The sequence below is a fragment of the Rhinatrema bivittatum genome, chromosome 15 (genome assembly GCF_901001135.1).
Source record: "Rhinatrema bivittatum chromosome 15, aRhiBiv1.1, whole genome shotgun sequence".
Lineage (NCBI taxonomy): Eukaryota > Metazoa > Chordata > Amphibia > Gymnophiona > Rhinatrematidae > Rhinatrema > Rhinatrema bivittatum.
In genome coordinates, this window is record NC_042629.1 from 49,159,456 (window position 1) to 49,447,813 (window position 288,358).

General features: G+C 46.2%; 4 protein-coding genes and 1 long non-coding RNA gene across 11 annotated transcripts; 2 read left to right on the plus strand and 3 right to left on the minus strand.

The window, feature by feature from the left end:
- Window positions 1-10,724: 10,724 nt before the first annotated feature.
- Window positions 10,725-22,287, minus strand: LOC115076554 (butyrophilin-like protein 1). The gene is made up of 6 exons (XM_029578123.1): window positions 22,268-22,287; window positions 18,456-18,517; window positions 17,660-17,703; window positions 16,396-16,728; window positions 14,460-14,741; window positions 10,725-11,430 (listed from the first exon to the last, which is right to left on the minus strand). The coding sequence occupies exons 3-6, from the start codon at window positions 17,700-17,702 to the stop codon at window positions 11,396-11,398; spliced, it is 693 nt and encodes a 230-aa protein (XP_029433983.1). The 5' UTR covers window position 17,703; window positions 18,456-18,517; window positions 22,268-22,287; the 3' UTR covers window positions 10,725-11,395.
- Window positions 22,288-22,715: 428 nt separating this feature from the next.
- On the plus strand, window positions 22,716-41,980 carry TRIM45 (tripartite motif containing 45). Its single transcript, XM_029578122.1, has 6 exons — window positions 22,716-23,788; window positions 25,408-26,141; window positions 27,280-27,409; window positions 28,519-28,633; window positions 40,388-40,514; window positions 41,432-41,980. The coding sequence occupies exons 1-6, from the start codon at window positions 23,343-23,345 to the stop codon at window positions 41,578-41,580; spliced, it is 1,701 nt and encodes a 566-aa protein (XP_029433982.1). The 5' UTR covers window positions 22,716-23,342; the 3' UTR covers window positions 41,581-41,980.
- Window positions 41,981-45,268: 3,288 nt separating this feature from the next.
- Window positions 45,269-77,528, minus strand: TTF2 (transcription termination factor 2). Of its 2 annotated transcripts, XM_029578742.1 has the most exons (23): window positions 77,142-77,528; window positions 76,624-76,735; window positions 75,262-75,348; window positions 73,655-73,721; window positions 64,722-65,660; window positions 63,744-63,855; window positions 62,272-62,460; window positions 58,046-58,203; window positions 57,785-57,866; window positions 56,147-56,263; window positions 55,486-55,636; window positions 54,935-55,040; window positions 54,189-54,385; window positions 53,184-53,337; window positions 52,684-52,775; window positions 51,560-51,642; window positions 50,841-50,980; window positions 49,774-49,944; window positions 49,209-49,267; window positions 48,009-48,162; window positions 47,141-47,223; window positions 46,658-46,732; window positions 45,269-45,625 (listed from the first exon to the last, which is right to left on the minus strand). In XM_029578742.1, exons 1-23 carry the CDS (start codon window positions 77,167-77,169, stop codon window positions 45,481-45,483), a joined length of 3,501 nt encoding a protein of 1,166 aa, XP_029434602.1. In that variant the 5' UTR covers window positions 77,170-77,528; the 3' UTR covers window positions 45,269-45,480. The 2 variants fall into 2 exon arrangements, with proteins under 2 accessions (XP_029434602.1, XP_029434603.1); XM_029578743.1 differs by lacking the exon at window positions 62,272-62,460.
- Window positions 77,529-77,737: 209 nt separating this feature from the next.
- On the plus strand, window positions 77,738-89,078 carry LOC115076970. Of its 2 annotated transcripts, XR_003852920.1 has the most exons (3): window positions 77,738-77,906; window positions 86,303-86,385; window positions 86,498-89,078. It is a non-coding gene; the product is annotated as an uncharacterized LOC115076970 (long non-coding RNA). The 2 variants fall into 2 exon arrangements; XR_003852921.1 differs by lacking the exon at window positions 86,303-86,385.
- An 8,478-nt stretch (window positions 89,079-97,556) lies between these two features.
- On the minus strand, window positions 97,557-240,784 carry IGSF3 (immunoglobulin superfamily member 3). 5 transcript variants are annotated; one of them, XM_029578565.1, is made up of 12 exons: window positions 240,711-240,784; window positions 229,982-230,079; window positions 229,206-229,883; window positions 175,604-175,981; window positions 138,392-138,799; window positions 136,148-136,537; window positions 132,927-133,328; window positions 129,561-129,965; window positions 104,767-105,174; window positions 101,986-102,399; window positions 100,780-101,202; window positions 97,557-99,923 (listed from the first exon to the last, which is right to left on the minus strand). In XM_029578565.1, exons 3-12 carry the CDS (start codon window positions 229,246-229,248, stop codon window positions 99,673-99,675), a joined length of 3,522 nt encoding a protein of 1,173 aa, XP_029434425.1. In that variant the 5' UTR covers window positions 229,249-229,883; window positions 229,982-230,079; window positions 240,711-240,784; the 3' UTR covers window positions 97,557-99,672. The 5 variants fall into 5 exon arrangements, with proteins under 5 accessions (XP_029434425.1, XP_029434424.1, XP_029434422.1 ...); XM_029578564.1 differs by lacking the exon at window positions 240,711-240,784 and adding an exon at window positions 231,095-231,118; XM_029578562.1 differs by lacking the exon at window positions 240,711-240,784 and adding an exon at window positions 231,020-231,091.
- Window positions 240,785-288,358: the final 47,574 nt, after the last annotated feature.

Sequence of the window (288,358 nt, forward strand, 5' to 3'; positions counted from 1 at the left end):
AAGTGAACCCAGGTCCCTCTGGATGGCAGTACACAACATCACCTCTGAGCCACTTGGCTGGCTCCAGCTGACACAATAAGCATCCCAAGCTGAAGAAGTTACTATAAAGCAAGAACTGTGTCTTAGATGAGATGGTCTGGAGTATAGCAGGAAATGTCTTCTTTATGTAAGTTGGTAACTTAAGATCATTTATTACATTTAAATTATTTCTTCCCCTAACTAGCTAAGGCTTAATTCCAGGAACAGATGGTGACATGAGAAAGCTCCTAGCCATTTCATTTGAAGTCAGGAAATACAGATCAACTGGGGATAAACAATGTCCTTTTGAAAGACAAAGAAAAGTCTATCAACTCTAGTTTATGATGGGCAATTGATGGCTATTTCCCTTTGAAAAGTTAATAAGTGGGGGAAAACAGTGCCTTACAAATACAAATAAAAGCATGTATGTGATTTTATTTTGGAACGATGGTATATAAAATACCTACATAAATAAATAAAATATAGACTGGAAGCCAATCACTGGTCAACAGTGACATCCTGTGGACACTACTGGAAGAGGGGATATTATAATTAACTCTCTGCTGGAATAGCAAACATTTGCCTCAAAGCTTAGTTAAGTAATACAGTACATTACATATTCATATTCTTGTAACCAGTAATAGACAGGGGACAGAGTGCTTATGAGACTTCTTAACTAATTACAGCTTTCTCTTTGAAATCTAGGAGATCTTTTATTTGAACAGATAGCCATGTGGTGAGACATTTATCTGCAGCTTGGCTATCAAGGACAAAAAAGAAAAAAGGAAAGAACTTTCTTATAGCTGAAAGTTTTTTTGGTTTTACCCTGGCAAGAAATTACTTATCAAGAAGACTGAAACTGTAGTCTTCTGTTATTTTGTAGATAAAGCAAGTAAAGTGATTTTAAATAATTCTGATTTATCATTATCAAGCTAGATGAACAGTATTAAGATGGTGCCTACATTTTATGAGTCCTAGTTTTAGGGAATATTCAGAAGATTTGATGTGATTTTATTCAGAATAAACTGAGAATTTTTATTTTATTTTGGTGAGGATCACCTGGTCCATATAGAGCACTGGAAGTCATCGCAAATTCCCCAAGTATCTTGCAACTGCAATCATTATCCTACTGGAGCACCTGGACTGCAGAGAAATTTATCTAAAGTATTCGGTAATTACGTGAGGTCAAACTAAGAAATATTTTAATATTCTGGGCAGAATTCAGATGGGGATATTGGGAACTCATTTTAATTTCCCTAAACTGAGAACTGAGAGAAAAGGGTAGGGTTTGGGATTTCTGATTATGTTACAAAAAGCTATTTTGTTTACCTTTTTCTATGCTAATACATTCTTTTATTATTAGTATTGTTTTACTATAATGCCATGTGTTTCTGTCTCTATAGAGTGCTTATAGTAGTAATACTTTGGTTCATTTTATTTTTTTCTGCTCCAACTTCTACTCCTCATCCCTGGGAGAACTTTTGGTTGTGTGGGTGTTACACATGCCCCCCTCTAAAGCACACAGTTGAGAGATGGAGTTATTTATGTGGCTCTTCCCATAAGTGGGGGCAGGCCGAGAACCCTGGGGGCACCTGGCTCAGTTGTCTTGTCTGGCCCCTGCTATGTGTTTCTTCTACAATGTCCTGAGACCAGTTGGCATTGTGCCATACAGATTAGCAAGCTACGCAAATACGAGAGAAAGTGCAAGGACACTCACCTGCCAGTGCCACATGGAGCAGCGTTGTGACACCGAGACAGATCACAAGGTACTTCATCCTAGGGAATAAAACTGAATTGCTATTAAAGCTGTTGCACAATGACGAGAAAATACTGTGGGTCCTATTTGCCAAGGTTTACAAAGTGTAGCGTACAATATCCTGTGCTATAATGTGAAATAATGTTTAACAGTGAGCTTTCCCTTCTCACTGATGAGCTGTTTATTTGGGGCTTTGTGTAAAAATGTTAACCTTTTTTTACTGGGTAGATATCGTTCATATGCAGTTCTCTCCTTTTGCCACCAGAGGGTGCTGCTTGCACAGTCACAGTCCATCTGACTAATAGTAAATAGAATAATTTATAATATAAAATGAAAATTAAAGTCACTGGCTTAGGACAGCAGCTTTCACTGTGACATTTTCTGATAGTGACAGTCAATAACAGCCTGAAACAGCAACAACAGAATTACTTTAATAGTAAAAAGAAAAATAATAATTGTGTATGTCATAAGCAAATGACAGTACTACAAAAAAACACCCAAAAACAAAACAAAACAGGGATTACTCAAAACCACAGTTTAAACCTTGAATGTAGGGTTATAAAAGCCCAAAGAGATTGGAGAAAATGATGCTGAGTGTAAAATAAAGCAGAGCAGCAGCAGAAGCAACACTGGCAGTCCAGGATAAAAGCACTTACTGCCAAAATTTCAGTCTCTGCAAGAGTTTCATCAAGATAAAAAGAAAATACCCACACAATCAGCAAGCTGTGAGTACCTTTGGAGAAGCAAACTTCACCTGTACAGGCAGTCGATGGGTCATGCGTAGCCCAAAACTCCATAAAACTCAATACCAGATTCAAAGCAAAAAAACAAGCAAACAGCATAGACTTCAAATAGCATCCTGAGGATTCCCCCATTATAACCCCGAACTGCTCAGGTCCTCAGGTGGCTCCAGAGTAACTACATACACAAGCACAGAACAAAACGGAGACATGATAAACTGGTGCCGGACTAGTGAGACTGCACCCCCAGGTCGGGCATCACATGCACCCTCTTAGAAAGAGCTGATCCTCCCCTAGTCAATGGGTTGTGGAAAGAACCACACCTGCCTATCCATTCAGTGCCGCTGTGCGTGAGCACCAGGGCTAGACTAGTCCCATGGCTTACGCCCTGGGAGAAATGTCCAGGTTAATCTTAAAAAAAAAAAAAAAGACCGTGACCGCCTGAACTCTACGGGGCCAGAATGCTATGAGGTGGTCTTTTGTGGCAGCCCAACAATGAGACCCCAAGGTAGCACGTCAGCAGTTATTGAACAAGGAGATTTCATGAACTTGGGAGAAGAGGAATGGATATGTATAATCTCTATCTAAGTCCGTCTGCTGCTGAGTACAAGCGCATTGACTTACCTGACTGAGCTCCTTACTTGTGTTGCTTCTTTGGTCCTGGCCTTGCAGCAGAGTGAGATGGAGCTAGGTAAGAGGATGCTTCAGCAGCCAGGCAGAGAGAGAGAGCACAGGTGGTGTGAAAGCAATTGCACCTGGCTTGCGTGTAGAAAAATAACACTGCACACAAGGGAGCACCGGTTTGCTCAGAAAAATAAAATGACAGCTGAGAATGACAAAGGGAGGGAGAGGATCCCACCATCCCTGGCCGAGTTGTTTTATGAACTATGCTCTTGGACCTGTAGCATTCACAGGGCAGCTGAAAGACCCATGTCCATGTTTCCTTTTGACCTTTCTATGTCCTCTCTCACCTACATTGGTACCAGAGCACTCTGTCAGAAGACCTCGTGTGTGCATGCTCAGGCCAAACACAATTTTAGAAATATTACAATTACAAACTTACCGATGTTCCAGCGTGACTTGGCCTCTTGCTAGTAGGGGCATGTGTTCTATCTTGCTTTAATCTTAACATCTGATATGGCTCATTTTATTCCATGGTGATATAAATTCCTCTGATTACGTACAGCTGCTTTTCCCAAGCGTTATAACGCTCCTGACTCACACAGAAATCCTCTTTCAGCGTGACCCTCATGGATCCCTCCGTAGCAGGGCACATTCGATGAGTTCTGTGTTCTTGGCATCGTTAGCTCTGATATTTTGACCGAGAAAGCAGGTTTCGCAGTCCCAGAATATTTTGGCATGGTTGCCCGTCAGATGAAGAGAGATGGGAGATGAGATTCCCTGGGGCTTGACGTCCGGGCTTCAGCGAAGAGCAGAAGAGGCTCCCACAGAAAAAGATCTGAGCCAGGGCTTCTCCCACATGCCCTGCAGATCCCACAGCCCGTTGATTTCTCAGGATATCCACAGGGAAGAGGGCCAGATTATGGGCAACTGGCACCCTGGGCAAAAAAGCCCCACCTGATGGCACCGACCCTCCCGGGCCTCTCTTTAGCCACAGCGGGATGGAAGCTGCCGTGGCCATGCTCCTGCGAGATGGGCAACTACCCAGCTCACCCTCCCCAAAATCTGGCCTTGACAATGATTATGCATGAGATATGTTTGCACAGAGTCGGTCTCCAAATGATGCAAATTTATCTCATAGATCTTCACTGGATATCCTGAAAACCCAACTGACAGCGAGGTCACCACAGTCCTGAAGCTTTCCAGAAAAAAAGGTTTGCTGTGTGCCTGGTTTGGATGAGCTAAGTGTAAATATTTCAAAATATTCTTTGGAAAGAAAGGCTTTCTAATATTTAAATGATTATTTCATTTGTACAGTGATTTCACCCACACCTTGAATCAACAGGGGAGAAGGACAATAAAACAGAGCAGAGAATTTGTTTTGTCTTTTTAAAATCAATCCTAGTTTGATTCATTCAGCAAGACAGGATGCACACCCTGTGCTGGAGCTTCACCCGGACACTGAGCTTCTTATCACTTAACTCACAAAACCTTCATTGTCAGCAGAGAAAAGGTGGGATAGGGAAGCAAGCATAATATATAAATAGAAATATTGGGATTATTACGCCTCTTGTGAACCATAACGATTCTGAAATCACGCGTTAGGGCACACCCAGCCGTGTGATAACTGCAGAAAGGCAGTGTAGCTGAGCTCTGGGCAGAAGGTGACTCAGTGTCACCTCTGAGAGCTGAAACTATCACAACCTGTCTCTAGGGGTCAGGAACTGCGCTAATTAATAAAGCACAAGAATTCAATCAGATTCAGCAAGTTAACTTTACTGATCTACAAAGACATCGGCAGCCATGTTCCAAAATAAAATAATTGAAAGATACAAACTGAAAATACAAACACAGTAAGAAAGGGAAAAAAGTTTAGGGCTGGTCATGGGTCGGTGTTATTTTCTCATGAACGGTTCACCTGAGGCATCTGGAGCTGCCAGGCAGAAGGAAGATACCAGGGCATGGCTCCTTTTCTCAGGACCCAGCACAGTACTCACCCCCCCAGTCACCTTGGTTTGGACACGACGGTACGTGTCACTTGCTAATGCCCATGAGTTGGTGAGCAGCTCAGCTTCATTCTCAGGTCTGCACCAGGTTATACTCCAAAAACTCAAGTGTTAGCCACAGATCATATCAAAGATTTGCTGACACTTACAGAGCTTGGGGTATAGAGAAAAAGCAATAACACGCTTGAGAATGGATGGGCCTAGTGTGCCCAGATCCACCTTAGAATATTTGGGCAGGCAATACCAGAAAGCGCAATTCTTCAGCAAAGTCGACTCCTTGAGGAGGTTTGGCCCTGCAATCCTTAGGTAACATTCATTTTACAGGAGCAAAGGGGAACTGTGTCCCTGTCCCATTTAAGACTAATTGCATCTCAATTATCATATTTACTTTTTTTTTTTTTTAATTTTTTTTTTTATCTAAAATAAAATATGGACTAGGGCATTTGATTCTAAGGTGTTCATCCACTGCACTTTTCATAGTGCTTGGGATAGTGACCCCATGACCCTCCATCATAGGTTTTTGACAGCTCCTACTGCTGTCCATTGGATCAATTACTTGGTCTGACCATGGCCCGGTCACTAAGCAATTAAATATTTCCTCATATGATAGAGGACAACAATTCTGGAAGCTTAATGACAGCCTCCTTGAGGTGATGCCTTTTGTACACAATTACAAATCGGACATTCAAGAATACTTACAGCTTAATGGTGCCGATGAAATCTCTCCCATGATATTATGGGACTGCCTTAAAGCAGTTATCAGGGGAAAATTAATTGCTAAAGGGGCACACGTCAAAAAGTAAAAACAGCAGGATAAAATGAACACAATCCTGCAATTACAACGATTAGGGCACATCCATTCCACTAAAAGGGGTAACAACATTCTGGCGCAAATGGACCAACTGAGACTTCACTTAGCAGAGATAGAAGCAGCTCAGATAGCCCATAAACTGGAACATAATAAACAGCTATATTATGAAGGGGGGGGGGGGGGGAGGGGAACAAGGCAGGCAAACAATTAGCACGCAAACTGAAGACAAAGCAAACCCAAAATAATATAGTAAAGTTGAAAGATGAATCTGGGCGGATGCTAACCTCCAATGCAGAAATCTGACAAAGTTTTCTATGCTTCTACTCCGATCTCTATGCATCATCCCCCAACATTAGTCAGACTGGGATAGATGATTATTTACAAAATACATCACTACCACTGGTACCACCTGAATCACAAAAACTCTTAGATAGGGATATCACAGCTGCAGAGGTCACTTGGGCAATAAAGTCTTTGAAATCAGGTAAATCACCAGGCCTTGACGGCTATACAGCCTCATTTTATAAAAAATTTGCTAACTTGATTACTCCTCCATTGGTTTCTTTATTTAACTCATTACAAGGCCCGCATTCACTTTCTCAGGTTGCCAACTTAGCTGGGGTGACTCTTATAGCCAAGCCCGGCCGTGACCCAATGGTATGTGGCTCCTATCGGCCTATCTTGCTAAATAAACCTAGACATGAAAATCTTAGCTAAAATATTGGCCAATAGGCTTAATGCCTTTCTTCCAGAGTTGATACACTCTGACCAATCAGGTTTTATTCCTGGAGGGATGGCATCTGACAATGTTCGCAAAACTGCCGATGCTATGTGGTGGGCACAATCTCAGAATATCCCTCTAGTGCTGCTAGCAATAGACGCTGAAAAGGCTTTTGACTATGTACATTGGCCTTTCCTTTTCCAGACCATGTGGGAATTTAAATTTGGGGACAAATTCATAAAGTGGATTCAAAAACTATATGAGGCGCCTTCTGCTTGTTTAAAAATAAATGGGGAGGGGGTGGTGGGTATTCCCAATCGTTTTTGGTTGGACGAGGAACCAGACAGGGCTGTCCCTTATCTCCATTATTGTTTGCTCTTTTTTTTTTAGAACCATTCACACACCGGATTCGGAAAAATAATTCAATCAAAGGGATACAGGCTGGCGACTTTTCATCCAAATTAGCCCTCTTTGCAGATGATATCCTATTCACCATTACAGATCCATCCCAATCCTTAAAGGCAGTCACAGAAGAGATTACAGCCTTTAGCCTCATCTCCGGTTTTACAATAACCTGGGGAAAAAGTCTGAATTGCTAAATGTCTTACTTCCTTTGGATTCTATAGCTCTGCTCAAAAAAGAACATCCTTTCAAATGGGTTAAAAATAAAATAAAATATTTGGGGGGGGGTCTATCTGGGTAATTTGGACAACCTATTCCAACTAAACTACCCTCCATTATTGGCTAAAATATACAAGGATCTAGAGGAGTGGGATCGCTACCACATCTCTTGGCTAGGGTGATTGGCAGTTATAAAGATGAATATCATGTCACGGATCCTTTATCTATTACAAACCCTGCCAATTGTGCTCCCCGCGACAACTTTGGAGAAATGGCAAAAGCGATTAAATAAATATCTTTGGAAGGGTAAAAGACCTAGAATTGCAAAGCAGACACTATATTTGCCTAAGACCCACCAGGGAGGCATGGGGATGCCCAATCTTATACGCTACCCAGGAGCTGCTCAACTTAAAGCAGCAGTAGAATGGCACAACCTCAAACATCGCAAACCTTGGGTACTGCTGGAGCAGGCGATACTAGGAAACTTTCCTATAACTGCCTTGCTGTGGCAAAAACGGGCCACTTGTAAGTCTGCCTGAGTCAGTGAAGTCCACCTTGCTGATTTGGGAACACTGGAAGAAAGCATTAGTGGGTCAAAAAAAAACAACTTTCTTTCACAGCACTCACTTATTTCATAATAAGTCCTTCAGACCAGCAGTGCATCCACAAGCATTTAAAAGCTGGTCCACTAAAGGCATAACCCAACTTGCACACATATGGGCCCCGGGAAGATTGATTCCATTCCCAACCCTTTGTGACAGATACCAGTTAGATCCCGCGGACATTTTTAAATACCTGCAGGTTCGACATTTCTTTATCCATAACCAGATAGAAACCGATCTCACAAAGGGCATATCTTCTTTTGAACTCATGTGTAGACACCCAGATAAAATTGGTAAACATATTTCTAGGATATATGGATTACTTTGTGGTGGTTTTACTATGTCAGAGACTCATATTAAAGCTTGGTGGAGAGACTTACAATGCGATTGGTCACCTGATGATTGGAAACGAACTTTTCAACACATGAGAAAAGGATTAATCTCAGCGCTTCACATTGAAAATGGATACAAAATGTTTTCTTAGATGGTACGTTACCCCCCCATCCACCTACAGCATATCTCATCGGGATCCACGGATTTATGCTGGAAACTGTGTCAAGAACGGGGTACTTTCTTCCATCTGTGGTGGTCCTGCCCCAAACTACAGCAACTTTGGAGTGAAGTATCATCTTGGATATCCACAATCTTGGGCGTCAATATATTACTTACTCCTTCGCAAGCACTACTGAATGATGAACTCACAGACAGATCCAAATTTCATAATTATTTAAGAATGTGGTAACAGCGACGAGATGCGCCATAGCACAAAGATGGAAAGATACACAAGTAGCCACACTACAAACAGTACAAAAATCAGTAATGAATATGCATACACTTGCTCGAATCACTGCTCACAAGAATAGGTCTCTACATAACTTTGAAAAAATTTGGGGGTATTATGATCTATGGTTATTGAGCATCACAGAATTCGACCTGTGACTTGGGAGTATTCCCCACAACCTCAGAATTGTATTCCCTTTCAATCTTGATGTACCTATATCATGAAGAAGAACTACTTTCATTATAATGTTGACCTCTAAGGGGGGAGGTGGGTTGGGATACAGGGGAGTTTATACACATAATGGCGTTTATTCTTGATGTAAAGAATCCACTATACCAAAGATTGTTACCAATTGGTTTAATATTGTCTGACGTGGATGATCAATATGTTGTCAAAGTTTTATGCCAATAAAAATTTATAAATGAAAAAAATAAAAAAAAAAAAGACTGAGTTCCACTGAAAGTCATTCAGCTCTGTCGTTTGAGCTGCAGGTGCGGCTACATTATCATAACCTTAGTCTTAAGTTATAGCTTACAGTACTTCTTTTCTCCTGCAATGTAGGAAAATCTAACAGCAATCTGCAAGAGAAATAAATCAGGAGACGCCAGGAACCTAAGGAGGTAAGCTGCCTTGTCCATTTGCTCTGCATATAATGTATGTTTTGGTCCTGAATCAGACTGGAATACCTGTTACACGTCTGTGTTCATAACTTTTTATATTTTATCCCTATTATATGTAATGAAATACGATAGATACTGTTTATTTAGGGAAAGAACCTGTAAGGCAGAAAGAGTTGAAACATGCAGTTAGTTTCTGAGTGCCTTGCTCTTTGAACAAAGCAGATGTTTGCATGGAGATCTGATAGAGATGAGATAAGCTTCCTTTTTACTTTTCTGCCTTTTGTGTTCTTTGCTTAATAAATAAAAAAAATCATATATAGTTAGGACAGAATAGGATTTCTTTCTTTGTAAGTTAGGTAAAATATTCACAGTAGTTTCCTACTTTAGTTAGAAATTAAAATAGTCTTCCCATGTGATTAGATTTAAAAGATGAATCAAATTTCTCTTTGTATGTGAGATTTTATTTCTACAGTTTAACAAGGTTTATAATCAGGCCAGCCTGCTGAGGCATATACGTGACTGGATTTTTGACACGGAGTTCAGTTCGCCTTTAGAATATTATAAACGTTGGCTGTCACCTTATGCTCCCAGTGCTGTGTTACACGTTAAGGCAGCATTACTCTCAAAGAACATCATTAATAGTGTGAGCATTCGTCCCTTTCGGAGGGTGTGGAAAATTATTTGTCAGTCCCTCAAAGTCACCCCCAGACTCCACACTATCTGCCTTTTCGGGAGTGCCCCTTATCTACGCCGGGTATGGACCAAGTTCTCTTTCACAACTGGACCGCTTTGGGACTCAAGCGTATCTCCCAGTGCCTTAGTGTGGAAGAGACACCGATCTATATCTTTACTTTTCAGGAACTTCAAGAACAATATTCACTCCCCACCAGAGACTTTTTATGGATATCCAGAACTGCAGCATTTTAGACTTGAAGCAGTGAAATCACATCCCACCTTTTTTCAATCATTCCATCTCAAAACCTTACTGCTAGGACCGGATGGGAAGCAGCTCTCGTGCTCACAATACTACAAAGCACTCGTGGACTTATGCCCACCGCAAGCATTTTTCCCCATTGCTAACTAACTGGGATAAATACTTCCCCAGTCTAGTGTCACCGGCTGATCTGACATATTGCTACAGTAACGGGCAGAGACTGAAAAAAAAAATCAATGAAACCCTATATTTTTATTTATTTATTTATTTAGAAGAGTTTATATACTGAGGTATAGCAAGCTGCCTTCACTGTGGTCTACATTTTAAACAACTTATTACAGGAGAAAAATATAATTGAGAACATTAATATACAACATTTTTCTATGTACAGTCAACGTGAAAAAGGGAATATGTAATATAATGTAAAATAATAATAATAGTACATAAATGTTCGGTATAACTAAACAGGTTATACCTTATGTTTATTGATACCATTTTTAATTTTCTCAGTTTTTCAATTTTTTGAATTTTTCATTGCATTTTAATTCATTTCCATTTGAATGCAGTATACTCTTTTTAACTCATTAATAATGCTTGTCCAAAGCATTATAAAAAGCTCTCTCTTACACAGTCTCCATCTCTAAGGTTAAGCGAGAGCTTAAGACTTGGTTTTTTAGCAATGTTTACTCGAGCCAAACCTAAATGTGTTTTATGTTGTTGTACCTGATATTTTTTAAAAAGACTTTTATACCAAATATTAGTCGAAACATCATAATCGGTTTACATCAGAACTAAAAGGAATAAAATTGCAATAAACAGGGGAGGGGGAAGGGGTACAACGAACCGAGTAATAGCAAGGAAAGGGCAAAAGCAAAATCAAGAGGTGAACTTGAGAGCCTGAATGACACCGGAGAGTTGTTAGAATTATTATATGGAAGGACAACTACTGACTGTATTAATATTTGTTTTCATTAATGAATAAAATAAGTATAATTTTAAGTGTGTTAGGGTAAGAGTTGAGTTATTTTTTGATGTTTCTTATGTATTATACCACCTAAAACTATTTTGGACCCTCTGCGTTATGCAAACATTGATGGAATTACAATTCCACCACTAGCTTAAAAACATGTGGTGCGCAGTCTTGCATGGTGCTGCTCCGTACTCTTACAGTTCATCATTCAGCATAACAGGTTTCCCATCTGCAGGTCAGAAAAGATTACAAAAATAAAAATCACACCTTTGGCTACAATCATTCGTTGCAGTCTATAGCTATGAAAAGGTCTCATCCACATGGGTCTTACTTTCACCCTCCACTTAGTTTTGTTTGGGTTCTTTCATACTGCAGCTGTGTCGCGGTCCCGTCTTCTTTCACGGAGTGGGTTTGGGTTCTACAATTGTTTCACTCTGTTTTAACAAGGTTGGGCCATGCTAATATCCTAGTTGGTTTCAAACAGTACCACATCTGGGTTTGGGTCCATGTAAGGTTAATCATGGGTGGGCTTAATTAAGCTAGGGTTCTATCATGGCTGAATCCAGCTAGGTGGTATTCTATCATGCTAGGGCAGGGGTCGGGAACCTATGGCTCACGAGCCAGATGTGGCTCTTTTGATGGCTGCATCTGGCTCGCAGACAAATCTTTAATAAAAAAGTAAAAATCTAACAAAACCCCCCACCCTCCTGACGCCCCCCAAGACCTCCAAAATTGATTTACTACAACCCCCACCCTCCTGACCCCCCCCCCCCAAGACCTGCCAAAAGTCCCTGGTGGTCCAACGGGGATCCAGGAGCGATCTCCTGGACTTGGACTGTCGGTTGCCAGTAGTCAAAATGGCATCGACGGCCCTTTGCCCTCACTATGTCACTGGGGTCGACCAATGGCGGCGGTAGCCCCTGTGACATAGTAAGGGCAAAGGGCCGTCGACGCCATTTTGATTACTGGCAGCCGACGGCCCTTTGCCCTTACTATGTCATAGGGGCTACTGCCGCCATTGGTCGACCCCAGTGACATAGTGAGGGCAAAGGGCCGTCGGCACCATTTTGACTACTGGCAGTCGACAGCCCAAGTCCATGAGATCGCTCCCGGACCGCTCCTGGACCACCGCTGGACCTCCAGGGACTTTTGGCAGGTCTTTGGGGGGGGGGGTGTCAGGAGGGTGGGGGGGTTGTAGTTAGTATGGCTCTTACGGAATTACATTTTAAAATATGCGGCGTTCATGGCTCTCTCAGCCAAAAAGGTTCCCAACCCCTGTGCTAGGGTCTGGGTAGGATTCTATCATGGCTGAATCCAGCTAGGTGGTATTCTATCATGCATGCCTAGGTTTGGGTAGGATTCTATCGTGGCTGAATCCAGCTAGGTGGTATTCTATCATGCATGCCTAGGTCTGGGTAGGATTCTATCGTGGTTGAATCCAGCTAGGTGGTATTCTATCATGCATGCCTAGCTTTGGGTAGGATTCTATCGTGGCTGAATCCAGCTAGGTGGTATTCTATCATGCATGCCTAGGTCTGGGTAGGATTCTATCGTGGCTGAATCCAGCTAGGTGGTATTCTATCATGCATGCCTAGGTTTGGGTAGGATTCTATCGTGGCTGAATCCAGCTAGGTGGTATTCTATCATGCATGCCTAGGTTTGGGTAGGATTCTATCGTGGCTGAATCCAGATAGGTGGTATTCTATCATGCCTAGGTTTGGTTAGGGAGTGGCTGAACCACGGCTGGCTTAGACTAAGGTAGGTTTCTATCATGGCTGAGCTGATTAGGGTAGGGTTCTTTTAGGGCTGGGTTTAGTTAGGTAGAATTATAGCATAGTTAGGTTTGGTAATGGTTCAATCATGATTGGGCTTGAGTTACAATATAATTAGCATAGGGTTCTACCATAATTGAACTTATGGTAGGCGACTCCCATTACAGTGTTTTTGAACCCATTATGATGATTTGCGCTTCTATTATATTTGGATTTTTTTTACATTTGGATCCAGATTATATCATGGTCGAGTAAAATTTCTATTAGAGTACATTCTAGTTCTGTACTAGATAATACTTTCTCATTGTTTAGGAAGTGGCTAACAGTTTGCTCGAAATAATATGAACTCACTCAATCCATAATGACATTTGCCTTTAGTATGATAACGTACACCACTGAATGCATATTCAATAAACACTACTTTATGGGTTTCATCTTGCTTGATTTTTGCCTTCTGCCAGCTAAAATGTACAATTTTATTGTATAGTTTAACGATAAAACAGCTAACCTAACAGAATGACTCTTTAGTTCTAGGATCCACTTCATAACAATAACTTATTTCTACTCCCATAGTCCACTGCCTGCATGCAAGGCTCGCTCCTATCCATTCTGGCTGAAAATAGAACACATGCATGCACCCAAAGGAGACTCTGAGCACGTCCACGCCAAACATCATGGGAAAACAAGAGAAACATCTCGTAACCTCCCACGGACCACAGGGAGCTCACTGTCACTAATAAATCTTCCACTGAGGTTTAGTAAGAGCTAGCCCACTGATGTGTGGGGATGGTAGTGAAATGTGATCACACTGGGGGGGGCTGAGATATCCACATAATTCAGGGGCTTTTGCATTACTGTCATAATATTGCAACAATAGAGCGGGCTCAGATTTTCCTGAACCGTTTTCCAGAGCTTATTCTTCAGCTTGAACTGCGAAGAACAGAACATGAAAGCATTTTAAAAGCAGCCAAGAAACACTGAAGACTGAAACAAGCCACAGAGACTTAATAAATGACATGGACAGGTTAAAAGTTTTACAAGGCCAGCTCAAAAGAATGAGAGGCGGTGTTCACAGCCTCTGGAAGGGAGGGAGACTGAGGCCTTGTTGAATGGTGACATCTACTGGTCAGACTTCGGGTGAGAGGGATTCCTGCTGCCGCTATACTAGCAGTTATTTGAGGGAGCCCTTCCCGGCAGACAGGGAGGTTTGTAGTATCACTGACTCCTCCGCAGTTGATGACACAAAATGGACATTTAGAATAATGACAAGAATCCAACCCGGGTCTTAAATTTATTTTTCAGTCAGAGGGCTGTATTTTGGAACTCAGAGCATGGGCGTTCCACTTTAACTTCCCAGCAAAGCTGCTGGAAATATAATATCTTACAAACGGTTTTTCCTCTGAATTTCTTTTTTTTTTTTTCTCAACTCTGGATAGCCGCCTGAAAGCTCCTAGACTTTGTCACCTCCGTGAACCCTAAGACATACCTGAGGGCACTGCTCGGACTGATCTCTTCAGCTTTTCCTCTTGGATGTGGCAAAAGTAGTGCTCATTTATCGTGAAGGGAAAGTTTAGAACAGACTCCACTGTTCTAGTGCCATCGCTCTGCTTCTCGCTTACATTCGTTTCCGCATAGCTGGTCAAATTAGTCGGCATTCTGTCATGCCAGTGAACTGAAGGGTTCTTATACAGCCCAGAGGAGGTGCATTTCAGAACCCTTTTTCCATTTCTCTCTTCCACACTTACGGTTGGTTCAGTGGCCTCCAGATCTAAAAGGAAAACATTAATGAACCACTAAGAACAGATGAAGCACCAAGTCATTTTGACAAACTCAGGGAGGATCTGGGGCCATGATTCATTGCTGCTGCGAGTCAGGGGCAGTGGTTTCTTTTAATCAGAAATTTAGTCTCTTACCTATATGAATTTTATTACATTTACAGCCAAATTTTAACCCCCCCCCCCCCCGGTGCGTAAAGTCCAGGGGTTACGTGTGTGGTTGGGCCTTGCGCGCGCTGTGCGCATTTTAGAAGGGGCCCAGCAGCGCGCGTAACCCCCGTTACACGCACAAGAGCCAGGCCTCTTCCAAGGGGGTGGGCCAGCGGCATTGATCGCTCTGCCGGCACGCGCAACTCACTTCAGGTTGGGCCCTGAAGTGAGTTTGAGGGGAAAAAAAAAAAAGACAAAAAAGGTAGGAATTAGGGGCTGGAGAGGAGAGGGGAAGGGAAGGGAGGTTAGAGTAGAGGGTGTAGGGAAGTTCCCTCCCAGTCCACTCCAATTAAGGAAGCCTCTGATGCGTCGCTGCACAAATTTTGCTAAACTGTCTCCCCCCCTCCCCTTGTGCGCACATGGATTACAAAATCCGAAGCGCATGCGTGCGCGCGGCCTGCCGATTTTATAACATGTGCGCCGCCGGCACACGCATGTTATAAAATGGGCATGTTCACGTGTGCACGCAGGATAGCGCGCGCACCTATTAAAATCTGCCCCATATTTTCATCCAGAAAAGCACTGACATCAGACAAGTTATGCATTCATAGGATCAGCCATGCACGACCTTCATCCTGAGCTCCCCTCCCCTCCCTAAGGGAATCTGCTTACTCTACAGGAGTGCATGTGCTGGTAACGTGTCTCGCCCCCCACCCCCACCCCCCTCATACAGCATCTCCCAAGGAAGACCTGAGATTCCTGAACTGTGGAAATCCTCTGATTCTAACACAGGCTGGAATATTCATCAGCCAATCAAGTTACGCCATTTGAGTCACCCTAAAATATACTTTTAACTTTGATGTGCTTCACTTTTATTGCTTGAGAGCACGGGGCCAATTTTCAAGGCGTTTTACCTACATAAGTCAACCATCCGAAATATCGCTAGAAGTCTGAATGTACTTGCAGCTGCATTGAGAGGGGGCCTATCCTGGGATCGTGTTCAAATCTTTGCCTTTTACTTTTCCAGCAAAATTCTGTCCACAGAAAGAAGCAGGCTGCAAGTGACCGTGTATTCTCTGTACTCATGGCAAATGCATGCATGCACTGTCACTTTAAGATTTGGTGCCGAGCCTGCAGATATAAAGTAAGTACAATGTCCCAATGCAGAGTGTGAGAAAATTGTTCCCTATATAAATCAAGAATTGCATTGTACTTTGTGTGTGTATGTGTGTGGCCAGATTAATGTCTACAACGGCACTGGGAATGTGTGTTTGTTTCATGCACATAAAATGGTTTTTACGCGCATAAAATCTGTGTTATGTGCGTAGGCACGTAAAAACACATTTCACACACGAAATAAAGCAAAAGGAAACTACATTAAAAACAGCAACGAGAAAAACCCCGTGAAAAATGAAACAGGCGTTCTTTACCCCTAAACAGAGTTGCAACAAGTCATTTAAGAAAGGCCCACTGAAGGGTGATTAATGGAAAACCCACCCTCTACAGTCAGTCGAATCACTTTGTCGCCTCTGTTTTTTGAATCTGCTGCTCTGCAGAGGTAGGTCCCCGCATCTGAAGACGTCACCTCTTTCAGCTCCAGAGAGAGGCTTCCTCTGGCAAGCTCCTTGCTCAGGCTTGTCCTCTCCCTGAACTGGGCAGCCTGCTCTTCAGGGTGATCCGCGTTGTGGTGGAAGCTGTGCACCACGACGTGGTCTTCTCTGCCTTCCTTCTCCCAGGAGACGTACAATCCTTCCGGCCCCTTCACAAACTGGACCTCGCAGGGCAAGATAACGTTGGTATAGAGACGGGCTTTTATTTCCGGGGTGCCAGCTGCAAAACAAACGTGGTGACTGCATTGAACGATGGAGGGAGGGGGGTGCAAACGTAGCCAACGCACAAGTTATTGTGTTATTGGGCTAACGAAATATGTCGAGGGGGTACTGGGAAGCGAGCCATCTCTCATCTGCTCAAGGGCAGTCTGTTTGCCTGTTGCCGTTAACTCAAAAGGGATTCTACTGTTCCAAAGCTCTTCTAAAAATAATTTTGAGCTATTTCAATGAAAAAAGAAATCCTAGGCTATTCGTCTGTCATGTCTTCATTTTGCTCTGCAATGGAAAATGGCAAACTTCACAGTTAATACATTCATTAAAAAAAAAAAAATTCAGAGACACCCCCTCGAAACCCTGCTCCCCGAATCTGTATGGAGGGGAGAGGAGACTGGCTTTGAGGGAGATTTTGGTCTGCCCCCATGGGGGTCCTCAATGAATCTTAGGGTCGGCAATGGACAGATGAAGTCTCCCCAGAAGACAGCTCATGGAACTCAGACTAAGTTTTAAATCTTTCTGGCCCTTTTAAAATGAAAGACTCATTACACTAGTTTTAATATTTAAGGTCACTCGCCACTTTAACCTTGTCAATGCCATAGGTCAATACAGTAATCAGTCCTGGAACCAGTCTAAAAGCAATCACTGGGCCGTAAATGGATTACATGATAAATCGTGCAGACCAGTGCAAAGTTAACACGTTTAACAAGGGCTCCGGTCTGGGGACTGCTCCCTATCGATGCTTCGGTCCGATGCATTCAGACAAGCTACAGCTAAAGACCTGGGCATGAGATACAGTCCAGCAGAGCCGCCTCCATGGCTCTCTGTGCTTCTCTAACCCATCGCTCCGCTGCCTTCCAAGTGACAAAAGGTAACTAACAGTTTCCAGTTCCCACATCACAGTTCTCTGCCGTTCAAATTCAAGTCCATCAGCTTACCGACTCCGCGAAGGAGGAGGATGAGCAGCAAGGAAGTCACCATCCTGAGGAGAAAATAAAAAAAATAAATACATCTATCAGCCACAGTACAATATTTATACCATGCGGACCCTGCAAAACATAAGTGGTGGCGCATTACTGGCCAAATGATTTCAAGATTACTGTAACAGTTATAGATAAGTAATATTTATAACTCATATGGCACAGAGGCGGGGAGCCGGGGGCGGGAAAGTATTGGGTAGGAAGGGGCGACTCGCCTACATTAAGGGGGTGATTTTACTAAATTGTGCCGGCAGGTGCAAGGTCTGCTGGTGCTTTGAAACTTTGCCCATGGAAAATGTACCCAGAGGGATCTGCCCCTGCTCCCTTCCAGCCCAAGCGACAACCACAGGGTTTGCAAAAATATTAAACTACTTGCGTTGCTGACTCCCTTGGCCTAACTCCTCCTCTGGGAACGCCGCAGGAGTGCTGGGGATCAAGGCGTGCACTGTCTCCCACTCACAGGGCGGCCTCCCGTCACCCCTCGCTCTCAGCCCTGCTCTCTGGCTCTATGCCCTAAATATTTAAAAATTCTCTCCCGGCTCGGCTTCTCTCTCCGGCATCAACCTCGCTTTCCCCACAGCCGAAGGTTCTCTCTGCCTCCTCTCGGGTTCACTTTCTTTTAGATCTCTCCCCGTGCCTGCACGCACACAAGACCGTAAGACGACCCTGCAGGCAGGACCCAGCGCTCCCCGCTATCCGAGGCTCTGTCCGGTCTTCCAGAAGTCCCCTCCCCCCACCTCCCAGAGAGACTCACCTGAATGACAGGTCTCCTCCGTTCAGAGAAGGAAGGCTTTCACCTGGATGGTCTGCCAAGCACTAAAGCAAAAGAGAAACACCAGCTGCAGAAGAGTTTCTGTTTCATTCTGACCACAAACACATTTTCACAAGGTCGGGGCATCAAACACCTCCCCCTCACTTACTGCACAAGTTATTAGCCAAAATGGCCAAGAAGACCCTGTGCTTGGATCTATTTTTTTTTTTTTTTTTAGTAAGGATGTTCATTGTTATGGACGTAACAGGGTTTTCCCAATTTCAGTAAAGTTGCTCAGATTAAAGGGAGATCCCTCCCCATGCATGCAAATTTATCTCATGAGTATTTGTTCTGGATATCCTGCCGGGTCAATAGGGCAGCTCTGGGAAGCCCTGTGGGGCCACCAGGGCAGGTTTGGGAAGCCCACAGCACAAGGTATCTTTGACCCAAATCAACTGGAGAGTCCTAAGAGCAGGACATAGGCTTTGCTGTGCTATCAGCTGCTTTCTGTTCTTTTGAACAGTGGGGTGAAGACAGATCCTATAGGGATACTGCATTATGTTTCTGTCCCACGCCCGGTACTGGACTGTATTTACCAAACTCTTGATTTTCCTAGTATTTATCTTTCCTTACGTCCATCTTGTCCTTTCACTGTGGACTTAAGATTAAGGGAGCAGCAGTTCTCTGTTGTTTGTAAAGTTTATAAGAAGATTTGGGTTTATTAACAAAGAGGTTCAGCCTTCACACGTTGGCCACAGAGAGAACATTTGAGTTTCCCCACTGGGGTCACGTGGCAAGCAGTTCATCCCCTTGTCTCCTACACTGTACAAGTTCCCGTCCTCAGACCGTACGCCTGGGTCGTAGCCAAAGGGCAGCAGAGCCAGGAACACAAAGAAGCTGTATTATAATCGCTCAGCGCTTGCAGACAGGCCGATGCAATCAGGTGCACCCAGCCTAGCGCAGGGGTTTACGTGCCCTTAGGCGCGCGTTGTGGGCATGCAACAGCAACAATGCAGTAAGGAGAGTAGCACGTCCATAATGCACGTGCAACCAAAACGTACCCGACAGCGCCCAAGGCGTGTACATGCCATGTAGATGAAGACATTAATTATTACCCTCCAATGCAGGAAAGCGAGCCCAAGGGCTGGGCGTCTGACGCACATTTTCTCACGCTGGAAAAATAACTCCAGTTAGGGAGATTGAGTAAAGTTTCTGTGCAGTAAGGGCACATGAGAAACAGAGAAAAAAAATTGTTCCTCTGTGTTGTGAAAAATGTGACCTCCTCCATAGTAACATATTTGCCGCTTCTCCGGTTTCCCTGGTCAAGTCGCACTACATATTTTACAGCATAGACATATTATTTTTTTCCCACCTGGTTTCCTTGTAACCAATTTAAATAAGTGAAGGGACTGCACAGCCTGAGGAAAAGGTCAGGATTTTAATTGGTATCTTCAAAAATTAACCTGACATTGTAACGAACGCGCAATTTTGACGTCCATGAGCCCGATGTAATCATCATTTGAACGCTTTAACCGCACATTTCTCCCTAGCACGCCCTTTTCGTACGCTGCTCGGATTTCGCTCTCATTTCAATACTGCGTCGGGCACGCAGGGGACGCGGTGGTGTGCGCGTTAGGGAAATTGAGCGCCCGTTAGGGTTGCCAACTTTTCCATAGACCAGGACTGGACACTTGAGGAGCGGAAGGCGGGGGAATGGTAGCCCCTCATTTGCATAAATTTAAGATCCTGCCCGTGAACTGCCTAAACAGTGTATCTATGTATCTGCAGAACCACGGGGAGCTGAGGGCTGTGCTGTCCAATCACAGCATGGGAAAGGAGGCAGGGATTCAGCACAGCTCTCCTCCCACAGGCTCCGACCTGCCTTTCTCTTCCTCTAACTAAAAAGGCTGTGGGAGAAAGGAGGAGCCACCTGCAAAACTGGACTTCTAGTGTCCTGTCGCTACTTCTAACTGGACACTGCACAGAAGGCCTGAATATCTGGCTGTCCGGGCCAAAACTGGACAGCTGGCAATCCTAGCGCCCGTTTTTGCCATGCGTTTTATTCCATCGGCCCCAGAAATTGCAAAGGCAGGAGCAGGAGATAATTGGTGTAGGGCTGGGAGTTGTAGCGCAGCTCAGCTTTTGGAGCAAGTCAACCTGCATCGCCTCCATCTGCCTAGCAACTGCTGATGATCACAGCTTCCAATTTTTTTTACTGGACAAAACATTTGAAATGAGGACTTCCTAGCTGACACTTCTCTTTGTCGTCCTTAGCCTGAAAGGTGAACAAAAGAGCTGTAAACGAGATCTTTTCACTGGCCCCTATGTCATATCTTTGTGACCAGCTTTCAAGAGCTCAGTCCACAGCTGTTTCTTTATAAAGCAAACCTTGCCTACAGCACTTTGGGTCCCGATACAAAAAAAAAAAAAAAGAACACTGAACACTTTCCTAGCGCGCCCCCGGGCACCTCTCCCGTTGATACGAAGAGGAGGAATCACAGAAAGCAGGATTTTTTTTTTTGTTTTGTCCAATGAGCCCTTAAGCATGGCAGACCTTTACGCCGTCCTCGTTGTGATAGGCGCACTGGCTGTGTGGGAAATTTTTTGAATTGCGGGAATTAGCTAATAGCCTCATCTACATGTAGTTTGTATGCGATAAGCGCTATTGGCGTCGCGGTGGTTCGGACGCGCTAATCCCCGAATTGCATCGCGTGTAAAGCCGTGCGTTCGGCTGAGCACACTATGAGACCGATGCAATATTGGGCGCTGAGCTCGATGCGTTGCTAAACGTGTGCTTGGATGCACGTTTTGGATACGCTAGACATACGTCCAATGCAATATGGGGGATTAGCATGTCCAAAACGCTCGGTCCATACCAGCGCGTCGCTGACAGCGCTCATCACATGCAAATGCCAATGAGGATATTAGCTAGTACCCCCGATGTAAAAAAATAAGTGCACCTGACGGGCACATTTTAACCCTCAAAAATTAACGCCAGCCCAGAGCTGGTGGTAAGTTTTGTGGCACCCCAAGACATGCTCGTAAAAACAAAAAATGCAGCTTTTCTGTGGTTCCTCCTGCTTAGTATGGTAAAGATACTGAGCTGCAACATGAAAAAAAAAAATCTTGACAGTAGTCGGGTTAGGAAAAGGAAAGCTCAGTTTACCAGCATCCATTTTCCTACCCCATGGTTGTGCCCGTCCCTTTTTAGCAGGCCAGCTCATTTGAGTGTTACATCGAGCGCCCAAGAGAAGGGATGTGCATCCAGGCTGGACGGGCGTTTTTTGCGTGCTTAAGAACATCGGCCTCAAACTTGCATCGGCCTCAAACTTGCATCGGCCTGATTGTAACTCCCGATACTTAGCAGCGCATTAGCTTGCTGCATTGGGAGTTTAAAAAAAACCCACAGGTTCTTAACGTACTGGTTATTGCATCGGCCTGTGGGTTATCATAAAGGTGAAGCGTAGCAATAATAAAAAAAAAAAAAAGCCGCATATGCCTAAACCCCATCAGAATCAATATTTAATAGCATCCGCAAGTATTCGGACATTTGACGCGCAAAAGTTGGCAACGGCGATCGCCTATTTTATGCGACTAAGCCGAAAAGCTTGGCTCGCTTTCACATAAAAGAAAACCTTGAAAGGAGCCCGGTCCAGTTAGAACAGTGGCTCTGATTTTTAAGAGTGAAGACAATAAAAAAAAAAGAATTCAGCCAAGTCAATGTAGTTCAAACGTAAGCATCGTTTCCTGTAAATGGTCTCTGTTCCTGTAAAGCACCTGAAGCAGTGAAGGAAACCTAAAACGAGGTGGCATACCGATGCCGCTGTCTGTCCGTCCGTCCCATTTTATAATCGCATAACATTCCTCCAAATTTCAGGATCAACGTTTTCGATAAAGCCGTTTGCTTCATGCAATATTTACTTTCACGCGGGGGTCCAAGATCTACTTACATTTATCCGACCTCAGAGCTTTCCGAGAAATGGAAACTGAAAGTATAACATGTTGTTTACAGGAAGAGCACATGCCCACGTCAGATGCACACTCATCAAACGCCATGCCTTCCTTTATAGCGGGTGGTTTTTGAGACATGTATTTTCGTGTAAGAACGTTTCATTTTCTCCTAGTTTTGAGCGGACGAGCACACGCACTTGACCCTCCTAAAATATAGAGTGCGCTCGACCTTGCACTCCCTTCCCGGTCCAGTCCCAAGCCACAGGCGGCCTCGATCCCTCTTTCTCGGAGGGTCCCACCTCTTCCGCTTCGCCATTGGTGGAAAATCAGCAGGGCAGCTCTGGGATTGGTCGGCGACCCCGCTCCTCCAGCGGAAGCCCGTTCTATCCCAAAGTAGCCTCGGGGGCTGAAAGTTGGGCAAAGTTGCGCTTTTAGGCTGGGCTCCCGTCGGGGCATTATTGCGTCACAATGGGGGTCCCGGGGCAGTGTCCGACGCTGCTCGCCCGCGGGGCTCTAGGGTTCCAATCTCGCTGACAGTGCGCAGGCTGCGGAAGGGAGGTCCGCACAAACTGATTTTTAAACTCCAGGGCTTTAAAGCAACAAAATTGACTTTTGCTTTTCAGCAAACTATTTTTCTTTTGAGTGCAGGATGACCTCGCATGCCAAAAATGTTTCTCGGAATTACTTAAGGAAGTCCAGGGAGGGAAGGCTTCAAGACTTTCCCCCCCCCCCCCCCCCGACCCTTAAAATCTGAATTTAAGGCAAGATCTATCTCAAGAGAAGCCGAAGTAAGGAACCTTTCAAGGGAATGGGGGTCGCAATACTAATTCTCTATATTTTATGTGTGTGTGTGTAGCTTAAATAAAGAATAGCTTTATCATGCTGAAAGAGTAGAGGGAGGGGCTGAAAGGGAAGATCTGGAGAGCCTGATTTTGGAAGATGTCAGAGCATCTGAAATGGCTGCAGGACTGTTCAGGGGCTGAGCCTCTGCCCAGCAGGACCAGGTGCCCCCTCTGTAAAGAGCTGTTCACGGAGCCCAGGATCCTGCCCTGCCTGCACACCTTCTGTGCCGCCTGCCTCCGGCAGCTGGAACCCTTTTCGGTGCTGGGTTTCCGGGGAGGGGGGCCAGCAGACTCCAGCTCCTGGTTGCCGGATCAGCCCCCGCTGAGCCTCCTGTGCCCCGTCTGTGATTCGGAGGTCCATCTGCCCCCAGGGGGCGTTGAAACCTTGACCACAGACCACCTGGCAGCGAACGAGGTGCTGCTGGAGAGGCTGAAGAAAGAAGGCCTGGGTCTGCTGTGCGACCTGTGCAACGAGGGCAAAGCCGAGAGGAGGTGTAACACCTGCCGAGCCAACCTCTGTGAATTCTGCTGCCAGGCGCACAGGTAAGGGTGCCCCCCCCCCCCCCCCCCGCGAAGCGAGAGCCCTGCTAACCTCGAAGAGTAGACTCAGTTCAAGAAGGGATGTGAATCGTGTCCTCGATCGTCTTAACGATCGATTTCGGCTGGGAGGGGGAGGGAATCGTATTGTTGCCGTTTGGGGGGGTAAAATATCGTGAAAAATCGTGAAAATCGTTAAAAAAGCGAAAAATCAAAAAATCGAAAAACCGGCACATTAAAACCCCCTAAAACCCACCCCCGACCCTTTAAATTAAATCCCCCACCCCCAAATAACTTAAATAACCTGCGGGTCCAGCGGCGGTCCGGAACGGCAGCGGTCCGGAACGGGCTCCTGCTCCTGCATCTTGTCGTCTTCGGCCGGCGCCATTTTCCAAAATGGCGCCGAAAAATGGCGGCGCCCATAGACGAAAAAGATTGGACGGCAGGAGGTCCTTCCGGACCCCCGCTGGACTTTTGGCAAGTCTCGTGGGGGTCAGGAGGCCCCCCACAAGCTGGCCAAAAGTTCCTGGAGGTCCAGCGGGGGTCAGGGAGCGATTTCCCGCCGCGAATCGTTTTCGTACGGAAAATGGCGCCGGCAGGAGATCGACTGCAGGAGGTCGTTCAGCGAGGGTTCCGGCGCCTCGCTGAACGACCTCCTGCAGTCGATCTCCTGCCGGCGCCATTTTCCGTACGAAAACGATTCACGGCGGGAAATCGCTCCCTGACCCCCGCTGGACCTCCAGGAACTTTTGGCCAGCTTGTGGGGGGCCTCCTGACCCCCACGAGACTTGCCAAAAGTCCAGCGGGGGTCCGGAAGGACCTCCTGCCGTCCAATCTTTTTCGTCTATGGCCGCCGCCATTTTTCGGCGCCATTTTGGAAAATGGCGCCGGCCGAAGACGACAAGATGCAGGAGCAGGAGCCCGTTCCGGACCGCTGCCGTTCCGGACCGCCGCTGGACCCGCAGGTTATTTAAGTTATTTGGGGGGGGGTTCGGGAGGGTGGGGGATTTAATTTAAAGGGTCGGGGGTGGGTTTTAGGGGGTTTTAGTGTGCCGGCTCACGATTCTAACGATTTATAACGATAAATCGTTAGAATCTGTATTGTATTGTGTTCCATAACGGTTTAAGACGATATTAAAATTATCGGACGATAATTTTAATCGTCCTAAAACGATTCACATCCCTAGAAACTAGCCCCTTGAGATTGTGCTGTTTGGGGGGGGGGGGGGGGGGCATATAAATTCCCATATGCAATCCGGCACCAGCTCCCTACTTCCCCCACCACCTCTTGCCCCTTTCCCCACCCGCCCTCCATGAGTCCCAAATGTGTACCTGAAAGCCAGACCTCGTGAGGCTCTAGTATCGAAACCACCTAAGATTTTTTGTGACTTGGGATTGTGCCCCACCCTGATCTAGCCATGGGCGCTATACTAACCAGAAGAGCCAGTCAAAGCTTTGCAGAAGGAATCAGCAGGGGTGGAAACAAAGGGACTGGCCTGAGGATAGCACAGATGCATTGTCTTCCTGAAAGGGAAGGGCAGTTTCTATTGATTGGGGGGGGGGGGTAGGAATGACTTCATCAACATGGTTTTTGTGTTTTCTTAAACACGCATGCTTCGTTTTAGGAGGCAGAAGAAAACCGCTAGCCATGCAGTGCTAGCGCTGAAGGACCTGAAAGGATGCAGCAGGATAGCCAAGCCCATCCAGTGCTCCACGCACCCCTCGGAGGAACTTCGGCTGTTCTGTGAGGTGTGCGACCGCCCCGTGTGCCGCGACTGTGTGGTGGGTGAGCACCGCGAGCACGCCTACGACTTCACCAGCAACGTCGTCCACCAACACGGGGACTACGTGAGAGAGCTCCTCAAATGCACGCAGCCCCACCTGGGGGCGCTGGAGGGGGCCCTGCGGGACATCGAAGGGGTGGGCCGCGCGGTCGGGGAGCGCGTGAAGAGCGTGGGGGCAGAGATCGAAAGATTTGCAGCCGGCTACGTCAGGGCGGTGGAGGAGCACCGCGACCGGCTCCTGCAGCGCTTGGAGGAGCTGAAGCGGCAGAAGGAGAGCGCCCTGCACCTGCAGAAGGTGCAGCTGCAGCAGCTGCTGGCGGACATGCGGACAGGGGTGGAGTTCACAGAGCACCTGCTGACCAGCGGCTCCGATCTGGAGATCCTCATCACCAAAGGGGTGGTGGTCAGGCAGCTGAGGAGACTGAATGAGGTGGACTACAGCGTTCACGCGGCCACCGATGATGGGATCAGCTTTTGGCCCCAGGAGAAGGCTGGCCAGTGCCATGGCTACGAGATGTTTGGGACGATAGTCACCAAAACTGTGGATCCCACCAAGTGTGTCATACAGGGAGAAGGTATGGAGAAGATCCTGATGTAATAACCATACCGAAAGGGTTAGATGCAGAGAGCCAGTGGCTAACACTCTATAGGCCCCATCTGGATAAATCCAGACCCCAGCGCTGGGAATATTTTGAGAAGTTAGGAACCAATCTCATTCTTTTCTCAGTGCTATTTTCTTTCTGTACTTTTTTAAAGTATTTTTTGCCTGCATTTTACTGATGGCAGGGCTGGTTGTACTGCACAAGTAATTCCAATCACACTCCTATCTCCCCCTCCCAGCCCCTGCTCTGCACCCGGATTCAGCAGTGCGTGTTGGCGGTCCGGCTGCCTTCCCCACACCCAGCTCCGGCCGTCGGTTTGTGCTGTCCTCTGCTGGCTTGTTCCAGCTGTGGGTTCCAAACAGCTCCCCCCCCCCCCCCCCCTGCTTTCATTCCATGTCAGCAGTAAGCATGTGGGGACTGATGCAATTATTTTTATAATGAACAAATGTCTTGCTTTTCTGAATCTCAGGCATCTGGTGTTAAGGTTTAGGGATCCATGACTTCCCTGTCAAACCCTCTACCTAAAGTTTCTCTGATAGCTGCCATTGCGCTGCAGGCAGCTGCTCATAGTCTAGTCATTACAACAAGCAGACAAATAGTCTCTTACCATTTTGAAAGCGCTGGTAACCATACACAGCACTGTACAGATACACATAAAAGGGGGGTGGGGGCAGCAATCTATTTTCCCTCATCAGTAGCCAGACAGCTGTAAAATAAATTTTATATGGAACAGAGCAGATGTGACCAGGAAGGGCTTGTAGCTGTGCACATATACCATGCATTCACTTTCACCTAAACAGGACAGCAGTAGGTACTCTTAGCTTAGAGTTCCCAAGAGGAGGTCTCCTCTGGCATCAGAAGATGAAGACCCAGACAAAAAGCATGGCTTTTTTTCTTGCAGGTCGAATTATGTAAATCTTTCCACACCGTTACACCACTGTGCCAATCACAACAGGTTTCTGCAAACTGTGCCATGGCTTGCCCTCCTGCTATCAATGCTTGTTCCAGAAATCTCTGGCGCTCCTGCTGTCACCCTTTTGTTCTCATCTTTCTCTGAAACACTCGATTCAAGCTAAGCCACATGTTCTCTCCGCTCTTGCCTCCTTTTAAGGTTTCCACACGCTGCGAGCGGGGAGAGCGGCCGCTTTCATCTTGCTGTGTAAGAACAGCATGGGAGAGCAGGTGGGACGGGGTGGCGAGCAACTCTGGATCAGGATTGCCCACAAGGACAAGAAGGGCTGGTAGGTCATTTCTTCTGACTACATGAATTAACCCTTCAGACGCTGCACTTGTATTGGCCATAAGGGGTAGGGATGAAATCTACCCCTGCCTATTGCCAGTGTGCATAGAGCAGCTCATGGAAGAACACAGGAGCCTTGTGCAAAAGTACAACTGTAGGAAAGTAATTCTTTCTTTTAATCTTCCCATTTAAACAGGCCGATACAGTACAGTGCACTCCGACGGAGCACACCGTTAGCCTGCTCTTGGACGCGCGTTTTCCCTTACCCCTTATTTAGTAAGAGGAGGAAAACGTGCATCCAATCTGCGGCATCTAATAGCACCCTCAACATGCAAATGCATGTTGATGGCCCTATTAGGTATGCACGCGGGATACAGTAAGTAAAATGTGCAGCCAAGCTGCACATTTTACTCTAAGAAATTAGTGCCTACCCAAAGGTTGGCGCTAGTTTCTGCCGGCACCGGGAAAGTGCACAGAAAAGCAGTAAAAACTGCTTTTCTGTGCACCCTCCGACTTAATATCATGGCGATATTAAGTTGGAGGTCCCGAAGGGTAAAAAAAAGAAAAAAAAAATTTAAAATGGGCCTGTGGCTGTTGGGCCGAAAACCGGATGCTCAATTTTGCCGGCGTCCGGTTTCCGAGCCCATGGCTGTCAGCGGGCTTGAGAACCGACACCAGCAAAGTTGAGCGTCGGCTGTCAAACCCGCTGACAGCCGCCGCTCCGGGCTAAAAGGAGGCGCTATGGCTGCGCTAGTGTCCCTAGCGCCTCCTTTTCCCTGTTTCTACCGCACCACCTAATTTGAATACTGAATCGCGCGCACTGGCAAGTGGCCGGTGCGCGCCGGGAGAGCGGGCGTTCGTCCGCTCTCCCGCGGACTTTACTGAATCGGCCTGAAAGTAAAACAGGAAATCTTTGGAGGTGGATAACCACTGTGACAGCAGCCTCTGCTCATTCTGGTTGAGAGATATATATATATAATTTTTTTTTTTTTTGTTAAGACAAATAGCTTAAAATTACTTATTGGTAGCCTCTTTTTATTTCACTTTGCAGGGATAGGGTTAACTTTTTTTTTTTTTTTTTAATTAAGTTTTACTTTTATTTTTCTGTAGTGGAATTGAGCCAAGAGTTTGGGACAGATCTGATGGAAGTTATCACGTTTCCTTCACCCCGCTGGAGCCTGGCCCCTATAGCGTGTGGGTGTGCATTAAAGGGCAGCACGTGCAGGTGAGGCAGAGCTTTACTGGCACTGTACCTCTTTCCAAAGCTTACCACTGTCACCCTCCCATTCTTTCTGTGGGATTTATCCTGCTGAGGCCCAGTCACCTGTAAACAGAGAGCAGCGACAGCAGTCCTACATTGCCATTAAGTTTAGAGATAAAGCAGTGGAAAGCACCCAGGAACAAGCTAAAAACCAGTGGAAGCCTCGTTAAAATGCAGTAGGGTACCAAGCATCACCAGTCAAAAATCTCTCTCCCTTTACCAATCTCAAGCACAGGTTTGAAACCCTCGGTGTTGGAGGAGTAACAGAGTGGTTAGCGCAGTTAAACCAAGGCTCAAAGCCCACTGCCGCTCCTTGGGTAAGTTATTTACCCTCCTGTGCCGGAGGTACACTTAGACTGTGAGCCCCCTGCCGACAGGGAAATACCTGCAGTACCAGAATACAATCCATGGTGAAGTGGGGGGGGAGGGAGGGCAGAATATAAAATAATAAAATTGGTAGGGGTTTGAAGAACCAGCAGGAGCAGAAATGCTTAAGGCCTGGCAGTGTTGCAGCTGCTCCGCGTTGCCCTCGCGCTAGGGAAGCTGAGGATGGGTGGAATTAGGGGGTAGTATATATACACACACCTTCTTCCAGACAGTTTGCTGTCTCCATCCAAATTCTTTCAAAGCTGGAAGTAGCCTCCCTGCTTTCTCATTCAAGCTCACAAAAGCTCAAGCCTTTTCATCACAGTCTCTGTTTTTGAAAACAGGTTTAATTCTCAGGGTAGCATTGGGGACCCAACGATGTTGGCTCCCTGCTGGGCTCACACCACACTGTTTCCAGATGGACAGAAGCTCCTTGCCTCTCCCTTCATGGAGGATGGAGAACGGAGTAATAGTTCAGGAAGGTATTCCCCACTAGTGCCAGAAAGGGGAATGAGAAGCAAAGTATGGAAAGGAAACACAACATTGATTGGCCCATGCTTTAAAAAAAAATAAATTCAACATTTATTTACATTTTCCCTTACAGCACAAGAACATATAGGAAAATTGGTTCTTACCTGCTAATTTTCATTCCTGGAATACCACAGATCAGTCCAGACTCCTGGTATTAGGCCTCCCTTCCAACAGATGGAGACAGAGAATGTTGCACTGGCAAATAACCCATAGTACCCCCTGCAGTCCCTCAGGAGTGACTTGAATCCCAGCCAAGATGTGTCTCATACCGATCCTTATGAAAATACCACCGATGCCCACAAACGAGCAAGGGGAACAAAAAAAAAAAAGGTGTAGGAGTAATGAAGAGCTTTCATCGCAGGCAGGAGGAGGGAAGGCAAAGAGGGCAAAGAGGGTTTGACCTCCCGAGCCTCTTCCTTTTATTGTACATTCATACAAAGGCAGATGATGTGTCATTACATGATTGGCTACTTTCCCATAGCAACAGAAGAGTCATTACACCATTGGCTTTGGCTCAGGGGGTGTGCACGGATCATATCATTGGCTGCTGAAATCTATACCTCCTGACTTTGTCCTGCCTCTGACTAGGGAACACCCAGCCCTTCTTTCAGGCTAACAGGATTAATTATAAGCCAGAGAAATACATGAAGTCAGGTATCCTCTCCTAGGCAGAGACTTAAGCACAAGTGATGCTTTTATTCAGGCAAATGTCAGGGAGAAGGGAAGTTAGTGTTTAACCCTGATGAAATGGCTTGCTGGCAAGCGCATATTTCCCACATCTCACCCTTTTTGTTTTTGTTTAGGGCAGCTCAGTAAAGCTTTAGACCCTTACTGAAATCTGTTATGTCTTGGTATGGGCTGGAAATAGGGGAAGAGGGATTATGGAGAGAAGAAAGCTGATTCGGCGTGGTGTGCCAGCTGCCGATGAGCTTCTGAATCTCCATATCACCCAGAGCAGGTGCAGGTGGTGTGCCAACTCTGCAGGGCTCCGGATTCCCTATTAGGCATCTTACAAGACATCTTTGTATTCGGGCTGAGAGCAAGGTTTCAGTATGGATATGAGGTTGGGTATGCACTGAATACAGCATCACAGGCAAATAATTAAGATAATTACAGTAATTATAATAAGAAATCACCCCTTTTGAGACCAGAAATATCAGGGAGTCAGGACCATAGCCAGTCCCATGGAGAAGTTGGTATTCTGTCTGAAAGTGGTGCATCAGCAACCATGGTTTCTATCTGCTCTGTGGTATGTGTGAGGTTTGCTTTATAGTCTGATATGTACACACAGCAATGAGATCCAATTAATGCACAAACACCATCCTTTAAGGCTAAAATAGCTTCTAAGGTATAGCTGTTCTGTAATGCTACTTCTCTAATCTGAGAGACTTCTGTTGTGAGTAGTTTTAATGCATGGACTGTCTGATTAAATATGGCAGTCGTCCAGTTAGCTAGGATGTGTAAGTCTCTGTAATTCATAGCTGTTCCCATTGGAGGAAACAGGCTTCTAGCTATCTGAGTTTCTGTATACTTTTCTATGGGATTATTTATCGCCTCCCTTTTGTTACGGAGCCTTGCTTTGGGTAAATTTTTATGACTGCATAGTATGAGGGAAGGATGTAGCCTAAAGTGCATCTGTCTCTCCATCTTGGGGAAATGTACATATATGCTCTACGCCCACATAACATCCATATGTTTCCTAACAGATTAGTGGACATGTCATTGGTTATCATTTGGGCTATATAACTACAAAAGGTAAATCTTTCATCCCCTCTATACTTTCTGTACCTGCTTGGGTCTCCCACTGCACATCCTGAAATCTGCCAATTGCATACATATATGGTATAACTATGCAAGTGTTCAGTGATTAATACAAATGTTCGGTTACAATATGGATATTTCCCACCTGAATCCCTTTCCCATCCCCTGTATCATAGTCCCAACAAAGAGCGGCAGTCTCTTGAATACAGCTACCAATGTGTAGTATGGTATTACCACTGGAGAAGTAATGAAAACCTCTCTGTAAAGGATAATTAGTCCATACTGTAAGGTTAAATGGTACAGCATGTATCAGTAGTTCTCCGCAGGCTTGGGTTGGCATATGTGTGCAGATCCAACAGTCTGTTCGATTCAACAGGTGTGAAAAGTTCTGTGCAGAGGATGTACATGTTGTTCTGTCAGAGTCCTTGTTCTGAAATCGCCATAGCTGGAGAAATAAGGCAAAGGAGGAGGATGCAGAACACAATTGTTAATGAGTTGGCATTCAGGCAAGAAAAAGCGGCTAATAAGTTCTCTGGAGTTTTCTCAAGGCCTTGCTGTTCTAAGAGTTGTGCAGATTGGTTGGATAGGGCCTTGATCTGTCCCCAGGTCATGTGGTGCTGCTTTTTGCAAGGAGTCCGATCTCCGTCCTTCTGAGGGCTGTGGAGGCTCAGGGAGAAGTTGGGGATCGGGTCCTGTAGATCTGGACACCTTTCCATCTTTCCACGGCTTGATACCTGTGGAAGCAAGCAGAGAAACATATCCTCGTTCCCCATTTTAAGGGAACGGGACCATACCAGACATTAAATATTCTATACAAAACTGATGGCTGTGGGTGACTAACCCTAGTCCCATAATGATTACTCATGGCTGTGGTCTTAAATTTATTTTAAGTGATTTAAAACAATACTTTGTTCAGCCAATCCTGTTTAGGGGAAAATCCAGGGGCAATCCCCCTTTTTTCTTTTTGTTTGGTCCAGAGCTCTTAAGGGTATGATTTGCTCTCTCCACAATGGCTTGCCCTGTGGTGTTGTAGGGGATGCCAAATAAGTATTTAATATTCAATTAACAAAATTCATGCAAAGGAATGGCTGCAGTAAGCAGAGCCATTTTTAGTTTTCAGAACATAGGGTAGGCCCATTATCAAGAATTTTTTATGCAGTGATCAATTTTCATTCAGTAAAATAGCAATAAATGTAAATTAATCATTTAAAGGAAAAGTCATTTGCAGTAAGCAGAATCAAATGACAAGTATATTAGACATTACATTAAACATATGTTACACAAGACTGACATATATTCATTCATCTTGCAAATATTAATTTACACAAAACTGACACATTCATCCATATTCATTCATAGTCTTCTTGGCATCAAGACAGACTACAGATAACACATAATATGAGCTAAAAATCTTATCAAAAAGTTATCAAAAACAAAATTAGATCAAGGATCAAAAATCAAAAGTCAAAAGGTGTTAGAAAAATGTTTGAAAATGTTAAAATAAACTGCAAAGTGTCCATCTTCACATCTCTTCATGGCAGGAAGGCTGTAAATCTGGAAAATATTAAAAACTGGCATACAGCAAAAAATTACTAAGGTAAGGATAAAAGTGAAATTCTTACTTTTTTAACCTTGAAGAAATCAATTCTATGATTCAATTTAATAAAATCAATTTGGATTTGCAAGAAAAGGCTTGTGAGGGATTGCTTTAGATGTAGCAACCTCTGTCAGTAAAAATTTTAAGGTTCAGAATTCTGTAAAAGTTTTGTGAAAAAGAAAATAAAACTGAAGTGTCCTTAATACAGAAGGTCTGTAGGCCTGAAAAATAAAAACTATTATACAACAGAATTATTAAAACAATAATATAATATACTTGTAGAATAACATAGCGCCTCCTAGTGGAGACCCCATCATTACTTTATAGATTGCAACTATTGTTCCAGGTTGCAATCAATAATACTCTGAGCTTAAATTCAATGTGGAGTATCAGAATAGAATTTCTTCTTATAATTATTAGAATAGGAAATTAAACACGCTGTTTGCTCAGCTCTGTCTGCTGCATGCTAAAGTTTGAAAGTATTAAAAGGATTAATAACAGATGAAGGGCTAGTGTAGTAATGCATTGAAGGTTGAGGGAAAAGATTTGGATCAGCAGGATATCTGAACTGTCTCGTGCCCCCCTTTGAAAGCTGCAAGCACAGTTAAAGAAAAGTATTAGTTATAACAAATATAGAAACTAGAGAGAGAAACTGCAGTACTAAGTCCAGGTTTTTTTCTTTCTTTTCAAAAGTTCTCCCTCCCTCCCCCATGAGTGGCTAGCAAGAGTTACAGAAAAAGGGGGGGAGGAGCAGTGTTTCTCAAAAGAAAAGAACTACACCCAAGGAGTTAATCCTTCAGTCAATAGAAACTTAAAGATAGCTTTGTTTAACAAATGACCACAGACAATGGCTGGCCCAGGATTTGCTGATTCTTTGCAGACAGATACTATTTTTCTCCTGTAGAGAAAATTGCAATAAGAATCTGAGCGCTGGCAATTCAAGCAATTGCTTATAAACTAAAATCTCAGAGAAATGGAGTCATTTTTAAATGTGAGCCAAATAAACTTTGCAAAAGGGAAACTTTCACATGTAATTTACACAGAATATTATTCAAATCTCAGTACAGTTTTTAACATAAGCTCTGCATACACTTTGTGTGGGGGAAATACTCTCAGAGTATGCAGATTTTTTGTAACTGAATTAAAATACTAATAGAAACCATTTTTTCCAATTTTGTACTGTCTGCACAGTTACTTTGCCTAATCTGGTCTGCAAGAGGTCATTGAAGTGTATAATTAAATCAATTTTTTCATAGTGATATTTTCTTTGCTTGTAACGCAGGAGTCTAATTAAATCCTTTTTTTCATAATGATATTTTCTTTGCTTGTAAAACAGGCCCAAGGTCTTCTTTGAAGACCTGGGGGCATAGTCACTGCACATGGCACTCAACTCTATTGCTGCCACACCTAGTTCTTTGTTTCTTTCTGTAATGGGAAGGACTTGAATCCCTTTCAATAATTCCTCTCTTGTGAGATTTCCATGTTCTAGGTGAAATCCCATGGTGGTTGGTGGGGGAAGGGCTTGCAGGCAAGATGGAGGAAAGCTAGTTTTTCTGACCTCAGTGTTTTCTATTTCCTGGGGTCTTTTCTCTGAGGTGGATGCAGAGGAAGCCACAGGAGCCATGTGAGTGTGTGTCCCCAGATGTTCTATTTCATTTTCTGTCCCCCTTTGTTCATGGTTCTTTTCTGAGATGGGGAAGGCTTGAAGTCCTTCTAATAATTCTGTTTCTGTAAGGTTTTCTTTCTGCAGTTTCTGCTGAAATTCAATGCTAATCACCCCACCCAGGCCAGGTGGTGGCTCTATTGTTCTCAAGGGTTGCTTTTCTGAAGAAATGGGGAAGGTGTGAATTGGTTTGGGTGTGGGTAGTTGAGGATACAAAGAATTTGCTGTCTCTGAGGAAGACTGAGAAGATGGGGGAAGGGTATGTCTGCCTGCTTCTAAAAGCACATGGTTTGAAACTGCTGTTTTTAAACCTTTTTTTTCTTTGCATTCGATGGCTTCTGTACATTTTTGCCAAATTAATAATTGCTTGATGGGAGCTCTTGGAGCTGTATGAAGACTATTGCCTATTAAAATCCAGTCCTGGATATTCAGAGTTCCAGCCTCTATTGAATACCATGGGCAGCGGCAAGCTATTTCACTTATCAATTCTTCTAAATCCCCTATTCTGACTTGCGCTATTTCCCCCCTGGTGACAAAATAATGATTCTTGATTATTTTCTGCAGCTTTCTTGCATGACACGTCTGCTTAGCTGACAGATTTCCCCCCATACTCACGATTGTTGGGAGCAGATTTGCTGAAAAATTACTTACGATTAGGGAGCAAAATTCTGCTGCTATGGTAGCTACCTAGGCTGTTCCAGCCGAGTGAGCAGGGAGCATCACGGCGCGGGTCACCACATGTAGGAGTAATGAAGAGCTTTCATCGCAGGCAGGAGGAGGGAAGGCAAAGAGGGCAAAGAGGGTTTGACCTCCCGAGCCTCTTCCTTTTATTGTACATTCATACAAAGGCAGATGATGTGTCATTACATGATTGGCTACTTTCCCATAGCAACAGAAGAGTCATTACACCATTGGCTTTGGCTCAGGGGGTGTGCACGGATCATATCATTGGCTGCTGAAATCTATACCTCCTGACTTTGTCCTGCCTCTGACTAGGGAACACCCAGCCCTTCTTTCAGGCTAACAGGATTAATTATAAGCCAGAGAAATACATGAAGTCAGGTATCCTCTCCTAGGCAGAGACTTAAGCACAAGTGATGCTTTTATTCAGGCAAATGTCAGGGAGAAGGGAAGTTAGTGTTTAACCCTGATGAAATGGCTTGCTGGCAAGCGCATATTTCCCACATCGAAAATACCACCGATGCCCACAAACGAGCAAGGGGAACAAAAAAAAAAAAGGCTAAAAACCCCAACTTGAAAAACTCTTTGTAAATAATTCTCTTCTCTTTATAACTTCAAACTAGGAGTACACACTTGAAATCCTAAGCAGCTCTGCAGCCTCTATACAATAGAACCATGACAGAAATACGAGCGGACTCTCCCCCCGCAACCAGGGTGGGACTCGGGACGGATCAGTGGTATTCCAGGAATGAAAATTAGCAGGAAAGTACCAATTTTCCTTTCCTATTCATACCCAGATCAGTCCAGACTCCTGGGATATACCTAAGCTTTCCTAATTAAGGTGGGACTGCGAGAGTCCCACTCAGTACTCTCAAAGCCCATGGTCTCTGCGGCTTGGACAGCCAAACTATAATGTCCGGCAAAAGCGTGCAATGACTTCCAGGTAGCTGCCTGACAAATTTCTCGTGGCGACACCAGCTGACTCTCAGCCCAAGAAGTTGCCCGAGACTAATTGAGAGGGCCCTCAATCCCTCTGGGACCGGATGCCCCTTACAGATAGATGCAGAGCTCATTGCCTCTTTCAGCCAGCTTGCTATCGGTCCTAGGAAAAGGCCTTCTGCCCTTTCCTAGGACCGCTCAATAGCACAAAGAGATAGTCACCAATAACTTCAGGGTGTCTGACTGAGGTAAAGGAACAAAGCCCGCTTCATATCCAAACAACGTAAGTCTCTAGCATACGGAGTAGACGCATCCAAATCTGGAAAGGCTGGAAGTTCCACGGTCTGCTGACATAACCTTCAGGAGAAAAGAGGGCACAGTCTCAAAGCGATCCCAGAATCCAAGATCTTCAGCAAGGATTCTCTGCACGACAATGCTTGCAGTTCTGAAATCCTTCAGAAACATCATCTTCAAAGTGAGATCCTTTGCCGTTTGCTCTTTTGAAAGGTTCAGAGCTACACACAACCCTCTAAGGACTAGACTGACGCTCCATGAGGAACATATTTTCCACACAGGATGCCACCGATGTTTTGCCCCTCAAAGGAAGTGAACAACATCGGGGTGAGCGGCCAACGACACTCCATACACCTTGCCTCAGACAGCCCAACACCACAACCTGAACCTTAAGAGAGTTAAAAGCCAAGACTTTCACCAAACTTTTCTGCAAAAAGCCAAGATGTGAGTTAAGAGGTCTGCGTTGCGATTATTCCTTGACCCATGCCCCAGGACTCAAAGACCTTCCAGCCCCTTACATATGACAAGGAAGTGGAAGTCTTTCTAGCCTGCAACATTTTCTGTCAAACGTCTCCTCAAAAGCCAAGCCGCGAGGCAGAAGCAATCTGCCCGCTCTGAAAACGTTGGACCCCGCTGAAGCAGCTACGGCAACGTGCGAGTCGCAGTGGACCACCCACCACCAAGTTGTCCAGGTCCCTCGACCCATGAGCGCCTTAGCCACTCTGGCACCACGCTTCTCCGGCATGATGTTCTCTGTTTTATCAGCTTTCCCAGAGGCCAAGCAGGGAACATGTAAAAGTAGAATCTCTCAGGGCCAAGGTAGAACTAGAGCATCTCTGCCCCGCGCCTGAAGAACCGGGGTGTCTTGGCGTTCTTCCGTGATGCCATCAAACGCAGGCGGGGGAGTACCCCACCGGTGACATATCAGAGCCATTGCCTCCTCTGACAGCTCCCATTGCCCGGGATCCAGCTTCTGGCGAATGAGAAAATCCGCTTGCACGCTGTCCACCCTGGCAATGTAAGATGCCGCTAGCATAGCTAGAAGCTGCTCCGCCCAAAGAAACAACATCTGAGCCTCCTGGGCCACTGCTAGACTCCTGGTTTTCCCTTGTTGATTGATTATAAGCCACCAGACAACATGGCTGCCTTTCCCCGCACTCGGCGGGGGAGGGGTGTACGACTTCAACGGTGCTTCCACTCCGGCACGGCCTCTGCCAGCCCCAACCCACTCTTTCCACCTAAGAGGCAGTGGAAGCACAGTCCAGCGCAGGACAAATCGCACGCATGCATTGCCACAGGAGCAGCACGCACTGCTGCGCGCCATCCAAAGCACTCACATGCTGCGCCAACAGCCACGAGACGCGCCAACTACAACAAGGCCCGACCACATGGCAAAACCAGCTCCACTGTGCCGTGGCACCGCCGCACCAGAACTCACCTCGTAGCAGCTCTGCCAAGATCCAATGCAGCCTTCCCGGTTGCTGAAACCTTGGCGCTCTTCTGTTGTGTCTTAGTAAAGTTAAAAAAAAAAAAAAAAAAAAAAAAAAAAAGGTAGAAGCCAACAACAAGGATACTTCCCTGACAGAAAAGCTGCCGGACTCCAATTGTTCACCTGGTGGGGGAGGGAATTGGCCCCACCAGCTATACCCCCCCCCCTCCCGGGTGACAAAAGACCAAGTCAGACCAGGGTCCCAAACCCTTTGCTCGTTCTCCTCAACCCCAGGAGGGATAGCTCCATCAGGGCCTAGCAAACTCCTGGGAGGGTAAATCAAAGAATCTTTCATTTTATTTTCCCTTTTTTTCCTCTAGACTGCAGGGATTGCACCTGTACCATCTGCTGGAGACAGAGAAATACTGCGGGACTGCAGGTGGCACTTCGGGTTATAAATACACAGAGTAGGAAAAAATGGATTCCAAAATCACGGAATATACATCACAAATAAAGGAATCTCATATTACATTAAAACATTCTTTAATTGTCTCAAACATTAAAATATAAATTAAACATCTGTATTTATACTATTATATCACATAAAGGATACAGTAAAGTGCATAATCACATATACCAAAATAAATACTAATCTAATGTCATGCATAAGATAACAATATACATAACAGTACATATAAACAAAAAAAATACACAGGACTTACTGACATTCATCAAAACGATACATACAGAAGTAACATAAGAACATGCCATACTGGGTCAGACCAAGGGTCCATCAAGCCCAGCATCCTGGTTCCAACAGTGGCCAATCCAGGCCACAAGAACCTGGCAAGTACCCAAAAACTAAGTCTATCCCATGATAAACCTAATATACATTGAAGCTAATATAGATAGAGAATGACTTCATGTTGGTTACAAAGTTTGAATAAGACACTTGTTATGTAACAAAGTACAGTATCAAATAGATATAGCTGGGATAGAATCTGTTCAAACAGATATGCTGTTGAAAAAGGTTTAATAAATGAAATTATGAACTAATCATATGAGATATTTACTCTGACAAAGAAGTGTCTTCTCTGTTTCACCTATGAGAGGCTTCTTCAGGGGATATTATAACCAATGTATCAATTACACAGCAAATCCAAAAGATGTAGTAATACGCGATCTAAATGGGAACACTCCCCTCTTAGATCAACAAAATGAAGTCTCTAAAATAGTTGACAAACCAGTTCTTGAGAGATACTCGATACCTGAAATGCAACTTATGACGTTTTCGTTTTAATTGAAATTTTTTCAGCATTGAATTAACTGAATGAAGATCCAAAGTGAGTGTAGTGTTCGTACTTTCGTCTCGAACACGAAAACACCTCTGCTGAGTATCCTCCAGAAATGGAGCAAAACATGCCTTTACAATGTTTCAATACCCCAGCTAGTACCTTCTGCCCACCCTTTCTCCCTCCTTCCTACCTCAGCTTAAGTTGCACAAAACTATCGAACTCCCTTCTCAATCACGCAAGTGCCGCAGATATTCGTTTGTAAGACAATGTCTCATTATTTGTAAATAGTTCCCTCATATTACTTCATGTTATATTCTCTTTTTTAATTTAACTCCTTATTTATGCCTATTTGCATTGCTTTTACATATATTACTTCCTCAACTCCCAGTTTCTCTGCTCCTTGTTTATTGTAACTGCTTTCACCTCTTAGCCTCTCCCTTGTTTGATGTAAACTAGCATGATGTCCCTGACGAATGTCAGTAAAGAAAAGCCTTAAATAAATAAATATCCAACTCTAATAGGCTGTCCTGATCCTGCTGCCACTTCTGTATGTATAGTTTTGATGAATGTCTAAGTCCTGTGGATTATTTTGTTTATATGTACTGATATGTGTATTGTTATCTTATGCATGACAATAGATAGATTAGTATTTATTTTGGTATATGTGATTATGCACTTTATCCTTTATGTGATAATATAAATTTATATTTTAAATGTTTGATGAGACAAATAATGATGTTTTAATGTAATATGAGATTCCTTTATTTGTGATGTATATTTCAGGTTATAAGCCAGTGCAAATTTGTCGCCATCTGCTGGAAGGGAGGCATAATGCCAGGAGTCTGGACTGATCCGGGTATGAACCCTTACAGAATAAGAACATATTGGGTCCGACTGAGGGTCCATCAAGCCCAGTATCTTGTTTCCAACAGTGGCCAAGCCAGGTCACATCTGAAAAGGTCAATAGCTTCCATGCCGCTTAGCCCGGGGGAAAAGCAGCACTTGCCGCCCGCGCCAGGAAGCTATCACCATTTACTTTTGCGCCAGCTTCTTTTCCAGAACGTAACGGTGCTCGCTGGGTAAAAAGTTAAACGGCCGAATTTAACCGATAGATTGTTTCAGTGAATTGAATGTGTTTTTTTTTTTCTTTCTCCTCCCGGAGGGTTCCCCGTTCACCTTGACCGTGAAGAGTAAATTGCGCAAGCATCAGGGTGTGTTTCACTGCTGCACCTTCTGTTCCAGCGGCGGGCAGAAAGATGTCCGCTGCGGCTGCGGGGGGACTATGCCAGGTACGTGCTCGCCTCCCTCCCTCAGCCAGAAGGCTCACCAGCACTTCAGGCACTCCCATTTATTACAGAGCGAGTAAAGAAATCAAGCTCGGCACCTGCGGCGCTTTTCTCCTCGTCCCGACTGACCCGACGCCCGGGTGCGCCGTTCAAGACCGGGCAGATGAAGTGGTGCACGGGCCCAGCACAGCACGGAGATCAGTGTAAAGCAGGTGGTCTCTGCCTCCTCCTTGGTTAAACTGCTGCCAAGCCTTCACGCCGGGCTTCGCTGGTGTCCTAGGCAGAAGGTACACGCAGTTTCCCAAAAAGGCAAAGCCGCAGAGGGGTTATACGAGAAAACGTCAGCTCTTAACCAGTTCTGCAAAACTTTCTGCCTGCTTCCGATGTACATGATTTGTCTTCCCAGGGGTAGAGGATAGTGCATGCCCGGCTTCAGCAGTCGCCACTAGAGTCAGGTCTACAAAAATGGGAGAACAACTTATTCATACAAAAGAGCTTCTCTCTGTCCACTTTCTAGAAAAGAAGCTTTTTTTTTCCTCCCTTCTGGCAGGGCTCCGGTTTCACCCACGCGCTCCACTCAAACTCCTGTTATTTACAGTTTGAAATGGTAGGAGGGACCCCCCCCCCCCTTCCCTTCCTGAAGCTGCAACCGCATAGGGTCTAACTTTTCTGTACCCTCACCGCACAGCCAAAAAAATCCAAAGCAGATCGTCCTGTACGGCACCAGTGCAGACAGAGTTGCACTTATTAAACTCAGGAGCAAGGGGAAACGAAAATAAACTAACATGGACCGCTTTCATGCTCTTCCCGAGATACAGTTACTGAAAAGTTACTCTTTAAGGGCTGGGAGTCGAGCCACTGCTTTGTGACCGCTGCTGAGGTTTGCCTTGTGATTAATATTTTCTTTTTTTGTTTTTTAGGTGGGTTCCAAGGTTGTGGTCACGGGCACAAGGGTCACCCAGGACATCCCCACTGGTCCTGCTGCGGCCGGGCTTCCGAAAACTCGGAGTGCTCTGGCCCTCTCGAACTTAGCGCGCCCCACAGTCTGCTGAGGACGGTGGCCCTCTGAGGCCTCTGCGAGAGAAGAGATGCAAGACTGCGCACGCCCTCAGGGCTCCCCCTCCCCATCGTGGCAACACCAGATGGGTATGAATACGAGACACACACTGCAAGAGCTTTACCACCTCCGAATCTGTGATTCTGCTACAACTTGGGACTCCAGTTTCCATACAAAGACGACCTGGATCAATGTGTCTTGTGTGTGTTAAAAAAAAGAAATGCAATTATTGACATTTACTGTGCATGGAACTGTTGCAGCTTCTCTGCATCGCAGCTGTGTAAGGTTAAACACGGGCAGCGCAGTTTTGGAGCAAGCTCTGTGCACATGCCACTCCTGTAACACACAATTCCCAGCACCTGTAAACCTGTTGATTTTACCAAGCTTGATTTAAATGTTATTTAGCCTGAGGCTTTTACGGCTCTGTAATGAGTTTTTCAATATGTATTGTAGAGGAGAGGCAGCTGCGCTGTATTTTTTCCTTTGCAATGTAGTATACGATACTGGATTGGGGGGGGCGGCCAGGCAGTTTTCCAGATTGTCCTATGTCACTTTAATCCCAAACTCCTCCCTCTAACTTTAGATTCCTTTTAGATGCAAACCCTGGGGCCTCTGGAATCGCCCACACCACTATCGGTTCTAACGTGTTCAGAACGAAATCCCACCGTGCGCTTCACCGCGCCCGCAAACATCCTTTTCCTGCAGGGGGAGAGCTGGAGGAAAAGCAGTCAGTTGTAATCTCAAAGGGCTTAAATCCCTGCGAAAACTCGCCTCAAAGTTAACCGTATGACTCCTTTCTGACGTCTTAACTTTTAACGGGCGTTAGGCTCGCATTCAGCTGGAATGCATTCTGCGTTATTACAGAGCTAGCAAGTCACTGGCTTGCTGTGCTGCGCAAGTCACCATCTTCCATGAAATCCTATAAATGTCACTCAGCAGGAGGTCATCGACCAGTTGTGCTATTCAGGGGAGAGTAAAACAGGTGCTGATAGCAGGGGCACTTATGTCAGACAACAGCTGCCCAGAGAGAAATGTCAGAAGAAAAAAAGTGTAATGTACAGAAGTTCAAATATCAGACAGGACCGTCCTTTCCATGCTGTGTCCTGGGAACGGCAGTGACAGCAGCTTAAGCTGGAGCAATTTAGCAGTGAATAATTCTGCCCCAGCTGACGGCAGTCAAACACCTGGTACCTCCCCAGGGAAAGGATCAGATTCCCAGAGATCAGGATGTACGGGAGAAATGGAAGCTGAAATAGGGCCTTCTAGTGCTAGGCAGTTTAAAGATTATAAGGATGGTACGGAAGAAAGGCCGAGCGAAAAAAACCCAAACCAAACCAAAAAACAACAGTTCCTTACCTGTAACAGGCGTTCTCCTATAGGACAAGCAGGATGTTAGTCCTCACATGGGTGAATACCAAGCTACAGGCTGCTCCTGGCAACAATGACCAGACACCTAACTGGGTGCCAATGGGCATAAAAAAACCCCCAAAAAGACCCACGGTGCTGTTGGCAGGGGGAGAGACAGCTTGAACCCAAACAAAGGGCCCTAAGCCAAGGAGAGTTGGGTTTACATCTGAAAGAGATTTTGAAGGACAGATTGGCCGAAGTCACTGTCAGGTCAGCCATCCTTGTCCAAACAGTTAGTGAGCAACGAGCGTGTGGTGAGAACTTCAAGTCGCAGCCCTGCAGATTTTCGGCCGTCAATGGTTGGATCCTTCGATAGGCCCTGAGCCACCAAATCCAGATGCAATCCTGGAGGGTCCTGGAACTTGTCGATCATCTGCTCCTGAAACTTCAGAGGAGCTGTCTGCAGCACCGCCGGGGACCTCCGCAGTCACGTGGCCCCCCCCCCACACACATCCCCAGAGGGTCTGGATCTCTTTGCTGGCCTTACAGAAACCAGATTTGTGCCACGCGGTCCTCCTGGCCTTATAGGCTTTGTGCAACAAAAGAACAAAATCTGAGGAAAAGGTAGAAAGGCATCAGAGCCCGCCTCACTTCCTAAAGGGCCCCCCCCCCGGTGCCTGGACCTTCCCCAGGGGTCGCAACCAGCAATAAAGGAGGGGGGAAATTCCCACCCCCTTCTGTGGCCCGTGCGGCATCCTTGAACTTGGTTAAAATGGCCATTGCTCCCAGGCTTAGTGGGAAGGGATCGTCCGCGGGCTGCCACACTGGCGAGAGCCTCCCTGGCTCATGGCGCCTAGCCAACTTCACTGCTGCCGTGCACCCCGAAGTGCCCTCCCCTCCAGAGAGGCACCGGACGCATCCCCGCAACCCGCACCACATGGGCATGAAAAATGGCGCTGGACAGCAAGCTTAAAAGCTGCCAGAGAAACGGGAACAAATGACTGACCGCTCGATCGAGAAAGGAGCAGAGCCGGGCTAAAACGAGCCATCCCACAGCAGCCTCGGTCTGCTCTCCTGATTTTTTCTTAAATTCCTTTTTTTTTTGCTTTTGTACAACAAAAACTTTAATAAGAAATAAACAGGTAATGAATAAGCACATCTCTCAGAGAATGGCTGCAGCAGGCTCTGTCCGTCCCCCAGTGTGAGTGAACTGGGACCCCCGCTTTTCAGCCCTGTCCGGCAATCAAGGAGCGAGCTACAAAAGTGTCTCAGACCCCCTGCTCATCCGCCTCATAAACCAGGGGGAATGGTCCCACCAGGACCTAACAACCCCCTGGGAGGCAAGCACCGCTGAAATCTGTAGTCCAAACTCTTTTTTTGAAAAACAGACTGCAGGCTTTACACCTCCACCATCTGCTGGAGACCAAGAAATACTGAAGGGACTGCAGGTGGCACCTCGTGTTAAGTGACAGTGTTAGTAAAACTTTCTCTGTCTCCATCTGCTGGAGGGGAGGCAAAACCCAGGAGTCTGGACTGATCTGGGTACATTCAGGGAACAATCTTATTTGTTGTATTTTCTCAATATTATATTGCACTGGTGGTGAACTGCTGCCTTTTCATGGGTAGGGCTATTGCTCTTTCATTTCTTGGAGTTAGTGCTGCTGAGGGTAAGGCAGGTTTGATAGACATGTACAGAGTGGGGCTTGTTTGTATTATTTTACAGTGCACCTGGTAGTAGAAGGAGTTTATGACACCAGAATCAGAATATCTTTTTTGTAGGGTGAATTGTACAGGGAATTATCTTAGTTCTGCTCTGCACCCATTGTTAGGCAGCGGGGGTCTCCTGTGGATGCAGAGCACATGCTTACATTTAATTCCATGATGGTCATGTGCTCAGTTTGTCACGCCTGTGAGCATCCTCTCTCAGCTGTGTCCTGATAGAAAAAAGGTTGAGAACCATTGCTTTACACCTCTATCAAGTCCTGCTGAATAGTTGCCTTTTTAAGGCCCTTTGGTGCAGAGCTGAATGCACCATGAAAAGTGTGGAGATTGTTCTTGCAGTATTCTCCAAAATATCTCCATGAGCCTCTTCTTGCAATGTAAATTATAATGGACAAGGCCTGGAGATGATCTTTTGCCATATTATTTATAGATCACTGCTTAAAACAGCTGAGATGCTGCAGCTTACCAATGTGTGCAAACCAAAAAAAAAAAAAGGGGGAGTAAACATTCAGATCCCCTGTTCTCAGAGCACATGGGTCAAGCTGGGAGAGCTGACGAGCATCAACACTGGCTGACAGGCTCATGTCCACAAATTCTTAAATCTGTCAGTATAGCAAACTCAAAACTCAACTTCTTATGCAACTCCTCAAGAACTTTAATTCTTTGGCTGTACGAACAGGTCACGTGATGAGTACAAAAAAACTCCCTCTCCCCCTCAAAAAATAAATTATAAAACTAGATCAGGTCAGGACTACAGTTCAGTCTTTGTATGTACATACGAATCTACTGTTTTACAGACCCAGGTGGGTGCTTTCTTGCAAGCAAAAGCAGGCGACGTTTTTGTTAAACCCCAAAGAGGACTTTCAGGTCAGCCAGGGTGAGTTTGGTGATGGCGTTCCCTTTGCCAGACAGCACTTGGGTGGCCAGTTCTCTCTTCTTATCCTGCAGGGCCGAGATCTTTTCTTCAACTGTCCCTTCGCACACAAACCTGGAACAGTCCCAAAACATCCGTCACCACACAAAACTGTGCAATGTCCCCCACCGCTCCCTTTCTCAGGGAATCTCTGCCGGCAGCCTTCACGGCCCTGCACCCATGCAAGGAGGTCACAGAACGCAAACACAGCATGCAGAAGGCTTCATATGAAATGCGCTGCCTCTCGGTGCTTCCTCCTAAGGACAGCGGGCCTAGTCCTTCACAAAAAGGAAGCAGGAAAGAGACCGAGCCCCGTTTGTGCCACAATCACATAAAAATGTCACACAGGACTCAAGAGGAAGAGATTAATAAGAATCCTGCGGTTGTTTCCCTTAATTGCAGGGCACTTTGTGAGCTGTTAAACTACACCAAGGGCTGAGGAGCCAATCAGTAGCTCAAGGTCAAATCATGTTAAAAAAAAAAACCCCTCTGAATTACTTAGATTGAGGCTGATGTTTTTATTGGAGAATCAACTCCCTCATCGCCATTTGCCAAACACTGCCATGCCAGAGATGCACCAGCTAAACTGTGGTTTTGTGGGGCGAATCAACAAACTAAGCACCCCAAAATGTTAGGCAGCAGGCAAACTGCATGATTTTGCCAGAGCTGGTATTTGACTCACTGAATCTCCAGCATCGGCAGGCCCAAACGATGGAAGAGGGCCTTGCCTGCAACGTCTGCATAACCCTGCGAGTCACAGGCTCCTAAAAAACTTAAGACCCCCTACTCACTTAACATCTGCCTTGAAAGAGTCGAATGCCTAATCCCAGCTGGGCAGCAAGTGTGTTCTAGGTAAAGTGCTTTTGAGATTAAAACCTCATCATTGACCCCCCTTTCCTGATAATTGTGGCCTCTTGCCCTGCCTCCTCCTGTCAATGCAGTTGTCTAATCCGGGTCAGCTAACCTGGGCTCCGTCTCAACCCATCGGCCATTAGGAACTCGGGGACTTGGTCCTAGAACCAGTAATCCTCAGGCCCCCACTACGGAATCCTGAACTGTGCCAATGGACAGAATGAAACCCCCATCCCCCCAGGCACCAGCGCTGACCTGTGAATGACAACATCCTTGAGCTGTCCTACTCGATAGATGCGATCGCAGGCCTGGTCCTCCAATGCAGGATTCCTGGCAGGAGGAAAAAGGCTGGCATGTAAAGGTTTCTCTGATCTGTCTGCAACAAGGGCTTAGCTAATGAACTTTAATCTTCACGATAGGTTCCCTGCTTCTGCAACACAGCTGCAATGTGACACGTCGGCTCCTTGTGGAGGAAGGAGCAATCTCATATTAAACATAAAAAACTTAGGCCGAACCAAATGTAGTAAAGTTGTACAGTAAAAAAGCGTGTTTTAAACACAAAAAGGGCTTTGAAAACATAGACATCCCCTTTTACAGAGCACACGTGGATGGCTTTCAGATCTGGGAGGGCCAGGGTCACTGCTGACACACACTGGATGAGCCAGCTCGTATCCGGGGGGGTGGGGGGTGTTCAGAAGGAGCGAAGCACGAGGAATTGGAGAGCGTTTGCGTCTTTACCAGTGCATGTCCAATAGAAACAGATGGTTTCCTCCGATCAAGTTTAAGCCCACACCGCCTGCACAGAGAGACACCAACATCACCTGGAACCAAGCAGAGAGAGAAATGGAAATCCATACCGCTGAAATTAAAAATAAAAGCACAGGCAGTCAAAATGAACTGGAGGTGAAAAAATGTCACAGCAAAGCCGTAAGCCATTCCCAGTGAAGACAGGAACTGGCCTCTGTCCCAGGGAAAGCTGACACTCCTAACTGAGAGCCGGATTTACTAAAACTTGTTAAAAGTTAAAAAAAAAAAAAAAGTAACAAAGAGAAAAATGTAGAGGAGACGTTCACAAAAGGCTGAGTTCCCTAAATTTAGACATCTACATTCAGGCAAAAAAAATAGTCCTAAGCTTTCAGCTGATAATTCACAAACATTTAGGCCCCTTAAAAACACCCCTCAGCTACTGTCCTATGCTGGTGCTTATTGCTGAAAAATCACCTTTTCCTGCTCTAACTCCCGCCTCTCTGTTGCCACTCACTTCTTAAGGGGCCTAAATTTAAGCATTCAGCCCTAGTAAATTTTCGAAAGAGCCAATTTAGGGGCATAACTCCTAAAGCTAGGCACCTAAACCCTTGGAAGATTGACCTCTTAGTAAATTAGGCCCTTAATAAGCTGCTAACAGTGCAAGTCTAGGACCAATCTGTGCCGATTACTGTAGATACTTCTTTGATCGCTCAGTTACAGAAGTTTGAAGATTATCCACCTTAATGACCTAAACTCGTAGCCAACAAATTGAAAAGGATAACAATTAAAAAGCACTTTTTTTAATGTACAACATAAGAAAACCTTCCCACATAAGGCTATAAAGGGTCCAATATCCTACCTGAGGGTCCTTGGGGTTGTTGTTAAACGCATCAACCAAGTCCATTCTTTGCTTGGGATTGACGGAGCCATCCACCGTACCGTAACGCAGGCCAATGCGCTTTAGATGCACCGCCACGACCTTCAGCATGCTCGTCCACTGGGACACTATCACGCTGGGAGACGGCAGAGATAAGAGGCATCTGATGAGAACCAGGCTCATCCCTAGCGTTTCCGAGACCGCTATCAGCCTTTACGTGCAAGCCCACTGGCAAGAGCCTCGAAATATCAGCGGTTAGAGGAAGGCCACACCCCACACAGCATACCACACAGATACAGCAGCTGAAAGAGAACGTGGGCAGCCACGCACATTAACAGAGGTGTCCACTGGATCCACCCTCCCCTGTTTCTCCCTCTTTCTGCTGTAGAAAGCATAGACACACAAACCTCTGCTGGCTTTTCCACTGCTCCTGCATAGCACTGCCGAAGGAACAAATGAACCGTTTTGTCATTTTTTTCTACTGCACTGGTTTATCTTCACTTGCTCTACCATTGGGCTCCTCCAGGAGAAAGCATAAACCCCGCCCCCCATCCCAAATTCCAGCAGGATCCAAGACCAGCTTGCTGGACAGAAGCAGGTCCACGTTCACAGTATGTCACAAACTTCCAGAAGGCGGCGACAGGGCGCCATTCATAAACACGGGAGGCAGCGGGATCCTGCAGGCCCTTTCCGACACGAATATCACACTCCCTACCTAAAAGCTGTCAGTGGGCGCACAGCAAAAAAAAAAACAAAAAACACCACATTTCAAATGTCTGCCAGAGGACTTTTCCTGAGCCTCCGCAGGTATGCAGACAAACTACACCTACAAGGGGTCAGTCTCGGACATCTGCAGGTGCACGTCTCCAGGCAGGAAAATCAGACACATTCATTGGTCTATATAGGGGATGAGAACGTGCCCACAACACCAGTTTCACCTGGGACTTAACGTGTGCCTGATTTAACACACGCTGGCTAGATTCTTACATGATTTTCCCTCTCATCGGCCTTCCCCCTGGTCCATAATGGTTGGGAAGATAAGGATATTTCAGAAAACCGCTTCCAGCATTCCTGTACACGTTGCCGACACGCAACCATTTAACGCATCCGCCGGCGCATTACACGAGTACCAGAGAACTGCAAACCTTGACAAATCCAAAAAAAAAAAAATGGAAGAGTTACCTTTTCTGGGCTTCAGGACCACTTTGGATAGTTTTTAATTCAGTCATGAGAGCAGAGACCTAAAAGAAAAATCCATTTTATCTAAGGGGAACACTTATTTATTTAAAGATATTCACAACCCCCAGGTCTGAAATCCTTGCTTCCTGCAGGGTATAACAGAAGACAACATCAAGCCTAATAAGACTAAAAATATAAAATAATTTTACAGATATAAACACACACAAGGCAACACTCTTCCTGTTCCAAGGTCCCAAAAGCATAAAAACGAGCTTTCAATTTTCTCCTAAACAGAAGATAACCATTTCTTTTTATTTTTTTTTTTATATAAGAAGATAACCATTTCTAATCTCCGATCTCCCGGGAGTACATCTAATAGAGCAAAGTTTGTGCCCTACGAATAGACTTTGCTTAAGGATTAAGGTAGAACAGCACCAATACCACAGCAGGCAAGGGCATGCCAGAAATATTATGTAGTGACTGACGGTCCATACACATTTGAGCTGTCAGAGTTTCTAGAGGAGGGAGGAAAAGGAAGAGACACGCACCAATTATTGGGAAGCAGTACCTTGGTGCTCTGTCTGGAGTTTTCAAATAAGTCAGCTGGGAAGCTGGTGCCATTCAGACAGACCGTGGAGTTGGGATCAGGGGCGTGGAGTTCAGACAAGGTCAGCGCACTGAGCTGCTCTTCCAGCGAGAGCACAATGCCTTCTCTCTTCAGTTCCACTTGGTCCAGGCTCTGGGAAGCGTTAAAGCCAAAAAAACAAAACAAACCACACATCTCCAGCAATTGACAGGACAAGCTACTGTGTTCTGCACTTCATTCCCTCTCTCACGTCCTACTTCCATCTCCGAACACTCGCTCAACGTATTTCTAAGGACCTCAAACAGAAGCCTCTCCCATCTGCATCACGTGACCCTCGGCGGCACCCCCCCCCCCCCCTCCCATCTGGGTCCTGATCACGCAGATCCAGTCCAATCATACAAGTCTGCTGGGTTTATGCTTGGATGAAGCCTATTCATTAAAACGTATCCGAGGAGCTAAAACGGTCGGGTTCCTTGTATCACTCTGCTCTACGATTCTTAGGGTAGAGAGGGTTTCTAATTAGAGAATGGAGCAGGCATGACTTGGGAGGATCATTAATATGCAAAGGCCTGCTTTGTACCGGAAGGCAATGCACCGATTTATTGTGAAGAGGACCTGCAGTGGCAGAAGACGACTTAAAGATATAATGCACAAGGGGGGGGACACCATCATAAGCAGAGGAGGGAAATCACTTCTACCATTCAGAAGAAAAAAAAGTTACATCTTTTAAAAAGTATTAAAAAAAACCACATTATAATACCTGAGCTTCTGAGGCCGGACAGGTCCCAATGTGTGAAGAACAGGCCTGCAGGGCCTCGAAAGCAGAGATACTACAAATGTCTTTTTTTCTTGGTCCAAAGAAAGCTCTCACAATTCACTAAGACTCCAGGACTAATAACGCTAATTAGATAATGCAAAATGTATTCTGTTGTGCACTAACTAGTTGAGCGTACAGTCAGTAGGTTAACTAGGTCACCATTTGGTCAGTGAGTGAGAGACTGCACATTTTACATTTATTCTCGACATAAAGCCCTGGGCTTTCGTTTTACCGTTTTCAGAAGAGAGAGGTGGCAGCAGCACTGGCGCAGCCTCAGCAGGGAGGTCAGAATGTGCATCGTGCTGGAGGCCTGGGACTGGGACTCGGCGCTCTGAGGATGATCTGCCCAACCTGCACCAAATTCCTGGGCCACTGCAGGGAAAGGAAGGGGGGTAAAGATGGCAGGTTAACTGGGCAGCGGCACGGCAGTCTCCTTCAATTACAGCAACCTAGCAAACGGGAAGGGAAAGCAGCGGAAAAACAGCAGCAGAAGATTAAAAATCGCAAAACCTGCGGGCGGGAACGAGTTTGGCATTGGCGTGGGGATGCCGGCAGCGCCCCACTCTGGCTTTCAGCTTCAATGCCCGTGCTGTCCACCCAAAGCCTGCACGGCTGCTCTGATTAACGGCCCTTCCCCCTCGTGGTTCAGTTCAAGCTCCTTTTAGCTTAATGCACTGAAAGCGCCTCCCGTGCTGACCCGGGGCTCGGCCCAGGCACTCGCCATGCTTGCGTTCGGCAGGACAGATGGAGCCTCGGCAGGCAAGCTCTGGGTTCGCTGCTTTCAAAAACAGTAAGGGGGGGGGGAAGGACAGTGTACATCGCTGTACCAAGGAGAACTTTAGGACTACATACGACAGAGGTTCAGAGTTAACCTCTCGATACATTTTTTTTTGCAGATTGTCATCCTTCATTTGTCCCCAGCATCTTCCCTATCTATGTGTAAAATTTAACCTCTGTCAAACGGGTTATCAGATCGGCTTCCTGGTTCGAGGTCCCCTCCTTCGTGCCTTTTTAAATACGACTGTAGCGTTGACCTGGGGTAAAGAAAAGGTAAAGCCATCACAGAACTGATGTGGCTCCTCGTGTTCTGCTCCGTTTTCAATATAGACTTTTCCCCGACCGAACTACAAGATAAAATAATTCCTGCCCTCCTCATCCTGGCGATCTCAATTTTACAACAGCTGAAAGTGGAGCAGGGGGGCTCACAGGACATTCACATTCCTACATCCCCATGTCGTATCCCCCGAGGCACCTGTTTGGATTCCAATATGGAGGGCTGTGCCCAATTTTTCTGCCTGCTCCCCTCTTACTGAACTCTAAAGTCCATCCAGAAGGGACGGGATTAGAAGCTGGCTGGACTGCTGCCACCTGCAATGACCCTGCTCTGTCTTATCACCCCAGTACTTCAGTCACTACACTGGTTACCAATTAAACATAGAATACAATTCAAAATCCTAATCATTGTACATTCTCTTATCCATACTACTAGTTCTACCACCTTACGTTCTCTCCTTCGTATATGTAAAGCTTCCAGACACTTGAGATCAATGAACAAACATTTACTAGATGTACCATCCCCCCCCCCCGACAGGCTCGTCTAGAAATTACCAGGAATGAGCGTTTTCGGTTGCTGACCCGATCCTTTGAAACACTTTACCAGACTAAGAAGCACATCCAATCTGAATCACTTCAAAAAATCATTAAAAATACATCTCTTTCAACTTGCATTTAAAATGACATCCACTAAATAATGTAATTTTCAGAAAAAAAAAATCTTAATCATCATTTTTGGCTCAATTGCAATTACTATTTTTTAGTATTATGCTAAGTTGTCTTTTTTAATAGTTCCATGTTTTTATTTATATAATTACATTTTTGTAATATTATGACATTTATCTTATTTTTCTTTCTCAGAATGATATTTTCTGTACACCATTTTGATTAAACACAGTTTGTAAAAGCATTTTAAAATAAATAAATACACATGGGGTGTGGTCAGTCTGAGAATTTACATAGGCACTCAAGTGTTTTTAGCACCCAAATCCTAACCACAAATCAGGAGGACCAGTCCTTACCTGGATCTTGCAAACAGGACATTGTATACAGACTGCTCATCCTCCGAAAGCTTTAACTGGTGCAACTGACAGCTGCGCTGGGGCAAGGGCACCTTCCGGAGAGGAAACAAGGTTATCAGCCCTCAGCAAGAGCTCAGCACCTCTAGGGACTCCCCAGCTAAGAATCAGAAACTGGCAGAGCGTGAGAGGACTTGCATGTAAAATACAAATAGTGTTGTGACAAGGCAATCTACAACACCTCAGGGGTGCTGGCTGATATAACCTGAGTTACCATTTTGCATTTAAAGTAACAGGCACGTGACGCACTATTCCAGATGCCGGTCTGGAGTTTTTCTATCCTACCACTGGTCGTGGGGTCTGGTGGTACAACGCTGCTGAACCCTGGGGGCAGGAGGAGATGTTCCCTCTCTCATATGGGGTCTGGAGGCCAAGTCTGTCCTCGCTCTCCCTATTCCCATCTTTAGCAGGGAGGGGGGGGAAGAGACAGTACAAGCTCTTACCAGTGGTTTCCCAGCTGCATCCACCTGGTCCTTGGTGCGCCTCAGTAAAAGGCTCCTTGTCAGGATTATCAGCTTCTCTCCGCCTTTTTGGGTACCGTTATCAACTTGGCTCTTCCACACCTTGAATTCATCGAAGGGAGCGCAGCGCAGAAATCTGAAGTGAGAGAGTCAGTCAGGTTCGGCAAAGACGACAAAAAAACCCCCAAAAAACAAAACACTACCTACCGCAAAAAGCTACTACATAAAAAAGCTACTCTGATTCCCCTCGACATGAAGTAAAGCCTCCGATGCCGAAGACCATGCATTGGCTCCGCCCCAGGAACTTACCCCGGTGTTAACAGGCAGTGGACTCCTGTCCCTTCTGACTATGGTACATTGAGCAAAGCGCGTACCCAACCTGCGGTCAGAAGCCACTCACCTGGGTAAACGGGCTCATCCGACTTTTACCCGCATACAGGGTGGGAAATTTTACGCACAGTGATCATTGTCCTACCTACTATTACTCCAGGTGGGGGGAAGAGGGATCAACAGCAGCACCTCACTTTTACAACTTCCCAAAAACAAGGCTTTCCTCTCTTTGTTTTGCTAACTTGTGGCTATATCTGTGCCCCTCAGATACACTCATCAGGTGCATCCATGTTTTCCCTGTATAAAAGGAAGTTCAGATGACTACTTCAAGTCCATTGTTTGCATTTTTGACTCTGCAGTTCCCTCCGGCTCCTTTGCATTGTAGCAAAGATAGAACCAGGGCTGGGATCTGGCATCACAACTAGCCAGAGTCATCCCCCCCCCTGTGCCCTCCATTTTATCCTCCTCGCTCAGGTCACTGGTGCTCAATCAGGGCCACGCACCAGTGACCCTTTCTGGAGCCCTAAGTCCGGCCACTAGGCATCACCATTGCGCCAGGACCGTCTCCCAGCTCATCCCGGGAGCGGAAAATCTGACCCAGGAACAGACCCCGGTCCTCCCAGGAGCCCGGCCCCCCCCCCTGCCTGCTCTGCTTACTTCAGCAGCGAATACATGTCCAGCAGGTTGTTCTGAATGGGGGTCCCAGTCACAGCCCAGCGGGCGCCGGCTCGCAGCTTGCACACCGCCAGCGAGGTCTGCGATTTCGGGTTCTTAACCGTGTGAGCTTCGTCCAGGATAACTCGGCTCCAGGCCACGCGGAGCAGAGGAGGGGAGCCGGGCGAGCACGAGCCATCCTGCAGAGAGCACAGGGACAGGACTAGACTCTCTGTACACGTAACAGTGGGCCGTGGGCCGTGGACCCCCCCCCCCCCCAGCTCTCGCGCATCGTGGGGGGAGGGGACAAAATTCAAATTATTAGCATTGGTGCAAAGCCCAGGAGCACTTTCTACCCACGCGCACTCTCCTTTTGAAAACTGCCTCAAGGACAAAAATACCCATCAACCTTCACACCTGCTTTGTCTGCAGATGATATCCACTAAAATAAATAAATGAATACATACCACACACAGATTTGAAAATGCCCTCCATGTGCATTACTTCCTCTCCTGAACTTAATATGCTCCCCAAAACATCTGCTCCTAAGGAAGCTCCCTGCTTATTACTTATTACTTTGACCTGGGTAGAGAGTCCTGAATCATTCCTACTTCGCCTCTACTCCAGGGGCTTTGTTTGCTGGCTGGGAGTCTTTTGCAGTGGGCGCGGAGTCCGCTGCCCGTTGTGCAGGTTGCATTTTTTTTTTTTTTTAATTCTGTATGGGCCGGTATCCAGAAACCGGGACTGACCTCTCCTTCATGATCTGTAGTGGGGCTCTCATCCTCTCCTTTCCACACGGGAATCTCCTTGGCAGCCAGGCTGTAGGTGGTCACCACCATGTCGTATCTCGAAAGACTACAAAATCCAAAACAGCCTCAGTCAGAGTCTGTCTGTCCTGCTATAGTGCAGATCAGGCTGGGGTCACTCACTCATTAACCCTCTCCTTTATCCCTTAAAAAAAAAAAAAAAAAAATCTCAGCGAGTCCTGGGCATGTCCGGAAATCCACAGAAACCCTCAAATAGCCGAGGATAGAGAAACCGGCTGGCGATCGGCGCCCGAGCGCGAAGTAAGCAGTTTTATGGCAGGGTGGGGCTAACGTGCCACAGGAAAAGGCTGCAACCCACTCCTGCCACATACAAAAGATACTGACGTGCTGTTTACCGCCTTCGATGGCAAAAGCTTTGACCATGCGCGTTGGGTCTGTGCTGCTTTCCTCTGCCTGCCTTGGAAACGCTAGGACAAGGTCCTGTTTCTGGCCCCTCGGCACAGAGCACGCGAGTCTCCACGAGGCGCGCTTACCGCTGGGAATCCTTCTCTCTGCTGGGCCCGTGGTAGAGGTAAACGCGCAGCTTGCCATACTCCACCCGTCTTTCAACCTCCTGCTTCCAGTGGTGGATCAGGGAAGCCGGGCAGATGACCAACGTAGCATGAGAGGCAATGAGAGAAGAGTCTGTAACAAGGAAGGTTTAGCACAGATCACTACTCAGTTCCCCGAGCCGAGAACTGGGTTTTCTTCCTGCAGCCTGTGTGTGTGACTCGTGCTCCCACTAGCTCTGATCAATAGCTGCGCGGGTGCAATATTTGCTCCACAACTTTAGCTTGTGTGTCAGTATCTGAGCCTCACGATCCCTCCTCCCCCACCCCAAGGGGGAAAAAAAAAACAACCCACACCGCCAAGAAACAAAGAAACCCTATTTCAGCGGTGACACGCTCTTCTTCTAGGGATATTTTTAATGTGCTAGATTCATTTACAAACTATTTTATTAAGAGGTTTGTAATTAAAGGTGGCAGCTCCCATCGGCGCATGCTCTACTCGTGTGTATCCAAAAGGCACAGTTTCTGCTCTGAAGGCCTAAAATATCAGGGGGAAAGAGGGTAGCAGGAGGTCAGACTGAAAGCGTACACCGCGTTTCCCTACATTTAAGATGCACAAATGCGGGCTTCTCTCTGCAGCCTGTACCCTGTTTGGAGATCCAGGTTTCCACTTTCCCGCCATCTTTTTGCCTCTTCTCTCTGGACTTGTGGGCCAGGATAAGTGCAATCATCGTCAGAGTCTTCCCCAGTCCCATGTCATCCGCTGAGGAAGCAAAAAAAGGAACAGAAAAAAAGAATTCAGATCACCAGGAGGGGGGCAAAAAGAACTCAGCAAGACGCCCAGGGGAGCAAATCTGCGCCAGAGCCTACCGCATCGGGATGGAGTGAGTCTGGGCAGAAATGCAGGGCATAAACCTGCTGTAACACACCCTGACAGCACTGGTAACGGCTACTAATTCCCAAAGAGGCCGATGCAATAAAGAGCGCGCAGCCTAGCACACAAGACAACCTGCGGCCGGACGCGCTAGACTAACATCTGACGCAAAAGGGGATTAGCGTGTTCCAAACGCGCAGCCAAACAAAATGCGTAACTAATAGCGCTCATCACGTGTAAATGCCATGTAGAAGAGGCTATTAGCTATTTCCCCTTTTAACACAACAAATGTAACACCAGCCCCGGAGCTGGCATAAAAACAAAAAATACTGCTTTTCTGTGGTTCCTCCTACTCAGAATAGTCACGATACTAAGATCTAATTCTTGAGATAACATTCCTTTAAATTTGAGTTAAGGCTTGATGAAAAAAAAAAAAATTGTGTGCGGGAGGAGGAGCCTAATATACCTGCTCCAGGCTGTGCATATTGTGCCGGTGTAAGAGAGATGCTCGAACCGAGTGTCCATTTTCCTAACCCGGGCACAGTCACGTCTCCTGGGTGCCTGATGCTTTTGAGCGCTAGAGACACAATTTCTCCCTAGCGCGTCCTTTTTGGCGTGGCAGCTCATTAGAATATTTGCATCGCACGCCCAGGAGAGGTGGATGCGCGGGCGTTGAAAAAGCAGGCGCACGTTTTCATGTGCGTGATATTGCATCGGCCCCCAAAGGAGGCGGCCATGGGACTCTTATTTCTAAGCTCTACATAGATGTTTAATCACCTGCTCTACAGGAAATAGATCAGACTGACCCTTCAGTAATATATCTTGTTCAATGTCCCCGGCATGCTGGTGTGGATCAGGAGATTTCGCATTACATAAGAACATGCCATACTGGGTCAGACCAAGAGTCCATCAAGCCCAGCATCATGTTTCCAACAGTGGCCAATCCAGGCCATAAGAACCTGGCAAGTACCCAAAAACTATGAAGCTGGGGCCCTCGTTAGCACCGGTGCGAGGTAAACGCGGGTATGGGAGTCACAAATAACTGCATAACAGAGAAGGGGTCCGCACAGGAGATCCCATGTTGACGTTTGTTGGGAGCAGTGGAAATGAAGAGGTGTCCTGAAGTTCATTGTCCTTCCCATTCTGCTCGGGTTCTCTTCCCCAATAAATGCTGGCGGACTGGGATCCAGGGAAACTAACACATGCGAATGAATCTGAGATTCTTAGACCTTATGTATTCAGATGCATCTCGTGCGTATTCATTACGGACAGCCCCGAAAGCCAGGTCTGCTAGGAAGCCACAAGGATAGATGCAGAGAGCCACACTAATTGCTTCTACATCCCAAGGCTGCTCTGTCCTCCAGATGTCACGCAAGCGAGATAAGATGAGCGCCCTTCACAGCTTCTTACCTAGAATTCCTCCTTGTGGTTTCTGCGTCTCTCTCCACAGGAGCCACGCCAAGGCCTGCTTCTGGTGCAGCAGCAGAGGCACCTGAGAGCAGAGCGTTAATCAGTCTTTCCACATCTTCATCTAGATGCTCACATAATGCAGCGCAATCCCAACCACAAACCACCGCCCTGCCAATAAGTTTATCCATCAAGCTCGTGTGAATCCCTCAGGGGGTTGGGGGGCACTGCTCTCCCACACGACACATTCTTCTAGGACTCTACCTTCAGACCTGCGGGATCCTCCTCGGTGCTCTCTGCAGAGGGGCACGACTCCAGGGATTTGTGCAGGTGGTCTATGGCTTCGCTGGTGGCATTTCGCACTGCGAACAGACTGCCCTCCGTCATTCTGTCCCCGTACAGACTTTGCTGCGGTGGCTTCCCTGGAAGGAAAAGCGAAAACCTTACAGGTCCCAAGCGCATAGTTCTATAATACTGTTACCCCTCGGGCTTCAGGATGATATGGAAGGCGTGCTGTCTCGCAACAGGCGTCTACAGCATGCTCCTAACCATTGTTACAGGATATATCTGCAAAATATGCAATTCTGCTCATCATACTTTTAATCTACAGTCTCTACAAAAGGCAGTTCAAGTCATGTACAAGTCTGCAAACTTACCAACACATAGTCTGGTGTTGAGCACTTAAAAAATCACATCTACAAAATCAATGGTCTCAGGCTGTATTTTTTTTTTAGCTTTATTTCATAACCAGGCACATACATCAAATAAAATATTGAACAGATGTCACAATCATAAAATAGATTGGATAGCATTATTAAAAAAGTGCCCAATATATCACTGTATACAGCCAACCCCCACGGCAGACTCATCAACCCTACCCAGTCAAACCCAATATATATTTCCCAGGTTGCATCTGTTTCCATTATGAATGTGTCAACTGTTCCATGACTGCTAAACTCAGCTACTTTGCCTTCCCAACATGATATACTCTGGATTTGTTTCCATATTTGTGCTATTGTGAGGCGGGCTGCACGCAATAATTGACGTGAAACGGGCAGTGAGAAATAAGGTAAACGTGAAGGCGGCTAATAATCAAACAGGGATTCCTCAGTGTAATTACATCGGGAGTATTGGTCCATCCTGGACGCAAACGTAGACTGAAGGGTGTACACAAACTTTAACAGTGCAGCCTCGCTCTGAACGAGACTATGGTGATTGGTCCAGGGTAGTTTAAAAATCGTGAGGTCAGACAGAGACGCCCTTCGACATTAGCAAAGGCGTCACGCGCAATAATTTTTTCCAAAACGCGAGTATGTAAGTAAAAAGAATTATTGATGTGGTGACAATTAGATTTTATAGGAGTAATATGTGGGGTGGAAATGGCAATAGTAAATTAAGTAGCGAATGTTTTATGACGTGCTTTTCAGAATCCCTGAAGTAACGGATGGTTTGTGTTGAGCTCTCCAAGGTCCCTGAAGCAGACAATCGATGTCGAAACACGGCCAATGTCGGGCAGGCGGCTTCGACTCATGTGAAATTTAACAGCAAGTGGGTGGGCTTTGGCCCACATTACAGAAGCAGAGAAGTACTGAATTTGAGAAGCACGTTCGTCATATGGGAGTCGGGTTGACGACCAGGGAGAGTGAAAAATCAAGAATTAAAAACTAAAATAAATAAGAATAAAGGTCTGGAGAAAAATATAAAAAAAAAATATAGAAAAAGTTGGTTTGAGAATAAAGACAGCAGAAAAGTATAATCACATGGTGGTTAATACACATATATGGCTACCGCACATTACCACACAAAGGAGTTCCCTAGAAGTGGCGAGTGGCTGTTAATATTACAAAAATAAAAGGGACAGCCAAAACCAGCTATCCTGAGCCTGCAGCTGCCTCAGCAGCCTTGTGAAGGGGAGGGATCTGGACCACCAGATTTACACCCCACGGACCCAAGGATCGGGCATACACAACGGTCACCAACCCCCCGCTCGTCCACCTCAACCAACAGGGATGGTCCTTCCAGGACCCTCAAACCCTGTGGGAGGAAGGCTCCTAACTTTTTTTTTTTTTTTTTAAAGAGAGTTGGTCTTCTGATTGCAGAACTGCAGGTTTTGCACCATCTGCCATCTGCTGGAGACAGAGAAATACTGAGGAACTGCAGGTGGCACGCTGGGTTATGCAGCAGTATCAGTTTAACCTGTCTCCATCTGCTGGCAGGGATGCAAAACCCAGGAGTCTGGGCTGATGGTAACTAAATGACCTTCTTGGAAGGAGACCAAGGTGTCCAGGAAAGGCATACAATGGCGTGATACAGGATGGGCGGAAGCGTAAGTTGGAATCACACTTGTTAAGCCAATGAAAAAATGTGTAAAATTGGATAAATAGAACCAGTCCATATGAGAAATATATCATTGATGAATCGTAGCCAAATTGGAATAAGAAGCTGAAAAAAAAAAAAAAAAAAAATGAGGAAGGGACTGAAACTGAGATACAAATAAGCAAGCTATGTCTGGGGCCATAGCAGCACCCGTGGCATTTCCTTTAATTTGTTGCTAGAAGGTATTTTAAAAAATAAAATGTTCTGTTAAGTGCGATTGTGGCTAGACGGAGTATGAAATTAGTAGGCACACGAGTAGGGCGAGGACGTAAATGAAGATGGGATTCAATGATGAAGAGAGCTGGTTCCTGAGGAACATTAAGGTACACTGGGCCTCAATATCAAGGGCAGGCAGGCAGAAAGAAAGACTGAGCCGTAAGCGTGATCTGTGGTAAACGCATAATAAAGTGTGCAGAATCCCTCATGTATGAGGTACAGGTCACAAATAGAGAAATTACAAAGGTTCTAGGATGGAGCCAATGCCAGAGACAATCGGGCATCCGAGCGGGTCGGTCAAACTTTTATGAATTTTAGGGAAGCTGTAGAAAGTAAGAGAGGATGGATGATACTCCACAAGGCATCAGGAATGGACCATCAATACCCTCTTGTACGCATGATGAGATGAGAGCTCTTAATTCCTCACTGGGATCCCGAGGTAGGGCTTTGTAAAACTGTGTGTCAGCTAATTACACTGCAGAAGTCCACTGCCAATCTGTTCTATCGAGAATAAAAGCGCTGCCCCCTTTATCAACCAAGGGGTCATCAAAGATTTTAAAGCTCGCCATTCAGAAGCAGATTGTTTACCCTCTCCCTTTCTCAAAATCAGAAATAAGAGGGGGGGGGGGGAAATCAGGATTGATTTTATTTCCAGATATTTGTTTAACTGTTCTTGGTTTAAGCCGTCTCTCCCGCTGCAGCCCTGGCGGAACACAGTCCCGTGTAGGACAGAGTTGCACTTTAAAATCTGTTTTCACTTGGACCGAATTCATTTTCGTGCATTCCACCTCACTTGGATTACATTTACTTTGTTTATACAAGAATAGCTGTTCTCCGTTAACTTATCAGACTGCAAGACTATTTCCCGCAGCACATATTTGTTTGCTTACTGAAATGGTAGAAGACAAGTTATCGCAATTGGAAGTCGGTGGCACCACATTAGGAATGCATAAAAAATAATCTATTTGGCTGTACGAGTCGCGCCTGGGATATGGAGTCCTCACCCTGGCTAGACTTCTCCAGCGAGATAACCTTGCTGGTTTAGGAGTCCTGTCTGCCCAGTTCGATGGCAGGGAAAAAACAGTAAATTACAGGATACAGACAAGCAGCCAGGGGAGCTTCACACACGCCAGCAGCCACTTGCTAGCCTTACATATCATCATTTATTCTTTTTTTTTTTTTTGAGCACCTCCTTCACAATACCTACCACAGCTTGTGGAACGGTTGTGCATCTCTCACTGGAGAAATCTATTTTTAATAGGCTCTTACACCCTGCAGTCACCACTCAGCTCTGAACAAGAACAGGTTAAACCAAAAGGTTCAAACGTGCTGACTCCCGTTATCCGCATCACACTGTCCTTTTGTCAGCTGAAATCAAGGATTTCTGGACTGATCCTGGTATGTACAGGGAATACACTAGTTACCTAGGATTGTGGAGAAATGCATGCCCTTGGGACTGCCAGGAATTACTGATGGGCCCCTGCTGCTGAGTCCAAACGGATGGTATATAAAAGATTGAACTGAAGTTAACAGTGCTGGTTGCTAAGATTACGCAAGCAGAAATTTACTGCAGCTAGAACGCCTGCTTCCGTGCAAACCACGATGTCCCGAATAAAAGAAACCAGCTTGGCAGAGATTCGTCTGCAGACATGAATTCTGAGCGCGGGTAACCAGACTCGATGGAGTAAAATTCTCTTTGGAAGCTACTGGGGCATGAGGATGGTAGTAAGCAGTGTGTTTTGGACTATCTAAATGGGCGACTTCTTTTTGTTTTTACTGGTTTATATAAAAGGTGGCCAGGTTTGACTTGTTCAGCGAGGCCACTCTGAAAGGGAACCCTGTACCTACTGCTGCGATTATACGACCACGCAGGGCAGTGCGGCGGCTTCACATCTTACCTCCGCGGACCTGGGGGGCATGCTGAGTGGATCCCAGAGAGGAAGCAGAGCCCAGGGAGCGGGACTGGAGGGCCAGCGCGTTAATCTGGGGCCCGCTGCTCTGCAAGGAGGGTGCAGTTCTGCTGAACGGGTTCCCGTCATTAGCTGGCTTCTTCTCCTGCACCTCTGCCTCCTCCTGAGGGTTTTCATCTGTAAAGGGCGGGAAAATTAAAAAAAAAAAAAAAAAAAAAAAAAAAAAGGTCCTTTAGAAGAAGCCCTCAGCATCTCTGGTGCCGGCCACCACCGCACAAGCTGTAAGAATCAGACAGAATACTGTCCTCAGTACACAAGCTGCACTTTTCTATGCAAATACTGTATATTTGAGATCTAGAGTGATTATTGGAAGGTGGGAAGAAGTGTTTTTGTTATTAGTGAATTTACTGCCTGGCAGAAGACATTTCTCAATACTGAAACCCTGAAGCTCTCGGTAACGCGCAGAAACTGTGCAAGAAAGGCAACAGATGTGTTGGCTTATTTAAAAATTCTTCGGTTCTGTTCTGCTTAATTCAAAACAAGTTGCTCTACGCAGATTACAAAAGAAAAATACTTTTATGCTAAGCATTTTTCGGTCCTCTCTCACTACCAAAGGAAGCCAGTGCCGTGGCAGGGGAGAATACCCGCCTGGGTATTTCTGGCACCTGAACGTTTCTAAAAATAGGAAGCACCAACAGAAACTGCTTGTGGAGTACAGTGATCGGGAGGGGGTGTAGCTCTTCATGGCGTCGGCCTTATACACCAACGTAACCAGTTTAAAACGTGCCCGCTGCGTGCCAGGGAGCAACACGATCTCTGGCGGAGCAGGCAGTGGAGACCGGCACCAGCTGGAAAACCCCAAGAAGGTATCTGGGCAGGTCCCAAACGTAGGGGGAGCTGCAATAATCAACTGCACTCCACCACCGGCGACTGAACCACTGTGCGAGGGTTGTCTGTTCAATGCACACCAACCAATGACTAAAAAGCAGATCTCAATACTGGTTCCTGGGTGGCCAAGAATCCAGCGTGGCCTCTGAATCTTCAAACTCAGATGAAAAAGGCATGTGCAATGCCCACTGATCTCCCACTGACGTGCTGCTGCAGGGGATGGAGGGGTGGCAGCGGCTCGCCCAGAACACCTCGGGCTACCAACCGCTGCCCTAAACCACGCGCCGAAGGAAAGCGCTGCATGACTTCAGGGAATGGAGGCGCACAGAACCTTGAACGAGGCTGCAGGACCAGAAGGCACCAGCAGAAGGCGGGCCGCACACAATAAAAGGAAACTCACCGTTAACGTTTAGTTCGTTTTCATAGTACCCTGCTGAAAGAGAGACAGCCACTTAAAAAAAAAAAAAAAAAAACACCACACATTTCCGTCACCGTGGCGCAGAGCAAGCTCCTGCCTGGACGCGAAGACCAACGCAATTCAAACCCTCCCGGTTAAAAAACGGACTGCATACCTGGTGTGGCGAGGCTGAGAGAGCTCAGCGCGTCCTCTAATTCCTGCACTTGTTTCAGTAACCTTTGCCCTTTATCGGGCAGTGCCTGCACGTTCACAGTCGCCAACGTGGCCTGGAAAAACAATAGGTCACGTCACATGATTTCCTACAAATAATTACTTGGTGCTGAGTATTATTTCCATATTACAGCCATATTAAAAGTAAGCAGGTACCAGGCTTGCTTGAAATCCACCCCCTTGGAGTGCTATCTGATGCTCTCCTCCCTTTCTATCTAGTGGCAGAGGCCGGCAGAGCTAAGTCTTTAGGAAGAACCTCAGCCGAGAAGATCCCCACTATCACCAAAGAGCAGAACTTGCCCTCCTGGCTGCATCTGCTCCTCCAGAAGGGATAGGGTCCAAGCGAGGGTAACCCTGCTGGGGTGGCCTCTCTCTTCCTGACCTGCACCGCGGGGCACAGGCTACAGGACTGCAGGCTGGTGTCAAAAAATAAAAAACCCTCAGAATTTAAAAGCCTTGCACAGAAACTTAGGGACTCATGAAACCCGTGTATGCAAATTCTGTTTTCCCAGTGACCAGTACAGAATCAATCGCTGTACAGAGGATCTGAGGGAGAAGTAGGGATCACAAAAAGCTGAGTAGTTGGGCAGACTGGAGAGGTCGTATGGTCTTTATCTTTCCATCTTCCTGGGGAGGGGCTTCTGAATCTCCTTTAGGCAGCTATACATACATTTCTGCAGTACTACAAATAACGTACAGTGTGGTTTGCACTAAAGGACCATAAAAGCACTTTTTTTTTTTTTTTTTTTTTTTTTTAAATACGAGGGAAAAACAATAAAAAAATAAAATAAAAGGATTTCTGACCATGCTAGAAGACAAAAGTAAAGCTGGGGCGACCGTCGATCTCAGAGACTGCATGAGGTGGGAAATACAAGGCTCCGAGAGAGTGGTGGTGGTTTCGGAGTTAGAAACGAATGCTGACCTTCTTTTGTTTCAGCTGGGCTGTGAGCTGGTTGTGCAGGGCTGCAGCATCCCCGGGTCCAATCACTTGCGATGCAGGTACAAATTCCGGCAGTGGGGCACCAGCCTTCTGGCTGAGACCCCCGGACATTTTTTCTGGGCCCGCTGCCTCCTGCGGCGCCTTCTGATGGAAGGGCTTCTCTTTTTTCCACGTGCCCTGGCCTCTGGCACCCTCGCGCTCATCTGCTCTCTTGCCCTCCTTCCTTGGGGCTGTCCCAGAGGTCGCTGCTTTGCACGTCTCCAGCCAGATGAGCGGAGGCGCTGTCTCACCTTCGGACTCCTGTTTAGCAGCTAGCCTGGAAGAGTCAGTCTGCTCATGGCCAGCTCTGCCCCTGTTCAGCTTCGGGATCTCCTCTCCATTCTTGGAAGCATGGGCCCCTTTCACTTCAGTCCCCTGGGCTGTGTGGCTTTTGTCCTGCCCATCACCGAGCATTCCCTCTTTCACCGAGGGCCTCTCTCGCGCCTCTAACTTTTGCAACACGTGCTTTGATTTTGCTTTGCTTCTCGAAGCCTCCTCCGTTGGCATCCCATACTTCCTGTGCTGGGCACTCAAAACCTTTCCAGAGTCTCTCTCCTCCCTGGCAATCTCTGCTGGCTTCCCAGCCTCTTTTTCTGGTTTATCTTGGCGAAGGTTTCTCTCTGCTCCAGAAGCCTCTCTCTCCAGCCCCACTGGAAGCCCCTTCTCCCTCCACAGTTCACATGGCGACGTCTCCTCCACCCCCACGTCTGGAGCCTCATCTCTCTCCTTCTCTATGTCCGTCTTTTTCTTTTCGTTATCCAACTTCCAGAGGGAGGGTTTCTGGTCCCCGTTTTCTATTTTAAAGGGATTCCGCTCTGCTTTGGGATACAGTTTTCCCAGGTGATGGCGGGACGGCCCGTTTGCAGGCAGCTCTGTGGCATCCTGCAACATACAAAGAATCAAAGTGGGTGGTTTGGCCTTTGAATTGAGGTGGGGGGGGGGGGATTTACCTAGTTCTTGGCTACCTGATGCTTAGTATTAGGCTTTCAGAATTAACTGGTACCTGCATTCTGTAAAAACTCAAAATCATTGGGAGGTAAAAGATACAGGCAGCGGTGTAGTCCACGGAGTCTCAGAACACAAGATGGCGACAATTCTCTTTGACAAGTTAGGGATATGCAGATTTATTTCCACAGCTCCACCGGAGTACATAGAGAACCCAATATTAACTAAATTCACCTGACTGTTGTAATGTCCCTGCTCTACCAAGCTTCCAATCTACATTGGTTTGCTGGAAATTGTAAGGGGGGGGGGGGTAAAACGTTTTTCAGAAAATCTTATTTTTAATGTTATTGTTTCCACTCTAGTTTTTAGAGAATCTCCAGTTTAAAAAAAACCAAAACAAACAAAAAAAACCAAGACCTTTGGACCAACTGTACTAAGCTTCCCCCACCATTGCTGACACAAAAACGATTAAAAGGAAAATGAGTTCTTACCTGATAATTTTCGTTCCTGTAGTACCACGGATCAGTCCAGACACCTGAGTTTTGCCTCCCCTCCAGCAGATGGAGACAGAGAAGTTTTTCAAACAACCCTGCCCTATATACCAAGGTGCCACCCACAGTCCCTCAGTCTTACATAATGTCAAAGCAGAATGGAACAAAACCAAGCTAAACAACTAACTATTCTCCCATCTATCATAAGGCTCAGTCAAACCCCCAACTGGGAACAGAACCCGCTGAACCAACAAAACAAGCAATAATGTAGTACAAATATCCAGAAAACGATACACGAGCAGACTCTCCGTTACTTTAGTGTACACAGCAGCGGGCGGGGCTCTGGACTGATCCGTGGTACTACAGGAACGAAAATTATCAGGTAAGAACCTAATTTTCCTTTCCCTGTACGTACCCGGATCAGTCCAGACACCGGGGATGTACCAGAGCTGACTTACAGAGGGTGGGAGCCAGAGAGGCCCGCTCGGAGCACTCCTTCTCCAAATACCCCGGAATCCGAAGCTTGAACATCCAATCTGTAATGTCTTGCAAAAGTGTGCAAAGATTTCCAAGTAGCCACCCTGCAAATTTATTTATTTATTTATTTAACAGTTTTATATACCGAATTTCTTGTAACAAGATTACAAATCGAGACTTGGTGACATTCTGCCCAAGAAGCGACCTGCGACCGCATATAACGAGCGTGAAGCCCCACTGGTACCACCTTACCTCGCAGTAAGTTTGCGGCACCGATAGCTTCCTTCAGCCAATGAGCGATCGTAGTTTTTGAGGCCATACTACCTCTTTTCGGACCACTCCACAACACAAAGAAATGGTCTGACACCCGGAAAAGATTCGTAACCTCTAGATATCGTAGCAGGGCCCTGCGCACATCCAGTTTCCTCAAGTGCTTTGCAACAGGATCTGCTCAGGCTACCTCTGAGAATGATGGAAGCTCGATTGACTGATTCAAGTGAAACAACGATACCACCTTCGGGAGAAAGGAGGGAACCATCTGCAAGGACACACCTGAATCAGAAATGCGCAAGAAAGATTCCCTGCACGACAACGCCTGCAATTCAGACGCCTGACGGGCTGAAGAAATAGCTACCAAGAACACCACTTTCAGCATTAGATCCTTCAGCATAGTCCGCTTTATAGGCTCAAAAGGCGGCGCTCACAAAGACGAAAGGATCAAATTGAGGTTCCAGGAAGGACACTTGCGGCGAAGCGGAGGAAGTAAGTGCTTTGCCCCTCGAAGAAAACGAGACACATCTGGATGCAATGTCAACGCTACTCCCTGGATCTTACTTCTAAGACAAACGAGCACCGCAACCTGTACCCGGAGGGAACTACAGGAGAGACCCTTAGAAAGTCCAGCTTGAAGGAAAACTAAAATGTCCGATACTGACGCTCGCATAGGATCCACCACGCGATCCCTACACCAGGTCTCAAAAACTTTCCAGACTCTGACATAAGCTAGGGAAGTAGATGGTTTGCGCGTCTGCAACAACGTGGTCACCACGTTGTTGCAGACGTGAACCTTTATTCTTTAACGGCTGCCTCTCAAAAGCCATGCCGCTAGACAGAAGTGATCCACCTCTTCCAAACAGACGGGGCCTTGATGGAGAAGAACTGCAGACTCCCGAAACCGTAAAGGCTCCGCAGCGATGAGACTGATCAGATCTGCAAACCACAAGCGTCTCGGCCACTCCAGAGCCTCTAGGACTACCTCCGCCGGATGGCGCTCTATACGCTGGATCACTTTGCCTATCAGAGGCCAGGGAGGAAACACGTACAGCAAAATGTACACTGGCCAGGGAAGGACCAGGGCATCGACGCCCACGGCGCCTGTCTCTCTGCGATGACTGTAGAAGTGCGGGACTTGGCATTCTTGAATGTGGCCATCAGATCCATACAAGGCATGCCCCACCTGTCGCAGATGAACTGAAACGCCTCCTCGGACAACTCCCATTCCCCTGGATCGAGATGGTGACGACTGAAGAAGTCTGCCTGCACATTGTCCACGCCGGCAATGTGAGATGCCGCGATGCTTACGAGGTGCTGTTCTGCCCAGTTCATCAACTGCTGCGACTCCAGTGCCACTGGTCGACTCTTGGTTCCCCCCTTGGCGATTGATATAGGCTACCGTGGTCACATTGTCTGACAAGACTCTGACCGACTTCCCCCGAAGGAATGGGAGGAAGGCTTGCAAGGCTAGGGCCACTGCTCTGGTCTAATCAGTTGATCGACCACTGGGCTTCCTTCCTGGACCACTGCTCCTGCACTGACTTCTCCAGACAAACCGCTCCCCAGCCGCAGGGACTAGCATCCGTGGTGACGATTGTCCATTCGGGTATTACCAGGGGAACTCCGCTCTCCAGATGTGCAGAGACGAGCCACTAGTTGAGATGGACTCTCGCGGAGTCCATAAGTGGGAGCGGTAAGTGAAACTGTTCCGAAACAGGATTCCAGCGGGACAGCAATGCTGATTGTAAGGGACACACATGGGCAAAGGCCCAGGGTACCAACTCCAGAGTGGACGTCATGGATCCTAATACCTTCAAGTAATCTGTCATCCTGGGCATCCGCATGGGCAATAAGTCCCTCTCCTGTCCCTGCAGCTTGACTACGTATTCTGAAGTGAGGAACACTCACCCCTGCTCCATGTCGAACAAGGCTCCCAGGAACTCCAAAGATTACGAAGGGGTCAGACGACTCTTAGCAAGGTTGACCACCCAGCCAAGCAACCGCAAGAGCTGTAGCACCCTGTGGACAGCAGTCTGACACAAAGCCTCGGACTTCGCCCGAATCAGCCAATCATCCAAGTAGGGATGCACTAACAAGTCTTCCCTCCAGAGTTGCGCTGCAACCACCACCACTACCTTGGTGAACATTCGGGGAGCGATGGCGAGCCCGGAACCGATAGTGATTTCCCAGAATGCAGAACCCGAGGAACTTCTGGTGTGATGATCGGATGCCAATATGGAGATAGGCTTCCATGAGATCCAGAGAAGCCAGAAACTCTCCTTGTCGTACCGAGGCGATAACTGACCGAAGCATTTCCATTCGGAACTGCAGTACCCGAAGGCATCTGTTGACTCTTTTGAGATCTAAGATTGGTCGGAAAGTGCCTTCTTTCTTTGGGACCACGAAGTAAATGGAATAGCGGCCCTTCCGCAGTCAGCACCGGCCTTATGGCTCCCAAATCCAGGAGGCGCTGCAGTGTGCCTTGCACAGCCTCTCGCTTTTCTCAGTATGCACATAGAGAGATCAGGAACGTGTCGCGAGGACGCCGTACAAAATCTAAAGCGTAACCTTGACTTATCACGGTAAGGACCCACTGGTCCAACGTCAGCTTGGCCCATTCCTCAAAGAAGATTGATAGTCTGGCCCCCACGACTGTCACCGAGGAATGGACCGGCAGTATCTCATTGCAAGGATTTAGTCCCTGCAGCTGCCTGGGGGTTACCAGGCCTGCCGAACCTTCTGCCTCGAAAGGACTGAGACCACAACTGTTGTCTGCCTGCCCCTGGGCGAAAGGGTGACCCAGATGACCGCGCCGGCCGAGGCCTCCTACTACCCCCTAAACAGAGATCGAGCCATAAAAGATCCTCTTGATCTGGGTCTGTCCTCTGGCAGCTTATGAACCTTGTTCTCCCCCAGAGATTGTATCATGTCCTCCAACTTCTTACCAAACAACAATTTGCCTTTAAAAGGAAGCGAGCCGAGATGGGCCTTGGATGAGACATCTGCAGCCCAATTTTGCAGCTGCGAGAGACCATGGATCGAGCCGATGTGCACAGCAGATTGTAGATAGCATCGGCGCTGTATGTGATGACCGCTTCTAGTCTGTTCGCCTGGAGAGCCTCCCCTTTCGACAAGCCGGCATTGGCCTGGAGCTGCTGGACCCAGTGAAGACCTACACGCAGTGCAAAATTACTGCACATCACCGTAAGGACTCTTCAAACGGTTTCTTGAGCTGTAGCTCCAACTTTCTGTACTGTAAGTCCTTGAGGGCCGTCGTCCCCGTGACTGGGATAGTGGACTTCTTTGTAATGGCCGACACCGCCGCAGCCACCTTAAGGACCCCTAGCAGATACAGGGGGTCCTCCAGGAGAGGATATAGCTTGTCCATAGCTTTACTTACCTTCAGTCCCAAATCCGGGGTGTCCCATTCTCTGAACAGGAGATCCGTCGCCGAGAAATGGAAAGGGAAGGAAACCGTAGGACCCCTAAGGCCCAGCAAGACCGGATTCACAGCTCCCAGCCGGGACTGCACCGGTAGAGTTGCCAAGCCCAGCTCCTCAAGGATGGCCGGACTAAGCGGAGTCAACTCCTCCTTCTTAAAGAGACACACCACCTTCGGATCGTCACCTTCCATCACTTGAGATCCTCTGCTTGAGTCTTGCTGTGGATCTGCGTTACCCTAGGACCCTCCCCCCCCGGGGGCTTGGACTGCAGATCCGGATCGTCTTGAGATGTGCAGTCTTTGTCCGTCCCTGCTGGCATGGACAGTAAAAGGTCTCTTACCCTTAAAGGGGTCGGATCCCCCCAGGGACATATCATGCTTCCGTGCCCTCCGGGCCTGCGGCTGTAACAAAAGTTTCTCAGCTGCCTGCTTTCTCCCTGTCTTTTTTGCTTTAAAGGCCTTGTGCATGAGCAATACAAATTCTGAGGAGAAAGAGGAGTCCAAAGAGGAATCAGCAGCCCGCTCAGGGCTATCCTCATGTACAGGAGAGGCTGCACCTGCGGGGGGGCGCGCGCCCCCCCCCGGCCGGAATTTGCTGCGAGGAGAGCGAGGGGGTTAAAATCCCCTCTCCCATCGCTGCCCACGTGGCTGCCTGAAATGAGCCCAAAATGGCCTCCGTTCCCGCACTCGGCAGGATCGGGTTCGCCGACATCGTGCAACTTGTCACCACTTGCGCAGTCGACTCCGACCTTCCCGATGCAAAATGGAGGGTCCCTCGCCGCCCTGCAAGCAATCGGAGCAGAGGCCTACGCGCGGGCATGAGGAGCTCCGAGGCATCCTAAGAACTGACCACAATCTAAACAACCAAAACAGTGAAAGCCCGCAAAAAACGGCAGCGCAACCCAGCGGGAAACCCAGGAAAAGTATCGGAGAGTCGGCGCGCTCAAAATCAAACCTTTTTTTTTTTTTTTTTTTTTTTTTTTTAAATACAAGTAAAAACCAGACACTTGCCCAATCGCTGTCCCTGGTTCTGGAACAGGTCCTGCTCCTGTGGGGGTGAGTGAGCTGGGCTCCCCGGTATCACCCTGACGCTGCTGACAATCAAGTGCAGGGTCCTCGACCCTTAGTAGCAGCAGTCTCAACTAGGAGGGATGGTCCCCTCAGGACCTAGCAACCCTCTGGGAGACAGACAGAACCACCGACGGTGAGGGACTAGCTTTGTCTTTTTTTTTTTTTAAACCAATTAAAAAATTAAAGGAACAGAATCCCCCTAATTGTCAACTTAAACCCTGACTACAATCCTGACTCTACAACTGTTTGTAATCAGAAGAAACTGTGGGTTTTGCACCTCCGCAATCTGCTGGAGACAGAGAAAGACTGAGGGACTGTGGGTGGCACCTTGGTATATATGGCAGGGTTGTTTTGAAAAAAAAAATTCTCTGTCTCCATCTGCTGGAGGGGAGGCAAATCCCAGGTGTCCGGACTGATCCAGGTACGTACAGGGAAACCCTTTTAATACATCATATCCACAGCTAGCCGTATCCAGGGAGGATGGTGCAGAAGCCACCCTGTGTATATCTATATCTCTATTTTAAGTTGGCCAGAGGAGTTTGTGATTTGGGGGGGGGGGGGAAAGAGGGGGATGGGACACACATTCAGATACTGGATTCTTAATGAAGGATCATTTCGGAATTTGGGAAGAACGGGTTATTTTAAATTGCAGATGTTGAACAGTCTTAAACCATATCTTGAGTGGGGATTTTAGATTAGTCCTACAAATGTTTATTTTAAATAGTATTGATCATTCATTATTCGTGGGCCTTCTCTGTACCTCCTCTATCGCAATTATATCTTTTTTGAGATGCCGCGACCAGAATTGTACACAGTATTCAAGGTGCGGTCTCACCATGGAGCGATACAGAGGCATTATGACATTTTCCGTTTTATTCACCATTCCCTTTCTAATAATTCCCAACATTCTGTTTGCTTTTTTGACTGCCGCAGCACACTGCACCGACGATTTCAATGTGTTATCCACTATGACACCTAGATCTCTTTCTTGGGTTGTAGCACCTAATGTGGAACCCAATATTGTGTAATTATAGCATAGGTTATTTTTCCCTATATGCATCACTTTGCACTTATCCACATTAAATTTCATCTGCCATTTGGATGCCCAATTTTCCAGTCTCACAAGGTCCTCCTGCAATCACAATCTGCTTGTGACTTAACTACTCTGAACAATTTTGTGTCATCTGCAAATTTGATTATCTCACTCGTCGTATTTCTTTCCAGATCATTTATAAATATTGAAAAGTAAGGGTCCCAATACAGATCCCTGAGGCACTCCACTGTCCACTCCCTTCCACTGAGAAAATTGCCCATTTAATCCTACTCTGTGTTTCCTGTCTTTTAGCCAGTTTGCAATCCACGAAAGGACATCGCCACTTATCTCATGACTTTTTACTTTTCCTAGAAGCCTCTCATGAGGAACTTTGTCAAACGCCTTCTGAAAATCCAAGTATACTACATCTACAGGTTCACCTTTATCCACGTGTTTATTAACTCCTTCAAAAAAGTGAAGCAGATTTGTGAGGCAAGACTTGCCCTAGGTAAAGCCATGCTGACTTTGTTCCATTAAACCACGTCTTTCTATATGTTATGTATGTAATATGTACAAACAAAGAATGGAGATCAAGTTCTGCACTTTTGGAACCAACAATATATAGAAACAGTGCAGAATAAAGTAAGAGTCCGCACAATAGTTTTGATATTCTCTTATAAAAGAGTTACTTAGTACGGCAACTCCGCTATTTCTGAAATACACATCATAGTGTTACAGCAGGTCCCCCCGACACGGATCCCGTGTTTCGCCGCAAGGCTGTGTCGGGAGGGACAGAAAAGATTATCAAATCTGTGTCAATTTCAACTCTGCACTCCCCGATCATCTCGAGTTGAAATTGACACAGATTTGATAATCTTTTCTGTCCCTCCCGACACAGCCTTGCGGCGAAACACGGGATCCGTGTCGGGGGGACCTGCTGTAACACTATGACGTGTATTTCAGAAATAGCGGAGTTGCCGTACTAAGTAACTCTTTTATAAGAGAATATCAAAACTATTGTGCGGACTCTTACTTTATTCTGCACTGTTTCTAAATATTGCTGTAATAATATGCACACCATTTAAATTTTTTGATAAATGGAAAATATAATAAATAAATATATATCATGGGACCCAAACCCTACCTGCCAAGGAATGTTTCCACACCACTTCTTCCCATCAGCCTTACACTTAACACATCTGTAAAAGAGCCTGCCAGAGGGAAAAGGAAAAAAAGACTGGGAATTGCAAAACAAATCTATGCCATGTTATGCTCTTATGTTATGAGCTATGCATTGAGAAAAACACTGGAGGCAATTTTCAAAACAATATATCCAGGTTAAAAAAAAAAAAGTTTTAACCATATAAATTATCTGAAAAGGCACCCCCCTCCCTCAATAAAAGCCTGACCATTCCTCCTCAACACATGGAGCCTTTTAATTGCTTTGACAGTTGATGTTCTCCAAGGCACGTCTAGGTTGGGTAAGTGGAATAACTATCAGGCCGATACAGTAAAGCGCGGCCGCAGTTACCCCGTTTCTAACCCGCTGTGTACTCACAATTTCGCCTCGTAAGTCTAACCCGCGATTCACTATCTGTTTTTACCAATCCTTACCGCTTCTTTAACCCGACGCGTATCCCTTTCCGCCCGCGGCATGTATATGTATGTAAACGATCCGATTAGCTATTCCCTCCCATACAGTAAAGTGCAACCCGACTATCGCCTTTTTAGCCTATCTTGCCGCGTCTTTAACCTACTAACTTACCGCCTACCCTGACCCTTGCATTAGTGTGGTTCACTGGTTGCTCAGCATATTCAATTTAAAGCTTTAACCTTGGTATTTAAGGCTCAGCATGATCCCATACATTCCATTGCACTGTCTGTATTCACAAGAATGTAATTATCTGATTCTACCACCAAAAGCCGCCCAGTCCCAAACCAATCCAGTCCATAGAAAAAAAATGCTTCTCACACTTAGCCACCCAGTCCCAAACCAAACCAACCCAAGCAGAGAGAGAGAGACGAAATTTCACAGTCCCAAACTTTCTCCCAGCCCCCACTCACCTGCCCTGGCCGCGGCCACGCAAGCCCCCAGCAGCAGCAGTAGAAGGGCAGCGAGAGAGAGCGGCTTCAGCAGCCCCGCCGGCGAAGATGAATACGTGCACCCCTGTAGGTCCAATGTGGGTGCTCAAGGCAGCGAAGGCACATGCGCATACGCCGTGACCTCCGACGTCCAGCCAGTCATGGCGTGCGCCCCTTACTGTATTTTACCGTTCCCACAAAGCAAGCTTTTTATATGGTACATGAAAAGAGCATTAACTCGATTACACCTGTGGAGTAGTCCTGGGTCACGAAACTACCATTTATCACTCTTGTTCTCTCTGGACCCAGGCAAGCAATCCAATTCCCAGTCAGTTACAAAGAGGTCCATACTCAAAAGCCAGTTAGATGGATAAGGTAATAGTTATCCATCTAAATGGCTTACCCGGATAGAATGGAGCCGAATAAGACAGGTTTATTCTGGAGAGGAGTGGAGTTAGCCGCATAAATTAGCCAGTTACCTTCTGCGGCTAATCCTACTCGGGCTGTAGGGCTGTCCTAAAGTTAGCCAATTATACATAACCGGCTAACTTTAAGATAGCTGGGTATGTGTAAATGATTAACTAGCACAGCGGCTGAATATAACCCTCAAAGTGTTTTGAACTAGACAGAAAAGCCAACTTTCTTTTTCCCCTGTTTTGATAAATCTACCTGTATTTTTCTCCATCTTCTTGCTTGACCAAGGCCTGTAGCTCCACCAGAAATTCTTCATGTAGCAAGCAATGGGAAGCAGGAATACTAAACAATAAAATATATAATACAGATGTAGTGGAAATATTTGCGACTTCTACCAACTGTACAACCAAAAGCAGGATCAAAAAGAAGTCAAATCTCAAATTCAAATTCTGAAACAATTTTTAAATCAAAAGTGCTTGCAAAGTTAAAACCAATACAAAGAATGAAAAAACTCTGCATACAGTTCATAACACTCAAGGTACTACGGAAGGCACCATGGAACTAAAAAACTTCCCCACTCCAGTGACTGCCTCGGGTCTAACACTACCAGCCCCAAAACTAGTTGGGGGGGCTGACAGTGACTTTGTTATGGCCTAACCTGGGTCCTCCAGGTGGGAGAAGCAGGTAGTGTAAACAAGGTTAATACTCTAATTCCAGGCATTAAGGTTATTTTTATAAACAATACCCCTTTGCTGAGGTGTTATTCGGCATTTTCATGTTGTGTTCATGGATTTGTTGCATCAAAAACTGGGCAGCCAGCAACAGATTCTAATAGCAAACAATACAGTAGCCCTAAGACTTACATAAAAAAACAAAAGTAGGGATTGACAAACCAGGATACATTTTTAAAAATGTATCCAGTCCCAGGAACTAAAAGCTCATTAGTTTTCCTTGTTTGAGTTGTTTACAGCATATTTAGTTACCTTAAAAAGAAAAGGAGTTTTCAGAGAGACAATTTCAAAACACAGAACATTACATACCAAGTAACCAAACTGGCTTCATGCACATAAAACCCAGATAACAGGAAAAGTTTGTTATAGGGCAAGTCACTGAGTATCTTGAACAGGAGTGTGGAGTGGTAAGTAACACTGGGGCCCTATGGTAGACTGCATGAAGAGCAACTATCTATGTTACATAAAAGTTACCTATTTAGTTACTTCTGTTTTATGAGGAACCCCCCAAGCTGCAGTACAAAAAAAAACCACAAAAACAAAAAGGGCAGACTGGCTGATGTAGCACTTTCCTCCCTAACAAGAAATGGCCACTGCCTTTATGCAGAGTGAATGGGTGAAGAGAGAGCATGGCATCTGATACACAGCTGATAAGAATCCTTCCCATAGACAGCCAATGTAAGGAGCTGGTGCCATCAGGGAACAAAAGAACAAATCTGCAGCATGATGAGCACAGCAGCTACATGACATTTCAAGAGCTTAAATTTTGAAGCAACGAGTCTGGAGAACCATGAAATAAAATGCATACAACTTTAGCAAAGGCTTAACTATTAGAAGCAAAACTATCTGCATTATCCTTTCGTTTGTAGCAACAGTCTTGACATACTCAGCAGTCTGTAGATAGCCACAAGGTGTTTTATGGCGGGTTCCGCAGATGTAGAAACTCTTCCCTTTATTTGGTCCATCTCGCGTCCCAGTTTTTAGAAAGCAAGGAGTCTCTAGAAAGGAACATAAGAACATAAGTTGCCTTACTGGGTCTGATCGAGAATCCATCAAGCCCAGCATCCAGTTTCCAACAGTGGCCAATCCAGGTTATAAATACCTGGAGTGGAGACAGACGGGCATTAGGAACAGCAACGTTCATAAAGGCGGCCTTTATGATTATGCTCATGATTATTTTGTCCAGGTTCAATGTTTACAAATACCTTCGATTCCTGAATGTAATCCGCTTTGAAGTGCCTGAAAAGGTGGAATATAAATCAAACAACTATCCGCCGCCAGGTGGCAGCAGGCTCTCCTCATACACAGCAGAAACGACTTATTCCGCTCTAACGCCAGAACTGCGATCTAGAAAGCAGCGCTGCCATCCGTGCGTGGGGAAAGGGGGCAAGGATTGCCACTCACCGTGCTCCCGACAGAGAACCACTTGCATGACCGGAAGAAGCGAGGTTGGCTGTCCAAGATAGAGTTGGGGGGGGGAGCAAAAAGCCTTCCTCGTTGTCTCTCCCGGGAGAATCCCTGCCCCCGCAAAACCCTGACAGGCGCTCGCTTCCGGAATCCCGGAGGGAGCTCACCAGCAAACCCCCGGCAGAGAGTCAAGCGCACGCTCCACCCACTCCGCTGGAACTTCGGCACTGCCACCAGCGCGTTCCTAGCAGCGGCCAATCAGAAGAAAGGAAGGCGCACCCGCTCAAACTTTCCGTATTGGATAGAATGAACGGAGCCGTGTACGAACTGAGTGGTCGCCGGTGACCAATCGCTGTTGGGTGCCGGGTGTGACGCAATGACGGCCGGAGGCGAGTGATGGTCACGAGATTGGGCTTCTTTTCCTAGTCATTCGCGGTTTTTTTTTCGATTCGCTGGTTGCTTTTAATTGGGCTATTTTTTCTGCCAGTCGCGTTTTTTTGGGCTTGTTGGGCGGGACTTGTGCTCTGATGTTACAGTGATTGGCTGCAGCTGCTGCTATGAAGCCTGTCCATAGCAGGCACACCCTATCCCTATATTGCAGCAGTAAGCCAATCAGAGCAGGATTCAAATAGTGCGCTGCAAGCCTTGTTGATGGATACCTCACGAGCACATTTTTGTTGGCAGACCTGGAACGGGAAGGCCAGCAGCAGGGCATTGGAGAGCAACAGCAAAGGAATCTTCAGACTGTGCAGCTACAGCCAGGTATCAGGAGGGGAGGAATTAGTATGTTGGGAGGGGGGAATGAGAGTGTGGGGGGCCAGAGATGTGCTTGGAGGGGGGGTGGGGAATGAGTGAGAGTGTGGGGGCCAGGCCAGGGATGTGCTCGGAGAGGGGAATGAGTGAGTGTGTGTGTGTGGGCCAGGGATGTGCTCGGAGAGGGGAATGAGTGAGTGTGTGTGTGTGTGTGTGGGCCAGAGATGTGCTCGGAGAGGGGAATGAGTGAGTGTGTGTGTGTGGGCCAGGGATGTGCTCGGAGAGGGGAATGAGTGTGAGGGGCTGGTATCTTTTATTTCCTAGCATGTAGCAGATGGACTCAGGACCAATGGGTATAGTGTACTCCTGTTAGTAGTTGGAGACGGATCAGATTTCAATCTGACGTCAGCCCCTAGTACATATACCCCTGCAGGAAGTGCAGCTCCTCAGTATTTTCCGTCTCCAAAGCAGTTAGGGACTATCTGCACGCTCTCTGAGCTTTAGAACCAAAATTCAAGGAAAAACCCAAATTTAAGAAGAAAAGTTTACCCGAAGACTAGCCCCGCTCTCCTGCGGTGATACCCTCTGGTCCCTCCCCCAGTTGAGATTCCTGAGGTGATTTCCGTGGTCCCTCAGAGGTGAGCCTCGGTCCGGTGGCCAAATCTCAGCAGGGACTTAGCCCCTGATTTCGGGCACGGTTGAGAGGCAGCGGGTGCATTCCTCGAGCGCGGCAATGAAGGTATTTGCCCTCTCCCCCCGCAGCCGGAGACCGCCCGGGACGAAACCGGGAAGCGCCGAAGACAAGGTAAGGTAGAAATCTTCTATGTAAACAGTCTCCGAGGATCGAAGAGGAGCACAGGCCGCCGATCGGAGGCAGTGCCACTGGGTTGATCCGCCCTAGCAGGGCTAGGCCCCGGCTGTTCCCGAGGGTCTACCCACGTGGAGACCCTCCGAGGAGGTCGCCATCTTGACCCGACTCGCCTCGCCGTTCAACTTGAGCGCACAAGTCCCTTGTGCGCATAAACTTAGGCGCACATAATACCTCACGAGCATAAGTTGCGCGCACGGAACAAGGCGCATAACACGGCTAGGCACACATTTCAGCGCACATCTCCGCGCATATCTGAGGCGCACTGGAGTGCACAAGAGCTCACGCGGCCACAGTCATGGCACCTCCAGAGTCGGGCATAAAAGCGCAAGGCCTCTGCCAAGCATGCCACGTCAGAGCCGCACAGAGCGAGGAGGCCGACGCCCTGTCCGCACAGTTGGAGGAGGCCCCGGGAGATCCAGGCCAGGGCCGTTCCAGCCAGGGCCCAATGCTAGCTCTTCAGGGGGCACCCCGGACCTAGAAGGCCCCAGGGAGTCCACCCCGCACTCGACTCCCAGAGAACCGGTGCCCCTCAACTTAGACCCAGCTTCGATATCCTGGGTGGAGCTGTTCAAGGGGATTCACGCCTTTGTCAGGATGCAAACTGAACCCCGGGAGGTCCAGCCACAGGTGTCTCCAGAGGACCCTCATGCCCCAGGACCCTCTAGGCCTAGGCACAGGTCCAGAAGTTCCGCCTACGAGGACACAGACCACTCTGAAGAGGAAATTGAGCCCCTGGAAGAAGGGGAACTCCCCCCGGGGACAGAGCCACACCGAACCATGAGACGCTTCCTCACAAAGGATGAGCTCATGGACCTAGTATCCCAATGTCTAACGGAACTCGCTATTCCGGGCCAAGGGCCCTCAGGGGAACCTAGAATGAATCCCCTGCTGGAGGGCCTTCGTCAGACGTCTCGCCATTTTCCTCTCTTACAGGCGGCACAACAGCTAATTGACCTAGAATGGAATGCTCCAGAGTCCTCATTCAAAGGGGGTCCAGCATTGTCGGACATGTATCCCCTGGACCCAGCGACCAAAGAACTCTTGGCGTGCCCTAGGGTGGATGCCATGGTCTGCGCAGTCGCTAAGCGCACTACCATCCCAGTGGAGGGAGGAGCGGCGCTCAAGGACGCTCATGACCGGCGCCTAGAAGCCTTGCTAAAGCAGTCATTCGAGGTTGCAGCTCTGTCCCTTCAGATTGCGGCCTGCTGCACCGTGGTGACGCGTGCCTGCCTATCTCAAGCCAGGAACAGCACCCCGGGAGAGGACATGGAATCAACTTTGTCATTTCTCACCGACGCGGCTTCCGATCTAGTGCGTACAACAGCCAGAGGAGTCTCGTCCACTGTGGCAGCCAGAAGATAGCTCTGGCTCCGAAATTGGTCGGCAGACGCCTCTTCCAAGACGAGTCTATCAAAGATGCCCTTCAAAGGATCCCTCCTCTTCGGCAGCGAACTAGAGAAACTGGCCAACAAATGGGGTGACTCCCCATTACCGCGCCTGCCGGAAGACAAGACGAAGAGAAACCAGCGTCCCTTCCACAGATCCGCCAGAGGCAGAAGCTCACAGCGCTTCAACCCTTTCAAAAGCAACTATCGAGCACCCCGCCCTACGAGCAGGAGCCAGTCCTTTCGGAACAAGCACACCAAGAGAGGAACCAGTGCGGGTGCAGGCTCCGGCCGCACCCCACAATGAGAATCAGCCGACCCATCCAAGGGAAGATGCTATAGGGGCAGACTAGCCTTATTCTACCGCATATGGGTCGAGATAACTACGGACAAATGGGTCCTGGCCATCATCCGGGAGGGGTACTACCTGGACTTCATTCGAACTCCCCCCGACAAATTCATGGAATCTCCCTGCCACGACCCCCTCAAGAGGGCGGCAGTGGAAGCTACACTGAACAGGCTTCTGACCCTCGAGGCCATAACCCCAGTGCCTATACAGGAAATGAATACTGGACATTACTCCATTTACTTCATCGTACCCAAGAAAGAGGGCATATTGAGGCCCATCCTGGACCTCAAGTCGGTCAACCGCCACCTAAGGGTTCCCCGCTTCCGCATGGAAACCTTACGATCCATCATACGGGCAATACAACCAGGAGAGTTCCTCACATCCCTGGATCTGTCAGAGGCCTACTTACACATCCCAATGCATCAGGAACCCCAGCGCTTCCTACACTTCAAGGTCCTGAATCGTCACTATCAGTTCCGGGCACTACCCTTCGGGTTAGCCACAGCACCCCGGACGTTCACCAAGGTAATAGTAATAATGGCGGCAACACTCAGGAAGGAGGGAATCCTCGTTCATCCCTACCTGGACGATTGGTTGATCAGGGCGAAGTCACCGGAGGAAAGCCACCAAGCAACCAGCAGAGTCATAGCACTACTGGAAAGCCTAGGATGGGTAGTCAACATAAACAAAAGCTCCCTACAGCCCGCACAGTCGCTGGAATACCTAGGTGTCCAATTCGACACCAAGGAAGACAAGGTCAGCCTGACCCCCCCGCGAGGAGGTCAAAGCTGCGGGGCCGGCTTCAGACCTTGCTGAGCATTCCTCATCCCACAGCATGGGATTACCTGCAAGTCCTCGGACTGATGGCGTCCACCCTGGAAGTAGTGCCATGGGCGCGAGCACACATGAGACCTCTACAGCGCTCACTTCTAACGCGGTGGAGTCCACGGTCCAAGAACTACACCGTATGCCTTCCACTCCCGGGCAGTGTCCGGACCCAGCTACGGTGGTGGCTGCAGAACAGCCACCTGAGCCGGGGATCAAGCCTATCCTCCCCAACCTGGACCCTGCTCACCACAGATGCCAGCCTACACGGATGGGGAGCACACTGCGAAGAGCTGACCACCCAAGGGCAGTGGAACGCAGAAGAGGCGGGATGGAACATCAACCACCTAGAAGCGCGGGCAGCCAGATTAGCCTGCCTGCAGTTTGCCCACAGACTTCGAGGCAAAGCGGTCTGAGTGATGTCGGACAATGCCACGACTGTGGCCTACATCAACCGACAGGGCGGAACCAGAAGCCAACAGGTGTCCCTAGAAAAAGACCTCCTGATGGCGTGGGTGGAAGCAAATCTCCAGGAGATCTCGGCCGTCCACATTGCCGGGAAAGACAACATCGCGGCAGACTTCCTCAGCAGAGAAAGTCTAAACCCAGGAGAATGGAAACTGTCATCCACAGCCTTCCAAATGATAGTGAATCTGTGGGGGATCCCAAACATGGACCTTCTGGCAAGCAGATCCAACGCTCAAGTACACAGATACTTAAGCTGCAGACGGGACCCGCAGTCCCAGGGGATCGATGCCCTGGTACAGCCCTGGCCTCCGGGGACCCTTCTATACACCTTCCCGCCGTGGCCCTTGCTGGGCGCAATCATTCACAAGATACAGCGACACAGGGGACTAGTTCTCCTGGTGGCCCCGGATTGGCCAAGAAGACCCTGGTATGCAGACATGAGAAGACTGCTGGCAGGGAACCCACTACCCCTGCCGCCGCACAGAGACCTGCTCCATCAAGGCCCGATCCTTCACGAGGACCCAACTCAATTCTCGCTTACGGTCTGGCCATTGAGAGGGCTCGACTGAGGAAGAGCGGATACTCGGGGGCAGTAATAGATACTCTCCTCCGAGCACACAAGTTCTCCACATCTCTAACGTACATAAGGATTTGGAGAGTCTTCAAGGCCTGGTGCGAAGACCACAACGTCAAGCCACGCCCCTCCAGAGTTCCCGTGATCCTGGAATTCTTACAGAATGGGCTACAGCAGTGTCTGTCCCTCAATTCCATCAAGGTACAGATAGCAGCATTGTCATGCTATGGCTCCAGGAGCGAGGGCATCAGCATAGCCTCGTACCCGGATGTATCACACTTCCTGAAGAGTCAAACACATTCGCCCACCTCTAAGATGGACGGTACCTCTGTGGAACCTCAACCTCGTCTTGGAGTTCCTAGCGGGATCCGCCTTCAGACCCCTCCGAGGCCTATTTCTCCGTCTGTTAACCTTAAAGACAGTGTTCTTGCTGGCCGTGTGTTCGGCCCGCCGCATCTCGGAGCTACAAGCACTGTCCTGCTGTGAACCATTCTTCAGATTCACCCCGGGGTCCATCCAACTACGCACAGTTCCCTCCTTCCTCCCCAAAGTGGTCTCACACTTCCACCTCAATCAAACCATCGCACTACCAACGATGGACGGCGTGAAGAACTCGGGAAAAGACCGTAGCCTACGTCACCTCGACATCGGCAGACTCCTAGCCAGATATTTGGAAAGGTCGGAACCGGTACAAAACAGACCACCTTTCGTCCTTCACAGCGGAAAGAGGCAAGGGGAAGCGGCCTCGCGGACAACCATTGCCCGCTGGATCAAAGAAGTCATTAAGGCGGCCTATGTAGAAGCAGGAAAACCACCACCTCTACAAGTCAAGGCCCATTCAACCAGAGCCCAGGCGGTGTCCTGGGCAGAGACTAGAATGCTGTCACCTGCGGACATCTGCAGAGCGGCAACGTGGTCCTCTATCCACACTTTCTCCAGATTCTACCGTCTGGACGTACAGGCTCAGGAGGACACGGCATTTGCAAGGACAATTCTAAGTGGACCCCGGGCAGCCTCCCACCCGATTCGGGAGTAGCTTTTATACATCCCTGAGTCCATCTGCTACACGCTAGGAAATGGAGAAATTACTTACCTGATAATTTCGTTTTCCTTACTGTAGACAGATGGACTCAGCATCCCACCCTAGGCTGCCCTGAGGCATTGTGCCAATGAGTTACAGGTAAGCCATGTCTTTATTTACCTAAGACGTCCACCCTGCCCGGTGTCGACGCTTTCCGGTTGAGTACACTGGCAGGCTCCAGCTATAGTCAACCAATCAGTTCAAGTTAATCAAGTTTAATCGAGTTTAAACATTCTAACAAGTTAGTTAAGTTTAACCATAATATGAAGTTAATCAATCAGTCAGTCACATATATATCCACAACGCTTTTCAAGGAAGAATACTGAGGAGCTGCACTTCCTGCAGGGGTATGTGTACTAGGGCAGTGATGGCTAACCTATGACATGCGTGTCAGAGGTGACACACCGAGACTTTTTGCTGACACACGCAGCCTTTCGTGGACTATCGGGAATTTTTTTTTTTTAATCGGCTGCGCCGAGCCTTTAAAACTAGTTTTTTAGTATCTCCCCCCCCAACCTCCAGACCCCTCCACCTCCCCAATGCCCCCGGGCGCAGCGACAGGCAGATAAGCAGGGCCATGGCCCGAAGAAAAAGATCACGTTTAAACGCGCTGATGCTCCTCCTCCTTCCTGCCTGTGCGGCCCCGGAAGTAAACGTTGCCGGAGCCACATGGGCTGGAAGGAGGTGAAGCATCGGCGCGTGCAGAAGAGGAGCAGCGCTTGTGTTTACGGGCAGCCGCGAATCCCAAGTCGCAGTGGCCCAAGAAGAGGAAGAGGCCTGGTAGCAGGGCTGCCGCAGAGCCCATCCTGTGACGACCCGCGAAGAGGAGTCCCAGAGGTGAGAGAGAGGCTGAGGGTCTGTAGAGGGGGGGTGTGTGTGTGTGCGTGTATGAGATGAGTTGAGAGATTGTGTGTGAGAGTGAGGACTTGAATGTTTGCAGAGACAGCATGTGAGAGCCTCTGTGTGTGTGAGAGTCAGACAGCATGTGCCAGTGAGAGCCTGTGTGTATGAATGATTATACGAGAGAGAGCATGTGAGAGTGAGAGCCTGTGTGTATATGAGAGAGAGAAATGCATGTGAGAATGAGAACCTGACTGTGTGTTTGAGGGAAGAAGATGGAGAGAAAAGAAACAGAAAAAAGACAATATAAAAGGAATTTGGCAAAAAAAATAAAGGAAAGGTGGGAAAAAAAAGCCTGTGACCAACCAATTAGAAAATGAAGATCAGACAGCAAAGGTAAAAAAACAAAATAAATTACTTTTTAGTGACTGGCACATGTAATCTTTGGGAATGTGCAAGAATAGCACTTTCTCTATGCGGATCTCACAATGTACGAGATCAGCATGGAGAAAGTGGAAGCCCACGGGGCCTGCACAGAGGAGGCAGCAGAATGGGCTTCAGTGTCAGTAGCAGCAATCGGCACCTCCCCAATAGCCATGCGGCAGCAGAGGAATGAGAGAGGTTCTGAGGTTGCTGGCAAAAGAGAGGGGGGTCTGCATTTAGTGTGTGCATGTGAATGAATGGGACTCTGCCTGGGGGTGTATGTGTGTGAATGCATGGGTGCCTGCATGAGAATGAATTGGTGCCTGCCTGGAGGATGGAGCGGGAGTGGTGTGAGTGACTGGGAGCCTGCCTGGGGTTCAGTGTGTGTGTGTGTGTGTGTCTGTCTGTATGTGAGGGAGCTAGTGAGTGTGAGAGCATGAGTGTGTATGAGAAAATCCAGGGGAGTGAGAGTTTGGTGGAGGGGGAGAGAGTGTTTTAATTGAAGATTTAGCCAATGAAATTCAGCAGAAAAAAGTCACTAAGCAGGTAAGGTAAATAATTATTTGTTTTTGCTTTATTAATAAATACAGAACATATATTAAAATTATAATTTTGTTATTAATATTAGAACATAAGAAAATGCCATACTGGGTCAGACCAAGGGTCCATCAAGCCCAGCATCCTGTTTCCAACAGTGGCCAATCCAGGCCATAAGAACCTGGCAAGTACCCAAAAACTAAGTCTATTCCATGTAACCATTGCTAATGGCAGTGGCTATTCTCTAAGTGAACTTAATAGCAGGTAATGGACTTCTCCTCCAAGAACTTATCCAATCCTTTTTTAAACACAGCTATACTAACTGCACTAACCACATTCTCTGGCAACAAATTCCAGAGTTTAATTGTGCGTTGAGTAAAAAAGAACTTTCTCCGATTAGTTTTAAATGTGCCCCATGCTAACTTCATGGAGTGCCCCCTAGTCTTTCTACTGTCCGAAAGAGTAAATAACAGATTCATATCTACCCGTAGACCTCTCATGATTTTAAACACCTCTATCATATCCCCCCTCAGTCGTCTCTTCTCCAAGCTGAAAAGTCCTAACCTCTTTAGTCTTTCCGCATAGGGGAGTTGTTCCATTCCCCTTATCATTTTGGTAGCCCTTCTCTGTACCTTCTCCATCGCAATTATATCTTTTTTGAGATGCGGCGACCAGAATTGTACACAGTATTCAAGGTGCGGTCTCACCATGGAGCGATACAGAGGCATTATGACATTTTCCGTTTTATTAGAGCTACAAATATCACAAAATTATGGATTTTTCTAGAAGTGACACACCACCCGAGTTATGCTCTGTCTTTTTATGAATTTTGACACACTGAGCGCAAAAGGTTGGCCATCACTGAACTAGGGGCTGACGTCAGATTGAAATCTGATCCGTCTCCAGCTGCTATCAGGAGTACACTATACCCATTGGTCCTGAGTCCATCTGTCTCCTCTAAGGAAAACGAAATTATCAGGTAAGTAATTTCTCCAATTTGTTCTACTCCACTTGATTTCATCTATTTTTTTTTTCTCATTTCTTCCCTGTAGCTGATCACCTTTTATAAAAAAAAAAAAACAAACAAACCCTTATTTTGACAAAAAGAAAGCTTGTCCATACCTGCTGACTACAGGTAAAAAAATGTGACATGGAAACTTGTAATGCTATTTTTCTTATTTTTCTACACTACTTTTGCTTTCCTCTAATTTTGCCTTTTTTTTCTCTTTCGTTTCTTCTCCCTGCAGAAGATCACCGCTGTAAGAAAGCCAGTCTATACCTACTGTTTCCGTCCTTGGCTGCTACACTACTAAATGGTTTTGATCTACTATGGCTACAGTAAAGAACTGGGCTAAATACAGTAAAAAGTACTGCAAAGCATGGGAAGAGGAACGTGAACTAAAAGCATGGATTCAGCCTGTTTTCAGCAATGAGAATAAGGCTACGTGCAAATTTTGCAAGTGTGACATTCGTGCACATCATGCAGACCTTCTGCAACATGCTAAAACAGAGAAACATGCAAAAAGCTAAGCTCCTTTGTCATCTATGTGACTCACAGACATTGGTGTTTCAATTTCACGTGTTTTGGGCTTTTTTTGGGCTTGTTTTTTTGGAAAAAAGTGCTTGTTCTTTCATGAAAACCTGGCAACCCTGGTCACGTGGCAGTCTAACTTTTTTAACTCTCTGCTGGAAAGTTGCGCGCGCTTTTTGTCGAGGCGAGCAAAGTGGTAATAGGGAAGTAGACTTTTTGGATGGGCATAGAAAGGGTTAGGGTTACCACCTTTCAACCATAAAATTTCCAATATCATCGGTACTGATATGGATTTCGCACATCCAACGTTTATTGATACTTTTTTTTTTTCATGAGAAAAACAGGCGCGGGCACTAGGGATCCTTAATAAGGAATGTGGCCTAGTTAGGTAAGGCAGCGTAAAGGGATGTACCATTTCAGCTAAAGAACCCTACACGAGATTGCTGCAATGATTTATTCCAGCTTGTATATAAACAAGTAACCCCCTACTGTCTATGAAGTTGGGAGTTGGCCAATGACAGTATAAAGGATGTTTTTGTCTCAGTTTGGATTGTACAGGCCCAAACTTTTGGCAGGGGAGATTAAGATAGAGATAATATACGAAACAACTCGTCATTTATGCAGTGTATGCTTTTTGGGGGGAGAAAGTTTTCATCTCCCCTTCTCATCCTACGAAGAAAGAGGTATGAAGATTCGCTTTTTCCAAAGTGCCTCTCGCAATGAGATAAATACTGTAGATCCCTAAAAGGCATGTGGATGGTAAAGAAGAAAAGGGGACAGGGGTGTAACTGGCTGGTGTGGCAGTTACTACCTTTAACCACTAAGCCTTGATGCCTTTGATGCACCTGTCACATTACTCCCCACTTCAATGGCAGGGGAAAAAGGGGAATTGAATTCAGACAACAATCAGTAAGGGCCCCCACTTTTAGAGGATAGGGAACTGATAAGCTTGGGCGTAACCTGCATGGAGCAGCAATGGAGGCAAGGAAGTGGAATTGGATTTGATCGACCACCAACATGGGCCTGGACGTTTACAGTCTAGGGTGCCGACATGAAGACACAAGGGAAAAAGCACAGGACTGCTTCGCCGGTCAAGTCCATAAGCAAAGCATGTCAAGCAGCATTGTCTGAAGTTTCAAAGAGACTCATCTCCCAGTAAAAATGTTGCTAGCAATACCTTTTTTTTGTATAGGTTATCATAAGGCTTGGGGATAACTTCACAGAGTGGTACTTACTACTCTTAAGAGAAAGATGGAGGTAATTTGCATGACCAGTATACCATAAACAACTTGCTGGGCAGACCGGATGAACTATTTGGTCCTTTTCTGCCGTCATAACTATGTTACTATGATATGACTTATCAGTTATTCCTTTAACCAGGATGAGAGAGAAGGAACTGAACTGCCTCACTAGTGCTCACAGACTACAACAGAGAGGAGATATTTGCAGATTTTAAGATAATATTTATTTCTTACATGACTTAGTGCCAGAGGTATCCAAAACAAAGTACAAAAGACCCATCCTCAGCCTTCCCAACAGACCCCTCTCCAAAAATAAAATTGCCATTGAATCCTCATCCATTTTTATCCTACCATAAGATGCAACCACCTGTTTTCCAAGATCAAATACAGCCTCACAACTATCCCAAATAGGTATCAGATGTAGCATTACAACGAAGAGCTCATTACTAACTTGAAAATGCCTGGACAAAACCATGCCTTAAGGCTCAATCAGCAAGACTAAGCACTGGATGCTAGGTATTGTGGAGAGGAACCCAAACTATAATAGAAAGACTATTGTAACTCTGCATTTAGTCTACCAACCTGTGCAATCCATTCCCTGCAGCTCCCATCTTAACTGATGCCCAAGAGACCACATTACACCTGTTTTGTGCTCCTTACTTTGTCTTCCAATTGCTTTACGAATTCAGTACAAAATACTTAACATTGATTTTTACTCTGGGGCACATTGAGTCTTCCATCTGGTTAAATACAACTCTCCGAATCTACAAACCTACCAGGCATCTGCGTTTGACTAATACAAACTTGTTGGAAATCCCAACATTAAAATTGGCCAGATTAGACATTACCAGAAACAGTGCATTCTCCTTTGCTAGTCCCAGAATCTTGAAATGCGATACCAGAGACTTTAAGAAATTACTTATTAAAGGACTTCAAAAGAAAATGAAAGATCTACTTATTCAAACAGGATTTTAATATTTGAACCTTTCTGTATTTTCAGAGTGCCATCTCTTTGAAATTGTCAAAACATTAACAATAAACTTTTGACATCTAAGACTTAGCAGCTGCAGTGTATATTTGTTTTACTATATTTTTCTGTTCTCGAGTTTGTTTTATTAACTGTATATTTTTTTAATTTTGTAAAGCACATTGATCAATGTAAATTGCAGTGTATACATTTTATAAATAAATAAACTCCATTACTACAGTTTTACTTGAGGCAGCTTCAAAATCAATATCAAGAGAAAGAAGGGACCCTGAGAGAGAAATTAAGGGACAGATTTATTATTTGAAATTCTTTTATGCATATTATCTGAAAGATGTATCAAGTGCCATACTTTTAATGTTTGAACTAATTCTTCAGAAAAATTTCTGTTGGAATTGTAAGGTAAAAGCTAGTGTCCCTAAACAAGGATGAGCATAATTGAACCTGAGCCTGCTGTCATGCACACAGACTGAAGCAAAGTGCACGCCAAAGCAACAACAAACATAGAGTCTTCAGCCACATGATGACTATGGCAACTTCATACGAGACTGAATCACAAAGAAGAGAAGAAACTGCAATTGTTCTTCCGTATCAGACATCTGTCTACACTTCACAATGTGCTAGTACACCTTGGACACATGAACTGTATGTCCTTGGTGAAAATTTGCATCTACCCATGAAATCAGCTATGAAGCGGGTATTGTTCAGCAAATGTCTGCTGATGAGCCTCATTACCAGGCATGAGAATAGTCACGTGTGTGGACAAACAAGATGTCAGCATCCCAATTCTCTGTCTATAGATGGTGGTGACATACAATCAAGACTGACTGTGCCTCCTGTGGAATTGAATATGTAATGACGTTCCAAATAGAGAAAAAAACTCAACTATAAAGGCTGAAGACCTTTTCCTAAGGGATTTTTCCCAAGGAAATTTTCTTCCCCGGAACTTTAGCGTTATAGTTCACTGTAGCTGTGAACTAAGCAAAACTAAGCCTGAGTTCTGTGCTCAGAACAGCCTGCTCCCTTAACTTTGGAGTAGTTGCCTTGTCATAATTGCCAACTTTATTCCCTGAAAGAATTTGGCAAGCCAGGTCATTTACCCTGTTCCTGCTGGCATACCTCGTGGAAGAGATGTCCTTGAGGCCTCTGGGTCCTATATTCCTGTAATTTGTCTGCAGGGGGTTGCTGGATTCCCCACAGCACTTCTCTGCAGGAGTGTGACTTATCAACTGCTAAGGGTAAGACAAACTGGCTTAATTAATCTTTCAGCTGGGTTAGTTAGTTTGGCATTGCATATTTGTCAAGTGCAAGCTGACTTGGAGATAATGCATGAGTTTATGCTCATTTTTCATAAGTGTTTTGTTCTGTAAAATTTAGAAACTTAAACAAAATTGCATTTACCATATTAAATCTTGTAAACTTATACTGACACAATAAAACTGATTACCTCACAAAAGTAAAAGCAACTGCACCCTTAAAACTATTGCATTTGTAGCGTAAGGTTATCAGTTAAATCTACTAATAACCTGTAAAGCCACAATCTAACCTCCAGAACACCATTAATGTTAAGTTTCTTTATTATACCCATAAGAAGAGAATAAACTTAATGGACAGGGCCTTGGAGGTTTATCCTCTCTCTTTATAGAGAATTCACTGCCTGGGGGGCAAAAAAGAGGTTGAATAGTATTTATAGAGACTTGGCTACAGTATTGAGTATGAGCCCTAGACTCCTTGAAGTTCACTTGAGACAGGGTTACACACAAATTCCTGCTACAGCGCCATAGACCCCATTTGATCTCTGGCTTTACCTTTACTTCTGTACAATTAATGATCCTCTATACTTGTCCCAGGCCTTCTTGGACTATTCTCATTTTTGCCTCTTCTGCCTCCACTGGGAGATTGTTCCATGCATCTTTCTGCAAATAAATATTTTTTGATGTTACTCCCTTTGGAGCCTCATATCATGACCACTTGTTCTAGAACTTTTTTTTATGCCAAAAAAGATTTGCTTTTTCCAGCCCATGAGTTAAACTACTGCTCTTTTGTAAAATTTTGTTTAGGCCTCTGATTAAAACATGGACTGAATCTAGATGAGTGATTATAAAATAAATACATCTGGCATACACTGAATATAAAGTAGTTGCAAAAGCAAGGGAGGATTGAATGCTAAGCTGCAGTTGGAGAGCTAAAAACAGGATGTTTCCAAAGATTTTAACCCTTTTTCCCATACAGTACCCTTCTAATTTGTACAGTACAGAAAATCAGGACAATTGGTAACCCGTGGGACCACGGGCTCACTCAGACCCCGTGAATGCTGCATTGTGAGAACACGGCCAGCATCAGCTTTATTTATTTATTTATTTATATTCCACTCTGGAGCTCTGCGACCAGGTGGTGGGAGGTAAGGAGCATTGCAGGTTGGCAAGGTACAGAGGCTTGTTGTAGGGCTGCACAGATCCTGCACAGATAATGCCTGGGCTTGTTTCTCTAATATAGCATTCCTCTTCACATTTTTCTGCATTGAACATTATATATTGTTTTAGAAGAGGAGCAAGTATTGGATTTAACATTTGGCATCCATAGATACTAATGGGAGGATGGAGACCCCCCCTTCTCCCTCCCAGCAATCATCAGGAGGTGTGGGGTCATTCTCCCCGCATCATACACATCCTCACCTTTGATCCAGCAGTGCAGAGCCTGTTAGCCAGGGTTTACTGCCATGTTCACAGGTCCTGTGTCTCCTCCTCCTGCACAAGTTTCCCGTAAACCACAGAAATGCATAAATGGGTGGGGGCCCCTGCAGGGCTTGTGAACATAGAGCCGCATGCTGACTCACAGGCCCTGCCCTGACTTTTCTTTGCGGCTTTGCTTTTGCTGCAGGCCCTGGCTGAAGAGGACAGCTGGCAAAAGGCCCAGATGGCAGTGGCACCTATAAGAAATTTAGCACAGGAGTTAGCTGCCAACATTGCCCAGGTCTCAGTCTGGGCCGGGGAGAAGCACTGATAGGCCTCCTTACGCTGAATGCATTTTCCATGTTGGTAACTCTGGGGTCTGCGATACAGTGGCATAATTTGCGGCATGGTATACTGCAGAGATTTATTTATTTATTTAGCACTTTTATATACCGATCACTTCGGTTTACATTCCAACAATAACCATGACATGAGAATGCCTTACATTGAACCAGGATGATCAAACTTGGATACAAAGAACTGGGTTTAACATAGTGTATAAGAGGAAGAGACTTGACCAGCAAGCCTAATGCTAGCTAGGTGTAATGCCCGGTGTCTAAGAAGAAGGCACAGGGATTAGGTGCTACGACGGCGGGTTTGTTAGAACCTATGTACAAATAGCGACTTGCCAAGGACAAGGTCTACTAGTGGGAGATTTGATGAGATAGCTGAGTTAAGAGAAGGCTTGGTTGAACAACCAGGTCTTGAGTCTTTTTTTAAAGGTGCTCGGACTTTGTTCGAGCCGGAGGTCTGGAGGGAGCGAGTTCCATTGTGTTGGGCCAGCGGTGGAGAGAGCTCTCTTCCTTAATGACGTTTTGATAGGGGGGGCCTGTAGGGTGTCTCTATATGCTATTCTCACCGGTCTGGAGGTTGTGCGAGGCTGAAGTGGGATCATGAGATCCAGTGGGGTGATGTTGTGAATGGCTTTGTGGATGATCGATAAGACTTTGTACAAAAGAAGAAACTGAGAAGGGAAGAAAACATCGCGAGATGAGATGAAGCTGCGAGAGAGAGACCACGCCCCCTCCCACGACGTCACTGAGAGCTTCCTTGGCGGTTGAGGGATGCCTTGCCGCCGGGCGCGCGGGGAGGCCCATTGCCATCTTGGGCCCCCGCAGTAACCTAAATTCCATCGTTAAAAAAAAGGAAAAAAAAAGAAGAAACTGAGAAGGGAAGAAAACATCGCGAGATGAGATGAAGCGGCGAGAGAGAGACCACGCCCCCTCCCACGACGTCACTGAGAGCTTCCTCGGCAGTTGAAAAGCGCCTCAGCACTAGGCGCTGCGCGACGAAGGGGAGCGACAAAGGGGTTTCTCCCCTTTGTGCACCCCTTGGTGCCTCATGTAATATTCTTTTGTTGGTACATTCTCTGTTATCTAACCCTTTTTCCAAGTTATTTACCCTTTTTGGTTTTTAATAAGTTTAATGTTAATTGTTCATTGTATCAGACCATGGAATTATTTTCCTGCTGTTTTTGTTTTATGTAAACCGGTATGATTTACATCTAATGTAAGAATGTCGGTATATAAAAATTAAATAAATAAGATTCTGAATTTGATTGGGAGCCAGTGCAGGTTCTGTAGGATAAGTGTGATATGGTCTCTTTTGTTGGTCTTGGTTAGAATCCTTGCTGCTGCGTTTTGTAACATCTGTAAAGGTTTGATGGTATTAGATTTGTACCATTGCTCCTGCTTTTAATTTTGCTTCCTACTAGTTTTTGTTTCAGGTTCAGTGATTATGGAAAGGCTTGTACTGAAGGAGCAGGGAATATTTCTTTCAGTGATTCTTCCTCCAGGAGCAGTGACTGTAAGCCTTTTACGATTTCCCCCAGTTTTTGAGTGCTGGGCTGCATGTTAGCTCCAGGGATACTTGGTTCTATGGTTTTCCTTGGTTGGTATTGCAGTAGGGTTTGCCCTGGGCATTTGAAGTGAAGATGCAGTCTTCTTGGGAGATGATTTTAGTGTTGTAGCCTTTTTTCTCTGAAGGATTCGGTTAGGATTTTGAGGTTTTTGTTCCCGTCTTCCAGGTCAGAGCATATGCAATGATAGCATACGTAATTAAAAAAAAAATAAATCTTTGTCTAGCTGCCATTCTTTCATTTTACCACAAGAGGGCTCCATACACCGTATCAACCTTCTTGAAATGCTCCCCCCCCCCCCTCAGCCCATAAATCTCAGGCTGAGCTTTTAACGGCTTATTTACCACATATTTACACAGAATGAGCTGGCAGACCACCACATTAGAGCTGAAAGAACATTATACAGCACAGAGTGGCTAACTAACAAGGCTTGCCGCTGTATCGCTGTTTAATAATGGGATACACCTGCAGGTACCCAATTCCAGTAAAGCGCGGTTTTCAATCAGATGAAAATGTGTAGCAGGGCTTATCACTGCTGGGCAGGACCAGTTCTGGGGGGCAAGCAGAGCAGTTTCCCAGGGCTGCAGTGTCGCAAAGGGCGCCCCCTGGCGAGGCCGAGTGATGGCACCGAGGCAGCGCGATAGGGCACCTGGTACGGACCGGGCCCCAGCATGTCAAATGCTTTCCCTGCCCTTGAGTTCATGACTTCTTGCGGGTCTCTGGCCGCGTTAAAAGCGTCACTAGCCCTCCGCGCTCCCCCCAACCTTTGCCTCCGGGATGTGGGGCTGAGGCAATGTAACCAACGGAGCAGTAACCCCCCCAAAGAATAATGGGGGGAGTCATCGAAGCCTATGGCAAAACTCCGCCCATAACGCCTCAGGGCAGACCGTGCCACGTGGCGCTCACCTCTTTTCTGACGCTACATAAGCCAACCACAAAAGATGACCTTTTAAAAAGCCACCCAAATAAGATGCAGGATGGGAGCTTTCCAAGCCCTGTAAGCTCCCTTCTTCAGATGACTTTTTGTGGTCTGGAAAGCTCACCTCTCATTTCATCTTTTCGGCTGCTTTAATAAAAGATATCACAAGTCCATGGAGATTCCCTTTTGATTCAGGACCAAAAAGTCTAGGAGAACTCTGCAAGACATTGCAAAATATTAAAAAAAAAACCAAAAAAAAAAACCAACGGAAAAACTGATTTCATGCTCTGTCTGCCTCTTCTTTCCAAGCCAGCGAGACCAGTGATGAGCATAGTGACGCCTTATTTGGCGGTCACAATTAGATATTATCTCTTAGGTATATTTATATGCAGGCAGTCCATCGAACCAGGAAATTATTTAATTTTTCAGCAGCGCTTTTGCAATTGATGGCTGCGCATTTGTCTTTGGAAGGTGCACCACAGGAAGCCTGCAAAACCGTTCTCTCGGTACCATGTCCCCAGTCGTAATGGGCTCCCATAATTGGAATGCATTCCCTCTCTCATTTGCTGGCGGCTTCCTGTCGGCTTCCATTAAGGAAGGCGATTAATCCTCATGTAATAACGTCGGTGGGGGGACTCTTTATAAATTTCAGATTTTGATAACTATTGTGGTTTATAATTTATTTTTTTTTGCATGGCGTCTGGACGTTTCCAGATGGTTTTGTAAAACACACACAAGGAATAAGCGTAGCTCGTATTAGTATCAGAGTAAGCGGCAGTGTCATTAGCCACAGGCCTGTAATCCATCCCAGAGTTTCCCCATGTGCCATCTTAAGTAACCAATGCCAAGGTCACCTCAACCAGCTTTAGAAGATAATAAAATGCCTTCTCATCTGGCTAAGACTGGTTTTCGTTTATCTCACCGTCTGCCTCCAAAGTTTACTTTTATCTGGTGAGAGGGGAAGAGCTCTCTGTACTGGTCTTTGTGGGCATGTCCATTTTTGTTTGGAAATGGAACAATTCTACAAGATTGGCTACTGGGATATTGACCAGTGCTGCTCTGTGTGCCCAGGGTGAAATCATGGACATCACAGTTTCTAATATTATTCTCCTTCCATTTTTATGCAGTAAATATGGTAAAACCTATAAATCTTCAGGATTTTCAGATGACAGGGCAATATGAAGCTGCAGGTGGTTAGATTTAGCAGTAATTTAAGGATTTTTTTTCAGCCTTAGGGTGATGGATGAGTGAGTCTCAATAGAGGTGGCTGGGAGGGGGAAAAAACTGGAAAAGAAAAATCTGGGAATTTTGCAGGGCGGTTGCTGCAGTGACCGTACCCTGGCACAGTCATGACATGGAATTCGATCACAGGCGAGGACTGTATGAAAAGGATCACTGGTAGAAAGAACCTGCAAGACCAAGAGAAGAGGCACAAGGAAATCAGAGCAAAGGGCAGATACAAGGTATGGCTGAAAGGTGGGAAAGCAGTGGAGGAAATGGTCCAGATTTTTCTGCTCTGCACATTTCTCATGTGGTCATCATTTGCGATGCCTTGACAGTTCACAACAACAACGCTAACTGCCAGCTTTTGTGATGGGTCAACAAAGGGTTTATGAATGGATTAATGCTCACAGTGATACGTTTTGCACAGAGCCAAGCCAGACTGCCTTAAGCAAAAATATTCTGGTAACACTTTCCTATTCAGGCTGCAACCTACATAATCACATTAGAAGGAGGACGCTTCCAGGTGGCTCAGTGGCCAGTGCTGTGTATTACTGGTTCGATGCCCGACTCAGGTTAACTGGGGCTGTGGATGCCGCAAAGGCTGCATTCACAGCCCTGGAGGGAGTCATGATCATCACATCATCATGGTCATCAAGGGCGGACGTCTGAAGGCTGGATTTAGAGCTCATGCTGGATGTTGACTGGTACATCCCCGGCTGTAGTGTCTGGATAATATTGGACCTGGCACCTGCCAACAGGGATAGTATCTTCGATGTTGTAGTGAACAGTCACCCGGCATCCAGTGACCACTGGAGGGTATGGCTCAGTATTAGAGCGCAGGAGATGAAAGTTCATTCAAAGGCGAGGAAGGACCTCAAGGAATCGTTAGCTGGATGGGAAAATGTAGGGGCAGCAGAAGAGCAGTGGGCAAAATTAAAAGGAGATTTTGTAAGGGCAACCAACCTTTTTGTTTGGTTTTCTAAAGCAGCAGCGGCAAAGGGGAGAACAGGTTAGTGCTCAAACTACAAGAGATTGCAGAAAGAAGACGACAGCTAAGAGAAGCTGAGAAAGTAGTCAGGAATGCAAACATTCAAATGGAAGAAAAAAAACAGCAAATACTGTTAAACGGGGGGAATCAAGACCTTTTTTTTTTTTTAGATGTGTGATAGATGGGGCACGCAGCCTTTTGCTGCTGTCACGTTTCTATGTTTAGTCCCACACTAGGTTTATTGAATCACAAGAACCTTGGAAATTGGAAACTGGGTTATTGGGCCGCTCTGGTGGACTGGAAGCGAATAATGGCCAGAGCACTGCACTGGGAATCATGAGAAATCCTCAAGACACAAGTTCCAGACTCATTTCAGTTACAGGTTGCATGATCCTATAGCAACTCATTCCATTGCCCTAGGTTGTAATTTATCCAACCAATACTGGGTGCTATAAACCTTGTTCCTCCTCCCATTTCACCCCTTACAGGCAGTCTTATGCTGCCAATCCATACGTCCTGGAGGTGGCTGTGTGCAGATTTCTAAAGAATTAAATCGTAAAGTATGTTGGCGTCCTACAAAAATGACATGCGTGCTCAAATTGTTATTAAAGGTGCCGAGGCCAGGTGAAATGAAGCCTTCTAGCCAGTAGGTGGCAGCCTTTGACCATCTTTATGTACCTCAGTCACTGTTACCTTGACTAAGTGACCTTAAAAATATTGCATTTGACATCAAGTCAAACTTTCACCTTGGGTTGTTTTTTTTTTTTATATCAGGATATTAAATACAATCCCTCACGTAAGAACAACAAAGTCATTTTAGAAACCAAATACTTTCTTCTCTTTATTAATTTTTTTATACACATTTCAAATGTAACAAAAAACTCCAAAAATGGTTTAATTAAAATCCTGTCGGCAGCAGCATTACAGATTCTAAAGCTGTGTTTACAGACGAATATGCTCTGTGGCTCAACACATCGTACTATACAAGTCACAGGAGACCGAGGCAGCCAATGCCACACGGGTTTGTCACTTTTTTTAAGAAGATAAATGTGTGCAGTTTTGCTATTCAAAGCCACCTGCCCGAGTCTGGCTTTTGCGCACTCCTTCACAGCCTGTGTTAATGTTTAGCATCTCACTGTCCCGCAGCCAGGAACGGAAGCATTTTATTTATTTTACATATCTCATGTAATCAGCCCCAGTGGCAACACTGAAATCTGCATGGTCAGGCTTTGCAGATCATGTCAACAGGGCAACAATTAGCTATTTCTAGCTCAGTAACATCTTGAGATGCTAAACACTAAGGAATAGGGAAGTAAAAAGAGAGGAAGAGGTGGGGGAAGCAACCCACCCCCCTCAGACTCACCCAGTCTAGACATGAGGCTTGGCCTGCAAGGAAGACATTAAAATCCTCATCCTCTCCCAGGAAAGGTTATTACAAGATCAGAAACACCAGTCCTTTGGTGGCGGTGGGAGGATGGAGCTTAAATACGGCAGGAAAGACCCATACTCAAGACATATCCAGACTTGGCTTTTAGAAAAGTTCGGTATATTGTATTGTACAAAACGTTCTCTCTGTAACGACAAACCCCTGTTTTTCAAGGGACAGTGGTACCAGCGTTAAAGCACCTTAGGCCAAGTGCACCAGGGAATCGTATGCCAGTGCCCCGGTGCACCGCCTCCATAGACCACAGCAGGAAGCATGTGTATGACAATGGCACATGGACACAATTTAATGTTTGGACCAACACAGAACAGAGAGCTAGCGTGCAGCCACGGCCTTGAACTGAAACCCAGTCTCATCCCTTCGCAATCCCGGTGGTCCCTGCAGCACTGGCAGCTCAGATGTCGTTGCTTATCTCACCAGCTGGGGGAGCTTTGGTCGCGTGGGATGTTTTTCCCCATTTCTCACATGGCCAGTGGGAAAAAAAAAGAAAAAAAAAGATAGTCTTCTGTCTGATAAAAGCAACAGAGCACCCCGTTTCAGTTCTCGGAGGGCACAGAGGTTTCTTCTGGCAAACTGGGCCCACTATTGTCTTCACGAGAATAATTAAAAGATGATTTAAAAAAAAAAAAAAAAAGAAGGATGCATCATCCACTCCTGGCCAGTCAATGAGACCAGAGACACATTGCAGACGGGAACAAGCTCTGAAACAGCAGCTTTGGAGCAGTCCCAACAGCTGCAGAACCAAACTCGGACAAAGGAAGACAAGCAAGTTGTTGTTTGTTTTTTTTTTACACCTTAAAGTCTTCATTCAAGAAAGGTTAAACAGAGCAAATTTAAAAAAATTTCCATTATATTGGGGGGGGGGGAACAGAGGAACCACCATCCATGCAAAGTTTGGTTCCTACCCTGGGATATCATTTTGCTTCTTCATCTAACCATCCACATTCATAGCCAGGGTTCCCCCCCAGGGCTTCAGAGTTGGATGGTGGGCAGTTCTTAACCGGGAAAAAACAAGGATGGTTAAAAAAACAAGACAAAAAACCATCATCAACTCCACGATAAAACAAAAACCATCCTCAACTCCACGATAAAACAGAAAAGTTAACGTAATGGATCCTGCCATGTCCATTATTTAATGCAAGGGTAAAATCAAGGATGGGGGGGAAAAAGGAGCAAATAAACCACAGCCCAGAGGAGACAACAAAAATCAAGACCCCATCGGTCAGAAAATAAAAATGGATGGTAACGTGGCTATGTACAATCTCCTATCCCCACCTCCTCTAGGGCGACCACTTCTGGCAATTCTGTTCCATCACAGAACAAAAGGAGGCATCAAGAGATACCAGGGGTCCAAAGGCAGCCGCTCTCCTGCTGACGTTCTGGGTCTCTGCCAGGTACAGCACCAACACTCAGGTGGGGGGGGTTGGGAGGGAGGGCAATAAAATGAAAGAAAAAAAATTCACTTCTCCTGTTTGGGGGAGAGCAGAGCCGTGCCTGGGATTAGTCTATGGTGCCCGGGTGGATGCTGAGCACGGGGGGCTCCAGGCAGGTGGGCGAGTAGTTGAGGTGGGGCTCCTTGATCCACAGTAAGGGCACGCCGTTCTTCCCCTCCGAGCTCTTGCTGGACTGGCGGGTCCTGAAGCGCACCAGCAGGATGCCGATGACGAGGATGCCGAAGATGGGGAAGGGGTAGAAGAAGATGAAGTAGAACAGGGCGTCGTTGGAGCAGATGACGGACTGCAGGGTGGAACCTGCCAGAGAAGAGGGCGGGAGCGAAACACAAGACATGTGAGCACGAGCCTTCTTCGCTCCGAGTTACAAACGGATAAAACTGAGCAAGGGGGAGGGAGCGTACAGGAAGGAGGACTATGGGGGGTGCTCTCGGCAAGCTCTCAAGCTCGGGCCCTGCCTCCTTACAATTCTGCCTTGTAGAGTGTGCAGTTTACTGAAGGTGCTCAGCAAATAATTACTTTCATATTTAGTACAAGCAGAAGGCAAGGACCGTTTGTGCCTTTTGAAAGGTGAGGGCCTTCCTTAATTTGGCTTTGTCCCTGTCCTGTTCAGACAAGTTACTACTCCTATGACACAGGCCTAGCGCCTCCTTTTTGGACAGGAGCGGCGGCTGTCAGCGGGTTTGACAGTCGATGCTCAGTTTTGCCGGCGTCGGTTCTCAAACCCGCTGACAGCCACGGGCTCGGAAACCGGACGCAGGCAAAATTAAGCGTCCGGTTTTCAAGCCGCGGGCTGATTTTACATTTTTTTTAAATTTTTGATTATTTTTAACCTTTGGGACCTCCGACTTAGTATCGCCATGATATTAAGTCGGAGGGTGCACAGAAAAGCAGTTTTTACTGCTTTTCTGTGCACTTTCTTGGTGCCGAGAGAAATTAATGCCTACCTTTGGGTAGGCATTAATTTCTTAAAGTAAAATGTGCGGCTTGGCTGCACATTATACTTACTGAATCGCATGGGAATAAATAATAGCGCCCGCAACATGCATTTGCATGTTGCGGGCGCTATTAGTTTCGGGGGGTTGGACGCGCGTTTTCGACGTGCTATTACCCCTTACTGAATAAGGGGTAAAGCTAGCCTTGCACTGGCCCTCACCTGCGTGCAGCACGTTGACCACGGTGATCCCCGAGTCCTCCTCTGTCAGCTTGTACCAGACACCCCTGGGGCTGGGCAGCCATTCCTCCACGCGGCAGGAGTAGCTGCCGGCATCAGCCGGGCTGGCTTCCTGCACGCTCAGCCTGAAGAGCACGGCGGACACCCTCCTGAAGCGTAGCCTGCCATCCCACCTCACCGGCTCCGGCTCGAACACAGAGTCCTGGCCAATGCTGAACACGGGCTCCTTCTCCACCTCGCTGCTGCCATCCCCAGCTCCGCTGGCTTTAGTCCTTAGCATCAACCAGGTGAGGGAGAACCGTGACAAGGGGCTGGAGCGCGAGAGCACGCTGCAGTCCAGCTGGAAGTGACCCTTTTCTGCAACGGTGACGTTCAACGCTGTGAGGTCCAGCCGCAATGCTGCTTCTACAGGTTTCATTTCAGGGAAAGTTAACAAAATAATTATTTAGGAAAAACAGAGTAAGTATACCTTATAACATATCATGGCTTTTGGAGGTAATGTCTGCCTTATCATAGTGCACTCATCTTCCATCCTGACAACACTAGCAAAGTTTTGCTAAAGAACCTTAATCCTGCCCTGCAGCACCCTTTGCTGTTCCTGTACTGAGACCCACACAAACGCGGCTCTGCCAGTGAACCTCAATACTGCTCTGCAACAACCTTGCTTTCTTGTTCTGAGACCTCCAAACATATACAGTTCTTCCAATGCCCTTTGATCCTGTCCTGCCGTATGCCCTGCTATTCCTGTACTAAGAAACTGGCACACAGTTCTGCCAACGTACCTTATTCCTGTCCTGCAGCATCCCCTTCTATTCCACCACCGAGATCCCAGACACAGCTCTGCCAGTGCACCTCACTCCTGCTCTTCCATCGTACGCACAGCTCTGCTAATGCATCTTCCATCCTGTCCTGCAGCACCCCTTGATATTCCAGTACTGTCGTGCACCTCACTCCTGCTCTTCCATCGTACGCACAGCTCTGCTAATGCATCTTCCATCCTGTCCTGCAGCACCCCTTGATATTCCAGTACTGTCGTGCACCTCACTCCTGCCCTGAAGCACCCCCTGCGAGTTCCTACCAAGCTTCCTATTTTTTTGCTGTACCGTCATTTCATCATGCTCTGAATAAATCTATAGCAAGTTTGGATTTGGCAAATAAACTAGACCAGAAAGCCCAGTCTCTCTTTACCTGTTGGCTGGACTGTGACCATGGTCAGGCTGGAGACGTCTTCGGTCCGTTTATACCACTTGCTGTTGGGATTCTGCAGCCATTCCTGCACCCTACAATCATAGGCACCGCTGTCTAGCACCTCCGCTCGCTGGATGAGGAGTCTGTATAGCCCGAGAGACGGTGTATCCAGCTGCAGCCTGCGGGGGAGCTCCTCTTCCTCCCCCTCCTCTTCCTCCCCGTACCTCAGGGTGCCCTCCCGAGTGAGAAGCAAGACGCGCCGTTTCTCCGGGTGACCCGCTTTCCACACGTACCACGCGACGGAGACTTGGGAGTCGGCGCCAGTCCGGTTGGTGATGCTGCAGTCTATCGCGACCCATTCGTTCTCCCGGACGGTGAGGTTCTTGGGCAGCTGGCTGACCTGCAAGTTGGCATCTAGGGAAGCAGAACGGAAAAACAGAGCCTGGCGTGAGCTGCACTGCAGAGTAAACCTGTCTGCAACCTGGGCAACGGCTATCGGCCTAGAGGCTCAGGTACAGATCCTGGACTAGGGAGGGGGTGGCTGCAGCAGGTTTGGGGGCACAGCTGAAACTGGGATGGGGACTTCAAATGACTAAGGCAAGTCCCTGTCCCTGCTGAAGGAACCAGCTTTACCAAATGGCAATACTTCACACCTAGGAAGGCAAGCCCCCAACACTCCCCCGGTCTTGCCTTTCTCCTAATCTTCTGCTCTGCTTTGGAGATGGCTCTGCTGTCCTCTCAGGCCGCTCTCCTGGACTAGTTGAAAAGGAAAATTGTTTACCACAGGCATTAAAGTATGCAGAAGATGCAAACGAACGCAGGGGAAAAAATACGGAGGGAGGTAAAGGAAGATGAAAAACACAAGGCCCCGGGACCTCGGAGGAAGACACAAGAAGAAGGAGGGTGGCAGAACCATCTGATTCCCCCGTGCAGGCAAAACCATCCAAACCCGATACACGGAAGAGGCAAAAGCCTTGTGCAAGACGGGGAGAAACCATTAACGCGCTGGGCTCCGATTAATCTCTCTGGCAGCGGCAGCTCCGGTCGCCTCTGCTCTCTTCCTAGTCGGGCGTTGACTACTTTCAGAAAAGGTGGCAGGGTCACTGTCCGAGGCTGCGTCCTGCAGCCAGGCCAAAAGAGGAGCGCGCTGCCTTGCCGTTTAAAACCCAGTTTCCAGTGCACCAGGTGAAGAATAATAAATGTGGCCTCTACTCGGTAGGGGGGGGGGGGGGGACGACAACATGGAGGATGCCTTTTCCCGGGCAGTAACCCTGGGCCATGGCCTCCCTTCTTCCACCCCCCTCCCCCCCCAAGATTTGGGTTCTGCCCCATTCTCCCACTCCCCTCCCCCCCCCCCAAGTTCCACTTTAATTTGTCAGTGCCCAAAAGGCACAGGGGCTGAAACAGGAGGCACTGCCTATTCCTAGCACAAGATCCGTAAACACAGGTGAGAGCTCCTGTCGCACGTCCATCGTGAAAAAAGCAGAGATTACTTACAGGAGCGGAGCCACGCTCCAAAACATCCTACGTGGGGCAGGGCCGCTGGCTCAGGAGCAGTGCGCCACGCCCCACCAGTCGAGGGCTTGACTCCCGCGCTGGGTTTTCTGCCCCTTAGACCAGCTAGGGCTGGGAACACAGAACGGGAGGGGAAGAACAGGAAATCTCCACCGTTGCGCGACAACGCCACCTGGTGGCCGGACTCGGGCGTGCCCACGCATCGGGTTTCAGAAGAAGCTGCGGCCTGTGGCACTGGCCAAGGAGTACGGCTGGATAGGGAGGATAAAAAAATAATGGGGATAAAACGGAAGCCCAAAAAGAAGGAGGAGGAAACTGCCAAGCCAAAAAATAGATCAATACTAAGCAGTGGCTCTGTAGTAAGTACGACGCGTTGGCATTTGGAAGAACCTCAATCCGATTTCCAGCTCAGCAGTTCCGTACCCCAGGCCGGCTGGAGCTGGGAGCCCCACGGAGTCAAATTTCGGTCACTGCATAGTAGCAAAACCCAACAGCCATGGGATCCATGACTGGAAGGAGCCCAGAGGCAAAACCCCGACCCAGGACTGTGGCTGCAGTGACTGAACTATAGTAAGTTGGGAGGAGAATATAAACCAGGGGGAGGGGGAAATCTTTGGGTAGGTGTGAATGGAGGGTCAGGGCACCAGATGCCCCCCCCCCCCCCCCGGTCCCAACTGAGCTGAAAGTCCAAAAAAGCAAGAGGAATGTGTCAGGACATCAGATGTGCAGTGGCAGAGAAGGATCAAGGTTTTGGTGAAGTGTCTCCTCAGCTCAAGACCAGACAAAATGAGGCCACGCAGCGTCGTTTCAACGGTGTTTGGAAAAACGGCGGGTGCGGAACTCTTTCAGCGTTGGCACCGGATTATACCAGAGGGGAGACTTGAGAATCTGTTTATTTTACAGGAGGCAGCGACTGAAAATTCTCGGGCTGGTTTCAAGTAACATTTACTGTGAGGCAAGGTGTAAGGCTGGTAGAACGGACTTCCCCGGGGCAGGAGACATTTAGCTTTGTTGTGGACATCAGAGCACAGATCGGTGGTGGGGGGGGGGGGGAAGGAGGGAGAGACCAGGGATGGCAAGCAGGCTCGATGAAAGGGCCCCATGGGCTCTAAAATGGCTGGTGGACTGTGGTTTGCCTACATCTGGCAGCCTAGGGTTACCAGATGGCCCTGTTCCCCCCCCCTAGGGGAAGCTGAGACAGTCCTGGTTTTATCCTCCCCCCCCCCCCCCCCCCCGTCAGCTATTTTCCCTATGCCTTCTCCTCACCTGGCTCTTTGACTGTGACCTCGGTCAGCCCGGACACCTCCTCTGCCAGCTTGTACCAGGCATTACTGGGGTTCAGCAGCCACTCTTCCACGTGGCAGTAGTAGCTCCCGCTGTCGCTGACCCCAGCCTTCTGCACGGTCAGATTGAAGAGCCCCGCCGGCGACCTCTCGAACTGTAGCCGGCCCCTCAGGCCCTCCTCCTCGGCGTAGGTGCCAAACTCGAAGGCCGCGTTGGGGGCGGTTTTCAGGATCAGCTTTCCGTCGGCATCCGAGGACCTGTGCACGTACCAGAGCACCGCGAAGTGAGAGTCGGGACTGGTCTGAGCCTTCACCTGGCAGCTCAGGGGGATCGCCCCGTTCTCCACCACTGTCACGCTCCTCTTGGACTTACTGACCTGCAGCTTGGTCACTGGGAGGGTAAAAAAAAAACCAAAAACAAGCCAACCATTATTAGAAAGATAAAGAGGACTATATCACAGATTGAGCCTGCAAGAGTTAGGTTTGAAATGGGCCATCTTTTACCCCGGGATTTAAATTTCATACATGTGGTAAAGATTTCACAAGCTAAAGCTTATGGAAAAAAACCACTCTCGGACATTTGCCTCTAAAAGGACTGAATTAAAAGGATCTAAAAGAAGCACCACCATGTTTGGCTTATAGGGGTCTCGGCTAACACTCAAGGCCTTGGAAAGAGGGCCGGGCATGTGGAGGAAGTGTTTAAAGTGTCTGCAGACTTACTGATCCGGTGGAGCCCCTTTACACAGGGATGGGGGGATGACCAAAACTGGATTACATTAGATCCCGCGCCCACCTTGTGCACAGAAGGAACCAAAATGGCCTGCACCTGTGATCTGGATCACCACCACCTTCCCCCCCCTTTCACCTGCTTGACCTGTACTGGGGCTGAAAAGGGGATTTTCAAGCTTCTTACAGAGGTTTTCTTTCCAGACGGAAGGTCAAAAATTTGACAAACACCCCTCTTCCCCCTCAGCAAACACCAAAACCGGCCGCAGTGGAGGGGTCAGTGACAGGGACTGGCGGAGGGGGGGGGGGTGCGTGCACGAGCGCGTCAGTTGAGCGGGAGGCGGTGTGGGATTTCAGCAAGGCCGCAACTCACTCCGATACCCGCCAGCACCTCGGTACCACAGCTCCTCGGTGACAGGGAGGGGGGGGGGGGGCTGACTGGAGACTGGACTGGAAGAGGGTCCCACTGGCAGAATGAACAAACATTTTCTCATTACAGAGTCAAAAAACGCTTAATGGGTCCTTAGAGTCCTTAAAAAAAACAAAAAAAAACAAAAAACGACTGGAGGAATTTGATCGGTTGTATCTACCATCCACCCTCTCTTAGGATTTTTGGTTTTGTTTTGTTTTTTTTATTATTACCACCAGCAACTTTCCCCCTCCATCTGTTGCTACGGAAACACCCAGTCGCTAGGCAACCGTACATGTTAAGCCCTTGAAGGAGCTTCCCACCAAGATGTGAGCGAGGAGGCGGGGGGGGGGGGGAGGAAGGGATGCCTGAAAACCTCAGGCGGAGAGAATCACACCCACCCTCTCCCCTCCCTACCCCTCCACCAGCAGCAAAACTCTAGGGGGCTGGCTGGAGGGTCTTTCCAGGAAGGTGAAGGGGGCTGCGGTGCCGCTGGGGGGGGGGGGGGGGGGAACGGGCAGCCCCGGCTTCGCAGAGGGCGGAACGGCGGCGCCCGACTCCTTGTCGTCTCCAGGGAAGATACCCTCATTAGAGACGGGAGCCGTCCTCTCCCCCCCCCTCCATGGATGCGCCTCCAGCAGACTTCAGTGGCATCACCCCTCATTAATACCAGATTTAGCGCCTGCCTTAACTGTGAAAATTTAATCTTTCCGTCTGGGGGAGGGAGAAGAATTCGACAGACCCTCGGTCCCAAAGGGTGGGAGAGAAGACTGGGAAAGCCGGAGGGAACGGTGATCCGATTCTGTGCATCATTACCGTTTGTGCGATACTGCTCCTAGGTGTTCGCAGCGCTGGGTGCACGACGCTCCATGGCGCCCACCATCTAATGCGGGACCACCAAGGGGGCTAACGAAACTGCATTTATTATAGAAAAGTGGTTAAAGTCTACATGACCGGCATTAGGGAGTTTTATAAAGGCAGCCTCAAAAAAAAAAAAAAAAAAGCTGGGGCTTTTAGGCTGGATTGGAATAGGGCTAGAGGAAGCCTATTCCAGGCATACGGCGCAGCGAGGCGGCAAGCGCAGATTCGGGAGATGGCGGAGGAGGAGGAGAAGGGCACGGATAAGGGCAGTTTGACCGATGAACGGAGTTCACGAGGAAGGGGGGGGGGGGGGTATTCACGAGTAACTTTACTGTCCAGACAGTGCAACAGCTAACGGTTAGCCGACCGTCCACATGAGAGAGATCTTCTTTCTGATGTAATAAATGAGCAGCGGGATGGCAGCCTGACGAGTCCAGGCAGGCCTCAGTATCCTCTTCCCTCTACCCCCCCCCCCCCCCCCCAAAAGATGGAAAATACCGGTCAACCAACAAACTGTTAGACAATACATTTTCACCGGACTAGCTTAATAGGCTTGTGACCAGCTTTTGAGGGATATTCGGTCAATGCAGAATTTGGCTACTGTTAAATTTAAGGATTGGGTTAAAATCCCACTGCACTTTTTTGCGTGAAGGGTGGTTTGCATGATTTGTTTCCGGTGTAGATTTTTTTTTCTCTTCCTGAAGTTGCAGGAATCTAAAAGCTTGGGTCAGAGATGCAATACTTCACAGCAGCACAGGCAAGTTAAGTTGTGGACTTCCACTTCCAGTGCCCTACGTTTTGTCCAAAACTTAAAAAAGTCTCCCTCCATTCCTGGTAGCCAGGAGGACCCGATAAAAACCCATTGCCCAATCCTTGTAAAAGCACATAGCGTGACCCTCTCTGAAGAAAACTCCCCATGGCTGTGTAAGACGACCAGCCTCGCACTCCTGTCATTTCTAGAGCCTACAAGCCAGATTGTCCTCCTCTCACCTTCTGCATCACCACCCAGGGCACCTGGAGAGATTAGTGCTGCCCAGGCAGGGTGACTTCCGGGTATCCAATGACAGGACATCGCCAAGATTTTACTGCACTTTGGGGCACTAATGGAACCCAAAGTGTAATTAGGCCCAGTGGAGTTCACACATCGGTGTTCTCATTAGCATTTTGTTCTAAACACTTACCCTACAAAAGTCTGTTTAAAGGAAAGGGCTGCAAGGCTATTATGAAGTGCTCTCTCCAGACCTGACACCAGCATCTTCACGGCAGGGGCTGGAATTTTAGCTGCAGCCTGCCGAAAACAGACCCGTGCAGGACGCAAGGTCTGAAAGCCCTTAAAGCTTTTATTTTCTCTCCCATACTCCGGTTGACTGTTAGTGCAAAACTAAAACCAATTATTCCCCCCTTTCTGTCCTCCTTTGATTCCATTCCTGCGGACGTATTTGTGTTCAGGTTTGAGGATGTCAGACCTCTTCCGCAACTCAGCCACTCGCAGCGTCATTATATTTAACAAACCTGGCATCAGACTGGTACATGGGGGGAGGGGAGCAAGAATCTAAGAATATAGCAGAAGACTCATGGAAAGGGGGAGGTATTTAAATTCAGAGCTTGTGGGCATAATAAAAAGGCACACAACTTTAATTCAAAAAAAAAAAAAAAAAAAGCAAAGCATGACTATGTGATGAGATAATACATTAGGTCTGAAAAGAAAGGAGACTTAAGAAAGAGGCCAGAAGAGGAAGCAACACAGCCATAATACAGCCACACTAATAATTCTGCTCTGAGAGATTTCAAGAGGACACGGTTTTAATTTCTAAACTACTCATTCAGGGCTTTATAGTTATTTTATCGAAATTCTGTACTGCGTTCTTTAAGTTGCATGTAGTAAGACCTTTACGAGAATTTACTTCCTGTGCATGAATTTTGTTTAGTGCTACAGGCACTAGTTTATTGCCAGCTGCACTATTGCAATTCCTTGTATATAGAGGGTTGCCTAAGTATTTGTTACAGGTATGGCACTGGTGCAAAATGCCTCTCTAAGACTGATCTTTAAACTGCCCCGAGGTGTTAGTTTAACGTCTTATCTGAAGCAACTGCATTGGCTGTCAGGGCAAAAAAAAGGTTAGAATTTAAGTTGTTAGCGTTCATTTTTAAAACATTACGTGTTTTATCTACAAAACTGACATGGTATCAGCCATCACATCCTTTATGCTCTTCTTCACTGTTATTGGACATTCTGACGGTTTTGGAAGTCGATTACAAAGATTTAGAAACAGCATTTTCTGTGAAAGTCCCTCAGCTGTGGAATAGTAGTCCATTAGAAGTAAGAGGTGAATTTGATTTTTTAAGCGCAGGAAGAAACCTTTTAATCAAGTTTACATTGATTGATCTGTATGTATCTAATGATATAAAATGTCTTATACAGCAGCATGGTTTTCACGTTTTATAATTGGTGTACATTGTTATATTGTCTATGCATAATTATGTATGTCAGTTGAAATCTGCATACGTTGTCAGAGGTTTGTGGAATACAAATCTGTTTGTATTTTATTTAAGGTTGGTATTCCATGCTTTGAACCTTTGTTATTACATGATGGCATGCCAGAACTAAAGTGGATTTGGAATTAGGGCTGGTTTTCCGGCTATCCACAATGAATATCTGTGAGCTGGAACTGAATGCATTTGCATAATTAGGCTTATGCATAAAAAAAAAAACCCACCAGGAACTGGTCAAGGGCTCGGGAACCAACTCCTCCCCCCAATCTGCTGCACATAACTTCGGTTGAGCATGATTTTATCCTGCTAACAAATTTGTGCCTGGTCCTCCACATCTCCACACTCCACTACTCTGGTCCTCCAGGGCCTCCAAGCTAGCCTGATTTCCAGGACATCTGCAAGATGCATATCGGCATATATTTTGGTCCAAAAACCAGATTAATTTTCACAACTTGGTTAGTTAGAAAGCTGCTGGCAGCCTTTGAGGATCAAGGGTTGTGCACCTCATTGGCTGATACGCCAGTCTCAGCACCACCTGCTCAGAAATATAGCACCATGGTTTATGTGATAGCTTTTATTGAACCAAGAAAAAAATTACTGAACATGAGCCTTCAGGGTTCCACAGATCCCCCTTCCCCACAAAATAAGGGTTAGCAGCTGGCTCTGTTTAGGTCAATCCAGTCCTGGTTTTACTCCACTGTATAATGGGATTTGTAGTTTTACCTTTTCTTTGACATATCAGAACTACAAATCCCATAGCTGCAATGGAAAGGAAAAACCAGAACTGAATCAGCTTTCCAGAAAACACAGTCTTATACCTCAAAACCTCAACTTGTCTACCACATAATGTATATAAGGTTTTGGGGGAGGGGGAGGGAGGTGGCAGGGTTTTTCTCAGGAAGATAGGACAATGTAAGCGGTTTCCTAAATGGTGGTATATTACGCCATAGAACACACAACACAGATTTGTAAAAGCAAAAACTCAGGGTGTTACAGTATTTAGTAAACTATTTGCTGCTTGCTACAGACAAGCTCCATAGTATCCTATCCTTTCTGGGATGGAGGTAGTCATAGCATGTTCTAACCCCCTCTTCCACAGAAAGGGAGGCCAAGGGCCTGCCCAGATTATCCCCAGTTTCTGCATCGGCAGGACCAAGTCTTCAGTCATAACTGCAAAACCTTACAAAAAGCCAAAGACTGCACACCAATGACTGCTTTGGTGATGCTGGTGTGGGAAAGCAGGGCAGGAATGAAAATCAAACCTCTTTAATAGTAAAAACAAGTTATGAAGGGGGTGGGAGGTGGAGGAGGAGGGTGGTGGCTGAAAACACTTTATGGTATTTGCTGGGACACTTGAATTCTTTGCATGAAAAAAATAAAACAAACAAACAAAAAAAACAGAATCTGACAGCAGATGAGGCCCATGCCTGGTACAGTGGCACAGAGCCCTGTTCACCACTGGCTAGGGACATGCCCCAGCTCCTCCCAGGCTTTCTTGAATTCCATCACTGCCCTTGCCTCCACTTTCTTCCTCCTGAGAGGCCATTCCTTGCATCCAACATCCTTTTCCTGAAGAAATACTTTTGGATGTCATTCCCGAGTCTACCCCTGCCTCTCCCCCAGATTCTCATATCATGACCTCTTAGTCTACAACTTCCTTTCCACTGAAAAAGGTTTGCTTTCTATGCCTGTTTTATACCTTTGAGATATCAGAGCGTCTGTCACATTCCTCTGATCTCTCCTCTCCTCTAGGACAGGGGCTTTCAACACAGTCCACAGGACATACCCTGCCTGTCGGGTTTTCCAGATATCCCTAATGAATATTCATGAGAGAGATTTGCATGCAAGAGAGGCAAGTGCATGCAAATCTCTCTCACGTATATAAATTGCAGCTATTCTGTAAACTCGACTGGCTGGGTGCATCCCAAAGGACTGACTTGAGAGCCATCACTGTCGATCATCCATATTTAGGTCCTTGAGTCTAATGTCATAGAGCTTTTGGTGCATACCCTGCACCATTCTGGTAGCACTTTTCTGGGAAGCCTTCAGAGATAATGGCCTCCAGTCCTGAAGAAACACACCACATGATGTCCGAGTAAAGACCTGCAGAGGCATCATCACCTCCCTTACTTTGCTCACTATGCTCCTTCCCACACCACCTTGTGGCACTGTTTTACTACCTTGAGATCCTTAGATATGACCGAGTTCTCTGTCCCTCATGGTGCACCTCAGTATGTCACATTTCATCCCGCACTGCTCCTTTGGATTTCAGCATCCTGATACACGACTCTGCACTTTTAGCTGCCAACCCCTCAATTGCTCCCCATCCTCTCTCAGATCACGTCTCATTCTGCCTGCTTCCTCAGGGGGCAACCATTCTGCTGCGGATCTTACAGTCATCCACAAAAAAAAATACTTCTAACCCCTCTGCAATAATTGCTCAGAAAGATATCGAACAGAACCGGTCCCAGGCCAGACCTCCGAGATACCACCCTCCCCTTTCCTCACAGTGAATTCCATTTACCACCATCCTCCATTGTCGGTCACACGAACAGTTCCTATTGCAACTCACCACCTTGGGGCCCATCCCCGAGCTGCATTTCTGGAGGTTTTACTGGACCCTGCAGTCTCTTCCTGCCCCTATGGGCTTCCAGTTCATATCGGAACCAGAAATGGGATCTGGTGCCTTGAGCCTTCATTCACAACCACCTGTGTTAACTCCCCCCCCCCCACACTTTTATATCCTCTCCCAATTTCCTTGAATCCAGTCATTGTGGTGAGGCTACGCAGCAGTATCCCCTCCTTCCAAAACCCTGCAATCATGGCCATGGGGTTTCACCAGCACCTGACAGGTCTTCCTGTCCCTCCCTGGCCTCATTTTCGCAGCAGCCCGACACCGGCCTACCCGGGGCGCCAGTAACCAAATCAGAGATTCCTCTGCATGGCAGTGCACAGCAATACCACTGAGCCGTCAGGCAGGCCCTGCATGCCTCTCTCTCTTACCACAAACAGGACTGAGGAGAGGGAGCAAGGGTAATAGGGCAAAAGGCCGCTGTGTGTCAGTAGCCAGTAACTTGCAAGGGGAGCAGAAAAGACAGGGGTGCTGGACACCATCGATCCTCCCTTCTGCTATGTCCCAGCCAGGCTAACGCCACACTCCAGGACAACCCTAAATAAGGAAATCAAAAACAGCAGGTGTCCCCCTCAAAGCTAAAAGTAAGAAAAACCTCTCTTTCAAGGCACCAGCTTCAAACAGAATGATTTACATTAACGAGTATAAAGTCCACCGCAACTGTGTAATTAACATAACTTAAGTAGCTCATTGCTTTTCCAACTGGTGCGCGATTGGGCATTTAAAACATTCTGAATGATTTCTGGATACAGAGTTTGTTCCCCCACCCCGTCCCTTGCTTTATTCAGAAGCAATGACTGGAGACCGTGTCCTGGGTGAATGCCCAGGCTCTCCCTGTAACCTGTCTAGGATCTGGTGCGGGGTGGCTGGAGGAGGGCAGGAATGCATTCGTGGCTGGGATGTAAGGGGGCTGTCCCTGGAAGAGGCAGGTGGTACAAAACGAGAGAGAGAGAGAGAGAGATTGGCAGGGGTCTTGAAACCCCTTTCAATGTGGACCTCTGAGGCTTCCCACAGGACACCTCTCCCTTGGGAAATTCATTCTTGGAGCAGCAAAAATCAAGCGCAGTATTCCCACTGTATCCTGTAAAGTGTGGCAGGGTCTGGCATGCTCAGAGGTGGACAGGGGAATGGAGGAGGGCGGCAGTGCTATCTATTACCCCTCATCACAGCCATTAAACTTGTCATGATGCAGCGGTGCTCCCTCTAGCAATGAGTTATTGGCAGAAAACCCGCTGCCGCCAGCCACCACCGAGTGACTAGGAATGGGAAGGAAGGGACGCTTTCACGAGCAGGTGCCCCATTCTTCTTCCAGGCAGGAGAGAGCGAGATGGGAAACGCGCTGCCAGCAGCAAGAATTACAAACGCACTGCCAAACCTCCCCCTTCTGTTTCTGCTTCATTCGAGGCAAAAAAAAAAAAAAAAAAATAATAATAATAATAGGCATTTGAAGTGCCACAGCCAACAGTAAAAAAAGAAAATACCCCTCATCCGCAGAAAACTGCAGCATGTGGCAGTGGCAGCAGTACAAGCTCACCGCTACTGCCAACCTGCAAGACCCCCTTCTTCCCCTCAAGCCTCATCTCCCACTGACAAGAGACCCGATAAGACCCCCCAGGCACAACTGCATGGGGGAAATGGGATACTAGGACCCTGTGCCCAATCTCCTGCCAGGGGGAGGTGCATGGGCGGCAGGCCGGATGCTGGAACCCTACGCCCCCGTCTCCTGGGGAGAAGAACCACTGGCGTCATGTGCCAGTCGTCTAGGGTGGGATAAGGTGCCTATGTCTGGTCTTCTTCAGGAGCCACCAGGGCCTATATTTGATTTCCCCCATAATCCAGTAACAACCGCCTTTCATTGCATTAAGATGACGGGATGCTGGAATGAGGACATTCATATCTGAGAAAGAACAGATGCTGCCGGAGAGCTACAAGCTGCCCTCCTGACCCAATTAGTGTAAGAACACGGTCTCTGAGAGAGACACAGAGGGGACGAGTGCATTTACATCAACCCCAGCCAACAGGAGCTGCTGGTAAGGCATGGAAAAGATAAGGGGGGGGGGGGGGGGGGGGGGCCGGGAGCCAAGACTAGGGAGGTGCAAAGAAGCAGCAGAGAGAGGGGGAGAAGCAAACGAGTGTCCAGACGGGTCAGACATTTCCATCTGGCCTTGCCCAAGCCAGACCTCCAATAATGCAAACGGCTCTTAATAAATCTGCGGGCCCCTTGTGGCAGGACTTCAGTATTACTCTGAAATGAGGTTTGGGGTTTACTTGCTCCCTTCTTGCCTTCGGTGGTCCTCGTTACCGCAGCACAATTTATCCGGGTAGACGGATACCAATGGGAGAAAAGATTTTTTTCTTTCTTTCTATTTTCTTTACAATGATTCAGATGCAGTAAACTTGTTGGGCTGAGCCTCAGGCACACAGGGAACATGGGCTCTGGCAGCACCTTCCCCCCCCCCCCCCACGTCACCCAACCCAGGGAGGGGTTACCGTGCCTCCGAAGCAAGGAGACCTCCCCTCCATTTCCCCTGTTCCTCACCGCACCTCCCCCCTTCAGGACCAGGGTGCCTCTCCCCCTCCCCCTCTCCTCTCCTATTTCATTGCCACACACCACCCCTTCCTTTCCTCCACGCCTCACTCGCTTCCCTAGATGTCAATGGGGGTGGGGGGGATATCCCTCGCTGTGGTCAGTGTTCGTCCCTGACCAGACAATGCATGGGGGTCGGGCAACAGTGGGCTGGGAGGTCCAATGTCAGTACCCAGCACTGCACTGGGGGTGGGGACAAGACACGCAAAGACTCGCCCATGCTCAGAGCCGGCCCGGGGTAAGGCACACCGGTATTTTTACTGAGGGCTGCCATGAGCGTCCATGCAAAGGCATTTAATCAAATCCACGCAAACACACACACGCTCCAAATATTCTGCAGTGCAAACATCCCCCCCTTCAGCAGGCCACTAGTTTGCCCTGACAAGCTGTAATTAATGAACCTGGGAGCCCTGGTGTTAATCAGCCGTCTAATGAAGAGCCTGGCTGATTGTTTGATGGCGCTCTGGCCACTCAATTGCCTGACCCGGGATCAATCGGAAAGCAAAATTAGCTGGGGCTGGAGGAGGAGGAAGGCTGGGGCGCTTCTCCCCATCCCCTTCCCAATTCCGCTCCTTCATCGTCGTCAGAACTTGGACAGAGGAGAAAGGCACAGAGGCGATTCAGGCCTTCCCTGCCCATTTATCAGGATTAGTTATAAAAAGAACACAGATGCGAGGGTAGGAAGGGGAAAAAAATATATATATATCCATCGAAGCAGACCAACACTGCCCGCGTAGCCGAGCATGGAGGGCCTTTCATCTCTGCTCCTTTCAGTTACTGGAGCGCGCCATTCGGCGGGGCTCATCTGCGAAGGAGCGCGTGGCGGCGACCAGAGGGCGCGAGAAAGAGGCATTATCCTGGGAGGTGGCAGAGGGCTAAACCTGCATCTTTTCAGTGCTGGCGGCTCTCTCTCTCTCTCTGCACCCCTCTCGCACGCCACATCCGGTGCAGCGTTAACTGCCCTCCGTGCCACTGGACCAACGCAGCGCGAGCTGGAACTGGAGGACGCCCCCTCATCGCGGGGCGTGCGCCCTTGCCTGATCTGTCAAACGCCTCGCTACCTGGCATTTCTACTGGGCTGCGGATTACGCACCGGAAGCCCTTCCTCGGCTGGAGGCAGATTTGCTGCCGCCGACACCTGCGCTTCGGGTGCGCCAGCACAAGCAAGAGTTCCCGTATCCAACCTCACTCGACCTCCCTTCCCCGATGGAAGAGGGCAGAGTTCTGGAAATGTATGAGGCGAGTCCAGTAAAAAAAAAAAAAGGTCTCACAGCTTCACCTGCATTGCTACCTATCCACATGGACTAGTGCAGGAATCACGCTCCTTTGCCAAATGAGATTAGGGGAACCAGTTTTTAAGAACTGCAATATGAACGGTCTTCAAATGAGCCACAGGCTGCCTATAAAACTGGTATGAAAGATTTCAAAAGCCCTCCCCCCAGGTAAGTAAGTAGAGACTGCACATGGGGAATGTTGTGTTGAATACTGTTTTGTTTTTTTTTAAATTGCACGCCAGTGGCTGTGAGGGAGAGGGCCGGTCTGAACGACTCTGCTGTCTGCTGTGCTTGCCCTTCTCGCCCCCGTGTGACAGTGTCCTCCACTCAAATTTATGTCAATATCTCCTCTCTTTGTTTTGGGAGGGAGCAGGGTTGGGGGGCTCCTGGCCCAACCTGATTTAAAAGTCTAGTCGTGACAGCGACAGTCCTCAGCCGCGGGACGAGGGACCAAGTTTCCCTCCGGAACCCTGCAATCACGGAACCTAAATCCGGCCACTGGGTGTCACTGTTGCCCGAGGGCTGTGGTGCTTTCCTCCACCAGCGTCCACGAGCACTGCCTTCGCATCCTACCAACCCAGGGAAAAGAAAACCTGATCCAGGAATCTAATCCAGGTACCTCCTCACTGCAGTGCACACCTATTATAGCCTCCCCCTCAGCTGTCTCCTCTCCAAGTTGAGGAGCCTTAACCTCTTAACTTTCCTAGCCTTCTCCCTTTATCTGCTCAATCTGCTGATGCTTAGCGAGCGAGGGGGGGGGGGGTTGCGTCTCTGAAGTTGGGGAGAGGGGAGGATTTCACAACTGCAGGCATTTAAACCCGCAATGTCTCCCCGGTGCGTGTCTCCTCCTCTCAGTTACCCCCCCTCCCCCCACCTTCGGAATAAGGTAACAGCTTCCCATGGGGAGGTTGCACAGCAGCCCCTCCCCACTGCCCTCGGCTAAATGCGCGGCCGGATGTCCCACTGGCGGGCACGAAGATATTCATATTCCAGCAGTAAGGCATTCACATGCGTGACTCTTCGAAGAGAGAGAGAGAGAGAGTGTGCAAGTATTCAACGAAATACACTGCCCTCCCTCCCCCCCCTCCAACTACCCACGCCGTACTGCCACAGCCTGGAGGAGGCAGCAGGATTTCCATCCTCTCCCCCCCCCACATGGCACAAAGAGAGCCAACCACCCGCTTCCCAGCACATAAGGCGTGCAGAGACAACAGCTCCGCTCCCGCCATCGGCAGGGGAAAAGCCAATTCCCATTTTAAAATATTTAATCCTTTTCAATACCGGAAAATTCCTTCTGTGCAACACAGCGACGCTGGTTCCAGAAATCCAGTGGCTTAGCCAGCTGTACCTAGGTTTGCGTCTGGTCGGGAAGGGGCAGAGTTTCTACGCTGCGTTACCATCATCCATACCAAGCTGTAGGGGAGGCCTTGGCTCTTGCCATGTAAAAGCCTTACCGAAACCTGCCTCTCTTTCAATCGTTGCTTTTCTGTTCCAAGAACAAAGAATTTTCACCAGCTGTCAGTGGCGGGGGCAACAACGCTGCCAGGTTATCCTAGGCGTCTGGCGACTGTAGGAGTTTCGTTACATGTGAACACCCTACTGCACACCTCCTCCTCCATGGAGCCCTTCACCACTGCTCCAATGCACAGTTTCCAGGGATTTAGGGCCACCAGCGTAAGAAATCCTGTCTCTGCCCATCTGAAGGAGTATCCCCATTCCAGCTCAGCTGTACTAAAATTCATCGTCTCTTCTAGGCCTTCAGTCCCTGAAAAGGACCTGGAGTGGCAGGAGAGAACATGTGCCTCCACCTCCTTCCACAAGTTTGGCTGACCCAGAAGTTTCAACCTCGCTGCCCTTCTCCAACATGTTCAATTTTATTTTTATATAAAGATCTTAGCAACTGCTTATTATTATCATTAAAATCCTAGTTGGGTAAAGGACATGAAAGCAAATTTGTAGCAGAATGCTGCCACCCCACATGTCAGAGCTTGCTTCAGAGCTTCCTTTCAAGTCTATGCGCTATCTTACACCAGGAGTCAGAGACATGTGCCGGCAACAGTGCGCCTGCAGGAAAGAAGGCAGCGGCCTGCTATGGACATGCAATGCTCCGAGACCCCCACAAGCCACTCTTCCTTCAGTCACCTACCAGCCCTAGCCCAGATGTAGTGCCATCACGGGTCACGTGCCCATGATGCTGGCACCACACACACACACATCAGCACAACCGGTGAGAAGCTGGAATACGTTTCCCAGGCATTATCAGGACCCCACATATTCAATAATTTAATGTAAAAATTATTTTTGTTTTATTGTATTGTTTTGTCAACACATAGATTTTATGTTTGTACATATTGTACCCTGCCCTGAACTATGGAAGGATGGGTAACAAATCTTTTAAACAAACAAACAAACACTGGAAGACGCTAGCGACTCAGCATGACTGCTAACGTGGGTCTCCATCTGGTCCTCCTCAAGGACCACCCAGTCTGTCTGGTTTACAGGCTGTCCACCATGAATATGCACGAGATCCACTGGCAGGCAATGGAAGCGGCCTACGCATACTCACTGCAGACAGCCCGAGAACCAGACTGGCCAGGTAGGTTCCCGAGGAAGGAGTTTATGGGACCGTGCTCTGCCAGCAACAGGGGAAACTCAAACCCTTCCACAGAGGACAATCAGGCCTCTAGCTAGCCCACAGCGATGCCTTCGTACAACTCCAATAAAAGAAAGGCACTCTGCTCTGCAGCAGCTCCATGGAGCAGTTGGCTAGGTTGAAAGGATTTTAGAGGTCCCAAGTTCAACCCAATTACCCAGAAGCTCCCTCCATGCCAGTTCTCTCTCTCTCTTTTTTTTTTTTTTTTAAATATTCTTGCTATTCATGCAGAGAATATCCAGGTGCAGCAGATTCCTCATCACAAAAAACAGTCTTCGGAAAAATGGCATCTTTTCATTCCTTTGTTATTTTGGCATTACATTTTCTGGACTTTCAGAATGCGTCAGAGCTTCTGGCATTTGCATTACAAGGCTTAGGTCAAGAGAATATGTAAAGATTTTGGAAATATGTCAAATAGGTACAGGGCTCTTGCAACAAGAATTCTCCAGTGGAATCAACTCATTTGTTTAATCATCAAAAGAAAACCTCAGCACACAAGAAATCCACTATGCGATTACAAAGAGTGACAACAAGTTCATGCCCCAATACTTTACTGCTCCTTCTACTCTTGGGTTTTACTTCTTACGTATTCTATTCCTTTTTCCTACACGTTTACTCTTCACCCTAAATCTGTCAATGCTCTCACTGGTGCACAAGTCCTTTCCTTTCACCACTGACATTCTGCTGTAACATGGCACACTGCAGAAAATGCACCGGGTCACAAATTAAACCAAACCATCGCGAGAAACAAGAGGAGCCACGTCGTCTGCTGTAATCGGACGTTTTGACCTCGTGCAGGAGGTTGTACATAATGGCACAATCGCAAGGGAAAAAAAAGGGTTAAAAATATCTTCACCCAAAGCTTTTCTCCCTCTTGTGCCATCTCAATGCCATCCTAAAAGTGGGCATGGGCTTCATCATCATGTGACCCCCCTCCCCCATCCCCAAGATCAGCATCACTACGATGACCCCCCCAAGTAACACAGCCAAATGTCGCAGTGCATAGGATAAGACCGAATGCTGGTGACCAAGTGAAGATGCCATTCGGCGACTCTTTGCAGGAATGTGTGGCATCAACTCATCTGCAATAGCTGTCATCTCAGGGGAGAGGAAGCGCCACGGCGATACTCTGCCTGGTAGCAAAGGGGGGACCCCCAGGATCACGTGTCAGAGGACAGGATAAATATTGGTCCCTTTTTTTTTTTTTTTTTTTTACCTCGGTGTGCTGGCTCGATTGGGGTCTATTTTCTATCTGTACACCACTGTGTTTGGATTTTCTGCAGCTGGCTGTGAGGGCCGGTTTTTCTTTTCTTTTTTGAGAGCAGGGTGTCACACGCTACCCAGACTGTACGGCTTTCCTGAACCAACAAACCCTATGGTTTATGGCATTATTAATTCCAAATGCCTTTCCCACTCTCTCTTCATAAACGCGGCTCCCTGCATAAAAATCTGCTTTTCTGTTCTTTCAGCATTCCCCTTTTTCCCTTTCGACAGGTCAAGGAGTCGCCGCATCCAGCCACAGATCGTCTTTACTTAGGAGCGCAACATCACCAATTATTTCTTCACAGAAAGGGTGGTGGATGCATGCAACAGCTTCCCGGTGGAATTGATGCGGCACAAACAGAGTTTAAGAAAGACGGGGAGAAGCCCGGAGGATCCCCAGCTGCACCGTAACAAGAACTAAATTGAGCAGATTAGATGGGCCCCAAAGTCGGTATTTGCCATCACAGTCTATGTTTCTATGCATGTTTCTTTTGGGGGCAGTGACTCCAAATGGGTCAGTTTTGCACATACCATGACAGGAGCGAGCCTCGCGGGTAACGCCAGGTCCTGCTGAATATGATCTCAGTCTTTGAAAGGTACTGCAGTAGGTACAGGAAACATAGTAAGGTGGGCTTGAAAGCTCTTTTTAATCAGCTCAGTGATGCCACAAAACAATTGGTGTTATTTCTGTACCTTTCTGCCACGTTTTCTTGGTCTCTGATTGCACCCTTAAGTATTTGAGGGTCTTCTCTTTCTCCATACGTTCCACAGAATAGTTGCTTGGTACTCATACATCTATCAGCAATGCCATTCCTGTGTTTTTTTCTCCTTTACCACAATGTCCAGTTTCTCCTATGTACAGAAAGCACATTCACCAGGAGAATTAAATGCTTGAGGCAGACCATGCTTCAGTAGGAGCGCCAAAATGTTCTCTCCCTCTCTCATGGTTTCCTCTATGGACTATAAAATGTAAATATTTTCAATTATTAACTAATTGATTTGTAAATGAATGTCAGGCTGTGCCACTTGAGCTGACCCACTAGTTGCTAAGATCAGCAGAGCTTCAAGACATCAGGGCCCACTGCCTGCACCTTGGTCTATGGACAAGACTGTACTTCCGCAGGGATGTTTCTCTACTGGCCTCAGGCACAGAAGCTGAAGCTTTTGACATCCAGACCACCAACCACCCAAGTCCTTAATCAAAACCCTCTTTCAAATCGGTGCTTGATCCTGACGATCCCTCTGTCCAGACGCCTGCGCCTTCATTTATCTCGGTCGCCTCTTTCCTTGGGAAATGATCCATCACCTTGGCCGACAGCCTGTGACCTATATCCGAGACAGGCCATTAGCACCTGCTCTGATCTGGGACCTCCACTGGTGGGAAGAGCGGCTTCGGGCAGAACTAGGCCGATGCAGCTGTGGGGCCCTTCCCTGCTCTGTTTATGCTGTAAGGAAAGAGTCCCCTTCACGGATGATTTGCTTCCCTTAGGTGCATGTTTCTGTCCAGCTGTCTCTGTGTCTTTTTCATGTTCAAAAACAGCAAAAACACTGAAAAACAATTGCTAGTCATACTGTGAATCTTTTTTTTGGAAAAGATTATGGGCATTTACTTTTTAATGCAGACATTAATAGGAGTATGTATGCGAGAAAGGCAGTCTAAGTTCTTACAAAACCAACCTAAAATAGTAAACCTTCAATAAATGACTACCATATTCAAAATCCTCTCAGACTGGAGAAAGAACCGGTTATAGTATGACTCTTACAAAAGATGAGTTTCTGGTTAAGTGAGAGCTTTTGTCGGGTCATTTTTCCTTCACATGGGGCATTAAAATGACTGGAGGAAAACATTAACTTGAGCAGCGGACAAATCAAGCAATGGGTATGCTCATCTTCTACACGGAAAGATGATGTGAAGCAGGGTTCTCAGAAGGGACCCTGTCTGGCACAGTCATGCTCTTTAGATGGTTATTTTAATCATCCCTCCAGAGAAACATTTCAAGTGGCAAAAGGTATAAATCTGCAACAGGCAGGGTTTCAGGATTTGAAAAAAAAAATTTCCACTACTCAATTCATGTGCATGCAGCACCCACAAAATACAAAGCAGCCCCAATTTACCTGAATGTTCACAGTGATCCGACCCAAACCTGACTCGTATGAGTTTCGACATCTGCAGGTCTGTATCAAGGCCAAAGTGATGCAGAAAGGGGGAAAAAACCCTCAAAAAATGAACGTGCGTTTCTGCGCGGGATGCCACCATTCCAGTCAGGGAACAACGGACCTACGTGAGAGGCATCCTCCATCTTTGATCCCCCAACAGTAACTAACTGGATCAACGGGAGCATTATTTAAATCCATGTATGCCGTTTAAACTTCCAGATTTATAGCTTTCGCTGCCTGAAGTGTTTTTCCAGGGTGATGATTAAAAAGTGATCACTGTCTAATTAGTACGACTGCACCAGTCAGGGTCTCTTCTGCGTACCCTCTTCACGTCATCTTTCCATGTAGAAGACAGGCATCCTCGTTGCTTGATTTGTTCACTACTCGATTTAAATATTGCCCCAGTTATTTTAAAACGCCCTCAGACAGGCTCATTTCTTGTTCAATTAATTTTTTTTTTCACGACATTTAGCCCTTCCCCTATCCAAATATCACGTGTGCCATGTGACCCTTTTAAAAAATTTCTCCTCCTCAAACCTCGACACTTGCAGGCGCCGACAGTACCAGGGTCTCCGGGGATACGGAGACTAAGAAGAGCCTGAGAAAACGGATAATTCAAATGCCCTGTTCCAGATTGCTTTTCTGAGGTTTCGTCAGGGCTGCCTGCAGCGTGTGTCCTGGAGACCTAAACTTCCAGCCTCTGGAGACTCCGGAAATATCTCAGGGGCGGCTGGAAACCCCATCCACAAACAGCGGCAACCAACCCGTGCAGCTCAGCCCGTGGCAGCTTCTGTTCACCAAGTTAACTGGAAGCAGGAGGCAACGTGGGCTCCTCAGCAGTGTTTAACAGACAGCCTAAGCTACTTTTTTTTTTTTTTTTTAAATGAAGTGTACGAAACAGCTCAGCAGCTCTCTACGTACCCACTTGCAGAATCTGTGTGTTGGATGAAAACATTTGCAGCTAATATGATGACAACTTCCAACTGAAAAAAAACAAAATACACAGGCAATCCATCCACCACGCTTCACTAACTTCTGTTGATGTTCGCAGGCTTCCTATGGTTTGTTTCAGAGGCAGGAGGTCCTCTCCCACCAGTAGCCAAGGAGCAAACTTTTAAAATAATCTTTCAACCCCCATTATTGTAGTAAAGAGGGCATGTTTGATGCTTTTTGACAAGAAGGTTATGTAGCTGAAATAGATACAGTACAGTTCTCATCTTGATCCCCAGACCATCTCCATATTTCACATCGCCTTGCAAACTTGCAGTAATGTTCGAAAGGTGGAAATGCACACAAAAGCAGAAAGATTAGCAAATCAATAGTGTGCAGACAGGGTTGTATTATGTATATATATATATATATGTGTTCTGCTTTGTGTATATCTAGATGTATATATGTCTATATATGTGTGTGTGTGTGTGTACACACACACACACACACACACAAATAAAGCAGAACAACTTTTTTTTTTCCAACTGTAATTACAGGCAAAGCATTGCCCCTGACGCAGAAACAAGGAGCTGCGAGTACAGGCCATGATGCCTCATTTCCTTTTTCGGTACAGAAATTTGCCTATGGCTGTGACTAACAACCAACAGCGGGGTGGTTTTCAAATTGCTTGAAATCACAAATCAGGCCAATGCAGTACTAGCGTGCGTTAAAATGGGTGCTCATGAATGAGCGTCCGCTCCCTTAATGCACGCTGATCCACCTCTCCCAGGCGCCCGATTTAATGTTTAAATCGGGCGCTGCGGTAAAAACGAGGCGCTAGGGGAAACTGTGCGCCCCTAGCGCCTCCTCGGCAGCGGGCGCCCGGGAGAGGTGGCTGTCAGCCGGTTAGGAAAATGGACGCTCAATTTTAGTGTCCCTTTTCCTAATCTGACCACCAGCACTTTTATTTATTTATTTTTCCCCTTCGGACATTCTAATTTTTTTTTTTTTTAGCTCCTCCGACTTTATAATCGCCACGAAATTAAGTTAGAGGAAGTACAGAAAAGCAGTATTTTCTGCTTTTCTGTACACTCTTTTGGCTCCTCCAAAATTAACGCCTGCTCAGGGCAGGTGTTAATTTTGGCGAGTAAAAATGTGCGCATCGGGCACACTTCTTTTTTTTTTTTGGCACCGGGGGGGGGGGGGGGGAACAGACAATAGCCTCATCAATATGCATGTGCATGTGATGAGCGCTATTACCTCGCTCGCGATTGGAAGCGCATTTTGGGCGCGTTAACCCCCATTTTGCATGGGGGGGGGGGGTGTTACGGACATGCGTCCAAATCGCGGGTTGAGCTGCGCGCTGCGGCCAGCGCAGGGTACTGCAGCGGCCTGAATGCGCTCTGACTCCCCCCGAGATTTCAAATGAACCGGGCTGAACGAGCTTGTTTCCCTACTGGGAGTAAAAGGAAGGGATTCCGAGTGTCAGGGAGCGAGGGTCAGGTTGCGGCAGAGCAGGCTGGGGGAGGGGGGGTGTCAACAAGCCAAGAAGTACTCCGTCTGTGGCGCAAACTTGAATGAAGCTGAATGAACCGGTCGAAGGTTATTAGGGGGCACAGACAGACAGGAGGATTTCCCTGCAGGAAATTGGGATTAAATCTCTCTTCCTCCCCCACCCAATCGCACACTCTAATGTTTCTCCTGTCTGACTCCTTCCAGGGCAATCGAGGTAACTGGATTTTAGAAGCTAGATTCAGATGAGTCTCCCCCACCCCCCCTTAAACAAAACAATGGAGCAAACAGTCATTCTGCAAAGCAATAAAACGGCAGAACCATTTAATTTCCCCTGAAGCAATATTTGCTTCCATGTAAATAAATCTTTGTGGGAAAAAAAAAAAAAAGTTTCAAACATGGCTGCTGAAATCCTGCAGCAGCCCACCCCCCACTCTCAGCAAAGTTCAGCACAGCTCACCAAAATGTTTTAGCATAAATTGTGGCTGACCGGAGCCGTAGGTGCCTCTCGCGCCCTCCTATACCTACAGGAAACCTCTATGGGATTTACCACCCCCTGGCAAATGGCAAACATCCCAACATTAGGATCCCTACTGGCGGGGCTCAGATTGGACCGAACAGTGTTCGGGTAAAATAGGCAAAGCAAGTTCCGAAGAGCTCAGCCCATTCCAGGCGCAGCGAGGAGCCCGAGCCCGCAGACTATTTCGGTGGGGCAGGGGTGGTGGCGGCGGTCCACAGAGGGATGGCAGCATGCTTCCCCCCCCCCCATGTGGAAGCAGGCGGCAGCGGCCCCCCCCCTGCATGGCCAGAGAGACCACGGCTGCTTCAGAAGGCTGCCCAGCGCAGGGGAAGCAGTCAGAAGGGGGGAGGGAAGACGATGTAGGGAAAAGAGAGAGAGAGAGAGATGCAAGGGGGAAATGCAGATAACTTCCGTTTCAAGCACTTCTTGACATCCAGCCCGTTTAGGGGACAGCTGCAAGTGTGCCTAGGGGGTTATGAACAAAAAGGGAAAAGACCACCACACACCTGGCTGAGAGAGAGGCGGTGTGGACAGCACTGGACCAGAACCTCGTTAACACCTTCATGCACGCTTCTCTGCTGGTGTCAGTTTTTGGTCCGCAACCTTTCACTTTCCAAGACCACGCATCTGAATCGTGGCACCTCGTAAAGCCACGTGCACGGCCGTGTGGCTGTCTGTGGGCTGACCAGCAAGCGCTACCTGCGATACCAGTTCCCTTCCATTCCAGTACATGAAACTTTGCCCCTGTGGAAGTCCAGTCCCCTCCCCCCCCAATCCATCAAGCCACCATGGCAAACTGAGTGTTAACTGGCTGGGATGGCAGCATGCTCTGAATCTCTCACCAGAACCCTAGGAAAAAAAAAATGGGAAATTCTCCCTGTACAGGAAACAGAGCCAAGGGCTCAGCTGTCAGCAACGCTGGAGTCAGAAATCTGATCCACTGCTTCTGCCAGACAGGTCCGTAGAGGGACAGCCTGGGAACCGAGCGTTTTCTCATGCCTGTTTCTTGGTAAAAACATTGCCAGGCCCCAAAACGGATCCTCGTCTTCTGACCCTGTCAGAGTTCATGTAAAGTAAAAAAAAAAAAAAGAGCGAGACTACAGTGCATGCTTTAGTAAAGCTCCTGCTTAAATTGCTCATTATCCTCATAGCTCAATTTCCCATACTGTCAAATTACCAAGCATTTAAACTGCACACATTTTTCTCATGCCGCTGATAGTGTGAAACCAGCATCCGTGATCGGCGTCTGACTGTGCAGACCTCCTTTACTCTATAATCCCGCTACTCCTCTCCCACCCTGAGCACCTCCTGCTGGTGCGGTATTGATACACAACACCCACCCACACACAATGCCAATACACATCGCAGTTCCTGACCCATGTAGCTTCTGCTCCTTCAGCCCCTGAGCTTCTCTAGAGAAAGGGGCTACCAACCTTTTGGGTGGGATTATATAATGAGAACAATGTTCACAGTTTAAAAAAAAAAAAAAAAAAGGACTGCCTTCCTGTCCAACTCCCTCCTTGACAAAACCAAGATCTGTTAAACAAGCGAGACGGGTAACAACGGTCCGTGAATTTCTATGGAAAAAAAAAAAAAAAAGATGCATCACCCAGACCCCGGGAACCTGTGCAAGTAACTCGGAGCCAATTCCACATCCTTCTTTCCAAGAAAAGGCTGCACTTCTACCAAAATTACTACTACCCATATCTAGAGCGTCTTCGGAAGTGTGCGCACATTATTAGAGATGGAAAGGGAGGGTGCCGAGCGGTGAACTAAGTGGGCTGTCTTGTATGTTCATCCTCCCAAGAGGGGAGAGTGCAAACGTGAGATGACAAAATCTGTCCCGGATTAGGAGGGGAGAGCCTCTATGTAGACTGACCATCATCTACTTATCTTGTGGGCAGAGAGAAGAAGCCCGTTCTACGCACAAGTTTCAGGCCGGGGTGGAGGGGAGAAGGGGGCTGGAGGGCCAGACAGAACACGACGCAATGAGGCAAGAAGGTTCCGGAAAGGAGACATGAGCAAGAATCTGCTCATGAAAACGCTGCCAAAAGATGATGAAAAAAAAAAAAAAAAAATTTCCACTGGGAACAAAATAATAAAAATTAAATAAAAAGCTCCCCCCCTCCCTGAGGACTGTAAGCCCTGGAAGGTCAGACGGCGTTCATTAGATTACAGATAAAGTGACCCGCTATTCGGGAAGGTTGCCAGCACAGGCTCCGGATTATGTGAACGAATGCCTGCAGGGACTGGAGGAGGAGCTTGGGGTGGTTTTTTCTGCTGGGTTTTTTTTTTTTCCCTTTTTTAATAAAGAGGCAATGGACGGGCCCATTTTTCACTCGTGCGCCATAAAGATGCTTAGAACAGTGGCCTGTGCTACGATTGCAAGACAGCGACTTCAGCATTTTATACTTGTGGCTTCCTATTAAGTCAGTCCCTTGGTCCCAAGAAAGAGGGCTGCCATTTTATTATCAGGCGCTTCTCCACCCCCACCCCCTCCTCCCTAATTACAGACAAAAGGCAGGAAGAGAGCCGGCAAGACAAAAAGGTTCATACATGCATAAGAGAAAGTGGGGGTGGGAGGGGGGGTGCCAAGGGTGGGTGTGTGAGTGTGGGGGTCGAGTGCTTCAGAGGATTACTTCTGGGACTGTCCCCCCAGCGCCCGGGTTGTCAGGCTAACCTGGGGTGGTGGTGGTGGTGGGAGCAGGTAAGCCCGGATCCTTCAGCAGAGAGGGATTTGCCAGGCTAGGGGCAGGGCAGGGGCAGGAAACATTCCGGACTGCTCCGTGCGCGCACCGGGCAGCGCAGCCGAAGCACATTTTCGGCTGCCAATGAAGTGCCAGAAGGGGCGGGGGGTGAAGAGAAATACGGGAAAGGGGGACTGGAAATGGAGCGTCCCCGGCAATGATCCTGTAAAAGGGACGGCAAACCAGAGGGCACTAGGGAGATGGCAAGCAGGAGGTCCGGGAGCCGTGGGGACAGAACCGCTCTGCATTAAGAGGGACGGTGGAGAGTGCTTGCCAGTACAGAGCTCCTGCAAACTTCAGGGCAGCATCCATCACCCACGCACGCTCAGCAAGTGTCTGCGTGTGGTGGTAATTGAGTGGTGGGGAGTAAACACTCTCTAATCACGAGCAGGCATCATGTCATTAATCCTTAGGCCACATTAGTAATGACAGGAGAGAAAGACCAAATGGTCCATCCAGTCTGCCCAGCAAGTTTCTTATGCTAGTAACTGCCGCCCCGTGAAGGTTACCCCCATGTTTCTGTTAAGGGCAATAACTGCCGCTCCTTGAATGTTACCCCCATGTTTCTGTTAAGGGCAATAACTGCCGCTCCTTGAATGTTACCCCCATGTTTCTGTTAAGGGCAGTAACTGCCGCTCCGTGCAGGTTACCCCCATGTTTCTGTTAAGGGCAGTAACTGCCGCTCCGTGCAGGTTACCCCCATGTTTCTGTTAAGGGTAGTAACTGCCGCTCCATACAATTATTCCCAAGTCTTATGTTAAGGGTGGTAATATTTACAATCAAAACTAAGCAACTGTCAAACCCATAACAAAGTTACTGCTAGCAAAATTTTCAGTGTGATGAGCCTTCTTGATAATTCAGACGATGCTGCTTCAAACGTGCTTTGCTTTTGGACTTGATCGTAGAAGCAGTCCTGTGCTTTTTCCCCCCCGATGTCTGCATATCAGTACCCCAGATTATAAAAGTTGGGACCCAGCGTTGGCTGTCGTCTGAATCCTATTCCTCTTTTTGCCTTTTGTCCCCGCCATTGAAGCGGAGAACACCGTTGCAGTTGCATCAAAAGCATCAAGGCTTATTGATTAAGGGTAGTAATCCCCATGCCTTCTGTTAAAGGTGATATCTGCCTCTCCGTGCAGGTTACCCCCATGCACCCTTTTCTTCATTTCTAACCTCTAGCCTTTAGGGATGGCTTTGGTTAGCCTCATGTGGAAGGTTGGGGATGTACAGTTTCCAGAGGGTGGGGGTATTCTTGGTCAGCAGTCAAAATTGCTTCAATTCACCAAATGCTTTGTGCTCACACACCTCGCCAGTTAGTTTTGTCCGAGACAGTTACATAGAGCCAGCATGATAAATGCACACTCATGAGCACTTGTCCCCACCACCCTCCCAGCATTTCATCTCCAAATAATCACCAATAGTAGCGCAGTGTAGCCACTAGGATTTCATGTCACCCAGGTTCAAGAGATTTGCTGGCCGTCCTGTCAGAGGGCAGTTATGCCAGCCCAGGAAATCTGGGTTTGAGTCTTGGGCCTGGCTTCTGCTGTCCAGACCAGGACGGGGCCCTGCTGCGGAGGCAGCACTCAGTCCCTATGCACGCCTCAGCCATTATGCAACAGTGACACCCAGTGACCAGAATCAAGGATGCCCAGGCACCAGATTCCAGAGGGAGCGGTGGGTCTACGGGCCAAGGTCTGTAGCTGTTAGGGCTGGGTAAGAAATGGGGTTCGAGAATTAAAATTAGAGGGAGACATCAGTAGGCTTGTCAATCACTTACGTCACCATAGCCCAAGCAGCAGCTGCCAAATCGGAGCAGGAGGAACCTGCTAGGCTAAAAACAGGATACAGGCAAATACTCCCCCTCCCCTGCACCCCTACAAAGTGACCACGGCTTTTACAATAATGTGCGTAAAATAGATTATTTACCTTCAACTACATTCTTAACTAAAGCCCACAGAGGGAGGATTCAGCTCTCTCTCTCTCTCTCCCGAGAATGGAAGAGAGTAGATCCCTTACCTGGCCGCTGGACTCTGATTTCCAGTAAGTTCGACGTTCGCTCTGCCAGTCTGGTCCAGCTGCTGTTAAAGTTTTTCCTCCACAGCTCGGCCACGCACTGGTACTTGCCCGCCTCCGAGTCGCTGGCTCTGCTGATGCTCAGTCGGACGTTATTGCTGGACTCAGCCTTCTCCACAGCGGTCCTGCTGCGGAAGCTGGCGTGGCGGTCCCCCCACTGGATGCCGCCGTCTCGGGTGAAGGCGACTAGGTCATGGAAGTCGGCAGCGCCCGCTGGCTGGAAGCGCCACGTCACGGACACCGGGACCCAGGAGGGATAGTGAGGCTTGAGGATGCACTGCAGGTCAAAGGAGTCATTGTAGATTACGCCGGGGGTACGAGAGATAGCGGTGACAGCGAAACCAGTGTCTGAAGAGAAAAAGGAAAAAAATAAAAAAAAGGGAGAGACTGACTGAACACATCTGCATGGCTCAATGTTATGCTCAGGAGAATGTTACAGGGGAAAAGCCATTACTTCTGGTCATAAGCAGCAGGAGGTTTAAGATATTGATTATTATTGATAAGGTTCTGCCAGGGTACATTTGCAAGATGGTTGCAAATTCCCTGCCATGAAGCAAAAAATACAGGATGATGGCAGATTAAGATCACAGGGGCCTATCTTGCCTGCCCACTCAACCCCTCCTAGTGTCACACCACAGACCCTGCTTGACTGCAAACTCAATTGTTTTCTTTAGTTGAGTCCACATCTTCTTTGCTCTGGTTAAGTATTTGCCTTAGGAGCACCACGCTTCACTTCCATTTGCAGACATCACTGATATGTTTTCGATTATGGAAATAAACTTTTCCCAAATACCAGTGGTGGGGGTTTTTTTTGGGGGGTTTTTTAAATTTTTAAACGCTCACAGGCCCACCACTAAGAATCCTGTCTGCTCGGCCAATGCTTTTTCAAATCTGTTTCCATTTTTCCTGCTGCGCCTCCGCTGAGCGGCTGTTCCACGCATCCACCCCTCTCAATACTGGATGAGAGCAGGAGGCTTTAAGCATTTAAATTCTGAAAATAGCACGGTGGGGGGGAGGGGGGGTGGAAGAGTCCCGGAACATCAATCTCCACGTTTCACAATTCTATACTCTAAACCCGGACCAGATCAGAAATTCAATTGCCACTGAAAAAAAAAAGAGGCCAACTTCATGGGCTAAGTTCTTATCTTAAGCAAAGGATAATTGTAAGAACTTTCTGAAAGCAAATATTTTGGGAACAAAATTATCATAATTGTCACTAAGACAGATCGGCAAATTAACACTGAATTTATGGTCCCACTTTGTTACAGAAAGTGAAGGAAACCCAGGGGGGTATGAGGGCAGATGAATGAGGAAATACTGGTGCTAATTGATCCTGGGGGTATTGGGTTAGCGCCATGCAAGAGGACGGTAAAATGATTATCAGATGCAGGCTCCTTTCTCATCTTATGGTGCCGGGCCCCTCCCGGTCTCTCTGCTCTCGCCTGCCAGAGACATGAGGCGGGGGGGGGGGGGGGGCGCCACGGGGTGCAAGGAGCTGAGTGGAGGCCGAAAGAACTTCTCGCCCCGACCCCCTCCCCGAAATCTTAATCTCAGCCCGAAGCACCCGCTCCTTCTGAAACTGCGCAGCCCTGGAACGAAATGAGCACAGGCAGAACCCACCCCGTACAGGCTACAGAGTAACACAATAGCCTCCTTTCAAATAAATTGTTTACACACAGACATATATATACATACACATACAGTGCTGTACATGCTCTCCTCATCTCCTCTCCTCCCCCAGCAGCAGAGCTTCCCGAAAAATTGGTCAGGACTAGGGTCTCTAAAAGTCAAAATCCATCCTCCTGCCTGCTACCTAAAGTATCCCAGACAGATGTCTGTCTAACCTGCAGTGATGCAGACTCCACTGCTTCCCCAGGTAACAGGTAGTTATCCACACCCCCCCCCCCACCCCGAGGACCTCCACCCCGACCTATTACTCCTTCCACTTGCAAGCTAAGGCGAGTTGGAAATAAGATTGTATCCCTCCCCCCCCCCCACCTCTAGAGGCAAAAAAGGCTACCTTGTTAACCTACAGAGCCATCAAGCTTGCCTCATATCCATTCCTTTTTATTCCACAGCCTATGAAATGATTGCAAGGGGGGGAGAGGGAGGACCACAAAGGAATTCCCGTGCCTCTCTCTGCCTGCTGGGTCGCTCCATGTACAACACACAAAACTGAGTTATGACCCTGCAAGGTGGAAAAATAGCCTCGCTGGAAACAAAAATCAATAGAACAGGAGCTACAAATGGATAGAGTGTAAAAATAGCAGGCAAGGGGCACAGTGCGACAGAAGAGAAGCAAACGTGCACGAGAGGGAGTGGGGGCGTGGAGGACGGCGAGAAGGGGACAGGACAATAAGGAAAAGGGCGAGTAGAAGAGCTGGGCAGGGCTAAAGAAAGCTCATAAAACGGAACTAGCAATTCCATCACAGCCCAATCAGGGCCAGATGTAGAGATGGGCAATTACCCTAGAGCAAGTCCACCCCCCATCATATTTCTTTCACTAGCTGGAAATTTGGAAGGGTGGAAATTTTTGTGCATACCCTGTGTACCAAGGACAGGAGCAGCTCACCAACCCTGAGCCCCCACAGAACTGGGAACCCCAGTTAACAGGAAGAATTTAAATTGCAAAAGGGGGGCCTAGAGCATGGATGGCAATCCAGGACCCTGACATTCAGTCACATCTGGGGTGGAGAGCCGTGAACAGCGAAGATTCCTCTTCTCATTGCTATAAAAACATATATTTGCACTGACCTTATTGCCTCAGGGGCCAATCAATACAGTCTGGTGGTCTCAGCACCCAGATCTGAATGCCATTTTAACCTGCGACAGTGGCTCTCACATCAATCCGTGGGAATCCCCAGCCAGTGTGGTTCTCAGGATAAATTTAAGGAATTATGTATGAGTCATATTTGCATACACCGAGTCTAAGAACCATACTGAAGCATTCAAATGTGTCTCATGTATATTCATTAGGGATATTCTGAAAGCTGCACTGAGAAGCACTGACTTAGGACATCCGCACTCATACATAGGATTATAAACTCGTGGAAGGAAGAGCTATGTAGCTGCAGAATTACAATTATACAGCGCTGTGCACAAGGACATGCTTTCAACAAAGCAACAGGCAAGCAGAGGAAAACTGTAGGCAAAGTGAAAGTTTGCATATAACATGCGATGCTGCAGCAGGTGGGGGAAAGGGAGTCCCATTGGTCATTTCTGCGGTCACAGTCTCTACTCCTACGTTACATAAATAAATACGGACTACTAAGGCTGGCACCTTTCAAGGCACATTAGTCGGACACTCACCCAAGGCAGTCACAAACATGGCTGCACTAGCCGACCGTTCCCCTATCATCTGCCATTCTCCATCCAGGGCGTGAGCCCACTCAACCACTCGGCACTCGTACTGGCCCTCGTCCGATTTCTGACTGCTGAATATCTGCAGGGCGAACGAGTCGGGCCGCGCCTGCTCCATCTGGATGCCGCCGAAGCTGCTGCGCTCCCGGTAGGAAGGGCCCGGCTGCAGGGTGCCGTCCCGGTCCAGCCAGACCACGTCGCTGCGCCGGTTCTGCCGGTCCAGGAGCTGCCAGGTGACGGAGAGCCGGCTCTGAGGTCCGGCGAGAGAGCGGACGTTGCAGGAGAAGCGCAGACTCTCCCCTTCCAGGACGGTGCTGGTGTTGCTGGTCACCTCCACGCCGATGCTGCTCTCTGCAGAGAGGGAGGAGACAAGGAATCAGACCCTCAGTGCTCCGCTGACAGAAGCACTAATCAGAAGTGCCAGGAAAAGCAGCCACCTCATCCCACACAATAAGCTCCGTGCTGGAGAAAGCCCACAGACTGTACCCACTGCTCTACAGCAGGAGAAGAGCTGGATATCAGCTCAAACACTTCCAACTCCAGCGAGAAGCAGGGATTTGGCACTTGCTCCTGTGTAACTAGGGCAGAGGTGGCGGGTCACCTAGCCTGGCTACTTTCTCCAGCTAACAGCAAAAAGGCATTACTTCCTACAGCTGGGAGATCTTCCTTAGGCCAAGTAACGTCGACTGCCAGCACTAGAGGAGCGCAGGCATGGGCAGACTGGGTGGGCCAAATGATCCTTATTTGCCATCTTCTGCTATGTCACTGAAAACTAATCACCAGCACTTACCAATGTAAAATGTGCATGTGCTTTAAAATAGCTTACAAGGTGCCACTGCTGAAGTTTGTGCCTACTGATGTCCGTTAATACTGCCTCGTTTGAGTTAAAATGAGCGCCTGCCCGTGCATCTCTGCTCTGTGGCTTCTCAGTGCCACTGTGAAAACCCCCTAAGCCTTCGTCCACCCATCTTACCAGTTTAAAAAAAAAAAAAAACCAAAAAAAAAAACCTCATCATACTGGAAAACAAATAAAGGGGCAAAAAAAAAAAAACCCCACAAACCCTCCACGTTCTTCCTGCTCATGACATCGACAGCACTGTCCGGTGACATCACCGTGAGAAAGGAGATCACAGCAGGGACAGAGGGAAAGCTATGCGCTAGCTAGACCATGGCAAGAGCAGCGATGTCCCTTCCCCTGTTTCAGATCTCCTAAACAGGAGGTTCCCCTTCTCACTCCCCCATCTCACGCATATAAAAAATGACAGAGCACCACAGGCACCACTCCCCCCCTTATTAGCAAAAACTTCCAGAGGAACCAGCTGGAATTAGTCTCACCAATGCTTTTCATCTCACTTTGCTGCCAGAAAAATCCCTGAAGGCCCAAACTACATAACTCATTCTGTATAACTACAAAGATTTTTATAACAGCACAACGAAGAGGGGCACCCAGAGTCTATGCATGACTATTTAAAAGGCCAGCATATTACAAACTCAGTCACAGTACAGCATTTCTAATTTTGCTTCGTTAAAAAGGAAGCATGTCTGCATCTCAACGATGTGCTCAGCAACTTTTGGATACCCATAGAAGCAGTTTTTGAATAAATTACATTTGTTTAAACATTTAACCCCTCTCTCGTTCAATAATTTTTGCTTTATGGCCTGTGGTGATCTCGTCAGCCGCTACAACGGTTCCTGCCAAACTGAAACCAGTATCCCACGGGTCTGTCCTTCGCTGTCCTGGGTGGAGAAGCGCGCTGCGAGACAGGACATGTTTCTGCAGGACAGATCTATTCTTAGTCCAGCAGACTTGGGAATCGCCACCTCTGACCGCTATCAGGAGACAGGATGGTGGGCTGGATGGCTCATTGATCTGACCTTACTGTCTTCAGTTCAGAAAGGAATTGTCTGGCTTTTCTACAGCCTGGGAGGGGCTTGGGCAGGACAGAAGCACGTTCCCTCTACTGCTTTTCAGAGATGCTTCAGGAATAGGTGAATAGATGCCTCTACACCAATTTGTATCATAACCAGGCCAGCCATGGGGTCACTGGCCTTTCTCCTAGTTATTTCCAATCTCACGAATGCTGCATATTAAAGCATTTTTGCTGTTGGGCCCCGGTAATAAGGCCTGGAAATCGAGTCTGTGCAGACCACGGCATCCTGCTCCTAGAATGACGACATTTGTGACATTTTCTTTAAAAAAAAACTGTTGAGGCACTGATCTCCATCTAAGCAGTTCAGATAATGTCCTGTTCTGCGCACATCTATTCAGAAGTGTTTCCGAGAGGGTGTGGGTGTGCAGGAGGCGGCAGCGGCGGCATGATTTTCATTAAACCAGGATTAGGATTACTGTTTTCCCGTTTCTACTGATGCTCCTGACCACAGAGGCTGGACTCAAGCCAAGAAGATCAGCGTTGCCAAAAAAATTAAAAAAGGGGTTTGAAGCCTAAAGTAAAACAAACTGCAGCCTAAAAATAGCACAATGCAGGGGGGGGGCGGGGAATAAGACAATGGGTCCTTCTCCGAAATTCTTAAGGAATAGGGTTCCCCACCTCCCACCGGAAAAATGAAGGGTCTCCTGCCTCTTTCTGTCCAGGTGAGTAGCCTAAAATTAGCACAACAACCCTCCCACTCCCCTCACACCCAATTTTCCTGCACAACAGAGAAAAATATTGAGCCTAAGGGGTATAAAATAGCGGGACTCTGTCCGGGTTCCAAACAGAAGCCTCCAGTACAGACCAGGGTAACAGCAATAGTAATTCACTGGATGCAGGAAGGCGCATGCACGCTCAATAAACCACACCTCTAGCCCATCCACTCCCCGAGGGGCAGCACACTAGGGGTGTGTGCAAAAACCGCATTTCATCTCTCTTCTGTCTTCCCAAAACCCAGCTGGTGACACATGATGGGGAGGGGCACCGAGCACACTCAGACCCCAGGGATCTTGGACTTCAAAATGAAACGTAAGACACAACACTCAGTCCCTGAGTCCTAGAATATTGGGGACAGCACAGGGCACACTCTCATTCCAGTGACCCCCACCCCCGGACGTTCATAGGCAGGATCCATTCATTTCAACTAAGAGCTCGTAACTAACTTAATGCTTACTGCTAAATTTCATGGTTACCACAACCCCCACCCCTCATGAACCCCTGAGCAAATACTGCACTTACTTAAGGGGACAACTGTGATGGGGATGTTTTTGGGCCTTTTGCTCTCTTTGTCAATGAACTCCCCCGTCACGGACTTCTCCCGCTCTGTGACCCGGCAGTTGTATTTGCCGCTGTCCTCCAAGCGAAGCCGGTAGATCTTCAGCACAAAGACGTTGTCACTTTCTTTGGCTACCTTTAGCTGCCCTTTGGCTTCCCGCTGAGCAAACTCGCTGTTGAGGGCAGGGACAACGTTTGGGCCCAGGCTAGCAATCAGGGAGCTGTTAAAAGCCCAGGAGATGGAAAAATAACGCTCCGGAACATTCTGAGCATCAATGATGCACTTCAGCTCCATTGGGTCCCCTACTGCGTAGGTCCTCTTCTCAGTCTCCAAGCGAACATTAAAGTCCTTATCTGCAGGAAGAAACATGGAAGACAGGAATGGAATTAACCACATTTGGTTAGGACCCAAATGAAAGCATTTATTATAAGCCTTTTATTCACCACCTCACGGTTTAGGTGAGTGAGCCCATAAACATGCAAGTCCCTTCGCATTTCCATATGCCCTCGGTCTACTCAAAGATCCATATTATACAGCTGTGCTGCTCTAGCACTCAAAGGAAAGCACCATTACCATCTGATCCAATGTGCACATGGCAGGGATGATAAACATTTCCCAAAGATATTCTCCTGGTCAAAATCCAAGTCGTTTCCCTCCTGCACTCTTTGCTCTTCGAAAAGGCACCCATTACGGTCCCCAAATATCAAAAACATGAGGGATCAAATGTGAATTCCTAACTGTAAGCTTGCACGTAATTTGTTTTCCCTACCATTGGGTAACAAACTCTTCTTTGTGAGTGAACTACCTTCTCTCGCCCAGTTCCTCTGGCGACGTTGCACAGTGTTGCCTGCAATGTCCCAAGGAATTATGACCCACAGGCAATGAACTGTGGCATCGCTAAAGGAACAGGACACAGACAAGGCAAAATTAGAAGTCCTGCCACAGCCCGCGTACGTCATCAAGGACTGGCTACAGTGCAAAGGGACATCAGGTAACAGCATAAGGCTACTTCATAACAACAAGTACAACCTGCAAGCTCTGGGCCTGTTTTTTTTCCGCAGGTGAGATTTCAAAGAAAAATTATGCACACAGACTTAAAAAAAAAATACAGCTTATGTGCATTATTCTCCCCACCCCACCCTAACCACATCCATGCTCTCAGACTACATAAAGAACAGAACATAAATCCATCTGAGGGCTCCCAGCTGGGGTGCACAACGCGTCCACCCCTTCTCCAATATGCCAGGCTCTGCAAGTTCTGGCTTGGGGCTGGATCTCTGTTCCTAGGTCATGTAGTGCGGGCTTCACAGCCTACAGAGCACTCAGATGCTCCTGTTTTATCATCACTATCAAACACCCTTCACCAGTGCTATGGGTTTCCCTCTGAATGTAAAAAAAAAAAAAAAGAGAATATGGGTCACAGGTCATCAAACATGAGCGATTACAGGAAATGGGTTTCTTGCACAGTAATTTCTGCCCATGCGTCTTAAAAGGTGACAACTGCATCCATCATTGGGCTTTCGGTGAAAATTTAGGCACGCGAGCCCTTGAATCTAGAAAAAATTATCAGTAATTGAATTTTTATTTTTATTTTTAAAACATGTAAAGTGGACATCATCATCCAGCTCGTAAGATGTTCTTACTCATCCCATTCCAAACTGATTCATGTAATTATGGAATAAAAGCCCACCTCATGTCGTTCTCCCCCCCCCCCCGCAAAACAGACTACAGGAGAAAAAACCCTTTTTATGGATTCAGTGTGTTGAAGTTCAGAAACCAGAACATTAAGCAGATTAATAAACTGTAGAATTCAACATGAACACATTTTTAAAATGCTGTGAATTGCCCTGTGGATGGGACACGGTCTGCGTTTACTTTCTCTGCTTATTCTATCATCCTACCAGGGCATGTTTGCAAAACAAACATTTCATAAAGGTTTAAATAATCCCAGGAGATAACATTTAAAAAACTAAAAAAAAAAAAAAAAAAAAATAAAAATCAATACGAAATACATTGGACCTGGTCCACAAAAATAGTTTTAAGCAGTAAAAGCAGAAAGGTTCCTTGTCATCATAAAGTAAGAACTGAATCAGGAAGTGTGTCCTCTCAAGCACCAGAGGAGTTAAATCCAGACCCTCTCGTTAAAGGATACGCTACAAATCAAATCTCATGACGCTCCAAGCGTCCAAGCTCCAGCAAAGCCCCACCTGCAGCCTGCACGTTGACTATCGTGCCATCCGATCTCTTCTTGGTCATGGCGTACCAGGTCTCGTCCGGGTCCTGGATCCACTCCATCGCCTCGCAGTAGAACTCCCCCTGGTCGGACGCCTGCAGGTTGTAAACGGTCAGCCTGAAGGACGCCTCCCCGATCTTGTCCAGCCGGACGTCCCCGGAGCCCTGCCGCTGCGCGTACGTGCTCCCAGAGTGCAGCACGAAGTCGCGGGTCAGGGAGATGACCTCCGTAAGCTGGTCTCCCTTCTGCCGGTACCAGGAGACGGACAGGTGCGTGTGCTGGGCGGTGTTCTTCGTCACCTCACACTTCAGCTCCAGCGCGTCTCCTTCTACTTTGTTGAGCGTCTGGGGTAAAGATGTCACTCTGAGGGAGTCGGGTATGACTGACAAAAGAAATGGGAAAAAAAAAAGAAAACCAGACGACAAGACAGTTAATTATCCATCTAAATACTTTGACATAAAATAATTCTTTTAGTTGCTTTTAGTTCATTTCTCTTTAAGGAAATGGTTCATCTTGATCTGCATTTTTTGTAAAATTGGCAGCTCAATGAAGGAGATTAACAGTGCTAAAGGGCCATTTAAAAATCCAAACAAATTATGCTAGCAGACAAACTTCATTACCCACTATTTATTCCTCACAAGGCAATGAATTAGGACAGCCTAAGACTTCCAGAAAGATGCTCGCTGGCACAAAACAAATATTAAGAAAATCACTAGCAGTAAGTCTCAGAGATGAATACAATAGCTAATTCTTTGGTGCGATACACACACACCCCCATTTGGTGACCCCCAATAAGGACACTGTATTATACTGTTCAAGCTTGTATTGGTGATAAAACTACATTGGGGACACTGAACCTCACCTTTTAAGTGCATTCCGAGCATCTAAAAAAGGCAAATGCAAGCACAAGTTGTTAACAACTTATTTCTGTACGTCAGAAACTAGGAGTTGGATTTAATTACTCGACTTTTCAAAAACATTCTCAAGGCAAGTCACTGCCCCAAAGAGGACTTACAATCTAAGGTTGTACCTGAGGCAATGGAGGCACCCAAGGTCACAAGGAGTGTCAGCAGGAGAAGCAGGATGTGAACCTCTGGCTCTCAGGCCTCTGCTGTAACCACTAGGCCTCACCGCCATTCCTGGAACTAATTGATTGCTTTTATATAGTCAGTTTTCCATCACTAGGAGACATCAGTTGTTTCCTGCTGTAATTTTACCAGGCCCTGGAAGGTTAAACTCAAATATCCTAAGTTCTGGATTTTATTACTGTACAATCCTCGGGTTCAATAGCTGGGAAGAAGCATAATGCATAAAGGAAACAGTGACAGTAACCAATCAGTTCCCCTTCGCCCTGGATAGAAGGACAGCGCGGGGAAGAGACCGGGCCATCGCAAATCAGTGACACTTAGTGGCCAGATGCACGTGTTCTGGATTCCAGAGAGCACCTCAGTCTGAGGTTCCTCCCCGATGATATCTGGCTTAGATGGAAGAAGAGGCAACACAACTGAGGGGAAAACACCCCCTTACCCCAGGGTCGTTGTGAATAAAGTCTAAAAGCTTTCTGCCGGATAGAGGCCAAAAATTGGAACAATGGAGATACAAGTCTAGAATAAGGTGCAGATGTAGGAGAGATGTACGGGAACCATGGATGTGAACAGGAGGGGGTGGCAGCGGTCAGGATTAAGCTGTGTAAAATGCCGGTTTCTCCGAAGCGCCAAACTCCCCGTTTTCATGGAGTGCTATCCAATTCTCTAGACACAGAAAAAGCAAGAAGGTTTTGCGTGTTTGTCTGCTCAAAAGGTAGACTGGATTTTGAAACAAACTCTCCATGGGATTATCATCAACAACCACCAGTGGTGGCTAATAGAGGCTCTCCTGGAAGTGCTGCTTTTTGGAGCTGGAAGCTGCCAGTCCAGGTCCTAGCAGTGACACCACTGAACAGTGAAAGGATTAAAAAAAACATTTTACAAACCGAACACACGAGCATCATTCTGACCACTACAATACAAGAGGGTAATTTTCTGAGTGTACATGGCATTACTGGATATGGTGATTCAACAGATCGCTGACTAGGACCCTTTACAGTCAACAAGCATGAGGGTGACCCTGACGCACTGTGGTCAAAAAACCATGCAACCCCTGACCTTTGTGCGGTCTGCGACTGCAAGAAAATGAATGTGAATTCAAGAGACCCTTTTCACAATGCTGAAGGATTACTGCTTCCCTCCTTCAAATAAATCAAGGCGGCTACAAACATCCCTGATCACCAGTGACTCAGCAACCTTTAAGGCTATAGACTGGCTGGACTAGAGAGGGAGAAAACTAGAGGGGCTGGCAGGCCCCCCTGCCTGCCAGCCCCTCTAGACGCTCTGTATGTCTTGGCCCCCCCTGGCCAAGACATACAGAAAGTCGGAAGAAAGATAACAGGGACAAAAAGAGGGCCGAAGAAACAAGGATAGGCAAATGAAAATATCTGGAAAAGAAGGAACAAAAACGGACAGAACAGAGATGAGAAAGGCTACAAAAAGAAACAGACAGGATAAACTAAATCAGAAATATTAAAAAGCTTGGAAAAGGTGTTCTGTTTCATTTTCAGTTCTAGACAGTATGTATTAATTATTTTTTTTTAGTGTCAATTAAACTGGCATGGTATGAGTCCAAGCCAGACACCTTGGCTTGGCTATCAAAACCTTGGCTTCCCACCACCTCTAAAGATAGATTCCTTCAGATTCTCGGGCACCATTATAAAAAGATTTTCTCCCATGTTGTGCCAAAACATTTTATTAAAGGAATCATAAGAGAGTTAGTGCGAATAAGAAGAGATTTAGCATCCATATGTAAAGCTAGCGAGGCTTTCCTAGAGAAGAGCAAGGCTTATTTTAGAGATCGGATTTTCAGGAGACAATAGTGTGTGAAATGAGTGATAGGAGGGTCCATCCCAAGTGGGTGTGTAAGTCATAGAGAGATAAAAGGTGACTCCATAAGTCAAAGGACTTGAAGTAGAGCTGTCTCACAGGGAGCTTGGGGAGGCATCCAAGGGGCTGTGCTTTGCCTAGGGCTCTTAAGGCTCTGCAGGAGAGGGGGATGTTTCTCTCTGGCTTGTAAAAGAACAAAATGGCATCCAGGAAGATTCAAACCTCTCGTCTACTGGGAGGTTTGGTCAGGAACAGCCTGTAGTCAGTAAGTGACCTAGATACAGGAGGAGGAATTTCATCTGGGCCTCGAGGAAGAAAAGGCCTACGTGGGAGTTTGAGGGGGAAGATCCTTCCATCTGTCATTACTCAAGCACAAGAAATGGATTTTTTTGTGTTTTGTGATCCTCTGCTCCCCAGAGCACGAATCCATGCTTGTCCCGGATGCTGGAGTGATCAATCAGTGATCGGCAGTCTCTGCAGGTGATCCCTTTGACAAAGGGGGCGGAGGTTACTGATAAAGAACGGGGTGAAGTACGCAAGATTTACTTTATTACAGGTAAAGGGAAGCACCCGAAGGATGCAGATTCCGAGCAGAGCTGGACTTAGAAACATGGGAGTTCCTCACCCCGACCTGTATTTCAAAAGCACAGTTACCACTTCAACTAGACCGAACAAATGGGTCAATGGGAATCCATTTCCAGGTCACAGGATGCGGACTCAGACAAATGCTTTCTTCACACAGCCAGAACCCTTGGAAATCCCGTTTTTCAATCAAACCCCTGGAGCTGGTGATTAGCTTCCTGCTGCAATCCGTACGCCCGAGCCCAACAGACAAAACAGCTTCCTAATCAATCGGCGGCAACGGGCGCTTGCCTGGAGCAACTCAGGAAAACATCAAAACTCCTTCAAATAACTGTTCAGTCCCTGAAGGGAGAGACTGCCAGCTCATTACGTGATCATAATATTTTTCATCCGATGATATTCATTTTCTCTTTTGTCTTAATTCAATTACTCTCCAATTTGATGAAAAAGGAGAGGCTGGGGGGGGGGGGGGGAGAAAGAGAGAGGAGCAAAAGCCAAGATTAAAGCAGAAAGAAAAAGGGTTTGGCTTTCATCAGTCGCTCTGAATGATCACACAAGTATCAGAAACTGAAAGAGGCTTTTCTTTCCACCACATCAGCAGTTCGCAGAGAAGAAAAAGTAAAGAAAAGCTGTCGTCATGTAGCTGCTCTTGAAACGAGTGTTTATTAAAGGAACTCTATCCCCCGAGGGAACAACAGAAAAATGAGTTGCGAGCCCTCCAATTTGTTTTACATTTCACGAAGAAGAGTTGTGCCTGGCTTTGCAGTTGGTAGAGCGGCAAGCTAGAGCACAGGACACTTGGGTTTTGGGTCGCTTGCCAGCATCATCTCCAAACGGGTTGCTTTTGTGCATTATGCAAACATGCAAGGGCAAAACGACTCCACCCAAAACTAGATTATCTGTAACTATTAACTCATAAATCAGGGCATGATGGATATGATCTCATTCTCTCAAAATGTGCTGCTAATGCCCTTCTTAGTATTTGCATCTTGCCTGTGCTGAATGGCCAATGTCTGAGCAAGCTAGGAAATCAGATGCGCCAAGGTAGGTCTGTCTATGCAGGTAGCACGGACTCCCCAAGATGGCTGAAAAAAGGCCCTGGCAGACTAGTCTTAGAGAAGGCTTCTTATCTCAGCAGTGGGTAGCCAAAGAGGGGCATTAGTAGTAGAAGATGACAACGGTTAACCTTAAAAATCAACAGTGTTTTAGCAGCTACTCAGTACTGGGTTTCTCAAGCCCTCCCCAACAGTGCAAACACTTCAACTGCTTTGAAATTAAAAAAAAAAAAAAATACATTTCAACCAAGCAGTAGTAAATAGCTATGTAAAATCATCATTCTGCTTGAGTACTCGTGAAAGGAGGTTTTATAAAATGGATTTATCACCAGTTAAGTACGTGGACATTGTTAGGTGCCCTGAACGCTGGTGGCTACTGGGACTTTGGACACTCCCGTCACATCAAGCCCCTATGACGCCTTGCTAACTTACTTTCAGAAAAAAAAAGCAAAAGCTTGGCTTTTCAACCAGGTCTTCCCTGGAGAGATCATGCTCCCACTTGTCCAACTCCCTGCATGTCCGTCTAAGGACATGAAGCTCTATGTCCAATGCTATTCCACTGTTAATTTTGAACACCACTGTAAATTATCTCAATTGCAATTTATCTATTTTTAAAGTGATCGTAATCCGCCTTGAGGCCATTCTTGGTAAAAAGGTAGCATATCAAATGTCTATAAATAAATAATTGAACATCCTTCATATAACCCCTTCAGCCCTCAAGTCCTCATCATCACAGATTATAGAAATATTGACATCACTAACGTGCAATACCAAGGCTTTTAATTGCCAATGGGTTTGTTTCATGCACTGTACATATAGAAGGATAATTTTCAAAACCATTTCCAGGAGTAATATAGTATTTAACCCACGGAAATGTCCTTTTATAAAATTGACTGCCTGCCCAATATGCAGGTAAAATTGAGCATCATTTTTCCTGAAAAAAAAAAAGCTATGCGCCCATATTACCAGATGGGAAGGGAATGTGTGCGGGTAGATTGGGTGGGATAATTTTCAAAGGGAAAGTACTTCTGCGGGTAAAATGCAGGATTTACACCAATGCGAGCAGTTACAAAATTATCCCCACTATTCAGGATTTTTTAATCTAATTCACTGACAAAAAGACTTCTAATTTCCTCAGTCTGAAAAATTTAATTTGAAAAGTATGTATTGTGGTTGCCACAGGCCCGGCTTTAGGCTTCAGCAACAGAGGCATTTGTCTAGGGCACCAGATTTTGAAGGCGCCAAATGCCTAGGCCAAAAAGGATTGCAACTGTGCCAAGGAGCAGCCTGCTTCAGCAATCCACTTCATTGGGTTACTGCTTAGGCACGCTGGGATTTTTCAGGTCTGTGGAGAGAAAGGGACTCCCCCGTTTTCCAGTCTCCAAGGTCTCCCAACCCCCACTACTCTCCAACCCTGCCTTTGGGCTCAAAACTCTTAAATCAGGCCCTGGGGTGCCATGCTAGTACACTTGAATATTTTGAAATAAGGATCAAACAAGTTGAAGATGAGACCTTTTTATTGGATTATCTCAATGCATCTGTGATCATCATCAGAGCAGTGACAGTAGAAGTCTGATGGAGAAAATCTGACACTTGATAACTATGTAGACAGCAATGTAGGAGAGAGCGTAATATGCTTTAAAATAAGAGAAGTCCCTTCATGATTGCTGCAGCTGGGGTGGTCTGCCCCAAGATAGCCCTTTATATGGGACGTCATGCATTACAATTTTATTTCTTCACACCACTTGAACTGGTGATACAAGAATTCTACTCTTGCAGACCTACTGTTGCGGCTCCTGGTAGTGGAAGGCCTCGGCTGGTCCCCCCCTACCTCTTTTGCTGCCCGTTACCGCTGCAGTCCCGCGCCACAGCAGGCTAACCGCAACACTCCACACGGCCGCCAACGCAGTCTTCCTCTGGCAAGCAGGGCTCCTCCTAGGCGAGCGAGCACGGGAGGCTCCGCCCTTTAAAGGGGCCGTGGCAGGAAACCTCAGCCCGGCCCCGGAAGATGACGTCACGCTACCAGGGTATTTAAACCCCACAGCAGCCTCCAGCTCCTTGCTTTTGCAACAGGTCATCTCCTCGGAGTGCTAGTTGCTGTTCCAGACGTCTCTTCTTCCTGCTCCTGCATTGATCCTGTTCCTGGTTTCGTTCCTGCTCCTGTTCCAGTCCTCTTGATCCTGTATCCAATCCTGCGTTCCAGTTCTTGCCTTCCTGACCGTGCCTTCGTCCCTGCCTCCGGCCTCTTCCTTGATCCTCAGTTCCTGTGACCCAGTCTTCTGCTTGATCTCCTGGTTTGACCTCGGCTTGTCTTCTCGTCTTTGCCTGTCTGCTGCCCTTCTCGACCCTTGGCCTGGTACTCCATTCTTGCTTTTCTACTGCCTGCCCCAGACCTTCGAATAGGACTCCCTTCCGCACCTTCGCTGCCAGCCCTGACCCTGACCTCTGATCCTGTATTCATCTTCAGCTTCGTCTTCATCGAGGCACCCGCACCCAAGGGCTTAACCTGCGGGGAACGAGGACTAGTATAGGTGAAGGTCCTGCCGGGTTGTCCTCGCCAGCTCCTCCTACCGGAGACGAGAACTATTGGGGGCAATCCCTCAGTGGTCACACCATCTCTCATCCTGGCCCAAGGGTCCACAACCATAACACCTACTGAACTTGAAGGAATAACCTCAACACCAGAGATGGTCAACTCCAAAGCGACCTAGATCTTGGGCTAAGGATCTAAAGGATCTATCAAGGCCATGCCATAACGATGGAGGCAGGAAGACTGGATGTACCATCATTCACTCACCCTCAAATACACTGGAGTGAATGAGTTCGTTGTTTGTAAAGATACTAACAATGTTTCCGTTTCCTTGTTCTTTTTATCTAAAAATAAAGTCGTGTCCCACTTGAGATGACCACATTGGCAGCCTTGTTATCCAGAATTACCGTCTTTTAAGAAAATGTTCATGAAATTCGTTTTTTTTGGGGTGAGTGCGGGGGGGGTTGATAAGAAGAAAAGTCAAAAAATAAAAATAAAAAAAATCACATGGAAAAGAACAATGATATCTCCAGGAGTGGGTAAATACTGCTCCTAATATGATCGACTCACATGACGGAGACATAGAGAGAGGGAAATCAAAAGACATAAAAATGGAAGCCATAAAATAAGAAAGAGAAAACAAAATCCAGAGAAAGTCGAGCCAAAAGAAAGAAAGCAAGGGGAGAAGGCAGACAGCAAGTCAAAGAGGAAGGGAATGGGGAACACATAACTCAGCGGGAAAAGAAAGCTACAGAACAGCACAAACAGCAAGGCACGGGGGGCAGTGGGGAGCTGGAGTTCTGGGCGGCAGAAAGCTTGAAAATTAATTATTTACATGTGGCAGGTGCATGCTCGAAGCCCATTTTAATAACTTAAGCATCAAACAATAGGGCCGTTCTGAAAGATGTAATCTTCCTCCTCCGAGCTCCTCGTTAATCTAATACATCAAAATGATGTTCTCCTTCCCATTAATAATCCAAACAAAGAGGGAAGATGAATTCTCATACTGCAGACAGTGGGGAAACAGGATCCAAAGCAACAGTAACCCTTCTCATTGGCAGAACACATCTTAAGATACGCCTGCCACCACGCCTCCTTTGCGTCAATAATCTGCAAAACCTCTTCCCCTTGGAAGAGAGCTGCACTCTGGAGTCTTTCGCAGGGCACCGTGCCATTATATGCCTGCCCGCCACTTCCCAACCAGCTGACGATTCCCAAGTCCTCTTCCATCCTCTGCACACACAATCCACCAGGGTGGGGCGACTGAAAAGGCGGTAACAGCCCACCTTGTCCTCTGTTCCTTCACGCCACTCCTCCCTCTTTTCCCTGAGTGGCTCCGATAGCTAGCGGCCGCCACGCCTGTCCACTCACTGCGCTGAAGCAGCTGAGCTGCACAAACGGTAGCAGCTGCAGTTAAGCAACGAGCGCCTAGCTGCTGTAATCCCCCCTACCCACCTCCCTCGGTGGCCCTTCCTCCTCTGGCTCAGGGTGTCCCTTCCCAAAAGTCCATGTGCCAGAGGAGGAAGGGCTGTGAGCATGCTCTGGCTTACAGGTCCCATGGCTCACTGATGGACTGCAGCCACCGCAGGACAGCAATGAGGTAAGCAGGTGAAGCAGGAGAAAGGGGCAGAACTGTGGGTGGAAATGCAAAGGCAGGGAAAAAAAAAAAGCAAAAACTAAAAATTTAAGGGGGAAAAAAACCCCACAAAACCTCCCACCACCACCTCTGACCTCCTTGCTCATTATATGACAGTGTCTCCCTTTCCCATATCACTGGCATCACACATTAATGGCATCTCGCCCTCAAAGCAAATGAATTAGCTCATTAAAATTTCATCAAGCAGTCTACAAACCACAAGCCCCTTCCCATTACTCTGGCGCATGGAGCTTGCCAACTATGAAGACTTTTTTTTTTTTTTTTTTTTTTTTTAAGTATGTGTGTGTGTATATATATATTTTTTTTTCTTTTCTTTTTTTGCTGATCATGTATTCCTCCTGTTTGGATTGGGTGGTTGGGCTCCTCTCTCCCTCCATCAGAGATTTCACAAATAGGCCACTGAATCCCAGGCATACATGCATGCATTCATAAGTACCCTATTTTTTTTTTTTGGGAATCCTTCCATTTCTGCTCCTCCCCTCTCTGCCCCCCCCCCCCTCCCACTCCAACCCCCAAACCACTTACATGGTTGCATCTGTGAGCAGAACTCTTTGCCAGGTTCTGATTCCTTCTATTGGACCAACATGAGAATGATCCGGGAAGACGCACACGAGTTCTGAAGAGTACGCATGCTCATGTGAAGGAAGGGCTACTGACTGATGACTATTTTGCTACACCCCCCTCTAGCATTTAAGCCACCAGCATAGTTAGGAAGCTCCAAAGTTTTGGGAGAGGAAAATACAATTTACCGTAATACACAAAACAGCCTCTCTTCTGCTCACAATTATGCTCCCTTGTGTAAAAGGAAGTGAAATTGCCACTCAGATCCAAATGCCTCTCGGTAATAGGCTGCAATTTATTCTCTGCTTCTACAAAGAGAAACACCTCTTTATCGGCACAAGCCAAAAAAAAAATAATAATTCCCATTTTACCATGTCGCAGTGCTGCCATCACAGTCTGAAAGCGGAAAAAGTGATTTCCCAAATGATAAATCATTTCTGCTATGTCTTGGAGAGAGAACAATATAGTTTATGTATTTCACCGCGATTCTCCATCTGCCCTCACAGGACACGACGGTAATACACTTTATTACTGATTTTTCCCATGTTTGACAACTGTGAAGCATAGACCCATATAGGAAAACACATGGACCAGCAAAGGAAAGCAATTTCTCACTTCCCAGAGCGGCCTTTGCTGGTACAGCAGCTTCTGAATAGCTGCCAGGTACTAAGAGCTGCTGGTTCAGCCCTGTCATTTCCTTCGTGTTTGGCTTTTAAACTCCCCTCCTGAAATGCAGTGTCATCTGTATCGTAAGCCTTCAATTTTTCTGCACTGGAGGAGGGGGAAAAAAAAAAGAGACGACAAAGGGTGCAGTGCTCTGTAAAGGCTGCAAAGACAGAGAACGGGGCCCTGCTAGTCTGTAAACACCCTGGCTCACACCTGCAGGGTCCAACCTGTGAATCAGAGCCTTCTCCACCTGAACGTGGCTTTTGAAAGGACCAGAGAATACAAAAGGAACAAATACTTTGAAGGCTGCCTAGAAAATATACTATTTGATTTGGCTTGGCGCTGACGTGGCTCACGCACGCACAGGTCGAGTACCACGGGGCAAGGCGGGCACCCCCCCTCTGTGGCTCGTGGGATCATTTCCTTTCGACTGTGTGATGGAATCAAAGGAAGGCAGACGCGGAGCCTTAGGCAATCTATGCCCAATACCTTCCAGCAGGAACCTACATCAGGATCGTTACAAAAATCCAGGGACTTCACACAAACTTAAAATAAATAAATAAACAACACACACACATAAAAACCACATTCTTTTTATAAACTGGCCATGGGTTTAACGCTGTAAATTACCATGACCCAGCTGCATACCGTTTACATCCTTTCATCAAAAGCATAAGAAAGAAAACAGACCCCGATCACCAAAAAAAAAAAAAACAACAAAAGAAAAAAAAAAAGGCCATCCTGGTAACCAGTTTAATGCCAGAGCAATCCTTCCTGCAAAATTCATCACGTTTCATTTCCTGTCAACCCAAAGATCCCTCTGTTAGCCTTAACCGGCAATTTGCAATATCTAAAAAAAATACACTAGTCTATATTTTCCTGTGATTATATACCACAAAGATTGTAACGCTGTGCAAAGAAATGGCTCGTTGTGCGAAACCAGCAACCATGTCCTTAATACACAAGGGATAAACCCAGAAGCGTAAGTGTCCGAGTGTGCAGGGGGGAGGGGGGGTGGTGGCAATGGGGGGTGATATATTCACTGCAACTGTTCCAAGCTCAACCACAACCTAGGAAATACCCTTTTGCTCCACCCCCACCCACCCCCAACAGAAAATTCCAGTCTGTAGTGCTAGGGCAGTAGGGAAGCGCGTACTTCCACCGAAAACGATCATTCCTGCAGACTTAAAAAAAAAAAAATTCCCAGCGAGGAGTGTGAAATTCAAATTATTTCATATAAATAAAAGTGGGCTTTTATGCTTCAATTATAGAAGTGATTGCATGATATTAGAACCTATGTTATAATACAGTGGCCATAAAATTAGCACTTTCATTACGAAAGGATTATTATTAGTGGAGAATTGCCGAAATGTAAGGGCCGTGTAGATAGTCAAATAAAATTAAAGCCGTCCTAATTAGAATCACTTCTGTAGAGGAAGTGCTAAGTGAGAGTCTGAATTGCCATTAAAAGACAGACTATAAAAGACTACTTCTCACGTCTCCACAGCCCCCTCCCCTCCACAAAGCATCCTCTGGGAGACCTCTCCTCTCACTATTTCCTTTCTGGTTCTCATCAAAGAACCATCTAAACACAGTCTCCAACAGTTTTACTGCTGAGCACAGGAATAAAACCTAGATGATGTGGTGCCGTTTCAAATTGGAGTGCAAACCCCAGAGGATGATGTGAAGGGATGAATTATTTATAATCAGCACTGTGAGACCTTAAAATGCAAATTTAGAACTTTTGCATAAAGGGGGTAATTTTGAAAAGGATTCATGCATGTAAAAGTAGCATATATCGTAGCAGTTTTCAAAAGCCCATTTATGCGCATAATTCATTTTGAAAATCACCCCCTAAATATTTTAACGAGCAAAGGTACCACGCTTATGCTTCATAGAGCCATTCACCTAATTGCAGGAGTCATCTCAATCCTTAAAAAAAAAAGTTTACTGTTACCAGAGGCAAGCCTGGGGAAGCCGTGGCCACCGGGCTGGTGGAACGAGGACAGGGATGCCAGTCTACCAGAATGGGAAATCCATGCTTTATCTTTATTAAAATGTCTTAATCGCCTAAGAGCCAAGCACTAGGCAACATACAAAAAAAAATATATTCATAATTAAAACAAAACAGCACAAAACCATTAAAACATACAAAAGTAAAACAAATACCTACAACTTCGAAAATATCTTTATGAACATACCTACTTGGCATCATTTTCAAGAAAAACTTTTAGGCATTAATAAAACTATGCCTGCTTGAAAATAAAAGTCTTGAGCATAGACTTAAAACATTTTTAAACAGTCCAGTTGCCTGATCTCTTCAGGTAAAGAGTTCGGCAGCGACAGAAAAGGTACAGTCCAGAGACACTGACAAAAGTGCCTGATGAGCACAGGGTATATCAAGAAGACCTCTCTTTATGATCTCAAAGCACAGGTTGGGCAATAAAGCCAAAACGAGTGCATTAGCCCATAGGGATTTATCAGAGCTTGAATGTCAGCACAGCTGTTGTACACGTGCATGTGTGTGTGTCTGAGAGATGAGCAGGGAAGCCGTGATCATTCAAAGAGGTTCACCTATGACTTCATGTCATGGGACATCCTGTCGCTGACTTTTCAGTTGGGTTTCAGCTTGGATTCTCTGATACTGTTTTTGAACCCAGAGGCTCATGGAGCAGCGACTGCAGCAGGGAAAGACTTGCTGCTGCTGTGGTGGGATGCAGCCTCAGGAAAGAGTCGCTCACAGTTGCAATGGGAAAGCCATGGTCTTGTGGGACAACCTGCATGGAGAACAAGCCCTCCCGAAGAGTCTTCGATTGCACCAATAAACCATCCTTGCCTTTCGGGGTGAGGGTTTGCAATGACTGCTTTTAAAAATTTCTTTACATTCTCTCTCTCTCTCTCTCTGCCTCACAGTGTATCAGAAACCACAGAGCAGAAATGAATCTTTCCCTCGCCCGGGCAAAAGCTGCATTTTGATCTGGATTATACCTGTGGAGGTCTTTAGAGTTTTTCCATATACGAAATGGAGCTGCTCTCCTTTCATCTTCTGCCACAGGCAACTTTCATCAGGCAAGCCTCATGCCAGCATGGAAAGAACATTTAGAAACAGCTGGAGACCCCAAGTGCCAGATTGCAAAGGCAGTACTGTTCAAACTCTGCCAACTGTGCACTGTGAGACGTTTCCAAAGCTGGCAAGGCGAGCAGCAGTACAGGTCCTCATGTATTTTACATCTAAAACAATGCCCAACCAGCTGCACTGTGCATCATTTACAAAAGTACAAAATACAAACGGAAAAAAAGTTTACATTTAAGTTACTGTTTCTCAAATTCTTTAGGCACTGCCGTCCCCCCGTGCAAAGCTTCCACTGGGACCAGCAGTGGATCAGACTGATCCAGAAACAGCACCAAGCCCACCAAATAATGCATCTCAACCAAAAACAAAGTGATCTGTGAACATGTCATGCCTCCCTGTTTCCTTCTTTGATGAGCTGCTGACTGATAGGCACTAAACTGAGGGCAGAGCAGCTCAAGGACACCACAGCAAGCTCTGGTCTCCCTGAGATTTCAGCTGAACTGGTCTGTTTCCTTAAAGAAATAAAAAGATTCTAAGTGTCAGGGCAGAGGTGAAGGGTGGGGGGGGGGGGGGGGGGGGGGGGAGTATGAAGAGTGCGAGCCCAGGGGGATCATTGGGTGCTCGACTACATTCACCAAAAATATGAATGAGGGAGAAGTAGGATAAGGATGAGACATGGTGCATAATCCGGCACCAAGAATGTCTTCATGTCAGAGGTGCAGAGTCCTGATCACAAATGGAAAGCATCTGTACTTTTAGTCATTCTTGCAAAAGATGTCTTTTGCTATGGCCCCTTCTCAGTATGGTTTCCGCAAATCTTTAAACACAGAAACCCTCCTTATAACTCTCATGGTCACCATCCTTTTAAACCTGGAAAAAAAACAACCATATCTGCTGGCGCTACTAGATCTTTCCGCCGCCTTTGACACGGTGAACATGCAATCCTATTAGATCGGCTCTCAGACATAGGCATAAAGGGAACTGCACTCAATTGGTTTAAATCTTTCCTGTGTAACAGGTTCTTCAAGGTTAGGATCAACAACAAAGAATCTCCCCCCGTCCGCTCCAACCTGGGAGACCCCAAGGATCTTCTCTCTCTCCCACCCTTTTCACCCTTCTCCCGCTCTGCCACCTTCTCACAAATCTAAGGCTAACTCATTATCTCTACGCGGACGATGTACAAATACTCATCCCGATCACAGAATCTCTTCTTAAAACCCTGATCCACTGGAACAACTGTCTTCAATCAATTAATCACCTTCTCGCCAGTCTTAACCTACTCCTCAATACCAACAAGACGGAGATTCTTATCATCTCTCAAGACGACAACACCACCCATCTCAACTCACCAATATCTTCTCAATCAGCCAAATTAAATTTAAATCACTCACCTTTCGTGAAAGACCTAGGCGTGCTCCGGGATAACCAGCTTAACCTAAAAAAAATTATTAATAACACCACAAAGGAATGCTTTTACAAACTGCAAGTCCTTAGAAATCTGAAACCACTCCTTCACTTCCGTATGGTGCTGCAAGCCATCATATTGTCGAAAATCGACTATTGAAACTCCCTTCTTCTCGGTCTCCCTGCTAATACCATCAAACCACTACAGATGGTTCAGAATTCCGCTGCCAGGATTCTTACCAACGCCAAAAAAAGAGAACACATCACCCCCATCCTTGAGAACCTCCACTGGCTGCAGATTAAATCCAGGATTCTCTTTAAAGTCCTCATGATTATACACAAATCTGTGCACAACCTCACTCCTCTCAATTTAACCATCCAGCCACGTCCGCATACTTCATCCAGACCTATAAGGAGAGCCTACAAAGACACATTGTATGCCCCCCAAGCTAAAACATCCTTAGGGAAGCGCGCCTTATCGACAGCTGGCCCCTCTCTATGGAATACGCTCCCCCCGGACCTCCGACAAGAACCTTGCCATTCGGCATTCAAAAAAAATCTCAAAACATGGCTATTCAGCCAAGCTTTTCCTGAAACTTAACATACACTCTTTCGCAACTGACATGTCCATTCTTCACTACTTTCTGCCTACGACCACTTTCCCATCAGTTGGTTCAGTTCTCCCAGTCCGTAAAAAAAAAAAGTGGTACTTAAGTTCTGTTATGTCTAGCAGTTTACAAGTCGTTGTTCAATTCATAAACTTGCAATTTCATTTAAGCTCTCATCTAGCTGTATACTAGCCGTTGCCAAACATTATCTTGCAATTTTACTTAAGTTTGTATTTTAAGGATGGGCTTTTATCATGTTTGTTTACAATTAAGGTTGGGCCTTTTCATGTTGCACTCAAAATGTATTTCTCGTCATACTATAGTTAAGGATTGTTCTTAGTTTGTTGTCTCTGTGAAGATTTTATAGCTCCTCTCGCCATGGTTACTTGTATTCCTTGTTCCTTGTATCGCCCCATAGCGAATTTGCAGTTTCATTGTAAACCGGGGTGATATGTGTTTTATACAGGAACGTCGGTATAGAAAAGTTAAAAATAAATGGCCAACTACACCTTCTCCTAATGAGCAATTCCTTTGTTCTCACAAAACACCCGCATCTTTACTTCTCACCCCTGAAGGAAGCAGCATTTGTTGCCCAAAGGCATTTTCTTGCACGCACATAGCACCAACGAACGCAGCTCAGAAACGACCTCGGAGCCATTGCTCAGGCCGGGGCCTACATACGCCAAGGGACCTTCTTGTACTGCACTGTGAGAGATACTGACAGAAACCCCTTCCGTGACTTGTTAGCTTCTCTCACCTTTGCTGTCAGCACCTTGGAAAATGTGTTGCTGGAGGTACTCCCTAATACAAGCAAGCCTAAGCTCTCTGATGAGTGATCAGCGAAGCACTAAGGCTTTAAATGGTTTTTTGATGTCACCAGCTTTCTCTTGTTGTAGGGTATGTTGTTCCAGTGTCACTGTCTTATCTGAACTTAGCTTTCCTCCAGTGCACCAAGCTGCTTTAGCAACCCTCTACAGCCACTACTAGTCAACAATTTCTGCCACAGTAAGTTAGCCGGAGAAAAGAAATGGGGTGGGGAGGGGGGGGGGGGGGGGGGGAGTGGTTTTTTTTTCAGACTGTAAAATCTAGCGCCTCATTAATTGTTCAAAAATGCACTTTACATGCAATCACTGGCACACTGTTGCAGTGGCCCAACCACCTGATCACAGGGTGAGACTAAAAGACTTTAAAAGCTATTATTATCTGCCAAACTTTTTAAAGTTTCTGTGCCTGGATTTCTTCCTAACTTCTGCAAAACATCATCATCATCATCCATGACCCAAAGCTACTGAATGCACCCAACATTTCACACATGGGAAGGGAGAAAAACAAGTAGAGAGACAGAAAATTAAAAAAAGGGGGGAGATCAACATCAAAATAAATAAAAGCAAATTATTTTTTAAAAAAGGGCAAATTACATTTAAAGGAGACCTGATACACTAAGAAAGGTGTTAAATTCCAGATGTCACCCTGCACGCCAAAATACTAAGGGTTAAACTGCAGTGTAACGCTCCTATGTCTAAACCTCGGGGGTGGGGAGGGAGCTTTGATTAGGCCAGCCGCTGGTGCTGGTCTGTCTCTAAGCATCAGAAACGGACACTCATATTGGCGTCTGTTGCAATCGCGGACGCCCGATGCAGTTGTGGGCACACAGCCACGTCTCCTGGACGCCCAATGCATTTGAGTACCAGGGAAGCATAATTTTCCTCTAGCATGTCAGCTTATTTTAATATAGCACCGGGCACCCAGCAAAGGTGGTTGTGTGTGAGTCTTACTGCATCGGCCCCTAAGCTAGGACATCTTCAGTAAGGGATTTAGGATTTTGCCACTCCTAGGCATTGTGGGTACTTTCTCCACTCCCCTGCCCCCTTTCTCCCCAGAAGGTCAAGCAGCAGGACACAGAGTAAGGTCTAAGGTACAGCCCCATGGTTTTCTGCAGCAGTAGAAGTTCAAGCAGCAGGGCAGAGAAGGTCTAAGGCAACAAACAGAAGTTTGTGTGGAAACAGGCTGTTGGCGCTAACCTTTAAAAAGGAGATAGAGCAGCATTTAAACTAGAACAAAGGGGAAAGCCAACAGTCACTCAGCAGCGCATGGTTCAGAGGAAGATATCTTCAAAGGATACTAATGAAGCATTAGAGTTAGTGCATCCCAACAGAGAGATTTCAATATTAAGAAAAGAAGTCCAAGTGTCTATAATTAAAAACTCACCTGAGCTAAAAGATTCCATTTCATCCCTGTCAACTAAAAAGCAGAATGTAAATACAAACAAAAAATTCACTTTGTATGCTAATGCCAGAAGTCTAAGAAGTAAGTTGGGAGAATTAGAGTGTATAGCAGTGAATGATGACATAGACTTAATTGGCATCTCAGAAACATTGTGGAAAGAGGATAACCAATGGGACAGTGCTATACTGGGGTACAAATTATATCGCAATGACAGAGATGAGCATCTTGGTGGCGGGGTGGCACGTTATGTCTGGGATGGCATACAGTCCAACATGATAAAGATCCTGCATGAGACTAAATATACAATCGAATCTTTATGGGTAAAAATCCTTTGTGTGTTGGGGAAGAGAATAGTGATAGGAGTATACTACCATCCACCTGGCTAAAATGGTGAGAAGGACAGAAAATGCTAAAAGAAATTAGGGAAGCTAACTAAACTGGAGGTGCAGTAATAATGGAAGATTTCAATTACCCCAATATTCACTGGTTAAGTGAAACATCAGGGCATGCTCTCTAGAGAGATAAAGTTCCTGGATGCAATAAAAGATAGTTTTATGGAGCAATTGGTTCAGGAACAGACGAGAGAGGGAGCAATTTAGATCTAATTCTCAGTGGAGAGCAGGATTTGTTGAGAGAAGAAATGGTGGTGGGACCACTTGGCAATAATGATCATAATATGATCAAATTTGAATTAATGACTGGAAAGGGAACAGTATGTAAATCCATGGCTCTAGCACTAAACATTCAAAGGGAAACTTTGATAAAATGAGAAAAATAGTGAAAAAAAAACTGAAAGGTACAGCAATAAGGTGCAACAGGCGTGGACATTGTTAAAAAAATACCATCCTAGAAGCATAGACCAGATGTATTCAACGCATTAAGAAATGTGGAAGGAAGGCAAAACGATTACCAGCATGGTTAAAAGGTGAGGTGAAAGAAGTTATATTAGCCAAAAGATATTCATTCCAAAATTGGAAGAAGGATCCATCAGAAGAAAATAGAATAATTAAATGTAAGACATTGATAAGACAGGCTAAGAGAAAATTTGAAAAGAAGTTGGCCATAGAGGCAAAACTCACAATAAAAACTTTTTTAAAGATGTCCGAAGCAGAAGGCCTGCGAGGGAGTCAGTTGGACCGTCAGATGATCAAGGGGTTAAAGGGGCAATTAGAGAAGGATAAGGCCGTCATGGAAAGATTAAACAATTTCTTTGGTTCAGTGTTTACTGAAAAGGATGTTGGAGAGATACCTGTTCTGGAGAAGATTTTCATGGGTGATGATTTAGATCAACTGAATCAAATCACGGTGAATGAGGAAGATATAGTAGGCCTGATTGACAAACTGAAGCGAAGTAAATCACCTGGACCGGATGGTATACACCCCAGGGTTCTGTAAGAACTAAAACATGAAATTTCAGACCTATTTGTAACCTATCATTAAAATCATCACCTGAAGATTGGAAGATGGCCAATGTAACCCCTATATTTAAAAAGGGATCCAGGAGTGATCCAGGAAACTATAGACCAGTGAGCCTGACTTCAGTGCCAGGAAAAATCGTGGAAACTGTTATAAAGAATAAACTCACAAAATATTTAGATAGACATGGTTTGATGGGACACAGCCAGCATGGATCTACCCAAGGGAAATCTTGCCTCACAAATCTCCTACATTTTTTGAAGGGGTGAATAAACATGTGGACAAAGGTGAACCGGTAGACATGGTGTATTTAGATTTTCAGAAGGCGTTCGACAAAGTCCCACATGAGAGGCTTCTAAGAAAACTAAAAAGTCATGGGATAGGAAGAGATGTCCTTTTGTGGATTGCAAGTTGGTTAAAAGACAGGAAACAGATTCAACGGTCTGTTTTCACAGTGGGAAAAGGTAAAGAGTGGAGTGCCTCAGGGATCTGTACTTGAACCAGTGCTTTTTAATATATTTATAAATGATCTGGAAAAAGGTACAACGATTGAGGTGATCTTGCGGATGACACAAAATTATGCAGAGTAGTTAAATCTCAAGCGGATTGGGATGAATTGCAGGAGGATCTTACGAGACTGGGCTTCCAAATGGCAGATGAAATTTAACGTGGACAAGTGCAAAGTGATGCACTTGCTGTAGTTACACAATGTTAGGTTCTATCTTAGGAGTTACCACCCAGGAAAGAGATCTAGGTGTCATAGTGGATAATACATTTAAATCGTCAGCTCAATGTGTGCTGTGGCGATCAAAAAAGCAAACAGAATGTTAGGAATTATTAGGAAGGGAATGGCAAATAAAACGGAGGATGTCATAATGCCTCTATATCGCTACATGGCGAGACCACACCTTGAATACTGTGTGCAGTTCTGGTCACTGCATCTCGAAAAGCATATAGCTGCTCTGGAGAAAGTGCAGAGAAGGGCGACCAGACTGATAAGGGATACGAGAAAAGGCTTAAGAAGTTAGGGCTGTTCAGTTTGGAGAAGAGACGACTGAGCGGGGATATGACAAAAGTCTACAAAATCATGAAAGTACTTGAACAAATTAATGTAAATCGGTTATTTACTCTCTCAGACAATGGTAGGACCAGGGGGCACTCCATGAAGTTAGCAAGTAGCTCATTTAAAACAAATCCAAGAAAATTCTTTTTCACTCAGCGCATAGTTAAGCTCTGGAATTCATTGCCAGAGGATGTGGTTACAGCAGATAGTATAACTGGGTTTAAAAAAGGTTTGGATAAGTTCCTAGGAGATAAATCCATAAACTGCTATGATGGTAATTAATAAACAACAGTAGCTTGTGATCTAATGTTTGGGTACTTGTGACTTGGATTGGCCTCTGTTGGAAACAGGATGCTGGGCTTGTTGGACTCTTGGTCTGACCCAGTATGGCATATCTTATGTTCTAAGGTTCAGCCCCACAGTTTTCTGCAGCGGCTCAGGGGTGGTTTCTGCGGCAAGTTAGAAAATTATGTAGCACGCTGATAAACATTTCCATCTTTTATATTACATTTTTTAAAATATATAATTTATTTTGTTCTTGCTGGGTGAGGAAAAGGGATCTCAAACCTCAGCTCAGGAAAGAGATCTCAGGGATAGGTGAGGAGGAGGAGGAGCAGCAGGAATGGGAGAAGGGCAAGAGAATCAGAATCCTGGGATGAGAAGGGAGAGGACAGAACAGGAGGCAAATCAAGGATCAAGGTTCGGCGGTTCCAGGACCTGGGAGAAGGGAGAGGAAGGAAGGAAGGGAGGGGGGGGGGGGGGTGTTTCCAGGATCTGGGGGATCCGAATTGCGGTGGGAGAGGTACCAGTTTCCACACCCCTTCTCTAACTTCCCACATAATCTGGCAGATATTATATTTACACACTTCCTTTACATCCACCAGCCCTTCATCCTCCCCCCCCCCCAATAATTCCCCTCAGCCCCTTCTAACCCTGCCTCAAAATGGCCACCCTTTGCTCCCCCAGCCCCTCGTTACCCCTCCCAAGTTGACCCCTTTTTCATTCTTCAAAGATTTCTCTCAGCTCTTCCTCCCCCACCGTAATAATCCCCTTCCCATTCCCTCCTCTCTACTCCCGTAGCCACCTCATACCTCCGACGCTGCCACTTATTCTGGGCCGACAGAGAAGAGAACAAACTCACTGCCTCGGACCACATGCTCCTCGGGACCCGGCTCCTATTCTGAACACCACAACAATATCGTGCCCCATGGGGTTCAAAGTGGTAGTGAGCCACGTGCAGCAGGAGGGAGGAGCACGTGCAGCAGAGGGAGGAGCACGTGCAGCAGAGGGAGGAGCACGTGCAGCAGAGGGAGGAGCACGTGCAGCAGGAGGGAGGAGCACGTGCAGCAGAGGGAGGAGCACGTGCAGCAGAGGGAGGAGCACGTGCAGCAGGAGGGAGGAGCACGTGCAGCAGGAGGGAGGAGCACGTGCAGCAGAGGGAGGAGCACGTGCAGCAGGAGGGAGGAGCACGTGCAGCAGAGGGAGGAGCACGTGCAGCAGAGGGAGGAGCATGTGGCCTGAAACAGGGCCATTGCTCTCCTCCTCCTGCCAACCTGGATCAGTGGCAGCTACAGGCATTACCACGGAGAACAGGGATCAGGGGAGGGTGGTCAGAGAGGCTTAGGTCTTTGGCCCCCATGGGCCACATACAGAGGGATGGAGTGGGGGGGGCAGTACAAGTTTGGCCTCTCACGGGCCACATCGGTAGGTTAAGGGGGCATTGGTACTTTATATACTTGCTCCAACTGCCCATAGGGGCTTACTATGAAATTCTGATAATTAAACTCAACAATCATAATAAGCACTTCACAGGACAGAGCAGGGAGGGGAGGGGCTGAATTAGGGAAGAGAGCAGCTCTTCTCTTCTCTGAGCTCTCTGCTCCAGCCTCACCCCCTCCCCTCCTGTTGCCTGGCAGAGGAGCTGCAGCAGGAAGAAGGCAGCTGCTCTCTGCTGAAGGAGACCGGGGGCAGCTAGGATGCTGCAAATCTTCGCCAATAATGATTTTTGTTACTGCAGGCGCAGGTCCAGCGAGCCTATTGGCAAATGCAGGTCTGGAAGTCCTGATGCAAGGTCCTTCTTGCCCCTAGAGAATTACGGGTGGGGTATTACAAACTCAGGGAAGGTGTAGCTATGGAATCGGGGAGGAGAAAGAGAAGGGCAAACACGGGAATGGGAGAAGGGAGAAATCCAGTTTACACTCCTGTGCATTCCTGTCCGTCCCCCCCCGCCCTGCGCTTCCAGTAAACACCCTCACGCAGGGCTCTGGAACAAAAGACGAACCACCGGATTATCTGCAGATTCACACTGTGCACATGATTTACCTTCCTATAGCGCACACAATAAATCAAAAAGTACAGTTAAGCCCACTTAAATAAATTCCTGCTCAGGGAATTCACTTCCACTGGCCAGAGGGTTTGGTTTTTTTGTTTTTTTTTACAAAGCAGCCATGCTCAGTGCAATCTTCTTACACAAATTACACTGCGATATGTCTAAAAGCTCCCAGAAGCAAACCACCGGGACTTTAGCAGAGTTACCAATCAAATGCACACGTTCCAGGGCTCCTGCCAGCAGCCAGGGAAAGGTGACACTCTGCCTGCCCAAGGACTCCGGACGTCTGGTACACGATATGAAGGCGGGGAACCTTTAATTTAGAAGGGAAAGGGAGACAGGGAGGCCACATCTTGGATATCAAGGGGGCAACGAGGGTGGGAGATTAATTTAAAGTGAAGGGGTGGGAGGGGGGGGGGGGGCTGGCAGCGAACACACACAGGAGGGGTTGTTCACTCAGAAAGGGAGGCACAGGAAGGTACGGGACAGGGCGAACATCTCTAACGCTGGAGAGAAGAGCTTGGTCACCAAAGGGGGGCAGGAGTGGGGCAAAACCAATCAGACAGACAGACAGACAGACATCTCTCTGTGGAGGCTCTACGCACCATCCTGCAATTGACAGAAGCCAGCGTAGAGGATGGCGTGTCGGAGCAGTAAGAGGCTTGCAGCAGAGGTCTGGGGACACCGAAAGGGAAAACCGCAACAAATGGGCCGGTCCCGGGTGCTGCAACCTTCAGGCCCGGCCCCCCCCAAGTCTTACTATTCTTAGCGCTGCTGCTGGATTGCCGTGTGCAACCCACGTGATGAGTGAAATGGAGCAAAACCAGGCAGCAGCTGGAGAGCCTTTCGCCGTCCCGTCTCTCTGCAGCAGCAGCCGCCGCAGGTGCTATGCCCCCCGCCCCCCCCCCCCTCCTCAAAATAGCAGGAGCAGTCCCAGGGCCCTGCCAGGAGGGAGAGCCGAAGTGAGATCTGCCCTCAAAAGTCAGGAGATGGGCAGGAAACCCAGGGCACACTGGGACCAGCACGGCAGCACGTTCAAATGTCAGATTTTACAACTTAAAAGGAAACATCCCCTAGCTTCTAGGTCTTATTCAGGGAAATCCCAAAAAATTTAAGGGCCGCTGCACCTGTAAACAAGCCATCACCAAATCAAATTGGCTTTCTGAAGAGTTAAGCCTGTCGCCGGAGCCCCTGCCTCCCCGTTCACATTCCAGCACACCGTCACCTAAGGTGCTGGGTTGTACCCTTTGTGCGGGTAACGTACCACGACCCCTTACTGTTCTTCTCTAGAGAGTCCGTTATCTTACCTCTCTCGCCTAGGGAGAGCTACCTGTGTGATATCCTGCACCACGTACCACCCGGGGAAACTGGTGGACAGCTGACAAGCCAAGGCCCTCCTACTCCCCCCGCAGCATCATTGGAATAATACAATAAAATCTTGCGTCAATTGTCTGTTTGGTTCTAAGTGCACTGATGTACGTGCAATTTAATCCACGAGTGCCATGCAGTCAGACGTGACACCGCACTCACTACAGCTAACAGAGAGAGACGGTTGAAAGTAAAACCGTTGCTGGGCTTGGAGTGAATGTTAAAAGTACACCACGAATGGCTGTGAGAAACCGAGACGGGCGTTTGTGGATTGTTATACCATGTCACAGTACTATTAGTGCAGATAGGGGTGTTTTGCATGAGCAAAAATATTTGAGGGTGCCTATGCCCCGGGATTGTCCAGAACCTCCCAGCGGGAGAGTCTACTATCATACTATAGATTTACATATAACAGTAAAAAGTGTGTGTGTGTGAACCCACTTTTTTTTTTTTTTTTTTTTTTTTTTTTTTAAAGTTGAGCATCACAATCCCCAGCAGTTAAAGTAGCACAGGCCCTTTTAAAAGCAGCTTTTGCATGAGAAAAAAAATAGGGCCAAGTTAAACTAATATATATATATATATATATTATTTTTTTTTTGTAGGCATCACGTAATAGCGTAAAAGTAAGAGAGAAGACAGTTTGCCAGAGGCCATCTCCCTATTGCCCCCCCCCCCCAAGTGCCTAAAAGATGTGTGTAAGAAAATGTTTCCAATAGAAAGAGTCACACTAGCCTGCATGAACAGTTGTAAATATATTTGGGTCAGAGGGCTTCCAGAGGCGGACAAGACACAAATGCATTTGGGTGAATGGGTATCTGGAGGAAGGGCTGTGGAGGGCGCTAACGGTGAGCCGGTAATAGCTCCTCCCCCTGCATGCTTCGGAAATATCCTTTTCCATTTTGCCCACTCTCTCCTGCCCTTACGCCAGGAGTTTTCAGATTCTTCCAACCATTTGCCCTCCAAAAGCCAAAAAGAATTTGGTTGGCTTGAGCCCTTATTCCGTCTTCCCATGTACCGTGTCCTCGGTTCGACTTCCCTGTTTGCACAGCTCAGCTTTCTGTATATCAGTTATGCAAAAATGCAAATTAAAACAGGCTTCCTGGCTCGGTTTCACAGTTCTTTAAAAAAAAAAAAAAAAAAAAAAAAAAAGAGTTTCTCATTTCAGCGTTAAAGGAAAACCTGAAACAAGGGAGAAACGGAGAGAGCTGGGGCTCCCAGACTGAGGGCCTGGGTTCCAATCTTCGTCCCAGGTCTTTCTGGCCCGCTCAGCACTAGGGTGGGAGGTCCTGAGGAGAGGAGGCAGCTCTTCATGCACTTACTTCTCCGGTAGGGAGAAGCAACTAGCAAAATCACAAAAAAGTCGACCGAGGGATAAAGGTTTCTAAGAAAGTACACAGACGACAATCCTAAGAAGAAAGGCTGGAGAGGGAGGGAGGATGAGAGAGAGAACGGACGTTCCAAACCACCCAAGCGAGGCAATCAAATAGAATGAAAGATTTAAGTTAAAATTGCTGATAACAGGATAATGGTGCTCTCCATTCCAAGGTTTCTTGCAGTTCCATTTGCCTAGAGATGCAGGGGACCCTGCGTCCACTTTCCCAGCTCAGTAAAGCAAGATCTAAGCCAGGGACGCCTGCCATACGCTCCTAGTTATCTCTTCTCCACTTCATAGTGGAGGGCGCTGCGTGGAGGAGCGGAGCGGAAAGGCCTCCTGTGTAAAAATCGCTCCCCTTACAGCGAGAGCTGAGAAGCTGCCAGTAAACGCGAGCAAGGTCTGGCAAGCCTCAAATGGCTCCGGAGGCCGTGCCAACCCAGGCAGATCTTCGAGCTGCCAGGGGCACGTCAAAAAATCCCGACTGTACCGTTTCACAAAGGGAAAACAAGAAAGCCGTTTAACAGCCGTCTGTAAACCAGGCAGAGAGCTGTAAGGGACTTGGCCACGAACAGCGTGGGTTGGGTTTTTTTTTTTCCCCTCTCGCTCTTTTATTCAGCTTACGTCGCACCCGATGTCAATTAAAAGGCAAAAGACCAGAATGATGACCAAGAGGAGACTCAGCTCGCTGCCAAAGACTGAATCCAGCAGCCGGGCTTAAAACGCATATTGTTAGGAGAGGCCTACACACAGGCACATGCTTTCATTGTGTGCAAGGCTACCTCAGGTCATTATTGCCCATCAAAACTCCATGCCGCTATGAAATCTAAGTCCAATCCTGGGTTGTTGGGTTTTTGGTTTTTTTTTTAAAGTTCTGGCTCAATGTGAGGCACCATGATGAGGGACGGAAACCTTGGACCAGACCACCATCTCGCAAAGGAGATAGGAAAGCAAGAGGGCAGCCCACCAACGTCAGAAGCTACCAACGCGGTCTGGGCCGCTGGGAAGGGGCGCAAAATATTTTGAAGGGGCGAAGAGGAAGTGAGAGGCAGCTGATATCACCACCCTTCTTCTCCACCTCCTGCCCTCGACTGGACAACACTCACTCTTTCTCGCCCATTTTATCCAGTGAAGTGCAGCTGCCTTTTGGGTAGGGCGGCATGGGCTCACAGTGAACAAAAAGTCCATTGTCAAAAAAAGAAAAAAGGACGTTACTCATTCTCCCTTTCGATTCAAAAATAAAGAACTTAAGCTTTAGAAACACTGCCTTTCTGCAGCTCGAGTATCTCAGCTCTCTGCTTTGCCAGTCATCACCACCCAATTCTTTAGGTTCCACAGGCAGTATCATCACAATGTCTTGTTGTGCTAATAAAGTAATGTATGTGCTGAAACCTCTCTCAACAGGCTATGCACCAACGCTCGAATTTTAAAAGCCCTGCGCACGTAAACTTCAGGGGCTACGAGTGGCCCTGCATGCATTTGTGAAAGGGCCCGGCCACGTGCGTTCCCCACCCCGATACGAGCAGAAGTGCCAGGCCAGCGCCACTAGACGCCGTCCTAGGGAAGCGCGCGCGCCAGCCGCCGGCGCAAGGAACTTGCTTCATGTATTTAGATGAAGTGAGTAATGAAATAAAGGGGAAAAAAAAAAAAGGGAGGGGAAGGGGGAAAAGGGACTCAGAGTAGGAAGGGGGGGAGGGAACTGGCCGATCCCGTCACCACGCGCACTTTTCTAAAATTCCCCCCTGCGCGTGGCAGAGGCCACCCCCGCCCGCATATGCGCGCGCGGAGACATTAAAATCCGGCACGCACGTGCGCGCAAGAACTGTATTTTATAACACGCGCGCGCCGATCTGCGCGCACGCGGACGCCCGCGCGGACGTTTAAAAAACAAAAAATAGACTCCTAAATGTTTTAGCAAGTGCATGCAGTGAAATAGCCTCAATAGTGTGTACACGTAGTAGCACGCACATTAACCCCCAAAAAAGTGTCTATCACGCATGCTATGCTAGCTGCCTCTTGAAATCCCCCATTGCTAATCATCCCCTCAACCCCATCAAGGCTGGGTTACCACCTCGCCCAAACCGAAGAGAGCAGCCATCACCCATGCAACCCTGCCCCCCAACAGCATCAGCCCTCCTGTCGCTGCACCGACCCCTGCCGTCCCACGGCAGACCTGGGTCCCCAAGCCCCTCCCCCTCCTCCCACATCCTCCAGAAGAAACGTTTAACATTCTCTAGGGTCCCGGATCTTCATCAGCAGCGAGAACTCGAGAGCGTTCCTGCTGAACGATGCCATTGGGTGGCCCTTGCCCGGCAATCGTTACTGGCAGTGACGTTCAGGAGGCTGCAGCAGTTTCTGCGGAAGGGATTTTTTTTGGGGGTAGGAGCCACCTTTGTTGCCTGGGGGGGGGGGGGGGGGAAGGGGGTGGTAGTGGAAGAGGGGGTGCAATCTTCGGAGGGTTGAGGAGATGAAATCTCCCATGCCATCTGACGCTTTAACTTCAGCCTGGATAGCATGGGGGGGATTTCAAGAGGCAACGTACAGACTAAAAATTTTATATGTGCTCCAAGGCAGAAGTTACATTTTAGGCCTTAGCGGCAGGCATGACCAAAATAGCATGTGGAAAGCAGATCCTCATGCATGCCTGCTAAAGTCTAATTTGCATAGGATGATGCCTTAACTAAATGCAGGTACATGCCAATTTTAGCTGCATCTGTGGGGTAGGGTGGGGGCTGGTTTAATGGGTACACCAGCCAATTAACGTATGGCACACTATTTTTTGTGCATGCTAAATGGACTTAGAATGTATACTAACCTTAGCACGCCCGCCCCTACCATCTGATCCAAAATTAGCTACAAACTTGGTTTTAAAAAAATCAGTTTCTGAATAATTTGTGCGAGTAATTTATGTGGTGATATTATCAGTCCAGCAAAAAACTTAAACAAATAAAAACATTAAATTAAAAACTGGTAGACTTGGATCTTGATTTTCCGTAGGCATCACAAAGTACCAAGAATGCAGAAGTTTTAAATCACAATAATTGATCTTAATGGCTTTCAGCTGGAACAACTAATTATTGAATGAGAAAAACACCGCTTATGATCCAAGCACATTTGTCTTGCTGCGTTTGCATCCATTGCCTGAGCAAGATATGCCGGCTGTTCAACAGACTCATGATTAGTTTAACTAATTGAGAGCGCACAGTCTAAGCTATAAATGCTCCACTTTACAGGGAAGGGGCTAGAAGGGGAGCGCTACAGGGGTAGAGTTTGGTCAACCCACTAGACTTGAGCACCATTCAGATTATGAAATGGGCATCCTACACCCCCCCCCCCCCCGCCTCTCTGTTCTCGTCCAGTATATCCCTTCCTTTAGGTTTATCTCCTTCCTCCACTCACATTATTGGCCCGGATCTCCTTCCTCAATACCCGAGCTTCCAGGAGTCGGAACCTGACCCAATCGCTGTCATTGGGGGAGGGGGGCCCTTATACAGCCCCAACCTTTATAGCTTAGCCATTCCAATGGTCCTAGGTAGGGGGCTACATACAGAGGTTCCCAGAGCCCAATGCCCCTTGAATCCCACCTGTAAAGGTCATCGTTTGTTTACTCTTATATTTCTAGTCTGCCTTTCCCAGTCAATAAATAGCCCACAGCAGACAACAGTGGTCATAAGTTACAACAAACAGCATTGCGCAACAATCTGAGTTTCCTGTGAGTGAACACTAAGGCACCATTGTTTCTGATGGAATTAATTTTTTTTTTTTTTTTTTTTTTAATGAAGAGAGAGAAAGAGAAAAAAAAGGTAACTGTTTTCCTAATGCTTGCTATTTGTATAAGCTTTCGTAAGAGCATGAAAAGCAATTTTTTAAATGCTAGCAATTATTTGTTTACTCCTACTTATATTCTGTGATTTCCAACCATGCAGTGTAACTCACCTACCAGGGGCTTATTATGATAAAGATAAACAACAACAACAACTTAATCCTGTGAACCTGTATTTCTCTGTTCTTGAGGTAATGAGGAAATATCTCCCACCCTCCCCGAATCTCATCCGTCCTCTGGCGTGCCTGGATGGAATTACCTTCGAATATTTACATTTTTATTATTCCTGCATCCGTGCATGGGGACCGCATCCCTCAAACCGGCTCTTTAATTATCCGCGCTAGTTCTTCCACATACGTCTGCTGCAGACATGAAGGATACCCGCTCTCAGAAGAAATCTTTCTTCAGGCAGTGGCCTATTAATTACGGGGGAAAGGTAAGAGGTGCTCAAGGGCGCTCTCAACCATTTGCGATTGTGTGTGAAGGGAAGGGAATCCATTTACACGGCAGGGAAGCCCCACAAGCAGGATTACACCACAGCGGAAAGTGTTTCCGCGCATCTCTGACTGTTGGTGAATGGGACACAATCCATCGATCGAGGGGGGCTCATCTTAGGTCTCTCGCAGGCCTTCCGAAGGCTTAATCGGAGATGTGAACAGGGCCCAATGTGCAGCGCGATGACCAAAGATCATCGGAACGGCTCCAGGAAAGAAAAATCACCCTTGTACAAATGAAGCCCTTGAACCCCCAAGTCACACCTTCTCTTTATCTGCCACCCTCACGTACTTCAAAAAAATCAGCATGTCAACATGCTTTCCAAGACACTGCACTTGAAATTTTCCAAAAGGAACAAAAATAGATTTATGACATCTCATCCCCCTGCCGGCCGAACGTTGAACAAGACGCATCATCTGAGACCAGTCCTTGGCGCCGCTCTTTTCACCAGTGGCGGTCACCTTCCCTCCCCTCCTTTGCTGCAGCACCGGGGACTCCTGTGCTGCAGTGCTATGGCCAAGCCACAGCACTAGCCTGAGAGGAAAAAACCCCACAAACACTGTGGCAGCCACCAGGTCATAGTACCCAGCAGCACACTTCCAACAAGAGGCCGCTAATAGCCTGGAAGACTAAGCTACTGCAACACAGAAAATACCGCCCTCTCTCAGCCAAGCGGTCTCAGTGCTGCTGCCTCCCTCCACACCGCAGCACTACGGCCATACCTAAGGCTTTCATAGCTGCGAAGCAGCAGTTCCAAATCCCCTTCCTCAGGGACCCTCAGCTGATACGGTTTAGAGTTTATCCGCAATGAATGTGCACGTGATGTATATGCTCTGTATGTACATATTACTTGTGCATATTCACTGCGGCTATCCTGAAAACCCAGCTGGCCAGTGATCCCCTAGGAGAGGTTTGGGAACCACTGCTGTAAAGCATACAACTGAATGTTCTTGAAATAAGTTAAAAAAATAAAATCTGCACTCAATAGTCCAAGAACCAGTGGCCTTTTCAATCCTTTGTATGTGCCCGGCATGCAGTTATGAGGGTTCCTTCGCTGGAAAAGGTCCAAGCTGTGCATGGTATCTGCGTTCTGGAAGAGACTGAACAGGGATCTCCCGGTGACAGGCGCGGGCAGGCTCTACAGACTGAAAGGAGGCCAGCGCAAGTGGGCAGGGCCTGCTGCCCTGTAGCACGCGGGAGCGGCAAGGACGTCTGTTTCATAACAATTCTTCCTGGAGTGGTTTATTGAATTCCCTGAAAGCCACCGTGCAGCAGGTAAACAGAGAGTGGGAGTGAAAAAAAAACACAACTCTTTAGAGAAAGCATAGAAAGAGGAAAGAGAAGAAGGAGGAGGAAGAAATCTAGCAACTTTCTACTTCTTGGAGTCTGTTTAAAGCAACAGACACAGCAAAAAAAAAAAAAAATCACTTTGGATAATTCAAGTGCCAGCTGAAACCACCAGTAAAAAATCTTCAATTTTTTAATTTTTTTCAATTTTTCATTTCTAAAGATTTTTTGAAAGCTCCTCATAATCAGCCACTTCCATTATGAACTGAAGTACATAATGCAAGAAAATATATAGGAAACATAAAAAAAACCCAAACAAACCACAAGATAAAGAAACAGAATCAAGAAACGAGTATGCTGATATTATAAAATGTGATATTTTAACAAATCAGGCTCACGCAGCTCTACTGCAGTTTTAGGCTCTTTGTAGCAATGTACTAGGCCCTGGCTCTTGGGGTATCAAGGGTGACACCAATACATCGGCTCACCGCAAGCTAGGATGCAGGTGGCCAGCCCATCCTCAAAACTCTTGTCCTGCTCCCTTAAGATTCCCGTCCCTTTCCCAGGCCTGACTGGGTGCCTCACGAAACTTGGCGCTTAGCCATGCGGCACCTATGCTATGGAAGAGTGTCCCTTTAGAACTTTGGCAAGTAGAGGACTACCTAACATTTTGGAAACAGCGTCGCTTTTGGCGAATGCTTAGGATGTGAGGTATTTGAAGTGGGGGCGACTGATGTTGCTGAAGTCTTTTCAGCTTTATTTTACTTGCTTGCTATATTAATATCGGGAGAATTAGATGGGAAAAGGTGATGTTGGGTTATCTATGCTGTATACAGGTTGGGTATAGATCTTTACTTGTATTAGGAAGTGAATGGTAGGGGATGCAGTGTGATTTGATTTTGTACTACACACCGCCTAGAGGTTTTCAGATTCGGTGGTATATCAAATTGAATAAATAAATTAGCGCTACTCTAATTGCTGCGTCCACTCCAGTACTACTGCAGAAACTGCTCTGGCTGCTTAAAAGCCAGGGGATAGGAGCTACTACCATCCTCCAAGGAAGCTTCCGCTTGAAATTTGGTCAACTCTATCTTACTCGACATTTAGGAAACATTTTACTTTTTGCAAGCATTTGTTTCTATGGTATCATGAAACTTTCAGCATGACCATGACTTTAAATATTTCCAATTTAGTTTGTGATTACGAAGTTTTTAAAAATTTTTTAATGGTTCTTTGTTTTAATTTGAATTTTTTTAACATTTTTATTTTGGACAATTTATGGTAATATATTTGTACTTTGATTTTTATGTACGTGTACTGTAACCCGCCAAGTACTTTGGATCGCATGGGCTAAAAGTTCAAATAAATAAACAAACAAAAGCTGCACTTCGGTATTGCCCCTTGTCAGGCACAACCCTTCCAGCGTGTTCCTGCACAACATATATGTGTGGACAGTTTTTAATCAGGTATATAATAAAGATGCCATTCCGACTATAGTCAACATGAAAGGCCGAAATAAATTACGGTATACAAAAATGGCAACGCCCATTTCCCCTCACCCCCAACTCCTGCCTTCTCCATCCCAGCTGTCCTCAGGTTCTCCCCTCACAGGGTGGCAAACCATGAAAAAAAAAAAAACCAAGGAGATGATATTTAAATTCCCCTGCGACTCTGTCAGCAAAAAAGAGAAAAATGATCAAACTAACAGCGGCATTAAAAATTCATGGCAGGATGAAAGAGGAGGGAGATGTTGGGTTCTGCTCCTTCCGGAGTAAATGAGAACAGTAATTCAGTTGGGGAGCTATCGCTCGCCTTTTCAACAGGAAGGTTTTGGCCTAAGAGAGCTGGGATGGTGGAGCTGTCGAGAGATCTAGATGGGGAGTGCCGGGAGGTGCCAAGACCTGACCCTGCAGTCCCAGATGCAGATCTCAAACTGTAAAATCCATCAGCGGTATTTTCTGTGTTGCAGTAGCTTATCCCCTTCCGGGGATATCCAGGGGGTCCATTTCTAGTCTTCAGAGACCCGTGCACTCCCTTCCCTCCCAAAGAAAGAGGCATTTTCTAACTGCATCTGCTTAGAAGCCCCCAAAAGACCACGTGAAGTCCTCAGATAAGGGAGGCCCATCATGGGGAGGGTCTTACAGCGTTGTCATGTAAGCAGATGCCCTGTTTAAGAAAACTCTCTCTGTGGGGGTTTTTTGTTTTTGGTTTTTTTTTAAAGTTTCCTCCAAAACAATTCGCTCTGCCCGATACATGTCAATCCTTACTCCATCTTGATAGCTTACAAAACCCAATGAACCTGGACCTACACCTGGTCCACACCCTGCTGAACCGGTACTGCAAATCAAATAAGCCACAGGTAGGCAGCTAGATCCCCATAAAATCCAAGGTTAGGCCACCTTCATGGTGAGCCATCACAACTGTCCCGTTAGCCATTAATGACCCCAAGGTCTTTAATTAAGGTAAGGCATGAGTGATTTTGGCCCCATTAAATGTACTGACCGAGTATATTATTTATCCTGAAGACTTTTTGAGCACAAGGACTAGAAGCGCAGCCATGTACCAGTGATCAAACCTCAGTTCAGTTCCCCTCTTTACACCTTCACTGGTTTTAAGTAACCTAAATCTCCTGCACTAATATTTAAATATAAAGCTCTTTCTGCTGGTGTTACTGTAACCACGTGAATAACACTAGAGGGTTACATAAAACATGCAAATCAGACAGCCAGAGTAAGCAAAAGCACATTGAGCTTTATGCAAAAAAAAAAAAAAAAAAAAAAAAAGAGTCATGTACGAGCATTCAGGCAAGTCACTCCGATCTATGCCCTTCTCCTCTGTTGCCAATTCCCAACTTTGTGCTTTCCATCTGGCTGTACTAAGTGCTTGGAACAGACTTCCTGAGCTGGTGCGTCATGCTCCCTCTCTTGCCTTACTCAAATCCCATCTTTTAAATCTTCAGCCCTGATCTTCCCGCTTACAGCCTCATTCATTTTTAATCGTCTTAATAAATGAAATTCCCCCAAGTATCTTTTGCCCTATATGTTTGTCTTGATTAGATTGTAAGCTCTACTGAGAAGGGACTCTTATGGATTGTTTGTACAGCATATCTGAGGACTTCACATGGTCTTTTGGGGGCTTCTAAGCATTCCTAAAATCAAAAATCATAAGAAAAATGTGATTTACCATTTCGTCTATGCCTCTCACCATTCAGCAACTATTAAAAACAAAAAGCATTCAGCACACAACTTGCTCGTTTCCCCATCTCCTTAACCCTCAGGAGCTCACAGGGTGCGAGCTCTCACCATTATAGCTCATCTATTTATTTATTTCCTGCCTGGTCATTTCCTCATTTCTCCCTTTTCTTCCAGCTCAGTCAGAACCCAGGGTTGGGGGATTGTGGCACCGTGAGCCTTCATTTGCAACTATCCGAGGATTTTTCTCAGATTTTTAAAGAGACCCTCCCTTGTCTGCTCAGTCTGGAACCATCATGGACTCTACAGCCAGCTACCAGGGGTCACCAGCGACAACCACAACACCCTCTCCTCAGGGGGAGGACGGAGTGGGGCTGTGAACGCTGCCTCCACCACATTCCCAGCTGACCCATCATCGTGTGGGAGGCCCGAGCCGGTAGCTCGGGCCTCCCACACGATGATGGGACCAGTAAACCTGACTTCAGTGCCAGGGAAAATCATGGAAACGGCTATAAAGAATAAAATCACAAAACATTTACATAGACATGGTTTGATGGGACACAGCCAGCATGGATTTACCCAAGGGAAGTCTTGACTCACAAATCTACATTTTTTTTGAAGGGGTGAATAAACACGTGGACAAAGGTGAACCGGTAGATGTGATGTATTTGGATTTTCATAAGGTGTTCGACAAAGTCCTGCATGAAAGGCTTCTAAAAAACTAAAAAAGTCATGGGATAGGAAGTGATGTCCTTTTGTGGTTTGCAAACTGGTTAAAAGACAGGAAACAGAGTAGGATTAAATGGTCAGTTTTCACAGTGGAAAAAGATAAACAGAGTGCCTCAGGGATCTGTACTTGGACCGGTGCTTTTTAATATATTTATAAATGATCTGGAAAGGGATACGACGAGTGAGGTGATCAAATTTGCAGATGACACAAAATTGCGTAGTTAAATCTCAAGCAGATTGTGTGGAATTTCAGGATGACGTTGCAAAACTGGAAGAGTCTGCTTCCAAATGGCAGATGAAATTTAAGGTGGATAAGTGCAAAGTGATGCATATAGCGAAAAATAACCCTTGCTGTAGTTACACAATGTTAGGTTCTACCTTAGGAGTTGCCATCCAGGAAAGAGATCTAGGCATCATAGTGGATAAAACATTGAAATCGTCAGCTCAGTGTGCTGTGGCGATCAAGAAAAAAGCAAACAATGTTAGAAATTATCAAGAAGGGAATGGCAAATAAAATGGAGGATGTCATAATGCCTCTGTATCGCTCCATAGTGAGACCACATCTTGAATACTGTGTGCAATTCTGGTCACCGCATCTCAAAAAGGGTATAGCTGCAGAGAAGGGTGTCCAAAATGATAAGAAGCATGGAATGGCTGCCCTATGAAGAAAGGTTAAAGAAGTCATTGCTATTCAATTTGGAGAAGAGACAACTGAGGAGGGATATGATAGAAGTCTACAATATCATGAAAGGAAACAAACAAGTTAATGTAAATCTGTTATTTATTCTCTTAGATAATAGAAGGACTAGGGGACAGTCCATGAAGTTAGCAAGTAGCTCATTTAAAACAAATCAAAGAAAATTCTTTTTCACTCAGTGCAAAGTTAAGCTCAGGAATCCACTGCCAGAGGATGTGATTACAGCAGTTAGTGTAACTAGGTTTAAAAAAGGTTTGGATACGTTCATAGCAGTTTATGGATTTTTCCTCTATTTCGGTAATTAATAAGCAATAGTAGCTTGTGATTTATCTAATGTTTGGGTACTTGCCAGGTAATTGTGACTTGAATTGGCCACTATTGGAAACAGGATACTGGGCTTGATGGACCCTTGGTCCGACCCAGCACGGCAAGTCTTATGTTGTTACGAGCTGCTATCATGTTAAAAGGACACTCCTGCAGTGCTGACAGCATACGAGCATGATAAATGCACATGGCGTATGACAGACACTACTGAGAATTCAGAGTAGGAGAGTCAGTCACACTTACGGGGAACTCCCGAGCTGTCTTACAGTCTCTACTTTCCAACTCTCCCAGATAACCTGCCAACCAGGCGGTTTGTGGGAAGAAGCTTTCATCAGACTTCTACATGATAATGTATTATTTACATTTATTTTATTTATTTTTAAACTTTGAAAAGGTTTTGAAGAGCTGCCTGGCCAAGGATCAGAATCTAATGAGAACTGAAGGTATGTAGAGAGCTCAAAGCAGTTGATCTGCAGGGTCTTCTACAGCGGCTGGCCCCAGATGAGTTGTTGAGTCCACCATGGCTCTAATGTTAGCCCTCTCAGGTAAGCCTGCTTTGTTAAAGGAAACATCTGCATTCTAGGATCCAATCAGCAATAATGCGTTTGGTAAGAGGTAATCCAGTTCTGTTGGGGGTTGTGAAGATTTTCCGACATCCCTGATTCTGCTTAAATAAAAGGATAAAACCCTTTTACAGTCCAAGGTGTGCAGAGCTGCTGTGTGCCTGAGGTCTTGAAAAAAAAATGTAGGAAGCATGTTTCAAGTGAAAATCTGAAACGAACTGCACTAGAAATTCCAGATGAGTACGAAGTACCCCTGTCTCTGAAAAACTGTGTGTACAGTGGGTAAGTTACTAACACATGGAGCTCACTTGCTTTTCTGACAGAGGAGACTGCTACTAGGAAGACTGTTTTCAAAGGTGGTTTCATTAGGCTACAGGAGTGACCGGGCTTGCAAGGCAGTCGTATAACTTGAGCCAAAATCTCACTGAGGTCCACGATGGGTCGCGAAGACACAGTCTTTTCCTGCTCCAGGTTGTGGTCAGCTGTGACAGTACCTATGGAATTTGTCTTAAGAACGGATTTAGACAGGTGATGTAAATAGACAAGTAGAAAAGGGCAGAGGTTAATACAGACATACCAACTGGAAAATCTTTTTCCATTTATGGGTATAAGAGGATATGGTAGATTGTTTCTTGGACTGTGGGAGTACCTGGCCTGCCTCCGCTGAGCAGACAAGACGTGGGTTATCATATTTCTATATGTTGTTACAGAAAGGAAGAATGTCAATTAAAAAGACATAAGGACAACCAAAAATGTTATTTTAAAATCCTTCTCAGCACATCTTATACTGTATATCCAACTCCACACATTACAAAATTTAGGTCAAGCATGGCAAATTAGGCACAAAATGTGGATAGGGATGGAAATTCCTTAATGCAATTAATACACTAGGCAATCGTAAAGCAGCTTTGCGCCTTCTCCTTCGGTGCCGCGCCTGTATAATCTCTGCTATTCATCCATCCCCCATATCAAAAGACTAACCAGTGTGAACATAGGCACCAAAGTGTACCACGCAATATGAAAAGAAAAATAATCATCAACAAAATCTTGCAGAGTTCTTTCCTTCATTAAAACAAACAGGGGATTGCTTTTTTTTTTTTTGTTCAGTAAAAACAGGTTTTTTTTCCTAAAGCCAAGACATGACAAAGTATACATTAGAAAGGTTTGAAATGCAATTAGAAGGGATATGCCTACACACCCAGCACCCTCTGTCAAGCCATTTTCTCAACGAGCACATAAATATCCTTCTTACCACTCATGTTCATTTTGGCACTGTAACTCCCAAAGAATCGCTCGTCCGTGTTGGGAGTGTGGCATTCGTACTCCCCTGCATCCCGGTCCTGCAGGTTGGCAATGTGAAGGAGCACATAGTCGCCTTTGATCCTTTCCACGAAGATCTCGCCGCTCCGGACCCGCGGGGCGTAGATGGCGTAAGCAAAGTTGGAATTATCCGTGCTAATGATCTGGACCTCTCTCTCTGGAGTGGATGGCAGGTAGATAGACCAGCGGAAGTTCTGCTCAGAGGGTCCCTGGTAGCCGCTGACCTTGCACCAAATGGTGATGTGGGAGCCTTCGGTTCGGTAGAGAACACCATTCTGCACGGTGACCAGACGCTGAGCTGAGGCTATGACTGCAAGAGAGGAAAAAAAACACATACACATGCTAATAATCAGTGTAAGGACCCAAAACAAGTTTAACATTGACTTTACACTTTCGAATAATAGAAGGACTAGGGGGCATTCCATGAAGTTAGCAAGTAGCACATTTAAGACTAATCGGAGAAAATTCTTTTTCCCTCAACGCACAATAAAGCTCTGGAATTTGTTGCCAGAGGATGTGGTTAGTGCAGTTAGTGTAGCTGGGTTCAAAAAAGGTTTGGATAAGTTCTTGGAGGAGAAGTCCATTAACAGCTATTAATCAAGTTTACTTAGGGAATAGCCACTGCTATTAATTGCATCAGCAGCATGGGATCTTCTTAGTGTTTGGGTAATTGCCAGGTTCTTGTGGCCTAGTTTGGCCACTGTTGGAAACAGGATGCTGGGCTTGATGGACCCTTGGTCTGACCCAGCATGGCAATTTCTTATGTTCTTCCCTCAAAGTTAGACCAAAGGTATACCACATAATATTTAAACTTAAACCTACTGCATTATCACACAGCCTTACTTGATCTTCAGCTTTTACCATCACTCAGGATTCTCTGTCCCAGGTTTTCTTGCATTCAAATATTGATTTTTGCCCTCATCACCTCCACCCTTTCTGTGATTATTCTTCTAAAATATATTATATGACATTACAACAATTGAAAATACATAAGATCATAAAAAAGGGCCTCACTCAGACACTGGAATTTAGTCTATTTTTTCTGACCCACGTTAGCCGTGATAATGTTTTGCTCCATACACTGCTGCTCCATCATCACTCCCCTCCTCAACCATGTCAGCTATGGCTGACTTTTTTCCTCCCCCTCACATCTTAGTGAAATTTAACCTCAGTATGGGGTCACCACTGAACAAACCTGAGGGGATGCAGCTGTTTTTGGAGAGCGTGTGCGCGGGAGAGAGAAAGAGGGAAGGAGAGGAGAAATCACACGCATATGAACGAGAGAGGGGGGGGGGGGGAGTTCAACTTCAGCTGCCAGTCATCACCCCACCCCTCCTTTTACCTTGTTATAGTTGTGTGGTATTGAGCCTGTAATCTCACTATGTCTATTTGCATCTAAGCAACACTGTCCCATTCCATTATTTGCGAGCCTCCATTTATCCTCCATAAGGATTCTTAAGAATACTTCAAGTTTCTTCTTCTTTTAACTTAAAGGCCAGTAAGAAGCAGTTTAGTGCCTGAGCTTTGCCTCTAATGTCCTTGAGCTACACCCAAAAAAGTATATATACACACACAAACATACACACACCGCCTCCCTTCTTTCCATGGGGTTGTTGCTGGGAAATGAGTGCTAGGAGTAGTAAAGCTGAATATAATGTCAAGGGGACTAAGAATTTACTGGAGGACAAGGTCATGGTATAACAATTATTATAGTCTGATGCTTAAAATGCAATTTTAATATAGATATCACCCTATAGGTTTTACAGTGGTTGGAAATAATCTTAGATAAGCATCTGACAATGCGTGCTCACATTTTAGCTGTTGTAAAAGCATCATATTTCCAACTCCAGTTCATTCAAAGCCTTCATCCTCGTCGCAACACAGAAGATCTCGTCACTGCAATGAACACGCTGATCACCACACATCTGGACTTTTGTAGCTCTTTAAACTCTGGGTTATCAAAAACAGCTGCATTGGTTGCAGTTTGCGCAAAATGCTGCTGCCCGTTTACCATTTGAGGATAAACAAAGAGACCACATTACTCCAACCCCGAAAGCCTTCATTGGCTTCCAGTTCAACTCAGAACTACCTTCGAAGTCCTTGTTTTAATATGTAAAGCTATCCATCAGAAAATGAACAATTTATCTTTCTAATTGGCTATGTTCCTGGTAGAACCCTGTGTTCCGGTCACGATCTCCTTTTGAAAATACCATCAGCAACAAACGTTAAATTAGCTGAAATTTGGAAAAGATCATTTTCTGTATTGGCTCCTTCAATTGGGAACTCAATGCCAAAGGAAATCTGATGAATGTCACTACAGTGTGGTTATTTTCTTCAGCCTTTTCTCTCAGAGATTCTATTTCCTTTTACTATTTCAGTTATAGCTGCAGTCTTTGCAGGTCTCTGGTTGTTTTTATACATTTATTTATTATGTATATGCTAGGTCTGTTATAGTAATGCTGTGTTTTGATGTACTCTGCCCAGAGCTCACTACACATAGGCGGTATAAAATAAGAGATATGAATAAATAAGTAGAGCCTTATAAGAAGCTGACAGTAGTCTTGTAATAAAAATTATGTTCTTATAATAAAGATTAATTCCAGTGGAAGAGAAATTTTGCGTCGGACATTACACGAGTACATACGAATAAGGTTGTGTGTCCTTATAAGATGAAATGGAAACCTATAATATTTAAGATAGCAGTGCTAGAAAATAAATGAGCTCCCCTGGCACTGAAAACAAACCAGAATTATTTAAGATTCTCCTTTTTGTTTCAGATTTGAAGTGGTTCCCACTTAACTCCCCATTAAGGAACTAAGCGAACTGGAGCACGTCTGAACCCCATACAAACATGTTTTGTTTAGTGGAGAAGAATCTGTTATTTTACAGGAGGGATAAGCACCAATGGGCAAACTCTCCTCCTCTGGAAAAAGAAAAAGGGGTAGGGTGGAACGGGAGCGGGCGGAGCGGCCGCATGGGCAGGCGGCAATCGCATGAGCAGAAGGATGCAAGCCAACCACACAACAACATGAGCTGCATCAACAGGAGCATCAGCAGACTGCAAGACAGCCACGAGCTGCAGCACTGGGCGGGGAGAACCAGAGGAGCAGCAGTCGGTGGTGGCCGAATAGGAAAGCAGTGCGCCTCCATTCTGCTGCAACACATCAGCCCCATAGCATCAAATCGGGGGTCTTGCACAAAAAAAAAAACCCCCAAAAACCTGCAGCTTAGCTGTGGGTACAATATTCTCTCTCTGGGGAGCTTGTGCTTCACTTGTGAGCAGACGGAGGTTACATGGCTTGCTCAAGGCTACTCAACCAGGAGGCAGGAGAGCTGATCTGGGGCATTCACCTTCACAGCCAATGTGCTAATCTACAGCTCACCTAGTTGATCAGTCATGTAATGATGGGGGCTCCTGCACCGAAAAGGAAAGGAGTATTTACTGTTCTGTAATATACGGTAGGAAACAACCACCTTGGCAAGGAACTCTGGAATACTAAGTAACATCAGCTCACAACACAAATAGGAGACGGCAGCAGCTTTAGGAGTGAAGAAAGGCAACAGGCTAAGAACCCCCCCCCCCCCCCACCTCCGAGGCTGTTCCCACCAATACTTGTTGTAAAGAAAATGGGGTTCTTTACAACAAGTATTCCCTTTGAAATCTATAATTAAAAGAACCGAGAAGGCAAAAACAGGTGTCTTAGAGGTGGCCTCGTCATCAGCCTATTTCAGACAAATGTACCCAAAGTGTACAATAACCACGTAGAACTATTAATTTTCAGGGTACATACAGATTTGGCTACTTTCAATCAATGAGACGTCTTAGCAAATAAATTATTGTAGGAGTGAGTGGTAGAAATGGAGGGAGGAGGGATGGAATCAGCAAACATTGGAATTAATTAGGAGTTGGGTCCCAAAAGCGAAAATTGATTTGTTCTCCTTGCACTGATGCTTTTGGTTCAGTAAAATTACTATGCAAGTTGGCTTTATAATTTAAAATGCATTTTTTACATTTTTTTTTTTAAATCACTGCATGTGCACATGGTCAGGAAAGCAGAGCTTGTTCAAGTGGCATCTTCTGAAGGTCCTGGAAGCTTTAGAATTATTTAGCACGGGGCTGCCATAAACCTTCTTGAACCCTCAGAGAGCTGCCACACCAACCAAAAGGCCTGCGCCTTCTACGGATCATACAGACTCTTATCAGGAGGGTCTCGCCAACCCATGACTTTATCAAGTTATGCTTCATCAAGATTTGCATCATTTAAGGCTCAGGCAAACTAGAAAACAAGAATTCATAGGGGGCAATCCCCTACATTCAAACATTCAGCCCATGTAATCATCCTGCCTGTTTGATGTCATGAGGAGGCGGAGCAGAAACACATTTCATGCTGTCCTTGTCTCTGCCCCAGAGGTTAAATGTGTTTAGAGCTGAGCACATACAATCCAAGAAATCACAGAGCAGACACCAAACACATAACCTCCATTGTACAGTCCAATCCCTCAACAAGCGGACAGCAGGTTCTTGTTTTATAGTAATAATAAAGTCTTACAGATGAACGCATCTCTGACAGGTCATTAGCTCTCCAGAGATACGACGTCTGCCAGGTACTAATGTCCTGGTTTCCAAGCACCATCAGAGGACAGTGCACTGTCAGAGGACATTACAACTGAATTATCATCAACTTCTCCCTTAAAGCAGATGCACTTAATATAAAATATAAATGAATCTGAAGTGTTCTGTGCCAAAAGTGGTGCAGAGTAACCCACTGATAATTTCCTAAGCTTGAACCCTGGGGAACAAGGTGGGGCCTCTTGCCGAGGGAACCAGGGTCAGGCCTCTCTCGTCTGGTTTTTTAAATCAACATATTTACCAAAGATGGCATCGTTATCAGCTTGAGGCCACGTAGCTCTTTATCTCACTGCGAGACTGCTCATACTGTACAATGTACGCCAAAGAAAAAGCACCGCCATATTCAACGCTCAAGAGTTCCACAAGGAACTTACTTGCGGCTGTTCAAGTTTTGTGTACACAAGGTGGCAAGGGTCACCGTGCAGGCAGCAGCCTCCTCACCTCTAAGTGCAACATCGCTCCCACTAGACACCTGCCCATCCACCCCTAATGGCAGATAAGATATCGCACATTGCTCCAGGCAAGCTCTATATGGGGCTGGGGCTGCTTTTTTTGGAGGGAACGCAGCGATAGAAAAATATTTAGAAACTCCGGGCACCAGCCAATATTTTTAGAACCAGAAGATGGCATGCTAGGAAGAAGTTTCACCCTGAACTAAAGAGAACCTACTTTCCAGAACATGCATACATTGACAATCCACGTAGACATGGATCAGGAATAAAAAAAAACCCACAACAATAAAAACCCACCCCTGTTAAGAGTTCTCATGTTCCCCCTGAAAATCTGGTGTGGACAGGACACAAACACAAAATTTATTAGGGACACACAGACAAAGTGTTCTTGTAAGCCTTCTTTCTCTTTGGAAATTAGGCTAATTAAAAAAAAAAAAGTTCTCCTTATAAAATTTAACTTTCCTTTCTCTGCCTGCCAACATTCCCCTGATGCAGCCATTGTGAAACACGGTGCCATGTCGGGATGAATACAGCTATGGCCATTGCTGTAGTAGAGTTTATGCTTTAAGCTAAATATTTTGTATTTTTCATCCTTAGTGGTGGAAATTATTATGGCTGAAGTTTACCAGTTGAAGATACTTGGACTTTAATAATTATAAAAATAACAAAAAAAAATGTTTTGACTTGGACCAATGATTATACTATAAACTCACTACTGTACTGATTTGGCAGTAGATGATCTGGCATGAAGGTCCACTTTTATATAATAAGGTGTGATTAGTTTAATGTTGGTATGATGAATGGTTAGGGTGGGTATTTTCCATCGATTTGTGCTTTTTTGTTATTAGTATGGTTTAAAAATGCCATACTGGAAGCCCAGATAAAATATATTCCAAGCATTAAAAAAAGTCAAAGGAAGACCAAATGACTGCCAGCATGGTTAAATGGTGAGATGAAAGAAGCAGTTAAAGCCAAAAGGGCATCTTTTAGAAAATGGAAAGCAGATCCAGAGGAAAATAGGAAAGAGTATAAGCACTAGCAAGTTAGATGTAAAACATTAAAGTGTTAAGATTCGCGGCACTCATCCACTCTCTCACAGCAGGAATACTGCCGGACTCTGCCGCCATGCTTGGCCTCTCCATAGGAGCATACAGTGGTGGGAACCTGTGAGAGATGCCTACTGATGACTTCACCTGCCTGCCCTACTTAAGCCAAGCCTGCACAACAGTTCCTCGCCTCAGCAACAGTCTATTGCATCCAGCCTTGCCAGCATTCCTGATTCCAGCCTTTAGCCTTCCCTCACCTCATCCAGTCTTCTCCAGCCTTGCTTCATCCAGCCATGCCTCACCTCACCTCATCTTGTCTTGCTCTTGTTACTGCCCTATCTTTGTTACCTCACCTCGTCTCCTTGCTTTGCCTTTGTCCTTGTCCTCAGTGTCTTGTTTTGCCTCGTTGTGTCAGTCTAGTCCTGTCTTGTCCCTTTGTCTCCTGTCTGTCTTGACCTGCCTCTTCGGTTCTGACCTCAGCTTTGAACGTAGACTTATCCTTTGGCTTGCTGCCTGGACATGACCTTAGCTTTGAAACTTGTCTACGTCTTGTCTGCCGCCAGCCCCGACTCTTGACCTGTCTCTGGACTCTGATAGACCTATTGAATCATCTAAGTCCTGCCGGCCGCCGGAACCCAAGGGCTCAACCCGCAGGGAAGGCAGCTAATGCAGGTGAAGCTCTAGCCTGGCCCATGTCAAAGTGCATTCTCCAGCTGCCGGCATAGACCTCATGGGGTCGCCCCTGAGGCAGCGTCCACTGCGCCAGAGCATGAAGGGCTCATGCTCACTCCACTCCTTACAAAATCTAATAATAAAATATTTTTCAAGTACATTTGAAACATATGAGGGAGTTAGTTGGACTGCCAGATGACCAAGGGATAAAACGGGCACTCTGAAATGACAACGCCGTAGCAGAAAAACATAACAGATACTAAATTAATTCTTTGCTTAATTCTTTACCAAGGAGTTTATTGTGAAGATACCAACATCAGAAACATCCTTTAATAGTTATGATTCAGAGGAATCAAAGCAAATCACTGTGAAAACAGAAGTAATAAAAGAGTCAACTGACAAACCAACAACCATCAGTAACAAATCAGCAGGACTAGATGGTATTCATCCAGGGTTCCAAAAGAATTCAAATATGAAACTGCAGAACTGTTATCTGTAATCTGTAACCTCTCATTAAAAACAGCCACTGTACCTGAAGACTGGGACGTGGTCACTGGAATGCCAGTTTTTAAAAATGGAACCAGGGATGATCTGGGAAACTATAGATCGGAGAGTCTCATGTCAGTGCTGGGCAATCTACCGGATTTTTATTTTTTGAAGAGGTTAATAAACATGCAGATAGGGGTTAGCAGGTCAATGTCAAATGCCTTTTGAAAATCCAGATATTTTAAAGCCCCTCATGAGAGACTCTTCAGGAAATTAAGAAGTCATGGGGCAGGAGATGATGTCCTATTGCAGCTTAGTAACCAGTTAAACTACAGGAAACAGCAACATAGTATATATGATGGCAGATAAAGTCCCAAATGGTCCATGCCGACTGCCCAGCAAATTGTTTAGGATAGTAATTGCCGCTATGTGCGGGTTACCCCCATGACTTCATTTAAGGGTAGTAACTGCTGCTCCTGCAGGTTACCTCCATGCAGTAATGGAGAAAGGTAAAGAATGGCGTCGCCCCAGGACCCTGCATTGGGACCTGTGCTGTTTAACATTCATAAAAAATCTGGAAAGGGGAGCAATGAGCGAAGTGATTCAATTTGCAGACAATACAAAATTATTCAAAGCTGAAAGGTGACCAGACTGTGAGGAATTACAGAAGGACCTTGCAAGACTGAGGGACTGGGAATCTAAATGGCAGATAAAACTTAATGTGGACAAGCGCAAAGTGATGAACATAGGGAAAAGAAACCCAAACTATAGGTACACAATGTTGAGTTCCTTATTAGGAATCACCACCCAGAAAAAAAAAAAAAGGCCGCAGAGTCATTGTGGACAATACATTGAAATCCTAGGCTCAGTGTGTGCCAATGGTCAAAAAAGCACACAAAAAGTTAAGAATGATTTGGAAAGGAATGGAGAATAAAATTGAATATTCTGATGCCTCCGCATCAATGCATGGTACAACTGCACCTTGGGTATAGTAAGCAATTCTAGTCACCCCAACTTATACAAAACACAGTGAAATTAGAAAAGATGCAGAGAAAGGCATAAAAATGATAAAGGGGATGGAACAGCTCCGTAATGAAGAAAGGTTAAACAAGTTAGGGCTCTTCAGTTTGGAGAGGAAGCAAATGAGAGGAGATATAATAGATGTTTATAAAGTCATGAGTAGGATGAATGGGTAAACAGAGGACAGTTATTTACCTTTTCAAATTGTACCAAGACTAGGGGATACGCCATGAAACTAACAGGCAGCAGATTTAAAACAAAGCAGAGAAAGTATTTTTTCATTAAAGGCACCATCAAGCTGTGGAATTTGTAGCCAGAGGAGGTGGTGAAAGCATCTAGGAAAGAGGGGTTTAAAAGGTCCATAAACAATTATTAGCCAGGCAGATTTGAGAAAGCCTCCCTGGGAGTCAGCTACAAGAAATCGATCTACTCTTTGCGTTCTGCCAGGTACTTGTGACCCAGATTAGCCACTGTTGGCGACAGGATGCTGGACTCAATGTACCTTTGGTCTGTCTCTGGGTTTTATTTTTATTTTTAAATCCCACAAAATCCGACACTTCCTTGGGAGTCAGACAGTGCTACTTGGCCTTAGCTCCTATGATTTCATTACGGCTACGAAGGTCCTGATCAGAAAATAATTTGGGAACCGCTGTACCATGTAATAGACTTTCCCCAACAAGTCAGCTACATTATTTTCCTCAACAAAAAGGCGGCTACCAACATGCTTAAAATTTATGAGAGCGTCCAGTAACAGGCTCCCCTCCCCCAAGGGAAGAGCTGAATACGGCCTACGTAAATTTCAGCTTTAGGGCTTGCTCTTTCTTCCCAAACAGTCCATCCTCACCAAGGATTTGTGTCCGACTTCACTGCATGCCTGTTGGGTTGCACCACAAGTTACGGCTCGTTATTAGCGAGATGGAATTGCTGGCTTTATCAGCGCTCACACAACATGCATCAAGGCTTCAATACACAACTCTTTTCCACAGCAAAACAGCCCCCAGGAGCCTAGCTGTTAAAAGCAAACATTTCGGAAGTGTAATCGTCTAAAGCTTTTTCAATTAAAAACAAAGCTTTAAGTAGTCTCTCTCTCTCTCTCGTCATTCTCTTCTGCTTTCAAGTTAAAGCTTTCCAGCTCGCTCACACTTCAATCCGCTGTTCCTTTCCGTGACCAGGGCCCTGAATCTGCAAGTGGCTGACCACAAGGAAGATAAGTTTCAAAACCGTTCACCCAGGTAAAAATGGGCCAGCTTGGCTGATAATTGCTCTCCTCTGGTCGGTTAAAATTACACACGAGGCACCGTCTTCCATAGTGCCAGACTCTTAGTCAGGACTGCGAGAAAGCACTGAAGGCAGCTTTTAGGTGGGAAAGGGGGGAGATGAACAGCACGGCAGGGCATAGATCATGTTCAGAGAGAGAGAGAAAGTACCTAATTTACTCTTTGAATATCTGTGTCAAGTATGTGGACTATCTGAAAGTCGTGTCCCCACTGGGGAGCAAGGTCTGTTCTTGACTGGCACAAAGCACAAAGCAGAACCAAATTTATGGTTTGATTTAAAAAATACAAACTTGCAACAAACACGCTGCTGCACATGCACTGTCCACATTTAACTCCCACTAACAGACACCTCCCCACTATTTTATTGCTGTTGTACAGTATTTTAGCTGGATGACCAAGGCTAATATCTCCACTGTAGGTACTTGCAAAGATGTTTCTGGCCTTAAACTGTGCAGTGACTCCAAGCAGCAGAGCTTAGGGGCAGCAGAAAGCTACTAGTTGTTGAGGATAAAACTAACTGGTTGTCAAGAATAAACCGCCATCTCTGCTGGGATTTCCAGGAGGTTCTTAACTTGGTTTCTGATCACCCATATTACATTCTAAGTAGCCAAAAAAATAAAAAAATAGAATTCTGCAAGGTGGGTTGTGGATAGTTTCTAGAAACTGGACACAGATAGGGACAGAGGGTCTGTTGCCCACTAGTCCATACGTCCCTCTGATCTGGGAAAAGCATGCTGGATCCTGTTGCTTTCCCCACCCTCCCTCCCATAGGAAAGAGAGAAACATCCTTCAGATATGAAGAGCTTTCGTCCTGGAATTTTTCCAGCTTTTATCCTCTTAGCAGGCTCCGTTACAAATTTGTGAGAAATAGCTGTGCAGTAACAGTAGAGATTTCCATGACGCTGAACAGATGGAGTGTAATTCAAACTATTAACTCCGCATGAACTCCTGGTTGTTTTTTTTTCCTGTTTTATTAGGATGGATAGAATTTTTTCCCTCTCTCTCTTTCTATCAGTAACAATGTAATTAACACAAGAACAACATAGACCAAGGAATAACTTAGAAGCACTAGAATGGAGAAGGTATACGAAAGATTAAAGCTTCTTAATCAAGTGCTCTCCTGTGCGAACAAGCACTGGGGAAAGGCTCCCCCTGGCCCCTCCTGCTCCGCCCTTACCCCTGTTACAGAGGAAACAAAAATGATTTTGATTTCCATTTCAAGACCATGCCCTAAGCATGCTTGCACACTTCAATTTTATCAACGTCCATGTAATGGCATGGTCAGAGCATTAAGAGTACCCAGCACTCATGGGTTTCCACCTTGGCGTGTGGCCGAGTAATTTTAACCTGGTTAGTGACCGATAATCTGATCTCAAAATCCACAGGGTAGGCTGAGTGGCGAGTAGCTGTCTGTATTCGTTTCTAGGGATCACAACGTAGATACTGTCGGGTGTATATAGGAAAAAAAAGGGTGTCCAGATCATAATCATTTGGTCACATCTTTTTGTGGAGGAAGTTTGAGCTAACTGATATTCGTGGGAACTCAAGTTCAGCATTCTCTTAAACTAGTGGTCGGCATGAGGTGCTTTATCCGTGAGCCAGCCTGTCAGGATGGCTTTCTTCCCCTTAAATCGCTGCCTTCTGTATGAAGCTTAGCAAGTTGGCACTAACTAAAGAAGCATCTCGCGGTACCCCAAAAAGCCAGGTGTCAGGATCCCCTGATAACTGACATTTCCATATCTTCGAGCAAGTTTGTATTATCTCCTTCCAAAAAAGCCCTATCTTCGGGCAGTCCCAGAAACAGTGGGCCGGATTTTAAAAGGGTTATGCACTTAAGGTACGCTCGTAACCCTTTTAAAACCCCCCTGCGCGCGCCGAGCCTATATTGCATAGGCTTCCGGTGCGCGCAAAGCCCCGGGACGCGCGTAAGTCCCGGGGCTTTCTTGGGGTCGGCATGTCTGGAGGCGTGACGCGGTTGGCGCGTCATCCAGGGGCGTGACGTGGGCGTGGTTTCGGCCTGGGGGCGTTCCGGGGGCGTGGCCGCAGCTTCCGGACCAGCCCCCGGACCGGAACATGGCGCGCAGCAGCCGACCCGGCGCGCGCAAAGTTACGCCTGCTCAAAGCAGGCGTAACTTCTGCAACAGAGGTGGGGGGGTTTTAGATAAGGCCGAGCGGGTGGGGGGAGGCGGAAGGAAAGTTCCCTCGGAGGCTGCTCCGATTTCGGAGCAGCCTCGGAGGGAACGGGCAGCGCACGCAGGGCTCGGCACATGCAAGTTGCACAAATGTGCACCCCCTTGCGAGCGCCGACCCCGGATTTTTATAAGATATGCGCGGCTACGCATCTCTTATAAAATCCGCAAACAAAAGTACGCGCGTGCGAAGAATTACAAAATCTACCCCAGTGAGTATAGGAACCGCCACTCTGTCCACATTTTTGACAACTGGGCGATGTACATGACTTGTATTGGAAGGCCCGTTCTGGGGAGATATACTCACGCCAGAGAAATTTGTATTGAGTCTCCCGCAGAATCTCATTGGCGGTAATGTCTTTGATATTGGAGAAAATAGCCTTAAAGTTCTCCAAAGAGAGATGAAAAGAAGACCAAGTCGCCCATTTTGTATAAAATATTCTAATGTGATCAGTGTCTGGGTCCAGCAACAGTTCTTTATAAAATCTGGAGATACTCAAGCCTTTCTTATCCCTGGCCGTCGTGAGGTTGGAGATGGATTGGATTTTTTTTGGATGTACCTGGGCTGACCCAATGGTGTTCATAAAATGCCTGAGTTGCAAATAGGCAAAAAAGTCCGACTTAGGGAGCAAGTAGGATGTTTGTAAATCCAAGAAGCAATGCAGGACTCCTGTGTCTGGATGCATCAGTTGGTATAAGTATTGCAGATCCCCCCTTTTCCACCTGGTGAAGACTGAAGTGCCTCAGCCCGGAGCAAAGTGGGTATTGTGTGATATACTTAACAAAAGGCGTTATATCATAAGCCAACCCGATCTTCTTGCAAAAACAAGCCTTTCCAGAGTCTAATAGCCAGGGAAGGGATCCTACGACAGGGAGAGACCCTACAGCAACATCCACTGAGAGACCTTAATGCACAATTGAGATACCCTACTGCACTATGTAAATAGTATCCTTAAAGAGACATTACTGCACAATGTAAATAATCTAGCTCTGTAAAGTTTATATAATTCTTGTCTATTCCTGTCTTCTTCCTCCCCCAGTTTCAACTACCTTGTTATATTGTAACTTTTTACTTCCTCAGCACTGGTTAATAGTTCTCGGTTATTGCACCCCCTGTTATCTGTAAACCGGCATGATATGATTGCATCATGAATGCCGGTATAGAAAAGCTTTAAATAAATAATAAATAATAAATAAATAAATAGATGTATTTCCAGGTATTTCTACAAGTCCTGACTAGTAGATGAGACTGGAGATTTGAGGGGATCTCCTACTGTGGCATACGTAAAAGCGCATTGAGGGGCGCTACCCTATACCACTTCCAAAAGGTATGGACCCGGTGTGAAAAGATTTGTCTCATAGAGCCAGTCATGGAGAAATCTGAGATTGCAAGCAAGGTTATATCTAAAAATATTCGGGCAACCCAAGCCTCCCTCCTGAGTTGGCCGGTGTAAAATGTTCAGGGAAATCCATGCTCTCTTCCCTCCCCATAAGAAGTGGGACAATGCTTGATTTAGCACCTGCAGATCTCGGAATCGAAGCCAAATGGGGAGCATTTGAAGTATGTACATCCATTTTGGGAGGACCACCATTTGGAATAGATGAATGTGTCCCGTTAAATGATAGAGGTAACATTCTCCATTTAGTCAGCGATTCTATCGTGCTCCTAAATTTGGGCTGGATATTAATTTGGTAAATGGTGTCCAAGTCAGCAGGTATAAGGACCCCCAAGTATTTCAGCTTGCCGACCACCCATTTTAAAGGGAAGGAGCCCTGCCACGCCCGCTGAGCTGTTTGACATACGTCCAGAGCCTCAGACTTATCTCTGTTAATTTTTAAGCCGGCAAATGATCCAAATTGAGATTGAAGATCAAGCAGTATGGGGAGCGAGTGATTGGGCTGAGTTAGAAAAACCAGGACATCATCGGTAAACGCCACCACTTTAAATCCCTTCTGACCTTGCATGAATCCTTTGATATCTGGGTGTCCTTCAATTTTTTGTAACAAAGGGTCGATGGACAAAATGTACAAGTGGCGATAAAGGACACCCTTGGCGCACTCCCCGTTGGAGAAAAAAACTTCGAGGACTTGGTTCCATTAACCAGGATTCTTGATGCTGGGGAAGCATATAGCGAGGCAATATATTTTATGAATGCCCTCCGAGAACCCATATTTTTGAAGTACAGAGAATAAATACGCCCACACTATCGAAGGCTTTTTCAGAATCAAAGCCTACTGCCAACAATGGTGTGTTCTTTAGCTGTGAAATCTTCATAGAGGTCAACAATTTAAGTATGTGGCTTGTGGCCCTCCTGCCCTTTACAAATCCCACCTGATATTCCGAGATTAAAGAAGGGAGTAAAATATTGAGCAGTTTTGCTAGGACTCTTGCCAGGATTTTTAGGTCACTGTTTAGAATTGAAATAGGCCTGTGTGAGGCCGGGGAGCATGGATCTTTCCCTTCTTTCGATAAAACAATAACATGGGCACTATTAAACTCCTCAGGGAAATTATTTTTCTCAAGGCCTTCCAAAATATAATCAGTCAGGGGGACTGCAATTTGTTCTTGCAAAATTTTGTAGAGATCATAGAACCCATCGGGTCCTGGCACCTTCCCTTTCGCCACCGCTTTGATCACCTGAAGAACCTCGTACGTTTGAATGGGTTTATTGAGAAATTCTTGTTGGCTCTCTAATAATTTAGGAAGAGTTATGGCAGAAAAGAAAGCCTGCTCCTGGCTTTGTCTCGGGTCTAGGTCATTGGAAATAGGGTCTCATAAAAGGTGCGAAATACATCACACATTTCTGCCATAGTTTTAACCCACTGACCAGTGTAGGATTGCATTTTGTGAATGAGGGAATGTTTTCTTGTGCTCTGAACTAAATTGGCTAGTTAAATCACAAGCGGATTGTGATACATTACAGGAGGACCTTGCAAGACTGGAAGATCGGGCATCCAAATGGCAGATGAAATTTAATGTGGACAAGTGCAAGGTGTTGCATATAGGGAAAAATAACCCTTGCTGTAGTTACACGATGTTAGGTTCCATATTAAGAGCTACCACCCAGGAAAAAGATCTAGGCATCATAGTGGAAAATACTTTAAAATCGTCCGCTCAGTATGCTGCAGCAGTCAAAAAAGCAAACAATGTTAGAAATTATTAGGAAGGGAATGGTTAATAAAACAGAAAGTGTCATAATGCCTCTATATCGCTCCATGGTGAGACCGCACCTTGAATACTGTATACAATTCTGGTCGCTGTATCTCAAAAAAGATATAGTTGCAATGGAGAAGGTACAGAGAAGGGCAACCAAAATGATAAAGGGGATGGAACAGCTCCCCTATGAGGAAAGGCTGAAGAGATTAGGGCTGTTCAGCTTGGAAAAGAGACGGCTGAGGGGGGATATGATAGAGGTCTTTAAGATCATGAGAGGTATTGAACGATTAGATGTGAATCGATTATTTACACTTTCAAATAATAGAAGGACTAAGGGGCATTCCATGAAGTTAGCAAGTAGCACATTTAAGACTAATCGGAGAAAATTCTTTTTCCCTCAACGCACAATAAAGCTCTGGAATTTGTTGCCAGAGGATGTGGTTAGTGCAGTTAGTGTAGCTGGGTTCAAAAAAGGTTTGGATAAGTTCTTTGAGGAGAAGTCCATTAACAGCTATTAATCAAGTTTACTTAGGGAATAGCCACTGCTATTAATTGCATCAGTAGCATGGGATCTTCTTAGTGTTTGGGTAATTGTCAGGTTCTTGTGGCTTGGTTTGGCCTCTGTTGGAAACAGGATGCTGGGCTTGAGGGACCCTTGGTCTGTCCCAGCATGGCAATTTCTTATGTTCTTAAGGTCTGCCAATATGAGCACCCATTTTCAACGTGCATCTTATTGCAACAACCCCTGGGTGTGCAGGATCTGTGGTGAGGGAGTTAGAATTGAAAAAGAAAGACTGGAATGTGGTTTGGGAAAACTGCCTGTGTTTCTCACAACACAGTTTCAGATATGCAAACAGAAAGGGTATAACTAACAGGAAGCAGGGGAGGGAAATGGCAAAGGGACAGATAAGAGATACTTTCTTCTGGTTATTAGGGTAGTTGTTTGTAATATATTGAAAGTATTGTTTTTGCTATTTCTACATATTCTGTTTTGCTTTCTGGAACACAATATTAATAATAAACACCGTTATCCTGGTATCTATTGTGTGATGACTACATGAGAGTAAGAGTGTGGCTTTGTTATTTAAGTAGTGGGTCCTGCCAGGAGAGGAGGAACCAGGGGGATTGAAGTGGTGGATCTCGCCGGAGGTGTTTCCCGGGAGATACCAGCTCTTGTGTCTTCCCCCCCCCCCTCCCCCCTTTACTATCACACTTGCAACAGCTCATTACCTGACAATGATCTAGGGTTACCAACTGGCTTCAGGTTTTCAGAACAAGCTGATCTAGCCCTGGTTTTACCCCCTTCCCCCTACTGTCTGAATGGACTTGTAGTCTTGATTTTCTAATGGAAATGAACAGGGGCAACCAGAACTACAAGTCCCTACAGGCAACGGAGTAAAAACAGGACTAGATCAACCTATCCTGAAAATCTGGAGCCTGTTGGCAACCTCACTATGATCCCGTGCCTTGATTTAACTGAAGTTTAAAATCACATCAATATTGAAAAAAAATGTTTTTTAAAGTTTCTTCCCCCCAATTTGCTATTTAAAAAAAAAAAAAAAAAAAAAAAAGATTGCTCCACAATATTCATGTATTACAAAGAGCTGCAAAGGAAGCTACCACAGTGCATGTTTATAAATTGGCTAGAACACTGGAACACAGGGCACGAAACATTTGCATCTAGGCTGCTGCACGATACATTCACTGAAAACAAAAAAGAAAATCACGCAGATCAGTTGAGCATGATGCTTCTCTCCCCTGCCCCTCCCTCAGAGCATACCAAGTGCCTTCTCTGGGGTGGGAAGGACCACAGAATCAACACTTAGCCCCTTATAGGCAGAGAGAATAGAATAACCCAGGAAGTCCCAATACAGCAGTATAGGGAGCAGGCCAAGGCGCCAATAAGAGAAACAATGAGGGGATAAAAGAAAAAAAAATGAGCCGGCACACATGCATTAGACTGCATCTAAAAATATTCATCTCCTTATCCTCAGAGTAAGCCATCCACCCCCATCATCCAGCCACACACAACTAACTCTCCACTCCATCAAGAGAAGCTAATGTATCAACAGAATGTGGACGACGGCATCCATTGCTTCCACAATTATTACCGAGCATGTACTCAGGAACTCGGGTTTCTGTTTTCTGTGGCGTGACAAAGCTCTCACAGGGACGAGATGACAAAATGACTGCTGCCCAATCTGCACATTTGGACAAGGGCCCACGACCGAACAGGAATGGCTCCTACACAGGAGACCTCAAACCGTGGTTTTTGACAAGCAAATACATTTACCCTTTACAATTTCTGGTCTGGTTTTAAACCATAACACAGAAGAGTTGGGCCCATTGAGGTATGTTCTCCAATGCAATGCAAAAAACGACTAGTTACATCCTTTGCTGCTGTATTTAAATTATTTATTAATTTTGCAATTTGCATCAAGACTTTATCTTGAAATGAAAAAAGAAACATGTTTAACAATAAAAACAGATTCTCCTCTGAGAAAAGAAAAAATATATCATAAGTAATACATCAAATCAACATGTCTCCCATCAACTATAAACAGAGGTCCAAGAAGAGCATTTTACCAAAGAAAGAAAACTATTACAGTATGGTGAATACAATGGTGAAACACAGCAAGCAGGCAGATATGATCTAATCAACCCAAGAACTGGTCTCCAAGGGTATACAAACAATTTGATGCTGGACAATGGGGCCTAGCCAGAGTCTTTGATAACTGTGATGAGATTAGTTGATAAACAGAGGCACACACGCTTATCTTGTAGGAGGCATCTTGTCTGACAAGTTGCACGGAAGAATAATCGACATAATGGGATCAAGGTGGGATCGGAGCAGTTTGCTCTGTGATTTGGGGTAGGGTAGTAGAATCTAGCAGACAGGGGGGATACATGGAGCAGGAACCATATAAATATTACATAATCACTGCCTTCCTCTTGCAACCACCGTAGGTGCCTAATACCTGGGCCAAAAGGGAGCCTCCTCCCACTCGCTTTATGGCCATCTAATGGCCCAGCAGAGACCAGAGCTGCAGACCACCCCAGTACTACAAATAGTTATCAACAGTCATTAAAAGGCTAATGGGGGGACTGGCACTAGGCAAGATGCACGTTTACCAACTAGGGTGATTTCACGATACTCCCTGAAGAAACAGGGAACAGGACGGCAGAAAACCACCACAAGGCCCCATCAAGTCAACCACCATTTTCCTTCCTGTCACAGTATCACAGATTCTATTTGACCTCCAGCTTTACCCAACGGCATAAACGAGAAAGACATAAGGGGGCAGTGCCACAAACATCTATGAAGGGTCTCTACATGCAGGAAAATTATTAGATTTTTCCCAGTCAGGATGCCACTCATGAAGTGCTATTAAGTACACCTTCAGCTGGGAGGAACATACTGTGTTGATTAAGTGGCGCGATATCCCTTCATTCCATTAAATAGTTGTTTGTGTTTTGATTTGCTTTTTTTAATTAAATTCATGTCGCCTTTTCTTTTTCCTCATTTCTCTTTAACTGACTCATGGTCAATCGAGCACTCGCTTATCCACCAGGGACAGCCAAAGCCCCGGCTCGGTAGAAGTAGGTCAGTTTTCCTGTAATTTACCCACGCACTTAAGCTCTTTGCACTCAAATGAGTCCTCGGCGCTGTCAGAGAGTCTTCGCCCTCCAAGGAAAGGGCTCCGCTTGTTTTGGAAGAAATGAGAAGAAAGCTAATTTGCGTGGACCTCTACAGAAAACAAAACAAAACAAAAAAAACCCTCACAATTGATTTCCTTAAGAACGAGACACGCATTTGGTGCTGTTAACCCTCACTGGACGGCTCGCAGTCTTCATTAATGAAATTCACCTCTGCTCTAACCATTCATCATTATCACCCTTTGCATTTCACTGTTTGATCCAAGGCCTTGGGAAGGAAAAAAAAAACAAAACACAACTCTCTCCGCAAGACAAAAACTATGAGAAAAACCGTGTTGACGTACGCAAGACTGGAAGGAACACTGCAGAACTCAAGCTTTTTTTTTTTTGTTTCATCTACATTCAATCATTTTTATTGGTATTTAAATCTAACGTCAACTGTTAGAACTTGCAATAAGCAGGGGAGGTGGTGGAAACAAGGTCAGCATCTGAATTCAAGAAAGCATGGGGCAAGCCCAGGGTAACTGAAGGCGAGGCAGGGATTGTACATCTGAGCAGCTGACTGAATGAACAGACCAGATAGGCCATATGGGTCTTTTTCTGCAAATATGCTTCTATATGAATGTTTAATCCTATAACTATTACAATGTATAACAGTTAAGAAATTAATCTCAGCCCTCTATTATATTCATGTAACATTCCTAGGCGATGTTAAGTTCACTGTTAACCAGCTTGTTCTATGGAATGCTCCCATGCAAAGTTATGTTTACTGTAAACCGGTATGATTTGTACTCTGTACAAGAATGTCGGTATAGTGTCTTCTACAGGTTCTCTTTCAAATAATACAAGAATTAATAATCAGTATAGTAAGAACTAATTAGGGGTCAGTTTTTAAATAAAACTCTTGGAACGCAGGTTTAAGTCTTGCTACTCTACAAAAAACTGATTAACGTGCACACCGGCACTTCCCTTCTCCCCTTTTCCCCCTCCCCACCAATGAAAAATACTGGGATATTCTTTCAGTGAGGAGCCCCAAATGGTGCTGCAGAACATCTCCCTTCCCCCAGGGCTGCTACTACTACTATGGAACCAAAGATAGACAAAACCTGGGCTACGAATCTGAATTTGCAAACTCCAGGATGATCCCAGTCTGGTTTGAGCTTAGAGAAGTTCTGGAGTTGCCCACATTTTAGAAACAAACCAAAAAAGATCTTTATATTTAGAGGTTGAAAAGTATTGTCAACTACAAGTCTCTGTTAAAAACAAACACACACAATTTATGAATTAAGCCCACAATAATCTAAATACACAGCAGAGTTCTAATATTTTACTGAGCCACAGAAACACTGAATCTGGTATGGTAATGCAAGAGGCTAACAGCCTATGTTTGGCATGGTTTAATGAGCCCCAGTGTAACTGAGGTCAGAATCACTCATGGTCTTTAAAAAAAAACACAACAAAAAACTTAAAAAAAGGAGGTCCCTCTGCCCCACACCTTCAAGTCAAAAGGTACAGAGTGAACCCAGCACTAATTCTGAATTCATGTGAAGGCAGTTGAAAGCCTCTGCCTCCAAGAATTAACAGCCTGAGAAAAAAGGGCACACATGCAGCATAACGTGCCATTCTGATGCGATGAACTAGGCCACCAATTCCAGCTGTGCGGCATGCCAGCATCTCACTGCTGCACAGTCTGAAACAGCAAAAAGCCAACTGCACATCTACAGGGGAAAGCTGTATCCTTGAGTCTAGGAGGACGAAGGGAAAGCAGCACACACAGGAGCCTTTTTCCGCCTATGCTGGCTGCATTTTATTTTTTGGCCCTTTGGCTCACCCTCTTCTGCATCGATCAATAACCCACCATGCATAGCTTCCAGTGGCTGAAAGTACACAGGGAGACACAACCAGGCTGAACGTCTGACAAACTGATGGAATCTTGGCTGCAGCTTATATCCACATCAACAACCAACCATCAAGGAAACTCCCCGATGCGTGGTAATGTGCGGTTGCTATCTATGAGGGAACCCTTTGTGATCCCCTCTTTTAATAGCTGCCGACTTTATTCTTCAAATAGTTTTATTTTTCTATTTTTTATATTAATGCAAACCTGTATTTCATGTTCAACAATGAACCGTGTCTGTAGCTTTTGTTTCAGTAAGTGTCCCCCCCCTTGGCTACAGCTTATAACCAGCAAACTACAGCTACTACACGTGTTTAGGTTTTGTCTACTGCTGTTATATGACCATAAAGTAACATTTTATATACTTTTGCTTTGCTATAAACCAAACTAGGCAAAACTGCCACCTTACAAGGTCTTTCCTACTTAATGTTCATATCAGGAAGTGTTAGGAGGAGCACTTTGTAACCCAACTGGCGGATTTTAAAAGCCCAGAGATATGCGCATGTCTCGGGACAGAGCACACCGCGCAGATTTTAAGCAGCACCCTCGTAGTGCATATCTCCTGGTACATGCACAAATCAAAAAGTTAAAAAACACGGGAGGGGAGTAGGTGAGGTCTGTGCGGGGAGTGGGCATGTCGAGGGAAGACCATGAGATATGCGCGTAAATACTTACACACACGAACGCACGCCAGGGGTCCCCACTGCGTAACTTTACTTCAGCTACTGCTGGTGGGTAAGCCAAAAAATAAAAACATCAGGGCTAGCCAGTGGGGTTAGGAAGGCCCATCCCTACACTGGGCAAACTGGGAACGAATTGGGAAAAGGGTAAGTAGCCGCGGCATGTACTCCTTATAAGATTCCTTCTACTTATGCGATAGATGCAGCATTTTTGCGCACGTGTGCACGTCTATATAAGATTGAGTGCACATGTACATGCATCTGTTATAAAATGGCTGCGTCCATTGGCACTAGCTGGCATACACGCGCACAGGTCTTAAAATTCACCGTCCAGTGAGCAGAAGACCTGCATCTAGTAAAGTTGATTACTTCTAGTTGAATCCTTCCATGTTCCTTATTAAGAGTTTCACATGTAGCAGTTCAGAAGCATTCTTTCCATCCACAAGCAGCTTGGAAGATAGAGAAGGTGGGGGTTCCTTGTTCTGCAGATGTTAAGAAGAGATCAATGTGGTCTGCAAAGCGTCTACACAACATTCCTCTTAGGTTTCTCTAGTAAAAAAGGCATCGCAGGGAGTAATACAGATAAAACTGCTAGAACTCTGCACTCTATTCTATCTACAGCAGAAACTTGACTTAGGTGCGAACGTAACACAGTGATATTTATGTTGAGGCTTCCACTCCTGCAACAGGGCTCATTCTCTCTCACGTCCATCACATATGGGTCAAGTCATCCAGCAACCTTCTGTGTCCTAGACGGTATGAAGCCTTTTGTTCTTCCATTCAGCAGTAACAGATTCAGCCAGAACGAGAGGGAAATTGCAAGTCTAACCACACTGCAAAGTCTACAATTACTTTTAGGCTTCTGTGTAATCTTCTGGCCTTTCCACATAGGAATTCAAGACCATGTATCTACTTTCTGGTCTTTTAGTGCTGGCTGGCTGCAATTTGCTTTCTTTGTGACTCCCAGTTGATCAGGCTGTTTCCTGTCCTTGAAGCTAAATGAAGGATTGATGAGACATATGAACAGACTATGACAGCCAACGAGGCCCATCCATTCTGCCAAATTTCATTCTTGGTGCAATCCACAGAATTCAGTTGGCCTCTGGCTTTCCTTTCTCCAAAGAGGCAGGGCAAGGCAAGGCAATTTCAGCCCAAGACATCAAGTTGTTCCAGACCAAAGTTCTCAAAGAAATGGGACCAGATATCGACCATTTTTAAAAACATTTTACAGAGTATCCCACTGTGGTTGTGCAAGTGTCTCTCCAGACAGCTGCAACCTCCTCCTAGCCACTGCAGAGATAGCAGGAATGAAAAAGTTAAACCATGATGGCTAGCTGTTAAAAACTAAAATCAGAAACTTCACAGCAGTAGGTGAGAGGAATTTTTTAAAAAAATACTTAAGAGAAAATAGAAGGTGTAATGAAACAGGGAAGAATTCCTTGATGTTTGAAGATAAAAGGGAGGCTACCCAGAAGGCCTAATTCAATATAATCTTTCATTTGCAGAATGAATGTTGTGGGTAAAGTAATTGCTCTTATTTATAAAAGGGATTTTTCAAGTTTCATTCAATGGAGAATGGTTTGAGCCTTTAATTTAAAAAGTGGATTGTAAGACTTCTTCTCCAGTTTGATATGCATAATTGGAACTACATTTGGATGATCAAATTACTACATCGTATTTACGAGTTTTCTGTCCTTTACTGCAAAATAGATTCAGAATATAACCGGTTATGTTGGAGAGCCTGTAGTTTATATGGCACTCACATGTATGGTAGACATGTCCTACAATTCAGGAATTCTAGAGGGAAGTGTTTATCGAGAAATCCAACCCTGTACTTTTCAAAATGGACCTCTCTCCAGAAGTAATCTTATTGGCATGGTGGGAGTGATATAAAGGTCTCTCCAAATACTATTATTCCAGATGTTTGCTAGCACTTGTTCCAACAATGAATTATTGGTATTGCTAACTGCAGGAAATTAACGCATCCTGAAAACTGATGTCACTCATGTGGCTTTTTTTTCAGATTAAATTGATACTGGGGAAATTTTGGGGATATTAATGCCAGGATGTTATATGTGAGTAGGAAGGGCAATGAATTTTCTTCCTTAAAATGACAATCGTATAAGATCCTTCTTTTACGATTGTGGTGTTACTTCTAACTGGTACCTTTATTTTTGAAGTTGTCTTTTTCTTGCATAAAAAAATTTTAAAAACGTGACAATACTTAAAATGTCCTTGTTCCAAAAGGCACCTGAATTATTTGCATGGTTTCCTTATCTAATGCTACCATTTTACCTCTGAGTTCCTGGGAGCTGCCCTAAGGCTCTCGGCATTCTCAGTTTCCCAAGACTGCAATCACTTCTCCCCTCCTCCAAACTCAGATTAAGTCCAGCTTCCTCTCTTTTCACCTCTGGCAGCTGATATTTCTCCATGGTTCTCACAAGAGACTCTCTTCTCCCCCATCATCTGCTGTATTGAAGCTCATGCTGCCTGCATAGGCTCTTCAGAGACTCAACTGCCTTCATCCAGTCTTCTCCCATCAGGATCCTCTGACAATCTTTCTAACAAGAACTGCAACAACCAGGGCTTCAGTTCACAATGCCTGGGAGAGACTTTGTGTTTGAGCAGATCATTTTAGAACACAATCACTGTCCAGAATTAAAATATATAAAACGTAACAATCCAAAAATTAGACCATCATAGAACCTAGATGTTGAATTTTTTTTTCATAACAATGGAGGCTGGAGATATACTGTAGCATAAAACACCAGAGAAATTAACTAGCGCATTTTCTTCCCTGTGACCTCAAGGCTACAATCATCTTAGGTTCTCTCAAACTATTCCAGATAGCAATTCCTGAGTAAAATTTTTGATTTTAGGATATAAATGTCTGATAAGTAGCCCCCAACCAGGAGGATTAAAAAAAAAACCACAAAAACCTTTACTGATCTGATAACCACAAATCAATGGCTGCAAAATAAAAAATAAAATGCAAATTTATTAAAAAAAAAAAATCTGTAATTCTCAGTGAGCTGAACCATACAGGAGAACAAATAGCTGTAGACTCAGAGAGAATCACTTTCAACCAAGGCTGTTTGCTTAAATGTAAACAGAAAGAAAAAAAAGACAACACAAAATCTCCAAAATTAAATGTAGCAGATATTACATCAGAATGTTTAACTCACATTTCAGGAAGAAAATGGAAAAAAACAAAAACCAACCTAAATGCTGTCTGGGGAATAAGATGCTGTTCTAGCTTCTGTACAGTAAGTTTCACATCACTTTGAGTCCATAAACTCCAATGGACATTTCAGCAGCTATGAAATTAAAGCAGCACTAAGCAACAAACATTTACTGGAAGTCCCAGGCATTTTATCTGATAACTTGGGTTATTTTCCAAAAACTAGAGGTTTTTTTTTCTAATTGTTCATGCATATCATCTAAATCTATTTACACAGTCTTCAAGTGGACCGTATCAAGGTCCACATCACTTCTTTTAAATGTTAAACTCGTCTTGTGATAACTGAAAACGGAATATGGCCGCCCAACTGAAAGAGGTCTTGCAAATGGAGGACAGCTGAGATGAACGTGAGCTCCTGTACTGTAATTCCAAAGTTTGTACTGAAAGAATCTAGCCAGCAAGGAATACTAAGAACAGACTGAACTTTTCGCATATGCATAAAAGTTCTGAATCAGAGAAAAAAAAAACATTTTGGAAAAATGAACCAAGCCCTTGACTGTGACCTAATAAACCCTGCCTGGAGGTGGGGGCTGACATCGAGACATTGGGCAACATTTCTGGTAACGATCCAGGACTGTGAATTTCTGACCCATGCCACCAATCTCTCTGAATCGTGGCGGCTCATAATGCAAACATTCTATGACAAAATGCCATGGTGCTTCATAAATCAGTAACTCAGTCTAAAATTAAATGCTGACAGTTAAGTAAACTGGAAAAACAAAAAAAGTTATAAATTCAGCTCTCCTGAGAAAATAGCTGGTCAAATATTCCTAAGCTTCACATTGCACTTCCCAGAATGTTCTTTGTTTGCATTACAGTGAATGTGGAAATTCCAAGGATGGAATCTGAAAGAGAAAATTAATTATCCTCTTTTTTTTTTTGTAGTGCATTTTTCTGGATTTGTTTTAAATTCCAAAAACTCAGTCCAAGCTTTTTATTCTTGTGGGCGATCTTCAGTTGCATGTTATCAGTAGAGGCTAAAACGCCAATGAGCGGGAGGCGTGAGAAGAAAATTGGAAAGCTTATAAACAAAAAGATGAAATGTGCATGCCACTCCACTATTAGCCAATAAGACTTCAATGAAGTGAGCCAGGAAGCAATGTAAGGAATGAGGGGAACTGTATGGGGTACTCTCAGTGGTCATTTTCTTTAAAAAAAAGAAAACCACACCAACCCAGACATTTTCAGGTTGGGACAAGCAGCAGTCTTGAGCCGTAAAGGATGCAACTTCAAAAAGGTTCCAGGTTGGTGACCTTTAATGACCTGGAAGAAAATCCCCAGTGGCTATTTTGTTATGCTCCAGGTTTAGCACATCTATAAACTTTAGATATTCATAGAGACTGAAATAGGACTTTTCCATTTTCTTCTCAGAGAAATAAACCATTTGGAAGTAATCTCCTACTCCCTACTGCATAGCTCTGGGAGCACTGGTCTGCCATGCTTGGAAGGTGTTTCTGTCACGTGTTTCCACAGAAGAAACCACGGTACGTTGAGAGAATGGGATCTGGCACAAGAGCAGTAATTGAAGAGAGTTAGAGCAAAGCCAAACAGAAGGGGGGGGGGTCTCTAATGTATATAAGGTATAGAAAAACAAAAAATAAATAAATAAATAATGTGACCCTAAGAACAAAGGTGAACCAAAGCAAAAATAACCAACGTAAGCCCATCTAACAGAAAACAATATTTCCAGATTAGCCAGCATTCACTGTAAATTTCCAATTATTTAAAAAAGTCAAGGGGGCAGTGATGAGCACAAAATCTCCCCTTCTGTGCTACAGACAGACCCGTGGCCAATCTCTGCTTTCGCTTGACCCTATCTGCTTTATCAGGGCATAGAGTTTAGATGGCGATTTAGACTTTCATATTATAAAAGGTTTTTAGCAGTATATTTTAGTACTCATGAAAAGTGTTGAATTGACAACATGTAACAAAATAAATCTTCCATTTACCCAGAGAATGGCTACTGCACAGGCAGTGACATTGCAAAGCTCCATCCGAAGAGCAGGTGAAGCGTGACCATCCCAGCCGGTCATCCCTGGCCCTGGTTAAAAGGTCAACAGACAAAAGAACGTAAGGTGATATCTCTTAACTAGACTAATACATTTCCTGACTAGATTTTGGGAGTAAGATTCCCTTCATCGGATCAAAAGCAACAGATGAGATTACTTGTTGAAGGGAGTGTAACTCCTGGAAATTAGTCAAAAATGTATTGCATTAGTCCGATAAAAAAAATAGGTATTGCTGTATATTACTTTATTGACCTTTATTTCTGGGCATTCAATTGGACTAACATGGACACCCACATTACTTTATTATTATTTATTAAGTTTAGCTTTATTTTTCTTCCAAAGCTTAATGACATAGCTAGGAAACTGATGATTCCTCCCGCCAGTCCCAGACAACTAGAATGACAAAATGTCATATAACTGCTACGGCATTGTGTGCCTTTATTCTGGTCTACTTTTGGTTGAAACTCTGTGTGGCTGAAGTGCATTGCCCTCTCACACCTACCCCAGTTCCTGCTTTTCTTATAGAGAGGCCAGATTCCCCAGCTTTAGCCAAATAGATAAGTGATCTATAAACTCAGGACTACTTTACATCTTCACCGAGCTCTACTGGATAAACACTGAATCTAATTCCCCATCAAACACATGGTTTACTTCTTCCCAATCATGGCCTCACTGTTTTAACTCAGCGCCTCTTATTTGTGTATTTCTGTCTATGAGTCTTGGTAGGTTGACTAGACTGTAAGAATCAGGGACTGTCTCTTGTGTGTCTCTGTACCGAACTGGGTACAACTGGAGGCACGATACTAATGATTAATAATAATAGTTATTATACAATCTCTTCCCCTGCAGACTCCTATGCAATAAGCAGCAAAGCAGGGCCCTCTACTGCAAGGGAAGCTACTGATAACAGCCCTCTTCCATCACCTCTTCCCATGTGACCTGTCAATGGGACAGGCCCGGTGGTGAAGACAATGCTCAGGAGGCCTTTACTTTCATCCCACGGCCTGCCTCAGCTCTCTAATTGCTGCATATTTAATTGCTGCATTTTAATTCTTGTTCAATGATCAAAAGCTAACATTTTCCTGCTGTCGCTGATCTTCGTTAATCAGCTGAGACATGCTTTGCTAGTAGAGGGCCAGCTCCGAGGGAAGTCCACGGAGGCACAGGAGGGCTCAGAGGACTCAAAACTCCATCTGCTGTAGGACAGACAGAATTCAACTTCAAAAAAAAAGAAAGAATCAGTGGTAACGTTTCCATTCTTCCCCGCTGGCTCTGAAGCAGAAGCACAAGCTGTGAACTGAACAGTGGCAAGCAAGAGAAATGGTGGTGGGGTGTGGCAGAGGGAGGGGAAATGGCACTCAACAGCTTTCAAACAAACTAGAAGTTCTGAGACAGCTGCAGCAAATGCAAGAATTCTGGGATTTTGTTCCTTTCAGCAAATCAACACGAATGGGGAGGAGTATTCTTTCAACTACGAAATACAATCCCCCTTTGGAAAGAAAAAAAAACATCCTGAGAATTTTGGGATTGGATTTGTTTTGTTTTTTTTTAATCCCAGGACCTTGCTTATACCATATGAGGCAGACATAGGGCACAGAAGTTTGACTTGGGATGCAAGCTACATATGGCAAAACCGTGAGGGTGGAAAAGGAGGACCTTGGACAAGAGAGACAGGGTCAACTGGACAGAGCCAAAAGGTGTACCGGGGACAGAAGAGAGAAATTGAGAAGACAGCAGAAGAGAAAGGCAGGGCTCGAACAGCACATGAAGGAAGACCAGCTGTCCATGACTTTTCAAGATCCCACAGACTTAATCCCACATGATCAGGAGATAATAAAAAAAAAAGTCCATGCATCTCAGGACTGCTCTTTCATACAATGTTTAAAAGTATTGATCTAAGAAGGATCTATCAAAGCACAAAAAAAAAAAAAAAGATTAAATAACCCATAAACATGAGGGGAAAAAAAAAAAAAAAAAGAGACACATAGAAAGAGGCAAGGAATTAAAGAGGAATTACATCCCTGTATCTATTGGACTGATGACCAAAATCAGTGAATCACTGCTCTGCCTCTCGCACAAGAACAGTCATCCGCAGCAGTGCCAAGTCCGGTTACGACGCCCTCCCCCCTACAGCTGCTTCGTCTGAATCAGAGAGAGAGAATCTATTTATCTGGCGCCCCAGTGCAATGTTTTATTTGAAGTCCGCAACAATTTTTCAGAGTCTGCCATATTTGTTTCCAAGGCGTCTGGCGGATGACATAGTATCTGCTGTGATAAATGAAACGAGCCGTACGGATATATATTCAAACAGCGTGTTATAGGTACACTATCAGAAAGATTTATCGTCCCGGAAACTGTGTAAATATATTTAGATAAATACAGTGTATTTATACAGCTCCTGGGATGATAAATCTTTATGATAAAAGCTCAGATCGGGAACTATGACATCCTCTCTTTAGTACTAACAAAATATATGGCCTCAGATCTTGTACCATTTTTCATTTTTTTTTTTTCCGGGAACAGATAACTTATTGTCAGAGACCAGAACACCTCTGATGCTAAGCAGAAGGAAATCTCCCCAGAACACTCTCCTCCCGGATTGTCTAAAACGGAAAATCTGACACATCCAGTGCGCATTTCTTAAGGCCACAGTAAGCAGTGGCTCTGTTTGCTCCTTCCCCGGAGTGCCGGGCATGTTCGCTGTCGGGGGGGGGGGTACACAGGACCCCTCATACGGATGGGAAGACTAAACTGGGGAGTATCCCAGCTGATGCGCCGGAGATAGGTCACAAGAGAATCTAGGACGTGTCTCCCGCGGGGGGGTGTTTACATGCCAGTCAAGATAAAAAGGATTAAAAAGAATTAGAATTGGTCAACTGAACTGACCAATCTGGCCTTTTCCAGCACGAGGGGGGAGGGGGGGGAGAGAGAGAGCAACTGCCTCCCTTATTTTTCAGGGATAGGTTGATCTAGTCCTGGTTCTGCCCAAGGACATGCAAGGGCTTGCAATTCTGATCCATCCCCCCACCCACCAAGAGAAGCCAGACTGCAATCCCATGCACAGGGGGGGGCTGGGGGCAAATCCCGGACTGAAACATTACAGGCAGCTGGCCATCCTACCCGGGACACGGTTCTCCCCTCTGCAGGAGATACATACGTGTCAGATAGGAAATGCGGAGAGTCAGGCCCTGAAGAGCTAGCCTGAGAGAGAGAGAGAGAGAGGAGACAAAATGACCATCTCTGGGGGGAGAAAGGAGGAAGAGAATTCACATCCCACTCGCTGGGTACATTTATCCAGACAGTTTGGAGCACACACTTGGGAGAATTACATTTTTGAACCTAAAAGCTGAAGCTACAATTTCCTTCATTGTTAATTAAGATTAAAACCCGAATACAAAAAAAAAATAAAATAAAATCTTTCAGATGACAAATGATTAGTTTTTCTATGGAGACAAACAGCCGCACTGCTGAAATTCAGGATTACTTATAGTTCCTTCCCAGTCTTTTGATATTGTGAAACGATGGCGTGGGAGAAGGCAGCAAGGAGGAGGGGCGAACCCTTCCTCCTTTACAAACCAAGGCTCACATATCTGCTCGGGTCCTGGGAGCGAACGGCTCAGTAAGCCGGCGCCTAGAGGACACTTAATCCAGATACTGCTCCCAAATCCATCACGAAAATTAGCCCTGTGCTCAAGATCTCCGAGCAAGCAAGCCAATCTGTACTTGGGCTAATACCATGCCTGTTCCCATTACATCCTAAGAGGCTGGAAAAAAAACAAAACACTATTTCAAGCCATCAAAAAATGTCTGAGCACCTTAGAGTGATGTCTAGTAGGGTATGATTAGAGGTTCTGTAGAAATGATTATCAGTAGTACTAGTAGGAGTGTCAATAATAAATACAGTTTAGATTATATTATATATAGATATATATAGCTTCTAGTCACCAATGATGTATCCCAAAATGCTTTATATTGTAAAAAAAATATAAAATAAATGCATTAATATAAAGTTACAGGCCTGTAAAGTTTCCTAGGTCACATATTAATAGCACACCTAAGGTCAGAATACAGTACTTCAAAAGCTGGACAAGAGCAAAAAGAAAAAAGAAAATTACAAACTATGGCGGATTGTCCTAAGAAATGAAAAGCAAGCTCTGCAACAGCCAGAAGACCCAGCGGAAATTCAGGCACTCGCGAGGCAGGGTGGGTCTGGCAGACTGCGCAGGGGACCCGGGAGGCTGGACGTTTTTGGCAAGGGCTACACTGGTATTGCTGGCTACTCAGATTATTACAGAGCTTTGTGCTTAGACATGGGAAGGGAGGTGAGCCAGAGGAGGCCAAGTGCGGATCTTGTATGCCCTGCTACCCAAGAGGACTGGCTTGGAGGAGGAGAAATCTTGCAGATGGTCACACTCTGGCTGGCAGGTGGGATGTCATTTATGTTAATATGTTAAATCACATCCGTATTAGCAGTTCATATATATTTTTTTTTATAAAGACTGCTGCCAGTAAATTAAGTTAATTAAAAAAAAAAAAAAAAAAAGGTATTCTTTTGCACATTTGCAAAACACTTCTAATCTGTGAAAAACAAGCAAAGGACGCCCCTCAGAGACCTACAGGAATGAAACACACAGGGTTGAGAGGCAGCCTTCTCAACGGAGATCAAGAGGATCTTGGAGCACTGCCAACGCGGGCTCTCCAACTGGCTGGGAATCATAATCCAGTTTTTAGATCTTTACATTTTCTTTGACGTTAAAGGGATCGGGAATTGCTTGCTCCCATTTCAGAAAGGCCGACAGAGAAAAAAAAAAAAAAAGAGCCTGTCCGACACGAATCCTCCCTCCAGGTGTACCTGCGGCAAAGAAGAGATCCAACCGCTGGCTTCCTTCCCCGGGGGGGGAGTGAAGACACAGAACCTCAGAACCTGTATTTTATCTCCCTCCCGTTCTCAGCGTCCGGGGTCAGCAGTGCATTTCCCCCCACCCCACCGTCCTCTACAGCGCTGCTTAGAAGAACACACGCGGCTGCACGCCCACGTAAAACCCTCTTCAGCCTAAATACTCTGCTGCTTTGGGTTATTTCAAGCAGCTGATTTCGTTCTGCTCAAATAGATTCTAGCCAGAAAATGGTTTTAAGAAACAGCATGTAGTTTGCATGCATATAAATTAAAAAAAAAAAAAAAAAGCGTTTGTGTTTTTTCACAGGTGCCTGCGGACACTTTTTTCTTTGTCCGAGATTCTCTTCTTGTAATGCACGGAGACGTCCTCCAGTACTTCTGTCAGTCCACGTGTTTCCACAGAAGAGGATTTTTGGGTTTTGTTTTTTTTTTTACAGAAAGGTTAGGCATCAGCCAAAGTTCCTAGGCACTAGGAGAAAGGAGAATATATGCTTTTCATTTATTTTGCTCTTATTTATTTTTCCTTGTTTTGTGACTTGTGCTCTTTCCTTACCCCTCCTAACTCCCCCCCCCCCCCCTTGTCTAGCCAGGGCCGGTGGAAAGCTATCAGGCGCCCCAGGCAAAGCTTCAGCCTTGCCCCCCCCCCTCCTCTTCTCCACCAACTTACCTAGTGGCCGAGGCAGTCGGACAGAACGGGCAAAACCAGCAGCGGTGGCAGTGTCTGCTAGCCATCTGGAGCCTGACCCGGCAGTGAGGAGGAGGAGGGCAGCCAGAGACTGAGTTGGCAGTCAGTGAGGGCACGTCTGGCAGCTCCCACCCAATCAGAAGAGGAAAGAGAGTGCGTTGGAAGAGACGGAGAGCAGGAGCGCTTGCTTCAGCTACTGCTATTGGATGACAGCAGCAAGCAGACTTGGGCCTTCTTTAAAAAAGTTTGCAGGCAGCAACTGGAGGTCTTTTTGGGATCCTGCTACTTTCTTTTCCTCAAAAATGTGTGCGCTGTAGGCGACCACCTAGTTCACCCAATGAACATGCCATCCCTGTCACTAGCCTGTCTCTCCCATTTGGCCCCCTTCTTCTACAGCCTAAAGACTGTGCCTGACCCCGGGAGCCACTTCTTCCCACTCCTGGCCAGAGCAGACCCTGTTCCTTCCAACCTCTCCCCCCAGCTCGGGACCACTACTCGTCCTTCCTGCCTTGGCGGTTATTGTGCCTTCTGGCCAGTGCCTGGCTACTGCTCTTTCTGCCCTAGCAGCCTCTGTTCCTTCTGGCCCGCAGCAGCCGCTGCTCTTTCCAGCCCTAGACAGTTGCTGCTCTGCCTCGGTTCAGGCTCCTCCACCAGTCTCCTCCCCTAGTAGGCAGCAGATGCCAGGCTCCACATTTTAGGCACCCGGGCCACCTGGCGCCAAGGGTTTTTATTTTTTTTTTCCCCCAACCTTGAGTTTTGGGATATTGAAAATCCCCATGAGAGGGCAAGGACAGAAGAGATGAGCTGCTTTCTTACAAGCCTGTATCAGCAAACACAATTCCTTTATAAAAGAAATGCCTGGCAAAGTTTTAATTTTCTTTATATACTGATCTAGAATCACATTACAATAAACAAAGCATCTCTTGTTTTCCGAAGAGTGACCGTCTTGCTATTCAAAATGTTGAGGCTGGGAGCAGATGTCAATGGTTCGTTTCAGTGCTGGTAGCCACAGTGTGAACTGTGACTCATGACTGAACCCAGTCAGGTTCGGGAGAGGTCCGTTTTTCAAAACAAAGACCATCCAGTGTAAAGAACAGAGGCCGCACAACATCCCAACAGAGGTTATGGAGGCATCTTGCAGATTGACTGGATCGGGGCTTTATGAAGGACTAGGTAGAAGAAAGTTGGCTTCGATGAACTTCCGGCCTTCTATCAATCCATCCAACTACTTAACTACTCTAAAATATCACAGGCAGTCAGCAAGCACTTGTGCTCCATGACTAAGTAAGCCACTGGGGTTCAGCTACCCAAGATGTGTAGAGCAACAAAAACAAGCCAAGCGTCCAAAACAGCCAGAAGCTCATGAAAAAAAAGTGAAAAAACAAAACAAACAAAAAATGCCAGCCACATGTTTTCTGTTTTACAACTGCAATAAAGACATGGAGCCCCTGGGCTTCGATGGAGAAATGGAGCGAGAGCACGCAGCTGGCCAGGCACACTCCCTCCTCACCTTACCTACAAGGGGGCGATCGGAGCCCTGGAAACCTACCCTGGGTCTTTGGGAGGGGAGAATACTGGTTTGCATGCAGGGAGAAAAGGCTAAAGGAACTCGTTTGGCATGCCCTTAAAAAAAACAAAACAAAACTTGTGGCTGTTTATTAAAACTGCCGGTGAAGTGTGTTTCTGTTAACTGGGGCTGGGAACCAGCTGGATAAAACACAAAAACACAAAATTTCTTTGGCAAGGTTGAGGGACGAGAACAAAAGCCATGCAATGCTTTTAACTAAAGCGTCTTAATCTGGATTTGGAGGAGGGCTTGGGAAAGGATGGAAATGTTTGGGACGCAGCAGGTGTGATTCCAGGCAAGGCAACTGAGCCCCTGCAGCAAATGCAATAGCGCTTCTAGGAGCCGATGAAATAAGGTGCGCTGAAGCTGCCGCGGGTTTCTGCACGCACGTACGTGTGTCTGCATGTGTGTTTTCCTGCGCAAAGCGCTAGATGAGGGATGTAATAAGGGTTTTGTGCGTGGAAAAAAAAAAGCACGTACGAACGTGCTTACAGACCCGCAGTTTTTCCTTGCACGAACGCACGCTAACGGCATGCAAAGGAGGTGATTAGCTAATCACAGGCATTGCAGGGAGCCGTGCTAATGCTAGTGCGGGTTTTTTACCGCCATGGTCAGGGCACAAGTTAAGAGTCAGCGCCGACTAGAAGGGGGGGGGGGGCCCTATGGCGGCGTCCGAACGTCCTGAAAACCACCTAGCTGAGTGCCTATCTCGGCGCCCAAGTGGCCAGCTTAGCCAGGCGCCTTTCTGCATACATTCACAACCAAGTAAGCACCTAGCTACTATTGCCCCTCGGGCACTGAGCTAGACGCTTTACTTGGTCGTGCGCGGATTTCTGCGCACAAATCATTTGCATAATTTTTTTTTTTTTTTTTTTTACACATCCCGTGGAAGCGGCAGCTTCAGCTGTGCGCAGTGATCGAAACCCACGCACGTAACGAGCGCCTGTTTTGCCACGGGTCTTATTACAAATCGGCCCCCTAATGAGGTGGAACCCCCCCCCCCCCCAGCTGCTGCAGAATCCTACCACCATCTCCTTCCATACAGGGAACCGACTGGCCAACATTTAACGCATGCCGAAAATAAAACATCCAACAACAACCCATAAAGTCGAAAGAAAAATTCTGGTGCCACAGTTTGCTCTGAAGCCTGGTCATGAATACATTACCAACGATCCTTGGGCATGATATATAACTATATGTAAATAGTAAGGTACTCTTTTAGGTTTTGACGATTGTAAAGCTATATATTCATCTTGAATATATAACTATATGTTACACAATTGACTGACTATGCCCGGCACCTGGGATAATAACAGTACACTGCCACGCCTTCCTCTGTAGCAGCAGCATGGGTCTGGGTATTTCGATACATGGGAACACACCCGTTTCAAGTCCCTGCACATATTTTGTGTGAAGCATGCTTTTCAGGTTCACTTTTGTATTCATGGCTGTGCAGGGACAAAAGACTGAGAGAAAAAACAAGGGTTTATTCTCTCTGTGGCAAGAAAGTAATATCTATTTATTTATTTTATTTAAAAAAAGTTTTTATATGCGCATATACATACACGAAGTAGATCTAAGCGGTTTACAAATAAGAGAGTAACATACATAATAATCATAAAAGGAATAAAAACAAGAATAAAACATTGGGGGGGAAAAAAAAAAAAGACGAGGTTCAATCTCTGGTTGAAACAGCAGGGTGGCACCTAGAGTTGTTTAACCGGGGTTATGAATTAGGAAAGGCTTGTGAAAATAGATGCTTTTTTGAAGTCAAGTTTTGTGGAGAGTTGACGAACGTGATTGGGCAGGGAGTTCCATATTATTGGACCGGCAACTGAAAAGGCACGATTGCCTACTTCACACTCATATGAGGCAGCCTGTATAGCTGGGCTTCCCAAACACTTAGCTAATGCGACCCCATTTTAGCATTTCAAAATTCACTCTCTCCTCCCCACACTCCGGCTGATCCCCTCTCAACTCCATCCTCTCTAGTCAATCTGTTCTCTCCCCCTCAGCGGAGTCCCTCGCTCAATCTCTGTCCTTCCAGTCGATTCCCTCTTCCATCCCCCACAGTACTTCTCACCTCCTTCAGTCCTTTTCGCATCCCCCCCACCTCTCTCTCCTACCCACAAGTTCTTCTTGTAAACCCCAACTGATCTTCTGTCAAAACCCTCACTCCATCCCCTTCCCTACTCACTCATCTCCCATCCCCAGCCTCACTCCTCCCTTCCAAGCCTTCTCTCACTCATCTCCCCAGCTGACCCCCTCATCTTCCACAGTCAGTCACCCCCAAACCCCTCCTGCAACTGTACCCTCCCTTTAAACAGATCCTATTTCAAATACCACCCCCTCCCCCCGCCAGGGTCCACAGCAACATTTTTCTTTGGGCCCCCAGCCAAAAGGTTGATGACAACTGGTGGAAAAAAAAAAATTTTTTATGAGCGGGCACACAAAAGACAGGGGCATTTTTCTCTGGTAAGAAGAGAGGAGCATTGGCAATCTCACCTCGTGGCTGGTCCCGGGCCTGACTGTGAGCTAAGAGGGGCAGCAGCGTTAGTAGTGAAAGTCAAGGTGGGGGGGCCTGTGAGCCAGTGCAAGCTCACTGCACTGGCTCACAGGCCCTTCGATGGCCTCGATCCCTGCGCTCCTGCAGGGCTTCCTTTATAACTGGAAGCTCATGGAAGGACAGGGCCCCCTGCAAGGCCTGTGCTGGCTCACAGGCCCCCCAACGCTGCCTTCCCACTACTGACACTGCTGCGTTTAGTGCCTGAAGTGACCCCAGCTGAAAGCTGAGTGACCCCCTTTTGGGGGTCCACATCCACATTCTGGGAAGCTGGGCTGTATAGGGGATGCAAATTTACTGCACGCAAGCTACAAGATTTGGAAAGGGGGGGGGGGGGAGGGAGGGCAAACGTATGTAGTAAGAATGCAAGAAATGTGTTCTTTTGAAAAGGAAGATAACCAGGTACACTGCTAATTAAGTTATCATTACTCAATCTAGGTTGCCAGCATCCAAGTGTTTAGCTTTTAGATCTGATTTTTTTTTTTTTTAAATATCTTATTTTTATATTCCATTTTTCGGCCCTTCAGAGTGGATTACATTCAGGTACTACAGCTATTATTAAGCATCCACCACAGAACACAGTCCTTCCACAGAAATGTTTGTAAAGCTGAGTTTTTTATGGCTAAGACTGAGCGACAGTACATAGCACTTTCAAGTCCCCGTTGTAATAGGTTTGCCTGCCTCCATGGGCTGCTTTGATGGCCAAGTAGTATTTTCATATTTCAATGTGGGCGACCCAGGTTTAAAAAGGGAATGAGGTGGGAGGGGGGGGGGGGCAGGGGTTAAACTTGCAGAATCAAAGTTCGCCTAAGCAGGAGACTTTACTGCAATTCTCTTTCATAATACAGCGAGTTGGCATTTGGCCAACACTAATTCAATTCAGCGTCTCTCTATACCTGCGGAATTTCTAAAATAAATAAAACTGGCCAATAAACCTTGGGGGTTTATCCAAGCATGTTATTATACTGCTTTTCAGCACCATGGTTTGGACAGCTCCTGTGACAGACAGATGGATGGACAGCTACCAATATCAAAATGAATAGCACTTTTCAAGATGTTTAAAAAACTTACTTAAGAACATAAGAAAATGCCATACTGGGTCAGACCAAGAGTCCATCAAACCCAATATCCTGTTTCCAACAGTGACCAATCCAAGTCACAAGTACCTGGCAAGTACCCAAAAACATTAGATAGATCACAAGCCACTATTGCTTATTAATTACCATCATAGCACTTTATGGATTTATCCTCTAGGAACTTATCCAAACATTTTTTTAAACCCAGTAACACTAACTGCTGTAACCACATCCTCTGGCAATGAATTCCAGAGCTTAACTATGCTCAGAGTGAAAAAGAATTTTCTTCAGTTTGTTTTACATAAACTACTTGCTGACTCCATGGAGCACCCCCCTGGTCCTTCTATTATCTGAGTAAATAAGCGATGTATATTACGGTAATTTGTTCAAGTCCTTTCGTAGACTTCTATCATATCTCCCCTTGCTAAGAAGGAGCAGTATAGATCTCCCAACATGTTAGTTGGGGGTCCAGCATCAGAAGACTTACAAATCTGAGGCTACAATTTAACCGAACCTGGTAGGAGGCAACGGAAGAAACAGGAAGCCTCTACAGCCTTAATCGTAAGTGTTAGTCGTGACAAGGGACACTGTTTCCGTACAAAATTTATAAGGCCTTTCACCGGCAGGTCACAGCAGGCCTCCCTTTTAGATAGCCTGCATGTTCAATCATTTAAACAGCCACTGCTACTCTCTTTGTGGTGGCGGTGCAGGAAGAGAGAGAAAAAAAAAAACGACTTAGCCGTATAAAAAGCACCTAGGCCAGGCGACTGTATTTCATTGCCATAGGCACAAAACAGTATATTCTATAAACTATGACATGGAAATTAAATTGCAAGAAGATATTTATCAAAAAGGAATGAGTTGCATATTTGAGCGCCTTGTACTGTATCTGGCCACTGCAAGTGAAATTTTATAGCATTCACACACAGTGCGTGGAGTGGACCTGCAAGTCAGCAGCAGCTACAGAATAGTGGTGCTCTGATGCTAGAAGTAGTTCATTTCTTTTCAAATACAATTTAACCTTTTGGATTTTCTATGAGCCTATAAACCTATGGGCCTTATGATACCTCATTGAAGATAACAGAAAAGGTGCAAGGGCAGTGCTTGGAAAAAAGCCACAGCCTGGACTACGTTACAGACGAGCAACGTTAGGTTTTCTTAATTCTTGCCAAAACAAAAAATGTCAATGCTTATAATACCTAAATCACGACCAAGTCCTAGCACAGTCAGACTCCAAGTCTAAAAGTTATGCCCCTAAGGAAACGAAATGCTGATACATTTAACATTTCATTAACTTAACCTGGTGTGTTGGCCTCATTCCCGTGTTTTGATTAAACCAAAGACATTCAATAAATTTGCCATGGGCTTCTAACATCCCCCCTCTTTTTTTTTTTTTTAAAGATTTCTTAATAATGTTCTGTTAGTTTGACTGAAGTCAGAATACTGAAATGACAGAAATGGATTGGCCAGCATGCAGAGCAGGCAGCAAGGAATAGGACTGAATGCAGATTCCCTTTCTCTTTTAAGTTGTTTTAAATTTGTACATGTGTACATTGTCTACATGGGTTTGTATTGTAAATTATGTTTTGTTTTTTTAAATTGTGTGTGTACATTTTTTGTAAACCGCTTTTATTGCATTGACAGGTTATGCGGTATTAGCATTTATTTATTTAAAATACTGGTAAAAAGTTTCAGCCTTGCTCGAGCCTGGCCAAACTGCAGTCCATGGCACCCTCCCGACACAGGCACCAAGCTCAAGGCCTCAGAGTTCTGATGAACAGACTGCTGAGAGCCAGGTTCCCCCTTCTCCCCCAGCCAAAAGAACCTCACAGCTATCTAGTCAACTAATTCAGGTATTCCACAGACCCGAAATCTCTTACCCACAACCCCCTGCTACCCAAGTCAGGTATTCCACAGACCCGAAATCTCTTACCCACAACCCCCTGCTACCCATGGTGGATTAAAAAACAAAAAGAAAAAAACCACAACTATAGGGGACTCTATTTACTTGCTAAGACTAGACTTTCATGACCATCAAGTAGGGAGCCCTTCCGCCATACTTAGTAACAGTCTGGAGCAAGCTACCATGCTCCCAGCTCCTTCCTTATTGTATTAATTACTATAAGGACAGGTTTTCTGGATTTACAGAAAGGTCCTTGGCAATTCTGTTTCCAGTGTTCAAATCTACACAGCAAGCTCATTAATGCAGACAAGGCACATTAACAATACAACTGTGGAAGGTTGAAGAGTCCAAAGGCTGCAACTCTACAATATGGACTTGCTTCAAATAACTGGACCTAAATTAAATGGCAGAGTGCCACAAATGAATGTGCTCGGCTGGATGCAGAGCCATATCAAGGAGGGAGATGCATGGTTGTAAGGGGGACAAGATAGCCATGAATCTGCATATGTGGAATTGCTGGGCTCTCTGTTCTTTTTTCCTTTCATTGTCATGACGCCACAGAGAAAGGAGAAAATCATGGTTTTTCCCTATGGTTTTCCCTATGGTTCCCTATGGTTTTTCCCTATGGCACCCTCTTTGTTACCTGGCCAGCAGTCTATCACTGCCTTCACGTCTGCAGCGGACCCTGGACGTCTCCCCCGTTGAAGCAGCCAGCGAGGGAGTTCTGGTGCTTCCTGGGGACGAAGTTTCCCTCAGCTCCCGAAAACAGGTCGTCCTGCCAGCTGAGAGATGTGCTACCTCTGATGATGCTGCTGGGACACTTAGGCAAACCGGCGCCAGCGTCTGAGCTGGTGGGAGCTGAGGAGATCACCATGCCGTTCATTCCAACTTTTCAGGCTCCCAATGGGTTAGCGTTGGCTGGAACCGCTTTTCCTTCTCTCTCCTCCGAAAGTACAGCGTCGACAGAAACTCAGATTAACTTTTCTTCTACAGTGGTTCCTTCTATGGAGGTTCCAATGTCACAGGAGCCCTTTCGAATGCCACCTAAGCCAGCAGTTATAACTCTAGAATCTTTGTGGGAAGTTATGGAGAATTTTGCAAAGATTTTATCTTTTTCCATACTTAAAGTGGGCTCTATTGTCACCAAATTAGATTCTATGGTCACTCAACATGATGAGAATTACATCCAAGAACATTCAAGCCAACTTGTTGCTGTTAAACAAGACATTGTTAAATTCAAAGGGCCCAGTCTATGGCTATTTGAGATACTGGAGCTATCTTTCACAGGCTTGAATTGTTGGAGAACTTTTCTTGTCAGCTTAATCTTAGGATTTTGAATTTTCCTAAGATTTTAGGTGAACTTCCAATGGGAATGTCCTTCAAGTTTTGGATATTCTACCCAAAAATGTCCTGCTATAAATAAGAACTTTTTTTGGCCATCATCTCTTCGATCATCTGCAGGGGTTTCCGCTGTAAATCAATTTCCTCCATTGAATCTTACAGAATTTTTAGAAACATCGGGTCCAGAAATCATAGACAGGGCCACCTTATTAGTAGCATTTGTTGCTGACCCTGATGTCTAAAGTAATGTCCCTGTATTTTCGGAATTTAAACTCTCCTTTCTATGGCCAAAATCTGAGGATTTTTCCTGATATTTCTAGGCTTGCCCAGCAAAGGAGAAAAGGGTTTTTTAGCTCTCAGAAAAGATACCCTTGCTTTGGGGGCCTCTTTTGTTCTACGTTACCCCTGTAAATGTTTTGTAAAGTTACATTCAGATACCTTTATATTTTTTTTTTTTGCACCTGAGCAGCTACAATCCTCTCTCAATGCTAGGAGAGTTATTACTTTTTCTCCAGTTCCGAATGATTCCTGATGTTATATTGAGACCAGTATTAATATATAGGGGCCCCTACTTAATTGGTTATTTCTTTTCTCCCTGTATACTCTTCCCTTCTGAGTGATCTTGTATTTCTTTATTATTGGGGTTAATAATCATAACGTGTTGTTTCCTATGTATATTACTGGATACAAATATACTCATAATTGGATATGATTATTTGCTTTATTTTTGTTTCTGATAATATCCTCATTTTGCTGAAATAGTTTGCTTTGTTAATTTAAAATTGATAAATAAAAAGTAAAAAAAAAAAAAAAGAGGGAGGGAGATGAATGACGGCTCAATGCACTGCAAGAAGAGATATGTACTGCCCTTTGAGTCTCGTCTGTCAACTCTAATCTGGTTGGGTCAATAATGATTCAACATGGAATGAGATGGCCATCTCTGTTCAGATACAGGTGCCCAAATCAGTGATACCAATAAGCAGATGGCAGATTAAGAAGAAATGCCAAAGGAAGTGGAGACTCAAACTGCAACCCGGAAATAAATAGAAACTCACACAGCAGTGTGAGGGACTCCTGCATATTCAATTCCGTCTATATGTGCATGTTTTACAAAGCAAGACTAAATTCTAATTCATTTCTACAATACCAGTGTACAGAGTACTGTACAATATTCATATTCTTGTGATAAACTTGCCTCCCCTCCAATTAAAAACTTACAAAGGTTAGTGCAGCAGAGCGGTATAAAGCATCCGAAACATAACCCAATTAACAGATCTGTTAAGAATCACATGCTGTAAGAGTACTGAAGCAACAAAAAACCAAGAAAATTGCTTATGTTCTCAATCAGATAAAGTAGACCTGCTCCCTTCACTATTGTTACTTTCCTTTAGGGTTTCAGGATTGGCTTTTTCCTCCTGCTCCAATGGGCTTCAAGTTCCACTGTAATATGCTCCTAATAGGGCAACAGTGCCCTGAGCATTCATTTGCAACTACCAGTATCCCCTTCCCCTATGTATGTAGCCCAAACACCTCAATGCAGTCCAGAGGGAGTGCTGACTGCAGAACCTTCATCTGCTGGTGGTAAGCTGGATTTGCTGGGAAAGAATGCTTAAATCCTGGAAAGAAACATTTCTTAAAAGGATTAAACTCTTAAAGGCTGTGTATATTGTGTGTTAGTTTTTAAGGCTAGTATTGCTTGCATTAGCTAGCATAGGTTATTATTTGTTTGCAAGTGTAAAGAAGAAGTAACCTTTGCAAACTCACAATTTTAATACTTACAATCAAATACTAACCTATACTAGCTCACCCAAATAATCCAAAATCTATTATCCCTAAACATACACAAATTACTTGATCTGAAAAGATAAGAGCATTGATTCCAGAACAACCAATCACCAGTCTGAGTCTCACCCACCCACTATTTTTGTTATAGAGATTAAACACCCATGCCCTCCAGTTCGGCAGAAAATCTACAAAAGAAGAGTAAATTGGTGTTTTAGAACAACATACAATTAATCCTGATTTTAGTGCTTGACTAATTTTAATGTTGTTGCTGGTCATTCACAAACTAACATAAGTCACCTAGTTATCAATTTAAAAAAAAAAAAAAAAGACACCAAATAATTACATTTAAAAACCCTTAAACTGACATACCTGCTTCCTTAATCAGCTTTTAAAATTTTAGCAACTCAATAAAATTAAGATGCAGACAGAGCAGCGAGTCGGGCGTTATCCAGTCTTTTGCACTGAGTGCCACAGGTAGGATTATCTGTCTGTTGGTGAGAGATTGTAATGTGTGCACCCAGGGCAAAGAGCTCCTCGCTCTCAGAAAACAAGTCCAATCTCTGGAAGTCAGTGGCAGGCCTGAAGGCGCTGAAGCAGATACAGAGGTATATAGGACTGCTCTATGTCCCTTTGGGGACATAGAGCAGTCCTTATTCCAGTCAAGCAGCAAGGTCTCCTGCAGGAGACCATCATCTTGGTCAGGCAGGAAGTGATCTCGTAGTTAGGAACTGCCACTCCAGGTGATGCTTTATCCTCTCATATTGAGAATGTGTCTCCAGGACCAGTTGTCCAGGAAAAAAGGGTTAGGACAGCCATTGTAGTGTGTGGTTTGATCATTAGGAATGTAGATAGCTGGTGGCATGAGGATTGCTTGGTAATTTGCCTGCCTGGTGAATGGTAGCAGACCTTGTGTGCCACCTAAATAAGATTTTAAGAGTGTTCTGGGGAGGAGCAGACTGTCATGGTACATGCGGGTACCAATACAGGAAGGGTCTTGTAGGCTAAATTTAGACTCTTAGGTAGGATATTGAAATCTAGAACCTTCTGGGTTGCATTCTCAGAAATGCTCCCCATTGCACACGCAGGACCCCATAAGCAGGCTAAGCTCCAGAGCCTCAATGCAAGGAGGAGACAATGGTGCAGGGAAGAGAGATTTTTAGATGTGAGGAATTAGGGAAGAGGAACCCATTCATATGGGATGGGCTCCACCTTAACCAGTATGGAACTAGGCTGCTGGTGTTAACATTTAAGAAGGAAATAGAGCAGTTTTTAAACTAGACCATGGGGGAAAGCAAACAGTTGCTCAGAAGTGCAAGGTTCAGAAGGATGTATTTTCCAAAGATACTTGTATAACAGGAAAAATTAGAATATCCCAGTAGAGAGGTTATGTTTAAGGCGGAAGTAGCCCAGATGGTTGCAGACAAAGTGCACCCAGATGCGAATGACTCAAAACTGCCTGTACCATTTGCTAACAAGCAGGTTGTGAATACAAAGAGAAATTAAAGTACAAATAAAAAGCACATACTTTAAAATGTCTGTATACAAATGCCAGAAATCTGAACAGTAAAATTGGCTAGTTAGAATGTATGGCATTATAGAAGGATATAGACATTACAGATATTTCAGAAACATGATGGAAGGAGAGGTACCAGTGTATAAATAATATAGTCATGAGGGCGCAGATCAAATTGATGGAGGGGTGGCTCTTTATGTAAAAAATGGCAGAGAGTCAAGCATGATAAAAATCCTGCAGGAAACTAAATGCACTGTGGAATCATTATGGATTTCATGTGTGACGGGAAAGAGTACAGCAGTGGGTGTGTATCACCAGCCACCTGGCCAAAATGAAAAAACAGGCTGAAATTTAAAAAAGCAAATAAAATCTAGCAACACAATAATAATGGGAGTTTTTAATTACTCTAGTATTGATTGGGTCAATGTCTCATCGGGACATGCTAGAGAGGTTACGTTTTTAGATGCCATAAAACAGCCGCTTCATGGAGCAGCTGGTCCTAGAATCGATGAGAGGGGCAACTACTTTAGATCTAGTCCTCAGTGGAACACACTATCTGGTACAAGGGGTCGCTAAGCAATGGCGATCATAATGCAATCAAATTTTACATTATCACTGGAGGGAGGACATTAAGTAAAAATACTACAGAAGCTTATAACTTTAAAAAGTAAGACTATGATAGAATGAGAAAGTTAGTTTAAAAAAACAAACAAAAAAAACTAAAAAGGAGTAGGTGCAATGGTTAAAAGAGTTTCCATGAGGCATGGACATTGCTTTAAAATACCAATTTTGGAAGCCCAAATAAAATGTATTCTTTGCATTAAAAAAGGTTGAAGGAAGACCAAATGACTGCCAGTGTGGTTTAAAGGAGGTGGTTAAAGTTAAAAGGGCATCGTTCGAAAAAATGGAAAACAGACTAAATGAAATTAGTAAAGAGCATAAGCACCGGCAAGGTAGATATCCATTACCTGCTATTAATTAAATTGACTTATAAAATAGCCACTGCTATTACTAGCAACAGTAACATGGAATAGACTTAGTTTTTGGGTACTTGCCAGGTTCTTATGGCCTGGATTGGCCCCTTTTGGAAACAGGATGCTGGGCCTGATGGACCCTTGGTCTGACTCAGTATGGTATGTTCTTATGTTCTTAACAATAAGACAGCCCAAAAAAGGCTTTAAGAAAAAGCTTACCAGTGAGGTAAAAACTAATAAAATCGTTTTCAAGTACATTCAAAGAAAAAAGCCTGTGAGGGAGTCAGTTGAGCCACTAGATGACTGAGGGGCAAAAGGGATGCTCAGGGAGGACAAGAAAATAGCAAAAAAACTAAATTACTTTGTCTCGGTCTTTCTGGAAGAGGACGTTGGGAACATACCCATACCTGAAACACTTTAACGGTGGATATTCTGAGCAATGAAAATCAAATGTATGTGACAATGGACGATGTAATAGATAAGACTGACAAACTAAAGTGTAACAAATCACCAGGACTAGATGGCATCCAATCCAGAGTTCTAAAAGAACTAAAACATGAATTTCTAATATGTTACTAGTAATCTGTAACTTTTCATTTTAAACAGCCATGATTCCTGAAGACTGGAAGGTGGCCAATGTGATACAGATTTTTTTTTTAAATGGCTCCAGGGGTGATTGGAGAACTATAGATCGGTGAGCCTGATGTTGGTGCTGGACAAAATGGTTGAAGCCATTCTTAACAAAATCAATGGCCATATAAAACAGACATGGCTTAATGGGGTAGAGTCAATATAATTTTAGCAATCTTTTAGAAATTTTTGAAGGTGTAAATAAACATGTAGACAAAGGTGAGCCATTTGATATAGTGTATTTAGACTTTCAGAAGGCATTTGTCAAAGTCCCCCATGAGAGACACTTCAGCAAAATTACAATGATCCGAGGCAGCATGGTTTTACCAGAAGTAAATCTTGTCAGATAAATCTGATCAATATCTTTGATTGGATGACCAAAACGTTGGATCAAGGGAGAGCGCTAGATGTGATGTACTTGGAATTTCAGCAAGGCCTTTGACATGGTTCTGCACAGAAAACTTATAAGTAAATAGTGCACCTTTGGTATTTTTGTGAGCAACATAACAGAAGGGTTTGCCTTTTTGCTGATGATACCAAAATCTGTAACAAGGTGGACAGCCAGAAAGGAGTGGAAACCATGAGGAGGTATATAGCGAAGTTCAAGGAATCATCTAAGGTCGAGCAGAATAATGCATTTAGGATGCAAAAACCCAAAGGAAAGATACAGTTTTGGAGGTGAAATTCTTCTAAGCACAGAGGAAAAGCAGGATCTGGGGGTAATTGTATCTGATGATCTTAAGGTGGCTAACCACGTGGACAAAATAAGTGTTAGATTTACCACTCTCAGGAGGGTCCAGTAAGTGACTTCACTCACCAACTGTCAGCCGGACACTGGCTCCGCTCTCTGACATTGGCTCTGCTTTCCAATGCAGCTTGGGGTGCCACCTACCTCCCCAATGCCATCTTTGCTGGTTGCCACGTCTCGCGGCTGGAGAGAACCTGACACCAATCCCCAACCTGGCGCACTACCGTCCTAGGCAAGTGCGTGTGCCTCTGCTCTAGTTTAAAGAGCTTGCATTGGGAAAGTCCACGGTACCGTCCAAAGATGTAATCCTCCAGTTGCCCTATAAAACAGCTCTTCGGTTCTGAATTGGGGCATTTGCAAGGTCTCTTGTTCCTGCTCTGCTGTGGTTATCTGTTCCTGGTCCCCTGTTCGGTGTCTTTAATCTGGATCTCATTCCTGTGGTCTTCAGTGGTCTTTGGTCTGTTCTAGATCCTTGGTGGTCTTCTGTGCTAGGTCCTTCTTCACTGGATTGAGTCTTTGGAGTCCTATTGTTGTAGAGTGTTGTTTCTAGTCCCAGAGTTCCTGGTCTTCGGAGAGCTTGTTCCAACCTGCGATCCGTCCTGGTCTTCAGTGCCCGCCTGGTCCTTTGTCTTCAGCCTTCATCTGGTTCTTTGTCATTGCCTAGTCTCCTGTCTTCATCCTGCTATGATTTTCAAACTGGCTCTTGGTTCCATATCTACAGCTTGGTTCCACTTCTGTCTTCGATTCCAGCTTGGTGCTGCCACAGTCTTGGTTCCTGTTTTCAGTGGATTCTTGTCATCACCCGTCCTGTGCTTGGATACGTTCACCTGCCAGTGACGCAGGCCTTGTGGTTACACTATGGCACAGGGACTCACGTATGTCTATAGTCCGAAAGGGCTTTCGGAGTTGCCGGAGGGCTACCCTTAGAGACTAGCCTTGGCTGCTGGCTCTCTAACAGACAGCAAAACCCAGAAAGATACTTCGCTGCACAGGGAGAGGAATGAATGGTCAGCAGAAAAAGGGAGGTGATATTGCCCCTGTGTAGGTCCTTGGTGAGACCTCACTTGGAATACTGTGTACAATTCTGGAGACTGTACCTTCAAAAGGAAATAAAATGGATGGAGTCGGTCCAGAGGGTGGTTACTAAAAAATGGTCAGTGGCCTTCATTCTAAAGCACAAGAGGAAAGACTTTAAGATCTAAACATGTATACTCTAGAGAAAAGATGAGATATGGGAGATATGATACAGACATTCAAATCTCAAAGGTTTCCACGCATAGGAGGTTAACCTTTTTCAATGGAAAGGAGGCGCTAGAACTTAGGGTCATGAGAAGGTTGAAAAGGGGTAGACTCAGGAGTAATCTTAGAAAATTTTCTTTATAGAGAGGGTGATGGGTGTGTGGTACAGCCTCCCAGTGGAAGTGATGGGGACAAAACAGTATCTGAATTCAAGAAAGCATGGGATAAATACAGGGGATCTCTAAGGAAGTGTTGAGAATTGTAATGCTAAATTAATTGGATATATGGGCAGACCGGATGGTATGGTCTTTTTCTGTCATGTTTCTATGGGACAGGAGGGAGGCAGTGTTATATTGTGGATTGATAACTGGTTAAAAGACCAGTAACACTAAATGCTCAGATTTCCAAATGGAGAAAGTTCATTAATGGAGTATCACAGGAGGCAGTACTGGAACCTGAGCTGTTTAACATATTCACATATGACCTGGAAAAGGGAGCGACAAATGAGGTGATCAAATTTGCAGATCACTCCATTTCCCAAAGAGCTAAATTGGCTGCTGGATATTGTATTCAGTTTAAAATTCTGACATTAGGTTGTTTGTTTGGTTTTTTTTTTTAAGGCCCTTCAAGGGTCAGGCCCATTGTACCTGAAAAAAAATATTAATTTGTTACGTTCCTACTTGCTTTCTATGATTTGCAGATGGTGCTCTTTTGGTCACCTCTGTGTCCAAGTTAAGACTTACTGGAACACAAGGTGGAACACAAGGTGGGGACAACGTCTCTGGAACTATGCCTAAGAGACAACCATCTCTCACTTTCAGAGAACTGGTAAAAAAAAAAAGAAAGAAAGAAACACAGCTCGTCCAACAGGCTTAATGGGTGACCTTTTCTTTTAATATGGCACACACTGTTTTAGGATTTTGTCTTGGAAGATTTTTTACTTTGTGTTGCTCTTTAGCATTTTATTATGACCTTGTTTAAGGTCGGTTTTATTGTTAAACTGCTTGCCTAAGGACACTAACCACCACTAACCACCACTCCCTGTCGGTTCCTTGCAGGGTTCGTTCACCTACAGCAGGGTTAACCCAAAAAGCACAGAGATTCTCTTAACTTTGATAACTGAACAAGGTATGGATCATAGGCAACGGTCACAGCACTGAAACCCAATAACTCCGAATCACAATTCAGATCAGAAGATCCCAATTTACTTTCCCAAATACTTCAGCAGGTCAGAGTATACCCAGCAGGCTCAGCAATGTTACAGAGATCTCCGCATCGGGGCTCCACAGAATGCATGCCCAGAGTCCCTGCGGGCTGATCCAGTTTCTCGGGGGAAGGGGGTGCAGGACTTGCTTCAGATCTGTCGCAAACTCCTTCTGGGGTCACCCTGCCTCATTTGCTCAGGGCCGAGTTCCACCGGTTTGAGGCCAGCCATAGCTCTTGCAATGCGATACCAGAATTGTTCTATCTTGCCTTTATCATTTTTAATGGAAAGGCGCAGCGATAAATAAATTGTTTGATTGATTTTTAGCTTTTAGCTTTCAAAGCTTATTCAAACCAGATGGTCTCACCCATTTCATGGCCTTTGCTCCTGGACGCCAAGAACTCACATTTCTCTCTCCTCACTTACTGAAGCACTAAGTGCAAGAAACCGATGATGTGAGAGATACTATGCTTGGAAGCTTGTCTGGGGTTAGTCTTGAGATATCGGAGAGACTTACAGAGCAGCCCTTGTGACTTTGCTCTCTATTCCATCAGCAAGTTTAGGGGGAAAAAAAAAAAAAAGCAGCAGCATTTACATTTTTTTTCAACCTGCAAATGAGGTGAATGCAGGCTTGTCTGCAGAATGACCAGGTGTGCAGACCTGCTGCAAAAGCCCAAAAGACAAGTGGACAGACGCTAAATATGGAAGTTTAAAACTAGAGCTTTCTTCCCGAAGGCCACAGACGGATCAGGCTTTAACAAAGGAGCCGGGCCCGCTATAGGCCACATCGGTGCATGACAGCCGACTAAAACTAGAACAGTAAATGTGCAAAACTGGAAGCTTCTAGGGTTTCACCCGTTAATCTAGGAACAGTTTTTCAAAAGTTAATAAAAAAAATAAAAAGAATAGGAATATTAAAAGGAAAAAAAACAGCCCAAGGAAAAATTTGTTCTATTTCAGCTCACTATGGTCAGCGAGCTGCTGACATGAACTAGTCTCTCACCCTAGAGGTGATCCCTCCGAGTCTAAAATAAGGATGGCTGAACATCAGCTAGCAGTGAGTGAGGAGAAGCTCGCACTGCTGCTGCCTGTGCCTCCTTTTCCATGCCGGGGATGCGAGTGCAGGAGAAGCTCGCACTGCTGCTGCCTGTGCCTCCTTTTCCATGCCGGGGATGCGAGTGCAGGAGAAGCTCGCGCTGCTGCTGCCCGTGCTGTGCCTGTTCCGTGGCAGGTCTCTGTGAGCAGAGGAAGCTGTACCGCTGCTGCTCATGCTGTGCCTGCTCTGTGGAAGAACTGCATTGGCATAGCTTGCACCATTGCTGCCTACGTTGCATTCTGTGCATGCAGCGGCCGGTGCATGTCAGGGAGGAGGTGCGATCTTACAGGCCGAGCCATGGACTGTTCAGGAAAAAAGTGCTGGGACATGAGTTCAAGGCTCCCCAATGTCTCTTTGTAACCATGAGCAAGTCACTTTATTGCCATGTGCCTCTGGGCCTCAGGTCAAAACAGCCAGACATTTATCTTAATCTGGCTTTCCTGACAAACAATTAGAAAAAAAAAAAAACCCACTCTACCCTGGTACCTTTCACCTTAAGTACAGAGCTCAGCTAGGGAAAGAAGTTGCTTTCCTATATCTTTCTTCCTCTAAAACTAATAATATCCACTTGCCCACATCACAGATAATTTGAGGAATCTAGAAAAGAACAAGTATAGAAATGGTTTCCAGACACCTTTAAAGATGCCTCAGTTCAATCCAGAAACAATCCCACACACCCTTTAGGTATTCTGGATTGTACCCAGGACAGGGATTGCAACATCCTTTGACATCAGCAGCGGGGGGAGGTATGAACAGGACCTGTCAGGTTACACTGGAAAGGAAACTGGCACAGTCAGTCAGTCTGAATACAAAGGCAACTCGTCTGCAGATTAAGCAGAGAGAAAGAATTACAGCGCGAGCACAGCTGAGCAGTCCGGCTTTATTGAGTTTGTAGGGCAGCCCGGAGCAGGGAGAAGCAGACATTGTGCTTTTAAAACCCAGGCCCCACCCAAACCAGACAGACAAGCAGAGATCTATTGATGCTGTGAGGAAAAATTTCAAAGTTGAAGGGGAGCCGGGGATCTTGAAGACGAAATCACTTCTGACTCAGGTTTTTGTAAGCGCAGAATAATGTGCAGTACAACCGAGGATGCTCTGCCAGCACCCATGTCACACAAAGGCGACATTTTAGGGAATATTTTAGAAATCCCCTCAAATCACACTTGCTCCCCACCCCGACCCCAGAGTTCCGGAAATTTTATTTTTACTCTTGTTATACTGCAGTTTCATATAGTCAAGGCATTATAAGAAATGTATATTTATTTTTCATTGTGCCTGGTGAGAAATGATAGGCTGTAATTTTTCTAAAGACTCTTCCTGTTTAGTCCCTACCACATAGACCATTACAGCCTCATACAGGCATCTTTCACACACATCCCTGTCCAATTCCATACATACCACATAGATCCTCAGAGCTCCATACAGGCACATCACACCCACACCCCCCTGTCCAATTCTATATGCACCATATCAGAGTCTCATACAGGCATCTCTCACACACACACACACACCCATGTCCAATTCTATATACACCACATCAGAGTCTCATACAGGCATCTCTCTCTCTCTCACACACACACCCACACCCCCTTGTCCAATTCTATATACACCACATAGATCCTCAGAGCTCCATACAGGCACATCACACCCACACATCCCTGTCCAATTCTATATGCACCACATCAGAGTCTCATACAGGCATCTCTCTCACACACACACACCCCTGTCCATTTCTATATACACCACATAGACCATCAGAGCCTCATACAGGCATCTCTCTCTCTCACACACACACACACACACACACACACACACCCCGTCCAATTCTATATACAGGCACATCACACCCACACATCCCTGTCCAATTCTATATGCACCACATCAGAGTCTCATACAGGCATCTCTCTCTCTCTCACACACACCCACACCCCCCTGTCCAATTCCATATATACCACATAGACCATCAGAGCCTCATACAGGCATCTCTCTCTCTCACACACACACCCCTGTCCAATTCTATATGCACCTCATAGATCCTCAGAGCTCCATACAGGCACATCACACCCACACATCCCTGTCCAATTCTATATGCACCAGATCAGAGTCTCATACAGGCATCTCTCTCTCTCACACACACACCCCTGTCCATTTCTATATACACCACATAGATCCTCAGAGCTCCATACAGGCATCTCTCTCTCTCACACACACACACACACACACACACACATCCCTGTCCAATTCTATATGCACCAGATCAGAGTCTCATACAGGCATCTCTCTCTCACACACACACACCCCTGTCCAATTCTATATGCACCTCATAGATCCTCAGAGCTCCATACAGGCACATCACACCCACACATCCCTGTCCAATTCTATATGCACCATGTAGACCCTCAAGCCTGAACAGGCACATCACACATGCATATAATATATACACGCACAAATACAGAATGTATAGCTTAAAAGGAGTGGAATCAGGGAAGATGAGTTTTAAAAATGGACTTTCAGGCTGTTAAAGAAGGTTCAAGACGTTTATTACTGCCCCCACCCTATTTATGTGAGATTTACAGCTTTGGAGCGAGACTGCCTGTCGAAATATGGCCATATCAGGGTGGGATTTGGCTCATTTTTTAGTTTACTTGTATGAAGCTTCCCCCTCCCTCCCATCAGTCTTAACAACAATTTTTCACTGGCACATGAGAAAGCTTTTTCTTAATCTTGACAGAACTATCCCTACCTGCCAGTTTTTACATTTTGGTTAGACTATAACAGACCTATGGATCAGTTCGGTTCACTAAGCAACCATATGGAAGAAGCTGTAATAAAATATATTAGGACAAAAATAAAGATAAAAGGAAAGAATACCTAGGAATAAGACTGAAGTAGAACACAAATGAACCCCAATCCAGGCAAGTTAAAAAAAAAAAAAAAGGACCCCAACATTTTAGTACGCGATTTGTTCCGCGACGTCGCACTATGTCAGGACCCGGATTCTGCCAGCAAGAAATGAACCGGGCAGGAGAACACCGAAGGGAGTTCCAGCTGGGTACCAGAATTATTCAGAGTGCAAAAGAAAGTACAGGAGGAAGTGCACAGAGAAAGAGAGAGTTAAAGGGCTGTAGGAGGAAACTCATTCTCCTGAAATGCTCTGGAGGACAGGCACCGGGGCCCTGTGCATCCACACCCAAACCCTCAGGCAAACCTTTTGTGGCTCCACCACAAACTTCCCAAAAATTGAGTAGAGGATTTGAGATCGGTGAAATCAGAAGCATGCAGAAAGTGCGACAAATAGCACAAAAATTCTGAGCTTATTGAAGAGACATCCTGCTAGCGCCACCCCCTAAGCTGACCGGTTACTGGTTGGGGGAGACTTGCCTTATGATCCCTGTCAACATGCATAACATGTCCAAGAAAAAGGCAGGTATGTATGCCAGGTACATCTATCCTCCTAATCTGCCCTTTGCTAGGCATCTCGCTACACACTCCATTGATATTTAAACCAGCCTCCCTATATGAAAAGTTATAAAGCCACTCTCTTCCCTTCAACCAACTGGACGGTTGCACTTCTCCAGTAATTCTCGAAGCTCATGCTCACGCTGAAGACATGACATGAAGGATTTTCCACCTGTCCTAGGAGTGGTTGGGTTTTTTTTGGGGGGGGGGGGGAGGGGAAGGGAGGCACCTCATAGGCTGCAATGCCCTGCCACCTCAAGACCATTCCCGAAGACTCTCCCCCCCCCCCCCCCCAACAGATGTGCTCTCCCTCCACTCCCCTCCCCAAGTACATCTCACAGTCAAACACCAGAACGAGAAAGAACCTCAGCGGAGCAAGAGAGAGAAGAGGCAAAAAAAACAAAAAAAAATTCAGCAGCGGGAGGACTGGCAGCTACTTACCCAACAGCAGCAGGAATGGCAGAGCCAAGGCAAGGCACCTCATGCTTCAAGGGACGGAGGATCACGGTCGGCTCTCAAGCTCCTTGCCTCAGGTCTTCAGCTGTCAGGGCAGAAGGTGGGCTTTCCAGTAAATAAGACCGAAAGGGGTTGGAGGTCTCAGGAAGCAGGCACAAAATCATCAAAATGCCTAGACGTGCCAAATCAATGTTTGAAAACCAGGTGGAGGAGGTGAGGGCGACCGTACCCGTCGCAGACACGTTACATGCCTCAGCACTTAGCAGGATGCTCCCAGCTCCAGTGTCTTCGCTATGTGTATTCCCTTTTGAATAAATCCCCCCCCCCCCCCTCCAGGAAGAGAAGGAGAGCGCTGGCGAGATGCGCTTACCCCGGTGCCTCCAGTGATGCTGGGAGGGGGCGCACTTTTCCCCCCCCTCCCCGACTCCAGGGAATAGTCACAGAATGTCCAGCTCCCTGACAGGGGAGTCTGCCCAGACCTGGCACCAGTTGCCTACTCAGTCTTCTACGAAGCGCTGGAAAATGTTTTTTTCTAGTTGACTTGAAATATTTCGCTTTTGCTGTGTTTCCAGTCCACCCTGATTTGTCTTGCCCGGCTGCAGAGTCCCCAGAAGTCAGTCAATGAAAGCACTTCAAAGGCTGCAAGCCTTCCAGATCCTCCTACTGGAATATGAAAGTGCAAAAAAAAAAAAAAAGTGATAAATATGTAGATCACTGCAACATTTACAGAAGACTAACCAAATCATCATGTCAACCCTTACCTTTAATTTACATGCTCTTTGGAGGCCCTCCTCTGTTCACCTTGTACTCTGCTGCTGGACAGGGAAGTATCACTTGCAAAATCAGGGCAGCAGTGGAACTGGGGTGAGAAATAACAAGAAAAAAACAAACCCAACAGTAAGTCAGAGATGATGCTGGGGCTCATTTATATTATGGACCTTCGCAAGCTAAAGGCGATGCCCTCGGAAATCTCCCCATCGACAGAAGGAATGCTGAGCAGGGTCGGGGATAAAGACTGGTTTAATAAATTCCTAATAAGAGCAAATATTTCAAGCCCCCAGACCCTGATCCCAGTGATCGGACCTTATCCCCTAGAGTTGACTGCCTTGCCCTCCTCCCCCCGCCCGGTCCCGGGTCAAAGGGAAGGGCCGAGGCTTACTCTCCTCACTAATTAACGCATTTATTTCATTCAAAACTTAACAGCGCACCTTTCCCGTGCGCACAATGCTCAAGGCGTGCCACAAGGATTTCTTACCGGGTGTGCGCTCTGCCTCCACTCCCTTTGCCAGCTCCGATATCAAACCAGAATGTCCACAAAGTCTGCCCCCCAAAATAAATATTAAAACAACAGGCGGAGAGAGGGAGCCATTAGAGATCGCCTCTGAAACGTTAACACTTTCCTTTCGCGAAAGTACCGGTCGCAAGAAATAAATCACAAAAATCACAGTCAGCCTAGTTCCTGCTGCACCCCCTGGACCCTTTTAGCAAAGCTCGACCTTGACCGGGTGGGTGGGATTTTAAAGCCAGCTCCGAGGCATGGGAGGAGGAGGAGGAGGAGGACGGGGCTAGCAGCAGGTGCACCCACCCGATCGCAGCCTTCACACCGGGAAATATCCAAAGCCCCCCTGGCCCCCTAACAGCAAAATATCTTCCCGGAAAGCCCTAGAGGGCTCACGCGAGGTGATCAGAAGGAAAAGGAGAAACAAATACAAAAAAAAAAAAAGTGTCCGATCCGGGATCTCCCTTCTCTGCACAAACACTTAACGATCGGCCCGCATACAACAACGACGACGACCTACCCAGGAGGGGCGCCGGACTGCCCTGACTCACCCCGCTCGCCCCTTCCCCGCCCAGGTGAGAGCAGCCTGACTCACTTTCCCTCCCGTCTCCCACGGGCTGGGGGGTGCGGCGTTCCCGGGCTCTTCCCACTCCCTCCCTCCCTTGGCCGCACACCCAATGGGAAGAGAAGGTGAGGAGGGATCCTCCGGCAGAGGGGAGGGGGGAAGAGATACCGAAGAGCTGAAGCGGCCCCGCCCCGGCGGCGGCGGCGGCGGCTCACATTACACAAAGAGCAGGGCTGGGAAGCGGAGTCACGCTGCGAGGAGAGCTCGGGTGGGGGACAGGAGAGCCCTGCAGGGGGAGGGCACACATGGCAGAAGAGGGGGGCCAGTCAGGCCAGCTCCATTTTTTTTTTCCAGGACGAGCTGATTTCACTCCACTGTTTTTGTTGTTAGGGACTTTTTCAATCTGGAAAGCAGAACTACGAGTCCCTGCATGCAATGGGATAAAACCCGGATCGGATCGCCCTGCCTGAAAGTATGGAGCCACTGTAGGGGGTTGGGGTGGTGTATGTCACATTAGGAAGCACCGTGCTCAGCAATCCTCACAACGACGAATTATTAAGGGTTGAGCCTTGGCTAGACACAGGGCAAAAGAGAAGTGGGGGACTGACTCTAACCCAGCACAGGGGCCGATGCAATAAGACGCGCACTGAAAGTGGGCGCTCGGATTTAGTGCCCATTTTCCTAATGCACATGCAGCCACATCCCCTGGGCGCCCGATGAGATATTTAAATGAGGAGCTGCGTAAAAAAGGATGCGTATGGGGAGAATCGTGCGTCGCTAGCACTCAAATGCAGCGGAAGCCCACAATTGCAATGGACGCTCAATACCAGCGCTGTTTTTATCCTGCTTCTTCTGGCCAGTTTTGCTGAGGTTGCTGAAGACGCCCATAACTTAAGCGCCCCTTAGTAGGGGTGTTTAAATTGTGCATCCAGAATAGGGTTGGGTTTTTTTTCAGATATTCGTATCTACGCGCGCAACCCGGCGCGCACAAATCTACGCCCGATTTTATAACACGCGCGCATGTTATAAAATCCGGGGTCGGCTTTCCCCATTCCCTCCGAGGCCGCTCTGAAATCGGAGCGGCCTCAGAGGGAACTTTCCTTCAGCTCCCCCACACCTTCCCCTCCCTTTTCCCTATCTAACCTGTCCCCCAGCCCTACCTAAATCCCCCCCCATCTTTATTTTTTTTTTTATTTATGCCTGCCGGCACGCGATCCCCAGGCCCAGCAGCAGTAGAGAGGCCTCTGGCCATGCCCCCGCCCCCAGTCCGCCACGGCTTGCCCATTTTTTCAAGCCCCGGGACTTACATGCGTCCCGAGGCTTGCGCGCGTCGCTGGGCCTTTGCAAAATAGGCTCGGTGCGCACAGGAGTGGGTTCTCGGGGTTACACGCGTAACCCTTTTAAAATCCGCCCCGCAGAGTGTATTTTTAAATTTCTCATGAGCCCTTGACTCACGGATTGACAACACCAGCTCCAGGGCTGGAGTTAATTTTGCAGCATTGGGCGCCCGATTTTCTGCATCGGGGAAAATAGCTAACAGTCTCATCTGCAGGGAATTTACACATGATGGGCGCTATCGGCTACGCATTTGTTTGGGCACTTGTTTTGGATGCGCTGATCTTATTGCATTGGGTGCTGGTCTAGCACTTCCAAAACGCGCATCCAACTGCGTGTAAACCCGTGCACTAGTCTGGGCGCACTTTATTCTATCTTCCCCACAATGAGCTTCTCCCTCTATGGCCCAGGGGTGCCCCTCTAGAGAGAGAGGGAAGATGAATAAGGAGAACACAGAGGCTCCAAACTCCACCCTCAGATCCCTGGTTCAAGTCTGCTTTTTAGGATAGCTGTAGTGAACCTTCATTAAAAACTGTGCAGACAGTTAATGTGAGAAGTAGGTAAACTTGCATGTTTTGTTTATCTTCAAACACTGAAGGAGTCCCTAGTCTTCCTTGGGCCAAATTTGGGCAATTTTAGAGGTGTCTCTGAATGATTTCAGTTTGTTGCAAAACCTGGCATCAGGACCGACTCTGGACACCTCCTAGTGGCCAAGTGGGTATGTTCCTATTCCTAGTGCCTTTTATTACCTGAGTCACCCTTTGTAGGTCTGGCCCAAGAACTGCAGGATCAGCAAAAAAAAAAAAAAAAAGGGAGAAGAATTGTACATCTATAGTCTTTTGGGATAAATTTTACGTTTTTCTTAGTTTGAAAACTGGTATGGGGGAGGGGGGGAAATTCTCCCACAGTGGAAGAGTCCAGCACTTTGATTGGATTAACCCTCTCTAGAGCATTATAACAGAAATACCACTGTATCCAATGGAGAGTCTTCTTTAGGAAAGCATGGAGCAGAGAATTTTCCCAGCCCGGTCCTGGAATCTCTTGACCTTTTGGGATCCTGCCAGGTGCTTGTGACCTGGATTGGCCACTGCTGGAAACACGATACTGGGCTTGAAGGACCCTCAGTCTGATCTAGTGTGGCAAATCTTAGGTACATAGGAACATAACCAGTCTGGTTCTCAGCATGTGCACAATGAATATGTATGAGAGATATTTGAATACAGTGGAGATGGGGGGAATGTACAATTATAGTGCCATACATATTCATGGTGGATACGCTGAAAACCAGACCTGCTGGGTGAGGTTCCAAGAGTGCAGTTGGGCACCACTGGAGCAAAAGATGATGGAAATCTCCTAAGTGCACTGCTGGAATTTAGATGCAATAACCAGGACGACAAAACAAAAAAGACAATCTCACTTTCTCCCCTAGGAGGTTAGTTTGCAAAACACCTCATGGTTCGCAAAGGGTCCCATTGTACTTTAACATCCACCGACTGGATCCAGGGAGTAGACTGTTGGTTCATACTTTCAGAGAATTGTTGCCTTCAGATAGGATTTAAACCATCGCTGTGCACGACTAGGAAAACACTGCACAAGCTGACCTTGAAAAAAGTTCACCACCTTTCTCTCTACTTCTCCGGCAAAGCCAGGACCCTCACTGGCTACTGCCATGCAGGGCTCCAGCAAGACAACTCTGATCTTTCCTCGCAGATACCGGATGACCTGTGCGCCTGTTAGTAAGATTTTCCACCAGCTGCCCACAAAGAACAGCCCTGGCGGGGAGTGAGCAACAGTGATTCCAAAATCTGTTCCCTGGATGCCTTTAGTTATCAAATTGATATACTGCATAAACAGTGATAACAATAAAAGTGGTTTGCATAATTAAACATTCATAATCATAAAGCAAACAAACCAAGAAACATAATACATCCCCAGCAGCCTAAAATGCTACTAAGAACCTGAGAAATAGAGAAGCCACTATCCAAAGAGGGCCCCATTTGTATATTGTGGGTATCCTGTCAACCTGACTCAAAAGTCGTCTAATTTGGGAACCACTGCCATTGGCTCCTATTTATTAAAGGCTTTTTTTTCCCCCCACACAGAAGGCTCAGACTGAAACAAATATAGAAACATAGAAATGACGGCAGAAAAGGACCAACCGGTCCATCCAGTCTGCCCAGTAAGCTTGTGGTAGTATCTGCCGCACCATACAGATCACTGTAAGAGACAGGGCCCTTGTTTATTGCTATACAAGTCCAATTCCCTGTTACCTCTTTCTGTTGAAGCAGAGAGCAATGTTGGAGCTGCATCAAAAGTATCAGGCTTATTGGTTAAGGGTAGTAACAGCCGCATCAGCAAGTTACCCCCATGCTTATTTGTTTCCCCAGACTGTAAAAGTCAGGGTCCTTGTTGGCTGCTGTCTGAATCCAATTCCCTTTTTCCTATTTTTCTCCTGCCGATGAGGCAGAGAGCAATGTTGGAATTGCATCAACAGTATGAAGGCTTATTGGTTAAGGGTAGTAACCACCACACCAGCAAGTTACCCCCTTGCACTCTTTTCTTCATTCTTATCCTCTAGCCCAGAGCTTTCCAAACTTTTCATGTTGGTGACACACTTTTTAGACAAACCTAATTTCACGACACGGTAATTCAGTCTACTAGCAAACCAGAGGTTAAAAGGTTAAACGAACGAAACGTATTTCGACAATTTATATATGTTTCCTTAAATATATACATAAATAAAATGTTTCACGACACAACCTATCTCATGAAAACCTTAAATTTATATTAAAAATATATAATATTCCAAGCACTAATTTTCCAAAAAAACAAGCCCAAGCACACGTCTGTCCCCCACACTCTCATCTCTCTTCCCCCAGCACATGGCTGGCCCCCCACACTCTCATCTCTCTTCCCCCAGCACATGGCTGGCCCCCCACACTCTCATCTCTCTTCCCCCAGCACATGGCTGGCCCCCCACACTCTCATCTCTCTTCCCCCAGCACATGGCTGGCCCCCCACACTCTCATCTCTCTTCCCCCAGCACATGGCTGGCCCCTCACACTCTCATCTCTCTTCCCCCAGCACATGGCTGGCCCCTCACACTCATCTCTCTTCCCCCAGCACATGGCTGGCCCCTCACACTCTCATCTCTCTTCCCCCAGCACATGGCTGGCCCCTCACACTCTCATCTCTCTTCCCCCAGCACATGGCTGGCCCCCCACACTCGTGTACCTCTTCTTTTCGATTGTTGCCGGTTAAGTGCTTCACTCCCTTCAGGGTTCAAGCCTGCCGTGCTGCATAACACCTTCCATGATCACCAGACACTGTTGCTTGCAGTCATTACTCCTCACGGCCAGGCCTCATCGGCAGCAGCAACCAATGACAGGGACAGCTGGGCTCAAGTCCCACCCACCAAGCCCCCAAAAAACACGATTGACAGCAAAAATCACCCAATAATAAGCAACCCACGAACTGAAAAAAAACAAAACTGAATAGCTAAAAAAAAAAAGCCCAAACTCACATCGGAGTTGACAGCGCGGCGCGCGACACACCTGCACACTGCAGGCGATACACTAACGTGTCGCGACTCACAGTTTGGAAAGCTCTGCTCTAGCCTTTAGAGATCCATGGTGCTTATCCCATTCCCCTTTGAATTCTTTCACCATTTTTGTCTTCACCACCTCCTCCAGAAGGGCGTTCCAGGCATCCACCACCCTCTCCATGAAGAAATATTTCCTGATGTTGGTTCTGAGTTGTCCTCTCTGGAGGATCATTTTGTGACTCCTAGTTCTACCGATTTCTTTCCAATGGAAAAGGTTTGTCGATTGCGCATCATTAAAACCATTCAGGTATCTGAAGGTTTGTATCATATCACCCCTGCACCTCCTCTCCTCCAGGGTACACATATTTAGGTCCTTCAACCTCTCCTCATAGTTCTTCCAATACAGACCCCACACAATTTTTGTCTCCCTTCTCTGGAACACCTCCATCCTGTCTCTGTCCCTTTTGAGATACGATCTCCAGAAATGAACACAATACTCAACATGAGGCCTCATCAAGGACCTGTTCAACAGAATTAACACCTTTTTTCTTACTGGTTATTCCTCTCTCTATGGAGCCCAGCATTCTTCTGGCTTTAGCTCTTGCCTTGTCACATTGCTTCGCTGTCTTCAGATCACTAGACACTATCACCCCAAGGTCCCTCTTTTGCTCCATGCACAACAGCCCTTCACCCCCCATCACATACAGCTCTTTTGGATGACCACACCCCATATGACTCTGCACTTCTTGGCACTGAATCCCAGCTGCCATATCTTCGATCACTGTTCAAGCTTCCTTAAATCACATCTCATTCTCTCTATGCCTTCCGGTGTGTCCACTCTATTGCAGATCTTAGTATCATCTGCAAATAGACAAACTTTACCTTCTATCCCTTCCACAATGTCGCTCACAAAGATATTGAACAGAACTGGTTCCAACACCAATCCTTGTGGCACTCCACTTAATACCATTCTCTCTTCAGAGTAGGTTCCATTTACCATCACACGCTGTCTTCTATCTGTCAACCAGTTTGTAATCCACGCTACCTCCTTGGCACTCACTCCCAAGCTTCTCATTTTATTCACAAGCCTCCTATGTGGGACTGAATCAAATGTTTTGCTGAAATCCAAGTAGATCACATTGAGCGCTCTTCCTTGATCCAATTCTTTAGTTGCCCAATCAAAAAAAAAAAATTCAGATTGTCTGACAGGACCTTCCCCTGGTGAATCCATGCTGCCTTGGGTCCAGCAAGCCACCTGATTATAGATGGTTCACTATCCTTTCCTTCAACAGAGCCTCCATTAATTTTCCCATCTCCGAGGGGAGGCTAATCAGCCTGTAGTTTCCGCCTCCTCTCTGCTCCCACTCTTGTGACGCGGGACTGGGAACAGAGTCTCCAGTTGGCTGAAGCCAGATTAACAAACTTGGAATCTGCAGTCAGCGTTTGGTACAGGACCCTGTACGCATGAGGTTCTGAACAATCTGCATTCTGTTTGCAAACCCAAATATCGGCTTTCCAAAGATTTCAGACTGGATCCACTTACATGGGTCTTCTCCTTTTCGGGTCATAGTAATGTCCATTTAGTGAAAAGGATTCTTGTAAAACACAGGCACCGACTGAGTATCTTAGCAGTTATGGAGGGAATAATAGCTCCTGGGGGGGGGGAAATCAGACTGAGCGGCTTTAAGACACAGCGCCATCCATGGAAATATTCTGAAAACAAGGGAGGCTTGTTGATGGAGAGAAGGCTCCATTTAAAAAAAAAAAAAAACCAAAACGTTTCTCATGAGTTGGCACATGCCCAGCTTTTCAGTGGTGGTGTATATAATCTACAGTCCCGAAGATTTAGGATATATATATGTATGTATGTACAACTTGTCAGTGCAGCAAAGTGGGTATAACCCAGAGCCACCAAACCCTGCAGGCACTGGTTTAAACTCCCATATTCACCACCTCCTCTGTGACATTCACTGGCTTCTTGCCAGCCAACATAAAATCAAGCCGAAAAGGCTGTGCAAGACCTTCTGAGATCATGCAGGTCGACTGGCTGGGCGGGGCCTTCGAAAGCTCCCACGTATCATTTTTCGGTAATTCTTATGCTGGTTAATATAAAGGACTCCCAAGACCAAGAACTTGGCGCTACGTCAAGGAGAGGTTTTTAAAAGTGATTCGGCCACCCAGCAGTACAGCTGGGTGGCTAAATCCACCCCTTTGAAAACGTACCAGGAGTGGGCGCCTACATTTAGAAACCCAGTTTCACATGGTTTCTGACCATAGGGAGGGAAGACTGGCACCTGCTGCCGATTTCTGGTGCAAGGCGCCCTACAGGCAATCCCAACTTTAGGGACCTTTGTCATGGCCCCAGGACTAGGTAATCAGCTTCCCTCCTTCCCAAGGTCAGCAGCACCTGCCCAATTTCACCAGGAACCCTGCCTACCCCTTCCCTCCGAGGACCTCCCCAACGCCAAACAGTCAGGAAGGACAGAGGCTTACGTCCTCCCAGCCCGGTGTCCAGCATTGCTCCGTCAGTGCCTAGCTTCAGAGCAACACTGCACGCCAAGCCTGCAAAAAGGTAACATCTGTCCACTGGGAATCTGGCAACCAGTCTTTTCTAATAAAGAGGTGGATCAGGCTGCTAGATTTTGGTTTGTTTTTTTTTTAAATCAAACTGCTGGGAGAGGGGAATCACTGGCTTGGGGAAGGGGGGTTCTTTAATAGGGAGGTCAAGTGGCAGAGCAGTGATCTCTTGCAGCCCTCAACACATATGCAGGCCCATTTTTGAGCTTAACATTGTGGTAGGTTTAAGCGTGACTGAAATAGTGCAGAATTCCTGACACAGGTACACTGACAGTGTTGCCAAGTACAATACTGGTCAGTTAGGGCCTGGTTCAATAATTAAATACTGGGCACCTTATCTGTAAGTGCAGCCAAATTCTTAATTTTACACTACCGGATGACCCAATGCTTTGGCTCTTTGGAATGACACCCCATACTCCAACAGGGGTAGACATGCACGTCTTAAAGTTTTTGCAGGTCAGAAGGGGCGGGGTTAAAGGTACAAAAGAGTGTAACCTAAAGAGTTGGATGTTGTAAAGAAACTGGTTTATTATGTTGTTTATCTGAGATGCTTGGTAATACTTATAAAAAAAATTTAAATATCCAAAAAAAAAACCAAAACAAAAACCACGTTTTTGCAGAAAGCTAGTATGGTGGGGAAAAAAGTTATACTGTGCAACTGGGTCACCAACTCTACACGCAACTAGACCACTGGTTTCCTTTGCTAAGAAAATTGTACACTTTAGAGTATCTGAACGCAAAGCTTACCTCACGCAAACGCTTTATTGAAATGCAGTCTGTATGGAACACTTTCAATTGTTATCTAAGGCCTAACACCTCTTAGTTGTAAAATTTCCCTATTCTTTCTTTCTGGGCTTCCATTCATTTCAAAGATAAAGGATTGGAAATGTCAGATACCACCCAAAAGGCCCAATGTAAGCAGCTGTAAGATCTTTTTAATACTTAGATGTCTAATCTCATCAGTTAATGTGTAATATGCTCTGCATAGTGTGTTACATTATGCTAAATGATTCCACATACAATGTACCATTACAGACTATTGTGTGTTAGTATTCTGTATTGGGGGGAGGTATATTAGAAGGTAAATAACAATAAGTATGACTTGTTTAAATATCTTATTGCTTTGTATAAGCCTATACATTTAGGGGCGGATTTTCAGAGCCCTGCTCGCCTAAATCCGCCCAAAACCGGGCGGATTTAGGCGAGGAGGGCCCTGCGCGCCGGTGAGCCTATTTTACATAGGCCTACCGGCGCGCGCAGAGCCCCGGGACTCGCGTAAGTCCCGGGGTTCTCCGAGGGGGGCGTGTCGGGGGGCGGGCCCGGTCGTCGCGGCGTTTCGGGGGCGTGTCGGCAGCGTTTTGGGGGCGGGTACGGGGGCGTGGCTACGGCCCGGGGCGGTCCGGGGGCATGGCCGCGCCCTCCGTACCCGCCCCCAGGTCACGGCCCGGCGCGCAGGAGGCCCGCTCGCGCGCGGGGATTTACTTCTCCCTCCGGGAGGCGTAAATCCCCGGAGAAAGGTAAGGGGGGGGTGTAGACAGGGCCGGGCGGGTGGGTTAGGTAGAGGAAGGGAGGGGAAGGTGAGGGGAGGGCGTTAGAGGATTCCCTCCAAGGCCGCTCCGATTTCGGAGCGGCCTTGGAGGGAACGGGGGTAGGCTGCGCGGCTCGGCTATACAAAATCGATAGCCTTGCGCGCGCCGATCCAGGTTTTTAGCAGATACGCGCGGCTCCGCGCGTATCTACTAAAATCCAGCGTACTTTTGTTTGCGCCTGGAGCGCAAACAAAAGTAGGCCTATTCGCGGAGTCTGAAAATCCGCCCCTTATTGCAGATTTCATCTTCTTAGTTCATGGTGCAATGTCTGCTAATATTGTTGTTTTGGATCAGATGTACACTGAAAAATTAATAAACATAAGTTACAAAAACAAAAAAATACTGGGCCCCTCTTACGGCCCACTCTCTAGAACATTCCTTCCCCCTGTGATCAACTCCCTCCTTTATTGCAATTATATGCCGCCTACACCAAGGCCCGAAGCGCCTCACAACAAAACATACACAATAAAATGCATAAAAATATAAAACACTAACAATATCAGCAGTTACAAAATCTAAAAAAATATAAAGCAGTAGCAATACAAAATTGGCAGTTAAAGAATCTAAAAATAGCCAGCCTCATATGAAATGAACAGAATACCTGTTTAAAAGAGTTTTGAATACTTGACTCTCCCTTGCTCTCCAGTGCACTTGCCCTCTTCCTCCACCTCCCAGTGCTCTCTCCCTGTTCCAGGATGTTCTCTTTGTCCTCTCCCTCCCTCTTACCTCTCTCTGCCCAGTACAGGAGGAAAGCAGCCTGGCATGCAAGCAGCACTGCTGAGCAGGAGGTGCCTTCTCTTGCCTCCTGCAGCTGATTGGCTCATTCTGTTTACAAGAACCAATCAGCTCCCAGGAGGCGGGGAAGCAGCACCAGCTCAAACCTGCTTCCTGTCCACCAGGCTGGAGGAGGCCGGGGCCCTAATTGTGCTGCAACCTCTGCCCTGGCTCCTCCTCTTCATGCTGGTAGCCCCATGCAGGAGTCCGCTCACCCCAGGGCCAGTCCTGGATTTGTCCCATTGCATGCACAGCGTTGTGTTCATTGCCAATCAATTTCCCGGACACACTCAAAACTATAATTCCATGCAAGCAATGGGGCAAAGCCAGGAGTGGCTCAACCTGTTCAGTTGACCTGGGGGGGGCAGTTGGCAACCTTGATGGCGGCAGGGCCCCCAGTGCACCTGCACCAGCTGCAATCTCGGTGCCCTTCTAAGGCTATTGCAATCAATGTATTTGGCCCATGGAGGCCCTGAGCAGGCGGACTGGGAGCAGCGGTGAGATACAGCTCCCAAACTTCCCTGCGCCACTTCTGCCCATGTCACTATTTTGCTGCTGCTTCCTTCCTGCTAAGGACGTTAAAAAAAAAAAAAAGCTTTCTTTACTACCCTGCCTCACTTCTCCCTGTGGAACATAAAGCTGCTTGTTGTGCTGACCTGCAGCAGGAGCAAGAGGGAGGGGAGAGAGCTGAAGCAACACCGTAAGGAGCAGGAAGAGATTTTCTCTTCCGTAGTGACAAAAAAAGGGTTGGGGTGGAATGGCTGAGAGAGGCTGGTGAGGGATGACATTTTATTTGTGGCTACTTGTGGGATGTAATTATACATTTCTTTGCCACAAGCTTGGGGAGGGGGGCCTCCAAATTTGGTGCTGCATTGAGCCCCAAAATTCCTTAAACCTGTGCTGACCTCCACTGCTGAAGAAGGCCCAGCTGATGTTTAGATCCGAGGCCATTTACAGCCGAAAAGCCATCTATCTGCAGGGGCTGGAAATAAAACTAATTTAGCCACTCGACTGCAGGCTGCAAATCAGACAGGACTTGTGCGTGTAAGATCACGCCTAATTCCCCCTGCCACGCGTAGCTTTTTCCGAGGGAGAGGCCGCTGTAATAAGGTGTGAAAAGTGGGCGCTTGTATTGAGCGCCCGTTGTCCTTAACGCGCACGCAGCCGCATCTCCTGAGGTGCCCGACGCAGTGTTTAAATGGAAAGCTGCGTAATAAAAGGACGCACTGGGGAGAATTGTGCATTCCTAGCGCTCAAATGCACCGAGCGCCCACAATTGCAACGAGCGCTCAATACGAGCGGCTGTTTTCATCCCGCTTCTTCTGGCCTATTTTGCTGAGGTTGCTGAAGACGCCCTTTGAAATGGGCGCCTAAATTGTGCTTCCAGAAGAATTTTTTCTTTTCTTTTTTTTTTTTAAACTCAAGCCAATATATACATTTATTTTTCAACACCGCAAGCAGTAAATTTAAGTGCCACAACGATACTAAGGAGGAGGAACAACAGAGGACCATATTTTTCAATTTCTTATGAGCCCTTGACCTGCAGATTGACTTTACCACCTCTGGGGATGAAGTTAAATCTGCCGCATTAAAAGGTGTGCGTTCGGCGCTCAGCGCTTTCCTGCTTCGGGGGGGATAATAGGTAATAGCCTCATCTCCATGGAATTTCCATGTAGATGGGCGCTATGGGCTATGCGTTTTGTTTGGACGCGCTGATCTCCTTATTGCACCGGGTGCTAGTCTAGCGTGTCCAAAACACGCGTAAACCGGCGCGCCGGGCTGGGCGCGCTTTATTGCATCGGCCCCAGAACGCGTGCGCGTACTTTCTAAGATTAAAAAAATGAGCGCGCGGGGGCGGGTCCTCAGCCCCGCCCAGGCTCCACCCCTTTGGAACTCCGTATACCATACGCCGCGCGCACGCTTCAAGTTTAGGTGCTTACCGCTGGCCCGGTTTTACAGGGCCCTTTTCCGCGGGTGAAGCGCTACTTTACCGCCTTTCAGGACGACCCTCTGAGTGAGCTGTGGCAGCGACAGAACCACGTGGAGCCTGGGCCCCCTGCCTGTGTTGGTGTTACAAGTCTACCTCTTTTTACCATTCCTTTATCGAGGGCTGTCTATGCACTGTGGGCAAAATACAACGTGAATATGCATTTGCATTAACCAAATGTTCAAAACGGTGCTGTTCCAGGCCCAGCAGCAGAGAATCCTTTCTTGGGTCTTGTTTCCCTCGCTTAGCAATGCTGCGTGTCTGCCATTTTTACTTGGGATTTATAAAAAGAAACTGAGGCGTAGCGCAGGAACTTATTCATGCAAGATTACACACGTGTCTTGTAAATGCAGTGGCATAAATGATCAAACTCTGGGTTTTTTTTTTTCACCTGGAAAAAGAGCTCTTTTTTTTTTCCAGGAACAGGAACCGGAGGGTTTAATTATAATACCAGGGATTGTAATCATGCTAGACCATGGTTTGACAAACCTCTCCAGGCTAATTCATTTTTCCAAACAATACATTTGTCCTGTCATTTTCTTTTCTTTTATTTAAACTTTAAGCGTGCACCTCCAGTGATAAAGTCACTTGGCAAATATAAGAACCTTGGGCTGGCCACTGCCTGTCTGATCATAGTCAGGTCACATCTGATGAAATGAATGGTTCAGATGCTTCATTTTTTATTCCCTCAGTTACTGCTCAGTGGAAACATTTCATGAAATGCAGGAAGGATTTTTTTTTTTTTTTTTTAATCTAGTCCTGATTAGGTGCCCAACTACTTGGTCCGAAACAAAAAAAAAAATGCAAACAAAAAGGTTTCCTCCTCCTTTGGACTTGCAGCTCAGATGGAACTGCTGGGCTTCAGTGCCTTCTGCCTGCATCCACAACTATCTGGGCATTTCCTCTCCTATTTTATGCCCGTCTCCCAACTCGCTTATCCCAGTCATTACGGCGACAGTGTGGGGCCCAGGGGCCTTGCCCCAAGGCTTCTCCTGGAACTCTTCAATAGTGGGTCCTGAATCTGGCCACTAGGTGTCTCCACTGAACAAGAGCTGGGACATCCGCTACTCCCTGCCCCCCCCCCCCCCCCCCCCACCCACACACACACTCTCCAGGAGCTGCCAGTGCTGCCTTTGCAGCATCCCCAGCTGACTTGGGAGGCGGAGGGTCCAATTCAGAAGGAGAACTCGTGTCTCTGCACACTGCCAATGAGCCACTGGAAAGTTATGGGGGAGGGTTGTTTTTTTATTTTTTTGTTAATTTACAGAAAAATGACTAACATAAAGTGTGACAGAAGGCTATCCAAACCAGCATCACCGTAACATGGTACCTGCATGGTGTTGTCTGCAAGAATTGTCTGTGTGGACAAGAGGATAAATTCAAGCCTGTGCAGTATTCTTCCCTTCTGCCCAAGCTGTCACTTGTCAAAATTGTATTACTATAATATAAATGTTTTAAATAAATAAGGCAATAACTAGTAGCACCTGTGATAGGGTTTTGTGATATCCAAGGGACGTGAACTGGGACCAGTGTGCGTTCACATGCAACACGGAAAGCCCTAGATGGAAATGTGCCCCAGGTGACAAAAGTGTGGTGCTCTCCATTTCAATGTTGTTAAAACTGCAGAAATAAAACATGTCCCTGTGACATAAAATCTGCTTTCTGAAAATAATAAGACCTGCAGATTGTCCACTGGAGCTCATACGGGTATATTCTACCAGGATGCTTTGCTAACCAGCAGAAAAGAAGCAGAATAGCAGGATGGACAAAAAATGCCAGAATGTCAGAATATCACGGGCTCCTCCCACGTATTCCTGTAATTTTGTCCATCCCTTACAACCTCGACATTGATTCAGTTCCCCCGCTCTGGTCCTTTCTGCTCGCCCTGCCCAGATTCTATGCTTTAGCAGCACTGACGTCATGTTACACTGTCCCCTGTAGGTCACCTTTCCACTTTAATCCATTAACGTTTTATCCACTCATCCAGTTAACGCACAGAGAAAATGGAACATGGAAAGGTTCAAGGCGATACCGGCAGGGTTCATCCTTGGTAGTGATCCCGGTCTGTCAATCAAATGTTTCTTTCATGCATTCATGTCATGGGATGCTCGGTCAAGTCATCATTTTCTCTGAAAGTCAGGAAGTCAAAAACAAATCCTTCTGTAAAAATCCTGGACCCATGGCCACAGCGAGCCCTGCTCATTGCTGGGTGATAACCAAGTCCTGAATCCAGCCGGGGAAGAAAGTTGCACACACATCCAGAGACTGAGATTCGATGACCATTGGGGTCCTCACATCGTAGTCCAGGCTGCACTGATTCACAAGGTACCTGGAGCCATGAGCATCTGTCGGCAGGAAGGCTGAACCCTGCTTATCTGAAAGTTTTACCCAGAGGCACTCATATACTGGGCCTGTCTTTATATAGGCCAATCAAACAAAAAAGGTTTAATGCTGCCCATTTAGATGGTTTCCCGGCAGCTGCAAGGCAAGAGAAAGAAAGCTTGAGGTAAGCGATGAAAAGCAAACACAGGCAAGCTGCTGAAATGTGAGAGATTAGACTGGAAAAACTACTGAATATCATAACAAATCTCTTGCCAAGCTCTCTTTAATAAGTTATGCAGATTTATTCTGAACACTTTCAAACCCCCCACGCCATTTTGAGTGGTTGCATATCGCTCCTGAAATCTGCTGCCTTTAAGAAAAAAAAAAAAGAAAAACCAAGCGAGAATGTCAATCGGTTCTTTTTATATTCTGCGGTGTCCATGCCACTGACCTGGCCTGCCTCCAGGGAACGGCTAAAAACTCCCAAGACATGCTATACATGTAACAAAAAGAAACAAACATCCTTAAAGTTCAACGTAAGTGCTGGAATAGCTTGAACCGCAACACAATGGACGTCTTCATATATGGCAGAGTGTAAAGCATAGCAGGGTTTGAAATGGCAACCCCAGGGTGTGAGAGCCAAGGCACTTAAGTGCAGAGCCACCACACTCCTAGAAATGGAGAGAGGAGGACTGGGAACTTAGACTGCAGGAACAGGGTTCCTGTTGATCCAGCAAGGTGGTGGTGAGCGGGAATATTTAAACTCCAGGCCTCGCCAGCTTCCGTGCTGAATCTTGTCCCTGCAGACACTTTCCTGGCCGAGCTGCCTGGAGTGGATACTCACTCCCCAGGATACCTGCTGGCATGCTTGCTGGTCTGGACTCTGGGCCAGAGCCTAGCTCGCTCGCTCGTTCTCCTGCTGATTCCCAGATGTCGGCAGGGATCTGCATCTCTTTCTGCCTGGTTGGTCGCCTACATGCCCAAGTCAACCTGACCCCCATGCACGGGAACACACAAAGCATAATCTGGGCCTAGCAAACCTTTACTCACAACATTGTGGTCAGTGAAGAGGCTGGAAGGTTTTTCTCCTTGTGCTACTGGAATTTGCATTGTGATTTTGCATTTTGGATAAGTACTCTGCTTATTACTTTCAAGTTTTGTGGAAAGCTTCTGTGAATAATTCCTGCCTGTGTTTCATTTCTTGTTAGTAAGATATATTCTTGAAGTTAATTTGCTGTTTGGTTGCTCTGCCATAACGTAAAAAAAAAAAAAACCAAACAAAAAAAAACCCCACAGAAAAGCAGTCCAGCTTTTAATCTGTAAAATCTCTCTCTTTTTGGAGTTAGCTGGCATAAATAATCTGGTCAAATTTTTATATTGGGGCATAAAGTCTGTTTTAAAGCAATTGATCAAAGGACAGATACACTTCCAGAAGTGACCTCATCTAACTGGATTGGGTGTGTCTCAGACCTTGGGGGAGGTAAAGTTAGTGAGAAGGAGAGCCATTGTGGTCAGTGAAGAGGCTGGAGTATATATTTGGTCTGGTTCTTTGCTAATTCGTTTGCTTTAAGATTCAGCATACCTGCATTTCTCTTATTGTAGAGCTATCTTTATAATCTGTTTAACATTGGCACATAAGTACTGAGAGATCATTTAATAGAGGACTATTATTGCTCCAGGAAGTGCCCTGCTTTACCCAGCTTGTCCCAGATTAAACTGTTTGACTCCCTCTCACCCTACCCCTCTACCCACCCACCCCTGGGGCTTGTTTTCTAATAAAGACTGCCTAACTTAACATTAGCAGCAAGATAAATTAGTACATTGATAGGTCAAGGAAATACAAATCAAATATTACCAAAATGAGGACTATCCAATGTAACTGCTGTGGAGCCTGTATTCTCAGGGAAAGCATCTGGAAACTTAGAGCTTGCCCAATTTGTGCACAACTCTCTACATTGAAAAAGGAGCTGACTGAGGTTAAAGCTCAATTAGCTTCAATTACAAGTATTACACCCACATTGCATTACTCAGAAATTAATTCCCCAATATCACAGAAAAACCAAGAGTCAAGAAAAGGAGATTCATTAGGCTCAGGTAGGCCCCACAGTCACCCATTCTTGACAGATGGGCAGCCAACAGGTACACCCCCCCACTCAAACAGGTCATTAAGAAATTCTTTAAAATCCAGGATTACAGTGGGCTCTGGTAGAATTAGACCTGTGATAAGGAGACACACAATGTACCAGATGCAAAAAGAACAAAAAGCCTTCTCTATATTAAAAACTAATGAAGTTCTTGAGAAAAACATTGACGTGTTACCAGAAATGAGAAAAAAAACACAATGCATGCAGAATTTCAAGTTCCATAACCAAAAGAAAAATCTAATTCAGATGGATAACTCTGTCAACAGTGGCACAACCGCAAAAGGAATGAGTGAAGTGAATAACAAATCTCAACCAAAGTCTCATAAGGAGTCCAGGAAAAGCAATAACCTTAAAGAGAGTACCTGGAAGGCTATGACCACAAATGCTCATAGTTTGGGAAATAAAATCCCAGATCTACAGGCCCTAATGACAGAGGCAGAATTGGACATTGTTGCTATCACAGAGACATGGTTCACAGAATCTCATGAATGGGATACAACAATACCAAGCTATAACTTGTTAAGGAAGGACAGAGTGGATAGAAAAGGGGGAGGTGTGGCTCTTTATGTCAGAAACAACATCCAAGCATCTGAGCTGCAAGGAAGTTGGGGCAAGGAAGAAGCACTATGGGTTGACCTAAAAAAAGATGACGGACCATCCATTTATATTGGAGTGGTTTACAGGCCTCCAAACCAAAAGGAAGAGCTGGACAGAGATCTGGTTGAAGACATCCATAAGATAGGTAAGAAGGGAGAAGTGGTGATCGTGGGTGACTTTAATATGCCAGATGTAGACTGGAAAATCCCATCTGCAGAATCTAAAAATAGCAGAGCGATAGTGGATGCCATGCAAGTATCTTTGTTCAAACAAATGGTGTTGGAACCCACGAGAGAAGGAGCTATACTAGACTTAGTGCTCACTAATGGAGATAATGTCTCCGATGTCCAGGTGGGCACCCACCTCAGCACCAGTGATCATCAAACGATATGGTTTAATATCACTAAAAGAATAGGGAAAAGAACCACAAAGACCCGAGTTTTACAGTTCAAAAACACAGACTTTGAGGAAATGGGGAAGTACCTGGAGGAAGAACTAAAAGGATGGGAGAATGAAAGAGATGTGGATCAGCAGTGGACCAATCTAAAAGGAGCAATCACCAAGGCAACTGCTCTATATGTTAGAAATGTAAAGAAAAGCAAAAGAAAATTGAAACCTATCTGGTTCTCAAAGGAGGTGGCTGACAAAATTAAAGCTAAAAGAACAGCATACAAGAATATAAAAGTTCCCAAAGGGAGGAACACAAAGAAGAATATTTGTATCAACTGAGGGAGACAAAGAAATTAATCAAGTTGGCAAAAAGTCAAGCGGAAGAGAGGATTGCCAAGGAGATAAAAAATGGTGACAAAACATTTTTCAGATACATCAGCGAAAAGAGAAAGGTCCAAAGTGGTATAGTGAAATTGAAAGGTGGTAATGATCAATGTATGGAGAGAGATGAAGAAATGGCAGAAATATTAAACGAATACTTCAGCTCTGTGTTCACTAAAGGATGGAGAAGGACCATCTTTACACAACAAGAAACTGGAGGGAAGAGGAATAGATGAAAATCCTTTTACAGAAGAGAATGTATGGGAACAGCTAAAGAACCTGAAAGTGGACAAAGCCATGGGGCCTGATGGGATTCATCCAAGGATACTGAGGGAGCTCAGAGATGTTCTGGCGGGTCCGCTGTGTGACCTGTTCAATAGATCCCTAGAAACAGGAGTGGTACCAAGAGATTGGAGAAGAGCGGTGGTGGTCCCGCTTCACAAGAGTGGGAACAGGGAGGAGGCTGGCAACTACAGACCGGTCAGCCTCACTTCGGTGGTGGGAAAAGTAATGGAGTCACTGTTGAAAGAGAGAATAGTGAACTATCTACAGTCAGGAGAATTAATGGACCAGAGGCAACATGGATTCACCAGGGGAAGATCCTGTCAGACAAATCTGATTGACTTTTTTGACTGGGTAACCAAGGAATTGGATCAAGGAAGAGCGCTCGATGTCATCTACTTGGATTTCAGCAAAGCTTTTGATACGGTTCCGCACAGGAGACTGGTGAATAAAACGAGAAGCTTGGGAGTGAGTGCCGAGGTGGTGACCTGGATTGCAAATTGGTTGACGGACAGAAGACAATGTGTGATGGTAAATGGAACTCTCTCTGAAGAGAGAGCGGTTTTAAGCGGTGTACCACAAGGATCGGTTTTGGGACCGGTCCTGTTCAATATCTTTGTTAGCGACATTGCGGACGGGATAGAAGGTAAGGTTTGTCTTTTTGCGGATGACACTAAGATCTGCAACAGAGTGGACACGCCGGAAGGAGTGGAGAGAATGAGACGGGATCTAAGGAAACTGGAAGAGTGGTCAAAGATATGGCAGCTGAGATTCAATGCCAAGAAGTGCAAAGTCATGCATATGGGGAGTGGAAATCCGAATGAACTGTATTCGATGGGGGGGGAAAGGCTGATGTGCATGGAGCAGGAGAGGGACCTTGGGGTGATGGTGTCTAATGATCTGAAGTCGGCGAAACAATGCGACAAGGCGATAGCTAAAGCCAGAAGAATGCTGGGCTGCATAGAGAGAGGAATATCGAGTAAGAAAAGGGAAGTGATTATTCCCTTGTACAGGTCCTTGGTGAGGCCTCACCTGGAGTACTGTGTTCAGTTCTGGAGACCGTACCTTCAAAAAGACAAAGACAAGATGGAGGCGGTACAGAGAAGGGCGACCAGGAAGGTGGAGGATCTTCATCGGATGACGTATGAGGAGAGATTGAAGAATCTAAATATGTACACCCTGGAGGAAAGGAGGAGCAGAGGTGATATGATACAGACTTTCAGATACTTGAAAGGTGTTAATGATCAAAAGACAACGACAAACCTTTTCCGAAGGAAAAAAATCAGCAGAACCAGGGGTCACGATTTGAAGCTCCAGGGAGGAAGATTCAGAACCAATGTCAGGAAGTATTTCTTCACGGAGAGGGTGGTGGATGCCTGGAATGCCCTTCCGGAGGATGTGGTGAAGACCAGAACTGTGAAGGACTTCAAAGGGGCATGGGATAAACACTGTGGATCCATAAAGTCAAGAGGCTGCCAATGAAGAGTGGGTGACTCGCCAGAATGATGGCTACTGCCTGGAGTCAATACCCTTATTAAATAAACATACACAGGCTTACTGTGACTCCAAAATCGCTCTAAGCTTCAACAGCAAGAGGAAATGTGGAAAAAAGGATTCACACTCACAAAGAGGGGAGTAGCTGGCTTGTTACGGCGGTTACTACCCCAAATCAAATAAGCCTGATACTTCACTTTCAATGCATATACAGCATAGTTCTCTGATTCAACGGCAGGGGAGAAGAAAAACTGATACTTCACACATCCAGAAAAGAGGGTTCGCACTCGCAAAGCAGGGAGTAGCTGGCTTGTTACGGCGGTTACTACCCCAAACCAAATGTGCCTGATACTTCACTTTCGATGCATATCCAGCATAGCTCTCTGCTTCAACGGCATGGGAGAAGAAAATCAACCAATAAGGGCTGTATAACAGTCTGGGTAAAACAAATAAACATGGGTGCAGATTGCTTATTGCGGCGGCTTCTACCCCTAACTAATCAAGCTAGATATTTCACTTGGATGCAGCTCCATCACTGCTCTCTACATTAAAGGTGGGGGTGGAAGGGAAATAGAACCAAGAGCTAAGAGAAACAGATAAGTATGAGAGAGAAAATTTGCGGGGCAGACTAGATGGGCCATTTGGTCTCCTTCTGCCGTCATTTCTATGTTTCTATGTTTCTATGTTTCTATAAGCATGTCACCGAAAAACGTATATAAATAGGAACTAGGGCTGTCGCCTCAATCATATCAACCCCAAAGAGGCTGATCCAGCCTGGCTTTTACCCCCAGTGCATGCATGGAGGTGCGAGATTCTCCTTTCTGTCAGAAACGTAGGAACTCCGTAGGAACGAAGAACGACGGCAGATAAAGACCTTACAGCCTTTCCACGTCTCCTGCTCAGCTTTATAGTCTGTCTATGCATGGAGTTGTGGTTTGCTTATGGGATTTTTTAAACTCATCTACCTAAAGTGCTAAGAGAACAAATGGGCAGACTGGATGGGCCAATTGGCCTTTACTCTCCCCAGACCAACTGGTGTCACTTTTTTTTTCAGGACAGCCGGATCCACTCCTGGTTTTTATCTCATTGCATGCACGATTTCTGTAATGAAAGCCAGACTACATAATTATACTCATAGCGGGTTAAAAAAAACAACCCAAAAACAGGGCTGGAGCAACCTGTCCTGTAAAAAAAAGAAAAGAAAGAAAAGCAAGTTGGAGCTACTTCAAGGCCCAAGTCAGCAGCATACTCTTAACACCTGAAGTCCCTAACTCACATGCACTCTGGCCCCTATCCTAGGTGCTCCAGCCTTTCCTTTGCGATGCTGGGTGCCTGGCTCCCATTTCAGAGTTAGGAGAGTTTGCTCGGCAGATGCTCCCGGCTTTGCTCCTCGGCGGCACTCCATCAAGCCTCAGCGCTGGATTGGATTTGATGGAACACCTGCCAGTGAGACTCCGTGCTCTCCTCACAGGCAGGGCACGGCTGAAGTCAGGGATCCCGGGAGGACGGCGCGCTCGAGCCACGGAGCGCAGTCCCAAACAATCTGCTCCTGTTGTCAGCCCTCTCCATTAGACAGGTTAGGGGGAGGGGGGAGGGGGAAGTTGATTTTCGATTTTTTTTTTTTTTTTTTTGGACTGAGCTCACGCTGCACATCCCCTGCGGCGCTGCCACCGACTGAGGAACGCATTGAAAAATAAGGCCTGTTTGTCCAAAAATAGAGAGGAAAAAGCTATGATGCCCTTTTTAAATGATTTGGTACAAAGAATTAAACAATCTAGGGGCTAAATATCCAATTTACCAGAAGATAGAGTGCCCTGGGAAAGGAATACATTTATTGCATATCAGTTGTGCACCAAGTCTGAACACTCATACTAGCACATTTTTATTGCTGTTAAAAAAACAAAACAAAAAAACCCTTAGTAGGACTGTGAATGTATTTTTGCACTAAAGTAGATTTTTGTTCTTAAAATCAGAATCCAGGGCTGGCCTGATAGTTCACGCCCATGCAGAACGTCCCCAGTTTGATCCCTGGATCAGGTCCTCGGCTTGGCTGGGGGGGGCCAGGGAAAGCCACGGAAGTAGATTTCACAGCCCCCTGACTGGCAGGGGGGTCATGATCCTTGCCGAAGAGTGAAACCTGGTGGCTGTGGGGTTACAGAGTGGGCCTTGGTGCACAGCCCCTAGCCCAGGACCATCACTGAGACGAAACCTAAGTTGGGAGGGGATGGGGATGGGGGTAACTGGCACCAGGTCCCAGGCCTGGTTCTGAGTGAGCTGGAAGCCCAAACTGGCAGGAAAGCCTTTTTCTCTTCGGTTCCATCTTTCAGTCTTCCCTCCTCTTATTTCTCCCCAAAAGGAAAACAAACAAACCAGACCTTCTGTGGGATTCGTAGCCATTTCACTGTACAAACTGTCTGCCACACAGGAAAGAAACAAGGACATCTTTTATGTGACAGAAATCTGAGCCCAGCAGCATTAAGAAATCTTTGGCCTGGGTGTCTGGGGAGATTCATGGAAGCCTAGAATAGGTACTCATGCCTGCTGCTCTACCTCCTGTGTATAAATTCAGCCCATTTATTGGTTGGGCTGTGACTTTTTTTTTTTTCCTTGCAAAAGCTGTTAAAAAAAAACTGAATAAAATGCCAAATATTAAGAAATCTTTGCTGTACCGGCAGTGCTCTGACTTCTGTGGCTGAAGCTACCAGTTCCTCATTAAGGTCTGGAAGAAACAGAGCCTCCTGTGGCAGCAGAGGATGCATAATTAAAGGCCCTGCCACAGAAGTGCTGAGGCATTCTCCTGTCCAACCTAGGCAGCTCCGAGATCCTCAAGTAAAAGTTCACAGCCAAACTGTTAAGGCTGACATTAATATTTAAGCAAGAGAGCCGAGACTCCTGTTCTTAATTACCACCCAATTATTTTTTTTTTTTCACCGACACGCCACATTGTAAATTCTGTGCAGAGGATAAGGTTTCCATTTCACAACCTGATTTGTATCTCAACCTTTACAACCTCTCTTATCTATACTGGAAACAAGAAGCAGCACCTTTTTAGCCTACTTTTGCATCTTTCTGGCTGATAATGTGGTATAATTCTTAGACAGGGCCAGGGAGAGAGACCAGAGGGCCAGTCCAGGACAACTAAATAGTAAGCTCTAGGGAGCAGGGTCTGCCTCTCTCATTGCGCTATGGAAAGAAGTAGCAGGAGCTGGTTTGGTTGCCCATTCAGCACTCACCCTGTGGCCCTGAGCAAAGACCATGACCCTCTCTGTATACCCAGTTTTAGAGAGGTCGATCTGTAGGGCAGACACATTGCAAACACAGGAACTACCTTTCGTGGCAGAGGGCTTGTTAAAGAGATAAAATGCCAGAAAATGTTCCTGTATTGGTTTGTTTGTTTTTTTCTTGATGAGAAATCAGAAATCCCAATTTCAGACTGCACTGGTAAATCCTGGGAGCTCTTCTACTGACAGCTGTTTCATCACCACAATCTGCAATCACAGACAGGTATAGGCCGGGAGGTTAATTATTCATCTTACAGCTTCCCAAAACTCATTTACAGAAGAGTTAATGAGGGCTGGACAGTTCTGGAATATTACACAGGAGAGATCAGGTACTGTTTCTTTTAAGAGCCAGTTGTTAATTGTCTCAAGCCAAAAATTATTTCAGATCCCTTCATGTGCTATAGTGTAAATTCTGCCATTCCTCACTGCTCCACTTAGAGATCAGGAGATGCCTTGAAGATCAGAAAAGATGGAAAATTCAGCTTCTCTCTTCGTTAATTACTGTAAATAACCTTTGAATGAAAAATCTCTCTCCTGCAGAATTTCATGCACTGTTGCCACCAGTCCCTCTCCCATTCCATGTTTTTTTTGTTTGTTTGTTTTGTCTGTGACATCACAAATAATTCTTTGGCAACAAATTTGGCGTCTCAGAGCGTGGCTCGAGGTGCGGACAGGCTGCCGTGAGTTTCACTGGCTGTTCCATTCTGCCCCACGAAACCCTTAAAAACCAAAACAAACATCGGACCAATAAAATGAATTTGCAAAAAGATAGTGAACTTTCAATACCATCTAGGCCCGTTCAGCCACGCAAGATTCCTCAGTTCGTTGCGTGACTTGGGCCCCCTACGACAGCCGGAAAGGAAGCCCGGGTAGACAGTAGGTGCATATGCGATTTTGAAGACTCATCTCCATCTCCTTTGGAGAAATTGTTAAGTCGATGCAGTAAATACTGTGGCGACCGGCATAGAATCTAATTTTCTCCCAGGACCCACATGGCTACGAGAACTCTGTGCAGCAGAAGCAGAGGAACACAAGAGAAGAATTTAAAATAAAAGTCTCAGTGACCAAATTCCAACATCGGCTGGCTGTTTGATGACCCATGTGAAATAGGGTGGTAAATTCCTAGAGGACAGATCTAACAAAAAAAAGTCATGGTAGCGGACGCCGACTGGTATTCTACGTGGCAGTCCCCAGAAAGACCAACCTATTGGGATGGCAATGGAGATACCCTCTCACCCTGTAAAGCTAATATACATTAGTGGGGCAGTATTGGGTTGGGGGGGGAGGGGGAGGTAGGAGTGCACTGCCACTACCCTTATAAAGATATAGGATCCATTGCTGTCCTTTCACCTGTGCTAAATATGTCGCATCCCCTCCTTCCCCCGCCATAAACCTTGAACTGTGTCCAGCTGATGTTTTCAGCACGCTCTCCAAAGCATAAGCAGCGCTTTAATAATTAAAGAATGCCGAATTACATTAGAATACATTTCCCTTGGAAATATCTGTGCAGGAGAAAATCAAGCAAGCCCCCACAGGAAATCAGCAGAATTAGCACCACAGCAACCAATATCAAAAGGCTGATTGTGTTGACAGAGAGGAGGAGAAACACATCTCAGAGGTGCCAAGAGCAATCTTTGCATTCCAGGGCCTCCTCGCTGACAGGAGGCGGCAGTAAGGCCCGCTTGGCTGTGCACACATGTTAACATGCAGTTGTGTGTACGACTTTACTCCTGATTTAACAAGTTTAGCGCACACAAGCGTGAACAGAAATGTGTGGGCAAATTAGCACAGCTCCATGCAAATCCCATGCTAAGCAAGGTATTGGCTATTGCTCCTCAGTGCAGAGAGGTCCCTTAATTCCTGTTTACTTAACACTGGTCAGAGGTGGAGGATAGGTTCTGGGGCTAGTGTTAGTCCATGTGGCTGAACCTGGAGGGGGGAAACATGATTTGTGCTCATAAACATGTCTGTGCAGGAAACAGTTTATACACCTACATAGTGTTTTCTGCATGCTGAGCATATTTCTGTGTGCATGTTTTCGGGTCAGCGTGCTTTTTTTAAACTCCTGCATCAGGAGTTACCCTCTTTTTAGCGTAAGCTCATGTCTTACTACGTCAGACCCTGATTTTGCTTTATTACTACGGGCTAAGCCAAGTGGCTACTTAAAGCTGTGGAGTTACCCTGTCCGGAAACATTTTCTTTTGACACTGGATTCTTGTAACATCATTTACAATAGATTGCCTCAAAAAGCAACTAGCGCATTACAAATCATACAAAACTTGGCTGCGAGGCTAATAGAGGAGTTTCCAATGAGAAGTCCTATAACACCAATTTTGTTAAAATTACATTGGTTGCCCACAGTCTAGAGAGCCAAATTCAAATGCATCATGATGGTGTTTAAAGCCCGATTACAAACAGGACCGAGTTACCTAAGGAAAAGGTTAGTCCCAGCCAGGCCTGGGGTGACCAGGTGTGCACACCAGGGGGAGGAGGCGGTGACAGCAGGAGAGGCTGCGGGACCATTGGAAGAGTTCAACTCGCCGGTGGCCGAAAACGAGAAAAGGCCACGAAGAAGAGAGGCGGTCTGCCGGCAGCCGAAAAAGAGAAAAGGCCGCGAAGAAGAGAGGCGGTCTGCCGGCAGCCGAAAACGAGAAAAGGCCGCGAAGAAGAGAGGTGGTCTGCCGGCAGCCGAAAACGAGAAAAGGCCGCGAAGAAGAGAGGTGGTCTGCCGGCAGCCGAAAACGAGAAAAGGCCACGAAGAAGAGAGGTGGTCTGCCGGCAGCCGAAAACGAGAAAAGGCCACGAAGAAGAGAGGCAGGCCGCTGGTGGAGCTCAACCCGCTGGAGGCAAAAAATGAGGAAAGGCCATAGCAGTTTAGCTGCCTGCATGCGCTTATAGCTTTCCGCCCTAACCCCCAATTGCAGAAAGGCAGGTGGGGCTGATGGAAAGATTAGCCTGTGGAGCCTTGGTGGAGCTCATTCCACCACAGCCCAAACTGAAGAGGAAAATGAAGGGGGATGCAGAGGAGCCCATCCCTCCATGGCCTGGAGAAAGGATACCTTGTGTGTGTGTGAGAACCCTTGTGCATGAGTCTGTATCACAGCTTGAATGTGTGTGTCAGAGCTTGTGTGCATATGTGTGTGTCTGTGTCAGAACTTGTATTCATGTGTGTGTGTGTGTATGTCTGTGTAACAGCCTGAGTGTGTGCCTGTGTCAGAGGTTTTGTTCATGTGTGTGTGTGTGTGTCTCTGTGAGAGCCTGTATGCATTCTGTGTGCGAGTATGCATGTGTGTGTGTGTGCCTGTGAGAACCTGTCTCACAATTAGGTTCTCACAGGCATGTTCTCACACACATAATGTGTCTGTGAGAGTGCTAGAGCAAGTGTGTGAGAGCATAGGCATATATATAAGAGATGGATTGTGTGAGAGAATGTATGTATGTGTGTGTGTGTGTGTGTGTGAAGATAAAGTTTGTGTGGCCCTACCTCCCCCAATCTACAGCAATCTCAATGTGACTGGACATCAAAAGATTCCGGGTATGGAGAGTAGGAGATTTTTTAATCCATATTAGTTTTAATTATTGCTTGTAATTTGATGTTTCTACTGTTTTGAAATATTTTGCTTTTTGGGGAAATATTATTAGAACATTTTAATTATTGGATTTTTTTTATTCATCAGATATTTTAAAATATTTTATTGGTGTTTAGGAAAATTTGGATATTCTATTTGTTAACTAGTTTGAAATATTTATTTTTTTATGATTATGATTGTTTTATATTTATTGATTTCATTTTTTTTTTAATGAAGAATGGTAATGTTTCTCTTTTCCATTGCTTATTGAGGTGGGCTGGTTGTGGGTTCCAGTTCAGTTCTTCTCTACATGCTTCTATTTATACTTTCTGGTCTTTTGAGTGTGTATTTGTTCAGGGTCTGTCTGTGTTCTCCATGTGTGACCGAGGTATTCTGCTACCATATAATTTACCTGTAGGGATCTATAGCAGTCTGATTTGTTCTGTTTTTCTAAAAGAAAGCATATTGATGTTCTAAGGCCCGGTGTAATATGTGCAGTGTTATATTTTCATAGATAAGGTTGTTATTGTTTGAGTGCTGGCAGTTAGGGTTGCTTTGGTATAAGAGGTTTGTTTGAGTGCTGGCAGTTAGGGTTGCTTTGGTATAAGAGGTTTACTATATTGTAATGGTAATTCTGTTAGTTCATGGCTTTCTGAGAGCCAAGCTCACATCCAAAACACATTACAAAAAAGTCTAATTCCATAGGAGCAGCAAGTGTCTTTCTTGCAGAGGTTTCTGGTTGGCACCAAAGTAGTGCATGTAAATATAGATTGCAGGTTGTAAGTGATATTTTTGCCTCAGAAGACTGTGCTTATGTTATTTTTTCATGTAAAATCTGATATAAATGCATAATTTGGGTTCCATTTCGGGGGGGGGGGGGGGGGGGGGGGACGACCAGTTTTTAAAAATATAGATTGCTGGAAGGAGCTGGGCTTTATTTGATGGGCCAGGGACCGAGACTGAATGAATCAGAGGGGTGTGTGTGTGTGTGGGGGGGGGGGGGGCAGCACAGTAATTGTTCGCACAGGGAGGCAAAAAAGCCAGCACCGGCCCAGGTCCCAGCCAGAGAGAAGGCTGCAGTCGAATGAGGAAGAACTATTGACTGTTCTCTTCAATTAGAGAGTGCTGCTTAATGAGTACCCAGAAGAGGATGATTTCTGTGCTAGGGCCTAACCTATGGAATAATCTTCCAGGGGTGTTAAGGAAAGAAACTGGCATAAAAGAAGTTTGGGAAGGAAGGAAAAACTTTATTAATTCATGAAGCTTTTCCTCATTAGTAAAGGCAGTAGAGTGGATTTTTCCTTTGAGGGTAGAATATAAGCAGGCCTAAGCAATATAGTGCGCTCAACTGAGCGCACGACTTTACACGTGTTTGGACGCGCGTTCAAAACCCCTCATGCAATAAGGGGATTAGTACATCCACAACACATGTCCAAACCAGCGTGTAGCTAATAACGCTTATCACATGTAAATTCATGTTGATGAGGCTGTTAGCTATTACCCCCAGATGCAAAAAAAAAACCAACGTGCACCCGAAGTGCACATTTTTACACTCAAAAATTAACACCTTCCCCTGAGTAGGCATTAATTCTTGAGGAGCCCCCTGGTGGCGACACTGGAGATTGATAAATACGAGGAAAGGAAGGGAGGCAGGAGGGCCCAGACTTTACTGTAACACTGACTCCGAGTCCTGAGCAGAGGTGGAAGAAGAACAGCCGGGTAAAGAGTTGGGAAACAAGAAGCTGGCGCTAATGAGAATCAGGGTGATGACTGAGGGGAAGGGGTGAATAAAGAAGGTGTAAATGGGGATGTAGGGAGTGTGTGAAAGATAGAGGAGGAATCAGACTGAGGAAGGAGGAAGAACAGGGGAAGGGGAGGAAGTAGAGCGATGAGCTGGAATGGAAAATGGAAAGATGCTAGGTGGGAGAATAGAGAAGACATGAGAAGAAACAGAAAATGGAAAGAAACCCTGGAAAAGAAATTAGAAGACAGAGAAGAGGAAGGTGGAAAAGAGAGACTAGACCAACACAATTAGAAAACATGCCAACAAAGGTAGAGAAAAGAATTTTATTTTCAATTTCATGGCTACAATGTGTTAGCTTTGGGAATGTGCATTTCTTATATTTTTATATTTTATCTAAGATAGGAGGAAATTCATACAGTATCTGTTTCTCTTTTTCCACAGTTGCACTGTGTAAGATAAAGTATTAATGTGCTAAGATGTTTCAAGGTCTCAAAGTCACCCTCAAAGTAATGCAAAGTCACCTTGTAGGTGCTGAATAGCACACGTTGTTTATGTTGCTGCAGGCAGGGGGAATGACCCATGCCATTGGACGTCTGGCCAACGTTCTGGGGCTGAGACTTGCCCCTGCCTAGATTAACATCTGCCCTCTCTTCGCACGCACACTTGTTTGTGCAGCACTATAAAGATCGGGGATTCCCAGGGACCCGCAGAAGTCCCACCGGTGGAGCGGACACGCTGCCCGGGGTCTTGTCCCGTAAAACTGAGGCTCCTGCTCAATCGTGCTAGGGACTTCCGATCTGAAGCAAATAGCGGGATGATGAGGTAACTTGAAGCTAATAGCGGGATGATGAGGTAACTGTTTGTGCTTATAAATACTGTTACGGTGAAGTAATTGATTGTACTGTATAATTGTAGGATATTTCTTTGTGATGTATCTTTCTTAATGATTGTTACGTTTCTAATGCAATAATGACTGTATATATCTCCGTTGGAAATCAATAAACAGTGACTTCATATTTAAACATATAAGACTGCTGCGTGATTTAAAAATAGCAATACACACTGCATGCAAAGTCTGACTTCTTAGGGTTTTCATTTCAATTTTTCTGTACATTTCTAATTTGTAATCAGGTGTTCTGTATTTAGTGAGGGTCTGTTTGTGTTCTGAGGGGAGGGATTTTGATAGTGAGTAGTTTCTGTTTAGGCATCTATAGCAATCTGCCTTGTTTGATTTGAGGTGCATTGATCCCTAGGATCTGCTATAATATTTGCAGTGCTGCTCTTTCATGGGTAGGGTTGTTGGTGTTTTGAGTCTGACAGTTAATGCCATTATGATTTGGTAAGTTTGCTCTGAGGCTTCTGAATATATTTTTTGCAAAGTTTTGTACTGTTTTGCAACGTGCATGACAGCCGAGGAAGTTTGTGTTGCTGTGACTAAGGTGATGCCAGAATTTGAATATTATTTTTGTATGGTGAATAGTAAGTCGAATTTTAAAAAATATGGGGCCCAATATTCAAAGCGTGTTCAGCGCTGTTTAGCTGGATAAACAGTCTTATACGGCTAAGTAGCAGCTGCCGAATATTCTACTATGTTCGGCAGTGCTGCTTAGCTGTAGAAGTTCCTTGTATGATTAAAAGTTACATGCACAAAAAAGTAGGAGTGTACTGGGTGGATCAGGGCAGAGCAAGTTAGCCGGATAACTTAGCTACCGATATTCTGAGTTTGCCACATAAGTATCCGCGTAAGTTTAGATGCGCCATAGAGCAGGTCCAAACTTAGCTGGCTAGACTTAAGTGCGTATACATATGCGAATATTCAGCAACTTCACCATACCATTGAATCTGCATCGTAACTTAGATAAGTTCTAACCGGCTATGTTGCTTACATGGGCAGCTTTGAATATCTCTACCCCATGAAGTTCAATTATATGTTTTTAGAGGATTGTTCTCGGGAGATGAGAGAGGAGGGAAATGATTGCAATTGTTGAATTGTTTAATTATCAAAGGGGGAAGTGGGACGCTTATGGGCCCTCATAAGTATCTAGCAACACCTCTGAAGGGCAGCAGACAGGGAGTGAGCATGAATTTTAGGGGTGTATAAGTAAAAATACACATAAACAATACTCATTTGCTACAGTAAAGTTTAAATATGGTGAAAAATTACACATCATCCATTTTGAACTTCCATTAGAAAAGAAGATGCTCCAGTGGTGTCTCTCATGGAATGCTGTAGAAAGTCTTTTTAAAAAAAAAGTGCAGGGCAGTTTTCAAAGCCAGTTACCCAGGTGGATACTCTTCAGAGCGATTAAAAAAATTATCCAGGTGGGGTTCACAAAGTGCACGCTTTTAGCTGCACTAGAAGGGGGGAGGGGGGGGGGCGCATCCCTTTGGGTGTGTCTGGCTATTTATCCCCTCCCTTACCAGCTTTTTATCAGCTTTTTATCAGCTTTGCGCCAACTCATGAAACTGGTGCAGCCCGCTTTGCAAGGTTTACTCGAAAGGATCCCTAAAGGGGTATGAGCCCTCCACCGGGGTTCCAGAGGGGAGGCGTGCGCCTGCTCTCCCTTGGAACGTGGTGCCACACGTTTATTACACTTGCTAATGTCGTGGTGGGGAAATACGCGCAGGCTTTGTAAAATGCCAAAGCGAGCATGAACGTGCAAGCCCCCCCCCCTGGAAATGTCCCTGCTCACCAGGGGTAAAAGTAGGCACCTACAGGCCCCGTGCACATATCTGGGCGGACACTTTTTCCACAGCCCATTTTCGTGGGTAAAACGCCGGCTTTGTAAATTCACCCTCTCAATGTTCTTGCTTTGTTTCGCTCTGTTTTCTTTTTAGTTTCCTTAGCTCCCAGTGACGTACTAGTTTTCACCCCCATTAGTCAGGATGCCCCCCTCACCCTCAGTTCGTTGTGGGGATAATTAACCAGTGTTTCTTGGCAGTTCACCTTTCATGATCCTGGGCTGCTAGGGAGAGTGTAGATATACAGAAAGACAGATTTTTTTTTTTTTTTAAATAAGTGACTTTAGAGTGGAATTGTTCTGAAAATATTTTACTTCACCATGGGAGCCAGGAGTTATTACTCATATCACCTGGTCATCATCTCTGGTACATAAAGTACCAAACCGGGGCTCTTCATCAGACAGCGCACTGGGTATAAATGTAATCTGTTGCAATTTCACTGCTGTCTGGAATTAAATCGATGGCAGAGCAGACAGCTTTATGTAAGCTCATTTTATCAAGAAGGCACTTTTGAGAGGTAAAAAAGGGCAACATCCAGAGGGGCATTTGTGTCTCTTGGTCTGTTTCTGAATAAAAAGCTAACTCTTCATATTTACATTTAAACAGAGTGACCATAAAGCTCCATGTCCAGGGGGACAAGCCGAGCCAGTCCTGGATTTTGCCACCCCTCCTCCACTGAATGCAGGGAATCGTGCTCCTGGGTTTCCTCTGGAACTCCATGGGAGAATCGGTGCGCCATCTCCCCACATGCAGTAGGCTAAAACCAGCACTGGCTCAGCCCGTCTCCCCTGGACATAGGGTTGTATCATCCCCTCCCCGAGATCAGTTGCATAACATGCAAATTTTCTCTCATGCATATTCATTGTGGATATCCTGAAAACCCGACTGACTGGGGGGGGTCCCCAGGACAGGGTTGGGAACCACTGCCCTACATATACAGGCCAAGATTCAAATCGGCTGCAGTGCTTGCGGGCTCACTGGTACAAAGGAAGCTGGTTTTCAAAAAAAGGGGAGATGCCCTGTGACTAGGGTTGCCAGGACCGGTTGATCCGGTCCTAGCTTTGAGCCACTTCATGTAGGGAGTTGTCGGCTTGCTGTTTTTTTCCCTTAGGGCATGCAGAAAGGAAATTGGAACTACAAATCCCTGCATGCAGTGGGGTTTCAAACCCTGTACGGGAGCAACCTGTCCTGGAAATCTGGAGCCTGCTGGCAGGCCTACCTGCGGTGGGAATTAATACGCGAGCGGATTTCAAAATGAAATCGCTGCACGTAGGCAAATGCTTCCTTCCTAATCCTGCCAGTGCTGCCCCTTTTCCCCTATACCTAGGGGTGGGGACGGGGAGAAAGGGGGGTCAGTTTCAGTGAGCAAAGAATTCCTCAGAAAACTGAGCCCATTATGTGGGGTTGCAAGCAGGAAGATTCCTTTGCAGATAGAAAGAGGTGTCAGTTTGTGCATTTCACTCTAATGACTGACAGCATCACTCTAAAAGACAAAACTATGTATAACTTGGCGTATTGCAATATACGTACACATTGTAATGGAGTAGCTGCTTTTCCGTTGCCTTAAATCTTTGCTGAAAAACGCAGTCATTTTTAAAGTGTCTTTCACATGACTGACTCTAGCTGTAAAAACAAGTAATGCAGGTTAGAAGCTCCTATTTATTAAATAGCAATAGAGCACTTTAAAAAGAAAAGCACAAACAGCTCTTTAAAGGCTTGTGGAAGCTTGTTTTTAAACAAACAGACACAGATACTGGTTGACCTTTGTCCACAATAAACGTGCAAAGTGTTCTTCTGTGACCTGTTTTAGGGAAGAAAGGGATTACCACCATGATTGTGATATCTCAAGTTTTAAGTAAAAAAAAAAAAAAAAAAGGAGAACTAGACTGTCAGAGAGGCTTGTGAGCGACAGAGGGAGTAGCTCTTCCATCTTACCTGCCATAAATACATTCGCATCCCTCCAGGGAAGCCATTATTATTATTTATTTAACTTGATTAGCTGCCAAGCCATTCAATATTATCAAAGCGGTTTACAATATAATATCTTAAAAATGAATTACAGTCAACTTAAAACAGAGATCAAGGTAAAAAATGTACTTACATAATAAAATGAAGTAATTAAACAAGAAAAGTAAAACTAACAACATTGAGTAATAATCATTTAAAAAACATTCAATAGGAATCAAGTGAAACAAAGAACATAATATAAACAGGCTTTGTCATAATGCAGTGGTCCTCAACCCTGTCCTGGGGCCCCACCAGCCAGTCGGGTTTTCAGGATATCCACAATGAATATGCATGAGAGAAAATTTGCATATTATGGAGGCAGTGCGTGCACATTTTCTCTCATGCATATTCATTGTGGATATCCTGAAAACCCGACTGGCTGGTGGGCCCCCAGGACAGGGTTGGGGACCACTGTCATAATGTTTGCATTTTTTGCAGACCTCGTTGCTCCATCCTTTCCCATCTGAAGTTATTGAAGTGAACAGAGGGAGGGAAAAGCTTTGCTCTGGGGTTGTAGGTTTCTCACAGTTGCCCGGCAGTTTTCAGCGTTATGCAGGCAAGGTGCAGAGTCCATGGGGACTTTTAACCTGCTGATTTTGCTCAAGTCCTCAAAGAGGAAGGTACACACATACGTTCCTCTGAAAAACATCCAAGGCAAAAAAACACAGTGCCCACGGGGGTTTACACTTCCTTTTTTCTGCGTGTACTTTTATTCCAACCAAAGTAATGCATGTAGCTTTGAAAATCCAAAACCACATGTGGCATTTTGTCTCCCCTGCCCCGGGGCCGCCTGCACTGCAGTGCTGGTCAAAGTCCACGCGTTGTGTAACCATGCATGCATTTTTACCCACATATAGCCATTTGCAAATGGCTTTTGAAAACTGCTGTCTTATTAATGCTTTGGAAAGAGTTTGGAGGTTTGTTCCATTTCCAGCTTTTCCCGGCGGGAGGATTTACCAGGGATTATAGTAGGAAAAGCAAGGGCGTGGGAGTATATCCTGGAAGGCAGGGAAAGTATTCAGGAGAGCACAAAAAAAAAAAAAAAGTGAAGATGGAGGAAACATCATGCAAGGACTGGACTGTGAAACCGAGATAGGAAGGAAGAAACATGTAGAATTGTGTGAATGACGCCCACAGACCTGAGGCTGGACTCCTGTGCCTGATCATACAATCAGTGGTTTCTGTGGCCCATAACGTGGTGTATATCAATCACCACAAAAGAAATGAAGAACAAGTTGTATCCAGAGAGGAACAAAATCATTTGTGAAGCATCAAATAGTTAATTATACAGTGCTAGAGCTATTGTGTGTCTACTGTTACTACTCTGGAAAAAAAAAAGGCAGAGGGACCAAGAGAGCAAACAAGAATTGAGAAAAACATACAAACTGAAAATTAGCGGAAGAATCCCACAAAAATCTAAAGCCATAGAATATGGGGGGAATGACAAAGTGACAATAAAATACCAAACCCTAATCTCCCATTGATATTCAGTAGAGTCAGGGAGCTCTAGATCAGAGAGGCAAAGAAAAGTGGAAGCTTTTATAACCAAAAGAGGATTGTCTCCCTCCTGAAAAGGACAATTTGGCAACTCTTTCAGGAAGGGAGTTTAGCGCTGGTCTAAGGATTTGGTTTGCTGGGCTCTAGGAACTGCTCAGTTCCTGATTTCTCTCTCTGGCTGTAATTAGAAAGTAATAATATTGTAGCATGTCTCCACTTCCAGGGCTGTCCTGAAATGCTGAATTCAGCTGCCTGGCCATCTGTCTCTGGGATGACTGCATGCCAAGCATTTGCTTCTGAGGCAATTGCGATTCAAACATGCTGCAAGATCCTGCTTGCATGCAAAGCACTCAATAAATCTTATTTCAGACGATGAAATCCTCTACTGTTACCGCTTGGGCCTGTAGCCAGCGCTGGACTAAAGCATCAAAGGCTGCAGGACAATTTCTAGTGCAAGTTTCCCCTCTTCATCCTGCTAGAAATTGCTCCTCATTTGTAACCTATCAAGATGACAGGACCAATATGATTTACTTCTGCTTTTAAATCAAAAGATGAGCATTCAGCTAATTATTTTGTACTCAGCTGATGTGAATGAAGTCATAAGAACATAAGACATGCCATACTGGGTCAGACCAAGGGTCCATCAAGCCCAGTATCCTGTTTCCAACAGTGGCCAATCTAAGTCGCAAGTACCTAGCAAGTACCCAAACATTAAATAGATCCCATGATACTAATCTTGGCAACAAACAGTGGCTATTCCCTATTGTTTAATAGCAATTTATGGACTTCTCATCCAGGAACTTATCCAAACCTTTTTTTAAACCCAGGTACACTAACTGCTTTAACCACATCTTCTGGCATCAAATTCCAGAGCTTAATTGTGCGTTGAGTGAAAAAAAAATGTTTGAAAACTTGTTTTAAATGTGCTACTTGCTAACTTCACGGAGTGCACCCTAATCCTTATATTATCTGAAAGAGTAAATAACTGTTTCACATTTACCCATTCGAGTCCTTTCATGATTTTGCAGACCTCCATCCTATCCCCCCTCAACCATCTCTTCTCCAAGCTGAACAGCCCTAACCTCTTTAGCCTTTCCTCGTAGGTCAGCAATAGGAGCGATGCAAGAATACATAAAGAGGCAGCTCAATGGGCTGGGGATGCTGCAGAAGCAGCACTCGCAGCCCTTGGGGGTGGGGTGGGGTGTGGGGGGGGGGGGGAGTCCTAGTCATTGTGCAGTCACTGCCACCTTGTGGGGCCAGATTCAGTGCCTATGATTGCAGGGTTCCAGAAGGAGCCCTGGTGCATGGCCGAGGACTCCCGCAGTGACCGGAGGAAGATAAATCAGCAGGGGCAACGACGCTGGATCCGAGCCCTGATTCTGACTGAGCTGAAGCCCAGAGCAGCAGGAGGAAACTCTCAGGTCCAAAGACCTTTCCCCCCGCCCCCCCAAAAGACATTGTTGATAACAGAAGCTGATTGTACCCTAAGCGAAGGTGGTGGAGGGGGGGGGGGCGGGACTTGAAATGCAGGGAATGCTCTGTAACCACCCAGTTCAAGCAGTCACACAAGAAATATATTTGTAATGCAGGGTTCCTCGTACAAGAGGGTGGGATAAAAGTTCTGATAGGCCCCCTGGTGAAGTGAGGTCACAGGCTCCCGCAATGCCCCAGATGTATTTCTCTCCAAATAATAAACCAACACATTGGATTTTGTGGCTCTTAACCAAGTCTCAATATTGAAGAGATTTTATGGCCGTGATAACAATTGCAGCAAACCATCCAGATGCTATTCCCTGCTCCTACAAAGACAGGGCAGGCCAAAGTAACAAATGGAGATGAGTTGTTGTTTTACCCAGGAGCCCCTTGCGCACCCTTTTCACAACCCTTCCCTGCAGGAGATCAGTTGCTGGAAAGGCCTCTGATGGCTGCAGCAGCTCCCCTGCTGCGCACTTAACCGTTTGGTTACTCACTGGAAGTTGCTTTCTTTCCTGGCTTTCGAAGAATTTGGACCGAGTGACTTCAGATTTCATCTCAGGACTTAGCTCCTCTCCTTTCCCCTTGGGATCTCGAGCTGAACTTTGTTGTGTCTAGAAGAGAACCCCCCCTGAACTGCTTCCGTCTGCGAACACAGGACAACGTCAGAGCAAAACCTTTCCTCTAGGATCCCTGCTCTGCCTCTTACTGGAAGAATCCAGTAACCACACTAACCCTACAGGAACATCCAAATGTAATCACTTCTGACCGAGTCAACTTACTGTAAAGGAGGGACAAGAGGTCTCTCTACACTGAATCCATTGTGAAAGCACAAACATTTCTCTTCTAGAGCACAGCAACACATGGCGTCCCCTTCCTTGCTAACTCCCCTCTCACCCCACAACCTTTGATTTTTTTTCCCCATAGAGACACGGGGAGGGAAAGAAGGAACAAAGGAACTGGAAAACCACTGCTAGTCATGCATCTGACTATGAACATAATTTTAGCTTTCAAAGGAGCATAATGATTTACCAGCTGCTTCCATTGTACATTTCCTGCTCACACGCTGTGGTTCAGCACAGGAAGATCAGCAAGGCCCTTTGCTTGATTGCTCCATGCGACCCATCATGTGCCAGCCAAACAGCCAACAGATTGCTTTGGTTTCACTTGAAAGAAAAGTAAGTCACATTTTCTGCATGTGTTAATGCAGGAACTGCTAAAGATAGCCAACACGGAGGTGCTGGTGAGCATATTTTTGCAATGCCCCTTGTTACACTTACGTAGAGTTGTGTTTGAAGTGGTGTATGGCTTGTAGGCAGTACATTGTTTAACAGTAGATGTTGGTTGAAAAAGATCTAAATGGTCCATCCAGTCTGCCCAGCAAGCTGGGTTTGTTTTTTTTTAAATAATTTATTCTTAGGTTAATTGCTGCTCTGTGCAAGTTTTCCCAGTTATCATGGGTTACCCTTTTTCTTCATTACCATCCTTTAGCCACTAGGATCCTCTATGTTGATCCCATGCCTTTTTGAACTCCTTTACCGGCTTTATCCTCACTATCTCTTCCAGAAAGGCATTCCATGCAGCCACCCCCCTGCTGTGAACAAATACTTCCTGACATTGATCCTTACTCTACACCCTTGAAGCTTCATATTATGACCCCTTGTTCTACAGTTTTCTTTCCATCAAAAACGTTTTGATTCTTGTGCATTATTAATACCTTTCAGGTGTTTAAAAGCCTGTATAATATCCCCCTATCTCTTCTGTATTCCAGGGTACACATATTTCAGGTCCTTCAGTCTCAACGCATAATTTTTTTGGTGCAAACCTAACACCATTTTGGTCAACCTTTTCTGAACCGCTTTCATTCTGTCTCTATGAGATCAGTTCTGGAGATTCTGAACAAAATTCATTCAATCTGTTATTGACAGTATTATCAACTCATGATAATATTGACAGTCTTCAAAGGTTTGTATTGACTACCTAACTTTTTTGCTGATGTGTTTACTGTCAATATTGTTCTGGGAGCGCTAGGAGAGCATCCCATCTTGAGGGGATTGTGTCCCTTGGGCCTCGGCACGACCCCAGAAGACTCCAGAGCAGCACAGAGGTAGGTGAGGCATGTCCAAGCATGGGTGAAGACTAAAGGTCTGACCCTCTACTGGACCTGCATGCTTCTGGAAAGCCAACAACGCAATGTTGGTTATTGAACAGTCCTCCGACCGTTTCCAGCCCTTTTCGGACCTGCCGCTAGGTATCAGCAAGAAGCAGCAGGCCGGACTGAGGACGAGGGCAGATGAAGGCCTTGTTACCTAGAAGACTCTAGATGAGACGAGGAGCTTGGAAGGTTCAGACATTGGCACTGTCTCTCAGGGTGCCCTACACAGCCCACCAACACAGGTGGACCCAATGGGCTGGTCATGGATCACCCTGTCCCACTGCGTGCCTTACACAACCTGGAGAGGCTTGTCACGGACCACGCAGAGAGCGGGACAAGCGCAGGAAGGGAATCCAGCCGAGACGAAATTCCAATGACGAGAACAGGAACCGACGAGATGGATTTACCCCAACAAGGTGTCATTTGGAGAATCAGAGGAACTGGAGGATCAAGAGGACTTGGAACAAGTGAAGGAGGAACAGAACCTCGGAACATCAGGAAGTGGAACATCAGGAAGTCTGGAACATGAACCTCGGAACATGAAGACATGGAACATCAGGAAGCCACGATGACTCAGGAAGCAACGAAGACTCAGGCAAGATAGGACATGGAGCTCCAACGAAGAACAAGGAACGAAGACCTGATGGAGCGCTGGAAAACGAGACTTCCAGGAGCAGGAAACTCCGATGCAAGGCAGGAGTGCTGGAGAAGCCCTTTTATAGGGCTCACTAGGAAGACGCCCCGGGTGACGTCATGAAGTAGGGGCCGGGGCATATCCGGCCGCGGGCCCTTTAAATCATGATGAGAGGCATGGCCACACGCCTAGAGGCAAGCAGGAAGAGCAGAGGCAGCTGATGGCGGCGTTCCTGCTACGAAGGACAGGCAGGGCGGCACTAGGCCGCAGAGCAGGGCCTAGAAGGTGCTGGCGGCTCCCTGCCGCTAAGGACAGACTGATTTGCGTCTCCCTGCCGCGAGTGAAGGCCCCAAATGCGGCGGTCCGGGCCATGCGGGCGCGGCAGCAGCGGCGGCCTTCTGGCCGCTTGGGTGTTAGGTAGTGCGGCAGTCCAGGCTGTGGAGGAGTGACGGTCTCGGCGGTCCTGCCGCAGGAAATCAAGATGGCAGGAGCTTCGGCGGCTTCCCAGCTGCAAAGAAAACAGCTACTAGCTGGAATGGAGTGGAAGAGTTGAGAGGCTGCTTGCGACTTAGCCCGCAAGCAGTATCACAACAAATATTTTATGCATAGTTGGAATTATGCCCAAATTCACTTCTTTGTGCACCAAGACATAGTTCTTGACTTCCGAGTCTTGCAGCCTCTGAGAGCCTGAGCCTACTGCATCAGAGAGAGACTCCATCGCTCATAACATTTTTGCTGACATGCTACTCTTTTTGTCTTTTACTGATTGTCAGTAAAATTTACTGACAGTTGGTACCTCTGTTAGTTGAATATGGTATTACCGAGAGCATCGGTTGGCAAACCAATGGGATGTTCCCAACGAATGTCGGTATATAAAAATGCTAAATAAATAAATAAATAAAATAGTGATGCGGTCTGCATGCACCATGTTGTGAGGGGGAGTGAGATGGAGGGATCCTATTTACATGTTTTATGGGAGTGTCCATTGGTGGCTGCCTTTTGGAAATGTGTTGGCAAGCCCATGGCAAAAATGGTGGGAGTTAGTATTTCACTTATACCTGACCTGTGCTTGTTGGGGAGGTTATTAGTTGATCAATTGGTACATGCCAGCAGGTTTACAATAGCTTTAAAGGGGTAATCTGCCCCCTCAATTGAAATGTGGTACAAACAAGTTCTAGACCTGTCAAATATAGAACAGCTCACTTTCATGTGAAACACAATCTGGTCATGTGTGAGAAGATATGGGATAGCCTTTGGGCTTATTGGAATAATAGACCTTAAGAATTAATTGAATTGAATTCTGTTTTACTGGGCCTTTAAACTGAGTAATTGTATCTTTGTTCATAAATCGTATTCTATGTAGTTTTGTGTGCCCCGTTGAAAAATAAATCATGTTGAATCTGTATCCTACATGGGAGCTAATATTTAATGTCCAGGTAGGAAATTCCAGGGATTAGCACTGCAAATTTAAAGAACTTTTCTCCTTCCCTTCTGTATTTGTTAGGCTACCTCAGAAGAAAGAGGTCTGTCTCATACAGCTAATCTGGGCAGCTAGCTATCAATTGTTCCAATATGTTTGGAAGTGTTCTGTGACTTAAAGGTTTTATCCCGAGAGCATCTCCTGGTCTCTTCCTCTCCCCATTGTATTTCTGTCTCTGCCACCTTCTATCCCAGTTTCCTCCTCTTTCTCTTGACTGCACTCTGTGGTGTCTTCCAGCTTCAAACAGATTAGTTTTTACCTTGAGCATATTTTAAACCATTTTACGTTCCATTTTAAGACTTTTTGTCTTGGATCCAAGATGCTAGACATGTTTATGGAATTGCAATGCGGATGGCTCAGCTGCAGTGGAAGCAGAATTAAATTTTGATCCTTATCTGTAGCCATAAAGGATTACATCTCTGCAGTTTGCCAAGTTAAGCCAACAGAATTTAAATTAAAATAAAACAGTTCCTTGTCACAGTGATATCATGAGGGCTAGATCAATGCATCTCACTATGCACTCAGTATGCATCTAAATCTCCCATGCATAATGCCAGCATAGATCAGTGTGTGAAGAATCTTCTGTGTCAAGCAACAAGCCATACTCAAAACAGACCACTTTTCTTACATTGGAGAAAACAGATGCATCTAATCAAAAAAATAGCAAACACAGTACATCTTTTGGTTCTTCACTGTCGACAGTCCCTTGCAGTTGAGGATGATTGTCTTCCTTGTTTCCCCTATCTATGGCTCCAGTGATGGCTGAGCAGGCTGATCTGGGACTGACAGACTCTGTCATAGTTTGAGCATAGTAGGGTTGCAGTTCTAGTTGACTGAATCACACTTCTGCTTTGTCCAAGTATTACATGACCACCTTGTCTAACTGCCATGTTTGTGCTTGTTCATGGCTAGGAGACTCCAGAACTTAAAGAGCATGTACAACGCATCTGGCTACAGCGGACAGAAAATGTTCCTCATGGCTTAATTTTGGGTGAACTCCTCTACCCTCAGTGCTACATAGTTTGGCCCAGAGTATGTGAACCCCCTGTTTTGAACCTTACTAGTAGGCCCATAGATGTTTGTGAGTGAGATCAGGATGTCCTCACAAGCATTTCCTATACATGATAGATTGTCATGACAACAGCATCATGTGTTTTTGTAAATGAGGTTGTGGGCAGTTACATGATTCTGGAAACTTCGGTAGTGCTGTATTTTGATTATATAAGTCAGGGCATGTCATATATTCATTGAGATGCTAGTTATTACAGATAGAGGGCATATAGCAACTCCCAGGAACACTTGTCTTTGACTCTTCTTTAAAAAGCTGAATAAATTAAATTTAAAAACCTCTTGCTGAGTCAAAGTGTTCTTGTTGCCCTAGCTTTGAGTCCAGAAATTATTGACAAGATGTACACTTTTGGTGTTAATTGTTTGAAGTACACCGGTGAGCTGAGGGTAGAAGCTCATCTTTGCTGATCTCCCCAGACAACTTAGTTTAAATCCTGGGAGGACTATGAAGTACAAATGTGGAGCGTCTTCAGTCCTGAAGGGGACTATATACTCAGTATCTTCAATACCCCATTAAAGCTTGGATCTGTGAGTATGAATGGGAAACCCAAATGAGCTGGAAAATAAACACATTTGCAGTGTGTAAACATCTAAAAATAGAAGTCCTAATTATGATGTATCCCTCCAGGCAGAAGCCTGTGCATGAGCAGCTATGCCGTAGTCATCTGCAGGACAATTGTCAAAGGAATAAAGCCAGGTTACTAGGTAGGTTGCCCCGATTGAAAATTGTCACCCCCCCCTCACAGGTGATTTCACAGTATCCTGCTTTTAACCAGGGTTTCAAAGAGGTATTGCTGGGAGGGGGAGGGGCAGAATAGGTTGAAAGAGGGGAACAGCACAAGTAGATTTTGATGTTCGAATGCACGTGCATTGTTGGGCCTCCATTCTGTCGCCCACAGGAATAGATACAACGTACTTGGGTTCAACAATGCAACCGACCCAGTCAATCAAAATGTGACACATTCTCATGATAGGTCACATAGGCTGGTTGCTGCGTTTTAGTCCATTTGTACGGATGTAAAGGGTCAACAAACTACAAAAATCTATGCGAGGTGATACCGTTTTTATTGGACTAACTCGAGACATTTCTTGACTCGCTTTTGCAAGTTAACACTCCCATGATCAAGCTCAAACAGAAATCTCGTGACAGGTCAGTAACTATGGAAATGCCTAACCGGTCAATTGGATAAGATTTAGTTGATGGGGGCTTAATGTATACTTAGGTCATAACTGTTGGAAAGTGGAAGCTTCTAGTGGGCTGGACAGTTCTACGCATGGTCTATTTTGTTATTCCCTTAATCTGGACACCCAATGCTTGCTATTCTGAGGGAGGGTACTGGGCCAGATAAACCTTTGGTCGGACCTTGTCTGGTAATCCTTACTGCTTGCTGGGTTTTTTCTCCCCCTTGTTTTTGAAAGCCTGTTTATTGAAGTTAAATTATATAAAATAACAATGAAACACTTCAGCAAAACAATTAACCACAACATCAAAATACAACATTAACCTCTTCTTCCCCTCCCACATCAGCAAAATGCTGGAAGGAAAATTTGCGTTAAATAACACATTATAAATTAAATGTTAAAATAAAAATGCCTCCTTCATTCAGAAACACTTGATCCAATACTCAATCAACCAGGACAAACTCCCATCTTATTCCATTCCACAAATGATTTCCAAATTTCCCTACATTACACTATTTTTCTTTTATTGCTTGTTGGGTTAGCTGTTCCAGTGTATTCCATAGCAATTTTAGCTGATCTTTTTGAGGGGTACAGTAACTCTTTTCCAGCAACTAGCAGCCATTCTTCTTGCTGTTACCCACATGCGATGAATTAAAGGAACACCCTCTGAAATTTAACATTTGTAAATAAGCATAATGGGCAGGGTTTTGCATCAGAGGACGTAGGCTCTTATCTTCAATCTCATGCCTGGATAAATCTGTTTGTCTCTAAGGTGCCACCAGCCTCAGTTTCTGCTTCTGCAGACTGACATAGCTGGCCCCTCTGGAAATTTTATCAGCTGTTCAGTGATTGTCTGCTCCCTGTTAAGAGAAGTCACAATAACAGATTTTTTTTTTTTTTTTTTTTTGCTAAGGAAGGGAACTTTGCCTTGAGGAAAAAATGTTCAGTTACCAAGTAATTCACAACGAGAGGGAAGGAACTGGTCCTAGGTTCAGGTGACTACCTACAGAAGGCAAGATGATCCCCATCCTCCAGTTCCATTTTATAATGCGCAACAATGGCTTTGCGCTCCGTTTCAGAGCATTAGCTCGCACTGAAATCTTTGGACTCTCAATTTAATTTCACACTACAGTGAGATTGCAGAAGCTAGAGAAATCAAAATTCTCTCATTTAAGTCTATTGATTTTTAGACCAGATTGGAAGCAAAAGTGGATAAAGCCGGTAGTTGAACCCCAGATGTGATAATCACTCAAAGTGCATAAATCAACTTCCGTCTAACCCAGGAGAGACAGGAAACTGCAATAAAGCAATAAACAGGCCCAAGGAAAACCAGTTAGGAGCTGCTGGTGGAGGGGTGGAATTTGTTAATCTTTTTTCACAAGCATAATTGTGCATAAATGTTTTGTTTGTAAGAAGTGCTTCCTAAACACTGCAGAGCATTCAGATAGTCAGGAAACGTTATCAGTATGACAATTTGTACATGGGCTGCCAGAGTCAGACAAAGCATTCCTTGGCTGTCAGTGGTGGGATATCCTATGTGATTAGGGCCTGCTAATAATTTGTCCCTTGTATCCCTTGTGGCAATCAGTGACTCTTTCCTGGCTAGGAACACAGTTGCTGCTATTCCAGTCGTCTTGCTCGCTATTACATGTGCATATTTAAGTGCTTGACAGTAAAGATATTGGACGGAATATGAGAATTCCAGTTTACAAATATAGGCATTTTCTGCTCTGAAGCAATATGTTGTTATGGGTTTTAGATTTGGTATAATAGAAATAAAGCTCAACAGGCGAGTAGTGGGAGATAGTCTGCTACCCTCACCACTAGTCTATAAGCCAGGGATCAAAACATGCTGCCATACCTTCCGACACTGGGCAAGTCATTTTCACTCTTCATTGCATCAGGTACAAGAGTGTAAGTCTCTGGGGACAGGGGACATACTGTACCTGACTGTAACACCTTGTGCTACCAATGAAAAGATGTAAGCTAAATAAATATCTTTTTATATGTTGGACCCCCTCTGGTTTGCTTCTCCCTTAGGTTGACTGCAAAAGACTTCCACATCTGAGTAGGCACAATGGAAGGAAGACTTTGCTAGCCTGGAAGATTGGGCATCCAAATGGCAGATGAAATTTAATGTGGACAAGTGCAAGGTGTTGCATATAGGGAAAAATAACCCTTGCTGTAGTTATACGATGGTAGGGTCCATATTAGGAGCTACCACCCAGGAAAGGGATCTAGGCATCATTGTGGATAATACTTTAAAATTGCCAGCTCAGTATGCTGCAGCAGTCAAAAAAGCAAACAGAATGCTAGGAATTATTAGGAAGGGAATGGTTAGTAAAACAGAAAATGTCATAATGCCTCTGTATCGCTCCATGGTGAGTCCGCATCTTGAATACTGTGTACAATTCTGGTCGCCGCATCTCAAAAAAAATATAGTTGTGATGGAGAAGGTACAGAGAAGGGCAACCAAAATGATAAAAAGGGTTGGAGCAGCTCCCCTATGAGGAAAGGCTGAAGGCTGTTCAGTTTGGAGAAGAGATGGCTGAGGGGGAATATGATAGAGGTCTTTAAGATCATGCGAGGTCTTGAACGAGTAGATGTGAATTGGTTATTTACACTTTCGGATAATAGAAGGACTAGGGGGCATTCCATGAAGTTAGCAAGTAGCACATTTAAGACTAATCGGGGAAAATTATTTTTCACTCAACGCACAATAAAGCTCTGGAATTTGTTGCCAGACGATGTGGTTAGTGCAGTTAGTGTAGCTGGGTTCAAAAAAGGTTTGGATAAATTCTTGGAGAAGTCCATTAACAGCTATTAATCAAGTTTACTTAGGGAATAGCCACTGCTATTAATTGCATCAATAGCTTGGGATCTTCTTGGTTTTGGATAATTGCCAGGTTCTTGTGGCCTGGTTTGGCCTCAGTTGGAAACAGGATGGTGGGCTTGATGGACCCTTGGTCTGACCCAGTATGGCAATTTCTTATGTTCTTAACAGGAACCACCTGAAGGACCTCTACAAGGTTCAGCCTGGAATGGGATCACTTTTTTGATCCTTCTCCAGACTAGCTCACCATGCACTGTCTGCTGTCACTAGGGATGTTTTTCTTTTTTCCAAACATTTGATATTCCGCTTTTATTCATATCTGACTCAAAGCGGTTTACAATAAATTAGAGTAGTTTAACACATCAGTATCGGAGCAGCTGCTCAAACATAAACAACAATGCAGAATTATTTTAATTTAACATAGAACAAAGTGTAGGTCAAACTTTGATAGACAGTGCCAGAACTAAAATAACTTAACTAAAATAAGAGAAACAGACCAATGAACAATAGCACTATTGACCTCCCGCCAAGTGGTGAGGGTGTCAGCACATATAGTTAAGTAGCAATGCAGACTAATTGCAGTAGCTTCGAATGGCCCAGAAATAAAGTTCTGTATCAGCGTCTCAGGCCTTTAGTTACCCTCCATGGTAAGTTTATTGGTGGCGGGATTATTTACCAAGCCAGCTGGGAGAAGGCCTGGTCAATTAGCCATGTCTTTGTTTTCTTTCTGAAAGTGAGGTAGCTTGGTTCCAGTCGAATGGGAAGCGGAACCACGTTCCAGAGTCTGGGGGCAGAGCAGCTGAAGGCCTTCCTTCTCGTGCAGGTTAGTTTTGTGGATGTCGGAGAAGGGCTATTAAGAAGCGCCATCTGTGAGGACCGGAGCTCTCTTGCTGGGATGTAGGGAGAAGGAGAGGCTAGAGATACTCTGGGGCCTGTTTGTACATTGATTTGTGGGTGAAAGAGGGTTTTGAATTTCCCTGTACGTACCAGGATCAGTCCAGGACACCTGGGTTGTGACTCCGCACCAGTAGATGGAGACAGACTAAAACTTGTGGGCGGAGCCATATATGCCCCTGTGCCAGTCACAGCCCCTCAGTCTTACTCTGTCTCCAGTAGATGGTGCAGGTGCGGTCACAGCTCCTGCCTGCCCTGGTTCTGGTACTCCGTCAGGGTTGGTTCTTTACTTGGTTTTAGGCCAGTTTAGGCTATAGTTGTTTTCTTTTGGGAATTTTGCATTTTGCATTGTAAATTGTCACTGCCGTCCCGTCCGCCCTGCCTCCCAGGGGGGTTGAGAGGTCCTGAGGGGACTACCCTCCCCCGGTTGAGGCCGCTGCTAGGGTCGAGGACCCGGCTACGCGAGTAGCAGCGTCTGGGGTGACACCGGGGAGCCCGGTTCACTCACCCCTGCTGGATTAGGGCTCCAGGACGGTGGATAGTGACAGGTTTTTTTGTAAAAAAAAAAAAAAAAAAAAAGAAAGTTGTTGATTTTGTTTCCGGCTCTGTTCCTTCGCGTCGCCGCTCCGTGTTGGCTCCGGGGGGGCGCTGATGGCGGGGGGAGGTCGGTCGCCTTAATCCTACCTGTTTATTCGCGTGGCTCTTCTTTTCGTCGCGTTTCGCCGGCATGCCTCGGGGCTGGGTCGTTTGCTCCCAGGAGGTTCCTAGGTCCTGAAGGGACCATTCCTCCTGGTAGAGCACCATTCCTCCTGGTAGGGCACTGGCTGGGCTACGGGTCGCGGATCCGGGGTTCGCTTACAGCCCAGCCGGGGGATACCGGGGGCCCGGTTCTCTCGCCCCGGCCAGACCGCCGTACCGCTGCGAGGGACAGCTCAGTTTAAAAAAAAAAAAACAAAAAAAAAAAACGGTGCAGTTTTCTTTTCAGCGCGCCGGGTTCTCTGCTGCAGCGGTCGTTTCGGCGTTTCCCTCTTTCTCCCTTCTCTCTTTTTAATTTTGCTTTTTCGGCACGCTTCCGAGCAGGCCGCTTGGGTCGGCCTGCTCGACTTGCGACTCCAGCGCCGTGCGCCTCTAGCGAGCGCGGTTTCATCAGGCGGCAAAAAGGGGGGGCACAGGATCGTCGGCCTGTCTTCAGGGGGTGCTTGTTCGGCGGCAGCCTCTCGCGTTTGCGGTCGGGGACCATCCGGCGGCCTTCCCCAAGCTGTTCCTGTCTGCCGCGGGAAAAGATTTAAAAAAAAAAAAAAAAAAAAAAACAACGCCGACCTCTCGCGCGAAATTGGCGGGAACGTCGGCCATCTTGGTGCCAGCGTCGAGCGCGACACCAAGCGGCAGGTCCCAGGATTTCCCTTGTTCCGTTCCCCCCCTCCCCCCTCCCCCCCCAGCGGCCGACTCCGCGGTCTATTTACCATCGGAGGCGGTGGGGGGGGAGGGCTGGGGGAGAAACGCTCTTTGCCCCTGGTTTGCTTTTGGCCTGGCATGGGGCCTTTTCTGTCCCTGGTTTTCTTTTGGCCTGGCTTAGGGCCTTTACGGCCCGCAGAGCCCTCAAGCGACCTTCTGGCCAGGTGGGGGGGGGCCTGAGAGGCCAATCAGTTTGGACTGGACGCGTATTCGGCCGCGGATCGCGGCAGCGCGATTCAGAGCCAGATCGCCCGTTGGGGGCCCTACCGCCTAGCTTGGGCACGGACCCTGCCTCTGACTCGTCGGATCCGGTATTTCCTAGGTGCCCTCCCCTCCTCCGAGGGGGGCTGGGGGAGAGGTCTACATCTGATTCGTCGGGTCCGGAGATTTCCAAGGCGTCCTCCCCGCCTCCGAGGGGGGCTGAGGGGGATGGCGCGCCGCCGCAGGGGGGCGGCGAGGCAGACACAGGCTTCGGAAGGGGATCACTTGAGCTTGATCCGCCTCTTCATCAGGGAGTAGATGGCCCCTGATTCCCGCCATCCTGGAGGGGTTGGGCATCGCCACCCCGCTGCGGGTAGGCTCGGCTGGGCTTCCTTCCTTTTCACCTCTCTGGGTCAGCCCTGCCCTCTCGAGAATAGGATACTCCGGCGTTGCACCTTTAGGTCACGAACGCTTTGGGTAAGCTCTCTCCCTTGCCGGAGATCGAAGGATTTCCCTAGGGGAAATCGGGGTTTTTCCAACGGCCCGAGGATAAATTCAGGGCGCGGGATTCGTTTTCGGCCAGGTCCCGCTTTCGTGATCCCAGGACGTCACGTCCTCAAAGTCTCCTGGTCAGGCGTATAGGACTTCTTCCTCCAGGACCCCGCCATGGCGGCAGCAGTCCTTCGGGGGAAACGAGGGAGCCCCGGAGTGCGCAGGGGTCCTAAGCTTCACAATGAAAGGGGGTCGGCCTCTCGCTCTCTCACCGCAGCCACAGCACGCCGTTCCCAACGTCGGGGCACGGTGGATTTCAGTTGTCGAGAGATGGGCCGGTGTAACGTCAGACCAGTGGGTCCTCCACGTGATCAGACTCGGCTGCCTCCTCCGTTCCGGTCAACCACACGGCAGGGGCCGTTACTCCATTTACTTCCTCGCCCCAAGAAAGGCGGCACGGCCAGATCTATTCTGGATCTCGGTGGAGTGCACAGATGCCTTTGCGTTTCTCACTTCAACATGGAGTCGATTCGGTCGGTAATTGCTGCGGGGCAGCCCGGCGAGTTTTCTGACCTCCCTAGCTCTCGCGGAGGCGTATCTTCGCATAGGCATTCAGCTGTCGTTCCTGCACTTCGTCAGGTTCTGCGTTCTAGGACGGCATTGCCAGTTTCAAGCGCTCCCGGTTGGTCTCGCGACGGCCCCCGTACGTTCACGAAGGTGATGGTCGCGGTGGCGGCGCGGCTGCGCCAGTAAGGTCTCCTGGTACATCCTTACCTGGACGATTGGTGGATTCGGGCGAAGCCCGAGGATCAATGTCGGTTGTCAGTTGGCCAGGGGCCTACACCTTGGCAGTCCCTAGGATGGGTGGTCAACTTCAACAAGAGTCATCGGACACCCTCGCAGACCTTGGAATATCTGGGAGCCGTTGCCGACACGTCGCAAGGCTAGGTGTTCCTGTCACACGAACGGAGATACGAGCTGCCAGCTCAAGTAAGGCGCTTCTTGTCTCTCAGCCGGCCGCGGGTCTGCGACTGCCTTACGGTCCTGGGCTCTATGGCTTCCACACTCGCGCTGGTTCCCTGGGCGTTCGCTCATCTGCGACCATTACAGTCGTCCTTACTATCTTGCTGGGCGCCGGTTTCCGAGGAGTTCCGCTTACCGCTTCCACTAGGGGGACACGCGAGGTCCAGCCTGCTCTGGTGGCTGGATTCCAGTCATCTGTCCTCTGGAGTGTCTCTTCTGGTGCCCAATTGGACGGTGGTGACCACGGATGCCAGCCTCTCCGGTTGGGGAACGGTCTGCCTAGGGAGCTCGGTCCAAGGCCTATGGTCAGTGTCGCAAGCCCAGTGGTCTATCAACAGACTAGAGACCAGAGCGGTCCGTCTGGCTCTGCAAGCCTCCCTACCGGTAGTGCGGGGAGAAGCAGTCCGAGTGTTGTCGGACAACGCGACCACCATGGCCTACATCAACCGCCGAGGCGGGACAAGGAGCCCACAGATGGCGGAGGAAGCTCGGCGCTTAATGGTCTGGTCAGAGCTACATCTCGGCGACACAGCAGCCTCTCACATTGCAGGAGTCGACAACGTTCAGGCGGATTTTCTCAGCCGGCATCGCCTGGATTCTGGAGAATGGGAGCGGGCGGACGAAGCTTTCTTCTCATTTGCGAAACGTAGGGAGTGCCCCACATGGATCTGATAGCCACGTGGCACAACGCGAAGGCTCCGTGATTTTTCAGTCGGCTTCGAGAAAGGGGGGCAGAAGGCATCGATGCGCTGGTGTTTCCCTGGCCGACGGATGTTCTGCTGTACGTGTTTCCCCCGTGGCCGATGATCGGCAAGATTCGGCGGCGCATTGAGTTGCACCCAGCCAACGTGATCCTGGTGGCACCGGAGTGGCCACGCCGGCCGTGGTTCGCAGACCTCCTCCAGCTCACAGTAGCGGCACCCCTTCAGCGCCAGGGAATGGCGGGTCTACTCCATCAGGGCCCCGTCTGTTTGGAGGATGCAGATCACTTCTGTCTCGCAGCATGGCTTTTGAGAGGAATCGGCTGAGGAGAAAAGGTTACTCAGATGCGGTGGTAGCCACGTTGCTACGTTCCAGGAAACAGTCGACGTCCCTGGCTTATGTCCGTGTCTGGGTAGTTTTTGAGGAATGGTGCGTGCAACGTGGGGTGGGCCCCACTACGGCTTCTGTCTCCGACATTCTGGCATTCCTCCAGACAGGTCTAGCCAAAGGTCTGGCTTGCAGTTCTCTATGGGTCCAAGTGGCGGCGATCGGTTGTTTGCAAGGTGAGATCCGTGGTACGTCCCTGGCTCTTCACCCGGTTATCTCCCGTTTACTTCGGGGAGCTAAGCACCTTCGTCCTCCATTGCGTCTCCCCTGTCCGGCTCGGAACCTCAATTGGGGTGAACCTTTGAAACACGTAACTATTAAGGACCTCACGTTGAAGACGGTGTTCTTGGTGGCGGTCGCTTCGGCACGGCGTGTTTCGGAGTTACAGGCCTTGTCCTGTAGGGAACCCTTCTTGCGCATTTCCGATTCCGGTGTTTCTTTGCGGACGGTTCCTTCCTTCCTGTCGAAAGTGGTGTCGGCCTTCCATGTAAATCAATCGGTTGAGCTGCCCGCTTTCGCGGTCGGGGAGCCCTCTGATCCAGAAGCGAGGGAATTGCGGACGCTTGACGTGCGGAGATCCCTCCTTCGCGGTCTGGAGGTCACTTATCCATTTCGGGTCACAGATCATCTGTTTGTTTGGTTCTCTGGTCCAAAGACAGGAGCTGCAGCGTCCCGCACGACGATTGTCCGTTGGCTCAAGGAGGCCGTTGGTTCGGCGTACTTGGTGCGGGGAAAACCACTTCCCGTGGGTCTTCGGGCTCGCTCGACTCGCTCTCAAGCTGCGTCTTGGGCGGAGGCTTCTCAGGTGTCGCATCAAGAGATTTGCAGGGCGGCTACCTGGAAGTCGTGGCATACCTTTATCCGGCATTACCGGTTGGATGTCCGGGCTACCGATTCCAGGGATTTGGAGAGATGGTACTCCGAGCGGGACTCTCTGCTTCCCACCCTCGGTAAGTTGGCTCTGGTACATCCCAGGTGTCCTGGACTGATCCTGGTACGTACAGGGAAAGGAAAATTAGTTTCTTACCTGATAATTTTCGTTCCTGTAGTACCAAGGATCAGTCCAGGATCCCGCCCGCAGTGCTGCGCTGAAGTAACGGAGAGTCCGCTCACTGTTCTGGGTTAATCTTGTCCGCTTGTTTCGCTCTCTCGGTTGGAGGGTCCGTTTCCAGAAGGGATGTTTCTTTCCCTGTTCTATTAGCGGTTTATAGTTAGTTTTGGTTTTAGTTCTCTGGTTGTGTTTCTACTTTGACATTACGTATGACTGAGGGGCTGTGACTGGCACAGGGGCATATATGGCTCCGCCCACAAGTTTTAGTCTGTCTCCATCTACTGGTGCGGAGTCACAACCCAGGTGTCCTGGACTGATCCTTGGTACTACAGGAACGAAAATTATCAGGTAAGAAACTAATTTTCCTTTAATCCTGGCTTCTATGGAAAGCCAGTGAAGACTGTGGAGAATGGGCATGATATAGTCGGAGAATTTGGCACCTACCAAGAGTCTAGCCGCTGTGCTTTGTACGAGGTGCGGTTGTTTCAAGTTTGTTTTGGAGATCCCATTTAGTAGGGAGTTGCAAAGGTCTAAGCGACCAGTGATCAGAGCGTGAATGACAGAGACCAGGTTATGCTGATTGAAGAAATTGCTTGGCTGCTGGAGGATATAGCAGGGATGCCTAACTACTTTGGTGACATTAGGGGTCATCCACAGATTACTTACTTATTTATTTATTTATTTATTTATTTATTTATTATTTTTTATATACCGACATTCGATCTGAGATATCACATCGGTTTACATTCAGGTACTGTAAGTATTTCTCTATCCCCAGAGGGCTTACAATCTAAGTTTTGTACCTGTTGCACCCCTAGGCTCCGGGCTATTTCTTTGGGATGGAGAGGAGTTCCTGGAAGAAAAGGTAAAACATAAAGGGGTGGCCAAGGCAGCTCAACCAGAGGAGTTCACATTTGGCAGGGTTAAGTTTAAGCTTATGAATATATAACCATTGTGCTACTGCTGAGAGACAGCTGTTGAGATTGGAGATGGAGGTAGCTTGGTTGGATCCTATGTTGATGATAAGTTGGATGTCATCAGCAAACAAGAGGCATTTGACATTGAAGTTTTGAATCAAGTCACAGATTGGCTGAGCGAACATATTAAAAAGAAATCGGGGAAAGAACAGAGCCCTCTGGAACACTACAAGTGAGAGTCCAGAGGGCAGAAGATTTGTAGGCCCCCAAAACAATTTCAAAGCTCTGTGCATGCTAAAACTGGAGGATAAGCGTGCGGCCGGGCCATGTGTGCGCTAAGCGCATTTTAAAAATGGCCCGGTACGTGCAGAAATGCCGGCCGAGGGAAAAGAGATGGGCTGGGGGGCATGGTCTGGGTGGGGTGGGGGCGGCTGGGACAGTGGCCATTAGGCCTTGCCCCGGGGAAGCGCACACCGGCAGCCGGCCAGCACATGGAACTTGCATCTGCTCCTTAGAGCACATAAGTAAAAAAAACAAAAAATTTAGAAAAGTTAAGGAGGGTTTAGGGGTCGAGGAGGAGAGAGGAAAAGGTAGGAAGGCCAGGTAGGGGTGTAAGGAACTGGGGAAAAGGCAAATCGTGTCGCCGTGCACAATTTCAAAAATCTCCCCCGCGTGCAGAAGAGCTCACCCGCCCGCACATGTGCACGCAGATATTAAAATCCGGCACGCATGTGCACGCGGGAACCGGATTTTATAACATGCACCACGGTTTTTAAAAAAAAATCTACCCCTTTGAGTTCTGTTTGAGAGAAAAGATTCAAACCATTTGAGGGAGGTGGCCTGCTGGATCAGAAGATTGTGATCAACTGTAGCAAAAAGCAGGGATACATCAAGTAAGATAAGGCTTGAGTGCCTGGAGCACAGAATAAGAAACATGGAGACCTCCCGCTCTAAGCGTCCTTGTGTGGGATCACTTAAACTCCCTGGGCTCTGCCGGGGTGAAAGACTATGTAACCACATGGGCTTAGCTTGCACAGTGTGGTTACAGGGATGAACAGGTTTTTCTGAATGTAAATTCAGTTTTTAACTTTCTAAGGGCAGAAGAATTTCCAGAAGATTCAGGAGTTTTGAAAAGGAGCAGTGCAAGCCTGCATTGTAATTTCCTAAAACCAAGAAGGCATCTATGGGCTTTGCCTTAGGATAACATAAATATAATAAATTTAGACGATAATGAAAAGGAGGAATAGAAATACGCCAGGCGTTGTACAGGAGGAATAAAAAAAAAGAATACAAACAATCCAGTTCAGCATGGGAAACCTTTTTATAGCAGCCCTGCACACAGAAATACAACTTTATCTCAAAGCAGCCTGCTCCTGAATTCATTTCCATTCATGGAAAGAAAGCTCTCAGAGTAGCAAGAGGAGGTGCAAATCACTATGAAAGCGACACTGTGGGAACCGTGGGCTTTTTATAACCTGTCAGCATGAAGGAAATGACCAATTTAACCAGTTTGCCCATCGGTTTGTCCAGTTTATCTTTAGGTCATCAAGATCTCTCCCCCCCCCCCCCCCCCCAGTTTACCCAGACCCCTCACGCAGTCCTATTTGGCTATAAATTGTTATAGTCAGACTTAGGCTTGATAAACGGCAAAATAAATATGCGCACGTGTGAGAGCCATAGGCGCGCTGCATTCGCAGGACATACAATTGCTACTTATGCAAGTATAATTGCCCCCCCCCCCCCCAGAATGCCCCTGACCTTCCCCAAATCCGCCCCCTTTTTTTAAAATTTACACCATCAAAGATATTTGTGCATCGGTACTTGCGAATAAGCGCTGTGTGCACGCGCATCTGCGACTTTTTGTTGTTTTGCATGCTTAGCGCTTTTAATAAGAGTGGCTGTGTCTCGTACCTTGCCATCACAGAGTGCAAAGCCTTCCCTGGGATTTATTTTGGCTCACTGAAACCTCTTGAGCCTTGGGAGGGTTTGGGTTTTTTTTCCATCTATATATTTATGATCGACTTGCTGGACGCTTTTCTTTTCTGCCACCATATTCATTGAATATTTTAGGGGGTTTTTTAGTTAGTTGGTTTTTTTTTTCCCCACCTAGCATGGTAAAGAAGTGAGACCAAGATCTTCTGTCCATCACATCCACTGCCACCTCACTCACTGCAAGGCAGGAGGTAATCTAGTTAGTTTACTGAATTGTGCTACATGAGAGTGTGGCACAGAAGGAGACAGTAGGAAGTTAAAAAAAAAAAAATCTTTGCCTTTTTATCTTTTTCTTTCCCTGGGAGGAGTCCCCACAGCACGCTACAGCCTCTATTTCCCAGTTTCTACTTTCTGTGCCGCAGTCCACCTGGAGAGGTAGGGTTGTCACCTGACCCAGGTCAATGCTGAGAGGCTGATTAGTCCGGATGCAATGGGGGCTTAACCAAAACTGGGTTTTCTGGTTGAAGTTGTTTCCTGCTGGTTGCAACAGCTTTGGCTGCACAGTGCTTTGAGGAAACATACATCAGCTATGACTAGAAATGGCAAGCTAAAGGAGAAGCTGCTTGTTTGCAATGAGCGACAGCCGCATGTCTTGACACATGATCACCTACACAGCGCACACCAGGGATGACGAACTCCCATTCTCAAGTGCTGCAAACAGGTCTGCTTTTCAGGATAAACAAATTAGGCAAATTAACCTGGTTCTTGGCTATATTTCATGGATATTCATCATAGAAATTTTAAAAGAGCCAGACCAGTTTAGGGCACTTAAGAACCAGAGTTTGCCTTCTCTGGCCTGGACAGTAGCTTTGGTGGGGAAGCTAGCTTAGCATGTCAAGAAGATCCATGGTCGTACAACAGAGATAAAGGGACTAGAAATCACTGAAATGCTTGGACGTGGCTTAAAAATGTATATAATATTAGCATTTATTTGATTGGTTATATACATACAGACAGCACTGCTTTATATGTCATGGTTCAGAGAGAGTTAAACGTCTTGAAATCCTGCCTGTCTGTATCTCTGAACTGTATTTACACAGTCACATATCTAGGAGACTGGCAAAGAAAGGAAACAGTGGGAAGGCTTTGAAGAATGGTGGAGGCCTAGCTGAAGTGATAAGATCAACAGCCTCAATTATCTTTGATGGCTGTACAAGGCAACCCCATCAAAACACTTTTGTGCCGAAGAGCTCTGATCATGGTAGCTGCTACCTAGCCAGTGCAGATCAACACAGACAAGACAAGCACTGTATGTTTAAAGTGAAAGGAGGGTACAAAGATTGGGAATGGAGAGAGGGAAAACTGGAGAATGGGCATGGAAGGAACCAGCTGTTTCACGGCACAGCTAAACAGCTAATTGCCTCCTTCTGCCGATGCAAGGTCATATAGTCACTTTGTGCCATGTGCACAAAATCTGTTCTTCACTAACATTTAATCAGTTTGCTAGTGCATGATGGCATTGAGTAATGAGTATGTAGAATAGGCAGAGATAAAAATAGAGTGCAGAGTTAGGAGAAAAAGAAGGGAAGGGGGGGTACCAGGCTGAAGATGGCTGCAAAGCCTTCCAGCAATCATAACAGAAGGATTCCCAACTGGCAATCTCTGGCTGCAAGGCCAACAGTCTTCTTATGTAGCTGTACTACTTAGTAGTGAGACTGTGGGAGGACTTAGTCATTAGAAGGTAATGCTGCATTATTCCCTTCAGCAAACAACAGCCCACAAAGACCATCCTTTACCTTGCCCGCTTAATGAGGGCAGATGAGAACAAATTGCTCATCCACTCTCTCAGTTGTCTTCCTCTCTGGTCCTCTACCCGTTTGGGTGGATGAGCATATAAACTGCCACTCATAAACCAACACTGGCAACCCTTTCCTAGTGTCTCTTAATCAATCCTACCAATGTTCTAAGCCATTGCAGCCTTTGTCAGCGTCCTCTTTGGCTCGACAAATCCCATATTTAATCTAGAACCCAGCACCCCTCCTCCCATGCCTCACCACCAAGCTTTGTAATAATCCGGTCAGCCACTAAAACTAGTGAGGCCATTGTCTGACATATCCATGTGCCCCATGCTCATTGACTGGCTTGTCATGGCTGCTTTATACAGGTTACCCCAATTTTCTTGGAAGCCTTATGTAGCCATACTGCTTACTGTTACATAAGTGCAGGCACTGGATGTGGTTTATTTGCATTTCAGCAAAGCTTTTCATACTGTCTCGCCAGTGAGGCTCATTAATAAACTGAGCAGCCTGGGGGTGGCTCCCAAGGCAGGATACTGGATCAGGAGCTAGTTGAGTAACAGAAAGCAGAAGGTGGTAGTAAATGGATTTTTTCTGAGGCTTGAAAGGTGATTAGTGGATTGCTTCAGGGATCCGTCTTGAAGCCAGTTCTGTTCAATATCTTTGTGAGTGATATTGCAGAGGAGTTAGAAGGAAAGGTTTGCCTTTTTGCAGATGACACTAAGATCTGCAACACTGTAGACAGAATGAGAAGTGATTTAAGAAAGCCTGAGGATGGTTGAATGCTTGGTAGTTAAGATTTATTGCAAAATAGTGCAGAAGTCTGAGGGAGTGGTACATGTTGGGGGATGAGAAGTTAATAGCTACCAACTAGTACAGAGACCTGAGGTCATAGTGTCGATGATCTCAAGGTAATAAAACTGTGTGGTAAGACAGTGTCTGGTGCTAGAAGGATTCTAAGGTGCATAGGGGGAGGCTTAACTAGCAGAAAAACAGAGGTGATAATGCCTCTTTTCTTGGTGTCCAGACAGATGAATTCAGAACCAGTGGATTGTGCACCTCTACCAACAGATGGCGACAGAGCAAAGCTGACATCACAGTATATATTCTCCTGCAATGACATCAGCCTCCCAGTATTCTCCGTCTCTAGCAGATGGACGTGCATCTCCCTACTGGGGAATGCTTCAAATATTAGGAGGAGGAAGAAAGAAGGAAATTTAAATTGCCCTGCTCTCCTGTGGTGATATCAAATGGTCTGTCCCCCAGTTGAGAATTCCTGAGGTGATTTCTATGGCCCCTCAGATGAGTGCCTTGGTCTGGTAACTGTTTTTTTCAGCCGGCGTGGACTTAGATGTTGAAACAG

Excerpts from the sequence above, each read along its gene's own strand:
- TTF2 (XM_029578742.1), bottom strand. The coding sequence starts at position 77,169 with ATGCAAGTGGTTCTCTGTCGGGAGCACG. Across the intron at positions 56,264-57,784 it reads ACCACAAGGAGGAATTCTAG|CGGATGACATGGGACTGGGG; the intron begins GTAAGAAGCTGT and ends TTGCTTCCTCAG. Across the intron at positions 55,041-55,485 it reads AGAGAGAAGGATTCCCAGCG|TCTTTCGAGATACGACATGG; the intron begins GTAAGCGCGCCT and ends TGGATTTTGTAG.
- LOC115076554 (XM_029578123.1), bottom strand. The coding sequence starts at position 17,702 with ATGGTGACTTCCTTGCTGCTCATCCTCCTCCTTCGCGGAGTCG. Across the intron at positions 16,729-17,659 it reads CCTCCTCCTTCGCGGAGTCG|CTGGCACCCCGGAAATAAAA; the intron begins GTAAGCTGATGG and ends TTTGTTTTGCAG. Across the intron at positions 11,431-14,459 it reads AGTCCGAGCAGTGCCCTCAG|ATGGGAAACCTGTTATGCTG; the intron begins GTATGTCTTAGG and ends TCTGACCTGCAG.
- TRIM45 (XM_029578122.1), top strand. The coding sequence starts at position 23,343 with ATGTCAGAGCATCTGAAATGGCTGCAGGACTGTTCAGGGGCTGAGCCT. Across the intron at positions 23,789-25,407 it reads TTCTGCTGCCAGGCGCACAG|GAGGCAGAAGAAAACCGCTA; the intron begins GTAAGGGTGCCC and ends GCTTCGTTTTAG. Across the intron at positions 28,634-40,387 it reads TTAAAGGGCAGCACGTGCAG|GGTTCCCCGTTCACCTTGAC; the intron begins GTGAGGCAGAGC and ends CTCCTCCCGGAG.
- IGSF3 (XM_029578565.1), bottom strand. The coding sequence starts at position 229,248 with ATGAGGTGCCTTGCCTTGGCTCTGCCATTCCTGCTGCTGTTGG. Across the intron at positions 138,800-175,603 it reads TGCCAAAATGAACATGAGTG|TCATACCCGACTCCCTCAGA; the intron begins GTAAGAAGGATA and ends TTCTTTTGTCAG. Across the intron at positions 105,175-129,560 it reads AATCAGAGTCCAGCGGCCAG|TGACCAAGCTGCAGGTCAGT; the intron begins GTAAGGGATCTA and ends TTACCCTCCCAG.